The sequence below is a fragment of the Dendrobates tinctorius genome, unplaced genomic scaffold, assembly GCF_039654945.1.
Source record: "Dendrobates tinctorius isolate UK_male_01 unplaced genomic scaffold, ASM3965494v1 ptg000158l, whole genome shotgun sequence".
Lineage (NCBI taxonomy): Eukaryota > Metazoa > Chordata > Amphibia > Anura > Dendrobatidae > Dendrobates > Dendrobates tinctorius.
The window spans coordinates 34,005,617-34,249,409 of NW_027361825.1; the positions used below are offsets into that span (position 1 = coordinate 34,005,617).

Genomic DNA, 243,793 nt, shown 5'->3' on the forward strand with positions numbered 1-243,793 from the left:
CTGCTGAGTGTCTAATAGGAGGGGGCACAGAGCTGCGCTCAAGATTCTCTGTGGTTGTCCTTGGTGAAATGCTCGCTATTAGATTTGTGCATTTTAAAGCAACAGTACTTAATTGAAGTGAAATGAAATTTTGTAAGTTGAAGTTGGAAGTTGAAAGTAAAATATGGTGCCTAATTTAGAAGGAAATTGTAAGTGATTGTTTGGTCATTAATGTGTTTGAACCTGCTTCTAGTTGTGTGATTAATTTGTATGGCTTGTTGTGGATCAACAAAGGAGGTAGCCAACTGTATGGCTGATAAAGTAGATTAGAGGCCTATCACACCTGGGCCTTCTTACTTTAGTCAACTGTTTGTTTTTTTTGTTGTGGGTGAGAGGCGAGGGCAAGGAGCCTTCTGGATACACCTTGGCAGGCTCACTCTGACTTGCTATGTGTGGGCTGTAACACAGGGGTCCAAGCACACTGAAGGGCATTTCAGAAGAAACATGAGCTGTCTAAGTTGAAGCAGCCTTCCCACAATCCATGCAGCTGGGCTGGAAGGAAAAAGACCTATTCCTATTCTAGCCAGCTGATCTAACGGGTGAGAGGCAGAGAGCCTTCTCATTACATCCTGTAGGTCTACCGGATGAGAGGCAAGGAGCTTTCCTGCTACACCTTGGCAGGCTCTCTCTGACTTGCTAAGTGTGGCCTGTAAGACAAAGTCAGGCACACTAGGAGGGCATTTCAGAAGAAAAGTGAGCTGTCGGGAGGAAAAGTTGAAGCCATGGGCAACTTTTTCTGTGTACAGTCGGTGCCCCCAATGGGATCCAAGACAGCTATGCAAATTGAAAAAGACAGAGAAGAAAGGAAGCAGTGAAACAAGTGGGACCAATATTGAAAAAGGCAAAAATACCAGAGTGTGAATGTTTGGATGTATAAAAAAAAAGACACAGACAAGGGAAGTGTCACGTCTCCGTCAGATTTGGGGCCTGCTGTTCCGGTCGCAGCCACTAGGAGGCGCCGGGCCGCCACTTCGCCGTCAGACTCGGGGACGGCTGTTCCTGCCTCGGCCACTGGGAGGCGCCGTGGTTCTATTACGTCGCCGTCAGACTCAGGGCCTATGATCCCAGCTTTAGCCACTAGGAGGCGCCGGTCTGTCACGTCACCGTTGGATTCAAGGCCTGCTGTTCCGGTCACGGCCACTAGGGGGCGCCAGACCGCCACTTCACTGTCAGATTCGGGGACGGCTGTTCCTGCCTCGGCCACTGGGAGGCGCCGTGGTCCGCCCGTGAGTTATGGTGGTGACAGAGAAGTGGCTCCTGCGCAGGCATCTGGTGGGCGCAGGCTCCGCCCCTCTGTCAGTCATCAGGGGGTTACTGCAACTCCATCTGGCCTGGTCTTGGGGGCGGCCCTAATGACATCACCAGTCCAGGAACCTGTGAGGGATGACCTGATCCCTCAAATACCTTGGGACTGGTCTTGCAAGCCGCCGGATATATTCTTGGTTCCCCTGTGTGTTACTTAGTGATTGATTTCTGTTTGACTCTGACCTCAGCCTGGATTTCTGACCCCTCTTTTGCCTGACGATTCTGTACTTCTGCTACTCTCCTGTTTTGTGACCTTGGCCTGGATATTCTGACTCTGCTACTTCCTAACGATTCTGTACCTCTGCTGCCCTCCTGGTTTTTGACTCTGACCTTGGCCTGAAATTGACTCTGCTATTGCCTGCCGTTTTTGTACTTCACTCTGACGACCGTCCTGCTCTGGCCGCTGCTCCTATTCAGACAGTACCTCCTGGGCTCTGTTGTAAATCCAGATCCCTGTATAGGGGTAAAGGGTATCAGTGTTTCTCGGGGTGTTGCCTGGCTGCAGCCCAGAACCGCAGACGGACGTTACATTATATCCGGCCATAAAATTAACTGCTTCTTGTGTATATACCCAACATATACAAAAGCAGTCTCCCTGAACTTTTTTTTTTTTCTCTTCTTCTGACTGAGCTGATTTTTGGCCTGAACACCTGTTGCAGTGCACAGCCTGGAAGATCTCTCTCATTTTCTTGGACAACTATGCGGCAGTCTGGAGTCTTCAGGGAGAGAGCTGCACCTCAGAGATCCATGCTCCTGGCACGTCGACCTCTGGGCAACTACTCTGGCTATGGTTGCCCAGAGGTTCAGGTATTGCCCGCAGATGCGGCTAAAGTTTTATTACCCATTTCAGTTTCATGTGGTCAGAAATCGCTGTGTTTAAACGCGTATGTGGATAGTGGTTCTGAAGGAAATTTTATGGATTCCTTGACTGCTAGGAATTTGGGTGTAACTCTACTAAAACTTAATGCCCCTATTAAAACCACGGCTATTAATGGCACGTCCATTATTCAGGAGGGGGTTAAGTTTGTTACTGCCAAGGTTGCCATGTCTGTGGGAGCCTTACACACTGAGCTGGTGTCATTTTTTGTGATGGACAATTTAACCTCTGCAGTTATTCTGGGTATGCCATGGCTACGCCAGCACAATCCTGTCATCGACTGGCACTTGGGTGACGTTGTACGCTGGAGCCCACAGTGTCAGAAAAATTGCATATCCTTGGCAGTAAACCAAGTTAAGGTTAAAACCCCCCGCATACCGTTTGTTTTCAGAGATTTTGAGGATGTCTTTTCTATTGTAGAATCTGAAAAGCTACCCCCTCACAGAGAGTATGATTGCCCTATTGATCTGATTCCGGATGCCCGTCTCCCTAAGGGAAGAATATTTAATCTCTCTGGCCCAGAGCGTCAGGCCATGAATGACTATATTGCAGATAGCCTAAGAAAAGGGTTTATCAGACCGTCCATTTCTCCAGTTGGGGCTGGGTTCTTCTTTGTGGAGAAGAAAGATGGTGGTCTCAGACCCTGCATTGATTATCGGGAGTTGAATGCAATCACTATAAAAAACCAGTATCCGCTTCCACTCATCCCTGATCTTTTTAATCAGCTAACAGGAGCCCGTTGGTTTACTAAACTTGACCTCCGGGGGGCATACAATCTAGTCCGCATAAGAGACGGGGATGAGTGGAAAACGGCCTTCAATACACCCCTTGGCCATTTTGAGTACCTGGTTATGCCGTTCGGACTCAGCAACGCACCTGCCGTATTTCAGCACTTTGTTAACGATATTTTTAGAGACATTTGTGGGGTGTATGTCGTGGTGTATTTAGATGACATTCTGATTTACTCTGCTGACCCAGTGACACACTCTCAACACGTCTGTTCTGTGCTACAAAGACTACGTGAACACTCCTTGTTTGCCAAACTGGAGAAATGTGTATTTTTTGCTGAGGAGGTACAGTTTTTAGGATACATGGTTTCAGGTAAAGGCTTCCGCATGGATCCTGCCAAGGTCCAGCCTATTAAGGCTTGGGTGCAACCAAAATCGCTGAAAGCGCTGCAGCGATTTTTGGGGTTCGCTAATTATTACCGCAAGTTTATTAGAGGTTTCTCAGAGATTGCCAAGCCACTCACGGATCTGACCCGGAAAGGGGCGGACGTGGCCAACTGGAATCCTGAGGCAATTCAGGCGTTTTCTACGTTAAAAGAGAGTTTTGTGGCCAACCCAGTTTTGGTTCAGCCGGATCTGGACCGTCCATTTATTGTGGAGGTGGATGCCTCTGAAATCGGAGTGGGAGCAGTGCTATCACAAGGCACTACATCCCTCACTCAGCTTCGTCCATGTGCGTTTTTTTCCCGCAAATTCTCTCCCACGGAGAAAAACTATGATATTGGGAATCGGGAACTATTGGCAATTAAATGGGCCTTCGAGGAATGGCGTCACTTCCTCGAGGGCGCCAAACACAAGATCACGGTAATTACCGATCATAAGAATCTGACATACCTAGAATCAGCAAAAAGGTTAAATCCTAGACAAGCAAGGTGGGCATTGTTTTTCTCTAGGTTTAATTTTATAATCACCTTCCGCCCTGGTACAAAAAATGTGAGGGCCGATGCCCTCTCTCGCAGTTTCTGCCCCTCACAAGCCGAGGACTGTGAACCAGTTCCGATATTGGCCACTGGGATCATTGTCTCCGCAGTGTCATTGGACCTTCTGGAGGAGATCCGTAAATCCCCAGAACAAGCCCCTGACACTACGCCACCCAACAAATTGTTCGTTCCACCTGCGTTTCGCCTACAAGTGCTTAGAGAATCACATGACTCTGTCTTGGCAGGCCATCCTGGTCTCAATAATACCGCCAGATTGATAACTAGGAATTTTTGGTGGCCGACGGTGGTTAAGGACTGCAAAGAATATGTCTTAGCATGTGAGGTCTGTGCCCGCGCCAAGTCCTCCCATACTCGCCCTGCCGGCTGGCTCCAGTCCTTGCCCACCCCCGAGAGTCCATGGACCCACATCTCCATGGACTTCATTACGGACCTACCGTCCTCAGATGGAAAGACGTGTATCTGGGTGGTGGTGGACAGGTTCAGTAAACAATGTCATTTTGTCCCCCTGTCGGGGTTACCTAACTCGGAAACGTTGAGTAAACTGTTTATTGTACATGTGGTACGTTTACACGGTGCCCCGGTCAATATTGTGTCTGACAGGGGTACCCAATTCGTGTCAAAGTTCTGGAGGGCGTTCTGTAAACGCATTGGTATTGAGCTATCTTTTTCCTCGGCTTACCACCCTGAAACCAATGGGCAAACCGAACGTGTCAACCAGGCTCTGGAGCAATACCTTCGTTGCTACATCTCAGAACACCAGTCCGATTGGGCAGAACATCTGCCACTAGCCGAGTTTGCCCTAAACAATCAGTATCAGGACTCCATTAAGTCTACCCCCTTTTTCTGCAACCACGGGCTGCATCCGCGCTTTGGCTCATTCTCGGCCAGAATGTCGGAGCTTCCTGGGGTAGAGAAAAATATACATCGTTTAAAAACCATTTGGTCTGAGGTAAACTCTAACTTGAAAGGGGCCCGGGTTAGACAGACCTCGGCAGCGAACAAACGGCGATCCAAAGGACCGCACCTGGGAGTTGGAGACAAGGTTTGGCTCTCCACCAAAAACATCAAGCTTAAAGTACCGTCTGCCAAACTGGGTCCCAGATTTATTGGTCCATACGAGATTATAGAGGTGATTAACCCGGTGGCCTTCCGTTTAAAACTCCCTCAGTCTTTCAAATTTCCCAATGTCTTCCACAAGTCTCTCCTCAAGTTGTATCGCTCCCCAATTCACCCTGTCCCGTCCCCTCCTCCTCCCATTTCGGTCGGAGGGTCCTTGGAGTATGAAGTCCAGGGTGTCCTTGACTCCCGCCTTGTAAGAGGGTCCGTACAGTATCTGGTACACTGGAGGGGCTACGGCCCGGAGGAGAGGTCCTGGGTCCCTGCGCGGGACATCCATGCAAAAGCACTAATTAGAAGGTTTCACCTCCTCCACCCTGACAAACCAGGTTTTGAGGGTCCGGAGGCCCCTCTTGGAAGGGGGGGTACTGTCACGTCTCCGTCAGATTTGGGGCCTGCTGTTCCGGTCGCAGCCACTAGGAGGCGCCGGGCCGCCACTTCGCCGTCAGACTCGGGGACGGCTGTTCCTGCCTCGGCCACTGGGAGGCGCCGTGGTTCTATTACGTCGCCGTCAGACTCAGGGCCTATGATCCCAGCTTTAGCCACTAGGAGGCGCCGGTCTGTCACGTCACCGTTGGATTCAAGGCCTGCTGTTCCGGTCACGGCCACTAGGGGGCGCCAGACCGCCACTTCACTGTCAGATTCGGGGACGGCTGTTCCTGCCTCGGCCACTGGGAGGCGCCGTGGTCCGCCCGTGAGTTATGGTGGTGACAGAGAAGTGGCTCCTGCGCAGGCATCTGGTGGGCGCAGGCTCCGCCCCTCTGTCAGTCATCAGGGGGTTACTGCAACTCCATCTGGCCTGGTCTTGGGGGCGGCCCTAATGACATCACCAGTCCAGGAACCTGTGAGGGATGACCTGATCCCTCAAATACCTTGGGACTGGTCTTGCAAGCCGCCGGATATATTCTTGGTTCCCCTGTGTGTTACTTAGTGATTGATTTCTGTTTGACTCTGACCTCAGCCTGGATTTCTGACCCCTCTTTTGCCTGACGATTCTGTACTTCTGCTACTCTCCTGTTTTGTGACCTTGGCCTGGATATTCTGACTCTGCTACTTCCTAACGATTCTGTACCTCTGCTGCCCTCCTGGTTTTTGACTCTGACCTTGGCCTGAAATTGACTCTGCTATTGCCTGCCGTTTTTGTACTTCACTCTGACGACCGTCCTGCTCTGGCCGCTGCTCCTATTCAGACAGTACCTCCTGGGCTCTGTTGTAAATCCAGATCCCTGTATAGGGGTAAAGGGTATCAGTGTTTCTCGGGGTGTTGCCTGGCTGCAGCCCAGAACCGCAGACGGACGTTACAGGAAGAAAATAGCAAGTGAATAAATGATGTTTGAGAATGTGCAGCAGTATGGAAGGTGTATTAGGAATGTTTTGATTGACAAAGTTTAACCAGAGACCCAGACAAAACAGATGGACTTGTAAACACTGTACTGTGGTCAGACTCAGACAAACCCAGACTGAATAGCTACTTGTGTGACCTGTGCTACTGACCTAAGCGAGTTGCGCTAAATCCTGTCCAGACAAGATCATATGTAGTGACATAAGAAGCTGACATAATAGTGTGGTTAGTGGGTAGTGGGGACATTGACCTTTGAGGAGTAAGCTGACAGTAGACACCAGACGACCAACCCCATCAGGACCTAGAAGGGCGACTAGAATAAGAAAGATGCAGGTGTATTATCCCTGGAGCCCCTCTGACCAGCTAGCTTTGTTGAAGCAGTTACCTGACCCTGAAAACCAACCATTCCCATTTTACAGATACATAAAGGAAGTACAGCAAACATATAAGTGTACCTGGGCAGACCTAGAGAGGTTGGTGAGTTTAAAGTCAGGTGACATACTAGGACATCTAATTAAGACACATACAGATGTGGCAAAGAATCAGGCTTGGGGCACGGATGATAAATCTGCACGGTCTGGGGAGACGTACTGTGTGTCACTAAAACAATGGGCTACAATGGAACAATCAGAGCAGTCTGTACTCCTGACTAACGTGACACAGCAAAGAGGAGAGAGTGTAGAGATGTACTTTGGACAGTTACAGCTGAAATGGGCAGACATGGGGTACATTTGCATAAACCCACTTGTTGTTAGAATACTGGTGAATGCATTCATTGACGGTATGAACAAAGACTTACGAGACGCAGTACAGACAGCCAGACCTGAATGGAGATATGTAGGTCCGAAAGACCTCCTTAAGGTAGCTAACGTAGTTGAGCAAACAAGGACAATAAAACAACTTGTCATGTATGCTGGAGCACAAGGAAAACAGTGGAGACGTAATAAGGGACCAAGGGACCTAGAAACAGTGAGGTGCTGGAATTGTGGTGCTTACAAAACTTATTGTTAGTAACAATACCCCTATGAATTTACTGTCATGATTAAATTGGAAAAAAAAAAAGAGGAAACACTCCTCCTTGTTTAAAGCAATACCCCTTGAGCCTAGCCAAATCAATGGCCCCGAGCAGAGATATTAAAGAGTATAGCTGGAGTCACACATAGCGACTTACCAGCGATCCCGACACCGATATCAAGGTGTCAGGATCGCTGGTAAGTCGCTATGTGATCGCTGGTGAGCTGTCACACAGACAGCTTCACCAGCGATCAGCACAGCGATGCCGAGCGCCCGGCATCGCTTGCCATCCCTGTAAAAAATAGAATTAAAATAAAAAATATTGTTATTCTCACCTTCCGACGTCCCGCGCAGCCTTCCTCTCTCCACGCTCTGGTCCCAGTAATCCTTTGCGAGAATGACCGCGAGAGTCACGGTCTCGCGGGAGCGCGAAGTCTCGCAGTCATTCGTGCAAATGATTACTGGGACCGGAGCATGGAGAGAGGAAGGCTGCGCGGGACGTTGGAAGGTGAGAATAACAATATTTTTTATTTTAATTCTATTTTTTACAGCTGATCGTTGGTCTCCTACCTGTCACACGCAGCAATGCGTGCTGGCCAGCGGGAGCCCAGCGACCAAAAAAATGTCCAGAGGTTTCTTACAGCGATCAGCGATACCGGCAGGGGGGCCGGTCGCTGATCGCTGTCACACACAGCGATCTCGCTGGTGAGATCGTTGTTACATCACAAAAGTTGTGACTCAGTAGCGATCTCGCTAGCGAGATTGCTATGTGTGACTCCAGCTTATGATAAGGCAGGGGTTCTAGTGCAAAGATCTTCCCCCTGCAACACCCCTTTGTATCCCATTATGAAAAAAGGACCAAAGGGTTCCCCTGACACTTATAGAATGGTTCATGACCTAAGGGCTATTAATGATGTTACAGAAAGTGTGACCTCAATTGTCCCTAACCCACACACGTCTGTCATAGATCCCAGTGATGTCAAAATGTTTCACAGTCATTCATTTAGCGTGTGCATTTTTCTCTGTACCCCTGCACCCTGACTGTCAGTATCTTTTTTTCCTTTACTCATAAAGGTAAACAATATTGTTGGACAGTCCTCCAACAAAGGGGGAAAGAAATCCCCTGCCATCTACTCAGCAGCAATGGCAGGGATCCTTGAGTAGTGGCAATCACCTCATCCGCAGATTGTACTATTACAGTACGTGGATGACCTCTTGCTGTTCTGCCTTGTCCATAGGTCCTGCAGGGAAGCTACAGTTTCCTTGCTATGTTTTTTTAAGCAGAAAAGGGTTACAAGGTCTCATGTGACAAACTACAGTATTACAAACAAAAGGTGACATTTTTGGGACATTGTATTGCTGAAGGTACCAGACACCTGACTGAAGACAGAAAACAGGCAATTGAAAATCTCCCTCTACCCAGGTCACATCAGCATCTACGCACCTTCCTAGGCTTGGTGACCTACTACAGGCCTTGGATAAGGTCTGCTTCACAAATGATGCAACCACTTTATGACTGCTTGTCAGCAGACCCCTAATGATCTCACTCAAGAAGCAATTGATTCCTTCCACTCCCTCAAACTGCTCATTGTGTCAGCCCCGGCCTTAGGCATTCCAAACTATGACCAGCCATTTTTCTTGTTCTACACAGAGCAGGGAGGACATGCTACCGCAGTACTGACACAACAACATGGAGGGAAGCAGAGACCAATAGCTTACTACTCAGCACAATTAGACCCAGTGATCAGAGGGTCACCTACGTGTGTCCGTGCGGTAGGAGCAGCTGCACTACTACTAGGAAAGGCATGTGAGATTACACTGACTTTTCCTTTGACAATCTATTCCCCACATGACATCCATTCCATACTCGTACAAGTTCAACCAAAACATCTGTCTATGGCCCGACTTGAGTATGCTCTACTAATTCCTGAGTATGTCACCCTCAAAAGATGTAATGTTCTGAATCCAGCCACCCTCCTGCCTGTGGGTTCAGAAAAGGGGGAATTGGTGACCGTATTAGCAAGTGAGGAAGAATACTTTGACATGACACATGTTCATGACTGCATAGAATTGATGAGTCAGGAGACAGTTGGGTTTGAACACGTCCATGAAAAACCTGTTCCTAATGCAGATTTTGAGTTTTTTGTAGATGGCTCCAGATACCACCAGGATGGACGATTCTACACTGGATATGCAGTAGTATCCTCACATGAGGTAATCCAAGCGGAACCATTCTCTCCTCACATGTCGGCGCAGGAGGCAGAGTTGAAGGCATTCACTGAGGCGTGTAGAGCCGCTGCAGGTAAAGTCGCTAATATTTACACTGATTCGAACTATGCATGGGGAATAGCCCATGATTATGGCCCTATCTGGAGAAGCAGAGCGTTCCTTACATCAGCCGGTAAGCCCATTAAAAATGCAGAGCTGGTGAAACAATTGATGGAGGCATTGATGTTACCAGTCCAGGTTGGCATTGTCAAGGTAAAAGCACACACAAAAGGTGACTCCGTGGAGGTAGAGGGCAACAGAAGGGCGGACGAGGCTGCTAAAGTAGCAGCAAGGCGGCCTAGGGAGCAGTGGACGGTGGCGGGGAGTCAGCATATTCCAGCCACACTGAGCCTAGATGTCCTGAAATCTCTCCAGCAACAGGCTGCCCAAACAGAGAAGGTACACCGGGGGAGACTGGGAGCTGAGCTGAACTCAAACGGAGTATGGGAGAATAAGAATAAATTGTGCCTACCGAAGTCCCTGTTCCCAATCATGGCGCAAGCAGCACATGGCCCCACTCAAGTCTCAAAAAGTCACATGTGTGCCATGGTAGATGCCTTCTGGATCGCTCCTGGTTTCAGTTACGCAGCTGCGAAACTTGTACAATCATGCCTCATCTGTGCACAGTACAACCCAGGTAAAACAGTAAAAGTCCCTAAGAAAGCGACACCTAGGCCTCTCTACCCGTTTCAGAGACTGCAGATTGACGACATACAGCTACCAAGGTATATGCAAATATCCTAGTATGTGTAGATCTCTTCTCTGGTTGGCCGGAAGCCTATCCGGTAAAATGTGAAAATGCTAAAATGACTGTAGACAAACTGATGAAAGAACTGATCTGCAGGTATGGTGTCCCAGAAACCGTAGAAACCGATAGGGGTACACACTTCACGGGAGAAATAATGAGGGAAGTCATGCAGGCCCTGGGTGTACAGAAAGCATTTCATACACCATATAGGCCACAAAGTAGTGGGAAAGTGGAAAGACTAAATGGGACACTTAAACTGAAAATTCAAAAGGCCATGGCAGAGACAGGAAAGAGCTGGGTAGAGTGCTTGTCTATTGCACTCTTTTCAGTTAGACACACTCCAAATAGAAAGACAGGCTTGTCTCCCTTTGAAGTCCTGTTTCGTAGTGCACCAAAGACTGGTCTGTGCTTCCCACAGGTGCTACAAATGCAACACGGTTCTATGACAATCTGTGTCCAGGCCTTGCAGGAAAGACTTAATGTGGTGCATAAACATGTGTTCTCATCAATTCCAGATCCTAATGAAAGTACAGATGTGCATCAGCTGAATCCAGGTGATTGGGTGGTTATACGCAGACACGTGAGAAGGAGCCTGGACCTACGATTTGACGGCCCCTTCCAAGTCCAGCTGACCACATCCACCTCAGTAAAACTTGAGGGAAAGCCCACCTGGATCCACGCCAGTCACTGCAAGAAGGTCCTTTCAACAGCAGAATGACTGTTCTCATCACCTTGCTGGCAGTGACATGGTTACTGCACTCTACAGAGACACAGGATAAACTCTTAAATGCTGACTGGGACAACAAACTTATTCGGCATCATGCTCTTCTTATAAAGGACATGGAAGGACAGAAACCGAAAGACTGTTGGATCTGTACACACAGCCCAGTATCTGCAAGGACTATGCCATACTTAGCCTTACCTCTGGAGCCATGGGAGGTATTAACCCCACACTGCATACACAATGAGACTTGGACTCAATCTAGGTTTTGGGGAAAAGATGTGCCCCGTGATATATCTGCCTCATGGACCCCCCAGACTGAACTGTGAACTGTGGTTCAGTCTTCAACACACTGGAGCAAATACCTGTGTTGAGGACAATAATTGCTTCCGTATATGCACTCATGATCAAACACAGGTTAATGAGACGGTGTACCAAGATGGTGTTGAAGGCTGTAAAGCATCTACGGGTAAAATAATAAGGAAAGGAAGGGGTAAATGTACATCTGGTATAAGGGGAAAACAAATGAATAATACCTGGTGTGCCCATGGATCTCCCTCACCCAAGGCCGTGGGGTACTCGGAGCTAGGCCCGGTGGATTTCAAAGGGAGATGTCACGGTAGCTATGACCCGGTCCATGGCCCTGGAGTGGGGTTAAGTGATGTTGGAATAAAGTTTATGAGTGAATGATTCGTGAGGCCACCTGTGGTGTTCGGCATTGAAGATGTTAAGCCGTCGCTGCAGACAGATCCTCTGGGACAGATGGTGTTGTGCAGAAATGATGGTGTAGCCCTCCACAGGTAGGGCTGTAGTCCCAGGGCAGAGTAGATGAAGAAGATTGGTGTTGAGGGAGAGGGTGTAGTGTCTGGCACGGAGATGTAGCAGTGCTGAGTCAGTTGGCGCAGTAATAAGCGGAGGACACCAGGGCAACTATGTACAGGTCAGTTCCGGATCATTCATTGTCCATGATCTCACAGTTCAAGTATAAAAGGCTGCCAAGGGAATTGGGCAAACTAGAGCAACATGATGAACCAAAAACTGAAAAAATGAAAAAGGCATAACAGAGCCTATACCCTCCTGGGTAACAGTTAGTTATTATTAATGTTGGTCCCCTCCTGGGGTGGTGGAAGCGGGTCGCTTGGGCTGCTTCCAGGGGAGAACTGCAGGACATCCTCTTTTTGCTGATTGTCCACAAATTGCATGTATTCCCTTTCCCAGGAAGTGAGGTTGGTATTTGCCTGTGTAGATGGAATGGCAAAGGGAGTAACTGCTGCCTGTGAGGGTAGCATTTCAGCTGCGGCTGATATCTCTGCTGCCAGTGATTCTGCAGCTGGTATCAGTGGATGTTGTTCCCCAGTTTCAGGTGGTACCGCAGTTAGCAGGGTTGCTGCCGGTTACTGCTGGCACGGTGCAAACTGGGTGCTGTCACTTGATATCCAAGCATTCACGGGCCCATTTCTGTCCATGGGAGCAGTCCCTAATACCAGGATCATAGCAGGTGCAGTGATTCTACCTGGTGATTCCCGGTGATGTTCTGGCTCCTGCGCAGGGACAGGGGGACGGATGATGGCTGCCACAACCTCCGGGGCTGCCTGATGAGCGGCCGGCAGCTGAGCCAAAGCAGTTACCGGATCGGCGCCTGCCAAAGCCTCCGGGATGGACCTGCGCGGCTGCGCCAAGTCAGAGTAGGGCCTCAGCCCCGGCTCTACCGCTTGCTCCGGGACTCTTATATACCTCCTTCTGGCAGGCCGCATCCAGTGGCAATATCGAGTTGGAGGTAGAGGTGGGCGCCGTATGCCCCGCAGGGGGCGGCTTGGGAGCAAGTGGTCTCTCTCCCTTGCGTTCTCCTGGCCTCCGTCCTTCCTCCATCATGGCGTTCTCGCGTTCTTGCTCCTTCTTCAGCTCTTTTCCCGCCACCGGCTCTCGCTCCTCCTTCTGGAGGCGGCATCTTCTTCCTACTCCTCCATACCAGGCCAGTATCCGAACCGCTCGGGGGTGGGCCCTGTTGCAGTTGCATAGAAGTTCAGGCAGGGGAGTCCCAGGACAGTTTGCGGTCTTTTCTTAGGACCACCCATGTTGTCACGCCCTTCTTCACCGCGCCGGCGGCCATTTTAAGAGTCCATTTTACAGTCTATCAATTTGGTTATTCTGCACATTTTCAGCAATGTTTAAGTACAATAAAATTCAGGCACACAGAACCCGGTGGCACCGGGCCTCGTCATCCTGTTCACAGCGCCAAGTAATGGATCGCCCTCACCCAAGGCCGTGGGGTACTCGGAGCCGGGCCCGGTGGATTTCAATGGGAGATGTCACAATAGCTGTGACCCGGTCCGTGGCCCTGGGCGTCCATTGTAAAAGGGGGGTTAAGTGATGTTGGAATAAAGTTTGAGTGAATGATTCGTGAGGCCACCTGTGTTCGGCAATGAAGATGTTAAGCTGACGCTGCAGACAGATCCTCTGGGACAGATGGTGTGGTGCAGCAATGATGGTGTAGCCCTCCACAGGTAGGGCTGTAGTCCCTTGGCAGAGTAGATGAAGATAGGTGTTGAGGGAGAGGGTGTAGTGTCTGGCACGGAGATGTAGCAGTGCTGAGTCGGTTGGCGCAGTAATAAGCGGAGGACACCAGGGCATGTAGTTAAAAAGCTTTACAGTCTGTTGGGCATACAGGTGCCCGCCTCGGCACCGTGTCCTCCAGGTCAGGGGCTCAGCCAACTTCCAGGCAAGATGAAGTACGCCCTTCCAACACTCCGCCAACATATGTGCCTTTGCTGAACGTCTCCCTTTTGCACCTATAGTGCAGTACTCTCAGTACTGAGTTACACTGGAGTTCCTTCTGTCAGATGTTCCTATGAACTCTACTTGTACGGCAGACAGCTGTAGCCTGCTTCGGGGACTCCTTGCTACCAAGTCCCGGCTCACTATTGTTGCTGTTGTGCCCCCAAGTCTTGTGTGGGAATAAAGTGGTGACAACTTCTATTCCTCCGGTGTCTGTTGCAGGACCATTAGTATCCATACAACCTCGGGGACCGGACCCCGGCCTTGCTCTGTGAACTTGGGAAGGGTTCTGCTCTAACCCTAATCCTTAGTCCTCCTCTCCTTACGTTCTGTACTAATCCTTCCTTCTTATGGAGAGAGTCAGGCTTTCCATCAATGTCTCTTTCCTGTGCCATCGGACCAAGGTCACTGAGGTCGGCTGCAGCACTTCCTTCATCCATCCCACTCAGGGGATCTTCACTCTTCCTCTGACTCTGTCTGACTGACCAAATCCTAAACTCTTCCCGCTCTTTTGGTGCCAACTAACTCCACCCGCCTCCCAGCACGCTTCGTGTTCCAAGCAGGGAGCCACCCAAGGGTGCTTTGCTACACTACTATGTTGTGTGGGATGCCGGTGTTTGAGTGTGGTCAGGTGTCTCCACCTTACCTGGATGGTGGGGTACCACACCTCAGGAGGAGGTGCAGTACCTCTGTGGCGACTGAAACCTCAGGGGCGCCACACCCATAAGCCCTTTCTTGGATTTTTTATATGTATTACTTAAGCTACTAAATAATGTATGTGTGAAAAAGGAATCTGAGGCTGAACCTTCTGTAGTGTATCATAGACCCCAGATAGCCATTGCTGATGGGAAAAGTGAGTGTCCACACTGAGGGTGGATGGGCAAAGCAGGTAGGAAGCCCCCTTATGGGTACAAGACCCATGAGACAGTAGGAGGAAATTGATATAGAAGAGTTAATGGTTTGCCTTTATATCCCTTTAATTGCCTTTAATTCTTGATTTGCCTTTCATTTATTCTTATGACGCTGCAGTTTGCCTGTCTCCTCTTCAAGGGAAAAATGCTTCTTATCATATATATGTTCTCAATAGTCAGTAACAACATGTTCTGGGTACATTGTAAACAAGGTACGACCCTGAGGTGATGGTGGGGCCACATGATCTCTATAGAATTACATATTGTTGTAAATGGTATAAAAGATTGCCTTGTATTTCATTACGTCAGATAAAGTGATTTGCCAACGGCCCGTGTGTGAGCAGTCTCTTTTGTCTCCAAGCGCTTGTAAATTAAGGGCGAAACTCCTAATCTGGACTCACTGATGATCTAGCTTACCTGACTTTGGGTCAGAACAAAAAGCAGCTACTACACCTATAATTAGGCAGATGAAGGCACTGTGGATGCCATAGAACCTGTGATCTGGCGGTGTCCGTCTTTTTAGGCGTGTGTAAAAGTGCCTTCGGCCAAAGTTTTGTGTACTTCTGAAAAGGACACCACTGAACAGAGGCCAGACGGCGCCCGGAGTAACTCTGCAGCCTTATTATAAGTGACTGGATCCTTCAAGGGTTTCATCTGTCACGTCACTTACAGATTTAGATGGAAACCCCAATGCAAGTGCTCTGCGTTGAGCGCCAGATAAATCTGATTATAAATGTTATGTAAAATATGCCTAATAAAAGCTTCAACTCAATCCCAAAAAGAAGCAAGTCCCCACTCAGTTTCGTCATCTGTTTACGGATATATAGGGGGCTTCCACGTTACTGGTAGCACAAAGGCTCTGGAAAAGCTAAATGGTTCCTTGCCCCCCCTATAAGAAATTCAGCAAATTCCCGCTCCCAAATCCAAATGCCCCCCTGCCTTCTGAGCCCCACAGTGTGCCTAAACTGCATTTAGCATACACGTTTTGCATTTCTCTAGCACCGAGAGCCCGCCAACTTTACGGGTGCATATCTATAGAAGCATGAGCTGGGTACAACAATATATGGGCACTTCAGTAGCATATTTGCTATTTTCACTGAGTTACATCCGCTGCTGCTTGTTTCTGGAAATCACCCATGAAGTCAAATCATCACTACCTGTAGATAAATTCCCAAAGGAGTGCAGTTTCTACTTGAGGGGGGATTCTGCTCTTCTAGCTCTGTATATAGAGTCAGCAAACTGTTCTAGGAGAATCTGTGCTCCAGGAAGTAAATAGAGCTGTTCCTCCTGAGTCTCTCCGTATGGCTAAGTAGTACTGTACAGCCACATATGGGGCATTTCTAAGTTCAGCAGAAATTGTGAGACACATTTTGGAGCAATTGCAATTTTTACCCATTTCCCTGTGTGAAAATGTAAAATCTGTGGCTAAAACAAATTTTTTCTTCACTGCCAAATGGTATAAAATTTTGTGACACACCCGTGGTGCCAATATGATCACTGAACCCCTAGCTGAATTCATTAAGAGGTGTAGTTTGTAAAATGGGGTCACTTATAGGGGGTTCTGGTATTCTGACACCTCAGGGACTCTCCTAGTGGGTCATGGCATGCACTATAATATGGCACTCCTTCCCTTCTGAGTTTTGCACTGTGCCTGAAAAGTAGTTCCCGATTACATATAGGGTATTAGCGTACTCAGAAGAAATTGCACAACAAACTGAGAGGTCTATTTTTCTTATTAGCCTTTATAAAAATTAAAATCTTGGGGCTAAAAACATTTTAGTAGTAAAAATGTAGTTATTCTTTCTTCACTTCTCAATGGTATAAAAATCTATGAGTCACGAGTGTAGTTAACATACTCACTGCACCACTACATGAATAAATTGGGGGCGTAGTTTGTAAAATGAGGTCATTTATGGGAAGTTTCTGCTGATCTGGCACCTCAGGGGCTCTACCAGTGTGAGATGTCACCCTCAAACCATTACAGCAAAAACTGAACTTCAATAGGGCGCTTTTTCCCTTCTGAGCTTTGCACTGTGCCTCAAAAGTAGTTTTTGAAAACATATGGGGTATTGACGTACTCAGGAGAAATTGCACAACAAATTTTGGGTTCCATCTTCTCTTTTTACCCTTGAGAAAATAAAAGAAAATGGGGTTAGAACATTTTGTGGGAAAAATTTGATTTTTTATTTTCACGGCTCAACGTTATAAAATTCTGTGAAGCACCTGGGGGTTCAAGGTGCTCACAACACATGTAGATAAATTACTTGAGGGGTTTAGTTTCCAAACTGGGGTCACTTGGGATGGGTTTCCACTGTTTAGGTAAATCAGGGTCTCTTAAAACGGGACATTTCGTCCGCTAATGATTCCAGCCAATTTTGCGTTCAAAATGTCAAATGGTGCTCCATCCCTTCTGAGCGCCGCCGTGTGCCCAAACAGTAGTTTTCCCCCACATATGGAGTATCGGCGTAGTTAGGAGAAATTGCACAACAGATTTTGGATTCCATTTTCTCCTGTTACCCTTGTGAAAATAAAAAATTGGGGCTAAAGTAACAGTTTTGTGGAAAAAAAAAGTAATATCTTTTTTTTTTTTTTCATTTTTTCCACATTGCGTTAATTGCTGTGAAGCTCTTGAAGGGTTGATAAACTTCTTCAATGTGGCTTTGAGCACCTTGAGGGGGTGTCACTTTTGACCATTTTCTGTTACCGTATTTTCTGGCATATAAGACTTTATGCACCCGTGCATATGGTGGGAGTGGTCCCGATGAAGAAGGGAGGGTGTAAGTGGTGTTATCATCCCCTTTTACCTCATTGGTAGCACCGGTGCGGCCGCTCCTCCTTCAGCAGTGTGGCAGCTCTGTGCTGGGGGTCGACGCAGCTCCTCTTTGTCCAGCGTGGGGGCGCTGTGCTGGGGGGCGGCTCTGTCCAGAGTCAGGGCTCCTCCGGAATTTCCCCAAAGCCCGGAGGCCCAGGCAGCTCCATTGCTGCGATGTGGTGGCCTCCAGGAAAATGGCCGCCAGAGCCCACGCATGCTCAGATTCAGATCTCGTCCCGAGATCTCGGGAGACGAGATCTAAATCAGCATGCACGGGCTCCAGCGGCCACCGCATCGCAGCAATGGAGCTGCCTGGGCCTGCGGGCTTTGGGGAAATGCCGGAGGAGCCCTGACACTGGACAGAGAGCTGCCCCCCAGCACAGCGCCCTCACGCTGGACAAAAGAGGAGCCGCCGCTGCCGACCCCCAGCACAGAGCCGCCACACTGCAGATGGAGGAGCCGCCGATCCCCAGCACAGAGACCGGCAGATAGCACCGCTGCCACCAATGAGGTAAAAGGGGGATGATAACTCCACTTACACCCTCCCTTCGTCATCGGGACCACTCCCCCGCCATATGCAGCTTGCTCCGCACCCGGCCTTTAAGATGACACACTGCATATAAGACCCCCCGACTTTTAAGAAGATTTTCTATTTTAACTGGAAAAGTTGGGGGGTCATCTTATACGCCGGAAAATACGGTATATAGACCCCTCAAAGTAACTACAAATGTGATGTGGTCCCTAAAAAAAAAGTTTTTGTAAATTTTGTTGGAAAAATTTGAAATTGCTGATCAACTTTTAATCCTTCTAACTTCCTAACAAAAAAAAAAAAATGTTTGAAAAATGATGCAGATCTAAAGTAGATATGTGGGAAATGTTATTTATTAACCACTTTGTGTGACCCAACACTCTGGTTTAAGGGCATAAGAATTAAAAGTTTGAAAACGTCAAAATTTTGCCCAAAGTTCCAATGTTTTCACAAATAAATAGAAGTCTTATTGAATAAATTTTACCACTATCATGATATGTCACGAAAAAACATTCTTAGAATCAGTGGGATCCGTTGAAGCATTAGAGTTATTACCACATAGTGTCACTGTTCTTGTCAGTAAATTCTTACCGGAATCCTATTCCCGGCCGTATCCTTGAAGAATTGTGGATTTTTTTTAAATGTGCCCAGCGGTTTCCTCAGATGGCTGGATAGTTCTTAACTGTACAGTGATATTTATAATAATCACACATTAACAGGAAGTCCTGGCAGAGAACATGTACACTATGAGATAGTGAGAGGTCATGTTACCAGCCAGCAGAATGAGAAATCTCAGGACTGAACCTACCCCCATCATCCCCAGGAAAACAAGCAGTGGCGCTACACATACACACAAATCCACGTCGCTTTTTTTTTTTTTATACTCTACGGCTTCTTGTTTTGGAAGATGCAGACAGGGCCAGAGGAAACATAAACTTCTCACCAAAACTTCCTGGCCTATTTTTCCCCTGCGCACCCCTCCCGCTTCCTCCCAGGAAGACCAGAAGAAGCTGTCACGCGAAAGCTCCATTATGGAATTCTTAGGAAAACACATGCGTGTGTGTGTACGTGTGAGATTAATGACACCGACCAAGCCAAGGAGCTGGGGACAATGACCCAACACCGGCCCAATGGCGGTGGCCGGATTAACCTGAATGCGTAAAGCAAGGCCCACCGTTTCCATATATCATCTAAATAAATCAGAAATGTGGCAACAAATAATTTCTTTACGTATCTTTACAGTGATCAAAGCTTTTTTTCCTGATACAGAGCTCCAAATGTTCTGCAAAGATATGAAATATTCCATCTGCAGCCACCACTAGGGGGAGCTTGCTGCATGGTGATGCATTGGCCTTAAAGAGGTATTCTGGTTGGAAGATATTGATAGGCGATATCTACTTTATCAGTGGGGGTCAGACCACCAGAACGGAGCACATTTATCCCCATTAGAATGGAGCAGCAGTGCATATACTCAACCATTCCTCATTCCATTCCCAATGGGGCTGCTGGACAAAGTCATGTACATGGCTGCCGCAATCTCGACAATAGCAGTGTCTCATTCTGGTGATCAGTGGTCCCCATCTATCTAGAATAGGTGGAAACTTCTACCCCCAGAATACCCCTTTAAGGAGTATAGTGGTCTAAACCAGTTATCACTTATGCACTAGAGATGGGCAAATGGAATTCGAATCGAGTTAGTGGCGAATTTTTGGGAAGCGCCTGAACCTGGAGAATTCTAACTGTATGCAATTCACTTTGCGCAAATTGGTCAAAAATGATAATCATCATTTTACACATTGCAGAAGATTGCAGAAGCTAGAGAACGATTGCATGATCTTAGGTGCGGATGCACGGGCTTCCCCACAATGCCTTGTAGCCATCACGTCACATGACACAGCATAACCAATCAGCAGGACCTATCTTAGCCTTATAAAAGCAAGAGGCAGAGAATGCAGTAGCCATTTAGTGGTGAATCTGGATAGTGAGAGGACGCCACAGCTGAAAGTTTTGCCGTAGAGAGGGAGAGAAAGACAGAAAACACTGAAGAATTTGAACAGTTAGTGTCTGACAATACAGCAGTGAAGATGATTAGTGTGTGAGGAAAAGAGAAGGAAGTAGACTTGATAACGAGAGAATTAGGAGAATCACTGGATTTGTGCAGCAGGGTCAGAGAGGGACGCATAGCTGGCAGAAGGTGTAGTTATAGTGCTGCACAACCTGCCTCATCATTAAACTCCTCGCCATGGTCTTGTTGCAAGTGGAGAAACAAAAAGGAACAAGAAACACAAGTCCCTCATTTTCAGCAATGAGCCCAGTCAAAATATCACATGGAGAGATTTGGAAATGACTGGTTTGACCTGGAATACCCATTATAACTTTTTAACTATAATTACAATAAAAAATATAACTAATAAAAATATAAAATATAATAAATAATATAAAAATACAATAAAACAGTGCCCAGCGATAACATCTATGGTCAGCTTTTATTACGACCTATTGGTGGGCGTCTGTAAAAGGGAGAAGAGGATGTTGTATGAGCCACTGGTAAATGGATATGTAATGTCAGGAGCATTGATGGGGCGGGGGAGGCAAAGTCTGGAAAGTTTATTATTAGATATATATTTTTTGGGTACCGTAATTGCTATATTCAATGAAGTAGTAGAAATAATGTATAGGTTTGTGCAGGGGTGGAAATATCATTGGTGGAACCTGTGCGAAGGGGCCCAAGAGGTTAGAGGGCCACTTCTTCCATTTCCGAAGCAGGTGAAATTTTGCATTATTGGACTGTAAAGGGACAATATGGTTTTTTTCCGTCAGTAGGTTTGTGCACATTACAAGCATACCTGCTGAGAAGGAAAGCTGTTTCCATTATTTTGTACATTTTTAGTGTCTAATGGGAGGAAACAAAAAATGTACAATCGCTCACAGTGACGACACAGAACATATACCGGAGCAGAAATGACTTCCTGCCATAATACAAATAGCCGCTTCCGCCCTGTGTGCAGTCATACAATACAATAAGTAGTGAGGCGCTCTGCTGATCCCCAACAGGACTGATACAGATAGATATATATCCACACACGTGGTCAAAATTGTTGGTACCCTTCATGTAATGACAGAAAACCTCACAATGATCACAGAAATAACTTGAATCTGACTAAAATAGTAATAATAATTAAAAAAATATATGAAAATGAACAAATGAAAGTCAGACATTGCTTTTCGATCATGCTTCCACAGAATTTAAAAAAAAACAAAAAACAACACTCATGAAATAGGCCTGGACAGAAATGATGGTACCCCTGAAAATAATGTGACAAAAGGCATGTTAAATCAAGGTGTGTCCACTAATTAGCATCACAGGTGTCTACAATCTTGGAATCAGTGAGTGGGCCTGTATAGAGGGCTACAGATACTCACTGTGCTGTTTGGTGACATGGTGTGTATCACACTCAACATGGACCAGAGGAAGTGAAGGAAAGAGTTGTCTCAGGAGATTAGAAAATTATAGACAAACATGTTAAAGGTAAAGGTACTGTCACACTTAGCGATGTACCAGCGATCCCGACCAGTGATATGACGCGGTCAGGATCGCTGGTACATCGCTAAGTGGTCGCTAGTGAGCTGCCACACAGGCAGATCTCACTAGCGACATCGCTGGGGACGGGGATCGCTACTTACCTGTCAGACGAGGCGATCCAGACGTCCTCCCGCCCGCGTCCACGTGTCACTCGTCGTCACAGCAGGAAGCCCAGCAGGAAGCTGACGACGAGAAACAGTCCAGGACGTTCTCGCGCGATCAGGGATAACCAGCGGGGAAGCGGTCGGAGGTAAGTATCAGACATAGCGATATCACTATAACGTCACAAAAACCAGTGACGTTATAGCGATATTGCTAGCGATATCGCTTAGTGTGACAGGCCCTTAAAAGTTATAAGACCATCTCCAAGCAGCTTGATGTTCCTGTGACTACAGTTGCACATATTATTCAGAAATGTAAGCTCCATGGTATTGTTGCTCACCTCTCTGGATGTGGCAGCAGGAGGAAAATTGATGACGAATCAAAGAGATGGAAAATACGGATGGTATTATCCATCTAAACAGATTAAAGGTGAACTTCAAGCTCAAGGAACATCAGTGTCAGATCGCACCATCTGTCGTTGTATGAGCCAAACTGGACTTCATGGGAGACGACCAAGAAGGACACCAAAGTTGAAAAAAAAGCCAGACTAGAATTTGTCAAACTACATGTTGACAAGCCACAAAGCTTGTGGGACAATGTCCTATGGACAGAGGAGACAAAAATGAAACTTTCTGGAAAGGCACCTCAGCTCTATGTTCACAGATGGAAAAATGAAGCATATCAAGAAAAGAACACTGTCCCTACTGTGAAACATGGAGGAGACTCTGGGGTTGCTTTGCTTCATCTGGCACAGGGCGTCTAAGATCTGTGCAGGGTACAATTAAATCTCAAGACTATCAAGGGATTCTAGAGAGAAATGTGCTGCAGTGTCAGAAAGCTTGGTCTCAGTCGCAGGTCATGGGTCTTGCAACAGGATAAAGACCCAAATCACACAGCTAAAAACACCCAAGAATGGCTAAGAGGAAAACACTGGACTATTCTGAAGTGGCCCAAATCCTATTGAGCATCTTTGGAAAGAGCTGAAACATGCCGTCTGGAAAAGACAAAATTCAAACATGAGACAACTGGAGCAGATTGCTCTTGAGGAGTGGGCCAAAATACCTGTCGAGAAGTGCAGAAGTCTCATTGACAGTTACAGGAATCGTTTGATTGGAGTGATTGCCTTAAAAGGTTGTGCAACAAAATATTAAGTTAAGGGTACCATCATTTCTGTCCAGGCCTATTTCATGAGTTTTATTTTTTTTAAAATTCAGTGGAAGCATGGTTGAAAAGCAATGTCTGACGACTTTCATTTGTTCATTTAAATTTTGACCACGTGTGTGTGTGTAATATATATATACATATACATACAGTGCCTTGCAAAAGTATTCAGCCCCCTGTAACTTTTCAACCTTTTCCCACATATCATGCTTCAAACATAAAGATACCAAATGTACATTTTTGGTGAAGAATCAACAACAAGTGGGACACAATTGTGAAGTTTAACGAAATTTATTGGTTATTTTAAATTTTTGTGGATTTCAAAAACTGAAAAGTGGGGCGTGCAATATTATTCGGCCCCTTTACTTTCAGTGCAGCAAACTCACTCCAGAAAGTTCATTGTGGATCTCTGAATGATCCAATGTTGTCCTAAATGACTAATGACGATAAATATAATCCACCTTTGTGTAATCAAGTCTCCGTATAAATTCGCTTTCTCTGTAATAGTCTCAGGGTTCTGTTCGATGCACAGAGAGGATCATGAAGACCAAGGAACACAACAGGCAGGTCTGTGATACTGTTGTGGAGAAGTTTAAAGCCAGATTTGGATACAAAATGATTTCCAAAACTTTAAACATCCCAAGGAGCACTGTGCAAGCGAGGAGTATCATACCACTGCAAATCTGCCAAGACCCAGCCATCCCTCTAAACTTTCATCTCAAACATGGAGAAGACTGATCTGAGATGCAGCCAAGAGGCCCATGATCACTCTGGATGAACTGCAGAGATCTACAGCTGAGGTGGGACAGTCTGTCCATAGCACAACAATCGGTCGTACACGGAAAAAATCTGGCCTTTATGGAAGAGTGGCAAGAAGAAAGCCATTTCTCTAAGATATCCATAAAAAGTGTTGATTAAAGTTTGCAACAAGCCACCTGGGAAACACACCAAACATGTGGAAGAAGGTGCTCTGGTCAGATGAAACCAAAATCGAACTTTTTGGAAACAATGCCAAATGACATGTATGGCGTAAAGACAACACAGCTCATCACCCTGAACACACCATCCCCACTGACAAACATGGTGGTGGCAGCATCATGGTTTGGGCCTGCTTTTCTTCAGCAGGGACAGGGAAGATGGTTAAAATTGATGGGAAGATGGATGGAGCCAAATACAGGACCATTCTTGAAGAATACCTGTTGGAGTCTGCAAAAGACCTGAGACTGGGATGGAGATTTGTCTTCCAACAAGACAATGATCACAAATAAAACATATCCAGGTGTTAGAATGGCCAAGTCAAATTCCAGACCTGAATCCAATTGAGAATCTGTGGAAAGAGCTGAAAACTGCTATTCACAAACGATCTCCATCAAACCTCACTGAGCTCGAGCTGTTTGCCAAGGAAGAATGGGAAACAGCAAAAGAGCAAAAAGGTTTACCCGTCCAGGCCTCCAGACAAATGCAGGATGCAGTGGACCCATATAATTAAGATGGCAACACAGGTGCAAGAATACCGATGAAACAACCGCTCACAGCCTACCAATACATGGAGTGGGCGGTTGCCTGGTATGTTAATGCACAATAAAAAACTTGTATGCGGTGCTGTTCACACTATGGCCATGCACAGCATCCAGGCCAGCCTAGTAGTGACACCCTTCTATTAACTCAGGCGGGCTGCCCAGCGCTATCAAAACGCATGCCATGTGAACAGACACCACAGTTTACAAGACCAAATGGGCCCAACTGTATCCCGAATAAAAAGTGCAGTTCATTCAACTTCACAATTGTGTCCCACTTGTTGTTTCTTCACCAAAAATTTACGTTTGGTATCTTTATGTTTGAAGCATGATATGTGGGAAAAGTTGAAAAGTTCCAGGGGGCCGAATATTTTTGCATGGCACTAATATATATATATATACACTCACTGGCCACTTTATTAGGTACACCTGTCCAACTGTGTGTTAAGACTTAATTTCTAATCAGCCAATCACATGGCGGCAACTCAGTGCATTTAGGCATGTAGACATGGTCAAGACAATCTCCTGCAGTTCAAACCGAGCATCAGTATGGGGAAGAAAGGTGATTTGAGTGCCTTTGAACGTGGCATGATTGTTGGTGCCAGAAGGGCTGGTCTGAGAATTTCAGAAACTGCTGATCTACTGGGATTTTCACGCACAACCATCTCTAGGGTTTACAGAGAATGGTCCGAAAAAGAAAAAAAATCCAGTGAGCGGCAGTTCTGTGGCCGGAAATGCCATGTTGATGCCAGAGGTCAGAGGAGAATGGGCAGACTGGTTCGAGCTGATAGAAAGGCAACAGTGACTCAAATTGCCACCCGTTACAACCAAGGTAGGCAGAAGAGCATCTCTGAACGCACAGTGCGTCGAACTTTGAGGCAGATGGGCTACAGCAGCAGAAGACCACACTGGGTACCACTCCTCTCAGCTAATAACAGGAAACTGAGGCTACAATTTGCACAAGCTCATCGAAATTGGACAGTAGAAGATTGGAAAAACGTTGCCTGGTCTGATGAGTCTCGATTTCTGCTGCGACATTCGGATGGTAGGGTCAGAATTTGGCGTAAACAACATGAAAGCATGGATCCATCCTGCCTTGTATCAACGGTTCAGGCTGGTGGTGGTGGTGTCATGGTGTGGGGAATTTTTTCTGGGCACTCTTTGGGCCCCTTGGTACCAATTGAGCATCGTTGCAACGCCACAGCCTACCTGAGTATTGTTGCTTACCATGTCCATCCCTTTATGACCACAATGTACCCAACATCTGATGGCTACTTTCAGCAGGATAATGCGCCATGTCATAAAGCTCGAATCATCTCAGATTGGTTTCTTGAACATGACAATGAGTTTACTGTACTCAAATGGCCTCCTCAGTCACCAGATCTCAATCCAATAGAGCATCTTTGGGATGTGGTGGAACGGGAGATTCGCATCAGGGATGTGCAGCCGACAAATCTGCGCCAACTGTGTGATGCCATCATGTCAATATGGTCCAAAATCTCTGAGGAATGCTTCCAGCACCTTGTTGAATCTCTGCCACGAAGAATTGAGGCAGTTCTGAAGGCAAAAGGGGGTCCAACCCCTTACTAGCATGGTGTACCTAATAAAGTGGCCAGTGAGTGTGTATATATATATATATATATATATATATATATATATATATATATATATATATATATATATATATATATATATATATATATATATATAGCGCAAAAGTCACTGCCAAGGCTCCTAATTACAAATTTTCCATGAAGAAGCTCTTCCTTTTTAAACAGATGTACTGTAAAGCCAATATTTGGTACCATATAATTTTGTATTTCTTCGTAGTAGTCACAATTCCATTTTCCTGATACACTGCTTAGTTGAAGCTAAACGCAGCACTGCAGCCAATCACTGAGCTCAGCAGCTTTGTCTGTGTAGACAGAACGAGCTGCTGCGTTCTCCAATTGACTGCAGGCAATAGCAGAAACTGAGAACAACTGTGCAGACTCAGCACTGGAAGCAGGGAGGATAAATATGGCAAAAGTTGTTTTGGTTTTTTTTTGTTTTTACTAATGGAGCTTATAGGAAAAGTTTTCCTGAAAAGAGACAATTCATTTAACTCTTTGCAACATGAGAACTTCTCCATTTGCCCAGGGTTCTCCTCCTTCACGTCTCTCCTGCAGTGTGGTGTTATACCGTTCTCTGTCTGTCTTTGCAGAAGGTGTAGAGATAATGTATAAGAAACATAAGTAAGAAGCTCAAAAGATATAAAATATTTAATTAAAAACAAGAAAAGAACCGCACTGGGGAAAAATCCAGCACAAGATGTTTATCCGAAAAAAAATCCTTTGGACAGGCTAGATCCTCACAATTATTGCCAATTAGATGAAGGTACAGTATTTACATGCTAGGAACAATATTCCTTCTAGCCCATCCCAGAGAAGATCTACAGTATTAAGATTTGCGATACAGGAAACAGTCGCAACCTTCTCTCCCCCTTTTGAGCAGAACAATTCTTCATATTCTCCTCCGACCCCCTTTATACAAACAGTTCTTCCGATGTTCCTCTGACACCTTTTATCACAACGATTATTCACATTCATCTGACCCCATTGAGCAGATTTCTTCACAGCCATCTCTGACTCCTGCTATATGAACAATTTTTCACAGCCTCCTGACCCATTTTATTCAATTATTCAAGTCTTCCTCTGACCCCTTTTATGCAAACAATTCTTCACATCCTCCCTCTGACCACTTTCATCGGAACAATTCTTCACATGTATCTGACCCCTTCTACATGAAAAAAATCGTCACATCCTCCGCTGACCCTGTTCTTTAAGAACAATTCTTCACATTTTCCTGCCTGACCCCTTTTATATAAACAATTCTTTACATCCTCTTCTAAACCCCTTCATCAGAAAAATTCTTCACATCCTCCTATATCACCATTTCATCAGAACAATCCTTCACATCCTCCTCTCCCCATTCATAGATACGTTTTTAATGTCCACAAGATCCCCTTTCCCTGGATGTTTTTCCTCCATCATGTGACACGGAGTCACTTCTCACGGCCAAGCCGTGAGTCAGGATAGTCAAGGAGTGCAAGGTCAAAAGCCAGAAGGGTAAGGGGTACTTCACACTAAGAGAGATCGCTGATGCGTCACGCATCAGTGACCGGCCCACCCACCATCATGCAGGAATGTCCTGGGCCATTTTATGATCGTTGGTTTCCTCCCGCTGGTCAGCGTGCATCGCTGCATGTGGCAGCAGGAGACTAACGATCAGCGAGCTCCCAGCGCTGTAAGCAGACGCTGGGAGCTGGTATCCAGGGTAAACAGCGGGTAACTAAGCGCGCATCACTTAGTTAGGCCTCTTTCACACTTCCGTTTTTGTGGTCAGTTGCAATCCGTGAAAAAAAAAAAAAAAAAATGCAAAAAAGACGGATGCGTTTCCGTTGTGACACCAACGTATGCCACCAGACCGTTGTCTTGACGGATCCGCGGGGGAGAGAGGGAGATTTTCTGCAGCCAGAACAGGATTTTGGGTTAAATTTCTGGCAAGGAAATTCTTCCGGGCATGCTCAGTGTAAAAAAGCGGATCCGTGCACACAAAAAACGTTTAATTGTCCGTCCACTCAAGTAAGCAGACGCCAAAATTTTGGCGGATCCGTCAAAAAACGGATCCAACGGATGACCATCCGTCAAAATCCGTCGCTAATGCAAGTCAATAGGGAAAAACGGATCCGCTCAAAAAAATGGCAGATTCGTTCTTTGGCAAAACGGCGGATTTTGACTGATGGAAACAAACGGAAGTGTGAAACAGGCCTTACCCGCTGTTTATCCTGGATACCAGCGTGCTCACGCTGGGAGCTGTTATTCAAGGTAAACAGTGGGTAACTAAGCGCCGCGCGCACTTAGTTACCCGTTGTTTACCCTGGATACCAGCTCCCAGCGCGAGCACGCTGGTATCCAGGATAAACAGCGGGTAACCAAGCGACGCGCGCGCTTAGTTACCCGCTATTTACCGTGGATACCAGTGTCCTCGCTGGTCCTGATAGCTGGTGAGTCTGCCTGTTTGACAGCCCACCAGCGATCATGTAGCGACGCACCAGCAATTGTGACTAGGTCGTATCGTTGTCGGGATCGCTGGTGCGTCGTTTAGTGTAAGGGGACCCCAAGTCATAAACAGAAGGAAGAGACAGGGCGTAGTCAGGTAATGTTCCGAGGTTAGAACACCAGGAGGAAAGAAGATCAGAGCAGAAGGGGTTAAACAGACGGATGGTCAGAATGAGTTCCAAGGTCAGGCAACAAAAGATCTACAAACAAAACGCAAGGCACACAGAGACATACCACACAGTAGATGAATGTATGTCTGGTAGAAGTTTGGGATTAACAGCCCAGCTAAGTAGCCTGGCAATCACCTGAGACAAACACCTGGAGACAGCCAGCGCCTCCCTCAGATTGAACGGCCGAGCTGCTAATCTACACATTGACAGCTCAGCACGCCCCTGCACCGGACTGGATGACTGAGCTGTCAAAATACTGGCAGTTTCAGCACGCCCCTATACCAAATTAGACGGCTGAGATGTCAGTAACTGCATCCTAGACACCCTGAGGGGTGGAACGTAACACATCACACCATTCTCAATATACGACCAACACCGTTGTATGAGAAAACCCCTAGAAGTTGACAGATTTCAAAACACTGACTGGCTAGTATGGCACCAATGATTATGTCTGGCTGTAATTCACCTGAGTTTCTGGATTCCAGCAGAAACCAATCACTTGATTTCCGACTGCACTCCGGGGCTCATGTGTTTGATTTCCATACAAGAAAGCGCCAGTCATAAAAGGGCCAGTGTTTCTATTAAAGTGGTCATTTAGTACATACATACAATGTACTGGGAGAATGTAATATTTTCAATTCCACACAGGCAAAATATCACATAGCCTTTATTTAATACATCTTGTGTGTAATTATATTTCTCTCTATCTCGCTCCATCGAGCAAGAAACATATGTAACAGCATCATTTTTACTTCCTTCCATCCCAGGCATTACTATAGAGAACGTTTATGGCATACATTAGACTAATAGACGGAATTGTGAAAATTAAAAAAAAAAAAAAAATGGGAGAAGATAATCTGGAGACTTGGAAAACTTTTTTTTATATGAAAAAAAAGCAAAAAATCATAAATTACAGGAAACTAAAGGGAACAAAAAAAGGCATAACACATACATGTTGAGCTGGAGTAGAAATAAATTAACCGGTTTCCAGCAGGTGAGGTGTGCTAGACAAGTCTCAGTTGTATTCAGAACCATTCTTATATATGGATTATGGCAAAAGAGGATAATAATCACATTTTTCAGTAGCAAAGCATTGTGAGATAAGACTATTGAATGGCACCTGGGTATAATGGAAAGAGACGGGCAGAATGGGCATGGGCTCAGGTCATTCACGCTGGTCTTTCATTACAATTACACAACTCCCTTTGGCATATTTTCAGGATGTTCCTCTCCTTTGGATAAAAGTATGTGGAGGACGCATGGAGGTTCGCCAATGTTTGGGCTGTGTTTAGGGAGCCGTATCAGGACACTGGCCATCATAGGGGGCTTCTAAACACGAGGACATAGGGGCAAACAGGTGGGCTATTCTCTTATACAAGTGCAATAAAGTCAGGGGCGCGTGCAGTCTAGTGCTTCTCCTCGGGAAAAGATTCACAGGTAGATGGCTGCAGGAAAAAAACAAAAAAAAAAAAATCAGAATTTACTCCTCATATTTCCTGAAAGTGTCGTGTCTCATGTAAACCTTCCAACCTACTCGTATCACCCCTTACGACACGTCACTCGCCCTCAATAAAACCTCCTCCAGTAATGGTGACGGATTCCAGCACCTTTACCTCCTTCCAATCCATTTCTTCTCAAGGAGAAAGTGGCATCGAAAGCATCTGGCAGCCCTTCCTCTCCTACCTGACATGACTCTCCACCTTTGGGTACTTTTTTTTTTAAACCCAAATGCATGTATTATTTGGATTAACCCCTTCACCCCCTGGCCATGTTCCATTTTTTGACCCCCATTTTTTGATCCCTTTCTTCCCAGAGCCATAACTTTTTATTTTTCTGTTAATATGGCTGTGTGAGGGCTTGTTTTTTTACAAGACGAGTTGTACTTTTGAACGACAGCATTGATTTTACCATATAGTGTACTGGAAAATGCAGAAAAAATTCAGAGTGCGGTGAAATTGCAAAAAAAAGTGCAATTCTACAATTGCCTTTTGTTTTTTGTTTTTTTACAATGTTCACTAAATGCTAAGACTGGCCTGCCATTATGATTCTCCAGGTCATTACGAGTTTGCAGATACCAAAACATGTATAGGTTCTTCTTTATTTCACTGGTGAAAATAAAATCCAAAGTTTGCTTAAAAAAAAAAACAACATGGCGCCATTTTCCGAGACTTGTAGTGCCCCCAGTTATCGGAATGTGGGGCTTCGTGATGGCTTATTTTTTGTGCACCGAGCTGACGGTTTTATCAATACCATTTTGGGGTAGATACAATCTTTTGATCGCCTGTTATTGCAATGTTGCAGCAACCAAAAGAAAAAAACGTAATTCTGGCATTTTTTTTTTCGTTACGCTGTTTACCGATCGGAAGGATTCTTTATATATTTAGATAGATCGGACATTTCTGAAAGGGTCAATACCAAATATGTGGGGGGCTTTATTCTAAATTGGACAAAATGGGGCGATCTGAACTTTTTTCTTTTTACTGGCTTCAATAGTCTGCAAGCTGCGATCTTCTGATCGCTTGTGCTACTCATCTGCTATGAACGTTGGTCAAGGGGCGGCGCTCACAGCAGATTGGCATTGACAACCACGGGGGTCTCCTGCAGGACACTAATTGTAATGCCAACCCATCGGTGCCCTGCGATCATGTGACAGGGGCGCCGATGGGAGGAGCAAGTGATGCGCTTCCGGCACGATCATGTTAAATGGATTTAACATGTTAGCAGCCGCAGGTGCATCGCGATTTCACCTGCGCCTGTTAGGGGCACGACATGTGCCGGATAAGATGCGAACTCAGCGCCAAGGCCCACGTCAAAGGGGGAGACACGACATATATACAAGTCACATTTTGTGAAGGAGTTAAAAACAAAAATAAATAAAATATAAATTATGTGTATATATATATATATATATATATATATTTTTTTTTGTTATAGGGGTTACACCAAAAATGTTGCACCTCTTGCCATCTTTAGCCTCGGTGTCGTACTGTCAATTGCTGGCTGTAGAATGGGTTAACTGAGAATCCGTCAGTGACCTTCTTCTAGGAGAGTTTATAGCACTTTTATATGTCTTTATCAGAGTTCCTGTTGCTGATTTATTACCACAGACCACATCAATGTTGAATGCACAGGGAAATATGGAGCCTTTAAGAGCAAAACAGTGCAAAATTTGAAATAAAGCCCAATTGCAAAAAAATTTTGTAAGACAAAAATAAAAAATAATCCCCAGAGTTGGAATACCCTTTTATGATACAAGTCTAAAGCCTTAAAGTAGAAGTCTCATGCCTCCTGATACGTGTAGTTTAGTTATTGAGACTTGTGGATTTAAAGGGGTATAACATGATGACATATCGCTCACATATGCCATTATAATCATTGAGGGTCTGACACTGGTATCCCACATAGTGTAGCCCCATTACTGTTTTTTGCCTGCACAGAGGCGACCTTGTCCATCACTGTGCAGGGAAATGATGGGCCACTTCATTCCAGTGAATGGGGATGGCTAAATTTCCTAAATATCTTAAGATGGGGAACCTCAATGTGTTTGGTGAGTTGAGTCCCCATGACAACTCTGCTAGGCAACTGAACGTCTTCTTCATTTATTTACTTCTACGCCGCCACTTCTTTGAGACGGGTGGACTAGAAATTTACCTTTATTTTTTATTTTTATTTTTGTCTTTTTTTCTTTATTTAGGTCACCCTAACGATATGTTCATCTATCCCTACTTACAGAATATGCTATCAACTCATTTATGCCTAGCAGTGACACTATCGATTTGGTGAAAACAGACCCTACATTCAATTGAAAAGGGTATGACCACGCTCCTTCATGTTTCTTATCTACCGCGTTATCTCTCAGTTTCACGTGTTTGATGTCTCCACATCTTTCTAAATAATTCTAGTGCTTATATTCCATGCTCTCTGGATACTATGTGTATATATTTTGTATAAAGTTTACAATTTTTTGATATTTTTATGTATGTATTTTATTACAGCGACTTTGTGATAAAGGCCGAAACGTCGTTTGATGTCGCTTCCTCACTGTCAAGCAATAAATTTACTTCACATTAAGTACAATCAGCGTGTGCAGTGACTATACATTGTTTATGCGATTCTGGGACTATCCGTTCCTTCTCACTGGCACCGCGAACTCGAACCCTCTGGCCGAGTGCTAACCATCTGTATTACCTAGAAATTTACCTTCATCACTAACAGTTGCATTGCTGCCGGTTCTGTAGCTGTGTCCCGTGTGTGTGCTTTGCATGCCGCGGCGAGGCTTCACCATACTGGATCCCAGATCCCATCCTCTCAGGATCCAGCTCACCTAAATAATGAGAGAGAACGCCACAGGCAAAGATAAGTAGGAGCATGGAGGAAAGGGCAAAACCATTAGATACTTGCTTTATAGCACACCATCTTACATAACATGCATGCACATGGTGGTCCGTGGTTCTTTGGCTACTGGTAAAACCCTGCAGTGTATGCCTCCATGTACGCACATACACTACATGGCAGAAATAGGAACATGACGTTCCTGGATTAGCAGGATTAGTGAGGACATGGCTCCTGTAATGGACTGACGTCACTCCACACTCCACGGGGGGCGATGCACTAGACTTTATGGATTAGTTATACCAAGACAAAATTATTTGATCGCCGAATCCAAACGGGGGGCTCCAGAAGTGAATACTACAATACTCACACCGGATCACAGACCGGCAATACCCTACTAGAAGCTACTCATCAAACGTTATTAAAAGGGTTGTCTGACGTATAAGAGCACTCCAGCAATGTATATTCCTATAAAGTGCAGCACAAGCTGATAGGAAAGAATATTGTACAGGTTTAGGGGTCTACCTTGCGCACAGAGATTGAAGCTTCAGAGACGGAGTTCTGTGGAAACTGTTTGGGTAAGAATACAAGGACAGAACAATGGAAAGGACAACATTGTAGGCATTTACTACAGGCCGCCTGTGCAAGCTGAAGATATGGATGAACTCTTTATGCATCAAATGGCCAAGTTCTCCAAAAAATATGACATAGTGGTCATGGGAGATTTCAACTATCCAGACATTTGTTGGGAATCTCTGTCAGGCAAAACTAACAGGTCAAACAAATTCTTATCCTCTCTTGCTGACAACTTTATCTTCCAAAAGGTAGGGGAGAAAACAAGGGGATCTGCTACCTTGGATCTAATCCTTATAAACAGGGAGGAAATGGTTGAGGATGTAAAAGTGGCTGGGACCCTGGGAGGTAGTGACTGTGCTATTTTAGAATTATGGATAACTAGAGGAGGAAGACCTGTGAACACTCAGACTTCAAGGTTAGATTTCAGAAAGGCAGATCTTAAGGGATATCCTTAAAGACAAAAATGTCCAGGAAGGATGGGAAATCTTGAAAAATGAGATTCTTAAAAGCACAATCGTTAACAATTCCAAAAAGAGGGAAGAATACGAAGCATTTAAAGAAACCAGGATGGATGAACACAGAACTTAAGCACATGCTAAAAAGGAAGAAAAAAATGTTTATCAAATGGAAAGAGAGAGGCATATCTAAAGAAGAATATAATGCTGTCTGCAGAATCTGCAGGGCACGAATCAGATTATCTAAAGCTGACAATGAATTAAGGCTTGCAAGAGACGTCAAAAGCAATAAATAAGGATTTTGGGGATATTTCAAAAAGAAAAAGAAAAGTCATAGATGCTATAGGAATTTTACAGGATTAAAATGATTAAATAGCAAAACAAGATGTTGAGAAGGCCGAACTTTTAAATTCCTATTTTGCATCTGTTTTCTCTCAGAAAGGAAATGTAACATCAACTGATCTTCACTGTCCTATTAAGGGAATAGAAGAATCCAGGATATCTATAAACAGAAATATAGTGAGGAAACATTTAGCTAACCTAAATGAATTCAAGTCTCCAGGTCCAGATGAATTACACCCCAGAGTACTGAAGGAGATAGCAGAAGAAATTTTTGAACCCCTCTCCATAATCTTTGAAAATTCTTGGAGAACAGGGGAAGTCCCAGAAGAGTGGAAAAGGGCAAATGTTGTTCCTATCTTCAAAAGGGGAAGAAGGTGGACCCAGGGAACTATAGGCCGGTGGGTCTGACTTCTATACCAGGAAAAATCTTTGAACAAATTAATAAACAATATGTATGCAAGTATCTGGATAAGACTGAAGTGATTTACCAGAGTCATCATGGGTTTTTAACTAATAAGTCATGTCAGACTAACTTAATTTCCTTCTATGACAGAATCACTGACTGGGTGGATCAGGGAAATGCTGTAGATACAGTATATCTTGACTTCAGCAAAGCATTTGACAAAGTATCTCACACCATCCTTATTGAAAAAAAACAAGTAGTATGGAAATGGACAAGGCAACTGTTAGGTGGATTCATCATAACTGGTTTAGTGATCGGCTCCAAAGAGTGGTTGTAAATGGCTGCACATCCAGTTGGAAAAATGTCTCAAGTGGGGTACCACAGGGCTCTGTGCTGGGCCCTGTATTGTTCAACATCTTTAGCAATGATTTAGATGAAGGAATTGAGGGTACAATGATTAAATTTAACTTGAATAAAGAAGATGGGTAGCACTCACCAATCTTGTGAAAATTCCATGCTTTATCGAGGATATTAAATCATCATGGCCAGGAGTGTGAGGGAAGGAGCGTGCAGGTGCTGACGACGGCCGTGTCGCGCTTGTGGCGCTACGGGTCAAATTTGACTCGTAGAAGCGCCACAAGCGCGAAACGGCTGCCGTCAACACCTGCACACTCCTTCCCTCATACTCCCGGCCATGATGTTTTAATATCATCAATAAAGCAAGGAATTTTCAAAAGACTGGTGAGTGCTACCCATCTTCTTTATTCAAGTTGGATTTATCAAGCTTTTGTTTCTCTGGTGTGCACCCGAAGTCTTGAAGGTAAAGCCTGCGGTTATTAATTTACACCTACTGTATATTGCAGTTTGATAGCGGTATCAGCGTTGCAGTCCTCTTTTTTTCCTTGGGAAGTATGGAGAATGATTAAATTTGCTGATGACACAAAGCTAGGAGGGATCACCAATATTAGAGAAGAGAGAGGATTCAAAATGATATAAATAAACTGGAGCAGTGGGCAGCAACTAACAGAATGGTTTTTAACAGGGAAAAAAACAAAGTACTAAATCTAGGCAATAAAAATGAAAAAAGCATATACAGAATGGGAGGAATAGAGCTAAGCAACAGTAAAAGACGGGTATACTAATAGATCTTAAACTGAACATGAGTCAACAGTGTGATGCAGCAGCAAAAAAGGTAAATACAATTCTGTGATGTATTAACAGAAGCATACAGTTTAGATCACGTGAAGTTATTATTGCCCTCTACTCCTCTTTGGTCAGACCTCATCTGGAATACTGTGTCCAGTTTTGCGCACCACATTTTATAGAAGACATCAACAAACTGGAGCAAGTTCAGAGAAGAGCGACCAGAATGGTGAGCGGTCTGCAAACCATGTCCTATGAGGAACGTACAGGATTTGGGAATGTTTCGTTTGCATAAAAGAAAACTGAGAGGAGACTTAATAGCTGTCTACAAATATCTCAAGAGCTGTCACATTGTTGAAGGATCATCTTTATTCTCATTTGCAAAAGGAAAGACTAGCAATGACAGGGTGATCAATGAGTGGAACAGGCTGCCACGAGAGGTGGTAATAATAATAATTTTATTTATGTAGCGCCGACATATTCCGCAGAACTTTACATTTTAGAGGGGACTTGTAAGTACTCCTTCCATCGAAGTCTTCAAACAGAGGGTGGACAGACATCTGTTTGGGATGATTTAGTAAATCCTGCTTTGAGCAGGGGGTTGGATCAGATGACCCAGGAGGTCCCTTCCACTCTTCCATTCTATGATTCAGTTTTAGTTGATTAACCATATCGGATTTTAAAATCTATTTTTCAAGCTGGTGTTATAAAGTATTCTAATTTACTGAGATAATGACTATTGGGTTTTTATTGGCTGTAAGCCATAATCATCAACATTAACAGATATAAACACTTGAAATAGATCACTCTGTTTGTAATGACTATATAATATATGAGTTTCACTTTTTGTATTGAAGAATTGAAATAAATTAATTTTTTGATGATATTCTAATTTTGTGAGATGCACCTGTATGTGCGGCATCTCCTGTGTTATGTATATGCAGCAGTCTCAGCGTGTAGCCTATGTGATGCATATAAAGGCAGTCTTGGTGTATCCAATATGATTTATACAGTAGTCTCGATGTCTATTACATGATACAGCAGTCTCCTATGTGATGTACACACCAGTCTCAGTGTCTCCTATGTAATGTATATAAAGGCAGTCTCTATGTATCCAATATGATATATACAGCAGAGTGGCTCAATGATACTGAGGTCAGGAGACAGATGGCCACTCCAGAACCTTCACTTTGTTCTGCTGTCAACTTTCCTTCAACTTTGACCAAGTTTCCCATGCCTTTGTAGCTCACACATACCCAAATAATCAGCGATCCACCTCCATGCTTTACAGTAGGAATAGGAATGGTGTTCCTTTCATCATAGGCTTTGCTGACCTTTCCCCAAATGTAACATTTATGGTTGTGGCCAAAAAGTTCAATTTTGGACTCATCACTCTAAATTACCTTGCTCCAGAAGTTTTGAGGCTCGCCTCTATGCTGGTTCTGTGTACTGTAGGCAAGATACTTTGTGGCATTTGACCAGGAATGGCTTTCTTCCGGTGACTTGACCATGCAGCCCATTTTTCTTCAAGTGCCTCCTTATTGTGCATCTTGAAACAGCCACACCACTAGTTTTCAGTCCAGGATTTCAGCTGATGCCATTTGTGGGTTTTTCTTTGCATCCCAAACAATTTTCTTGGCAGTTGTGGATGAAATTTTTTTTGGTCTACCTGACCGTGGTTTTGTTTTTACAGAGCCCCCGATTTTCCATTTGTTAATCAGTTTGAACGCTGCTGACTGGCATTATCAATTCCTTAGATATCTTTTGTATCTCTTTCGTGTTTTTATACAGTTCAGCTACCTTTTCCTGTAGAGATTGACAATTGTTTTGCTTTCCCCATGACTCTCAATCCAGAAACGTCAGTAACAGGATGAAAGATGCAAAAGTCAGTCTAGATCCCAGAAACTCACTCCGCTTTTATGCACACACACTGATTACAAGCAAACAGGTCACAGGTGATGATGTTACCTTTAGTAGCCAGTCAAACCCATTTGTGTCAACTTATGTGCATGTTATCAGGCCAAAATCACCAGGGTATGTGAACTTTTGATCAGGGTCATTAGGATGTTTTGTGTTGTCAGTTTGACAATAAATGGCTTCACCCAACCACTAACCATGAGTGGGGAAAATGTTTTGGTGTTATCATTCATATTCTCTGAAAAAAGGCCAAGAAAGAAAATATTTTGCTGGGCTATGTAAAGTTTTGAGCACAACTGTATACACCAGTCTCAGTTATCCTATGTGATGCATACGACAGTCTCTTTCCCTAAGGAAGTGATAACGTTCCGTTCTTCAGTCACCTGTATGTGAACGCTGACACCAGTGAGTGGCAGCAGGAGTATTGTGACCAGAATATGACACCATCTCTTTCGGTGGGATGGCATCCAGTTCATGAAGCATCCGCGTTCTAAAGAGCAAGTCAAATCTGGAACTTAACTTAAAGAGAATGATGTGTGCAACTATGCTGTGCCTTCCGGATCCATCACCGCTGAGGAATAGTCCTACGGGTGTGTTCTCTGCCAGGCAGAGAGCGGTGTATGCGGTTGTCACGTCCCCCTGGAAGACCTGGTGTTAGACGGTCATGTCGGGTAATGAATATCAAGTTTTCTTTAGAGATGGTGTCATTTTCGTCCCATATTAAAAATAGATTTAGTTTCCTCTGGTGCTGAAGATTTTACCGATCCTTTCTATTCTGGCCAGAAACATGCAGCTCCATTTCAGCTGCTTCTGATCTGTTCATTATTTCTTCCTATAAAAACTGGTCAGACCTTCTTGTCCCTGCCGGTGAAAGATTTGTCTTCCTGTGCTATGTGTTTAAGCTAAATAGTTGGAGTAGAGTTGTAGTAGTGGGTTTGCTGTAGTACATGTGTGTTTATCTCCTGGTCTCTGCTCCCATTTAGTTTATGCCTCACTGTCTCTATCCTCTCCCTATTTTTGGTTGGTGTATAATGAAGGTTTTTTTTATCATCTTGGTTTTGTGTCTTGTTCACTTTACATTTCTGTCCCATGCCTCATGGGGTTGGGAGGGGACAGATCCGCATTTAACAGGAACATAGTAAGGTTGGAGACTATGGCCTCTCTACCTTCAAGAGTACCCCAGGACAGGGATAATTTGGGTCCCAGTTCCAGGGACAATTTGAGGCCCACTTCCTTACCAAAGACTGTCACAGCAGGACAGTGTTGTACTTAGCTGAGATCTTTACCCAGAGAAGAAATATTTAATATGCAAGTGCCAGACCAGGAGTGTACAGCACAGGCACACAATTAGAAGTGGGGGTTATGTGCCATCAATCAAGGTGAAAAAGGAGGGATTTGTGAGGTTTCCCTGACCAACAGCTAGCAAGTCACTTCTTGGAGTTGCTGGCTAAGTTACAGACAAAAAGTCAGTATTAACGGGGCTGCCCCCCTTTCAGAAAATACTAGTCCTCAAGCATAGCTTATTATAAAAAATATATATGAAACCCCTCCCTTTACTCACCCTCACCAAGATTAATGCTGACTCTCCACCGCTGCTCCTAGTCACGTTGACAGCACTGCAGCCAATTAGTGAGCTCAGCGGCTCTGAGCGGGGCATCCTGTCTACACAGGCAGGGCCGCTGTTATCACCAATTTGCCGCAGCACTGCAGACAATACAAGACCCGTGAGACGCGACAGTTTCAGCACTGGACCCGGGAAGGGTGAGTAAAGGACAATTTATTTTTTTTATAACAAACTGCAGTTGTGGGGTGGTGGGTGGTACAGGGGATTTTAAAAAGTACCAATACCCTTCTCCTGCCTATAAACTCTCACTTACCTGAATCTATTTTACTTAATATTGTCCGGGCACACTTTAAGAAAGCTTCCTCCACATTCTCTCCGGTCAGTGCACTTGTTTCTAGGAACATCAGTTCTGCAGAGAACTCAATTAGTTAAAAACCTTTGCATTGGGGTTTAGCCCATTTTTGACAACTTGATTTCACATGCTTATTAAACACACGACAGTAAGCCTGGCAGAAGACAGTGGGCACAAGGATTAGCTCCGCCATTGGGCTATTATGAGGGACACTGCAATCCCCATCAAACTTACAGTGGATACAAAAATGGCTTAGTCTCTGATGGCGCTTTCATTTGTGGAAGGAGCCCAATGAAAAGTAATATAAATCGATGTTGGTTTATTAACTGTGATTATAATCAGGTTTGTTAGCTCACTCATCCAAATGTGGGGACTAAATTATCCCTCCCCAATCTTTTTCTGTGGGACCAGAGGTAATGATCAACCAAATAACCCCTGTGACAGTACGAAACACAAGGTGTTAAGTGAACAGGTAGCGAACTGAACACTGACCTTAACCGCTCGTCATTGTTGGAATTGCTTTCACACAAACAAATGACATGGGATCACTAGTATACGTCGTGGAAGGATAGAGATCAATAATGAATTGTCAATGAAATGAAAGAGACTATATATATTTTTTGATAAAACACAATTCATATGCATTTAAACATTGGACTTATCAGTTATTCATCTTTAGTAAGACCTCTCTGTGTGATTGGTAATAGTATTGATCATAGTGATTGGGTCCCGTACGAGAGAGATCCACACTCACAAACAAGGAGGATAGGATATGTGAAAACCTTTCATGTGGTATGTCTTCTATACACCTGATGGAGGCTTGTAAGAGTTGAAACGCTTTGTGTTCAGTTTTTAACTATTTTTATTCTCTAAATGATGTTAATGTCATCTAACAAACCTGATTATAATCAGAGTTAATAACCAACATCGATTTATATATTAGTTTTCATTTGGATCCATCCTCAAATGGAAGCACCATCAGAGACTTACCCATTTTTGTATCCATGCGGAGTGCCTTCTGGGTCAGGAAAGTACACTGCCACGGGAACAGATGAGCTGCATGAAGCACGAGGGATACCGGTTTCTTTGAAAATTATGTCCAGTGTTATTGCAGTGCAGCACAACTAGATTCAGCCCTGCTATGTGTAGCAGAATAATCATCTCCTATGAATGCCGGCCATGGGCGACACGCATAGCAGCTCTCCAATCACAATCATGGGGGTTTCCTGCAAACCCCCAGTCGTCATGCCAACCCATCGGCACCCCACGATCAATTGACAGGGGCGTCGATGGGTGGGGTTTTGTAACGCACTTCCAATGCATGCTTGTCGATTGCCGCTGTCAGAGATTGACAACAGCATTTAACATCTTAACAGCCACAAGTGGATCGCGATTCCACCCGCGACTGTTAGGGGCACATGATAGCTGATCAGATCAGCTGTCATGTGCAGGGAAACATGCAGGTTCACCCGCAAAGTGAGGGAGGCGACCTATGAAATATAGATACGTCCTAAGTCGATAAGGGGTTAATATTCTTACCATTTTCCTGGGCGAAGCGAGATGCCTCTAAAAACGTCACCTCTCGTTCGGCATCCAAATCCTTCTTGTTACCGCATAAAATAATAATAATGTTGGGACTGGCCAGCGTCCGCGCATCAGCGAGCCAGTTGGTCAAGGAGTTGTAACTCTCTCGGCTGCAAGAATAAAAAAATAAGCAAAACACAGGATATCAGTCTGTAAATGCTAAAAGCTGCAGTTTATAAAACGTGAAACAACTCGCTGGCCGGCTGGCTGGTTTCTGCCACAATCAGAAGATTTCTGCCACAGTGCAAGGAGGCCCCCTAGTGGAGACTGAATATTCAGTGCAAGGAGATGGGGGTCCCAATTCAGTTTTTGTACTAGCCATTGAGCTTTTTCAGGAGCCGTCACGTTTTTATTTTAGGTTATTGACGCGACGGTTTTATGTGGAAGAAGTTGTACTTTTTCTACTGCACCGGTTGGATGAATGAATTATGCTGTGAATTATAACTTTCAGCAGCATCATGTGGATATCCAACATTTGGACATTTCTTTTAATATGCAATGTAGAAACTGAATTTTATACTAAATTAAAAGAAATGATTACAAGAAAACTTTGTTCAGATCCCAAGGAAACTCAAAGACCTGATGAAAGGTAGGAGTCCCCTTTGATCATGTAGAGATCACAAAAAGTACAGATGGGACTTTCAATGATCACGAGACTGGATGTCCCAAAGTCCCTTGTGTGAATGCAATGATTGGGACCATCAGTCCATTCACTTCTATGGGCAGCAGTAGTGCGTATGAAAGACCACCGCTCTCATAGACCGTGAATGCAGCACTGGTCACACTCGTTCCATCTACATGTAGGATTTTGGTACAAGATGCAAAGTTCTTGATCCTCCATCAAATGGCCCATTCAAACGAGCCAGCCTAGAAACTCTCATTCCCAAGTATAAGACCATCTGAACAGGCTTCCAACACCTGATAAACGAGGAAAATGCTTGTTCATCGGGTGCAATGATATTAAAGAAGGCTTAACAATAATTGTTCTCGGCAGAACATTGATTAACTGACAGCCGCGATAATGACGAGTTTACACAGGACAAAGTGTCCGTCCAACGCTACAGAGGTGCTTTACGGTGCACAAACCCAACCCTTCATATCTAGAGTACAGGAAGAGCTGGAAGTAAAACCACCAAAAGCAGAGAACTTCATTTATAAATCACATAGTCATCCGGGCTGGAGAAATTGCTGCCTTCTTGGCCCTCCATGACCTTTGGATTGGTAAGAGGCGACGTTCTTATAAAAAAGCACAGATGTAATCATTCTGATAGGAGCCCAGCGGAGGTCACATGCCGACTTCTCAGAACTGGATCTACAACGGTTGATTATTAACTTTTGTTCTGGGCCATGATTAAATCTTCCGCTGCGGCTCCAGACCGGTCTGACAGCAGCCTTGTGTGCAGATAAGAAGATATCTGAGGATACACAGCAATGTAGGAACCTGGCACGGGAGCAGAGATCTGCAGGTGCCATTAATTATTGTTCATGGACAATCTGGTTTAGAAAACCCAACTTAAGGAAATTCAAAGTTAGTATGAGGTTTGCCGTTCAGGATAATCATCGCTTGGGGGTCTGGCATCCGTGATCTTCATCTCTTGGTGTGGGGTGTCTGCCGGTCAGGGTCCTGATCTCTTGGCGGAGTGGGGGGGTGTTTCTGGTCAGGATTCAGATCTCTTGGGGGAAGGGGGTCTGCCTTTCAAGGTTCTCATCTCTCTTGGGGTGGGGGTCTGTCGGTCAGAAATGACCAAAGTGGACACCCCCTATAATACCAATGACTTTTCACTAAGGCAGGTCTGTGCTTCATGGAACCATCCCTGCCACACCAGAAATGTCCAGAAATGCATTTTTTAGGCAGTCAATTCTACATCAGTCATTATTTAAATTCACTGGACAACCCCTTTAAATACTACCCCCAAATCCATGCCAATATACGGTATATTCACACAAGGGATTAAGTTGCCAAAAGGATCAAGCAGGCAATTGTTGTGTGCCCCCGCAGTCTCTGACCCTGGAGTGTTTGCAAAAGCCCCTCTTCTTCACCCCTTCTGTTCTTTATACACAGCTCTATGAAACGATACAAAAATAAAATGCGACAATCCTTTGCAGACAGATTTTTGTTTTTTCCACTCTTCTTCAAAGAGTCATAACTTTTTTTTTATTTTTACATCAACAAAGCCATACGTGGGCTTTTTTTTTTTTTTTCGCAGAGCGATTGAAGCTTTTGACGACCTGACAAAGAAATTTGTTTCGCCATTTTCTGAGACCCATAACTTTTTTGCTTTTCTGGCGAGTAAGCCGTTTGAGGACTTGTTTTCTGATGTTCTTATTGTTACCGCTTTGGGGTACATATAACGTTTTGATCACTTTTTATTACACACGTTTCGATTTATTTTTTCCTTTCTGGGATTTTCCTTATGGTTTAATTGAGTTTATATTTTGATAGATAAGCTTTTAGGATCTATTTTTCAACTGGGAAAAAGGAGGTGCTGATTTATTATTAAAATTTTACGTTATTGTTTTAGTGCAGTATACAGTAACTACTCATCTCCTTTGCAGCCCAGCCTTATAGGAGCACCAAGATGGCAGTTACGGGGGGCCTTCAGTACGTCCACATCTGAAAAGGCAACCCTACGTCTCCCCGTGATCGCTGCTATTAGTGGCAGTCGCTAGCTGTATAACACAGAGAGTGCCTGCCTACAGCTCATAAGCCCACTCCATACACCCGCTCCCATCGTAGAACGTATCAGTACTCATATAAACATGATAAGAAATAAAACCTATATTAAAAACCAAAAAAATCAAAATATCAATTTGGCAGCCATCAAACAAGTTCTAACTGTAAAAAAAAAAAAAAATCTTAAAAATAAATGGCTAAAATATCATGGCAGTTCAACATTCACAGACCTGAACTGGTTAATATATATTGTTTTCTATTTAGGTTTACCAGTAAGACTACAGCCAAGTAATTCCAGATTGTCAGTAGTGCTCACTGGTAGAATCTCACCTTGCAATGTCATAGACTAAGAGCGCCCCCGCTGCTCCTCTGTAGTAACTGCGAGTAACTGACCTGAAAAAAGAATTAAACAAAAATAATAAAAAAAAAAAAAAAAAAAAAAAAAAAAAAAAAAAATCAGCTGGGATCACAATAGAGGAAGATCCAAAACATGGAAAACAATGTGCAGAAAAGATCAAGAATCTGCAGAGCAAAAAAAAAGAAAAAAGGTATTTAAAAGGGATATGCCAGTGTGGAATATCACCAAGACATGCAATTATTTTACAATCAGTCCGGTTCTAACCTCCACAAACCATGTGAATAAAAGAAGGCGGCTATGGTGCAGGGCTACGTCCCCTTCTCCGAACTCCCTACTCCGTGACACTGGTCACCCGCTGTGCACAGGAACAACAGCACAGCTCCATGAAAGTGAATATGGCAGGCGTTGGCTTCCTGCACGACCGCTGCTTGTCATGCCAATGTGGGAGGACAGAAAAGCAAACCCAGAGCTAAATCAGTGCAGCAACTCATTCCCAGGGTCCCAGAGGTCTGAACCCCTATGGCGTATCCTAGAGTTAGGCCGGGGTCACACTTGCAACTGTCTCACTCTCCGGTTTGGCTCGGAGCGTTCAGCTGCATAGAAAGACATGCAGCCGCACACTCCGGTCCCGAGTGCCGGGTATTGAGGAGCGAGTTTCTCGCATTGTAGTTGCAAGTGTGACTCCGGCCTTATACCGTAACGTTATAAGATTGTAATACTCCTTTAAGAAGGGCATCGCCTGAAGAAAACCCTATTGATCTGTCATGAGTCTGGCTTCTGAAGTAACCGGGGTTACATTACACTTACCTAAATCTCTCCTGTCCGGCTGTATCCCAGATCTGCAGCTTCACCGATTTACCCCCCACGTTGACAATCCTGGAGCCGAACTCTACTCCGATCGTGTGATTAGAGTCTTGCTTAACTAGAAGGCAAAAAACAAAAAAAAGAGAACGATGACTGGTGCATGTCACATGCACGGCGGTCCCTGGGTTATCCCATTAAATGCATTTATCCACAAGCCTATAATCGCTGGGGATCCTTCCAACAGATTGCAAGGATGGGGTGTCCCCATTGTCCCTTGTGAGATAGAAGTGGTAGCACATGTGTGACTGCTGCATTCACTTCTATGGGAAGACAGCTTTACCATTAGTCTTATAGAAGTGAATGTAGCATGTACAGATACACTGCATTCATTGAGCGGACCTTAGGACCCCCATTTTCAGGATTGACAATGGTCCCAATGGTCAGGTCTCCATCAATCATACAATTATCGCCTACCTTGTGACTACATGCTAAATTCAAACTATGCCATTGTGACCACTATTACACTCTAGTTTAGATTTATAAAAGGAGTTTCCCATTACTTCTATATTGATCATCTATCCTCAGGACAAGTCATCAATATCAGATCGAAGGGGGTTCGATACCCAGCACCTCCATCAATTAGCTCTGGGGGCGGCAGGATGTAAAACGTGACCACAGGCAGAAGAGCTCAGCTCCGCACATGACTCAGATCAGCTCTTAGCCTCTAGATTGAGTTGCAGTACCTGGCAGCGGCCACTACACGATGTATGGCGCTGCGCTGTCCCGGCTGCATTCACTGTTGACGTCTGGCTTGTGCCGTAGGTGATACCTCGACTCCCCAAAAAATGTCAGTGCTTTTAATATAAAAGTAGAGTAAATTTCACTTTTTGTTCTGCAGTTGGCAGAGAAAAAACTAAATGTGGAAAGAACGCGACGCAGATTCTTTGCATTATAGAAGGTGAAAATCCACCAGAATGTTATAGTTACTGCCCCTATGTAGCTTTACTGCAGATTTGTGGCGCTCTCAGGGATAGGACCCCAAACAACAAGACATTCAGTAAGTCATATCACGAGAGATCTTGCCCCATATAATCCTAATGACAACATCTGTGTCGTACGGATCTGTGCTCACCAATGACAACGTCACCCATGAGGCACAAACAAGGACCACTACTCACACTTGCTCTCGATGAACTGGTGGAGGAGGCAGGACTTCCCAGTTCCTGCGCTGCCGATGACGAGGAACTTGAAGAGAAAATCTGAAATGAGTATTAATAATTAAATCAGTTGTATAAAGAGCATATAAATAAGACTAAGCAACAGCACATGTGAAAAAGACTTGGGTATACTAATAGATCACAGACTGAACATGAGCCAACAGTGTGATGCAGCAGCAAAAAAGGCAAAAACAATTCTGGGCTGTATTAACAGAAGCATACAGTCTAGATCACGTGAAGTCATTATTTCCCTCTATTCCTCTTTGGTCAGACCTCATCTGGAATATTGTGTCCAGTTTTGAGCGCCACATTTTAAAAAAGACATCAACAAACTGGAGCAAGTTCAGAAAAGAGCAACCAGAATGGTGACTGGTCTGCAAACCCTGTCCTATGAGGAAAGGTTACAGGATTTGGGAATGTGTAGCTTGCAAAAAAGCCTGAGGAGACTTAACAGCTGTCTACAAATATCTCAAGGGCTGTCACATTGTAGAAGGATCATCTTTATTCTCATTTGCACAAGGAAAGACTAGAAGCAATGGGATGAAACTGAATGGGAGGAGACACAGATTAGATATTAGAAAAAACTTCTTGACAGGGTGATCAATGAGTGGAACAGGCTGCCACGAGAGGTGGTGAGTTCTCCTTCAATAGAAGTCATCAAACAGAGGCTGGATAGAGATCTGTCTGGGATGATTTAGTGAGTCCTGCTTTGAGCAGGGGGTTGGACCAGACGTCCCAGGAGAGCCCTTCCAACGCTACCATTCTATAATTTCCCTATGTGTACGGCGGCCAACAGCATCAACATCTGGGGAAGGGTCCGCTGCTTGTTCAACTGGTTTATAGTGGAAACCGTCAACATGCCTGTGGTGAGCATCCCCCGAGCACAGCGGATAATGCACAATTACCGCACAGAGGAACCGGTGACCCGCAATATAAGTGTCAACTGGTCACTACGGCACAGACACCTAGCCGGTGAGGAAATCTGGGGGATTTCAGCACCACAGGGTTGTAAATGCAGCTCCAGAGGACAGAACAACATTAAACTCAGGATATAGATAACTGTACACAAAACAGAGCAAGAAGGACAACAGGGAGCGGGGAAGAAAGAGAGCAATGCCAGAATACGCACCCGAATCATCACAGGTCAGACCCACAGATCTGCCCCCGCACCGGAAGATGGAGGATGTCACAGCACAGCGCTCACACTGCAGCCACCAGACAGGAAACCACAAGTCAGAGCAGAAGAAGAGACTGCTCCGATTACACAACCCCACAGACATGGCTGAAGAGTCCACTGAGACATCTCAGCATCCCCCCCCCCAGTCACCGCGAGGCATCTCCCCCCCCCCCCAGTCACCGCGAGGCGAGGCATCTCTCCCCCCCCAGTCACCGCGAGGCGAGGCATCTCTCCCCCCCAGTCACCGCGAGGCGAGGCATCTCTCCCCCCCCAGTCACCGCGAGGCGAGGCATCCCTCCCCCCCCAGTCACCGCGAGGCGAGGCATCTCCCCCCCCCCAGTCACGGCGAGGCGAGGCATCTCCCCCCCCCCAGTCACGGCGAGGCGAGGCATCTCCCCCCCCCCCAGTCACCGCGAGGCATCTCTCCCCCCCCAGTCACCGCGAGGCGAGGCATCTCTCCCCCCCCAGTCACCGCGAGGCGAGGCATCTCTCCCCCCCCAGTCACCGCGAGGCATCTCTCCCCCCCCAGTCACCGCGAGGCATCTCTCCCCCCCCAGTCACCGCGAGGCATCTCTCCCCCCCCAGTCACCGCGAGGCATCTCTCCGCCCCCAGTCACCGCGAGGCGAGGCATCTCTCCCCCCCCAGTCACCGCGAGGCATCTCTCCGCCCCCAGTCACCGCGAGGCATCTCTCCGCCCCCAGTCACCGTGACACGAGATATCTCTCCCCCCCCAGTCACCGCGAGGCATCTCTTCCCCCCAGTCACCGTGTGGCGACACATCTCTACCCACCGTGACACGAAACATCTCTCCCCATCGTCACTGTGACATGAGGCATCTCCCTCCCCTGCCCGGTGCCTCACCGTATGTCTCCGACATGTTTCCGCGCTCTGGGCCCCCTCCTCCTCCGGCCCGGGGCCCGGACTCCTTCACTTCTTCCTCTATCTCCTCTTAGTGAGCTGAAGGACCTTTCATGACGTCACGGCCATGTGACCAGTCACGTGGGCGTACCCGGTACAAGGGCGAAGTCGGCGGCTGTACCTGGCTGGTGCTGTCTCACCCTAGGTGCGGGCCTGAGTCTTGAGCTCCTGTCAGCGGCTCCCTCCTCTGCCCTGTCCCTCCATTACCCCTTCCTGACAGAGACTAGCTGCTTTATTTCCTCCCCAGAACCTCCTTATTTCCCGTCCCCTCCGCTGCATGAGGATTGTTTATTGCAGGACGGCTTGTAATCTCAATGCCAGCATTCACTTTACTACATAATGTGCTGAAAAACGCGTAAAGCAAAACGCGTACAGCCTTCCGAGTGGGGAGAACTGGTGAGAGGGGAATGCTGCCATTGTTTTCATGCTTTGTATTTATGGGTCTCATAGGGCCAAGATGGCAGCGCAGGCGGCTTCCAGTAAACTCTTGTCCCCCAGTGATTGCCTACCAAGGGGTCTGCGGGTTCCAGTGTGTGGCTCATGAATTTGGGATAAAGTTAAAAATGCTTTTGTTGTATTTTTTGTGGATTTCTAGCACCAAAAGTGTCAAATACTTTAAAAAGTCAATGCCAAAAATGAGTCATGCGTTGCATGACCAAAAACATCAGTGTAATGTTCTGTCGCGGCAGGTTTAGGGCTGCTGTTTGGCTTGAAAAATAAAAAGCAATGCTGGTTACTGCTGCAATTTAAGTTAAAGTCTATGGAGGCAAACTTGGGTATGACCAAAAATCCAACCTAGTTTGAATTTTTCCTTTTTTGTAATTGACTCAGTGTTACCATTGACAGTCATTAGATACAATGTTGCAATGCAGCACTTCATGTAACCACATAGCCCTAGCTTAAAGAGGCTGTCCAGGCTTGGTGCACAAATCATCAGTAACTCTGTGTCTATGGGCACACTGTCAAGATTCTCTGGGAGCGGGTGGTCATGTGACTGCAAGTATGCAATTTGCATACTTCTAGATACATTCTGACTATACATGTCCAGCTTCACTCAATTCAATTGTATAGAGCTGCTTGCTCTATACAATTGAATTGAGTGAAGCTGGACATGTTTAGTCAGAATGTATCTAGAAGTATGCAAATTGCTGTGGAGTCGGTGCTCATTTTGGTGGAGTCGGTATAAAATGGTCCGACTCCTAAAATATATAATAAATTGGGTACAGTAGTTCAATGCAGGATGTGCTGAATGTTTTTTCATAGGAATTTGGGAAAGTTATGAAATGTCTGTTCTATTCCTGATCTAAGGCTACATTCACACACAGCGTTTTTCCCGCGTTTTTTGAGGATACGTTTTTCAGTTGCAAAAGCAGATCAGCTTTTTAAAAAACCGCATCACCTGAAAGGTTTTTGAGCTCATAGATAATGTTTTCAATAGCAAAAGCAGATTAGAAATCTGCTCTATCTATATATCCATTTATCCATATCTGTCTATCCATATCATATCTGTACCAAAAAGAATGAAAGCCGGATAGCACACAGACTAACACTCCTTTTTTTTTTTTAGCACCAGTCAGGTACACCTCATAGCTGCCCAAAAGGACGCCCAGGACAGGCATTGCTCGTCTTCAGTAACATCAACATCAACTGATAGTTGGAATAAATAGACTGCATTCATCACCACATCTTCTTAAGGTGCAGGCTTTATTTTCAAGTGTAGGGGTGTGCAGTATGAGGTTCTGCAGCAGCTGAGGTGTGCAGTATGAAATTCTGTGGAACAGTATGAGATTCTGCCCCCCCCCCCCCCAAGGTTTGATCCTGGCTAAGCCCATAGTGTGAATGTAGCCTGAGGATCTAGGCTTTATCTTAGCCGAGATAAGTCATAGTGTATGTGTGTGTGTGTGTATGTATATATATATATATATATATATATATATACACACACAGTACAGACCAAAAGTTTAGACACACCTTCTGAATCAAAGCGTTTTCTTTATTTTCATGACTATGAAAATTGTAGATTCACTCTGAAGGCATCAAAACTATGAATTAACACATCTGGAATTATATAATTAACAAAAAAGTGTGAAACAACTGAAAATACTGTATGTCTTATATTCTAGGTTCTTCAAAGTAGCCACCTTTTGCTTTGATTTCTGCTTTGCACACTCTTGGCATTCTCTTGATGAGCTTCAAGAGGTAGTCACCGGAAATGGTTTTCACTTCACAGGTTTAATAAGTGGGATTTCTTGCCTTATAAATGAGGTTGGGACCATCAGTTGTGTTGTGCAGAAGTCTGGTGGATACACAGGTGATAGTCCTACTGAATAGACTGTTAGAATTTGTATTATGGCAAGAAAAAAGCAGCTGAGTAAAGAAAAACGAGTGGCCATCATTACTTTAAGAAATGAAGGTTAGTCAGTCCGAAAAATTGGGAAAACTTTGAAAGTGTCCCCAAGTGCATTGGCAAAAACCATCAAGCGCTACAAAGAAACTGGCTCACATGAGGACTGCCCCAGGAAAGGAAGACCAAGAGTCACCTCTGCTGCGGAGGATAAGTTCATCCGAGTCACCAGCTTCAGAAATCGCAGGTTAACAGCAGCTCAGATTAGAGACCAGGTCAATGCCACACAGAGTTCTAGCAGCAGACACATCCCTACAACAACTGTTAAGAGGAGACTTTGTGCAGCAGGCCTTCATGGTAAAATAGCTGCTAGGAAACCACTGCTAAGGACAGGCAACAAGCAGAAGAGACTTGTTTGGGCTAAAGAACACAAGGAATGGACATTAGACCAGTGGAAATCTGTGCTTTGGTCTGATGAGTCCAAATTTGAGATCTTTGGTTCCAACCACCGTGTCTTTGTGTGACGCAGAAAAGGTGAACGGATGGACTCTACATGCCTGGTTCCCACCGTGAAGCATGGAGGAGGAGGTGTGATGGTGTGGGGGTGCTTTGCTGGTGACACTGTTGGGGATTTATTCAAAATTGAAGGCATACTGAACCAGCATGGCTACCACAGCATCTTGCAGCGGCATGCTATTCCATCCGGTTTGTGTTTAGTTGGACCTTCATTTATTTTTCAACAGGACAATGGCCTCAAACACACCTCCAGGCTGTGTAAGGGCTATTTGACCAAAAAGGAGAGTGATGGGGTGCTACGCCAGATGACCTGGCCTCCACAGTCACCAGACCTGAACCCAATCGAGATGGTTTGGGGTGAGCTGGACCGCAGAGTGAAGGCAAAAGGGCCAACAAGTGCTAAGCATCTCTGGGAACTCCTTCAAGACTGTTGGAAGAACATTTTTGGTGACTACCACTTGAAGCTCATCAAGAGAATGCCAAGAGTGTGCAAAGCAGTAATCAAAGCAAAAGGTGGCTACTTTCAAGAAACTAGAATATAAGACATAATTTTCAGTTGTTTCACACTTTAATTATATAATTCCACATGTGTTAATTCATAGTTTTGATGCCTTCAGAGTGAATCTACAATTTTCATAGTCATGAAAATAAAGAAAACTCTTTGAATGAGGTGTGTCCAAACTTTGGTCTGTACCGTATACATGTACATGTATACAGTGTATTACATATTTACAATTTATTACAGTTTTTTGTGTTCTAAAGTTGTATTCCAATAAATAGATATTATGTTCTATCTAAATATCTTGATTATTGGATTATAGAAATGATTAAATGTCTGATGTTCACATTGTACTACAAAAAATGTTTCACTTAAATATAAGCAATATATGTGGGAGTCGGAGTCGTGGGGTCGGAGTTGGAGTCGGTGTAAGGGAAATTGAGGAGTCGGAGTCGCAGGTTTGGCTTACCGACTCCACAGCCCTGAGAGCAAGGCCGGAAACAGTGTTGGACTGGGGTGCCAAGGGCCCACCAATAACACTGACTTTGGGGGGGCCCATGTTTCACCTGCATACAAATATTACACTACCCTCGTTCATAAAGTTACCTATATCTCTATATATTAATAGACTGTGTAGTTTGGTTAATGACTGATGAGATGCTGCTTTTTTTCTGTACAGAGTGAATGAAGTGAATTATGCCAAGTACTGCCCTTACAATGGGGTTGGGGGCCCAGATCTGCACAGAGGCCCACCGGGGGGATTCCCATGTTCCCCTATGGGCCAGTCCGAGCCTAGCCGAAATGTCTAGTCTGCACGTGATCGTATGTATGCAAATTCTGTGGTCACGCACACACCTGCTCCTGGAACCAGAGAATCCTGAGCACATGCACACTGAGTGTTCACAAGTCTGCACATTCACACAGAGAGGCTGCAGACTTGAACCCCAAGCCTGGACCCCCTCCCCCCCTTTATAATGTTGAAATGCATTTTGTAAAAAAAAAAAACATGGGTGTAAATAGACTGGTTGATTAAAGGGGTTGTCCAGGAATGCACACTCAGGATTCTCAGGGAACAGGTAGTATGTGATTTGCATACATGTAGTCAACTGCTGCTAGATGTGCTCAGCCTCAGTTAACTAGTATTGGACTAATCAGAATATAGCCCCAAAAATACAAATTACATACTTGTGGTCACATGACCGTCTGCTCCCTGCATTGGAGAATCCTGACAGCGTGCAGAGTTCGCACTGTAGACTATATTCACATGTTGCATTTTTTTTCTGTTTTTTATGCAAATTTTCACCTGTTTTACAGTACTAGCATAGGTCTGAGATTTCAGAAATCTCATGCACACAGGTTTTTTTTTTCTTGTCCTCCGTATTTTGTGCAATACCTTGTTTTTTTCAAAATGCCACATGTCACTTCTTTCTGCATTTTTGCACCCATAGAAAGCAATGGGTAAATGTAAGCTTGCTGCAAAAAAAAGCAGGTATCAGGTTTTGCTGCATTTTTAGTGGAAGAAAAGCATGTACAGTAGTATGCGAGACACATTTATTTACGTTTAAACTATAATGCCTTAATGTTCATGGTAATATAGGATTAGTACAGTTTAGTGATGTGTACAAAGAAAACATTGGCCGAACAAGGTGTGAAAGTAAACCTTGTCCTACAAACCCAATGCTCTGTCCATGTCTTAAGGTCCCGTTACATTTAGCGATGCACCAGTGATCCCGACTACGATACGACCCGGTCAGGATCGCTGGTGCATCGCTAAATGGTCGCTAGTGAGCTGCCAAACATGCAGATCTCACCAGCGACGCAGCAGCGATACAGCGATCCGTCGGGGGTCGCTGTTACCTGTCACACCACAGCGACTCTGACGACTTCCGCCTGCGTCCATGAGTTCTGTGATGTCGCTACACAGCGATGCATGCCTGCCAGCGGGACGCCAACGATCAGAAAATGGCCTGGGACATTCTAGCACGATCAGCAATATCCAACAGGGGGGCCAGTCGCAGGTACGTGTCACGCAAAGCGAGATCGCTGGTAAGATCGCTGTTGCGTCACAAAATCGGTGACGTTTTATCGATTTCGCTAGCGATCTCGCTATGTGAGAAAGGCCCTTTAGGCTGGGTTCATACTGCGGTATGGCAGTCCGTTAGATGGACTGCGTTACACCACGGTGTAACGCAGTCTGTTAACGCTGTCATTAACCCCTATTATCGGGCGCTTCACTAACGCATGCCATAATCGGCATGCGCTAGCGATGTGCTGTCATTCTGTGACGGAGCCTTGGACGCGGTCTGCAGCGTCTGAAGCTCCGTCACCACCAGTGCAGATGAAGCATCTGCGCTAGCGGTATAGGTTAACACGATCGCGTTATGCTATAGCGTTAACACAGCTCGTCAACGCTATGCGTTGAACGGGCTGCCTTAATGCAGTATAAACCTGGCCTTAGGTAAGCTATTGCCTACTGATTCACCTCCCCACACTGTTACATTTTCCTAAAAATTTTTTCACATATGTCTTGCATTGGTGACCTGTGTTCATGCTTCTGTGGTGGAAGCAAAGCTGAACTTTGGGATCCTGAAAAACTTAGCAAAACCTGCTTTTTGTAAGCAGCTTCTTTACTGCCAAGAGAGCAGGGTTTTCTGCAGCAAAAATGCAATGTGTGAACATTGCCTTAGGCCTCTTTCACACTTCCGTTTTTGACCATCAGTCAAAATCTGCCAGGTTTTGAAAAAAACGGATCTGCCATTTTTTTTTTTTGCCGATCCGTTTTTTCCCCCATTGACTTGCATTACTGGCGGATCTTGACTGATGGCCATCCGTTGGATCCATTTTTGTGAGGATCCGCCAAATTTTTTGCGTCCGCCGGCATGCCTGGACGGACCTTGCAAGGTTTTTTTTTGTTGTTGGATCCGCATTTTCCATTGCGCATGCCCGGAGAAAGGAAGTCAGGGAGAAAATTAACCCTGAAATCCTTTCTGGCGGACGAATAAAATTCTCTCTCTCTCTCTCCTTCCGTTCACATCAGTTAGGAACGGATCCGCTTTTACGCCTTTTTGGCGGATTTTAACTGACACAAAAACCTAAAGTGTGAAAGAGGCCTAAGGATTCACAAGACTGCAATCACATACTGACTGCAGACTTGAATCCTAAGCCTGGACACCCCTGTTACAAGTACCACAAAGTCTTAAAAAAAAAAAAAATCAGATCAAATGCATTTTTGAAAAACGCCCATCTGCGAGAGCTCTGAAAAAAAACAACTTTATGGAAAATAAGACCTTACGATTATCGTCATAGTGCTCAGATGGGCTGCCATGTCCCTGAGCTATGGGCTTCACTATGATGTGAGACCATTGATAAATGGAGACATAATACATATTTGTTTCTACACGCTATGGCTATTGATGTCCTTTACATCTGTGTGGCGAGGATGAGTGATCTTATAACACGTCTCCCCGATAGTAATACTGTGCAATCTCCGATGACTGATAACCCCAGAGGTGAAGGAACCTCTGAGGATCGCTCACACGTCTTTACACTGAAGTTTGTCATTTTACTTCAATGCTTCCATTAATCACAGTCCGTGTACAGATCCCATGAGACTTTTTATGGGACCTCACTTGTCCCTACTAGCTTTCCCTACAGGCTATGTCTATGAACATCCTGAAGACGGACATGACCGCCGGCCCTTTATGACTTGCTTTCTTTGCATTCCTTCCTTTAATAACTTGTCATTGTAAACATGTAAAAGGATGTTATTGTGTGACTGGTGAAAACCTAGCTAGTGCTTATCTCATTCTTCCACATGCTTTGATCCTAAAATCTACGCGGTGCTGTTTCTGCTTGTTTAGTCCACTAAGCTTGTGTAGGGGGACCTATAGGGCAAACCTGCCTGAGTCTTTCCAGAAAGACAGGCTTTTATTTGAGGTTTAAGGGTTACGGTTTCTCCTTGCCAAGGTGGCATAGAGAGATTTGCAGGCAAGGTCTACCAGAGTCTTCGCCAAAAGGCAAAGACCACCATCTGTAGACAGCTGTTTCGGGTACTTGCCCCTTATCAATGGAGACCAGGGATGGCCAGTGCTTATTCTATGCAAACCCAAACTGTATATACAGTGGGTATGGAAAGTATTCAGACCCCTTTAAATTTTTCACTCTTTGTTTTATTGCAGCCATTTGATAAATTCAAGAAAGTTCGTTTTTTTTCTCATTAATGTACACTCTGCACCCCATCTTGACTGAAAAAAAACAGAAATGTAGACATTTTTGCAAATTTATTAAAGAAAAACTAAAATATCACATGGTCATAGGTATTCAGACCCTTTGCTCAGTACTGAGTAGAAGCACCCTTTTGCGCTAGTACAGCCATGAGTATTCTTGGGAATGTTGCAACAAGTTTTTCCACACCTGAATTTGGGGATCCTCTGCCATTCTTCCATGCAGATTCTCTCCAGTTCTGTCAGGCTGGATGGTGAATGTTGGTGGACAGCCATCTTCAGGTCTCTCCAGAAATGCTCAATTGGCTATGGGTCAGGGTTCTTGCTGGACCAGTCAATAATGTTCACAGAGTTGTTCTGAAGCCAACCACTGCTTTGTTATTTTAGCTGTATGCTTAGGGTCATTGTCTTGTTGGAAGGTGAACCTTCAGCCAAGTCTGAGGTTCAGAGCACTCTGGAAGAGGTTTTCATCCTGGATATTTCTGTACTTGGCCGCATTCATGTTTCCATCAATTGCAACCAGTCATCCTGTCCCTGCAGCTGAAAACACCCCCATAGCATGATGCTGCCACCACCATGTTTCAATGTGGGATTGTATTGGGCAGGTGATGAGCAGTGCCTGGTTTTCTCCACACATACCGCTTAGAATTATCACCAAAAAGTTCTATCTTCCTCTCATCAGACCATAGAATCTTATTTCTCATAGTCTGGGAGTCCTTCATGTGTTTTCTTTTAGCAAACTCTGTGCGGGCTTTCATATGTCTGGCACTGAGGAGAGGCTTCCGTCGGCCCACTCTGCCATAAAGGCCCGACTGGTGGAGGGCTGCAGTGATAGTTGGCTTTGTGGAACTTTCACCCATCTGCATCTGTTGAGCTCAGACACAGTGACCTTAGGGGTCTTCTTTACCTCTCTCACCAAGACTTTTCTCCCACGATTGCTCAGTTTGGCTGGACGGCCAGGTCTAGAAAGACTTCTGGTGGTCTCAAACTTCTTCCATTTGGAAATGGACAGCATGTGACTTAAATATCCGTGTCTGAGCAAAGGGTCAGAATACTTATGTCCATGTGATATTTGTTTTTTAATAAACTTGCAAAAATTTCTACATTTTTGGGGGGGGTTTTCAGTCAAGATGGGGTGCAGAGTGTACATTAATGAGAAAAAAAATCGAACTTTTTTGAATTTACCAAATGGCTGCAATGAAACAAAGAGTGAAAAAATTTAAAGGGGTCTGAATACTTTCCGTACCCACTGTATGGCCTATATAGCCCCCATCATGTAACATCATACACTATAAGGACAAACTATTAGGCCCTGCAGATTAATCAATGCATTCAGAATTTTCATTCAGGATCAATGCTCCCAGTTAAAAACATCCAGCCCCAGTGCCTCCCAGTGTATAACATCCAATACCCTGATGTATGACATCTGGCCCCATTATCCCGGTGTATAACATCCAACCAATTTCCCCTGCTGTATAACATCCGGACCCTCGCCTCCTGTGTATAAGATTTGGTCCCATTGCCCCAGTGTATAACCTGCGGCCCCATTACTCCAGGAGTATAACATCCAGCAATATTACCCCCAGTGTATAATATTTGGCGCCATTACCCCTGGTGTACAACATCCGACCCCAGGGTATAACAGCCGGCCCATTGCCCCAGTGTATATCCTCCGGCCCCATGACCCCAGGTGAATAACATCCAGCCTATTGCCCCGGTGTATGACATTCGACCGTAGTGTATAACATCCGTAACCCTTACCCCCGGTATATAACACCTGACCCCACATATCCGGTGTATAACATCTGGTGCTATTTCCCGTGCTGTATAACATCTGGCCCATTCCCCCCCCCCCCGTGTATAACATCCATCCCCTGCCCCCTGGTGTATAACATCAGGCCTCTCATCCTCGGTGTTCTGTATAACATCCAGTCCCTCACCCCTAGTGTATAACATTCAGCTCCTCCCCTTCAGTGTATAACATATTGTCCCCTATTGTAATGTGCAGGGGTCCCAATACTCTTGTCTGTGTAGTGTATGTGTTTGCACATGCAAGTAGATTAGACTTCAACTGACAATGATTCCCGTGATTAAGGTCACAGTGCACATACTGCTCCGATACTGTGCACATCATAGCCAACACCACCATGCAGAGTACATAACACTGCAATACTGTGTGCCATTATACCGGCACAGGTAACCTGACCATGTAATGGTTGGGAGCCCTGGTGGCAATTTCTTCTTAATAACTGTTAGCGTGGCTGGTCTGGAGCTGGAATCTCCAGGAGTGGACCCTCTGGGCCGTGGCACCGAGGGGCCCCGGGCGAGCTGCCAGGTGGAACCGACCCCTATACAGGGATCGTTAGGAGCGGGCCCAGGGGTTCAAGTACCACGGTAGCCGGTTCCGAGAGGGGCGGCTCAGGATGGATTGGAGTAGGACTGTGGGACTGAAGTGTAGATGACAGAACAGAGCTGGAACACAGGGGAAAGGAATGGAGTAAGACAGTAGACTGGAGAGATGGCTGGAGCAGGAACACAGGAGGCAGGACTGGAGTAGGACGGAAGGACTGGAGCAGGATGGAACAGGAACACCGGAGGCAGGACTGGAGTAGGACGGCAGGACTGGAGCAGGATGGAACAGGAACACTGAAGGCAGGACTGGAGTAGGACTGCAGGACTGAAGCAGGATGGAACAGCAACACCGGAGGCAGGACTGGAGTAGGACGGCAGGACTGGAGCAGGATGGAACAGGAACACCGGAGGCAGGGCTGGAGTAGGACGGAAGGACTGGAGTAGGATGGAACAGGAACACCGCAGGCAGGACTGGAGAAGGATGGAGGGAGCACCGGAGGCAGGACTGCGGAATACAGCAGGGAACTCGGATAACAGGACTGAGAGGCTGCTGCAGGGAGCGGATGAGAACGGGACTGCAGAGAGCACACGATGAAGCGAGGCTCAGTATGCTAGGAAACACAACGATCAGGCGCCTCCCTCAGGGGGAAGCAGCCTGATATGCCCCTGTCTGTTCTGCCATTGGTCAGGGGGTGTTTCCCGGTCAGGGCACCCGGAGCACAAGAAGCAGAAGGGAGGCGCAGCCGCGGCCTATGGTACATGCGCATTGCATGCAAAGACGCCATCGGCCACGCGCCTGTCAGAGGTGACCGCCGTGGCTGTCGGGCGGCGAGGGGCTGCGGCGTGGGAGTGATGGCCGGGTGAGTATGCAGAGACGGCGTGACAGTACCCCCTCCCCTAAGCCGCCCTCCCCGGAGATTAGCAAGAAATCTCTTGAGGATACGAGGAGCATTGATATTCTCCCGAGGTTCCCAGGATCTCTCCTCAGGACCAAAGCCCTTCCAGTCAACAAGAAAAAATGTCCTACCTCTAACCTTCTTCATGGCGATAATGTCCTCCACTTCAAAGACATCATCGGCACCCACCGGCTGAGGACTGGAATCAGGCAAGCGATTCAGCACCACAGGTTTCAGGAGAGAGACGTGGAAGGTGTTCGGGACCCGGAGCGAAGCAGGCAACCTCAATTTGTAGGTGACTTCGTTGATACGTCCAAGAATTTCAAACAGACCGATGTAGCGTGGCCCCAACTTGTAGGAAGCAGTTTCAACCGGATGAATCTGGACGAGAGCCAGACCTTGTCCCTGACACGATAGGGTGGAGGATCCAATCTCTTCTTGTCGGCATAATTCTTTATCCGATCAGCGGACTTCTTGAGAGACGTGTTGGTCTCGGCCCAAATCTTGGAAAATTCGAAGGACAAAGTGTTGGCCGCAGGTACCTAGGAGGCAGGGGTTATTGGAAGGGGAACACCAGGATGTCTGCCGAACACAATGAAAAATGGAGACTTGGCCGAGGACTCGCCAGCATGATTGTTGTAAGCGAACTCTGCCCAGGGAAGTAAGTCAACTCAATCATTCTGGTGGGCATTGGAGAAATGACGTAGGTACCCAGTCAACGTCTGGTTGGTACGCTCCACTTACCCGTTGGACTGTGGATGGTAGGCCGAGGAGAAGTCAAGGGAAATGTTCATGAGCTTACAAAGTGATCACCAGAACTTGGAAGTGAACTGAACCTCTCGGTCTGACACAATGCGTTGAGGTAGTCCATGGAGTCTAAAGATTTGGTTGATGAAGACTTTGGCCAGCTCCAGAGCCGAGGGGAGATCGGGCAGAGGGACAAAGTGGGCCATCTTGGAAAAACGATCCACCACCACCAAGATGACTGTGCAGCCAGAAGAACAGGGTAGGTCGGTGATGAAATACATGGCGATGTTTTCCCAAGGAACCGCAGGGACAGGCAACGGCAGCAACAAGCCGGAAGGAGGTCTTCGTGGCACTTTGATTTTTGCACAGGATGGACAAGAAGCCACAAAATCGAGTACATCTTGGCGAAGCGTGGGCCACCAGTTGTGATGCGCGATAAGATCCAGGGTCGTCTTAGTCCCAGCATGGCCGGCCAGTTTGGAGGAGTGCCCCCATAGGAGGACTTTCGCTTGAGGTTCTCAGGCACAAGCGTTTTGCCAGGAGGAGGAGCAAGCCAGTTCACTGGAGCCACTGTGATAATCCTAGTGGGGTCAATGATATGCGAGGGTTCCTCCGTGGTTTCGTGTGGCTGGTAGACCCTGGACAGAGCGTCGGCTTTGGTATTTTTGTTGTCGGGACGGAAACGGAGCTCGAAGTCAAATCGGGCGAAAAACAAGGACCATCTGGCCTGACGAGGGTTGAGTCTCTGGGCAGACTGGAGATAGGCCAGATTCTTGTGATCCGAGAAGATGACAAAGGGATGGACAGCTCCTTCCAGGAGGTGACGCCACTCCTCCAAGGCCAACTTGATGGCCAGAAGTTCCCGGTCGCCGATCGAGTAGTTACACTCGGATGGAGAAAAGGCCTTCGAGAAGAAGCCACAAGGGTGCAGATGACCGGAGGCGGATCTCTGGGACAATACTGCCCCGGCACCTGTTGAGGAAGCGTCCACCTCGAGTACAAAAGGTCGGTTGCTCTCCGGGCGATGCAGGACCGGAGCCGTGGAGAAAGCCCGTTTTAGGGTCAGAAAGGCCTCTTCAGCCTCCGGAGGCCAATCCTTGGGAGTAGTCCCTTTACGGGTGAGAGCAGAAATAGGCCTTGTGTTTGCGGAAAATTGAGATATGAATTGCCGGTTATAACTGGCGAATCCGAGAAATCGTTGTATAGCCCTTACCCCGACGGGGCGAGGCCATTTGAGAAGAGCAGACAACTTCTCGGGGTCCATCCTTAGTCCAGCGTCGGAGATAATGTATCCCAGAAACGGCAGGGAGGTCTGTTCGAAGAGACATTTCTCAATCTTCGCATACAGGCGGTTCTCCCGAAGATGCTGTAACACCTAGCGGACACTCTTTCTGTGGGACGAGAGATCCGGCGAGAAGACGAGGATGTCATCCAAGTACACGACCACACAGGAGTACAAGAGGTCCCGGAAGATCTCGTTGACGAACTCTTGAAACACCGCAGGAGCATTGCAGAGAACAAAGGGCATGACCAGATACTCGCAATGGCCGTCTCGAGTGTTGAAAGCCGTCTTCCACTCGTCTCCAGCGGGTATACGGACCAGATTATAGGCTCCTCTGAGGTCCAGCTTGGAGAAGACCCGAGCCCCTCTGAGACAGTCAAACAACTCTGGAATGAGTGGAAGAGGGTACCTGTTCTTGATGGTAATCTCATTCAAGCCCCTATAGTCAATGCACGGCCGCAGAGTTCCGTCCTTCTTTTTGATGAAGAAAAACCCGGCTCCCGCGGGCGACGAGGATTTCCATATAAAGCCTTTGGCGAGGTTCTCCCGGACGTATTCGGACATGGCTGTGGTCTCAGCGGGAGACAGGGGGTAGATTCTGCCCCTTGGGGGGTTGAACCGGGAACAAGTTCAATTGGGCAGTCAAAAGGCCGGTGTGGAGGAAGGACCTCCGCTTCCTTCTTATCAAAGACATCAGCGTAGGAACTGTAGGCTGGAGGGAGACCCGGAAGGTCTGGGGGTGGCCAAGGAGCGGCCGCCAGGCGGACAGGAGTCAGACAGTGAGCTTGGCACGGGTGTCCCCAGCGGAGTATCTCCCCAGAAGACCAGTCGAGAACAGGCTGATGAGTCCTTAACCATGGGAGACCGAGTAGAATGGCGTGGGAGAGCTTAGGCAAAACGTAAAAGGCTATCTTCTCTCGATGTAAGGCACCGACTTGCTACTCCACTTCTTCAGTGACCAAGGTGACGGTCACCTGTATCGGATTGCCATCCACGGCGGCAATCTGGAGAGGGTTAGATAGAGCAACCATGGGAATTTGGTATTTGTCCACCTCTTCTGGCCGAATGAAGTTACCTGCCGAGACCGAATCCACGTAGGCCACCTCGGACCCACGTCTCTCCCCCGAAACCAGAAGCACAGAAATAGTAAGAGGTTGAGAGGGATCATCGTCACCTAGGGAGGCCTCTCTTACCTGACCTAGGCGGAGGAGTTTCCCTGTCTCTTAGGACAGGTGCGGATATAGTGCAATGAAGCTCCGCAATAAAGGCACAGACCTTGTGCCAGCCTCTCTTGCTGACGCAACTTGGCCAAGTTGAGACTGTCTATCTGCATGGGCTCGACCGAGGAGGAAGAAGAAGACCCGGCCGAACGAGGACTGACAGAACGGGTGAAAAAGGGAGCTGGCCTGGTGGATCTCCTGTCTCTCTCTGACTCTCGAGTGCGCTCCTGGAAGCGTAGGTCAATGCGGGTAGCCGGCAAGATAAGGTCCTTTAAGGTGGTCGGGGTATCTCGACCTGCGAGTTCATCTTTTATTCTGCCTGAAAGACCGCGCCAGAACGCCCCTACCAAAGCCGTGTTATTCCAGCCGAGCTCGGAGGAGAAAGCGGATAGCATACTGACCGACCGTGAGAGAACCCTGATGTAGGTTAAAGAGTGATTCGGTGAGAGCAGCTAACCGACCCGGCTCATCGAAGACCCTGTGAAAAGTATCCAAGAAAACCGGAAGACTTGAGACAACGGGATCGTCACGTTCCCAGAGGGGATTCAACCAGGACAGGGCCTCTCCCTCCAGATGGGACATAATGAAGGCTACTTTGGCCCAGTCAGAGGTCAGAGGGATATTGCTGCGGCAACCATTCAAAGTGGAGGCCACACTGATTTAAGAACCCCCTGCAGAGCTTAGGATCCCCAGTGAAGCGAGGCGGTTTGGAGAGGCGGGGCGTCGGGAGAGCTGTAGGAGCAGAGGGAGGAGTCAGCTGTGGCGGCAGAGTGTAGAGCCGACAAGCGGCTATCAAAGGAGGCCATGTGAGACAAAATATGGGCTTGAGTATCTTGTTGCTGGCCCAGCTCCTGTTGAAGACTGGCCAGTAAAGTGGCAGTTCCAGGATCGGCCACCTGCAGGGCCGACAAACGGGTGTCCATAGACTTCATGACAGACATAATGCGTCCCTGATTCTCCCACAGGAAGAGTAACTCTTTCTGGGTAGCAGCAGTAGTACCGGCGGAGTCCATGGCCTGATCGTACTGTTAGCGTGGCTGGTCTGGAGCTGGAATCTCCAGGAGTGGACCCTCTAGGCAGTGGCATCGAGGGGCCCAGGGCGAGCTGCTAGGTGGAACCGACCCCTATACAGGGAACGTTAGGAGCAGGCCCAGGGTTTCGAATACCACGGTAGCCGGTACCGAGAGGGGTGGCTCAGGATGGACTGGAGTAGGACTGTGGGACTGAAGTGTAGATGACAGAACAGAGCTGGAACACAGGGGACAGGCGTGGAGTAAGACTGTAGACTGGAACGTGGAGGGACTGAAGTGTAGATGACAGGACAGAGCTGGAACACGGGGAACAGGAATGGAGTAAGACAGTAGACTGGAACGTGGAGGGATGGCTGGAGCAGGAACACAGGAGGCAGGATTAGAGGAGGACGGAAGGACTGGAGCAGGATGGAACAGGAACATCGGAGGCACGACAGGAGTAGGACGGCAGGACTGGAGCAGGATGGAACAGGAACACTGGAGGCAGGACTAGAGCAGGATGGAACAGGAACACCGGAGGCAGGGCTGGAGTAGGACGGAAGGACTGGAGCAGGATGGAACAGGAACACTGAAGGCAGGACTGGGGTAGGACGGCAGGACCGGAGCAGGATGGAACAGGAACACCGGAGGCACGACTGGAGTAGGACGGCAGGACTGGAGCAGGATGGAACAGGAACACTGGAGGCAGGACTAGAGCAGGATGGAACAGGAACACCGGAGGCAGGGCTGGAGTAGGACGGAAGGACTGGAGCAGGATGGAACAGAAACACCGCAGGCAGGACTGGAGAAGGACGGAGGGAGCACCGGAGGCAGGACTGAGGAATACAGCAGGGAACTCGGATAACAGGACTGAGAGGCTGCTGCAGGGAGCAGACGAGAACGGGACTGCAGAGAGCACATGATGAAGCGAGGCCCAGTGTGCTAGGAAACACAATGATCAGGCGCCTCCCTTAGGGGGAAGTGGCCTGATATGCCCCTGTCTGGTCTGCCATTGGTCAGGGGGTGCTTCCGGGTCAGGGCATAGCCGGAGCACCAGAAGCAGAAGGGAGGCGCGGCCACGGCCTATGGCGCATGCGCATTGCATGCAAAGACGCCGTCGGCCGCGCGCCTGTCAGAGGTGACCGCCGTGGCTGTCGGGCGGCGAGGGGCTGCAGCGTGGGAGCGATGGCCGGGTGAGTATGCAGAGACGTCGTGACAATATCCCTGTGAATAGTTCCAGCTAAGTGGCAGATCAGTAGTGTCAGCCGAGTGCCCCCCTATAAACCACCACCTTCTGTAAGTCACTAAATAACCACCAAGTCCCTGGGTTTAGCTTTCCGATGATTAGATATGATTTCACAAGGTGCAGCTGTCATGTTTTGCACCTTGTTGGATATAGGTCATAGCTTCTCTGTCAGCACCTTCATCCCCCAGTTGTTCCTCTCCCACAGTTTATGGAGGCTGCTGGTAGTGACAAGGTTTTGCTAAGTAACCAAGCCATGTTTGCATGTGTTTTGACAAGGTGCCATTGCCAGGTTTTACTCCTTGAAGGTCATTGGGGTTTAGAGGGAACAGTTAGCACCTGGTGGTAGTAGTTGCACGGCTTATAGAGTTTGGTGCTTGTGATGATTACACTCTAAGTGTGCTCAACATATCGACGGCAATGCCAGCCAAAGAAAATGACATATACAGTGGCATGTAAAAGTCTGTCATTGTGAACAGTTACGGTAAGTAAGTTGAAGATTAAATAATCTCTAAAAGGGCTAAAGTTAAAGATGACACATTTCCTTTGTGTTTTAGGCCAAAAAATTGTCTTTTTGCATTTAAAAAATTACAAAAAGGAAAATGGGCAGATGAAAAAATTTGGGCACCCTTGGAGATTTGTGTGCTCAGATAACTTTGACCAAAGTTTCAGACGTAAATTAGCCTGTTAGGGTTATGGCTTGTTCACTATCATCATTAGGAAAGGCCAGGTGATGCAAATTTTCCAACTTTATAAAAACCCAGCCTCCTCTAACCTTGTGCCAAAAAGCAGCATCCATGGGTTCTAAGCAGCTGCAAGAGATGGCTATAAGAAGATTGCAAAGCATTTTCAAGTTGCCCTTTCCTCAGTTTGAAATGTAATTAAGAAATGTCAGTTTCCAGAAACAGTGGAGGTCAAGATAAGGTCTCCAAGACCAAGCAAAATTTCAGTGATAGCTGGTTGTAGAATTGCTACAGAGGCAAATCAGAACCCCCGCTTGACTGCAAAAGACCTGCAGAAAGATTTAGTAGACTCTGGAATTGTGGTACATTGTTCTACAGTTCAGAGACACCTGCACAAATATGGCCTTCATAGAAGAGTGATCAGAAGAAAACCTCAAAAAAAGAAAGTAAATTCGGCACTGCTGCAACCACCTTAATATATCACCATTGCAGCAGGTGCAATTCACACACCTAAACTGAGCGCCAATTACCCACAGAACGGGTGCTCAATCCTGAAAAGACACACAAGACTGTATGGTACAAAAAGAAAAAAGAGGGTGGCACTCACCATTCTGATGTGATAACTTTATTGCAAGATAAAAAGCATTGGCTCAGGAGCAATGTGTAGACTGTGGACTGTCCACAATCTACACATTGCTCCCAAGCCAACCAATGCTTTTTATCTTGCAATAAATTTATCACATCAGAATGGTGAGTGCCATCCTCTTTTTTCTTTTTGTACCAGAAGAATACCTCTCCTGCATCCTCATCATAAAATTCAGCATCAGAATTATGCAAAAGAAAATTTAAATAAGCCTGATACTTTTTTTAAACAAGTCCTATGGACCGATGAGGTTACAATAGAACTCTTTGGCCGCAATGATCAAAGGCATGTGTGGAGAAAAAGGGCACAGAATTTGAGGAAAAGAACACCTTGCCAACCATTAAGTACGGGTGTTGATCAATCATGCTTTGAGGTTGTGTTGCAGCAAATGGCACGGGGAACATTTCACATGTAGAGGGAAGAATGGATTCAAGGAAATTTCAACAAATTCTTGATGCAAACATAACGCCATCTGTAAAAAAGCTGAAGTTGAAAAGAGGATGGCTTCTTCTAATGGATAATGATTCTAACCATACATCAAAATCCACAATAGACGACCTCAAGAGGCGCAAACTGAAGGTTTTACAATGGCCCTCACAATTCCCTAATCTGAACATTATTGAAAATCTGTGACTACACCTCAAAATAGCGGAGGATGCAAGATTACCCAGGAATGTCACAGAACTGGAAGAATTTTCAAAGGAAGAATGAATGAAATCCCTCAAACAAGAATTGAAAGACTCTTCTCTAGCTACAGAAAGCATTTACAATCTGTGATACTTTTAAAAGGGGCGCTACTAGGTACTAACCATATAGGGTGCCCAAACACTTGCATCTGCCCATTTTCCTTGGTGTAATATTTAAAATGTATAAGATGATATACATATTCTTATTTATTTTGGTTGTTGCCTTAAAATAAAAGGAAATGTGTCATCTTCAACTTTAGCCGTTTTAGAGATAGTTTCATCCTCAACTTGCTTAACTGTTCACATTAACAGTAATTTTAACCAGGGGTGCCCAAACTTTTCCATGCCAATGTACCAAAGGGCTCATATGTACAGCAGGGCTGTGTGCCCAGAGCCTGTATGGGGCTTCAGCTAAAAGGGTATTGTGGTATGAACATGCATCGCCTAACCATGGGGGACTGACCTCTAACATCCAGAACAGGTGACACATGTCCCTTTTTAAATGTAGTGTTGTCCTTGCATGTGCGGTACCTCCTATATACAGTTTCTACATGATTACAGGATAAAGCCAAGAACTGTAGTCGGATGTCTCTATCAGCCCCCATGGACTTTGAATGGAGTGGCAATGCATATGCGTTACCACCCTTCAATTTAAAGAAGACCTATCACTTACCATAAATATGTATTTTTTTTTCCTAGTGTAAATTCCGCTGTTCACCTGAATCTTGTCACTGTGTTTCTTTTGTTTCTGCACCTTTCTGCTCCCGAGATATGGCCCCTTCTTCCCTGTATGTAAATCTAGTGTTGTTAGCAAAGTGGGCGTGGTCCTCAATGGTTCTCTGTGGGCGTGTTCTTCAAGACAAACCTTGGCTAAGGATACCAGATTGATATACAGGGAAGCAGGGGCCATATCTCAGGAACGGGGAGGAGCTGGAACAAAAGAAAGACATCGCCGGATTCAGGGGAACAGCAGCATTTACACCAGGTAGAAACAATGACCTATTTATGGCCAGTGACTGATCCTTTTGAAACAGAACAAATCCTCATTCTGGAAATTGGTGAAGATCTTAGCTGTTAAGCCCCATCGATACAGTAGTTATCACCTGTGCTTTAGATCATTGGTTCTAACTGGAAAACGCCGTTCATATTCCCACTGTAAGCACAGGTCCCACCTCTGGGGCCCTTAAATATATCCAAGATCTCCATTTGCCGATTCACTGCTGTCTCTTTTCCATACACGTCAATGGCGAGGAGAGAGAGGAGCATTTGGCATTTTCCATAACACCCATAAACTTCAATGACGAATGGCCATCGCCTATTCTCCCGATGAAGGTCTCGCTTCGTGGACCCTCGCCTGTTTGGGATTTAGGGCACATTCTGTAGATAAGACTACCTTGTCCTTAGATATTATTATGTTATGGACAGGTCGGTGGTATTCTGGTGGCGTAATGCTAAATATTTCACAAAAGAGCAACTGATTTTATTTTTTTTTTAACCTGCCAGTAAAGCTGTAAATTGTGTAAAAACCCATGTAAATGGCCTGTCAGCGCCTTTAGGCAGAAGTTTTGTAATTGCTCTTTAAGCAATTTCATGTAAAGTTGCTCTATAGAAGCAAGGACCTTTAAAAATGTTTGGCTTTTTTGTCACTAGTGTGTATTTGACTTCTTTTATTGTCCCCATGACAGTACTTCCCGTCCAGCTCTTTGGCAAAGTAGCATTTCTATGGAGATGTGTGGATTGAAATCACTATGTACATGTCGATTGTCCACTGAAAATCCAGAGACCCGATCATAACGGACAACAATGGGCACAAGGTTTGCTGTACTTTTATTTGGCAGTTTTATTTGGAAAGTATTGCGTCAATTCTACTAACTAGTTTCTCCCACTCAAAAAAAAATAGAAAAAATGGGATGACATCTTCGGAATATATTTTTCCCAGCAACCTTCATCAATGTTTATCTTAAAAAAAATAGAACTTGCTGTATATAATTGTGCATTAGAAATTAAAAATACCAACTCATACTCATACTTTGCACTCATTGCATCCCCTGTATCCACCACCAGGGGTCAGTCATGGGCAATCCATACAGTGCAGTGCCCTATAGCAGCTGCCACCACAGTGTAAAATGCGTCATACCAGTCAGAATTAAGGCGTCTCGTTGCATTTTAAGACCCTATGTAGATGAGCGCCTGAACTTCCTAAATTCATGTGATACTGGTGACAAAACCATGCGTTTATCCAGTGGCAGGAATTCACCTCGGGAATTAGGGTCACTAATCCCAATACTTGAATGGTTCCGCTGTTTATATGAATGGCATATTTCTAAAATCTCCTACAATGAAAAAGGTAATTCCTTCCTTAAAATAAAAAAAAACAATATGACCACCATGTCAAATGACATTATTGGGAAAGCAGGATTTTGGATCCCAAGAACAGGTCTCCCATGTTGAATGGAGTGGACGTGCACATTGTCTTTGGGACCACCATAGAAAGCAGGGCACAGGGCTCACCTATTTCTGTCAGTCCTCCAGACAACAAATGGAGGGGAGATGGAGCATACACACCTGCTCCATTCAATGCAGGCCCAATTTTGAGTTCCTGTTCTGTCCAGCCATATAATTGCTGTCTAGAAAGTCATTTTTGTGTGTATTAATCCTTCATATATTTCATATTTTAAGGTAGCAGCACCACCTGCTGGCCGTTTAATGCATATATTCTAGTTTAATTTGCAATGTCTTGTGGGAAGTTCCTAGGGCATTGTGGGATTGTTCCTGTTGCATCATGGTCTTAATATGACACTGTGAAGGGAACAGCAGCCATTATTCCTCTATGTGTCTTAGGAGAAACTACACCATTCGTGTTCTTCATGCTCCTTAAACAGCCTGCTCTAAGCATAGTTGGTAAGCACTATCTAGGTGTTATAATCCTGTGTTTATCAATACGTTTGTTGTACTAAGTAGGTAATCATCAGTATGAATATTACCTCATGTTACCTGTGTATTGCTGACTATTTGTGTTTCATGCTCTGTGCAGTTATATATTCTGAAATGCTCCTGTTATTGCATCCTATAGTTTCACCCTTTCCTGTCACATCTGCAATCAATAAAAGAAGGTTACAATTTTACAGCCTCTTTTCTTAAAGAAGACAGGGGGTTTAGCTACATGTCTCATTGCACACCCTGCTAACGTGTATGAGGACAATATAGTGAAACAACTGCTGAGAACAAGCTCAGAAGATCTGACGTTACAGAGCCCGCCATTATCCAAGCATACGGTTATTGCATACGGATATTGCAGCAACCTCCTAACAGTCGGACCGAATAATCGGACCATACGGAGCCCGCCATTATCCACGCAGAGCCGACAAAGGGATATCACAGCGGTCGCCTAACTGTTGAATCATGTCTCAAGGACGAGCATCCTCTTTCAAGACGAGATCACGAGTTGGTTCCTCCAAGACATCATCCGTCAGCAATGCCGCCGCTATTGCCCGCGCAAAAGCTGAAGCGGCAAAAGCAAGAAACACCTTTGCTGAGCAAGAGATAGAATTGAAACTACAACAAGCATGCCTGGATACGGAAAAAGCATCACTGGATGCAGAAAAAGCACGCCAACAAGCATGCCTTGATGAAGAGAAAGCGCGCCTTGAAGCAACATTACAGAAACTTGCTATTGAAAAAGAAACAGCAGCTGCCATAGCAGAAACCTTAGAAGCTGCCGTATATTCTGACGACAAACACAGCAGACGCAGTAGTGTGCTAGGCCTACAGCAAGTTACTCATGATCCATTGCAGCGTACTGTAGAGTACGTCCATCAGCATTCCAAATCAAATGACGATCCAGACCCACAGGCGAAGACAGAGCATTTTGTCAACAAGCCAAGCCAACCAGATAATTCGGACCCCCAGAAAGCCAACTATCAGTCTCCCTACCAAAAGCAAGGAAATACACATTGGGATGATACTGACTACAATAATCTTTCTCCAGAACAGAAGATCTGGAATCTGTCCCGGCTTAAAGAGAATCCCTTCGCTTCAGAAAGGTACTACAGCAGTTGGACCAAACCAGAGACATCTAACAGGTATGATCGCACAGCACACATGTACTCTGACAACACTCCATCAGCTGGCATCAGTGCCAATCAAGCCACAATGGACTTTGCCAAGTTCCTTGCTCGACGTGAGTTGGTCACTAAGGGACTTGTAAAGTTCAGCGATCGCGCTGAAAACTACAGGGCTTGGCGAGCCTCCTTCAAAAATACCATAAGTGACATAGGTCTATCATGTAGTGAAGAAATGGATCTCTTGGTAAAATGGCTAGGAAGTGAGTCTGCCGAACACGCAAAGAGAATCAGAGACATTAATGTAAATTATCCAGATGTCGGCCTCAAAAGAATTTGGAATAGACTTGATGAATGCTATGGCTCAGTAGAGGTTATAGAAAGTGCCTTGTTTAAAAGAATAGAGGACTTTCCTAGAATAGCGAACAAGGATTATTCAAAGCTCAGAGAATTAACTGACTTGATAATGGAGTTGTGTGTAGCAAAAGCAGAAGGAGATCTTGTGGGGTTGACATATCTCGACACTGCTAGAGGTGTGAACCCCATAGTTCAAAAACTCCCATATAACCTGCAAGGCAAATGGGTTACATATGGTTCTAAGTATAAACAGGCTTACAATGTACCATTTCCTCCATTCAATGTGTTTGTAGATTTTGTCTCAGAACAAGCAAAAATTAGAAATGATCCTAGCTATGATTTCATGCTGTCATGTGCCAATATCTCTGTTAGTAAACCTCGTAGAACAACTGTAGAGGTCCACAAAACTAACATTTCTTCCACAGGTTCAGTTCGCAAAGAGTTCAGCTCCGGTCAAGGAGAAGACAAATCCAAAGACCCAAGCAGGCAGTGTCCCTTACACAAGAAGCCACATTCCTTACTTAAGTGCAGAGCTTTCAAAGAAAAGTCATTGGAAGAAAGGAAGGCCTTCCTTAAGGAGAACCGCATCTGCTACAAATGCTGCTCTTCAACATCCCACTTCGCCAGGGACTGTGAGGTTAGTGCAAGGTGTACCGAATGTGACAGCACCGAACATAACTCAGTTCTACACCCTGTACCACTATCGGATGCTTTGCCCCAAGAGCATAGCGGGGAGCTGAATGACTCAAATACTGACACTCCAGCCATTACTTCTAAGTGTACAGAAGTTTGTGGAAATAGGAGGCAAGTCCTGCTCTAAAATTTCCCTACTGAGAGTCTACCCGGCAGACGAAAAGGACAAAGCCATCAAAGTATACACGATTTTAGATGATCAGAGTAACAGGTCATTTGCCAAGTCTGCCTTTTTTGATAGCTTTAACGTCAGAGGACCCAGTGCCCCCTACTCTTTGAAAACTTGTGCCGGTATAGTAGAGACAGCTGGTAGGAGAGCAACAGGCTACGTAGTCGAGTCTATAGATGGCCAAATGCGTCTGCCCTTACCAACCATATTGGAATGTAACCAGATTCCTTGACAACAGGTCAGAGATACCAACGCCTGAAGTGGCATCGTATCATCCTCATCTGAAGCGTATAGAACGCCTGATTCCCAACCTCGACCCAGAGGCTCAAATAATCTTGCTCCTAGGGAGAGATATTCTACGAGTCCACAAGGTTAGACAACAGATCAATGGCTCATGTTGAGAGAGAAAAGAAGTAGGATGGCACTCACTGTTCATATGAATCAAATCACTTTATTTCATGTGTACAGGGCATAAGCATTGGCACGGGAACAATGTGCTGAGAGACGGACAGATCAATGGCTCACACAATGCTTCATATGCTCAGAGACTCGACCTTGGGTGGGTCATTGTAGGAGAGGTCTGTTTAGGAGGTGCACACAAACCGACAGTGGTTAACAACATGTTTACCAGTACTCTCGAGAATGGATGTCCCTCTCTCCTTCAACCATGTGAAAATCACTACTTCATAAAGGAGTTGCTACACAGCACTTCAGCACCAAGTATCTTAGCGAGTCGTGCCAATGATGATTGCATTCAGAATTGCGACCAAGATCACCTTGGGTGTACGGTCTTCCGCAAGACCAAAGGAGATAATAGTACAGCAATGTCATTTGAAGATAGACTGTTCCTAGAGATGATGGAGCAAGGAATGGTGCAGAACAAAACGAAGGGCTGGATTGCATCTCTACCCTTCAAGCCTCAAAGACAATGCTTGCCTAGGGCTACTTTCACACTTGCATTTTTTTGCTGCGCGTTTTTTGCGCACACAAACGCATGAAAAAAACGCATCATGCGTTTGTGTGCGGTTTTTTGCGGGTTTTGGTGCGTTTTTTTAAAAAACACATGTGTTTTTTTGCGCATACGTGCGCATTGCAATGCGCATATATGCGCACCCATAGACTATTATGGGTGTTTTGCTGTAAAAAATGCATTGCGTGCGCATGCGTTTTTTTGGGGCAAGTTGGACGCACAAAAAATGCAACAGGATGCATTTTGTGCACCTGAGCACACACTACAAAAAAACCGCATGTGCATACAAACGCGTACAAATGCATGTGTATGCGCACCTATGCGCACCCATGTAAAAGATAGGGGGAAAAAAACGCATGCGTTTTTTTGCACTAAAAAACTGCGCAAAAACGCAAGTGTGAAACCAGCCTAACAACAGAGAAAAAGTTTCCAAACACTTTGACTCCCTCATGCACAGCTTCTCTAGTAGACCAAAGATGAAAGACTATTTCTTAACCTTCATTGAGAAGATATGTAAGACCGGTCATGCTGAGTTAGCACCTACACTTCAAGACTTGAGGACCACTGGCACCATGGTAAACACGTCCACACAGCTCTACAGCTAGAGCAGTCGAAGAATATAATTATCCAAGCTGTACAACAGGAAAACTATGCCAAAGAAATCGACTGTTTAACCAATCAACGACCAATACCAAAAGATAGTGTTCTGAGGAAACTCAGAGCAGCAAGAGAACTGCAGCTGTCTTCCAACTTGGATATGAATGACGTAGAAAAATACCTAAGTGTACAAGGGTGTACTTGGACATTCAACCCACCACATTCTTCACATATGGGAGGTGTATGGGAGAGAACGATAGGTGTCGCAAGGAGAATCCTCGATATAATCTTCTTACATGAAGGATCTGCAAGACTGACACACGAAAGCGTGACAACATTCATGACCGAAGTGTCAGCCATCATAAACGCCAGACCGTTGACTCCAATTTCCAGTGATCCTGATGACCCAACTGTTCTCACCCCAGCCCTGCTGCATACGCAGAAGACCGACCCTAATTGCTCTCCACCTGGAGAATTTAATGTTACAGACCGTTACAGGAGTCGATGGAGACAAGTACAGAGTCTCTCCAATGCCTTTTGGGACAAGTAGAAAAAACAGTACCTGCCTACTCTGCAACAGATGAGAAAGTGGCAAACCAACAAGCCTAACCTCAAGCCTGGCGATATAGTACCAATGAAAGACTGTCAGTCTCAGAGAATTGAATGGCCATTAGGTCTCATTACCCAGACATTCCCAAGTAAGGATGGAATCGTACGTAAGGTGGAAGTAAAAATAGGAAAACAAGGTGAGACCAAATTGTTCCTCAGGCCAGTAGGGGAACTCGTTCTGCTGTTCTCGTCTAATAAACACAATAGTGACGTCGGCTGACGTCAAGCGGGGAGTGTTCTGTCCAGCCATATAATTGCTGTCTAGAAAGTCATTTTTGTGTGTATTAATCCTTCATATATTTCATATTGTAAGGTAACAGCACCACCTGCTGGCCGTTTAATGCATAAATTCTAGTTTAATTTGCAATGTCTTGTGGGAAGTTCCTAGGGCATTGTGGGATTGTTCCTGTTGCATCATGGTCTTAATATGACACTGTGAAGGGAACAGCAGCCATTATTCCTCTATGTGTCTTAGGAGAAACTACACCATTCGTGTTCTTCATGCTCCTTAAACAGCCTGCTCAAAGCATAGTTGGTAAGCACTATCTAGGTGTTATAATCCTGTGTTTAACAATACGTTTGTTGTACTAAGTAGGTAATCATCAGTTTATATATTACCTCATGTTACCTGTGTATTGCTGACTATTTGTGTTTCATGCTCTGTGCAGTTATATATTCTATGCAAATAAAGTCCGTGGAGCCTCATTTAAGAGTCTCAAACAACGGGACTAGCCAGATCTTCCTCCAGGGAAGAACCCAGCCAAGGAGTGGCTCCTTTCAGAAACCACCATTACCACCATATTAAGTGGCCCTTTAAGTCAATATCCAGCTCTTTACGAATTTACAGATATGACAAGGGTCCCTGGAGGAAGATCTGGCTAGTCCCGTGTTTGAGACTCTTAAATGAGGCTCCACGGACTTTATTTGCATATTCGTATTTCCCAGGGAGCATTGCACCTAGGATTTCGCTGATTGAGCGCCTTTGCCGGCTGCCGCAGTGTTTTCTTTGACTGGTCTCCCCGAGGTCAGTGATTGTTTCGTGATGTCGGTTATATATTCTGAAATGCTCCTGTTATTGCATTCTATAGTTTCACCCTTTCCTGTCACATCTGCAATCAATAAAAGAAGGTTACAATTTTACAGCCTCTTTTCTTAAAGAAGACAGGGGGTTTAGCTACATGTCTCATTGCACACCCTGCTAACGTGTATGAGGACAGTATAGTTCCAGAGCCCCTTTCTCGTGATACGTTGATCAGTAACTTATAGATATAGCTTTCTATTATAATACCACTTTAGGTATATCTGGCTGATGTGCAGTACCAGACACAGCCACATGTAATGCACAGTTATCGGTGGTGGCACAACCCACATCCTTTAGTTGATCATACAGATTTTGGGGTCAGACTCTCACTGATCAGATAGCTTAATTTGAATCTCATGGGTCCCGACAACCAAAAGTTTAGAGTTATTAAAAAAAAACAAGGTATTCCAATTTCTCATAGGATTTAGGATAACTTTTTGATTGCCGAGACACCCCGCAGTCCCAAGATTGGGGCTTTGAATCCCTGCCCTAAATGGACTGGAGGTGCACATGTTCTACCTCTGCTCCATTCAATGTCCATGGGACTGCTGGAAACAACCATGCAATACTCAGCAGTCCTATAGAGAATGAGTAGAGCTGAAGATTAGCATGCACATCTCTGCTCCACATGCATGTACTTTCTCCACTCCATTCATTGTCTATGGGACTGCTTAAAACAGCCACACTGTACCAGGCAGTCCTATAGAAAAGAATAAAGCGGGGGTTAAGCATGCACATCTTAGCTCCCTGTGCATGTTTTTTCTTAGTTTCATTCATTGTCTATGGGACTGCTGGAAGCGGCCACACTGTACTTGGCAGTCCAATAGACAGTGAGTGGAGTGGAGGATAAACATGAATAACTCTGTTCCACATTCGTTTTATCTCTCCTCCATTCATTATCTATAGTACTGCCGAAAATAGCAATGCTGTACTTGGCAGTCCCATAGATAATAAATGGAGCAGAGAAAGAACACGCAGGCAGAGCATAAATGTGCATGCTTAGCTTCTGCTTTATTCCCTGTCTATGGGACTGCCGAGTACAGCATGGTTGTTTCCAGCAGTCCCATAGACAATGAATGGAGCATAGGCGAAGCATGCACATCTCCAATCTGCCTGCATGTTTTTTCATTGCTCTATTCATTGTCATGGGTCTGCCGATTACATCGCGGCCGCATTTTCTGGCAGTCCCATAGACAATGAATGGAGTGGAGAAAGAACATGTACATCACTGCTCTGTGTGTATACTAAGCCTTCACAACACTGATTGTCTATAGGACTGCCGAGTACTTCGTGGCTATTTTTGGCAGTCCCATAGACAATGAATGGAGCAGAGAAAGAACATGCAGACAGAATGGAAACGTGCATGCTTAGCCTCCGCTCCACACACTGTCTATGGGACTGCCGAGTACAGCATGGCTGTTTCCAGCAGTCCCACAAACAATGAATGGAGCAGAGGGTAGACATGCACATCTTGTTCTCGGGGTTCCAGAGCCCCTATATAAGGATCATTGCTGGAATAACCCTTCAATAGTTTTGTCTTTCTCATATGCTCAAAAGGGATCTTTTAGGCCCCAGGGCCCATGTGTGATTGTATCTCCTGCACCCACTATAGTTACACTGATGAGGACCATCAATATTAAAGGGGATGTCCAATATATATCCCAAGAGAGCCAGAGCCGACACCGATGAAATGGCGCCGGCTACCTGTTCCGGACCTGGCCTGTGTACATAATCACATACCAGTCTGAATTTGGCTGTATGTCCTGTTCCTGTCCTTACGTACGCATGCTCCGTGGGTGTCAAGGGGGGGGGTCTGGCACTGTACTGTATGTGCACAGAACATGCACTGTGCACTAACAGGACCATACATTGTAAGGTGGCGGGGGAGGGGGGTCGGGAATGTCCCAGGCCGGATGCTCCTTGATGACTATTAATCTCTGCTGTCAGCTGCCTTTGTGTAGCTGGTGCAGGATCTTTGGGATTAGGGAGGGGTATTATATTACCTCTGATTGAGGAGCTCCTGAATAATGACAGGAAACGCAGAACACAGCAAATCCCCCTAAACTAACTGAGGATGTGTGGGATCTAAAGGACAGCCCTTCATCAAAGGGACAGATAATAAATATTATTGGGTGCTGTCTCCTGGATGTGACATGAAATGTTATCATTTAATTATTATATCATGAAGTGTTATCAGTAAATATCATTTCCCCATAAATTAAAGGGGTTGGCCCTAGTCAGATGTACAGACGTCATAAAAAGGGGGGCACCTCTAAAAGGTGAAATACTGACCACCTATGTGTCTTTACGAACCTCATTTATCAATACTTTCTTAATGAAAAAAAGTCTTTGTTGCCAGCGGCAACCAATTATAACTCAGGATTCAATTTTTCAAACAGATCCGGTAATTTTGAAAACTGCTCAGTGAATGGTTGCTATCAGCAACAAAGTCAGTTTCTTTTTAAAGTGTAACTGACATTTCAGGAGAACTAGCAGCAGAATTTCTGTGACGGCCTCTAGCTCCTCCCCTCTCCATAGAACTTTATGAGCACCAACAGTCATTTCCTTTCTAAGTAATGGGAAAATCTGTATTCACTGTCACTGATTACCTATACAGAGGCATCCATCCAAAAAAATGTATATGGTGCAGTATGCCCATATTTTGTAATGGGTTCCTATGGGTTAGGTGTATCACTACAAACACCTATACAGTGATGTATGTCGTAGGTGTCCATCAAAGTCAGTTTGGGGGTACATGAGTGAAGCCTACAATATTCGGATGCTAGATCTGTCTCTGGGAAAGCTAAGTGACATTATACTCTATATAGTCACCTTTTCAACTTCCCTTGGAATTGTTACCCAACTTTTTTATAGACCTTGATAGGAAATCTACTTAATTATGTAGGGAAATAGGTAAAATGTACCCCTTTAAAAAAAACAACAAAGTTTATGTGGCACCCCTGAGGCTTCAGTCGCCACAGAGGTACTGCACCTTCTCCTATGGTGTAGTACCCCACCATCCTGGTAGGGTGGGAACTCCCTTTCACATTCCAACACCTGCACCCCACACACAGGATAGTTCAGCAGGGACCCATCCATGCTTTATGCTGGAAAGGTCATAGGGTGCCTTTTGTGGTCCCTGGCTTCGTAACACGAGAGGTGCTTGGGAGGCGGGTGGAGTTAGATATAAAAGAGAGGGAAGGTGTAGGATTTCAAGTCAGTCAGACGGGGAGTCTGAGAGAGGAAGCCACTCGGTGAGGAGTGAGGATCCCTGGAAGAGGGATGGAGGAAGGAGTGCTGCAGCTGCCTCAGTGACCTGAGCCAGCTGGCACGGGGAAGGAAGAGAAGGAGAAAGAGACGTAGACTGGAGACTACAGATTCCATAAGAGAGAGAGAACAGATCGGAACGAAGGAGAATAGAAGGACGGTGGGAAGCAGGTTGAGAAAGAGAGAGAACCCTTCCAGTCCAGAGCGCAAAGGCCGGGGCCCAGTCCCCGAGGTTGATTGAATCTTTATGTCCGGCAACAGACACCGGAGGAGTAGTGAGCCGCTAACGCCTTACTCCCATCATAGACTTGGGACACAACAGCAACTGAATAGAGAGCCGGGACGCAGAGAGGAGTCCCTGAAGCAGGCTACAGCTGTCTGTCATACAAGTAGAGACTAGGAACACCTAGAGAGAGGCATTCCAGGGTAACTAAGTACTGGAGTGCTTCGCACCTAAAGGCGCATTGGAGGAGTTGTTCAGTAAGGTACATATTGGCGGAGTGTGGAGGGGAGAATCCTATCCTGCCTGGAGGTTGGCTGGGGCCCTGACCTGAAGAACACAGTGCGGAGGCAGGCAGTTGTGTGAACTGCAAACGGTGAGTAAAGCTTTGGAACCGCATACTCTGTTGTCCTTCAGTTACTCCAGCACCGCTACACCTGGGTACCAGCCTCTATACCATTCTGCGCCTCTCCTCATCCATTGCCCCTACACTGCCCTGGGACTACAGCTCCACCTGTGAGGAGCTGCACCATCTTTGCTGCACCACACCATCGGTCCCAGTGGATCTGCATGCAGTGTTGGCTCGACATCTTACTTGCCAAACACCACGGGTGGCGTCACGAACTATCCAAATAAACTATTACACCATTAACATCACCGCCATTGATATTGGGCGCCCAGGGCCACGGACCGGGTCACCGCTGCTGTGATACACATTCCCCCTGACACCGGCCCAGTACCGAGTACCCCACTGCCCTTGGTGTGAGGTGCGACCCAATTTTGGCATCACGAACAGGTTGACGAGACCCGATACCGTCGGATTCTGTGTGCCTTGGATTTACAACTTTTGAAAATATGCAAAAGACCAAATTTAATAGACTGTGACATGAATCTCAAAGATGGCCGCTGGCGCGCGGAGAAGAAGGGCGTGAAGAGATGGGAGGTCCTAAGAAAAGACCGCGGAGAGTCTTGGGCCTTCCATGCCTGAATTACTATGTGACAGATGCATGGCCCACCCCCGAGGGGTTCGTATACTGGCTTGGTATGGAGGCGCTGGAAGAAGACGCCGCCCCCGGAAGGAGGGGCAGAGGAAGCCAGTGGCAAGCAGAAGGGCGGAGCAAGAAGGAGAACGTGAAAACGCCATTTTGAAGAGTGAGCGAAGGAGGCCTGCGGAGCGCGGGGAACGGATCTCCCCGGCGCCATGGCTGAAGGCTCCGACCCGATCACAGAGATGAACCGCCAGCAGCTGGAGGACGAAATCGCCCAGCTGACGTGCCATCTGCGACTGAGGCAGGAGGCCTTATGAAGACTGAGCAGGCCGCACGCCCCGGAGGGGCCTACATCTGCGGTGACTGCCGCCGCTGCACCGGAGCAGAGATCACACCGCCAGGAGGCCCCAGGTACGTCCGTTGTCCCGACACCTGGGAAGGTCCTGGGGTGCACCACGGTCGCAGCGGCTGGCCAGGTCGTGCTAGATCTGGTCTGGGAGCGGGATACCAGCCCCTGGAGGGGAACAGCACTAGTAACCTAAAGTAACTCTCGTTATCCAGGAGGGTTTGTTTGCACCAGTTGTGCTTTGTTGTTTTTGCTATCATGTTTTGTTTTTCTGGTAGCCCTTTTGTTGCCTAGTTTTTGCAATGGGAGCGTTTTCACAATTTGAACTAGCGATCATGAACTTTTATTGTAAATAGTTGCACCTCTTTAGGTGCCCTTTCTTGGTTTTACATATAGGACCCTTTTGTGAAGATAATGGTTACCCAAAGACACTTTGCGAAGATAATGTTTTTGAATGGACACTTTTCGAAGAATGATGTCTACCTCAAGGGACACTGCAAGAAATCCCGGCTGGGAGCAGTGTTCAGCACTTTGCAAGAATCTTTGAATGTTTTATGATGACATATTTGATAATGTTGTGTCTTATGAAAAGTAAATGTCTTTTATAGCATGTTTGATACAGAAAGTTAGAAAAGTTTTGAGATAGAATGTGAGAATTGAATAAAGAGTAAAGAATTGAAAGTGACAGGTGACAGGCCAAGTACAGATGGTCAGTGTCTTGCGTCCAGTAGAAAGAGAGAGAAAGAATAATTGCACTTTGAACTAGGAATTGCACTTAAAGAAAATTTTTGATACTAAGATAGGAAGTTAGCCTGTTTGTAACGTTTAAGAAATGTGCCTCCTACATTAGGAAGATTAGATAAGTATTGTTAAACAGCATTTAAAATTTTTGTGTGTTCCTGTATTGTACTTTTGTTGTCTTGCAGCCCACGGATGTGCTGTGTTTAACGGGGGGGTATGTGGCGCTCCTGAGGCTTCAGTCGCCACAGAGATACTGCACCTTCTCCTAAGGTGTGGTACCCCACCGTCCAGGTAGGGTGGGAACTCCCTTTCACATTCCAACACCTGCACCCCACACACAGGATAGTTCAGCAGGGACCCATCCATTCTTTATACTGGAAAGGTCATAGGGTGCCTTTTGTGGTCCCTGGCTTCGTAACATGAGAGGTGCTGGGGAGGCGGGTGGAGTTAGCTATAAAAGAGAGGGAAGGTGTAGGATTTCAAGTCAGTCAGACGGGGAGTCTGAGAGAGGAAGCCATTCGGTGAGGAGTGAGGATCCCTGGAAGAGGGATGGAGGAAGGAGTGCTGCAGCTGCCTCAGTGACCTGAGCCAGCTGGCACGGGGAAGGAAGAGAAGGAGAAAGAGACGTAGACTGGAGACTACAGATTCAATAAGAGAGATAGAACAGATCGGAATGAAGAAGAATAGAAGGACAGTGGGAAGCAGGTTGAGAAAGAGAGAGAACCCTTCCAGTCCAGAGCGCAAAGGCTGGGGCCCGGTCCCCGAGGTTGATTGGATCTTTATGTCCGGCAACAGACACCGGACGAGTAGTGAGCCACTAACGCCTTACTCCCATCATAGACTTGGGACACAACAGCAACTGGATAGTGAGCCGGGACGCAGAGAGGAGTTCCCAAAGCAGGCTACAGCTGTCTGTCATACAAGTAGAGACTAGGAACACCTTGAGAGAGGCATTCCAGGGTAACTAAGTACTGGAGTGCTTCGCACCTAAAGGCGCATTGGAGGAGTCGTTCAGTAAGGTACATATTGGCGGAGTGTGGAAGGGAGAATCCTATCCTGCCTGGAGGTTGGCTGGGGCCCTGACCTGAAGAACACAGTGCGGAGGCAGGCAGTTGTGTGAACTGCAAACAGTGAGTAAAGCTTTGGAACAGCACACTCTGGTGTCCTCCAGTTATTCCCGCACCGCTACACCTGGGTACCAGCATCTATACCATTCTGCGCCTCTCCTCATCCATTGCCCCTACACTGCCCTGGGACTACAGCTCCACCTGTGGGGAGCTACACCATATTTGCTGCACCACACCATCGGTCCCAGCGGATCTGCATGCAGCGTTGGCTCAACATCTTCCTTTCCAAACACCACGGGTGGCGTCACGAACTATCCAAATAAACTATTACACCATTAACATCACCGCCATTGATATTGGGCGCCCAGGGCCACGGACCGGGTCACCGCTGCTGTGACACACATTCCCCCTGACACCGGTCCGGTACCGAGTACCCCACTGCCCTGGGTGTGAGGGGCGACCCATTTACCATTTTGGAATTTGTGAAAATTTCATAAGAACCTTTGTAGGGGCTATAATGGTGACTATAGCCTGCTGAAAGCTGGAGGTACTCCTGTATTTATTTATTTTTTTAATTTTAATACAAGGGTAAATGCTGTATGGGTCCATATGAAAAATCTAATATTTCTTGTAAGTTTGTAAATTCTGTACTTTTCCCTTACTGGTGACTGCAGAGTTTGTTTGAGGTCACCCTCCCTCTGGCTTTGCCACACAGCCTCTAATCCTCCTGTGATAAAGGCCTCAGGGTGCATGAAGTGCCATGGGGCATATGATGCGTACTAGAGAGCTGCTCTTTAATGGGATGTTGAGTTATATGGTTTGTACGAGAATTAATAATGTCTATTCATTAGGGGAATGCCTTCTCAGCAGATGGGACCTACTTAAGGGATTATTCCCAAGACAGAAAGTTGTCCCCATAGAATAAGGGATAACTTGCTAATTGCCGGGACCCCAGTGATCTAAGAAAAGGGCTCCGGAAATATGAAAGTGTTGTCCGACAGTCCCAGAGACACTGACTGTAGTGGAGGTCAAGCATGTGCACCTGTGCTCCATTCAGGATGGGGCTCAGCAGAGCATCATTCCTGGGGTCCACAGCCCCATTCTAGGAATTGCTGGGCATCTCGGTGGACTGTAAGTTAACCCCTATTCTTAGAAAATGAGAAAAATGTATTATCTTACAAAAAAAACCCTGCATCTATGGGATCTAAGAGGATGCAAATGATCTGATTTATTGGATTACTGTATATATTTCAACTCCTAGAAAAGTACATACAATTTACTTGTAAGGGTCTTGACTGGCGGATGTTCCTGTATCGGTGGGGAAAAAATGTATGCTGCCCATTGCTTCAGCTTCTACAGCATGCATATAAGCTGTTCTCCAGAAAGGAATGATGTTGCTACCTCCAATAGGTGGCGCTAGAGTCAGTTTTCTTTGTTCTGGAGGGGAGCTAATTTGCATACCTGCAGAGACTCTGCTCCATACAGCATATGGTGGTCTCCACAAGAGGAAACACTACCTCCCTGATCTCTACAGCATAGAGGCCTCTGCTATGTGACTCTCCTTAGCAAAGAATAACACAATGTAACCCTATACTCGACTGCCGCACAAGCGTCTTCCTGCTGATATGCAAGGAAACGTCAGCAATTGTCCATTTCCTCAATGATCCGTGATACTATTTTGTTTAGAAAAATAGGATACAATTCAGTCATTCTCTGCGGCCGTCAGCACAAGCAAATGAATGCAGTTAAAGCGATTTTCCACCTTCATGTTCTAGGACTGATATTATGTCATATCTTAGGAGCTTGTTTTTTCTGATACAGAGAACCAAATCCTCTGCTTCCCTTCCAGCAGCCACAAAGGAATAAATCCTGCCTGCCTGCGGGTACTGCTAGAGAGAGATTAGAAGATTAGTTCTATCTTATCCGATTTATGGAGCGGGCTCAGGATCTGAGCCCGCTCAATACTAGGCAAGTGCTAAATGTTATACAGCCATCACCTGCCTATAACAGCAGCAACAGAGCAGGCTCCAAATACTGCTATTTAACCACTTAAATGCTGCTTTCAATCTATGACCGTGGCATTTAAATTGAATGTCCCATTGTTTGTCAGGTTTTTGTATGCATTACATGTGGGTTTTTTTGTTTTGTTTTTTTACATTTGTGGCAAGTTTTTTTTCTCATCACCATCACAATATTTATTAAAAAAAATAAATAAATAAAGTTAGATATATTGCAATTTTCACACTGGCGACTGACTCGTACGTCCTGTTCTTTCAGAAAAAGTTTTCAGCAGGCTCATGATCATCAGAGGCAGGATTACAATAAAGATAATCAAAGTAAGCAGTGTCACAGCACACAGTCAATAGATGCTTTAATACAAAAGATAGGGATTGAAAATGGCAAGATTTCTAACTTTTAATTTTAATAATGATGGTGATGTGAAAACAATTGCCATTTTTTAGTTAAAAAAAAGATTTTTAACACAAAAAAATAAATCAATAGGTCATTTTATGATATTAGATATTCCCTTTAAGTGACAAAATCCAAGTGTGGAGTCCGTCAGCCCTTCTCACGTATTTACAAGGTGCTGGTGGTGGGTTGCCATGGCTGAAAACCCCTTCGTAATTATTTAGCCTCTTCTGTGAAGCTCAGCCATAGGGTTCATACCCATTTACGAGAAAAAAAAAATGGACCGAAAAAACGGACGAGTGCTATGCGAGTGTCATGCAATTTCTGTGCGATCTTTCTACGGAACATCCATATGACATGCGTATGCAATCCATATGCAATGCAATTTTAACATAAGCTTTTACATATAGCAATTCTCTCTATGCAAAAACTCATGTTAAAATAGTATTCTAACCTATTCTTTTCTATACTGTACCCAGCATCTGCCGGCTTTTAAGCTAATATATATATATATATATAATCAGTTAGATTTATATATGTCCCTAACTAATAATGTTAGTAGTGTATGTGTGTAAAATTTTGGAGCTGTAGGTGTTAAATTAAAGGATTAATTCACAGAAAAAAAAACTGGCATGGGTTCCCGTGCAATTTTCTCTACCAGAGAGGGAAAGCCAGTGACTGAGGTCAGAAATTAATAGCCTAGAGAGGGACCAATGTTTTTGGGCCCCCCCCTGGCGAAAAAGATCTGCCCCTAGCCCCCCCAGAAAAGGCGCACCTGTAAGATGCGCCAATTCTGGCATTTACCCTCTCTCTTCCCATTGCCCTGTAGCGAGTGCCATATGGGGTAATAAAGGGTTAATGTCACCTTGCTATTGTAAGGCGACATTAAGCCTGGTTAATAATGGAGAGGTGTCAATAAGACACCTATCCATTATTAATCCACTAGTCTGAAAGGGTTAAAAAAAACATACACATTAAGAATAAAGACTATTAATGAAATAAACACACATTTTTTCCATCTTTATTTAACTCCCAATCCAAGCGAAGCCATCGTTCTCCTGTAAAAAAAATCCAAAATAAAAAAGCAACAATATCCCATACCTGTGCGCCGTACAGTCATGTCCCAAGCTGCAATCCATCTCAAGGGGTTAGTTTACAACCTGAACTGGTGCTAATGCGACCGACCTGCTGTATACCATGGAGGAATGAAGGAAAAGCTGCCTGCACAGCCTCCCCGCCTGACCGGAGATTAACTCATTAGCGTGGGAAAGTTTCTGAACATTTTCCCATGCTATCAGATCACCGCGGGTCAGGCGGGGAGTTTGCGCAGCCTCAGTGACTACCGCTGACGTCAGTTCATCTCTGGTCAGCTATGAATTTTTATAGCCCACTAAAATAATAAAAAAAATACAAATTTGTTATCAGACTGACCTGAAGAATCACTTTTTAATGTACTGTATAATAACCTCCATATAGCCAACACTTTAAAAAAAAACAAACAAAGGCGGAATTGCAAAAACAATTGCAAAATTGCAGTGGAGGGTCTCTATTTTACTTTCTTTAGAATGTTTTCTTGTTTTTCAGTATGTTACATGTCAATGTGAATGATGTTATTTCAAAATACATCTGTGTCCTGATTTCAGAACTCTTCTCCGGTAGCTTCACATTCTTCACAGAGAGCTAATCCCTCCCTCCGTACATAATGATGGCACTGGCTGTTTGGCTCAGTGTATAAACTAAGCCAGACCCCTTCCCTGAATCAGCCGTGAAGACAAAGGGTGCTGGCTTGGCTATGAAACCAAGTTGGACAGCCAGCCCTCTGCATACACCAACGACACAGAGGGTGGAATTAAGTTCCCTGACGGTGTTGGGACAAATGTAGACGTGGAGAAATCAGAAGAATTATGAGAGGGGAGGGCTGAAACTGGGATGTCAGTGCAGATTTCATAATCAAAGTATATTAGTAAATTCAATTAATTTCTTTTTTCCAAATAGTAAAAATAACAGATATGGCAATACCTCTAAGCAGCGTCGGACTGGAGCACCTTGGGCCCACCAGAGAAAATCATTCTTGGGGCCCACTATGTAGCTACATAAAAATAAATACAAGACCACCAATTATGCGGTAAAACACGCTAATATCCAGGTATAATATAAGGTTGTACATGTCTTAATTATGTAGCAGGAATTGGGGTAGCCACCACATAGAATATAAAGCAGCCCCCTCATATAATATAATGCAGCCATCTCATATAATATAATGTCACCCTCCATAGAATATAATGCAGCCATCTCATAGAATATAATGTAACCCTCCATAGAATATAATTCTGCCCCCCTTCATAGGGTGTAATGCTAGATAGAGAGAGATAGATAGATAGATAAATAGAGAGAGATATAGAGAGAGGGATAGATAGAGAGATAGATATGGGATAAATAGATAGATACATGGATAGCTAGATATATAGATAGATAGAAGATAGATAATGGATATAGAGATAGATAGATATAGATAGATAGATAGCTATAGAGATAGATATAGAGATAAATAGATAGATAGCTATAGCGATAGATAGATGATAGATATAGAGATAGATAGATATAGATATAGAGATAAATAGATAGATATAGAGATAGATACTGTAGATGTAGAGCTAGATAGACAGATAGATATAGAGATAGATAGATAGATATAGATGATAGATACAGTAGATGATAGATAATAGGAGAGATAGATATAGAGATATCAAAAAACAAATCACAATACTCACCTCTCCTCCTCGCTCCCACGCTGATCCCGATTTCAGTGTCAGGAGCTGCCCTGTCTGCCAGACACACAGTGGGTGCGCTATGAAGTGACGTCATCGCTGTGAGTCAGAAGCACAGGGGACTGATGGGAGAGAGAGCGTCATCTGACGCTCTCTCCCATTACAATTGAGGGCGGCCCCGGCCCTCACTGCTGCATAGCGACTGCCCAGGCTGGGGGGCGGGGCCCCTGGGGGAGTGCGGAGTGGGCGTGGTAAGCAGTGAATATTCATTTCGCTTTAACAGCGGGGACAGGGCTGCTGCTCAGCTGGCAGGGCCCCCATAGCAGCTGCATGGTGTGCCCCTATTAGCGACACACCACTGGCTGGGGGCCCCTGGAGCAATGGGGGCCCTAGGCAACTGCTGGCCCTGTATGCCAGCAGGTGCCAGGGCGCACCGGATGCCAGGGCCCAGCAGAGAATCCTCCGATTCTCCGGTGGGCCAGTCCGACGCTGCCTCTAAGGATTTGTGGATTTGAGGTACTGATAGAAGGTGGTATGACTGTGAGATCAGAATACATAGGGTTTGTTTGTAAACATGGGGATACATAGTACATATGGTTAGAGACTTTTTTTTTTTCCTGCAAAGTATTTTTCAATTGGGCAAAGTAAAAATGGTGGCAAATTTGTAACATCTCTATTACACACCACATCCCTGCAGAACACAATGTCACCTCTTATTACATAGGGAAACTGTCAGGGTGATTGGGATGGCTCACTCTTCATTTTACCCTTGAGGAATGAGGAAGTTGTTGGGTGGTAAAAATGTTTGTCAGGAAATTGTTATTGAAAATGTCCTGAAGGCACAAACAAAAATACCTGAGACTAGAATCACACCAGAAAGTCTGTGCTGGAAAACCTCAGCAAAAACAAACAATTTTCTGTAGTTCCTCAATATATTCCCAATGGCCCGATATTCTGCAATTCCTCAGTATATTCCCAATGGCCCAATATTCATCAATTCCTCAATATATTCCCAATGGCCCCATATTCCGCAATTCCTCAATATATTCCCAATGGCCCGATATTCTGCAATTCCTCAATATATTCCCAATGGCCCGATATTCATCAATTCCTCAGTATATTCCCAATGGCCCGATATTCCGCAATTCCACAATATATTCCCAATGGCCCGATATACCACATTTCCTCAATATACTCCCAATGGCCAGATATTCTGCAATTCCTCAATATATTCCCAGTGGCCCGATATTCTGCAATTCTTCAATATATTCCCAATGGCCCGATATTCCGCAATTCCTCAATATATTCCCAATGGCCCGATATTCTGCAATTCCTCAATATATTCCCAATGGCCCGATATTCATCAATTCCTCAGTATATTCCCAATGGCCCGAAATTCTGCAAATCCTCAATATATTCCCAATGGCCCGATATTCCGCAATTCCTCAATATATTCCCAATGGCCCGATATTCTGTAATTCCTCAATATATTCCCAATGGCCCGATATTCATCAATTCCTCAGTATATTACCAATGGCCCGATATTCATCAATTCCTCAGTATATTCCCAATGGCCCGATATTCTGCAATTCCTCAATATATTCCCAATGGCCCGATATTCATCAATTCCTCAATATATTCCCAATGGCACCGATATTCATCAATTCCTCAGTATATTCCCAATGGCCCGATATTCTGCAATTCCTCAATATATTCCCAATGGCCCGATATTCCGCAATTCCTCAATATATTCCCAATGGCCCGATATTCATCAATTCCTCAATATATTCCCAATGGCCAGATATTCTGCAATTAATGAATGTATTCCTAATTGCCCGATATTCCTCAATATATTCCCAATGGCCCGATATTCTGCAATTCCACAATATATTCTCAATGGCCCAATATTTCGCAATTCCTCAATATATTCCCAATGGCCCGATATTCATCAATTCCTCAGTATATTCCCAATGGCCCGATATTCATCAATTCCTCAGTATATTCCCAATGGCCCGATATTCTGCAATTCCTCAATATATTCCCAATGGCCCGATATTCTGCAATTCCTCAATATATTCTCAATGGCCAAATATTTTGCAATTCCTCAATATATTCTCAATGGCCCAATATTCTGCAATTCCTCAATATATTCCCAATGGCCCGATATTCATCAATTCCTCAGTATATTCCCAATGGCTCGATATTCTGCAATTCCTCAATATATTCCCAATGGCCCGATATTCATCAATTCCTCAGTATATTCCCAATGGCCCGATATTCTGCAATTCCTCAATATATTCCCAATGGCCCGATATTCATCAATTCCTCAGTATATTCCCAATGGCCCGATATTCATCAATTCCTCAGTATATTCCCAATTGCCCGATATTATGCAATTCCTCAATATATTCCCAATGGCCCGATATTCATCAATTCCTCAGTATATTCCCAATGGCCCGATATTCATCAATTCCTCAGTATATTCCCAATGCCCCGATATTCCCCAATTCCTCAATATATTCCCAATGAAAGGATATTCATCAATTCCTCAGTATATTCCCAATGGCCCGATATTCATCAATCCTCAGTATATTCCCAATGGCCCGATATTCCGCAATTCCTCAATATATTCCCAATGGCCCGATATTCATCAATTCCTCAGTATATTCCCAATGGCCCGATATTCTGCAATTCCTCAATATATTCCCAATGGCCCGATATTCATCAATTCCTCAGTATATTCCCAATGGCCCGATATTCTGCAATTCCTCAATATATTCCCAATGGCCCGATATTCATCAATTCCTCAGTATATTCCCAATGGCCCGATATTCCACAATTCCTCAATATATTCCCAATGGCCCGATATTTATCAATTCCTCAGTATATTCCCAATGGCCCGATATTCATCAATCCTCAGTATATTCCCAATGGCCCGATATTCTGCAATTCCTCAATATATTCCCAAAGGCCCGATATTCTGCAATTCCTCAATATATTCCCAATGGCCCGATATTCTGCAATTAATGAATGTATTCCTAATGGACCGATATTCCTCAATATATTCCCAATGGCCCGATATTCTGCAATTCCTCAATATATTCTCAATGGCCCAATATTTCGCAATTCCTCAATATATTCTCAATGGCCCGATATTCCGCAATTCCTCAATATATTCCCAATGGCCCGATATTCTGCAATTCCTCAATATATTTCCAATGGCCCGATATTCTGCAATTCCTCAATATATTCCCAATGGCCCGATATTCTGCAATTCCTCAATATATTCCCAATGGCCCGATATTCATCAATTCCTCAGTATATTCCCAATGGCCCGATATTCATCAATTCCTCAGTATATTCCCAATGGCCCGATATTCTGCAATTCCTCAATATATTCCCAATGGCCCAATATTCTGCATTTCCTCAATATATTCCCAATGGTCCGATATTCATCAATTCCTCAGTATATTCCCAATAGCCTGATATTCCGCAATTCCTCAATATATTCCCAATGGCTCGATATTCCGCAATTACTCAATATATTCCCAATAGCCTGATATTCCGCAATTCCTCAATATATTCCCAATGGCCCGGTATTCTGCAATTCCTCAATATATTCCCAATGGCCCGATATTCATCAATTCCTCAGTATATTCCCAATGGCCCGATATTCATCAATTCCTCAGTATATTCCCAATGGCCCGATATTCCGCAATTCCTCAATATATTCCCAATGGCCCGATATTCCACAATTCCTCAATATACTCCCAATGGCCGGATATTCTGCAATTCCTCAATATATTCCCAATGGCCCGATATTCTGCAATTCTTCAATATATTCCCAATGGCCCGATATTCCGCAATTCCTCAATATATTCCCAATGGCCCGATATTCCGCAATTCCTCAATATATTCCCAAGGGCCCGATATTCATCAATTCCTCAGTATATTCCCAATGGCCCGATATTCTGCAAATCCTCAATATATTCCCAATGGCCCGATATTCCGCAATTCCTCAATATATTCCCAATGGCCCGATATTCTGTAATTCCTCAATATATTCCCAATGGCCCGATATTCATCAATTCCTCAGTATATTCCCAATGGCCCGATATTCATCAATTCCTCAGTATATTCCCAATGGCCCGATATTCTGCAATTCCTCAATATATTCCCAATGGCCCGATATTCATCAATTCCTCAATATATTCCCAATGGCACCGATATTCATCAATTCCTCAGTATATTCCCAATGGCCCGATATTCTGCAATTCCTCAATATATTCCCAATGGCCCGATATTCCGCAATTCCTCAATATATTCCCAATGGCCCAATATTCATCAATTCCTCAATATATTCCCAATGGCCAGATATTCTGCAATTAATGAATGTATTCCTAATGGCCCGATATTCCTCAATATATTCCCAATGGCCCGATATTCTGCAATTCCACAATATATTCTCAATGGCCCAATATTTCGCAATTCCTCAATATATTCCCAATGGCCCGATATTCATCAATTCCTCAGTATATTCCCAATGGCCCGATATTCATCAATTCCTCAGTATATTCCCAATGGCCCGATATTCTGCAATTCCTCAATATATTCCCAATGGCCCGATATTCTGCAATTCCTCAATATATTCTCAATGGCCAAATATTTTGCAATTCCTCAATATATTCTCAATGGCCCAATATTCTGCAATTCCTCAATATATTCCCAATGGCCCGATATTCCGCAATTCCTCAATATATTCCCAATGGCCCGATATTCATCAATTCCTCAGTATATTCCCAATGGCCCGATATTCATCAATTCCTCAGTATATTCCCAATGGCCCGATATTCTGCAATTCCTCAATATATTCCCAATGGCCCGATATTCATCAATTCCACAGTATATTCCCACTGGCCCGATATTCATCAATTCCTCAGTATATTCCCAATGGCCCGATATTCCGCAATTCCTCAATATATTCCCAATGAAAGGATATTCATCAATTCCTCAGTATATTCCCAATGGCCCGATATTCATCAATCCTCAGTATATTCCCAATGGCCCGATATTCCGCAATTCCTCAATATATTCCCAATGGCCCGATATTCATTAATTCCTCAGTATATTCCCAATGGCCCGATATTCTGCAATTCCTCAATATATTCCCAATGGCCCGATATTCATCAATTCCTCAGTATATTCCCAATGGCCCGATATTCATCAATTCCTCAGTATATTCCCAATGGCACGATATTCTGCAATTCCTCAATATATTCCCAATGGCCCGATATTCATCAATTCCTCAGTATATTCCCAATGGCCCGATATTCATCAATTCCTCAGTATATTCCCAATGGCCCGATATTCCACAATTCCTCGATATATTCCCAATGGCCCGATATTTATCAATTCCTCAGTATATTCCCAATGGCCCGATATTCATCAGTCCTCAGTATATTCCCAATGGCCCGATATTCTGCAATTCCTCAATATATTCCCAAAGGCCCGATACTCTGCAATTCCTCAATATATTCCCAATGGCCCGATATTCTGCAATTAATGAATGTATTCCTAATGGCCCGATATTCCTCAATATATTCCCAATGGCCCGATATTCTGCAATTCCTCAATATATTCTCAATGGCCCAATATTTCGCAATTCCTCAATATATTCTCAATGGCCCGATATTTCGCAATTCCTCAATATATTCCCAATGGCCTGATATTCTGCAATTCCTCAATATATTCCCAATGGCCCGATATTCTGCAATTCCTCAATATATTCCCAATGGCCCGATATTCTGCAATTCCTCAATATATTCCCAATGGCCCGATATTCATCAATTCCTCAGTATATTCCCAATGGCCCGATATTCATCAATTCCTCAGTATATTCCCAATGGCCCGATATTCCGTAATTACTCAATATATTCCCAATAGCCTGATATTACGCAATTCCTCAATATATTCCCAATGGCCCGATATTCTGCAATTCCTCAATATATTCCCAATGGCCCGATATTCATCACTTCCTCAGTATATTCCCAATGGCCCGATATTCATCAATTCCTCAGTATATTCCCAATGGCCCGATATTCTGCAATTCCTCAATATATTCCCAATGGCCCAATATTCTGCATTTCCTCAATATATTCCCAATGGTCCGATATTCATCAATTCCTCAGTATATTCCCAATAGCCTGATATTCCGCAATTCCTCAATATATTCCCAATGGCTCGATATTCCGCAATTACTCAATATATTCCCAATAGCCTGATATTCCGCAATTCCTCAATATATTCCCAATGGCCCGATATTCTGCAATTCCTCAATATATTCCCAATGGCCCGATATTCATCAATTCCTCAGTATATTCCCAATGGCCCGATATTCATCAATTCCTCAGTATATTCCCAATGGCCCGATATTCCGCAATTCCTCAATATATTCCCAATGGCCCGATATTCCACAATTCCTCAATATACTCCCAATGGCCAGATATTCTGCAATTCCTCAATATATTCCCAATGGCCCGATATTCTGCAATTCTTCAATATATTCCCAATGGCCCGATATTCCGCAATTCCTCAATATATTCCCAATGGCCCGATATTCTGCAATTCCTCAATATATTCCCAATGGCCCGATATTCATCAATTCCTCAGTATATTCCCAATGGCCCGATATTCTGCAAATCCTCAATATATTCCCAATGGCCCGATATTCCGCAATTCCTCAATATATTCCCAATGGCCCGATATTCTGTAATTCCTCAATATATTCCCAATGGCCCGATATTCATCAATTCCTCAGTATATTCCCAATGGCCCGATATTCATCAATTCCTCAGTATATTTCCAATGGCCCGATATTCTGCAATTCCTCAATATATTCCCAATGGCCCGATATTCATCAATTCCTCAATATATTACCAATGGCACCGATATTCATCAATTCCTCAGTATATTCCCAATGGCCCGATATTCTGCAATTCCTCAATATATTCCCAATGGCCCGATATTCCGCAATTCCTCAATATATTCCCAATGGCCCGATATTCATCAATTCCTCAATATATTCCCAATGGCCAGATATTCTGCAATTAATGAATGTATTCCTAATGGCCCGATATTCCTCAATATATTACCAATGGCCCGATATTCTGCAATTCCACAATATATTCTCAATGGCCCAATATTCATCAATTCCTCAGTATATTCCCAATGGCCCGATATTCTGCAATTCCTCAATATATTCCCAATGGCCCGATATTCATCAATTCCTCAGTATATTCCCAATTGCCGATATTCATCAATTCCTCAGTATATTCCCAATGGCCCGATATTCTGCAATTCCTCAATATATTCCCAATGGCCCGATATTCTGCACTTCCTCAATATATTCTCAATGGCCAAATATTTTGCAATTCCTCAATATATTCTCAATGGCCCAATATTCTGCAATTCCTCAATATATTCCCAATGGCCCGATATTCATCAATTCCTCAGTATATTCCCAATGGCCCGATATTCTGCAATTCCTCAATATATTCCCAATGGCCCGATATTCATCAATTCCTCAGTATATTCCCAATGGCCCGATATTCCGCAATTCCTCAATATATTCCCAATGGCCCGATATTCATCAATTCCTCAGTATATTCCCAATGGCCCGATATTCATCAATTCCTCAGTATATTCCCAATGGCCCGATATTCTGCAATTCCTCAATATATTCCCAATGACCCAATATTCATCAATTCCTCAGTATATTCCCAATGGCCCGATATTCCGCAATTCCTCAATATATTCCCAATGAAAGGATATTCATCAATTCCTCAGTATATTCCCAATGGCCCGATATTCATCAATCCTCAGTATATTCCCAATGGCCCGATATTCCGCAATTCCTCAATATATTCCCAATGGCCCGATATTCATCAATTCCTCAGTATATTCCCAATGGCCCGATATTCTGCAATTCCTCAATATATTCCCAATGGCCCGATATTCATCAATTCCTCAGTATATTCCCAATGGCCCGATATTCATCAATTCCTCAGTATATTCCCAATGGCCCGATATTCTGCAATTCCTCAATATATTCCCAATGGCCCGATATTCATCAATTCCTCAGTATATTCCCAATGGCCCGATATTCATCAATTCCTCAGTATATTCCCAATGGCCCAATATTCCACAATTCCTCAATATATTCCCAATGGCCGATATTTATCAATTCCTCAGTATATTCCCAATGGCCCGATATTCATCAGTCCTCAGTATATTCCCAATGGCCCGATATTCTGCAATTCCTCAATATATTCCCAAAGGCCCGATATTCTGCAATTCCTCAATATATTCCCAATGGCCCGATATTCTGCAATTAATGAATGTATTCCTAATGGCCCGATATTCCTCAATATATTCCCAATGGCCCGATATTCTGCAATTCCTCAATATATTCTCAATGGCCCAATATTTCGCAATTCCTCAATATATTCTCAATGGCCCAATATTCCGCAATTCCTCAATATATTCCCAATGGCCCGATATTCTGCAATTCCTCAATATATTCCCAATGGCCCGATATTCTGCAATTCCTCAATATATTCCCAATGGCCCGATATTCATCAATTCCTCAGTATATTCCCAATGGCCCGATATTCATCAATTCCTCAGTATATTCCCAATGGCCCGATATTCCGTAATTACTCATTATATTCCCAATAGCCTGATATTACGCAATTCCTCAATATATTCCCAATGGCCCGATATTCTGCAATTCCTCTATTTATTCCCAATGGCCCGATATTCATCAATTCCTCAGTATATTCCCAAAGGCCCGATATTCATCAATTCCTCAGTATATTCCCAATGGCCCGATATTCTGCAATTCCTCAATATATTCCCAATGGCCCAATATTCTGCATTTCCTCAATATATTCCCAATGGCTCGATATTACGCAATTACTCAATATATTCCCAATAGCCTGATATTCCGCAATTCCTCAATATATTCCCAATGGCCCGATATTCTGCAATTCCTCAATATATTCCCAATGGCCCGATATTCATCAATTCCTCAGTATATTCCCAATGGCCCGATATTCTGCAATTCCTCAATATATTCCTAATGGCCCGATATTCCGCAATTCCTCAATATATTCCCAAAGGCCCGATATTCATCAATTCCTCAGTATATTCCCAATGGCCCGATATTCTGCAATTCCTCAATATATTCCCAATGGCCCGATATTCTGCAATTCCTCAATATATTCCCAATGTCCCAACATTCTGCATTTAATGAATGTATTCCTAATGGCCCGATATTCCTCAATATATTCCTAATGGCCCGATATTCTGCAATTCCTCAATATATTCTCAATGGCCCAATATTTCGCAATTCCTCAATATATTCCCAATGGCTCGATATTCCGCAATTCCTCAATGTATTCCCAATGGTCTGATATTCCGCAATTCCTCAATATATTCCCAATGGCCCGATATTCATCAATTAATCAGTATATTCCCAATGGCCTGATATTCTGCAATTACTCAATAGATTCCCAATGGCCCGATATTCTGCAATTAATGAATGTATTCCTAATGGTCCGATATTCCTCAATATATTCCCAATGGCCCGATATTCTGCAATTCCTCAATATATTCCCAATGGCCCGATATTCTGCAATTAATGAATGTATTCCTAATGGCCCGACATTCCTCAATATATTTCCAATGGCCCGATATTCTGCAATTCCTCAATATATTCCCAATGGCCCGATATTCTGCAATTCCTCAATATATTTCCAATGGCCCGATATTCATCAATTCCTCAGTATATTCCCAATGGCCCGATATTCATCAATTCCTCAGTATATTCCCAATGGCCCGATATTCTGCAATTCCTCAATATATTCCCAATGGCCCAATATTCTGCATTTCCTCAATATATTCCCAATGGTCCGATATTCATCAATTCCTCAGTATATTCCCAATAGCCTGATATTCCGCAATTCCTCAATATATTCCCAATGGCTCGATATTCCGCAATTACTCAATATATTCCCAATAGCCTGATATTCCGCAATTCCTCAATATATTCCCAATGGCCCGGTATTCTGCAATTCCTCAATATATTCCCAATGGCCCGATATTCATCAATTCCTCAGTATATTCCCAATGGCCCGATATTCATCAATTCCTCAGTATATTCCCAATGGCCCGATATTCCGCAATTCCTCAATATATTCCCAATGGCCCGATATTCCACAATTCCTCAATATACTCCCAATGGCCGGATATTCTGCAATTCCTCAATATATTCCCAATGGCCCGATATTCTGCAATTCTTCAATATATTCCCAATGGCCCGATATTCCGCAATTCCTCAATATATTCCCAATGGCCCGATATTCCGCAATTCCTCAATATATTCCCAATGGCCCGATATTCATCAATTCCTCAGTATATTCCCAATGGCCCGATATTCTGCAAATCCTCAATATATTCCCAATGGCCCGATATTCCGCAATTCCTCAATATATTCCCAATGGCCCGATATTCTGTAATTCCTCAATATATTCCCAATGGCCCGATATTCATCAATTCCTCAGTATATTCCCAATGGCCCGATATTCATCAATTCCTCAGTATATTCCCAATGGCCCGATATTCTGCAATTCCTCAATATATTCCCAATGGCCCGATATTCATCAATTCCTCAATATATTCCCAATGGCACCGATATTCATCAATTCCTCAGTATATTCCCAATGGCCCGATATTCTGCAATTCCTCAATATATTCCCAATGGCCCGATATTCTGCAATTCCTCAATATATTCCCAATGGCCCAATATTCATCAATTCCTCAATATATTCCCAATGGCCAGATATTCTGCAATTAATGAATGTATTCCTAATGGCCCGATATTCCTCAATATATTCCCAATGGCCCGATATTCTGCAATTCCACAATATATTCTCAATGGCCCAATATTTCGCAATTCCTCAATATATTCCCAATGGCCCGATATTCATCAATTCCTCAGTATATTCCCAATGGCCCGATATTCATCAATTCCTCAGTATATTCCCAATGGCCCGATATTCTGCAATTCCTCAATATATTCCCAATGGCCCGATATTCTGCAATTCCTCAATATATTCTCAATGGCCAAATATTTTGCAATTCCTCAATATATTCTCAATGGCCCAATATTCTGCAATTCCTCAATATATTCCCAATGGCCCGATATTCCGCAATTCCTCAATATATTCCCAATGGCCCGATATTCATCAATTCCTCAGTATATTCCCAATGGCCCGATATTCATCAATTCCTCAGTATATTCCCAATGGCCCGATATTCTGCAATTCCTCAATATATTCCCAATGGCCCGATATTCATCAATTCCACAGTATATTCCCACTGGCCCGATATTCATCAATTCCTCAGTATATTCCCAATGGCCCGATATTCCGCAATTCCTCAATATATTCCCAATGAAAGGATATTCATCAATTCCTCAGTATATTCCCAATGGCCCGATATTCATCAATCCTCAGTATATTCCCAATGGCCCGATATTCCGCAATTCCTCAATATATTCCCAATGGCCCGATATTCATTAATTCCTCAGTATATTCCCAATGGCCCGATATTCTGCAATTCCTCAATATATTCCCAATGGCCCGATATTCATCAATTCCTCAGTATATTCCCAATGGCCCGATATTCATCAATTCCTCAGTATATTCCCAATGGCACGATATTCTGCAATTCCTCAATATATTCCCAATGGCCCGATATTCATCAATTCCTCAGTATATTCCCAATGGCCCGATATTCATCAATTCCTCAGTATATTCCCAATGGCCCGATATTCCACAATTCCTCGATATATTCCCAATGGCCCGATATTTATCAATTCCTCAGTATATTCCCAATGGCCCGATATTCATCAGTCCTCAGTATATTCCCAATGGCCCGATATTCTGCAATTCCTCAATATATTCCCAAAGGCCCGATACTCTGCAATTCCTCAATATATTCCCAATGGCCCGATATTCTGCAATTAATGAATGTATTCCTAATGGCCCGATATTCCTCAATATATTCCCAATGGCCCGATATTCTGCAATTCCTCAATATATTCTCAATGGCCCAATATTTCGCAATTCCTCAATATATTCTCAATGGCCCGATATTTCGCAATTCCTCAATATATTCCCAATGGCCTGATATTCTGCAATTCCTCAATATATTCCCAATGGCCCGATATTCTGCAATTCCTCAATATATTCCCAATGGCCCGATATTCTGCAATTCCTCAATATATTCCCAATGGCCCGATATTCATCAATTCCTCAGTATATTCCCAATGGCCCGATATTCATCAATTCCTCAGTATATTCCCAATGGCCCGATATTCCGTAATTACTCAATATATTCCCAATAGCCTGATATTACGCAATTCCTCAATATATTCCCAATGGCCCGATATTCTGCAATTCCTCAATATATTCCCAATGGCCCGATATTCATCACTTCCTCAGTATATTCCCAATGGCCCGATATTCATCAATTCCTCAGTATATTCCCAATGGCCCGATATTCTGCAATTCCTCAATATATTCCCAATGGCCCAATATTCTGCATTTCCTCAATATATTCCCAATGGTCCGATATTCATCAATTCCTCAGTATATTCCCAATAGCCTGATATTCCGCAATTCCTCAATATATTCCCAATGGCTCGATATTCCGCAATTACTCAATATATTCCCAATAGCCTGATATTCCGCAATTCCTCAATATATTCCCAATGGCCCGATATTCTGCAATTCCTCAATATATTCCCAATGGCCCGATATTCATCAATTCCTCAGTATATTCCCAATGGCCCGATATTCATCAATTCCTCAGTATATTCCCAATGGCCCGATATTCCGCAATTCCTCAATATATTCCCAATGGCCCGATATTCCACAATTCCTCAATATACTCCCAATGGCCAGATATTCTGCAATTCCTCAATATATTCCCAATGGCCCGATATTCTGCAATTCTTCAATATATTCCCAATGGCCCGATATTCCGCAATTCCTCAATATATTCCCAATGGCCCGATATTCTGCAATTCCTCAATATATTCCCAATGGCCCGATATTCATCAATTCCTCAGTATATTCCCAATGGCCCGATATTCTGCAAATCCTCAATATATTCCCAATGGCCCGATATTCCGCAATTCCTCAATATATTCCCAATGGCCCGATATTCTGTAATTCCTCAATATATTCCCAATGGCCCGATATTCATCAATTCCTCAGTATATTCCCAATGGCCCGATATTCATCAATTCCTCAGTATATTTCCAATGGCCCGATATTCTGCAATTCCTTAATATATTCCCAATGGCCCGATATTCATCAATTCCTCAATATATTACCAATGGCACCGATATTCATCAATTCCTCAGTATATTCCCAATGGCCCGATATTCTGCAATTCCTCAATATATTCCCAATGGCCCGATATTCCGCAATTCCTCAATATATTCCCAATGGCCCGATATTCATCAATTCCTCAATATATTCCCAATGGCCAGATATTCTGCAATTAATGAATGTATTCCTAATGGCCCGATATTCCTCAATATATTACCAATGGCCCGATATTCTGCAATTCCACAATATATTCTCAATGGCCCGATATTCATCAATTCCTCAGTATATTCCCAATGGCCCGATATTCTGCAATTCCTCAATATATTCCCAATGGCCCGATATTCATCAATTCCTCAGTATATTCCCAATTGCCGATATTCATCAATTCCTCAGTATATTCCCAATGGCCCGATATTCTGCAATTCCTCAATATATTCCCAATGGCCCGATATTCTGCACTTCCTCAATATATTCTCAATGGCCAAATATTTTGCAATTCCTCAATATATTCTCAATGGCCCAATATTCTGCAATTCCTCAATATATTCCCAATGGCCCGATATTCATCAATTCCTCAGTATATTCCCAATGGCCCGATATTCTGCAATTCCTCAATATATTCCCAATGGCCCGATATTCATCAATTCCTCAGTATATTCCCAATGGCCCGATATTCCGCAATTCCTCAATATATTCCCAATGGCCCGATATTCATCAATTCCTCAGTATATTCCCAATGGCCCGATATTCATCAATTCCTCAGTATATTCCCAATGGCCCGATATTCTGCAATTCCTCAATATATTCCCAATGACCCAATATTCATCAATTCCTCAGTATATTCCCAATGGCCCGATATTCCGCAATTCCTCAATATATTCCCAATGAAAGGATATTCATCAATTCCTCAGTATATTCCCAATGGCCCGATATTCATCAATCCTCAGTATATTCCCAATGGCCCGATATTCCGCAATTCCTCAATATATTCCCAATGGCCCGATATTCATCAATTCCTCAGTATATTCCCAATGGCCCGATATTCTGCAATTCCTCAATATATTCCCAATGGCCCGATATTCATCAATTCCTCAGTATATTCCCAATGGCCCGATATTCATCAATTCCTCAGTATATTCCCAATGGCCCGATATTCTGCAATTCCTCAATATATTCCCAATGGCCCGATATTCATCAATTCCTCAGTATATTCCCAATGGCCCGATATTCATCAATTCCTCAGTATATTCCCAATGGCCCAATATTCCACAATTCCTCAATATATTCCCAATGGCCGATATTTATCAATTCCTCAGTATATTCCCAATGGCCCGATATTCATCAGTCCTCAGTATATTCCCAATGGCCCGATATTCTGCAATTCCTCAATATATTCCCAAAGGCCCGATATTCTGCAATTCCTCAATATATTCCCAATGGCCCGATATTCTGCAATTAATGAATGTATTCCTAATGGCCCGATATTCCTCAATATATTCCCAATGGCCCGATATTCTGCAATTCCTCAATATATTCTCAATGGCCCAATATTTCGCAATTCCTCAATATATTCTCAATGGCCCAATATTCCGCAATTCCTCAATATATTCCCAATGGCCCGATATTCTGCAATTCCTCAATATATTCCCAATGGCCCGATATTCTGCAATTCCTCAATATATTCCCAATGGCCCGATATTCTGCAATTCCTCAATATATTCCCAATGGCCCGATATTCATCAATTCCTCAGTATATTCCCAATGGCCCGATATTCATCAATTCCTCAGTATATTCCCAATGGCCCGATATTCCGTAATTACTCATTATATTCCCAATAGCCTGATATTACGCAATTCCTCAATATATTCCCAATGGCCCGATATTCTGCAATTCCTCTATTTATTCCCAATGGCCCGATATTCATCAATTCCTCAGTATATTCCCAAAGGCCCGATATTCATCAATTCCTCAGTATATTCCCAATGGCCCGATATTCTGCAATTCCTCAATATATTCCCAATGGCCCAATATTCTGCATTTCCTCAATATATTCCCAATGGCTCGATATTACGCAATTACTCAATATATTCCCAATAGCCTGATATTCCGCAATTCCTCAATATATTCCCAATGGCCCGATATTCTGCAATTCCTCAATATATTCCCAATGGCCCGATATTCATCAATTCCTCAGTATATTCCCAATGGCCCGATATTCTGCAATTCCTCAATATATTCCTAATGGCCCGATATTCCGCAATTCCTCAATATATTCCCAAAGGCCCGATATTCATCAATTCCTCAGTATATTCCCAATGGCCCGATATTCTGCAATTCCTCAATATATTCCCAATGGCCCGATATTCTGCAATTCCTCAATATATTCCCAATGTCCCAACATTCTGCATTTAATGAATGTATTCCTAATGGCCCGATATTCCTCAATATATTCCTAATGGCCCGATATTCTGCAATTCCTCAATATATTCTCAATGGCCCAATATTTCGCAATTCCTCAATATATTCCCAATGGCTCGATATTCCGCAATTCCTCAATGTATTCCCAATGGTCTGATATTCCGCAATTCCTCAATATATTCCCAATGGCCCGATATTCATCAATTAATCAGTATATTCCCAATGGCCTGATATTCTGCAATTACTCAATAGATTCCCAATGGCCCGATATTCTGCAATTAATGAATGTATTCCTAATGGTCCGATATTCCTCAATATATTCCCAATGGCCCGATATTCTGCAATTCCTCAATATATTCCCAATGGCCCGATATTCTGCAATTAATGAATGTATTCCTAATGGCCCGACATTCCTCAATATATTCCCAATGGCCCGATATTCTGCAATTCCTCAATATATTCCCAATGGCCCAATATTTCGCAATTCCTCAATATATTCCCAATGGCCCGATATTCTGCAATTCCTCAATATATTCCCAAAGGCCCGATATTCCGCAATTCCTCAATATATTCCCAATGGCCCGATATTCCGCAATTCCTCAATATTTTCCCAATGGCCCGATATTCTGCAATTCCTCAATATATTCCCAATGGCCCGATATTCTGCAATTACTGAATGTATTCCTAATGGCCTGACATTCCTCAATATATTCCCAATGGCCCGATATTCTGCAATTCCTCAATATATTCCCAATGGCCCGATATTCTGCAATTCCTCAATATATTCCCAATGGCCCAATATTTCGCAATTCCTCAATATATTCCCAATGGCCCGATATTCTGAAATTCCTCAATATATTCCCAAAGGCCCGATATTCCGCAATTCCTCAATATATTCCCAATGGCCCGATATTCCGCAATTCCTCAATATTTTCCCAATGGCCCGATATTCTGCAATTTCTCAATATATTCCCAATGGCCCGATATTCTGCAATTACTGAATGTATTCCTAATGGCCCGACATTCCTCAATATATTCCCAATGGCCCGATATTCTGCAATTCCTCAATATATTCCCAATGGCCCGATATTCTGCAATTCTTCAATATATTCCCAATGGCCCAATATATCGCAATTCCTCAATATATTCCCAATGGCCCGATATTCTGCAATTCCTCAATATATTCCCAAAGGCCCGATATTCCGCAATTCCTCAATATATTCCCAATGGCCCGATATTCCGCAATTCCTCAATATTTTCCCAATGGCCCGATATTCCGCAATTCCTCAATATATTCCCAATGGCCCGATATTCTGCAATTCCTCAGTATATTCCCAATGGCCCGATATTCTGCAATTCCTCAATATATTCCCAATGGCCCGATATTCTGCAATTCTTCAATGTATTCCCAGTGGCCCGATATTCTGCAATTCCTCAATATATTCCCAATGGCCCCATATTCCGCAATTCCTCAATATTTTCCCAATTGCCCGATTTTCCGCAATTCCTCAGTATATTCCCAATGGCCTGATATTCCGCAATTCGTCAATATATTCCCAATGGCCCGATATTCTGCAATTCCTCAATATATTCCCAATGGCCCGATATTCATCAATTAATCAGTATATTCCCAATGGCCTGATATTCTGCAATTACTCAATAGATTCCCAATGGCCCGATATTCTGCAATTAATGAATGTATTCCTAACGGTCCGATATTCCTCAATATATTCCCAATGGCCCGATATTCTGCAATTCCTCAATATATTTCCAATGGCCCGATATTCTGCAATTAATGAATGTATTCCTAATGGCCCGACATTCCTCAATATATTCCCAATGGCCCGATATTCTGCAATTCCTCAATATATTCCCAATGGCCCAATATTTCGCAATTCCTCAATATATTCCCAATGGCCCGATATTCTGCAATTCCTCAATATATTCCCAAAGGCCCGATATTCCGCAATTCCTCAATATATTCCCAATGGCCCGATATTCCGCAATTCCTCAATATTTTCCCAATGGCCCGATATTCTGCAATTCCTCAATATATTCCCAATGGCCCGATATTCTGCAATTACTGAATGTATTCCTAATGGCCTGACATTCCTCAATATATTCCCAATGGCCCGATATTCTGCAATTCCTCAATATATTCCCAATGGCCCAATATTTCGCAATTCCTCAATATATTCCCAATGGCCCGATATTCTGCAATTCCTCAATATGTTCCCAAAGGCCCGATATTCCGCAATTCCTCAATATATTCCCAATGGCCCGATATTCCGCAATTCCTCAATATTTTCCCAATGGCCCGATATTCTGCAATTTCTCAATATATTCCCAATGGCCCGATATTCTGCAATTACTGAATGTATTCCTAATGGCCCGACATTCCTCAATATATTCCCAATGGCCCGATATTCTGCAATTCCTCAATATATTCCCAATGGCCCGATATTCTGCAATTCTTCAATATATTCCCAATGGCCCAATATATCGCAATTCCTCAATATATTCCCAATGGCCCGATATTCTGCAATTCCTCAATATATTCCCAAAGGCCCGATATTCCGCAATCCTCAATATATTCCCAATGGCCCGATATTCTGCAATTCCTCAATATTTTCCCAATGGCCCGATATTCCGCAATTCCTCAATATATTCCCAATGGCCCGATATTCTGCAATTCCTCAGTATATTCCCAATGGCCCGATATTCTGCAATTCCTCAATATATTCCCAATGGCCCGATATTCTGCAATTCTTCAATGTATTCCCAGTGGCCCGATATTCTGCAATTCCTCAATATATTCCCAATGGCCCCATATTCCGCAATTCCTCAATATTTTCCCAATTGCCCGATTTTCCGCAATTCCTCAGTATATTCCCAATGGCCTGATATTCCGCAATTCCTCAATATATTCCCAATGGCCCGATATTCTGCAATTCCTCAATATATTCCCAATGGCCCCATAATCCGCAATTCCTCAATATTTTCCCAGTGGCCCGATATTCCGCAATTCCTCAATATATTCCCAATGGCCCGATATTCTGCAATTCCTCAATATATTCCCAATGGCCCAATATTTCGCAATTCTTCAGTATATTCCCAATGGCCCGATATTCATCAATTCCTCAGTATATTCCCAATGGACCGATATTCATCAATTCCTCAGTATATTCCCAATGGCCCGATATTCTACAATTCCTCAATATATTCCCAATGGCCTGATATTCTGCAATTCCTCAATATATTCCCAATGGCCCGATATTCTGCAATTCCACAATATATTCCCAATGGCCTGATATTCTGCAATTCCTCAATATATTCCCAATGGCCCCATATTCCGCAATTCCTCAATATATTCCCAATGGCCCGATATTCTGCAATTCCTCAATATATTCCCAATGGCCCGATATTCTGCAATTCCTCAATATATTCCCAATGGCCTGATATTCTGCAATTCCTCAATATATTCCCAATAGCCCCATATTCCGCAATTACTCAATATTTTCCCAATGGCTCGATATTCCGCAATTCCTCAATATATTCCCAATGGCCTGATATTCTGCAATTCCTCAATATATTCCCAATGGCCCGATATTCTGCAATTCCTCAATATATTCCCAATGACCCCATATTCCGCAATTCCTCAATATATTCCCAATGGCCCCATATTCCGCAATTCCTCAATATATTCCCAATGGCCCGATATTCCGCAATTCCTCAATATATTCCCAATGGCCCCATATTCCGCAATTCCTCAATATATTCCCAATGGCCCCATATTCCGCAATTCCTCAATATATTCCCAATGGCCCCATATTCCGCAATTCCTCAGTATATTCCCAATAGCCTGATATTCCGCAATTCCTCAATATATTCCCAATGGCTCGATATTCCGCAATTACTCAATATATTCCCAATAGCCTGATATTCCGCAATTCCTCAATATATTCCCAATGGCCCGATATTCTGCAATTCCTCAATATATTCCCAATGGCCCGATATTCATCAATTCCTCAGTATATTCCCAATGGCCCGATATTCATCAATTCCTCAGTATATTCCCAATGGCCCGATATTCCGCAATTCCTCAATATATTCCCAATGGCCCGATATTCATCAATTCCTCAGTATATTCCCAATGGCCCGATATTCTGCAATTCCTCAATATATTCCCAATGGCCCGATATTCTGCAATTCCTCAATATATTCCCAATGGCCCAACATTCTTCATTTAATGAATGTATTCCTAATGGCCCGATATTCCTCAATATATTCCTAATGGCCCGATATTCTGCAATTCCTCAATATATTCCCAATGGCTCAATATTCCGCAATTCCTCAATGTATTCCCAATGGCCCGATATTCCACAATTCCTCAATATATTCCCAATGGCCCGATATTCATCAATTAATCAGTATATTCCCAATGGCCCGATATTCTGCAATTCCTCAATAGATTCCCAATGGCCCGATATTCTGCAATTAATTAATGTATTCCTAATGGTCTGATATTCCTCAATATATTCCCAATGGCCCGATATTCTGCAATTCCTCAATATATTCCCAATGGCCCAATATTCTGCAATTACTGAATGTATTCCTAATGGCCCGACATTACTCAATATATTCCCAATGGCCCGATATTCTGCAATTCCTCAATATATTCCCAATGGCCCGATATTCTGCAATTCCTCAATATATTCCCAATGGCGCAATATTTCGCAATTCCTCAATATATTCCCAATGGCCCGATATTCTGCAATTCCTCAATATATTCCCAAAGGCCCGATATTCCGCAATTCCTCAATATATTCCCAATGGCCCGATATTCCGCAATTCCTCAATATTTTCCCAATGGCCCGATATTCTGCAATTCATCAATATATTCCCAATGGCCCGATATTCTGCAATTACTGAATGTATTCCTAATGGCCCGACATTCCTCAATATATTCCCAATGGCCCGATATTCTGCAATTCCTCAATATATTCCCAATGGCCCGATATTCTGCAATTCCTCAATATATTCCCAATGGCCCAATATTTCGCAATTCCTCAATATATTCCCAATGGCCCGATATTCTGCAATTCCTCAATATATTCCCAAAGGCCCGATATTCCGCAATTCCTCAATATATTCCCAATGGCCCGATATTCCGCAATTCCTCAATATTTTCCCAATGGCCCGATATTCCGCAATTCCTCAATATATTCCCAATGGCCTGATATTCTGCAATTACTCAGTATATTCCCAATGGCCCGATATTCTGCAATTCCTCAATATATTCCCAATGGCCCGATATTCTGCAATTCTTCAATGTATTCCCAGTGGCCCGATATTCTGCAATTCCTCAATATATTCCCAATGGCCCCATATTCCGCAATTCCTCAATATTTTCCCAATTTCCCGATATTCCGCAATTCCTCAGTATATTCCCAATGGCCTGATATTCCGCAATTCCTCAATATATTCCCAATGGCCCGATATTCTGCAATTCCTCAATATATTCCCAATGGCCCCATATTCCGCAATTCCTCAATATTTTCCCAATGGCCCGATATTCCGCAATTCCTCAATATATTCCCAAGGGCCCGATATTCTGCAATTCCTCAATATATTCCCAATGGCCCAATATTTCGCAATTCCTCAGTATATTCCCAATGGCCCGATATTCATCAATTCCTCAATATATTCCCAATGGCCCGATATTCATCAATTCCTCAGTATTTTCCCAATGGCCCGATATTCTGCAATTCCTCAATATATTCCCAATGGCCTGATATTCTGCAATTCCTCAATATATTCCCAATGGCCCTATATTCTGCAATTCCTCAATATATTCCCAATGGCCTGATATTCTGCAATTCCTCAGTATATTCCCAATGGCCCGATATTCCGCAATTCCTCAATATATTCCCAATGAAAGGATATTCATCAATTCCTCAGTATATTCCCAATGGCCCAATATTCATCAATCCTCAGTATATTCCCAATGGCCCGATATTCCGCAATTCCTCAATATATTCCCAATGGCCCGATATTCATCAATTCCTCAGTATATTCCCAATGGCCCGATATTCTGCAATTCCTCAATATATTCCCAATGGCCCGATATTCATCAATTCCTCAGTATATTCCCAATAGCCCGATATTCATCAATTCCTCAGTATATTCCCAATGGCCCGATATTCTGCAATTCCTCAATATATTCCCAATGGCCCGATATTCATCAATTCCTCAGTTTATTCCCAATGGCCCGATATTCATCAATTCCTCAGTATATTCCCAATGGCTCGATATTCCTCAATTCCTCAATATATTCCCAATGGCCCGATATTTATCAATTCCTCAGTATATTCCCAATGGCCCGATATTCATCAATCCTCAGTATATTCCCAATGGCCCGATATTCTGCAATTCCTCAATATATTCCCAAAGGCCCGATATTCTGCAATTCCTCAATATATTCCCAATGGCCCGATATTCTGCAATTAATGAATGTATTCCTAATGGCCCGATATTCCTCAATATATTCCCAATGGCCCGATATTCTGCAATTCCTCAATATATTCTCAATGGCCCAATATTTCGCAATTCCTCAATATATTCTCAATGGCCCGATATTCCGCAATTCCTCAATATATTCCCAATGGCCCGATATTCTGCAATTCCTCAATATATTCTCAATGGCCCGATATTCTGCAATTCCTCAATATATTCCCAATGGCCCGATATTCTGCAATTCCTCAATATATTGCCAATGGCCCGATATTCATCAATTCCTCAGTATATTCCCAATGGCCCAATATTCATCAATTCCTCAGTATATTCCCAATGGCCCGATATTCCGTAATTACTCAATATATTCCCAATAGCCTGATATTGCGCAATTCCTCAATATATTCCCAATGGCCCGATATTCTGCAATTCCTCAATATATTCCCAATGGCCCGATATTCATCAATTCCTCAGTATATTCCCAATGGCCCGATATTCATCAATTCCTCAGTATATTCCCAATGGCCCGATATTCTGCAATTCCTCAATATATTCCCAATGGCCCAATATTCTGCATTTCCTCAATATATTCCCAATGGCCCGATATTCATCAATTCCTCAGTATATTCCCAATGGCCCGATATTCTGCAATTCCTCAATATATTCCTAATGGCCCGATATTCCGCAATTCCTCAATATATTCCCAATGGCCCGATATTCATCAATTCCTCAGTATATTCCCAATGGCCCGATATTCTGCAATTCCTCATTATATTCCCAATGGCCCGATATTCTGCAATTCCTCAATATATTCCCAATGTCCCAACATTCTGCATTTAATGAATGTATTCCTAATGGCCCGATATTCCTCAATATATTCCTAATGGCCCGATATTCTGCAATTCCTCAATATATTCTCAATGGCCCAATATTTCGCAATTCCTCAATATATTCCCAATGGCTCGATATTCCGCAATTCCTCAATGTATTCCCAATGGCCCGATATTCCGCAATTCCTCAATATATTCCCAATGGCCCGATATTCATCAATTAATCAGTATATTCCCAATGACCTGATATTCTGCAATTCCTCAATAGATTCCCAATGGCCCGATATTCTGCAATTAATGAATGTATTCCTAATGGTCCGATATTCCTCAATATATTCGCAATGGCCCGATATTCTGCAATTACTCAATATATTCCCAATGGCCCGATATTCTGCAATTACTGAATGTATTCCTAATGGCCCGACATTCCTCAATATATTCCCAATGGCCCGATATTCTGCAATTCCTCAATATATTCCCAATGGCCCAATATTTCGCAATTCCTCAATATATTCCCAATGGCCCGATATTCTGCAATTCCTCAATATATTCCCAAAGGCCCGATATTCCGCAATTCCTCAATATATTCCCAATGGCCCGATATTCCGCAATTCCTCAATATTTTCCCAATGGCCCCATATTCTGCAATTCCTCAATATATTCCCAATGGCCCGATATTCTGCAATTCCTCAATATATTCCCAATGGCCCGATATTCTGCAATTCCTCAATATATTCCCAATGGCCCGATATTCTGCAATTCCTCAATATATTCCCAATGGCCCAATATTTCGCAATTCCTCAATATATTCCCAATGGCCCGATATTCTGCAATTCCTCAATATATTCCCAAAGGCCCGATATTCCGCAATTCCTCAATATATTCCCAATGGCCCGATATTCCGCAATTCCTCAATATTTTCCCAATGGCCCGATATTCTGCAATTCCTCAATATATTCCCAATGGCCCGATATTCTGCAATTACTGAATGTATTCCTAATGGCCCGACATTCCTCAATATATTCCCAATGGCCCGATATTCTGCAATTCCTCAATATATTCCCAATGGCCCGATATTCTGCAATTCCTCAATATATTCCCAATGGCCCAATATTTCGCAATTCCTCAATATATTCCCAATGGCCCGATATTCTGCAATTCCTCAATATATTCCCAAAGGCCCGATATTCCGCAATTCCTCAATATATTCCCAATGGCCCGATATTCCGCAATTCCTCAATATTTTCCCAATGGCCCGATATTCCGCAATTCCTCAATATATTTCCAATGGCCCGATATTCTGCAATTCCTCAGTATATTCCCAATGGCCCGATATTCTGCAATTCCTCAATATATTCACAATGGCCCGATATTCTGCAATTCTTCAATGTATTCCCAGTGGCCCGATATTCTGCAATTCCTCAATATATTCCCAATGGCCCCATATTCTGCAATTCCTCAATATTTTCCCAATTGCCCGATATTCCGCAATTCCTCAGTATATTCCCAATGGCCTGATATTCCGCAATTCCTCAATATATTCCCAATGGCCCGATATTCTGCAATTCCTCAATATATTCCCAATGGCCCCATAATCCGCAATTCCTCAATATTTTCCCAATGGCCCGATATTCCGCAATTCCTCAATATATTCCCAATGGCCCGATATTCTGCAATTCCTCAATATATTCCCAATGGCCCAATATTTCGCAATTCCTCAGTATATTCCCAATGGCCCGATATTCATCAATTCCTCAGTATATTCCCAATGGCCCGATATTCTGCAATTCCTCAATATATTCCCAATGGCCTGATATTCTGCAATTCCTCAATATATTCCCAATGGCCCGATATTCTGCAATTCCTCAATATATTCCCAATGGCCTGATATTCTGCAATTCCTCAATATATTCCCAATGGCCCCATATTCCGCAATTCCTCAATATATTCCCAATGGCCCGATATTCTGCAATTCCTCAATATATTCCCAATGGCCCGATATTCTGCAATTCCTCAATATATTCCCAATGGCCTGATATTCTGCAATTCCTCAATATATTCCCAATGGCCCCATATTCCGCAATTACTCAATATTTTCCCAATGGCCCCATATTCCGCAATTACTCAATATTTTCCCAATGGCTCGATATTCTGCAATTCCTCAATATATTCCCAATGGCCTGATATTCTGCAATTCCTCAATATATTCCCAATGGCCCGATATTCTGCAATTCCTCAATATATTCCCAATGGCCCCATATTCCGCAATTCCTCAATATATACCCAATGGCCCGATATTCCGCAATTCCTCAATATATTCCCAATGGCCCCATATTCCGCAATTCCTCAATATATTCCCAATGGCCCCATATTCCGCAATTCCTCAATATATTCCCAATGGCCCCATATTCCGCAATTCCTCAGTATATTCCCAATAGCCTGATATTCCGCAATTCCTCAATATATTCCCAATGGCTCGATATTCCGCAATTACTCAATATATTCCCAATAGCCTGATCTTCCGCAATTCCTCAATATATTCCCAATGGCCCGATATTCTGCAATTCCTCAATATATTCCCAATGGCCCGATATTCATCAATTCCTCAGTATATTCCCAATGGCCCGATATTCATCAATTCCTCAGTATATTCCCAATGGCCCGATATTCTGCAATTCCTCAATATATTCCTAAAGGCCCGATATTCCGCAATTCCTCAATATATTCCCAATGGCCCGATATTCATCAATTCCTCAGTATATTCCCAATGGCCCGATATTCTGCAATTCCTCAATATATTCCCAATGGCCCGATATTCTGCAATTCCTCAATATATTCCCAATGGCCCAACATTCTGCATTTAATGAATGTATTCCTAATGGCCCGATATTCCTCAATATATTCCTAATGGCCCGATATTCTGCAATTCCTCAATATATTCTCAATGGCCCAATATTTCGCAATTCCTCAATATATTCCCAATGCCTCGATATTCCGCAATTCCTCAATGTATTCCCAATGACCTGATATTCCGCAATTCCTCAATATATTCCCAATGGCCCGATATTCATCAATTAGTCAGTATATTCCCAATGGCCCGATATTCTGCAATTCCTCAATAGATTCCCAATGGCCCGATATTCTGCAATTAATGAATGTATTCCTAATGGTCCGATATTCCTCAATATATTCCCAATGGCCCGATATTCTGCAATTCCTCAATATATTCCCAATGGCCCAATATTCTGCAATTACTGAATGTATTCCTAATGGCCCGACATTCCTCAATATATTCCCAATGGCCCGACATTCTGCAATTCCTCAATATATTCCCAATGGCCCGATATTCTGCAATTCTTCAATATATTCCCAATGGCCCAATATTTCGCAATTCCTCAATATATTCCCAATGGCCCGATATTCTGCAATTCCTCAATATATTCCCAAAGGCCCGATATTCCGCAATTCCTCAATATATTCCCAATGGCCCGATATTCCGCAATTCCTCAATATTTTCCCAATGGTCCGATATTCCGCAATTCCTCAATATATTCCCAATGGCCCGATATTCTGCAATTCCTCAGTATATTCCCAATGGCCCGATATTCTGCAATTCCTCAATATATTCCCAATGGCCCGAAATTCTGCAATTCTTCAATGTATTCCCAGTGGCCCGATATTCTGCAATTCCTCAATATATTCCCGATGGCCCCATATTCCGCAATTCCTCAATATTTTCCCAATTTCCCGATTTTCCGCAATTCCTCAGTATATTCCCAATGGCCTGATATTCCGCAATTCCTCAATATATTCCCAATGGCCCGATATTCTGCAATTCCTCAATATATTCCCAATGGCCCCATAATCCGCAATTCCTCAATATTTTCCCAATGGCCCGATATTCCGCAATTCCTCAATATATTCCCAATGGCCCGATATTCTGCAATTCCTCAATATATTCCCAATGGCCCAATATTCTGCAATTACTGAATGTATTCCTAATGGCCCGACATTACTCAATATATTCCCAATGGCCCGATATTCTGCAATTCCTCAATATATTCCCAATGGCCCGATATTCTGCAATTCCTCAATATATTCCCAATGGCCCAATATTTCGCAATTCCTCAATATATTCCCAATGGCCCGATATTCTGCAATTCCTCAATATATTCCCAAAGGCCCGATATTCCGCAATTCCTCAATATATTCCCAATGGCCCGATATTCCGCAATTCCTCAATATTTTCCCAATGGCCCGATATTCTGCAATTCATCAATATATTCCCAATGGCCCGATATTCTGCAATTACTGAATGTATTCCTAATGGCCCGACATTCCTCAATATATTCCCAATGGCCCGATATTCTGCAATTCCTCAATATATTCCCAATGGCCCGATATTCTGCAATTCCTCAATATATTCCCAATGGCCAATATTTCGCAATTCCTCAATATATTCCCAATGGCCCGATATTCTGCAATTCCTCAATATATTCCCAAAGGCCCGATATTCCGCAATTCCTCAATATATTCCCAATGGCCCGATATTCCGCAATTCCTCAATATTTTCCCAATGGCCCGATATTCCGCAATTCCTCAATATATTCCCAATGGCCCGATATTCCGCAATTCCTCAATATATTCCCAATGGCCCGATATTCTGCAATTCCTCAGTATATTCCCAATGGCCCGATATTCTGCAATTCCTCAATATATTCCCAATGGCCCGATATTCTGCAATTCTTCAATGTATTCCCAATGGCCCGATATTCTGCAATTCCTCAATATATTCCCAATGGCCCCATATTCCGCAATTCCTCAATATTTTCCCAATTTCCCGATATTCCGCAATTCCTCAGTATATTCCCAATGGCCTGATATTCCGCAATTCCTCAATATATTCCCAATGGCCCGATATTCTGCAATTCCTCAATATATTCCCAATGGCCCCATATTCCGCAATTCCTCAATATTTTTCCAATGGCCCGATATTCCGCAATTCCTCAATATATTCCCAAGGGCCCGATATTCTGCAATTCCTCAATATATTCCCAATGGCCCAATATTTCGCAATTCCTCAGTATATTCCCAATGGCCCGATAATCATCAATTCCTCAATATATTCCCAATGGCCCGATATTCATCAATTCCTCAGTATATTCCCAATGGCCCGATATTCTGCAATTCCTCAATATATTCCCAATGGCCTGATATTCTGCAATTCCTCAGTATATTCCCAATGGCCAGATATTCCGCAATTCCTCAATATATTCCCAATGAAAGGATATTCATCAATTCCTCAGTATATTCCCAATGGCCCGATAATCATCAATCCTCAGTATATTCCCAATGGCCCGATATTCCGCAATTCCTCAATATATTCCCAATGGCCCGATATTCATCAATTCCTCAGTATATTCCCAATGGCCCGATATTCTGCAATTCCTCAATATATTCCCAATGGCCCGATATTCATCAATTCCTCAGTATATTCCCAATGGCCCGATATTCTGCAATTCCTCAATATATTCCCAATGGCCCGATATTCATCAATTCCTCAGTTTATTCCCAATGGCCCGATATTCATCAATTCCTCAGTATATTCCCAATGGCCCGATATTCCACAATTCCTCAATATATTCCCAATGGCCCGATATTTATCAATTCCTCAGTATATTCCCAATGGCCCGATATTCATCAATCCTCAGTATATTCCCAATGGCCCGATATTCTGCAATTCCTCAATATATTCCCAAAGGCCCGATATTCTGCAATTCCTCAATATATTCCCAATGGCCCCGATATTCTGCAATTAATGAATGTATTCCTAATGGCCCGATATTCCTCAATATATTCCCAATGGCCCGATATTCTGCAATTCCTCAATATATTCTCATTGGCCCAATATTTCGCAATTCCTCAATATATTCTCAATGGCCCGATATTCCGCAATTCCTCAATATATTCCCAATAGCCCGATATTCTGCAATTCCTCAATATATTCCCAATGGCCCGATATTCTGCAATTCCTCAATATATTCCCAATGACCCGATATTCATCAATTCCTCAGTATATTCCCATTGGCCCGATATTCATCAATTCCTCAGTATATCCCCAATTGCCTGATATTCCGTAATTACTCAATATATTCCCAATAGCCTGATATTACGCAATTCCTCAATATATTCTCAATGGCCCGATATTCTGCAATTCCTCAATATATTCCCAATGGCCCGATATTCATCAATTCCTCAGTATATTCCCAATGGCCCGATATTCATCAATTCCTCAGTATATTCCCAATGGCCCGATATTCTGCAATTCCTCAATATATTCCCAATGGCCCAATATTCTGCATTTCCTCAATATATTCCCAATGGTCCGATATTCATCAATTCCTCAGTATATTCCCAATAGCCTGATATTCCGCAATTCCTCAATATATTCCCAATGGCTCGATATTCCGCAATTACTCAATATATTCCCAATAGCCTGATATTCCGCAATTCCTCAATATATTCCCAATGGCCCGATATTCTGCAATTCCTCAATATATTCCCAATGGCCCGATATTCATCAATTCCTCAGTATATTCCCAATGGCCCGATATTCATCAATTCCTCAGTATATTCCCAATGGCCCGATATTCTGCAATTCCTCAATATATTCCTAATGGCCCGATATTCCGCAATTCCTCAATATATTCCCAATGGCCCGATATTCATCAATTCCTCAGTATATTCCCAATGGCCCGATATTCTGCAATTCCTCAATATATTCCCAATGGCCCGATATTCTGCAATTCCTCAATATATTCCCAATGTCCCAACATTCTGCATTTAATGAATGTATTCCTAATGGCCCGATATTCCTCAATATATTCCTAATGGCCCGATATTCTGCAATTCCTCAATATATTCTCAATGGCCCAATATTTCGCAATTCCTCATTATATTCCCAATGGCTCGATATTCCGCAATTCCTCAATGTATTCCCAATGGCCCGATATTCCGCAATTCCTCAATATATTCCCAATGGCCCGATATTCATCAATTAATCAGTATATTCCCAATGACCTGATATTCTGCAATTCCTCAATCGATTCCCAATGGCCCGATATTCTGCAATTAATGAATGTATTCCTAATGGTCCGATATTCCTCAATATATTCCCAATGGCCCGATATTCTGCAATTACTCAATATATTCCCAATGGCCCGATATTCTGCAATTACTGAATGTATTCCTAATGGCCCGACATTCCTCAATATATTCCCAATGGCCCGATATTCTGCAATTCCTCAATATATTCCCAATGGCCCAATATTTCGCATTTCCTCAATATATTCCCAATGGCCCGATATTCTGCAATTCCTCAATATATTCCCAAAGGCCCGATATTCCACAATTCCTCAATATATTCCCAATGGCCCGATATTCCGCAATTCCTCAATATTTTCCCAATGGCCCCTTATTCTGCAATTCCTCAATATATTCCCAATGGCCCGATATTCTGCAATTACTGAATGTATTCCTAATGGCCCGACATTCCTCAATATATTCCCAATGGCCCGATATTCTGCAATTCCTCAATATATTCCCAATGGCCCGATATTCTGCAATTCCTCAATATATTCCCAATGGCCCAATATTTCGCTATTCCTAAATATATTCCCAATGGCCCGATATTCTGCAATTCCTCAATATATTCCCAAAGGCCCGATATTCCGCAATTCCTCAATATATTCCCAATGGCCCGAAATTCCGCAATTCCTCAATATTTTCCCAATGGCCCGATATTCTGCAATTCCTTAATATATTCCCAATGGCCCGATATTCTGCAATTACTGAATGTATTCCTAATGGCCCGACATTCCTCAATATATTCCCAATGGCCCGATATTCTGCAATTCCTCAATATATTCCCAATGGCCCGATATTCTGCAATTCCTCAATATATTCCCAATGGCCCAATATTTCGCAATTCCTCAATATATTCCCAATGGCCCGATATTCTGCAATTCCTCAATATATTCCCAAAGGCCCGATATTCCGCAATTCCTCAATATATTCCCAATGGCCCGATATTCCGCAATTCCTCAATATTTTCCCAATGGCCCGATATTCCGCAATTCCTCAATATATTCCCAACGGCCCGATATTCTGCAATTCCTCAGTATATTCCCAATGGCCCGATATCCAGCAATTCCTCAATATATTCCCAATGGCCCGATATTCTGCAATTCTTCAATGTATTCCCAGTGGCCCGATATTCTGCAATTCCTCAATATATTCCCAATGGCCCCATATTCCGCAATTCCTCAATATTTTCCCAATTGCCCGATATTCCGCAATTCTTCAGTATATTCCCAATGGCCTGATATTCCGCAATTCCTCAATATATTCCCAATGGCCCGATATTCTGCAATTCCTCAATATATTCCCAATGGCCCCATAATCCGCAATTCCTCAATATTTTCCCAATGGCCCGATATTCCGCAATTCCTCAATATATTCCCAATGGCCCAATATTCTGCAATTCCTCAATATATTCCCAATGGCCCAATATTTCGCAATTCCTCAGTATATTCCCAATGGCCCGATATTCATCAATTCCTCAGTATATTCCCAATGGCCCGATATTCATCAATTCCTCAGTATATTCCCAATGGCCCGATATTCTGCAATTCCTCAATATATTCCCAATGGCCTGATATTCTGCAATTCCTCAATATATTCCCAATCGCCCAATATTCTGCAATTCCTCAATATATTCCCAATGGCCTGATATTCTGCAATTCCTCAATATATTCCCAATGGCCCCATATTCCGCAATTCCTCAATATATTCCCAATGGCCCGATATTCTGCAATTCCTCAATGTATTCCCAATGGCCCGATATTCTGCAATTCCTCAATATATTCCCAATGGCCTGATATTCTGCAATTCCTCAATATATTCCCAATGGCCCCATATTCCGCAATTACTCAATATTTTCCCAATGGCTCGATATTCCGCAATTCCTCAATATGTTCCCAATGGCCTGATATTCTGCAATTCCTCAATATATTCCCAATGGCCCGATATTGTGCAATTCCTCAATATATTCCCAATGGCCCCATTTTCCGCAATTCCTCAATATATTCCCAATGGCCCCATATTCCGCAATTCCTCAATATTTTCCCAATGGCCCGATATTCCGCAATTCCTCAATATATTCCCAATGGCCCCATATTCCGCAATTCCTCAATATATTCCCAATGGCCCCATATTCCGCAATTCCTCAATATATTCCCAATGGCCCCATATTCCGCAATTCCTCAGTATATTCCCAATAGCCTGATATTCCGCAATTCCTCAATATATTCCCAATGGCTCGATATTCCGCAATTACTCAATATATTCCCAATAGCCTGATATTCCGCAATTCCTCAATATATTCCCAATGGCCCGATATTCTGCAATTCCTCAATATATTCCCAATGGCCCGATATTCATCAATTCCTCAGTATATTCCCAATGGCCCGATATTCATCAATTCCTCAGTATATTCCCAATGGCCCGATATTCTGCAATTCCTCAATATATTCCTAATGGCCCGATATTCTGCAATTCCTCAATATATTCCCAATGGAACGATATTCATCAATTCCTCAGTATATTCCCAATGGCCCGATATTCTGCAATTCCTCAATATATTCCCAATGGCCCGATATTCTGCAATTCCTCAATATATTCCCAATGGCCCAACATTCTGCATTTAATGAATGTATTCCTAATGGCCCGATATTCCTCAATATATTCCAATGGCCCGATATTCTGCAATTCCTCAATATATTCCCAATGGCCCAATATTTCGCAATTACTCAATATATTCCCAATGGCTCGATATTCCGCAATTCCTCAATGTATTCCCAATGGCCCGATATTCCGCAATTCCTCAATATATTCCCAATGGCCCGATATTCATCAATTAATCAGTATATTCCCAATGGCCCGATATTCTGCAATTCCTCAATAGATTCCCAATGGCCCGATATTCTGCAATTAATGAATGTATTCCTAATGGTCCGATATTCCTCAGTATATTCCCAATGGCCCGATATTCTGCAATTCCTCAATATATTCCCAATGGCCCAATATTCTGCAATTACTGAATGTATTCCTAATGGCCCGACATTACTCAATATATTCCCAATGGCCCGATATTCTGCAATTCCTCAATATATTCCCAATGGCCCGATATTTTGCAATTCCTCAATATATTCCCAATGGCCCAATATTTCGCAATTCCTCAATATATTCCCAATGGCCCGATATTCTGCAATTCCTCAATATATTCCCAAAGGCCCGATATTCCGCAATTCCTCAGTATATTCCCAATGTCCCGATATTCCGCAATTCCTCAATATTTTCCCAATGGCCCGATATTCTGCAATTCATCAATATATTCCCAATGGCCCGATATTCTGCAATTACTGAATGTATTCCTAATGGCCCGACATTCCTCAATATATTCCCAATGGCCCGATATTCTGCAATTCCTCAATATATTCCCAATGGCCCGATATTCTGCAATTCCTCAATATATTCCCAATGGCCTAATATTTCGTAATTCCTCAATATATTCCCAATGGCCCGATATTCTGCAATTCCTCAATATATTCCCAAAGGCCCGATATTCTGCAATTCCTCAATATATTCCCAATGGCCCGATATTCCGCAATTCCTCAATATTTTCCCAATGGCCCGATATTCCGCAATTCCTCAATATATTCCCAATGGCCCGATATTCTGCAATTCCTCAGTATATTCCCAATGGCCCGATATTCTGCAATTCCTCAATATATTCCCAATGGCCCCATATTCTGCAATTCTTCAATGTATTCCCAGTGGCCCGATATTCTGCAATTCCTCAATATATTCCCAATGGCCCCATATTCCGCAATTCCTCAATATTTTCCCAATTTCCCGATATTCCGCAATTCCTCAGTATATTCCCAATGGCCTGATATTCCGCAATTCCTCAATATATTCCCAATGGCCCGATATTCTGCAATTCCTCAATATATTCCCAATGGCCCCATATTCCGCAATTCCTCAATATTTTCCCAATGGCCCGATATTCCTCAATTCCTCAATATATTCCCAAGGGCCCGATATTCTTCAATTCCTCAGTATATTCCCAATGGCCCGATATTCTGCAATTCCTCAATATATTCCCAATGGCCTGATATTCTGCAATTCCTCAATATATTCCCAATGGCCTGATATTCTTCAATTCCTCAATATATTCCCAATGGCCCCATATTCCGCAATTCCTCAATATATTCCCAATGGCCCGATATTCTGCAATTCCTCAATATATTCCCAATGGCCCGATATTCTGCAATTCCTCAATATATTCCCAATGGCCTGATATTCTGCGATTCCTCAATATATTCCCAATAGCCCCATATTCCGCAATTACTCAATATTTTCCCAATGGCTCGATATTCCGCAATTCCTCAATATATTCCCAATGTCCTGATATTCTGCAATTCCTCAATATATTCCCAATGGCCCGATATTCTGCAATTCCTCAATATATTCCCAATGGCCCCATATTCCGCAATTCCTCAATATATTCCCAATGGCCCCATATTCCGCAATTCCTCAATATATTCCCAATGACCCGATATTCCGCAATTCCTCAATATATTCCCAATGGCCCCATATTCCGCAATTCCTCAACATATTCCCAATGGCCAGATATTCCGCAATTCCTCAATATATTCCCAATGGCCCCATATTCCGCAATTCCTCAATATATTCCCAATGGCCCGATATTCCGCGATTCCTCAATATATTCCCAATGGCCCCATATTCCGCAATTCCTCAATATATTCCCAATGGCCCCATATTCCGCAATTCCTCAATATATTCCCAATGGCCCCATATTCCGCAATTCCTCAATATATTCCCAATGGCCCCATATTCCGCAATTCCTCAATATATTCCCAATGGCCCCATATTCTGCAATTCCTCAATATATTCCCAATGGCCCCATATTCCGCAATTCCTCAATATATTCCCAATGGCCCCATATTCCGCAATTCCTCAATATATTCCCAATGTCCCCATATTCCGCAATTCCTCAATATATTCCCAATGGCCCCATATTCCGCAATTCCTCAATATATTCCCAATGGCCCCATATTCCGCAATTCCTCAATATATTCCCAATGGCCCCATATTCCGCAATTCCTCAATATATTCCCAATGGCCCCATTTTCCGCAATTCCTCAATATATTCCCAATGGCCCCATATTCTGCATTTCCTCAATATACTGTATCCCCAGTAGCCCCATATTCCGCAATTCCTCAATATTTTCCCAATGGCTCGATATTCCGCAATTCCTCAATATATTCCCAATGGCCCCATATTCTGCAATTCCTCAATATACTGTATCCCCAATAGCCCCATATTCCGCAATTACTCAATATTTTCCTAATGGCTCGATATTCCGCAATTCCTCAATATATTCCCAAGGGCCTGATATTCTGCAATTCCTCAATATATTCCCAATGGCCCAATATTTCGCAATTCCTCAGTATATTCCCAATGGCCCGATATTCATCAATTCCTCAATATATTCCCAATGGCCCGATATTCATCAATTCCTCAGTATATTCCCAATGGCCCGATATTCTGCAATTCCTCAATATATTCCCAATGGCCTGATATTCTGCAATTCCTCAATATATTCCCAATGGCCTGATATTCTGCAATTCCTCAATATATTCCCAATGGCCCCATATTCCGCAATTCCTCAATATATTCCCAATGGCCCCATATTCCGCAATTCCTCAATATATTCCCAATGGCCCGATATTCCGCAATTCCTCAATATATTCCCAATGGCCCCATATTCCGCAATTCCTCAATATATTCCCAATGGCCCCATATTCCGCAATTCCTCAATATATTCCCAATGGCCCCATATTCCGCAATTCCTCAATATATTCCCAATGGCCCCATATTCCGCAATTCCTCAATATATTCCCAATGGCCCCATATTCCGCAATTCCTCAATATATTCCCAATGGCCCCATATTCTGCAATTCCTCAATATACTGTATCCCCAATAGCCCCATATTCCGCAATTACTCAATATTTTCCCAATGGCTCGATATTCCGCAATTCCTCAATATATTCCCAATGGCCTGATATTCTGCAATTCCTCAGTATATTCCCAATGGCCCGATATTCTGCAATTCCTCAATATATTCCCAATGGCCCCATATTCCACAATTCCTCAATATATTCCCAATGGTCCCATATTCCGCAATTCCTCAATATATTCCCAATGGCCCGATATTCTGCAATTCCTCAATATATTCCCAATGGCCCGATATTCTGCAATTCCTCAATATATTCCCAATGGCCTGATATTCTGCAATTCCTCAATATATTCCCAATAGCCCCATATTCCGCAATTACTCAATATTTTCCCAATGGCTCGATATTCCGCAATTCCTCAATATATTCCCAATGGCCTGATATTCTGCAATTCCTCAATATATTCCCAATGGCCCGATATTCTGCAATTCCTCAATATATTCCCAATGGCCCCATATTCCGCAATTCCTCAATATATTCCCAATGGCCCCATATTCCGCAATTCCTCAATATATTCCCAATGGCCCGATATTCCGCAATTCCTCAATATATTCCCAATGGCCCCATATTCCGCAATTCCTCAATATATTCCCAATGGCCCCATATTCCGCAATTCCTCAATATATTCCCAATGGCCCCATATTCCGCAATTCCTCAATATATTCCCAATGGCCCCATATTCCGCAATTCCTCAATATATTCCCAATGGCCCCATATTCCGCAATTCCTCAATATATTCCCAATGGCCCCATATTCCGCAATTCCTCAGTATATTCCCAATGGCCCCATATTCCGCAATTCCTCAATATATTCCCAATGGCCCCATATTCTGCAATTCCTCAATATACTGTATCCCCAATAGCCCCATATTCCGCAATTACTCAATATTTTCCCAATGGCTCGATATTCCGCAATTCCTCAATATATTCCCAATGGCCTGATATTCTGCAATTCCTCAATATATTCCCAATGGCCCGATATTCTGCAATTCCTCAATATATTCCCAATGGCCCCATATTCCGCAATTCCTCAATATATTCCCAATGGCCCCATATTCCGCAATTCCTCAATATATTCCCAATGGCCCGATATTCCGCAATTCCTCAATATATTCCCAATGGCCCCTTATTCCGCAATTCCTCAATATATTCCCAATGGCCCGATATTCCGCAATTCCTCAATATATTCCCAATGGCCCCATATTCCGCAATTCCTCAATATATTCCCAATGGCCCCATATTCCGCAATTCCTCAATATATTCCCAATGGCCCCATATTCCGCAATTCCTCAATATATTCCCAATGGCCCGATATTCCGCAATTCCTCAATATATTCCCAATGGCCCCATATTCCGCAATTCCTCAATATATTCCCAATGGCCCCATATTCCGCAATTCCTCAATATATTCCCAATGGCCCCATATTCCGCAATTCCTCAATATATTCCCAATGGCCCCATATTCCGCAATTCCTCAATATATTCCCAATGGCCCCATATTCCGCAATTCCTCAATATATTCCCAATGGCCCCATATTCTGCAATTCCTCAATATACTGTATCCCCAATAGCCCCATATTCCACAATTACTCAATATTTTCCCAATGGCTCGATATTCCGCAATTCCTCAATATATTCCCAATGGCCTGATATTCTGCAATTCCTCAATATATTCCCAATGGCCCGATATTCTGCAATTCCTCAATATATTCCCAATGGCCCCATATTCCACAATTCCTCAATATATTCCCAATGGCCCCATATTCCGCAATTCCTCAATATATTCCCAATGGCCCGATATTCCGCAATTCCTCAATATATTCCCAATGGCCCCATATTCCGCAATTCCTCAATATATTCCCAATGGCCCGATATTCCGCAATTCCTCAATATATTCCCAATGGCCCCATATTCCGCAATTCCTCAATATATTCCCAATGGCCCCATATTCCGCAATTCCTCAATATTTTCCCAATGGCCCCATATTCCGCAATTCCTCAATATATTCCCAATGGCCCGATATTCCGCAATTCCTCAATATATTCCCAATGGCCCCATATTCCGCAATTCCTCAATATATTCCCAATGGCCCGATATTCCGCAATTCCTCAGTATATTCCCAATGGCCCCATATTCCGCAATTCCTCAATATATTCCCAATGGCCCCATATTCCGCAATTCCTCAATATATTCCCAATGGCCCCATATTCTGCAATTCCTCAATATACTGTATCCCCAATAGCACAGTATATTCTGCAATTGCTTTCTATAACCCCAGTGGCCAGTATTCTGTATGACCCCAATATGGCCTCAATGAGGCTGTTGTTAATTCTTCACTCCTAGTAATGGGTTATTCCACTTTGAGGACATATTGCTAAGATATGCCTTCACTTAGGGGTCTGATATCTACCTCCATCAATCTTGAAGGGGCAGAAGGCCCTAAAGTTTTACGATTCACTGCAGTGTACCCAGCGCAGTGACCCCTAAAGAACATATATATGTAATTGTTTTTATGTGGTGTAAGTGCCGCTGTTCTCCTGAATCTGGTGATGTTTTTATTTTCTTCCTGCAGCCCTCCATTCCGGAGATATGGTGTCCTTTTCTCTAAATAGAAATCTTGTCTTTTACGATGAGTGGGCGTGGTCATCAACGCTTCTGGAAGACCACACCCAGTTGGCTAACAAGAATAGATTAAAATATAGGGAAAAGGGGACCATATCTCAGGTACAGAAAAGAAAAACATCACCGGAATCAGGAGAACAGCAACATTTAGGCTATGTGCACACGCTGCGGATTGGTCTGCGGATTTTTTATCTGCTGAACCGCAGGTAAAATGACCGGCGGTTTTACCTGTGGATTGGCCTGCGGTTTATCACCTCTACAATGGAGGAGATGGTAAACCGCAGCAGAATCCGCAGAAAAGAATTGACATGTCATTTCTTTCTGCGGATTCAAAACCGCAGCTTTTCCGCAGTTAAAAATCTGCAGCATGTGCACAGCAGACTGTAAATCACATAGACTTACATGCTACTGTACACTGCAGAACTGCTGCAGATCCGCAGCGGCAAAAACCGCAGCGTGTGCACATAGCCTAACACCAGGTTTTAAAATACATATTTATGGCGAGTGACTACTCCTCTTTATTTCTTAGGATTATGAGAGTTTCAGAAGCTGGATCAGAACCTGATGACTTATCCTACAGATATGCAATCACTTTATAGCTATGTTCACACGATCATATTTTCAGTTATAGTCCTTTGGATGAGACTCAACTATTCAAGTCTATTGGTGCGTACAGATAAAGAAAACATCCCTTACGGATCAACATCTGATTTTGGCGGATGCATTGCAGTTCTTTAACACTGGGAACAGTTTTTGGTCTTGTAAATTTCATTCATTGCTGATGTATAGGAACTGATGCCATATGGATGTAAAAAAAAGGTAGATTGTGTTTGAATAACAAATCTTTTTCTTGTTGACGATTGGGCTATTATTTTAGGCCTTGTGTGCTCTTAGCCAGTCAGATGGGAATAACTGTAATTCTAGATCACAAAACGAATAATAATCCCCCATTCTCCCATTGGGTTCTGGGCACTGAGTACTTTTACGACTCTGTATCGCAGGGACCTTGGCCTTGTGCGTCCTTTGGATGCCAGCTCACCAGTCTTGGACTTCTTCTTTGTAAGCAGATTCTTCAGTAAAGTGAAATAGAAGTGAAGTGAGTCATTCCAGATGACAGATCCTCACAACAAACATTATCTCATCAGGGCCCTGTGTGTTCTCCTGTGCCCCCCGGGCCAATGAGTAATGGAGCTGGTACCAGAGACCCCCCTCCGCACTGTTATTTTCCAGCCAGGTCACACTCACCGGCTGAGACGTCGGTTTATGTCAAGCGTTGATGGAAACGAGACCTAACAGAAACCGCCTACCCCCCAACGTGGATCATCATCTGCTAGAGTTTATATTCAGTCCTTGACGTATTATACACAGGATAGCACTCCCTCGGGTTAACCCTTTCACTTGCAGGCCTCCAGCACACCGTGTTTATTGGCAACGTCAGATGGATAGCAAACAAAATTAATACACTGACGTACCCATAAGTTTCCATGGGCCAAGGTCCAAAAAGCGTGACGCGAAAGGTGCAGAGACTGGCAAGGAGCACATTCCACTTTTTATCAACCCAATGACAAATGTCAAATTTTAGGCAGGTAGTATTAAAAATAAATTCTATCCAGGACTATATTAATTTATTTAATATAACTAACAGGAACATAACTACTACCTACTCCCCTGTTGTGCCTGGCACCAATTTCTGCTGACACAAAGTGGTCACAGACCGCTCCTTCTGGTGATTTCCTTCGGTTGATGTCATTTCGACAGCGCAGCGGCATTTCTTTTTTGCGCTTTTTTTTTGACAGTGCTTGACTGCTGATGTCATGCTGATTGACAGCTTACTTCCTCATGCCTAACTGCGGGGAGCCAGCTGTCAATCAGCATGATGCTGACAGTCATGTCCTGTCGACAGAGCAGCCTGGATGAGAAAGCTGCTCAGCTGACGTGGAGCAGCTGAGTGGTCTGTGACCGCTCTAAGTCGGCGCCGGATAGAATAGGTAATAAGCAACTTCCTGCCTATTAGTTTTTTGGCTCATATTAAAAAATATAATATAGTACTGAACAACACCTTTAAATGGTTTGCACTGAGACAATTACGTTATGTCCTGTTTCTAGGATAGGACATAACTTATTAATTGCTAGCGGTCTGACTGTTAGGACCCTCACCCATCCCAAGAACAGAACTCTGAAGGGCCCCACCTGATTGGAGCGGCGGTTGAGCATGTGCACCTCCGCTCCATTCATTCTTAATAGCAGTTCCGGAGATAGTCTGATCACTCCATGTCGTCTGTATAGGTTCTGCATCAGAAGCTATCGCCCAACCGCCAAATGGGAACATTTTCTAACTTTCCTAGACGGGGCCACAGTTAAGAGTGTAAGAGTTGAGGGGCTACTATAGTGTACTTGTACCGTCTGTCATCTTTTGTAGTCTATTTCCGTTCCTAGATAATGGATATTGGGAGACATTGGCAACTATCACACTGATCATCAGGATTTGGGGTATAACCCTATGGATATTGTTATTATCACATTAATGTGTCCCCACTACGTATGATTCACTCTACTTGTGTTGTACGCCTGATTAACCCCTTTAGAACATAACAGCTGGCAGGTGCTGTGCATAGCGGCCCCGCTACATCCTGCCAGAGTCACTTTCTGACTGATGCCAATAATAGGAGGATTCCAGCATTACAACTGGCCCATGAAGAGCTCAAAGCTGATGTTGTAGCACAGAGCGTTGCACAACGACATTGCTCCTTATGGAACAGCGGAAGGACTTAGGAGGAGGAGGAGGAGGGAGGAAATAAGGACAAAACAGGAGGAGCCACTTGCAGTCCTTGCTTATATTAGGTCATGTACATTAGCTAAACATGGGCCAACCTTCTATGTGTATGGAGGTCTTCTTACTGATTAGGTTTGGGAACATAAAGAGCAGGTGATTTTTATCCTTTTTTATTCTAGCCGAGTAAGAGTAACTAAACTTTCAGCATGGAAAGTTTTGACACTTTGCAAATCACTTTATTAGGGATTTTTTTCTTGCATATAAGTGGTTTCTAAACCCCAGATTTTCTCCAAAATGTTTCCATGCCTTTTGCTGCATTGATATAAGAACTTACTCATTTGGAGTACAGATGATGGCAGTGATCGGTCAGCATCTATGTCCTCCTCTGAGTGTTCTGCTAATGGAACAATCTCCTGAGAACAATCCGTGTTTTACTGAAACACGGGTGCTGATCGACCTTTTCACTGCAATCATCTGTACTCCAAATGAGTATGGTCGTTTATCAATGCAGCTTGATGGTCAAAGAGGGAAAATCACAAGAGTATCGTGAGTATATATATATATATATATATATATATCAGACTGGAGGGAGTCCGACACTCGACGACCCCAACAAACAGTTGTTACTGTATCATGTCCTGCGGTGGCCCAAGACACAAAGCTGTGCCTGTGTACATTTTGACTCTTATGAACCAAGAAGCCTAGGCTGAACAGTGCGACTGGTCCCTCTCAGTTAGAATTATCAAGCAGCATCCCTTTTATTACAGCTGGCAGCCATCTTTTGCTGTTTACTGGGGCAGCAATGTGTAATTGCTAGCACTGTGCCTGAATTAGCCCCATTAGTTTGTGATTTTTATCTCATTAATCCCGTGGTGTTAACTTCTATATAGGCCAGGCTGTGGCTTACATCACAGGCAGGTCATTGTCAGATAAGTGGCACAATCACGTTGCATAAAGTTCCTTCGCCTGAGGCCGGGCGTACAGCTTCTGTCCTCACAGACACATCCAGGATCTGGTAAATTGCCTCCTAAAACTACACGAAGAGAAAATGAGTAAAGATGACTTAAAGGATGAAGCGGGACCAGCCTGGACACGACGCGCGGGAACAGAGAATTAACAATGCTCCCTAAATACTGGATATTTACGCAGGATCTGACAACAGCAGGTTCTGTATATGAGTATCCAGATCAGGACAGTAGCAGGCGGCTCTCTAGTATGCGGACATGCAGACTCCAGGTGGTGCCGCGCCAGCTCCATCCGATGCCACACACCTAACGAAGCAAGACATGATGAGCTTTTTGTCAGATCCTTAGTGAATAAAATATGGAAATCGTCAACGTATCTTCATGTGAAATTGGAGGCATACAAAGGCCCTATGCACGGCTAAGGCCTCTTTCACACATCAGTTTTTTGCCTTCAGGCGCGATCCGGCTTTTTTTTGTAAAACCGGATCCGGCAAAATGCAATGCCGGATCCAGTTTTTCCCCATTGACTTGCATTAGCGCCGGATCGTGCCGGATGGCATTGCGTTTCATCAGTTTTTTGCCGGATCCGGCAACTTGTCTCATTCCGGCGTCTGGAAAAAACGGCTACTGTAACGTTTTTTGTCTCCGGCGAAAAAGCCGGAAGCGCCGGATCCGGCGCTTCCAGCTTTTTGCTACAATGAAAGTCTATGGGCGCCGGAATGCGCCGGATCCAGAAAAAGACGGATCCAGCCACCGGATCCGGTTTTTTTAAGTCTGCGCATGCTCAGATCCAATTGGCCAGCCCCCAGGAACAGAGACGGATCCAGCAAAAAAACGGATCCGTTTCTACAGTTCTCCAAAATTTATGCCGGATCCGTTTTTTCTAAAAATAGCCGGATCCTGCCTGACGGCAAAAAACTGATGTGTGAAAGTAGCCTAAAGAAGAAAACTGCCCAACCATGGGGGGTAAGAGAGAGGAGCACATATTGCTGTACGCACCCTCGCATTTTTTTTACAGCTTAGCCACACTCCTTACCTTGCCCATTCCTCCTTATGCAACCGCACAGAAATAGCGCCCTTAAGTGTTGCACACAGTTTAATACCCCTTTATTGCCCCATGCAGAATGATGCCTCTCCACACAGTATGATGTCCCAAAGTTACCACCTTTACATATTATAACCCCACAGTGCCCCATTATACACTCACAAAGTATGATGCCCCTACAATGCACCTCCCACACAGCCCCCCAGTGTCTCTCACAAGTGTTTCTCCGCCTACTGTAATATGCACAAGTGTTTCATCTCCATACTGTAATTTGCAACATTGTGCCTCACAGTGCCCCTCACAGGATGATGCCCCCCCCCGCACAATATGATGCCCCTATAGTGCCCTGCACGCAGTATATCACTACAGTTCCCCTCCTCACAGTATGATGCCCCAAAAGAGTTCTTCCACACAATCTATGATGCCTGTATACGCTGTGGGTGCCAGGCCTACCAGCTGCCTTGACTGTTAGGCTGTGTGCACACGCTGCGGATTTTGCTGCGGTTCCGCAGCGGTTTTGGCCGCTGCGGACCCGCAGCAGTTTTTGCTGCGGTGTACAGTACCATGATTCCCTATGGGAATCAAAAACCGCAGTGCAGACGGTGCGGAATTTTCCACGCGGATTATCTGCGGTTTTCAATCCGCAGAAAGAATTGACATGTCAATTCTGTCTGCGGATTCTCCTGCGGTTTGTCATCTCCTCCATTGAGGAGATGAAAAACCGCAGGGCAAAACCGCAGAGCAATCCGCAGGTAAAACCGCAGGTCTTTTGACCTGCGGTTTCACCTGCGGATTTTACAAAATCCGTGCGGATGAATCCGCACATAATCCGCAGCGTGTGCACACAGCCTTAGGCTCCACTTGCCTGTGTTTCCTCACACAGGTGGAGCTATGCAAAGCCCACTGCTCTGCACTCGAGCAAACACAAGACTGACCCCGAACCTGACACACCCAAACTCTATACTGCAGGGTTTTTAACTAGCAACCTGTGGCCTCCAGCCACGTGGAAAACCTGGCCAGGAGTGGAACAGACTGCACCACTATCATCTGAAGTCTGTTTCAAACACAAAAGCCCAGAGTAAGTTTTCCCTAATTCTGCTTTGGACAACCAGTAGGCCCAAGACCTATACTCACTTTAGTCTGCATTGCAACCACAGCTATGCCTTTGACTGCAATGCCTTCTTATCGCTTCAATATGCCTTTGTGCGCTTCCTGGGGGGAACATACAGTGAACCTCACATGTAACACCAGTCACTGCCTCACACCCTCCACATCGTTGACTCTCACACAGTGACCCCTCAACACAGTATGATGCCCCGCAGTGCTTCTCATACCATGATTCCTCCCACACAGTATGATTCCCCACAGTGCTCCTCATACAATGATGTTGTAAGAAGATGAGTCAAGATGGAGTCAGCGGCCCTTTAAGGCGGGAACTATCAGGGCTGTAACCACTGTTGACGGGGGAGTTTTCCTCTGAGAAGGAGAGACCTTTCTGTCAGACAGCAGGGGGCGTGGGATACAAAAGGAGACCTGGGCATGGGGTACAAAAGGAGACATGAGCACGGGAACGGGGCAGACTTGGTGGGAAGACGGCAGGAGACGGTTGACTCCCTCTCCTCTGCTTCTACTGACAACTCGATTTTCCCTAGTCCTCCATGTGCTGACCTTGTGACTCCTAGTGACGCTATTAAGTTACCGTCTGTACCCGCACCATTGGATACCTCTGTTTTATCTGAGATCCCGGAATAACTGGTTAGACTACTCAGAGAGACCGCGGGTTGTTGCGGCTTGTACACATGCTTGCGATCCGTGCCCAGCGCCATTGTAATACCATGGCCGCCGGGGGGGTAGCTTCTGCGGCCGCTCCAGTACCCACTGTGCTGGAGGCTGTTTCATTTCCGGTATGCTTTCCACTTTGGGGACCCAAATGACTGCAGACTGAGACTGGAAACAACTTTAACAACTCAGCTTTATTCTCTTCAGGGCACAGCACGTCCACCACGGCTACAGGACTCTTTACTCGGTAACAGCAATATATCTTCATCTACAGCAGTACGTCACTTCTTCCTTCACTTCACACGTATGAACCACACAGACAAGCTGACACGTCACATGGAGCCTGATGAACACGGAACAATTTCCTTCTTTCCGAGCCCGACTTCAGCCCACGAAGGTACCCGACTTATCCGTTACAGCTCACCCCTTTACGGCACTGTTGCTCCTGTACGTGTCCTAGGTTTGCAGCTCACTAGACTCTCCACAAAGCCTCCATACTCCAGCTGCTACTCCCACAGAGGGCTCTCCCACGGATCTCCCTGGCTTGCACTTCTCCAGACACGTGCTGGAATCAATAGACCGGCTTGGGTTGTCACTTCAGCTCTTCCCTTACTAGCTGACTTGACCGATGAGACTCCTTCCGTCTCTCTAGCCATACAGTCCCCAGTCTCTGACTGCAAGGGCTCCAGTACCACTACGTACTGGCTACTGCTATAGACACTCCGCTGTTCTTCACTTCTGTCCTGTGTCGCTACCCCCGGCTCAACTGACTCTGGAGGGAAAAACTCTCTTCTTTTCTGTCTCTTACTAGCCACTCCTGTCAGGCCCCCTCCTCACAGTCTTCTCACTAGTTGAGCTCAGTGCCCCCATCTAGTGGCCCTTTTCTAATACTACAACTAACTTGCTAACTAGCTAACTAACTACCTAATGTCGTGTGGCCACATACATACACATGCACACGACATGCATACTGCACACACAATATATAACAATATCAATATTTGCAGGGCGAAGCCCTTGACCTCCTTACACCATCTTCGAGGCATTCACACAAAGGACTGTTTCCACGATCCAGCGTACCCAAGACAAGCAGGTCTGAATCCATCAGCACTGTCGGGCGGCAGTGTTACTCGTTTCTCTGTAGTAGAGCCAGAGACTTTGTACATCGTTGGAGACGCCGCCAGGTGATATTCCAACCCTCCCCTTGTCAGGACTGCAACCGATAAGTGTCCCGTTTATTTTATATGCTCTGTTGCCTTTTCCTTGTCCTCCCTGTGTGGACTATTACTTGTTATTGATTGTTCATTAAATCCTTGTTAACCCCTTATCTGTCTCCGGTTACTCACTGCATCCAACAAACTGTTTGTCCCCTTACAATGTCCCCCACACAGTCAGATGCCCCACAGTGCTCCTCATACCATTATGCCCCCCCACACAATTAGATGCTCCACAGTGCCCCTCCACACCATGTTGACTCCTGCACAGTATGATTCCCCCATACTGACCCCTCAACACATTATAGGGTGGGCCATTTATATGGATACACCTGGGTGGGCCATGTATATGGATACACCTAAATAAAATGGGAATTGTTGGTGATATCAACTTCCTGTTTGTGACACATTAGTATATGGGAGGGGGAAAACTTTTTGGTTACCATGACGGCCATTTTGAAGTCGGCCATTTTGGATCCAACTTTATAAATGGCCCAACCAGGTGTATCCATATAAATGGCCCACCCTGTATAATGCCCCACAGTGCTTCTCTTACCATGATGCCCCCCACACAGTCTGATGCCCCACAGTGCTCCTCATGCCATGATGCCCCCACACAGTATGATGCCCCACAGTGCTCCTCATAACATGATGCCTCCCACACACTATGATGCCCCACAGTGCTCCTCATATGTTTCCCACACAGTATGATGCCCCCCAGTACTTCTCATACCTTGATTCCTCCCATATACAGTAGTATGATGCCTTACAGTGCTCCTCATAGCATGATGCCTCCCACATAATATGATGACCCACAGTGCTCCTCATACCATTATGCCCCCCACACAGATGTCCCACAGTGCTCCTCATACCATGATGCCTCCCACACAGTATGGTGCCCCACAGTGCTCCTCATGTCATGATGTCCCTCACACAGTATGATACCCACAGTGCTCCTCATGCCATGATGCCTCTCACACAGTACGATACCCCACAGTGCTCCTCATGCCATGATGCCACCCACACATTCTGATGCCCCATGGTGACCCCTCCACACAGTATCATGCTATACAGTGCCTCTTCTCCTTGTTTTGGTGGCAAGTACAAGGTTTTTTCACAACTCTTATTTACATGCTGCCAAAAAATGTGTTGCAAATTCACAATATCCATGACAAACCTGTAGGTAACACGTGGGGATTTTGATGCTGATTTGCAGCCAAATCCACAGGGGAAATTGTGAATGTACATAATGACAGACCTAGACCTGCACTGATGGCACCTTCAGACATGAGCTTGGGGCTGCTCTAGGTCCAGCATCTGACCTCTGAGCTGCTTTATATAAAGCAGTTACTCATATATCACCACGAGAGGTGGTGAGTTCTCCTTCAATAGAAGTCTTCAAACAGAGGCTGGACAGACATCTGTCTGGGATGATTTAGCGAATCCTGCTTTTGAGCAGGGGGTTGGACCAGATGGCCCAGGAGCTCCCTTCCAACTCTACGATGCTATGATTCTATGATATTTCTCAATTCTCTCAGAAATTCTAGGTGACTCCCAGAAAAAGGGAACATTGGGATTATTCTATGGTGTAGCTGTAGGCCTTATAGAAGCAGCAATGGCGACCAGGCCCCATTTACTTACATTTTACTATTTCTTAAAGGGGTATTCCAATCTTAGAAATTGATGGAATATCACTAGGATGTCATGTCACTTCATGATCTGCAGAGATCTGACCTGTGGGACTTCCACTGATTCGGATATTAAAGGGGGTGCAACACTAATGTAGTCTTACTGTATAAGGCCGGAGTCACACTAGAGAGAAATATGGACGAGTGCCATGCGAGAAAAAATCGCATAGCACTCGGACCAATGTTAACCTATGGGGCAGCTCCCATCATCCGTTTTTTTTCTTGCCCGTATTATACGTGCAGGTGAAATCGCAGCATGCTGCGATTTGCACCGTATTATGCCCAAGACTCGCCAATGCAAGCCTATGGGTAGCGAGAAAAAAACGAATTACACACTGACCATGTGTGTGACTTGCGAGAAATACGCACCAGTGTCCTTTAGAAAAGCCGACGATTCAGAAACTTTCCCATGCTAATCAGTTCATCTCCGATCAGGCGGGGAGGCTGCGCAGGCAGCTTTTCCTTCATTCCTCCGTGGATTACAGCCGGGCCAGTCGCATTAGCACCGGTCTCGGTTGTAAACTATTTAACCTCTTCAGATGGATTGTGGCGTGGGACTTGACTGTACAGCGGACAGGTATGGGATATTGTTGCTTTTTTATTTTGGATTTTTTTACAGGAGAACGATGGCTTCGAATAGATTGGAAGTGAAGTAAAGATGGAAAAAATGTGTATTTATTCCATTAAAAGCCTTTTTTCTTAATGTGTGTGTTTTTTAAGCCCTTTCAGACAAGTGGATTAATAATGGATAGGTGTCTTAGTGACACCTCTCCATTATTAACCAGGCTTAATGTCACGTTTCAATAGCAAGATGACATTAACCCCTTATTACCCCATATGCCACCCGCTACAGGAGAGTGGGTAAGTGCCAGAATTGGCGCATCTTACAGATGCGCCTTTTCTTGGGTGGCTGGGGGCAGATTTTTTTTTAACCAGGGGGAGCCCAAAAACAATGGTCCCTGTCTAGGCTAATAATTTCTCCCCTGTGTCACTGGCTTGCCCTCACTGGCGGAGAAAATTGCACGTGAGCCCACATCTGTTTTTTCCGTGAATTAATCCTTTATTTTAACATCTACAGCTCCAAAATTTTACACACATACTGCCGCTCAGATCCAGGCCGCCGCTACGATCCTGACTGCCGCTGGGATCCCAGCTGCCGCTCAGATCCAGGCCGCCGCTGGGATCCCAGTTGCCACTCGGACCCAGGCTGCCGCTGTGATCCTGAACATTGCTGCGATCCCGACCACCGCTGGGATCCCGGCCGCTGCTTGGATCCCAGCCGCCGCTCGGATCCCAGTTGCCGCTTAGATCCAGGCCGCTGCTGCGATCACGAGGTTGTGAAAGGGGTGTAAAGAGGGGGTATAACGAGAGGGGTGTAATGAAGGGGGTATAATGAAAGGGTGTAAAGAGGTGGTGTAATGAGAGGGATGCCGCCGCCGGATGCCTGCCAGGACCCACTGCCTGACTACACGCGCCGGATCCCACCGCTGCCTGCCCACCCACTTCTGTGCAGTCACAGCCGGCAGGAAAGACCACAGCTTGAGGCCTGTGCTGCAGATTGGGTGCGGCCACCTTCTGGTGGCGCCGCACACCATCTCCAGCACAGGCCGCAAAACACCGTCTTTCCTGTCGGTTGTGAAAGGGGTGTAACGAGAGGATGTAATGAGGGGGTAGTAATGAGAGGGATGCCGCTGCCGGATGCCTGCCAGGACCCATCGCCTGACTACACGCGCCGGATCCCGCCGCTGCCTGCCCACCCAACTCCGTGCAGTCACAGCCTGCAGGAAAGACCGCGGCTTGAGGCCTGTGCTGGAGTTTGGGTGCGGCCACCCTCTGGTGGCGCCGCACACCATCTCCAGCACAGGCCGCAAAACACCGTCTTTCTTGCCGGCTGTGAGAGGGGTGTAACAAGAGGGTGTAATGAGGGGGGAATAATGAGAGGGATGCCCCCGCCAGGACCCACCACCTGACTACACACGCCGGATCCCACCGCTGCCTACCCACCCAACTCCGTGCAGTCACAGCTGGCAGGAAAGACCGCGGCTTGAGGCCTGTGCTGGAGATTGGGTGCGGCCTGCCTGATGTGGCTGCACAGAAGTGGGTGGGCTGCCACCCAGCGCCACAAAGCTGCCCCATCGTGATGTTACTGCTCTCCCGATGCGATAGCATCAGGCACATATCTAGTATGTATATATATATATATATATATATATATATATATATACACACACATATATAGACTGTATATATGTTTTCACGAATATTTGAGGCTATGGCCCCATTATATGTCCATTTTGCAAGCTGGCAAGAAAATCTCGCCGTACGGATACCAAACGGATGTCACATGGATACTTTGATGCAAGAAAATCGCATCCTCGCATTGCACACAGATGACATACGGAGCACTGTTCATGAAACATTTGTGCAATTCTTGTCCGTGAAAAACGGACCGATATTTTAATCATCTAGTGTGACTCCGGCCTTAGCCATGTACCGGGTGGATTCCCCAGGATACGGCAAAGTCATCACATTGCATCCCCTTTCATATTTTATCTCCTGTGAATTGTAATGAATGGGGTGTTGCTTCATTTCCCTCTGCCCAGATTATGGTCAGGTCACCTCTGTGCAGACAAAAGCAGGAAAGTGGGTATAGCGCTAAATGCCATCATTTTATAAAGTGGGATTTTCTCTTTTTAGAAAATCCATGACCTTCAAAGATGAGAACAAAGGCATTGAGAATTTTTAATTTAAAGTTGTCTGTTTCCTGAAAATGTAACACAACTTCTGCGGGAAAGCATGGATTAGCATAACAAGGCAAAACATGGCTATTTTGTTGGAAAGGGCTATTTAAGTGTGCAAACAGTTTTCGGTAAATTATCTCCCCTACATGCTAATTGTGTACTCCTTCCTTGGCTGATGTTGTGACTTCACGTCTTCCGACTGGCCACTTCCTTTCCTTGTTGGTTTTGCAGCTTCATTCCTAAAAAGGTTCTTACCTCCTAAAGGGAACAAGCAGTACATACTGTACGATGACCGGAGTTGACCAACCCATAATTTTAGATGTGACTGAATGACTGAAAGAGGGTAAGGGCCTCTAGTCACCCTATTTCCAAGTGTATTTTTGTTGTGTTAGACCACCCCCATCAGAATGATATTTATGAATATTTTTGTTTTGATTCATCGGCATATTGGCGTGGTATGTAGCTGTTTCCCACCTGTCCCAGGACTGGGCTCTGTTCCCTACACCTCAGTTTGCTAAACTGTCTTGTGATTAGCAAGTAGTCCAGCATGCTCCCATGTGTTGAATTTCCTATGTCTATATAAGGCCTCCCAAGGCACACACTTGCACTTGTATCTTAGCAGTAAGACTTTCTAGTAAGACTTTAGTGTTATTGAAGGCCGAAGGCAGGCAGGAATCAGGATCTGTGCAATCTGTCTGCGATCTCAGATATGTCTCTTGGCTGCCTGCAGCTTTCACTCTATGTCTTCTGTCTACTTGCGGCCTTCAGTATTTCTGCAACTTGTCTTCGGTCTCCAAGATGTCCCCTGGCTACCTGCGGCTTCCAGTCCCTCAGTCACCTGTCCATCTGCATTCTCCAGTACCACCACTATTTCTCTCCCACATGCATCACCTGCCTCGTGCACCGATACCCATGGCCCGTTTGACCACCCAGACCTTGGGTTTGTAGGATCCACCTTACCAGGTGATCCTAACAGTAGTTAGGCATACGAACTACTTGAAATACTGCCATGTCATTTATTAATAATTAGTAGGACCTTGTCCACCAGCCATGTCAGTAATCTGTGATGAGAACCGCCACCTACCTCCTGGCGTCCTCGACTCTTCTTCTGATTTGCCGGCCTGACACAATGTCAAATATGTGTCACATTGCAATAATGACATCTCTTCGTGCTGGTTAATTAAAAAAGGAACTGTGGATGCTAGTAGGTTAGAGATGGTTTTCAGTGCTCCCATCCAGCAGCAACAGATTATCGATGGGGCCGATTTACCGGGCCCTGTGAACGGATTCCTCCAACTCTAAAAATAATATACATCTCTTTTAATGCTGTCAGTGCCTGATGCTCACTAAGAGCACAGTAGGTGGGGTGTTAATTAAATACAGTTTTAGTTCCACTGATGAGGTGTGAGTTTTGCAAATGTGTCGTTATGATTGATGTGCATGCAAAACCAGGAGGGAGTTTCCCACCAGTATGGGGTCAGTCTGTGGAATTGTGCTAAGTGGCTGTGTAACATCTGTTGTAAGCAAAAGAGAGTAGACCTGTTGTAGCCGCCAGTTTGAGATAATTCCGCAAGTGTCCTGACATTGGATTGAATAGCCCATCAAGTTAGGTCCAAGTAGATTGACCATGACAGGGTGAATGTAGGTGTATCTATGCTTTCTACCTGTAGTGGCTTCCAAAGATGAGAGCAACTGGTGACTAGAGAGGGTGAAACAAGAATCTGCTCCTGAAGTAACCAAAGGGACAAAGACAGGTGGAAGCAATAAAAAAAGACCAGGAGAGAGCCATCTAGTTGTGCAGATGGGTACTGTGAAGATGAGGACCTGAAGTACAGCACTAGTGACTAGGACAGGAACCATACAGTTATGTGAGGGGACGCTGTGAAGATGAGGACCTAAAATACAGTTACAGTGCTAGTGACCAGAAGGAGACCCATCCAGTTGCGTGTGTGGGCACTGTGAAGATGAGGGCCTAAAATACAGTGCAAGTGACCAGGAGGGGAACCATCCAGTTGTGCGAGTAAGCACTGTAAAGATGAGGACCTAAAATACGGTGCTAGTGACCAGGAGGGTAACCATCCGATTGTGCGTGAAGACAAGGGTCTGAAGTACAGTGCTAATCATCAAGAGGGGAACCATCTAGTTGTGCAAGTTTACATTGTGAAGACGGTCCAGTTGTGCAGGTACCGACTGTCAAGACGAGACCCTGAAATACAGCACCAGTGACCAGAAGGAGAACCATCCAGTTGGGTGAATGTGCATTGTGAAAATGAGGGTCTGAAATACAGTGGTAGTAACTAGGAAGGAAACCATCTAGTTGTGCAAGTGGAAACTGTAAGAACAAGGGTCTAGAGTACAGTGAGCATGGTGTGGAAAGCCTTCTGGTGTGACTGTGAGTCTCAGAGAAACGGCCTAAAATGTGGTCCTGTCAATGAAGCTGTAGTGTCGGTGGTGGGGTGCCGAGCTGGGGGGGGTGGTCCTACTTTTATACCGCGCAGAGATGACAACAGAGACACGATGGAGGCAGATTCTGGGTGCAACAGGTCCAAGTTTATTTCTTCACTTGCCGTCCGACTGACGGCACACCTCGCGGCCCTCCGTTTCCAGAGCCGCTTCTCACACCGTACACTGGAGACGTGTCTGCACACACCGTCCCCTCCTTTACTGTCGACGCTCCTGACAGTTCCGTCACTGTGGCCGCCTTAGGCCCATTAACCAACAGCGCTTCTACTGCTCAGTCGTCGTGTCACATACGGTGTCTTACACCCAGTACCTCGTCTCAACTGCGGTCCTTTCCTGTCAGGACCACCCCCCTGACGTCCTCTCTCCTCAGTCCCCCTGGTCTGGATTCTCCTCAGAGTGCACAGACTGTCGTAGTCCTCCTGTCACTTGAGCTCCCCCTGGGGACTGAGGAGAGAGGACGTCAGGGGGGTGGTCCTGACAGGAAAGGACCGCAGTTGAGACGAGGTACTGGGTGTAAGACACCGTATGTGACACGACGACTGAGCAGTAGAAGCGCTGTTGGTTAATGGGCCTAAGGCGGCCACAGTGACGGAACTGTCAGGAGCGTCGACAGTAAAGGAGGGGACGGTGTGTGCAGACACGTCTCCAGTGTACGGTGTGAGAAGCCGCTCTGGAAACGGAGGGCCGCGAGGTGTGCCGTCAGTCGGACGGCAAGTGAAGAAATAAACTTGGACCTGTTGCACCCAGAATCTGCCTCCATCGTGTCTCTGTTGTCATCTCTGCGCGGTATAAAAGTAGGACCACCCCCCCCAGCTCGGCACCCCACCACCGACACTACACTTGGCGTAGTCGGCAGGATGCAGTCTCCGAGCGCGGACAGTGGTAGCCCCGAACATGGGGGAGCTGTAAGCTCTGTAAATAATGAGGGTCCCCGTACCAGCATCTCATTGGGGGCCATGTTGAACAACCTGCCTAGATTCTCTGGCTCAAATACTATGCTATGGAGCTGGACAGAGCGGATGAGGGGGCTTTTTCGGATGCACCCAATGACCCCTGACCTGGAAGCTGAAGTGGCACTCATGGCCCTAGACGGGGAGGTGCGGAGGTCAGTGATGTTGAAACCCCCGGGGCACCGCAACACTTTTGAAAAGGTGTTGCAGATAGTGGAACAGACCCACGGGGATCCCACTAATGTGGGAGAGTTAAGGACCCGACTGTTTAGCCGGATGCAGGCAGAAGGGGAGACGATTACTCAGTATATGAATGTACTCCAAGAGTTGCATACGGCTATTGAAAGAAAAGATGGGGTAGGGGTAGGACCTGTTGACATAACCCTACGTGACCTACTGGTGACTGGACTGCGAGATCCACTGATAAAGCAGGCTTTAAGGGAACGGATCAGAATGAATCCCCAAATCGACTTTTCAGAAGTGGGAAGTCAGGCACGGGTTCAGGAGCAAGAGCAGGGGATGGCGGTCCCCGTGGGGAAGGTCCGAGGTGTGGAGGCCTCCTCGAACACAGTTGAGGAACCTCAATGGGTGGAGGAGATGAAGCGTGAATTGAAAAATATAAAGAGCGAGTTGGCTGAAGTAAAGAGAAGAACCGAACCGGAGACTGGACGACCCAGTGCTAATCCCGGTCCCTGGGGGTCACGCTCTCCGCGAGGTGGTCAATCTCTACCGGCCCGGTGTTATGAGTGTGGAGAACCAGGCCACTTCGCCCGAGAGTGTCCGCGGCGTGGGAGATACCCACCCCGGCGGCCATTAAAACTAAAGGGCTCCGGGCTGGGGGGACGCCGCTCGGAGCCGAAAACCACAACTAGGGGTGGTGGAAGTCCCAAAGATTTGGTAGCAAAGTGTCCTGAAGTTTGGGCAGAAGTAGAGGGCCGGGCCGTCCGGTGTCTGGTAGACACGGGGTCACAAGTAACCACTATGCCCGCATCGTACTTTCAACAAAACTTTCCGGAGGCAGCAAGGCCTCAGTTTGGGCCCATGATTAGACTAGTAGCCGCCAACCAACTGCCGGTTCCGGTTGCCGGGGTAGTGTGGGTGCAGGTGACGTTGTGCGGTAAACCCCTCGGCCGCAGAGGGGTGGTGCTGACTCAAGGAGAAGCTGATCAACGACACCCCGTCACCCTAGGCATGAATATTTTAAAAGAGTTTGGTAACCTGTTGCTTAATGATCCCACACAAAGGACACTGAAGCAGTGGGGTTCTCGCACAGCTCAGGGACAGGTATTCCAGCAGCTGGTGCGAGGTGCGCGGGTGCATCGGGACTGCCAGGAGGGTGAGGCTCTGGGCAAGGTCATCGCGACAGCGGCACCCCTGCTTGTGCTGCCTCCTGGACAGACAGTGGTGGCCCTGCCAATTCGGGCCCCGATACCTTTGGAAGGCGTAGAGGTACAGGTGGAGCCGTGTCACTCAGAGCACTTACCTCCTGGCATACTGGTGGCCCGTTCCCTCGCTACGGTGCGAAAAGGAACCGCCCTGGTCCGCTGCGTTAACCTTGAAGACCGAGATATCATTCTGAAAGCACGGACTGTACTGGCCAAACTAGTAAAGCCTCTAGAAGAAGTGCTGCCCGCTGCTGCGGTTCAATTACGAGTACACCCCGAGGATCCCGGGGAGGTAACAATACGAACCCTACAGGCCCACGAAGTCTCGACACAAGAGAAGGGCCGAAATATTTTGGAGCAGATGCGGGCCGAGCTTTCTGGACTAACTGCGGCCCAACTTTCACAAGTAAAAGCATTGCTGGGACAGTACCATGAAGTATTTGCTAGTCATGAGGACGACTTTGGGTGTACCACCGCCATCACTCATGAGATCCCCACAGCAGGAGCGGCCCCTATCCGAGAACGATATCGACAGATCCCGCCACAACTCTATCAGGAGGTGAAAACTTTGCTGGCTCAGATGCTACAAAAAGGGGTGATACGGGAAAGTCAAAGCCCTTGGGCGGCCCCCATCGTGTTGGTTCGGAAGAAAGATGGTACACTACGATTCTGTGTGGATTATCGTAAATTGAATGCTTGCACTATTAAAGACTCATACCCACTGCCCCGCATAGAAGAATCTCTGTCTGCATTGGGTAAAGCAACATATTTTTCGACCCTGGACTTGGCCAGTGGGTACTGGCAGGTGCCTATGTCAGAAGAGGACAGAGCTAAGACGGCGTTCATAGTGCCCATGGGACTGTTTGAGTTTAATCGAATGCCATTCGGGCTGGCCAACGCCCCCGGGACATTTCAGCGATTGATGGAGCGATGTCTAGGGGATCTCAATTTTGAGGCCACGTTGATCTACCTGGACGACATCATCGTCTATGCCGCCTCCTTCGAGGACCACCTGAAGCGGTTGGGACAGGTACTCAGCCGGCTGCAAAAGTACGGGTTGAAGGTGAAGCCTCAGAAATGTCACCTATTTCGCTCTCAGATTGAGTATCTGGGTCATGTCGTTTCGGCAGAAGGTGTGAGGCCATCCCGGGAGAAGATTGCTGCTATCCAGGAATGGCCTACCCCCGAGACGGTGAAAGACGTGCGGGCTTTTCTGGGGTTAGCTGGATATTACCGTCGTTTCGTAAAGAATTTTGCATGTCGAGCTCGAGCCCTACATGACCTGCTGAAGGGGGCTCCCGCTGGGGCCAATGGGCGGAAAATCCAGTGGCAACACCCTCAGGAAGAGGCCTTCCGAGATCTCAAGGCTGCACTCTCTGATGCCCCAGTGTTGGCTTATGCGGATTTTTCTCAGCCGTTCATCCTGCACACTGACGGGAGTCTTCACGGGCTAGGAGCTGTGTTGTCACAAGTTCAGGATGGCCGGGAAAGGGTGATCGCATATGGAAGCCGTTCACTCCATGACTCCGAGCGTAACCCTGACAATTACAGCTCTTTTAAGCTCGAGCTCCTCGCAGTGGTGTGGGCTATGACGGAGAGATTCGCAGAGTACCTAGCGGGCTCCGAGGTGGTAGTGCGAACTGACAATAACCCACTGGCTCATTTGGAAAACGCCAAGTTGGGGGCTTTGGAGCAGCGATGGGTGGCCCGAATGGCGAAGTACAATTACAAGATTATTTACAAAAGAGGGGCCGAGAATGTTCATGCAGATGCTCTCTCTAGGATTCGACATACAACTCCTGGACAGAATCGAGACGAAGAATTAGAAGGAGAGGAAATACCGTTCGCTCTTACCGCTGCCGTGCTCACCAATGTTGATGCAAAAGTATCTTCCCCAGAGGCCCACAGGGGCATCCTGGAACAATCTCGTAATAAGTGGATACAACAGCAACAAGAAGATGAAGAAGTTGGACTTCTCCGGAAATGGGTCGCTGCTGGTCAATTACCCACTGACACTCAACGACAAGCTTTGACCCAAGACCTGTCGCTGATGCTGCGACAATGGGAGAGACTGATTATCCGAAGGGGATTACTGTACCGTAAGATCACTTCGCAAACAACCTCAACGACTGTTTGGCAGGTGGTTACGCCCGGAGCTCAACTACACGAACTGGCTCGAGAGGCTCACGAAAAAGGGGCCCACTTTGGAGTCAAAAAGACTTTGCAATGGTTACAACAGAAAGTTTATCACCCACGCTTGTCGGCTGTTGTGGACGAAGTTTGTCGTACTTGCCGCTTATGTGAATTGGCCAAACCGCCTGCTCAGAGGGCCGCAACACAGACGATTGTGACTTCAGAACCCTTGGAGCTCTTGACGGTGGATTATCTGCACATTGGTCCCGCATTCCAGGGATACGAACACTGCCTCGTCATGGTGGATCATTTCACTAAATTCGCTGTGGTCACCCCTACTCGAGACCAGACCGCGGAGTCAGCCGCCTCCGCAATTTGCAGAAATTTTATACAAGTGTACGGCTGTCCTCAACGCATACATTCCGACCAGGGAGCATGTTTTTTGGGGAAAGTTATGGAGGAACTACATCATCTTTATGGGATTGATAAATCCCGGACCACACCATATCACCCGCAAGGGAATGGGGCTTGTGAGCGATTTAATCGGACATTGATTCAAATGCTACGCACTCTGGAGAGTGACAAGAAAGCTCGTTGGCCTGAATATGTTTCTGAATTAGTGTGGGTTTATAATAATCGGGTACATCGAGTAACGGGCTATACTCCTTATTTCCTGCTGTTCGGACGAGAGGGTAAAGGGATCACGGAGGTAGAGTTGGACCCCGAAGAGCCTCGGCCCTGGACCGGAGTGTCGTCTTGGGTCCGAAATCATCGCCACAGGTTGCAAACTCTTCACCGAATTGTACATACCAAACTTCAAGACTGGGAACACCCCGGGAAGAATACAACCTCCCCTCCCCATCTCCAAAGCGGGGACCGTGTGCTTGTACTAGATCAACGCCCCCAGAATAAACTGGAGTCACGTTGGGAAGAGAGTCCTTATCGGGTACTACGCCGTATCCATTCAGAAGGACCTGTGTACGAAATACAGCCCGAGCAGGATGAAACACTGCCCACTCGCATTGTGCATCGTAATATGTTACGCCTGTGTATTTCTTCCGACCCGAAGCAACTGGAACCCGTCCCGAAGACATCCGAACCGGAGTCCATATGCTGGGACTCAGACGACGAGGATTTCCCTCCAGTTCCCAAGGGCCCTCCACCCAATAATGAGCCAGTTGACACAATTAACCCACCGGCATCTTGCAGCTCACCGACGTCCACCACCCCAGAAGATTCCACCCCAGTCGAACTTAGACGCTCCGAGCGGTCAACAGCCGGCAAACCCCCCGAACGGTATGAACAAGACCAGTTCGTATGGCAACAAATATTGACACCTTTACAGACCAATCTCAATAGACTAACACCCTCGCCCGAGGACTGGCGAGCTTACAGGGTGGGGGAATGTGGGGATTGGGCTAGAACCAGGGGGACCGCCATCAGGGTTGTTGAAGAAACCACATCAGGGGGATTACAAAGGGAGACATGCGACTGAAGTTGTCAGGGCAACAGGGGGCGGGGCGAGGGTAAAAGGAGCAGGGGACGCGCTGAGGTGGCAGTTGGAAGAGAGCCTGACAGGAGAGAGAGAGCCGTGTGGCAGGGGGAGGACTGTGGCAACTGACGGTGTGGGGAAGAGAGACAGGCAGGAGACTGTCAAAGGAAAATTTGAGACTGTCCGAAGAGCGGCGCATAAGAGACTCTTCCCGGGAGTCCCTCCCCGGATACATACAGATAAATTGATGCCCGCTGATTCCCTCCGTGCTGTGACAGGACCGGGATCTCAGGCAACCGCTGCGACGAGACAGCAATCCGGTATAGTGGCCAGGACACTGCCCCCCTGTCTTCTCCCACAGCTGCGACCCCGTCATTACCGACATCAGGGGACGCCACCTCGCTATAGGCGGCCGCAGAGCCCCTGTCCCGCTTACTGAGGGGACACTGAGCAGAGTTTGTTAAGATTTTATGTTTTTGGACTGCGTCATGACCTGGCTGGGGGACGAGCGCCTTTAAACGGACGCCTGGGAGATTTATCCCCCCGAACAGTTTCTTCAGGGCCTATTGCGCCCCACCATTCCAGCTTCTTTAGGGCCCATTGCGCCCCACCGTTCAGTTTCTTCAGGGCCTGTTGCGCCCCATCGTACTGGTTTCTTCAGGGCCCGTTGCGCCCCACCGACCAGTTTCTTCAGGGCCTGTTGCGCCCCAACGTTCCGGTTTCTTCAGAGCCCGTTGCGCCCCACCGTCCAGTCTCTTCAGGGCCTGCTGCGCCCCATCGTTCCGGTTCCTTCAGGGCCTGCTGCGCCCCACCGTTTTGGTTTCTTCAGGGCCGGACGAGCCCAAGTCCTTCCGTGAAATCTTGGATTACAAGGCAGCCACATCTGCAATCCCTGAGTGTTCGTGGACTCGAGCGACGCCCGGGAGGCTAAGTGCATTATAGAGTATAAGGACCCTTTTTGTTTTGAATGTTTGTTTTACGAGTCCCTGCGAGGACAAATAGGTGTTTCCCCTTTTGTTTCATCGAAGCAGTTTAGCCCTTGCGGCTTTAAACTTATAAAAGTATATTTCACCCCACATTCAGTCTCGTGTCTCGTCACTGCATCCTGTGAGCCTGCTCGAACCCTACAAAGCGATTGCAAATTTATTGAGTGTAGAGAAGGTCCAGGGTCAGCTTACAGAGTGGCAAGTGAGCTCCATCAGGGACAGTGATGGAAATGTGTGCAAACTGTAAAGCGCTGCGGAATATGTTAGCGCTATATAAATATTATTATTATTAAAGATTATTGCACAAGATCGATCTTCCCACAAATCCTTCATCAAGTCACCTTGACTCGAGATCGAGCCAATGACCGTTAAAATAATATTAATAAAGCGGGACAAGCACTTTATATGTTTATCTGGCTCAACCAGACATATTCAAGTACCAGGAAGTTGGGAGGAATAGTTGTCCTATATCTCAGTGTAAATAATCACCTATATTATGTGATATGTATACAGATATCCTGAGGCGGCTTTACGTCCGTCGTCTAGACTGCAGAACCTGATGTTGGCCTTTTGAAGTAGTATTGGGATGGGGGGTTGGGTCCTTTCAGGTGAATTCCAGGTGTCCTGGTGGTGTCTGGATTGCATCCTTCGAGGGTTAGAGAAGAATAAACTTTACCCATCCTCTCATCACTATACAAACAGCCCTCATGTTCTAATAACATGGCTCCTAATGACTTCCCATATGTCTGCAGGCAGAATAAACTCCTTGTGACTACCCGACGCCCGCACTTTGCCGTGTTCTCAGCAGCAGGTTTTACTGTGCCAACACTGCCGTCACCGGATGACTACACTTACCTCACATGAACAAGCTGATTATTTCAGGTGAGGCCATCTCACATGCCTTGTCACATGGAGATACTGTACCATGATGGAGCACGCTCGCTGAACAATGCATCCATCAACAGGTGTACACCTCAACTAGTTCAGAGGTGGCATGAACAGTTTATGGGCCTTATGCTTTGGCCTACATAGAGGTTGATCGGTGCTCATTTATATACATAGCTGTACGGGTTCCAAATGATCATTAAAGGGGTTTTCCATTTTGAATACTTTTCCATTTTGCACAAAATGCTCAACTCAGTGATTGGCTGCTATGCTGTAGACTTGATGTCACCAATACAACGAAAACACAGAGATCGAGCATTGGCAGAGAGCCGGAGCCGGGCCTGGGAAGGATGAGTACTATCAGCCTTTGTTATTTAACATACCTGTAAGCATTAGGCTGGTTTTACACTTGTCGTGTTTTTTTGCAGCCTGTTTTTGTGGGCCGTATGGCCATGTTTTTTGCGGTATCCCGCAAATACGGGGTACCGCAAAAACAAGCTACCGTTGTTTTTGCGGTACCATTGAAATGCATTGCGGCCGTGTCCGTAAGCCGTGAAAAATATCGAGCAAGCTCGATATTTTTTCATGGCCGGAAATATGGCCCTCATGGCCATACGGAGCACGGCCCTCCTACTAATTTTTGCAGGCCAATGTTGCGGCCCCATAGGAATCTATAGGGGCCGCAAAATCGGTCTGCAAAAACACGGTAAGTATAAAAGCAGCCTTAGTGCAGGTAAGTGAGTGGCCTCCCTTCCTTTGAACTGGACATTACATTTATATAGCATCCCATTTTCTTTTGACCATGTTTGGGACCTACTCCGCCCTTATTCACATTGACACACGGTAAGGTTTTGTTAGCACCACGCCAGAATCCTGCTCTGACAGGCAGGGTCTCCGGCGTCTCTCTTCACTCACCCGTTCTGCGGTCAGTTCCTCCTTTCCCATGCTCTGCATGCTTCCAGCCGGTCCTCTGGCGATGTCCTTAGGGCACGTGCGTGTGCACTCCTGCCCTCTTAAAGGGTCAGGGCGTGCACTTGCTATTTCCTCCCCAGCTAATAGCTGTGGGACATTATGTATATATTGCTTCCTCCCCATTGGGGAGGTGCCTGAGCAACCTTCCTGTTTTTCAGTCTAAGTTGTGTAAGGTTGCATACCAGTCCCTGCTGCACTCTGGTGTAAATCTTGGCTGCTGCACTCTGATGCAGTTCCTGCCTGATGCACTCTGATACAAACATTGCCTGCTGCACTCAGATGCAGATCCTGCCTGCTGCACTCTGGTGCAAATCCTGCCTGCTGCACCCTGGTACAAATCCTGCCTGCCTGCAATCTGATAGAAATCCTGCCTGCTGCACTCTGATACAAACTCTGTCTGCTGCACTCTGATGCGAACTCTGCTGCATTCTAATACAAACTCTGCCCGCCGCTCTCTCCAGTCTGTCCTCTGTGTCCATCTGCTGCGCGTCCATTGGTCTGTCCTGGAGTGGCACCTGGCGTTCATCGGGAGCCAAGTCTAACCTCACCATCAGAGGCTCTAGTGAACAGTCAGGTGTTTGCTTAGTCACGTTCCTCCAGGCTCTCCACGGTCCGTGATACAGTGGTTCCAGAAACCACATCCGTGACAGTTTGCTCAGGCCATGGATCCCGCTGGACCCCAGAACCTGCCCATTTGGACCATGTACCAGGAGCTTTGCAGACAGAAAGACGCACAGAAAGAGCTGTCCATTCAGTTGCAGTCCTTAACCACTAAGTTGGAGGCCTTAAACATCCCTTCCAGCATGTTCAAGCAGCTGTGTCTTCTCCAGAGACTTCCCAGCCAGTCTGCTTAGTTCAAGATCCAGTTCCTCGATTCGCAGCCCCACCATGTTTTGACAGCAATCCGAAGCTCTACTACGGGTTCATCAATCAGTGACGGCTACACCTTGAACTCCTTCCTCATCACTTCCCGTCAGACCGAACAAAGGTGGCATTTCTTTTGTCACATCTTGGCGGTGAGGCCCTGGTGTGGTTGAATCCATTATGGGAGAGAGAGGACCCTATCGTCTCCAATTTGTCCGTATTCTTGGAAGTCTTTCGCAAAGTTTTTGACGAACCCAGGCGAACCACCTCTGCAGCTTCTGCTCTTCTTCGCTTACGCCAGTCCAAATCGTCTGTGGAACAATAAGCGGTACGCTTCCATACTCTGGCGTTCGAGCTCGGTTGGAATAAAGAAGTGTTGTGGCAACGTTCTGGGAGGGCTTCTCTGGAAACATAAAAGATGAGCTAGCTGGTCGAGACTTGCAAACTACCTTGAACGACCTGATCTCCCTCCTCATCCATCTAGATCTTCGTTTCCGTGAGCGTGCCTGTGAGATGGTACGTGAAAGAGGACTGCGGTGCCTGGCTCCGTCTTTTCAAAGGCCGCTTGTTCCTTCGCATCCCTTGTCGAGGACTCATCTGAAGGATTTGCACCAGAGTGCAGCAGGCAGTGTTTGTATCAGAGTGCAGCAGGCAGGATCTGCATCAGAGTGTAGCAGGCAGGATCTGCAGCAGGCAGGATTTGCACCAGAGTGCTTGAGTCTCAGCTGGGGACAGAGGGTAAATTTGGCCTCTAGGTGGTGTAGATCCGGGAATCAAGTCGATAGGGCAGTCATACGGCCTGTGGGGCAGCAAAGTCTCTGCTCCCTTCTTGTCAAAAACATTGGCAAAGGACCAATAGGCAGACAGCAAACCGGGCAGCGATGCCGGACAAGACGGGGCCTTAGCCGGACGTACTGGAACCAGGCATTTCTCATGACAGGAATGTCCCCAGCGGAGCACCTCTCCAGTTCTCCAGTCCAACACAGGTTCGTGCTGCCGTAGCCATGGTAGGCCTAAAAGAGAAAAGCGTGAGACATGTGGGAAAGAACATAGAAGGCAATCCTCTCAGTCTGAAGCATCCCAATACGGACAGATTTCGGTCCATTCAGACTCGTCTTTAACATGACGAAATCCGTCTGATTTAAGATGGATTTACATTGCACGATTGTTCGTAAACAGGGCTCCTAGGAGGTTTCCTGATAATCATCCATTGTAAACAGCCAAAACATTTGATCATTAGGTGAAATAATTTTTAAATTTTCTTAAAAATCATCATTCTAGGCAGAGGCGTAGCTAGGGTTTTGGTTCAGGGGCGTGAAACCAGGTAATCATGATTATAACTGGGTGATGCACCCTAATTGTGTATGTAGGAGAACCTCAGCAGATGACCGCGCTGTTGATGAAAATAATCTCTATACAAAAGCCAACAATGATATTACGACCTTATAGTCAATGGTAAAAACCAGTGCTACGGAACATACTGTATAAGATTACAGCACAGTTATAGATGGTGACATACAGCTGACGTACTTGCTGATGAAATTGTACACTTTTCCCATGTTTTCCTTCTGGCCCAGACCGACATACAACTTCTTCCACCCAGGACTCGGCTGCAGAGATTACAACAAATACATTTCACGCTCATATTTCCAACCCCATCATCATCTATTCCCAACGTGCACAAACTCCTTATCCTGCTGATACCCCAATGCGTATCCGCTGCTGCCATATGTGTCCCTATTACTGCACCTGCTGTGTGGTTCTCTGTGCTCTATAGATGGTAAAACAAACCTCTAGAATATAGTAATGCTGTGTGCAAGTGCCCTAAAAAACAGTGCCCACATTTTGACCCCTAGAAACCAAGAACGTAATAATGCCATTTGTGTCCCTTTGACAGTCACAGTAACCTGAGTTCCCCTATAACAATAAGTGACCACTTTAAATTTAATAATGTCCCTAGTTCCCCCCCGTACAGCTCCCCTATGCACCGTCAGGGGTGGATTAAGGGTAGCCAGGGCCCCGGGCTGTTCAGAATTGTGACGGGGTCATGTGACGGGGTCGGGAAGTCACTAGTTTTCGTGACGCATAATAGTGCGTCAAGGAGCGGGAAAGGGTTAAATACGGAGGTAAAAAACTCAGAAAATACACGTGTGCACGAGGCCTCACAAATACTGAGGTAAAAAACACCAAATACTCAGCGTGTCCATGAGGCATCACAAATACTGAGGTAAAAAACACCAAATAGCGTGTCCATGAGGTCTTACAAATACTGAGTGAAAAACTCACCAAATACTCAGCGTGTGCACGAGGCCTTATAAATACTGAGGTAAAAACTCACCAAATACTCAGCGTGTGCACGAGGCCTTACAAATACTGGAAGGCTTCCATCCAACATCTAGTCCTGACTCTCCTGTACCTAACATCGAAACCAGCTAATAGTCTGCAATCACCGGCTGACCTGGACCCATGACCTGTCAGACAAGTTACTTCACATGAGTCACACAGAGGCTTCTGCTTCATGAACTTCTCCAGACAGAAGAAGCAGCCTTCGGTGTGCAGCCTGTGGCCGGATACACAGGAAGAGACGCTCCTCGTCACAGGCTGTGCCCAACATGGCAGCAGAGGGGTTAACGTCACAGACAAGTCGCCATCTCCTCACACACTGGACACGATGCTGCATCTGCCGATGAACAAGCGCACAATGCGCAATATTAGTCATGTCCCAGATGTTCAGCATGTGGAGGACCACGGGGGGACAAAAAAGACCCCAGGATTGGAACAGGAGCATAGGAAAGTGGACGGCGGTCGGAGTGGCAGGGTTTATATAGGGGTCGGAGTAAGTATATATATATATATATATATATATATATATATACACACACACACACACACACACACATATTACTACATGCGGACAGCGCACACATGCACAATCCTCAGGTTCTATAACTTTCAACTGGTCAAAACATTTCTCTCAGTGGGCCAAGAAAGAAATGTGGCATGAATAAAGTACATCTCATAGTAACTTATGTGTGAGTCAGAGGTGACAAGACCCGCCATCTCGTGCCCACCTTACTAGAGGTGCCCACTGCTCACATATAACAAAGCTGATGGAAACAGACGACTTCCACTATGATTGGTTACCGGCTGCCTGACCACACCCATTTCACAACTAGTCACACCCATGTCCACGCCACAACCACACCCATTTAGCACTGCTCATCACACTGACTAGTACTGAGGGCACAGTGGCTGGCATTGTGGGCACAGTGGCTGGTACTGAGGAAAAGAAAGAACAGAGAGAGAGAGAAAAAAGAAAACAGAGAGAGAGAAAGAAAGGCGAGAGTAAGAAAGAAGAAAGAAAGAGAGAAACAAAGAGAAAACAAAAGAACAGAGAGAAAGAAAGAGGGGAAAGAAAGAAAGAACAGAGGGGGAAAGAAAGAGGGGACAGAAAAAAAGAGCAAAGAGAGAGAGAAAAAGAAAGGGGAAAGAACAGAGAGGGAGAGAGAAAGAGGGGAAAGAAAGAATAGAGAGAAAGAAAGAAAGAAAGAAAGAAAGAAAGGGGAAAGAAAGAAAGAAAGAAAGAATGAAAGAAAGGACAGAGAGAAAGAAAGAGGGGAAAGAAAGAAAGAAAGAACAGAGCGAAGGAAAGGAAGAACAGAGAGAGAGAAAGAAAGATTAGAGAGAGAAAGAAAGAGGGGAAGAGAGAAAAAGAACAGAACGAAAGAAAGAACAGAGAGAAAGAGAAAGAAAGAACAGAGACAGAAAGAAAGAACAGAGAGAGAGAAAGAAGGAAAAATTCTGGCTCACATTGTAGTGCCCACCTGAGCCTCCTGGTGCAGAACATATCATGATCCACTCACATGGCCGACATCCCCGAGTCTAAGGCAATCCCGCTGTCCGCGCTGTCGGAGGAGGACACGGTGATGGATCTGAAGCATTCCCTGAAGTGCCTCCATGATTCTGTCACAATCTCCTCCAGAAATTAACTAATTTATGGTCAGCTTCCAGCACGTCACTTACGATGGAACGTCACTTGCGAGTTTTCAAGTGCTCCTCGGAGCTCCGCCGTGTACTCCTGTGTCCGCGCGAAAAGTCAGCTCCCGGTCGGGGCAGTGGCGCAGACTCTCAAAATCTGGAACGGTTGGGAGGTATGAATGCTCCCCATCATACACCTTGTACATGCATGGCTCCGCACACCTCAAACACACACGGTTCCTCTTTGTATGCCTCGTACACACACGGCTTCACTCAGTACACACAGGGCGCTGCTCTGTAAACCTCGTACACGCGCGGCTCCGCTCTGTACACCTCGCACATGAGCGGCTCTGCTCCATACACCTCGCACACACGGCTCCACTCAGTACACACATGGCTCTGCTCCGTAAACCTCGTACACACGCGGCCACGCTCTGTAAATCTTGTACACATGCGGCTTTGCTCCATACACCTCGTACACACGCGGCTTCGCTCCGCTCCGTAAACACACGGCTCAGCTCCATACACTTTGTACACACACGGCTCCGCTCCGTACACACACCCGGCTCCACTCCGTACACCTCGTAAATGCGCGGCTCCGCTCCGTACACCTCGTACACATACGGCTCCGCTCCATACACATACGGCTCTGCTCTGTACACCTCATACACATACGGCTCCGCTCCGCACACCTCGTGCTAACACGTCTGTGCTCCGTACACTTCGTACACACGCGGCTCCGCTCCGTACACCTCATACACATGCGGCTCCGCTCCGTACACCTCGTACACACGCGGCTCCGCTCCGTACACCTCATACACACGTGGCACTGCTCCGTACACCTCGTACACACGCGGCTCCGCTCCATACACGTCGTACACATGCGGCTCCGCTCTGTACACGTCCTACACGCGCAGCTCCGCTCCGTACACGTCCCAAACGCGCGACTCCGCTCCGTACACGTCCCACACGCGTGGCTCTGCTCCATACACGTTCCACACGCGCGGCTCCACTCCGTACACGACCCACAAGCGCGGCTCCGCTCCGTACACGTCCCATTTGTCGGAGCTTTTCTATAGAGGCCACATCTGCTTCCACTGTCTCTGATCACCACGCACTTTTTGCTGAACAAACCAGTCATTTCCACTGTCTCAGGTCACTTTAATTCTCCACGGATCATTAACTACTCACAGTCACAGTCCATTTTCAGCCCTCTTACACACCCTACTTCTCATCGGTTGGAAGGGTAAACTCTCTGGCAGCTGTTTTTCGTTCTCTAGTTCTTTAGCCATCTCCTAGTCACCGCAGGTGTCATCACTACTTCTCAAGGACATCAATTTTTCTGATTGTCTGGATTTCTTGCAGCATTTAAAGGACACATCTTTGATGGAAGAAGGGACAGCTGGAAGATAAGGTGTTTCAAGCACTGCCAGGTCCAGAGGAACAAGGTGGCAAGGAGATTGGAATGAAGGGACTTTACTGACTACGCGGTTCGGTGTTGTTCCAACTCCGTACTTGATGAAAGATTTGTAATAATTCCAAAACGCGTTATTAATAAAGTCCCTCTGTTTCCATTCCCTGGTCACCTTGTTTCTGTGGCCCTGGCAGCACTCGAAAACCCTGCACCTTCCAGATCTGGAGCAGCAGCCACATCCTCACCATTTTGCACAACCCTACCCTTGATTCCTCAGTTTTCAACTTTACCCCACCGGTTTCTCACATGGAGATCTCATTTGTTTTTTCTTTTCATTTTCTTAACAAACTTGATGGGGTCACCGGTAGGGTTTGCTCACACGTAGCATAAATTACGCTCAGTTTTGGTGCAATTTTATGCATGGTTTTTTTTTAGGCTAAGCAATTTTAGTCTCAGCAGGGAAAAACTGCAGTAAAAATGCTGAAAAATTTTTTTTTTTTTTTTTTTTCATTTTTTTTGAAAAACGCAACACAAAAATGTCACAATGTGAATGAGATTTTGGAAATCTCATTTATTTCAGTTACTGTACGTATGTTGCATTTTTACCCCGCACTTAAAATGTGAGTAAAAACTGCATCAAGAGAGCTAGGTGTGAACAAGGCATTACAAATTTTTTTTTGAGGCAAAGCAGCCTCAGATCTGCAGGAATTTTTTTTATATATCTGGATGCTCAATCCCTGAACATCATTTTGCACACAACTGGATCAATCTGCACAAATTCTGCATGGACCAGCAGAGGGCTCCGCACATGTGTTTCGTAATATGCCGGCGTCCCGAATCCAGCGACTCCTTACCTCAATTCCGGCCACAGCCTTGATATGTATGGTTTCAGGAACCTGGACTTCGCTTCATATTAATAATGTGCTCCTTGTTAATTATTTTATTGTTGGCTCCGGTTAGGAATTTTATCTTGTGTTCTGATATACGGTAGTTGGTATTTACTTCGGAGTGGGATATGACCATCGGGGTATTTGTTTTTTATTCAAACTCGTTTTAGATGGGTAAGAACATTAATATTTTGCACCTAGCCTGGAAATTCATAGGGTCTCAGCACATCTCCTGAGGAATTTGCTAAACTACGATAGACATTTTTCCGACTCCTTCGAGGCAGCGTCTGTCACTGAGGACTATCTGTTCATTCATAAATGGAAAATGTACAGTATGATCCCTTTTATCCAGCCTCAACTAAACCTGTAAGTAACAGGTTCTCATTCAAACATTCTGGATTGTCAGATGAAAGTAAAATCTAAAGTGAATGTCGACCCTCTAAATCTATTTTTTTATCTAAATCCCCCCGCCCCCCAAAAAAATGTATAGCAGTCAGAGGTCCAAATACCCTAGATATTGTGCAATGGTCCAACTCCTTCAAAATGCTAACATTTTTTCAGCCCTGCAGCTCACCACTAGAGGGAGCAGTGCTGCATACAGTTTATGCATTGAACTCAATAATAAAACAGTATGCGGTAAGTTCATGTGATCCCTCTAGTGGTGACCGACAGAAATTTGGAGCTTGGTATGACGATCGGCCTAAAATAAATATTCAGATATTAATCAGTATATATTATTAAAACTAAAATTATATCTGCTGTCAGACCTTATTTGTAGACATTTACATTAGGTTAGAGATCCGATAACAAAAGGAAAAAAAAAGAAAATAATTATTAATATTTTGATTTTGAAATGTAATGAGTTATGTGCTGATATTTGTGTATTTAAAGCAGCTGTACCAAAATTGTAAGTTCTCACCTATTTACCACTGAGAACCCCTCTGATCACAAGAAGGGGGTCTCAAATCCTCCATTTGCTTGGAGCCACACCCAAGCATCAGGTTTTAAATGAGGGCATCTATGGGGCAGGTGGAGATAATCGAGACTAAGTACTCAGCTAGACTTTAAATGGAGCAGCAGTGGCCAGTAGAGACTTTGGACCTCCATTCTCTGGATCCGTGGAGGTCCCAGTGGTGGATTCATGATCCTTTGTATGGTCACTTACATGGGATTATTATGTGCTATCTGATCAATACCAACATATTTGAGTAAGCCTCTATTCACAACTAGATCCCTCACTCCACCTCAGCCAACGGATCCAACTAACTTTTAATGGTGTCTTTTGAGATCTGTTGCATAATGGGATCTGTTTGGTTTCATAGTGCTATTTCTTTCATCAAATATGACGTAACCTGCTATAGACCCCTTAAAGAGAACCTGTCACTTGCCATAAATATTTTTTTACCCCGGTATGTAAATGCCGCTGTTCTCCTAAATCCGGCGTTGTTTCTCCTTTGTTCCTGCACTTCTCTCTTCCTGAGATACGGTCCTCTCTTCCCTGTATATAAGTCTAGTCTCAATAGCCAACTGGGCATGATCCTCAAGAAGACATTCACAGAGAAAAGTTGATGGCCACACCCACTTGGCTAAAAAAAGACTAGATTTATCAACATGGAAGAGTACGCCATATCTCCGAAACGAAAAGGCGCAGGAAGAAAAGAAAAATAACGCCAGATTCAGAAGAAAAGTGCCATTTACACCAGGCAAAAAAAAAAAAGCATATTAATGGCGAATGATAGGTTCTCTTTAAGGAACCCTCCAACGAAGATGTGAACTGAGCCTTACAGTGATTGCCTTTGTGGAGGCACCAGACCCTTCTGATCTAATCCTTTTTGACATGTCCAATGGTGGAATTGGTAAGTAAAGCTGGTGTGAAAGTAAGGCTACTTTCACACTAGCGTCGGTATGGGCCCGTCGCAATGCGTCGGGCCGACGTACCGACGCGCATTGTGAAAGATTTGCACAACGGGGGCAGCGGATGCAGTCTTTCAACGCATCCGCTGCCCCATTGTAATGTCCAGGGAGGAGGGGGCAGAGTTTGGGCCGCACATGCGCGGTCGAAAATGGCAGACGTGACTCTCAAATAAACGTTACATGTAACATTCTTTTGTGCGTCGCGGCCACCAAAACACGACGCATCCGTCGCACGATGGATGCGACGTGTGGCTATACGTCGCAATGCGTCGCTAATGCAAGTCTATGGAGAAAAAACGCATCCTGCGGGCAACTTTGCAGGATGCGTTTTTTCTCCAAAACGGCGCATTGCGACGTTCATCACACGACGCTAGTGTGAAAGTAGCCCTATCTGGTAATATATAAATACAGCGCTAAGTTTTCTTTCCAGGGAAGGGTGGAAAATTGGTTCTCCATGGTAAACAAGATTATCTCCTCTCCCTGGGAACAAAAAAAAGTGCTTGGAAAGCAAATTGATGGCAGCCCGAGCAGTATTAGATATTGTGAGGGGGCTGGCCCGGCTTCATGTCACCTGTCCTTTGCCCTCGTTGACGCGTTGCAGATACGCCGCCAGCTTGGGTGGTGGATTAGAAGTTCTCGGCCCTCCACGTAGGAGATGCTGATACTGTTTACACTCCTGCCACACATGGTCACTGTTTGGTTCTGGGTGGTTTCTGACCTCTGACTTGATAATAAAGGGACAGGTCAGTTTGGAAATACTTCTGTGTGAGTACGCCTGTCACCAGCTATGGCTGTCCACACCGGTGTCAGAGAGTAGATTGGACTTTGCTCACATATGTCTACAAACATATATTACTCCTGACAATGGTTGGAAGAACATCTGGTGAACGTGTCCTACACATTAGATGGTCGTCTAATGTCTAGTATCTAAGGAGGTTCCGAGAATCTGCAAAATCCTGAGGATCACGCAATGGATCACTAGAGACTCAGTTCACACTTACTGTATGTTAAAAGTTTCGTATGGAATCCATCAAGTTTTTCGTCAGTTTGATGGCAGGGACAGTGCTTCATCCGTCACCATTTTTGCTGACAAAAGTGATGGAAACTCCTCTGGAAAACACAACAGAGGCACTAAATTCCTCACAAGTCTCATGCAGATGGCAAACCTGAAGGCATAGTCCCTATGCGCCCTATATCAGTGGTAGCCGCTCAGTGCATGGTGCCACTATGATGCATCGCATACCCTCCTGGAAAATGAATATATCCAAAATCGGTATAATATTAACCTAGAAGTTTTGATGGGCACAGCATCATGAATATGTTCTCATCGTGCTCTCTGTCAGCTGCCCCCTCCTGCCCATAGGTCTTCTGGGGTCATAATGGCGCATGCATTATTCATTTGTTTCCTCTTTGGTTGTGAAAATAGAGATTTGTTGTCCATCTGGACACTTGGACTCAAGGGAAATGTGATTTTCTGGGGATTATACTTGTAGTCATTGATGAAGATCTGCTCAGATACTGATTGCCTCCGTGATTTCGCCTCCTAGTGGCTTTATAAAAATAGTGTAACATAAAACTCTAACCTAAGTGACAGAGTGCCCCATTATCAGTGCCAATGGAGACTATCCCCATAAACAGTGCAGTTTATCCTAATGTACAGTGCAAGCCAGATGATGACTCACTCACAGTGTCAATAAGACACTGCCCTAATAACTGTGTCTGCCAAAGTATCCCAATAAACAGTATCCGGAAAACAATGACCCCAATCAGCGCAAGTTACCTTCATTTTCAGAATAATGTACTATGTTCCCCCACATGCACTGTCAACCATAGACTGCCCCCATAGTTAGTGCAAGCCACAATATGCCCTTATTTAACCCCTTCACCCCCAAGGGTGGTTTGCACGTTCATGACCGGGCCAATTTTTACAATTCTGACCACTGTACCTTTATGAGGTCATAACTCTAGAACGCTTCCATTGATCCCGGTGATTCTGACATTGTTTTCTCGTGACATATTGTACTTCATGTTAGTGGTAAAATTTCATTCAAATAACTTGCGTTTATTTGTGAAAAAAATGGAAATTTGGCAAAAATTTTGAAAATTTCGCAATTTTCCAACTTTGAATTTTTATGCCCTTAAATCACAGAGATACGGCACACAAAAAACTTGATAAGTAACATTTCCCACATGTTTACTTTACATCAGCACAATTTTGGAACCAAAATTTTTTTTTGTTAGGAAGTTATAAGGGTTAAAAGTTGACCAGCGATTTCTCATTTTTACAACACCATTTTATTTTTAGGACCACATCACATTTGAAGCCACTTTGAGGGGTCTATATGATAGAAAATACCCAAAAGTGACACCATTCTAAAAACTGAACCCCTTAAGGTGCTCAAAACCACATTCAAGAAGTTTATTAACCCATTAGGTGCGTCACAGGAATTTTTTTGAATATTTAAAAAGAAATGAACATCTAACTTTTTTTCACAAATAAAATACTTCAGGTTCAATTTTTTTTATTTTACCAAGGGTAACAGGAGAAATTGGACTGCAAAAGTTATTGTGCAATTTGTCCTGAGTACGCTGATACCTGATTTGTGGGGGGGAACGACTGTTTCGGCGCATGGCAGAGCTCAGAATGGAAGGAGCGCCGTTTGACTTTTTCAATGCAAAATTGGCTGGAATTCAGATCGGACGCCATGTCACGTTTGGAGAGTCCCTGATGTACCTAAACAGTGGAAACCCCCTACAAGTGACCCCATTTTGGAAACTAGACCCCCCAAGGAACTTATCTAGATATGTGGTGAGAACTTTGAACCCACAAGGGCTTTACAGAAGTTTATAACGTACAGCGGTACAATTAAAAAATCATATTTTTTCCACAAAAATGATCTTTTCACCCCAATTTTTATTTTCCCAAGGGTAACAGGACCCTAAAAGTTATTGTGCAATTTGTCCTGAGTACGCTGATACCCCACATGTGGGGGTAAACCACTATTTGGGCGCATGGCAGAGCTCGGAAGGGAAGCAATGCCATTTGACGTTTTTGGCTGGAATTGAGATCGGACACCATGTCGCGTTTGGAAAACCCCTGATGTACCAAAACAGTGGAAACCCCCCACAAATGACACCATTTTGGAAACTAGACCCCCTAAGGAACTTATCTAGATGTGTGGTGAGAACTTTGAACCCCCATGGGCTTCACAGAAGTTTATAACATACAGCCATACGATTAAAAAATCATATTTTTTTCACAAAAATGATCTTTTCACCCTCAATTCTTATTTTTCCAAGGGTAACAGGACCTTAAAAGTTATTGTGCAATTTGTCCTGAGTACGCTGATACCCCACATGTGGGGGTAAACCACTATTTGGGCGCATGGCAGAGCTCGGAAGGGAAGCAGCGCCATTTGACGTTTTTGGCTGGAATTGAGATCGGACACCATGTCGCGTTTGGAAAACCCCTGATGTACCAAAACAGTGGAAATCCCCCACAAATGACACCATTTTGGAAACTAGACCCCCTAAGGAACTTATCTAGATGTGTGGTGAGAACTTTGAACCCCCATGGGCTTCACAGAAGTTTATAACATAAAGCCATACAATTAAAAAATCATATTTTTTCCACAAAAATGATCTTTTCACCCTCAATTCTTATTTTTCCAAGGGTAACAGGACCGTAAAAGTTATTGTGCAATTTGTTCTGAGTACGCTGATACCCCACATGTGGGGGTAAACCACTATTTGGGCGCATGGCAGAGCTCGGAAGGGAAGCTGCGCCATTTGACGTTTTTGGCTGGAATTGAGATCGGACACCATGTCGCGTTTGGAAAACTCCTGATGTACCAAAACAGTGGAAACCCCCCACAAATGACACCATTTTGGAAACTAGACCCCCTAAGGAACTTATCTAGATGTGTGGTGAGCACTTTGACCCCCTCAGTGCTTCACAGAAGTTTATAATGCCCGGGCGTGAAAATAAATAATTCGTATTTTTTCCACAAACATGATCTTTTAGTCACCATTTTTTTATTTTCCCAAGGGTACCAGGAGAAATTGGACCCCAAAAGTTGTTGTCCAATTTGTCCTGAGTATGCTGATACCCAATATGTGGGAGAAAACTACTGTATGGGCACACGTCGGGGCTCGGAAGGGAAGTAGTGACGTTTTGGAATGCAGACTTTGATGGAATGGTCTGCGGGTGTCATGTTGCCTTTGGAGAGCCCCTAATGTACCTAAACAGTGGAAACCCCCCACAAATGACACCATTTTGTAAACTAGACCCCCCAAGGAACTTATCTAGATGTGTGGTCAGCACTTTGAACCCTCCAGTGCTTCACAGAAGTTTATAACGCCCGGGCGTGAAAATAAAAAATTTGTATTTTTTCCACAAACATGATCTTTTAGTCACCATTTTTTTATTTTCCCAAGGGTACCAGGAGAAATTGGACCCCAAAAGTTGTTGTCCAATTTGTCCTGAGTATGCTGATACCCCATATGTGGGTGAAAACTACTGTATGGGCACACGTCGGGGCTCGGAAGGGAAGTAGTGACGTTTTGGTATGCAGACTTTGATGGAATGGTCTGCGGGTGTCATGTTGCCTTTGGAGAGCCCCTAATGAACCTAAACAGTGGAAACCCCCCACAAATGACCCCATTTTGAAAACTAGACCCACTAAGGAACTTATCTAGATGTGAGGTGAGCACTTTGAACCCCCAAGGGCTTCACAGAAGTTTATAATGCCAGGGCATGAAAATAAAAAAATCGTATTTTTTCCAGAAACATGATCAATTAGTCCCCAATTTTTTCATTTTCCCAAGGGTAACAGGAGAAATTGGACCCCAAAAGTTGTTGTCCAATTTGGCCTGAGTACGCTGACACCCCATATGTGGGAGAAAACTACTGTATGGACACACGTCGGGGCTCGGAAGGGAAGCAGTGACGTTTTGGAATGCAGACTTTGATGGAATGGTCTGCGGGTGTCATGTGCGTTTGGAGAGCCCCTGATGTACCTAAACTATTGAAACTCCCCACAAGTGACCCCATTTTGGACACTAGACCCCCCACGGAACTTATCTAGATGTGTGGTGAGCACTTTGAACCCCCAAGTTCTTCACAGAAGTTTATAACACTCGGACGTGAAAATAAAAAAATCATTTTTTTCCACAAAAATGATATTTTTGCCCCCAATTTTTTTATTTTCCTAAGGGTAACAGGAGAAATTGGACCCCAAAAATTGTTTTGCAATTTGTCCTGAGTAGGCTGATACCCTACATGTGGGGGTAAAACACTGTTTGGGCGCATGGCAGAGCTTGGAAGGGAAGGAGCACCATTTGACTTTTTCAACTCAGAATTGGCTGGAATTGAGATCAGACGCCATGTTGCATTTGGAGAGCCCCTGATGGGCCCAAACAGTGGAAACCCCCAATTATAACTCCAATCCTAACCCCAACACACCCCTAACCCTAATCTGAGCCCTAACCCTAGCCCTAGCCCTAGCCCTAACCCTAGCCCTAACCCTAGCCCTAGCCCTAACCCTAGCCCTAACCCTAGCCCTAACCCTAGCCCTAACCCTAGCCCTAACCCTAAGGCTGTGTGCACACGCTGCGGATTTTGCTGCGGTTCCGCAGCGGTTTTGGCTGCTGCGGACCCCAGAACCATGATTCCCTATGGGAATCAAAAACCGCAGTGCAGACGGTGCGGAATTTTCCGCGCGGATTATCTGCGGTTTTCAATCCGCAGAAAGAATTGACATGTCAATTCTTTCTGCGGATTCTCCTGCGGTTTGCCATCTCCTCTATTGAGGAGATGAAAAACCGCAGGACAAAACCGCAGAGCAATCTGCAGGTAAAACCGCAGGTCTTTTGACCTGCGGTTTCACCTGCGGATTTTACAAAATCCGCACGGATGAATCCGCACCTAATCCGCAGCGTGTGCACACGGCCTTACCCTAACGGGAAAATGGAGATAAATACTTTTTTTTTAGTTTTATTATTTTTCCCTAACTTAGGTGGGTGATAAAGGGGGGTTTGATTTACTATTTATGGCGGTTTTTATTTTTGGCAGCTGTCACACGCTAAAAGACGCTTTTTATTGTAAAATAGTTTTTGCATCACCACATTTTGAGAGCTATAATTTTTCCGTATTTTGACCCACCGAGTCATGTGAGGTCTTATTTTTTGCGGGACGAGTTGACGTTTTTACTGGTACCATTTTCGGGCACGTGACATTTTTTGATCGCTTTTTATTCCTATTTTTGGGACGCAGAATGAACAAAAACCAGCGTTTCATGAATTTCTTTTGGGGGGGTGCGTTTACACCGTTCCGCGTGCGGTAAAATTGATAAAGCGGTTTTATTCTTCGGGTCAGTACGGTTACAGCGATACCTCATTTAGGTCGTTTTTTTATGTTTTTGTCGGTTTTATGCAATGAAAACTATTTTATATAAAAAATAATTATTTTTGCATCGCTTTATTCTGTGAGCTATAACTTTTTTATTTTTTCGCTGATGATGCTGTGTGGCGGCTCGTTTTTTGCGGGACAAGATGACGTTTTCAGCGGTACCATGGATATTTATATGCATCTTTTTGATTGCGCGTTATTACACTTTATGTTTGGTGGTATGATAATAAATCATTATTTTTTGCTTCGTTTTTTTATTTTTATTTTTTAAGGGGTTCGCTAAAAGGGTTAACTAATGGGACAGTTTTATAGGGCGGGTCATTATGGACGCGGCGATACCTAATATGTGTACTTGTTTTGTTTTTTTATTATTGTCAAAAAATGAATTTATTGGGGAATATTTTTTTTTTTTTTTACTAATTTATTTGGCGATTTTTTTTTATTTATTTTTACATTTTTTTTTACTTTTTTTTTTACTTTATTACATAGTCCCAGGTGGGACATCACTGTCCTGTGACAGATCGCTGATCTGTCACATCACAGATCACTGTGACAGATCAGCAATCTGTCACAGGCTTTGAAGCAGACTTCCTCTTGCCTGCGCTTTGCAGGCACTGAGGAAGCCAGCTTCCTCAGGTCCCCGAAGGCCCCCGTCGCCATCTTGGATTCGGGGGCCTGGAGGATAGAAGCCCCCCGCAGCAGCGCTGCACATTGCGCTGCCGTGGGGGGCTCAGGGAAGCACGGAGGGAGCCCCCTCCCTGCCGATGCTTCCCTTTAACTCCCGGTACACCGCGATCATGTTTGATCGCGGTGTGCAAGGGGTTAACGTGTCGGGGGCGGTCCGTGACCGCCCCTGACACATAGTGCCGGGTGTCAGCTGTGATAATCAGCTGACACCCGGCCGCGATCAGCGGCGCTCACCACGTGGGCGCCGCTGATCGCGCCGACGTACTATCCCGTCCCCGGTCATACGGGCCCGGGTACCGTGGACGGGATAGTACGTCGGATGGCAGGAAGGGGTTAATGAGCATGGGAAAGTATTTTGTCATATACACTGACAGAGACTGTCCCGTATAAATTGACAACCAAAGACCAACCCCCCATTGGCAGTGTCAAACATATTCCCTCCTAAACAGTGTAAGAAAGAGACTGCACCAGGGCCGGACTGGGACAAAAAATCAGCCCTGCCACACAAACCCCACCAGCCCACAAACTATAACACTCCTCACCCCGATCAGTGAATTTTGCTTTACTTTGTCGTGCCCCTCACTCTCCTAAAAGGAGATATTTGAAGAGCCACATGTGAATGGCGCCACAGTGCATATTATCAACCACAGCTGCATTTACATGGTGCTCTACAGAGCTCCGATTTTCAGGATCATGGGGGTCCCAGCAGTCGGATCTACAGGAATTGGAAAATTATCCCTTATCCAGAGGATATTACTTGGCCAAATAAAAATAAAATATTGGAAAAGCTGTTTCAATGGATTATCCCAAGTAGAGTGGATTACTTGGGATAATCCATTGAAACAGCTTTTCCAATATTTTATTTTTATTTGGCCAAGTAATATTGAAAATACTAAACCGATATTGGCCCTCCCAAAGCCCAATGTCACCTCTTCGACAACAGGACAGGAGAAGTAGTAGTGTGCAGTGCATACAGGGCCGGCTCCAGGTTTTTGTGGGCCCCGGGTGAAAGTCTCAGTTGGACCCTTTAACACATACCACAATTCATAATGCACAGATATACCCGGCCGTCCCTCTAAAGTTTCATCTCAAACAAGGAGAAGACTGATCAGAGATGCAGCCAAGAGGCCCATGATCACTCTGGATGAACTGCAGAGATCTACAGCTGAGGTGGAACAGTCTATCCATAGGACAACAATCAGTCGTGCATTGCACAAATCTGACCTTTATGGAAGAGTGGCAAGAAGAAAGCCTTTTCTCAAAGATATCCCTAAAAAGTGTCGTCTAAAGTTTGCAACAAGCCACCTGGGAGACACACCAAACATGTGGAAGAAGGTGCTCTGGTCAGATGAAACCAAAATCAAACTTTTTGGCAACAATGCCAAATGATATGTTTGGCGTAAAGGCAACACAGTTCATCACCCTGAACACACCATTCCCACTGTCAAACATGGTGGTGGCAGCATCATGGTTTGGGCCTGCTTTACTTCAGCAGGGACAGGGAAGATGGTTAAAATTGATGGGAAGATGGATGGAGCCAAATACAGGACCATTCTTGAAGAAAACCTGTTGGAATCTGCAAAAGACCTGAGACTGGGATGGAGATTTGTCTTCCAACAAGACAATGATCCCAAACATAAAGCAAAATCTACAATGGAATGGTTCACAAATAAACATATCCAGGTGTTAGATGGCCAAGTCAAAGTCCAGACCTGAATCCAATCAAGAATCTGTGGAAAGAGCTGAAAACTGCTGTTCACAAACGATCTCCATCAAACCTCACTGAGCTCGAGCTGTTTGCCAAGGAAGAATGGGCAAGAGTTTCAGTCTCTCGATGTACAAAACTGATAGAGACATACCCCAAGCGACTTGCAGCTGTAATGGCAGCAAAAGGTGGCGCAACAAAGTATTAATTTAAAGGGGCCGAATAATATTGCATGCCCCACTTTTCAGTTTTTGAATTTCCACAAAAATTTAAAATAACCAATAAATTTCGTTCAACTTCACAATTGTGTCCCACTTGTTGTTGATTCTACACCAAAAATTTACATTTGGTATCTTTATGTTTGAAGTATGATATGTGGGAAAAGGTTGAAAAGTTCCAGTGGCCGAATACTTTCGCAAGGCACTGTGTACGTATACAGTGATTTCACTTCTTACATTACATGAGTGATAACTATTGTACATTCTACAAAAGGTCATAAATCAGACATTATAGTCCTCCATACAGTATTATGGGCACCCACATAGCACTTTATACAAAATAACATGCCTCATATATTGCTCCATACAGTATAATGAGCCCTATATATTGCTTCATACAGTATAATGAGCCCCATATATTGCTCCATACAGTATAATGAGCTCCATATATTGCTTCGTACAGTATAATGAACCCCATATATTGCACCATGCAGAATAATAAGCCCTATATAATGCTCCAAACAGTATTATGGGTACCACATAGTGCTCCATACAGTATAATGATCCCCATATAATGTTCCAAACAGTATAATGCGCCCAATATAATACGCCATACAGTATAATGAGCCCCATACCTTGCTCCATACAGAATGGACCCCATATAATGCTCCATACAGAATATGATGGGCCCCATATAATGCTCCAAACAGTACATGATGGGCCCAATATATTGATCCAAACTCCAAACAGAATGGGCCCCTTATAATGCTCCATATATAATGGGCCCCATATTAGGCTCAAAATATAATGAGCCCCATATGATGCTCCATATATTATGGGCCCCATATGATGCTCCATATAAAATGGGCCCTATATGATGCTCCATATATAATGCGCCCTATATGATGCTCCAGTATATAATAAGCCCCATATTATGCTTCAGTGTAATGGGCCCCATATGATGCTCCAGTATATAATGGGCCCCATATGATGCTCCAGTATATGATGGGCCCCATATATTGCTCAAAACATTTGAAAAAAAAACCCTGAAATCCTCCCCTCTCCTGGCTGGTCGCTGCTCTTCTCTGGACTCCTCAACGTCGGCATCTTCCGGCTCTCTGCACTGTGACTGTTCGGGCAGAGGGAGCACAGAAGTGACGTCATTGCACCCTCTGACCCGAAACGTCACAGTCAGAAGACGCCACAGTGGAGGAGCGGGAAGAGGTAAGTATCGCAAGTGCTGGGACCCTGAGCAAGCGTGGAGGGGCGGACTCTTTGTTAGCCCATGTGGCAACATTTCAGTTCCACAGCAGAGAAAGGTTATGTTATGGATCTGAAACGTTGCTACATGGGCTAATAAAGAGTCTGCCACTTTTTCACAACTTATTGGAGTGATTAATATATATGCAGTATACTGTATATATATATATATATATATATATATATACACACACACATTAAGAGCAGATACTCAGAATCACACCATGTATACAGGACAGGAGAAGTATAACAGCTCCAAAATATATACTGTGGTAAGGAATGTAGAGTGGAGCCAGGGCCGGACTTGGACTAAAATTCAGCCCTGGCATTTGGAGTTACACAGGCCCACTAGTCACATGGTGACTATATAATATCTTTGTACACTTGTAGGTTACAAGAAGTGAGAGGAGATTAACACGACTATATAACATGTAGTCACAGCTGTGCCCAGTATTTCAGCTCAGTCCTATTTATTGCTTTTAGGTACAGTACTCCTCCCAAATCTCTGTCCCCTTTTGTACGCACGGTGACAGAATTCCTGGCAGAACTGCTCTCTATTGGGCAACCAGACCCCCTGGTCATAGCCGCCCCTATCATACCTCCCAACTTTTGAAGAAGGGAAAGATGGACAAAGACTGCTGCGCGCGCAGCGCGCCGCTGCAAATTTTGGCCACGCCCAGCCACACCCATTTCACAACTAGTCACACCCATGTCCACACCTAATCGCACCCATTTAGCACTGCTGATCACACTGACTGGTACTGAGGGCACAGTGGCTGGCATTATGGGCACACTGACTGGCACTAAGAAAGAGAGAAAACAGAGAGAGAGAGAAAAAAGAAAACAGAGAGAGCGAGAAAGAAAGGGGAAAGAAAGAAAGAACAGTGAGAGACAAAGAAAGAACAGTGAGAGACAGAGAAAGAACAGAGAGAGAAAGAAAGAGGGGAAAGAAAGAAAGAACAAAGAGAGACAGAGAAAGAACAGAGAGAGAAAGAAAGAAGTAAAGAAAAGAAAGAAAGAACAGAGAGAAAGAGAGGAAAGAAAAAGAAAGAAAGAGGGGAAGAAAGAACAGAGAGAGAAAAAAGAAAGATTAGAGAGAGAAAGAAAGAACAGAGAATGAAAGAACAGAGAAAGAAAGAAAAAGAGAGAAAGAAATAAAGAAAGATTCTACAAAAATACTATAGCAGCCCGGCTCCCATTGTAGTGCCCATCTGAGCCTCCCGATGCAGGACCTATCATGATCCGCTCACATGGCCTGCATCCCCGATTCCAAGGCGATCCTGCTGTCTGCGCTGTCGGAGGAGGACACGGTGATGGATCTGAAGCATTCCTGGTTCCGTCACAATCTCCTCAAGAAATTCTCATTTCCGGTCAGCTTCCAGCACATCACTTCAGGTGGAACGTCATGTGTGTGTTTTAAAATGCTCCTCGGGGCTCCGCCGTGTACTCCTGTGTCCGTGGGAAAAGCCGGCTTTGTATGTTTTGTACACACTTGGCTCCGCTCTGTACATCCTGTACACATATGGCTCCACTCCATACACACACGGCTCCACTCTGTCCACCTCGTACACGCGTGGCTCCTCTCCGTACACCTCGTACACGCGCGGCTCCGCTCCGTACACCTCGTACACGCGCGGCTCCGCTCCGTACACCTCGTACACACGGCTCCTCTCGGTACACCTCGTACACACGGCTCCGCTCCGTACATCTCGTACACACGGCTCCGCTCCGTACATCTCGTACACACGGCTCCTCTCCGTACACCTCGTACACACGGCTCCTCTCCGTACACCTCGTACACACGGCTCCTCTCCGTACACGCGCGGCTCCTCTCCGTACACCTCGTACACACGGCTCCGCTCCGTACCTCTCGTACACACGGCTCCTCTCCGTACACCTCGTACACACGGCTCCTCTCCGTACACCTCGTACACACGGCTCCTCTCCGTACACCTCGTACACACGGCTCCTCTCCGTACACGCACGGCTCCTCTCCGTACACCTCGTACACACGGCTCCGCTCCGTACATCTCGTACACACGGCTCCGCTCCGTACACCTCGCACACACGCGGCTCCGCTCCGTACACCTCATACACACGGCTCTGCTCCGTACACCTCGTACACACACGTCGCCACTCCGTACACCTCGCACACACGCTGCTCCGCTCCGTACACCTCATACACACGGCTCCGCTCCGTACACCTCGTACATACGGCTCCGCTCCGTACACCTCGTACACACGGCTCTGCTCCGTACACCTCGTACACACGGCTCCGCTCCGTACACCTCGTACACATGGCTCCGCTCCGTACACCTCGCACACACGGCTCCGCTCCGTACACCTCGTACACACGGCTCCGCTCCGTACACCTCGTACACTCGGCTCCGCTCCGTACACCTCGTACACACAGGGCTCCGCTCCGTACACCTCGTACACACAGGGCTCCGCTCCGTACACCTCGTACACACGGCTCCGCTCCGTACACCTCGTACACACACGGCTCCGCTCCGTACACCTCGTACACACGGCTCCGCTCCGTACATCTCGTACACACGGCTCCTCTCCGTACACCTCGTACACACGGCTCCTCTCCGTACACCTCGTACACACACGGCTCCGCTCCGTACACCTCGTACACACGGCTCTGCTCCGTACACCTCATACACACACAGGTCTGCTATATCCACACTGTAAATCCTGACCCCACACATACAGACCTCAACCAGCACCATGACAACAGCAAAGCAGAGTCTTGCAGACGGCAGAGGCAAGGCTGAGCGCACAGGACCTGTGATGAGGTCACAGGAGGGGCGGAGTCAGGGGTGACATGATCGGGGGTCTGGACAAAGGCTCCTGCTGATCATGTGACCCCCTGACTCCTCCCCTCCTGTGACCTCATCACAGGTCCTGCGAACAGAGCGAGCAGGCAAGCGAGTGCGACGCTGTGAGTGGCTGCGGGGGGGAGGGGGTCTCATGCTAAGGCGAGGATGGGGTGCGAGGGGGGGGCGTGGCGGCTTATCTCCCTGCAGTGCGGGAGGAACTTGAAACTATCACCGCCATGCCCGCAGAGGGCCGGCGGCAGGAGCAACAGTGGCCGCAGCCGCTGGCAAGCGGCCAGATGATCGGGCGCTGCCGCCCGCGGCCCACATGACAGCGGCCCAGCGGGAAAATGCCCGGTTAGTTATATTGCCAATCCGGGCCTGAGTGGAGCTGTGTATATAGTATAGAGACGGGCCAGTGTATATAGTGTGGATTCCACATTATATACTATATACACAGCAACATACTATATACACTCACTGGCCACTTTATTAGGTACACCATGCTAGTAACGGGTTGGACCCCCTTTTGCCTTCAGAACTGCCTCAATTCTTCGTGGCAGAGATTCAACAAGGTGCTGGAAGCATTCCTCAGAGATTTTGGACCATATTGACATGATGGCATCACACAGTTGGCGCAGATTTGTCGGCTGCACATCCCTGATGCGAATCTCCCGTTCCACCACATCCCAAAGATGCTCTATTGGATTGAGATCTGGTGACTGAGGAGGCCATTTGAGTACAGTGAACTCATTGTCATGTTCAAGAAACCAATCTGAGATGATTCGAGCTTTATGACATGGCGCATTATCCTGCTGAAAGTAGCCATCAGATGTTGGGTACATTGTGGTCATAAAGGGATGGACATGGTCAGCAACAATACTCAGGTAGGCTGTGGCGTTGCAACGATGCTCAATTGGTACCAAGGGGCCCAAAGAGTGCCAAGAAAAAATTCCCCACACCATGACACCACCACCACCAGCCTGAACCGTTGATACAAGGCAGGATGGATCCATGCTTTCATGTTGTTTACGCCAAATTCTGACCCTACCATCCGAATGTCGCAGCAGAAATCGAGACTCATCAGACCAGGCAACGTTTTTCCAATCTTCTACTGTCCAATTTCGATGAGCTTGTGCAAATTGTAGCCTCAGTTTCCTGTTCTTAGCTGAGAGGAGTGGTACCCGGTGTGGTCTTCTGCTGCTGTAGCCCATCTGCCTCAAAGTTCGACGCACTGTGCGTTCAGAGATGCTCTTCTGCCTACCTTGGTTGTAACGGGTGGCAATTTGAGTCACTGTTGCCTTTCTATCAGCTCGAACCAGTCTGCCCATTCTCCTCTGACCTCTGGCATCAACAAGGCATTTCCGGCCACAGAACTGCCGCTCACTGGATTTTTTTTCTTTTTCGGACCATTCTCTGTAAACCCTAGAGATGGTTGTGCGTGAAAATCCCAGTAGATCAGCAGTTTCTGAAATACTCAGACCAGCCCTTCTGGCACCAACAATCATGCCACGTTCAAAGGCACTCAAATCACCTTTCTTCCCCATACTGATGCTCGGTTTGAACTGCAGGAGATTGTCTTGGCCATGTCTACATGCCTAAATGCACTGAGTTGCCGCCATGTGATTGGCTGATTAGAAATTAAGTCTTAACACACAGTTGGACAGGTGTACCTAATAAAGTGGCCAGTGAGTGTAAATGTGTGCACATTTTTTATATACTGTGTATGTATATATATGCACATATATATACATGTACAACTCTACATTATACACTATATTAAGACAGCATTATACTATATACTATATTATGTTGCATACATCATATACAGTTGTGGCCAAAAGTATTGACACCCTTGCAATTCTGTCAGATAATACTCAGTTTCTTCCTGAAAATGATTGCAAACACAAATTCTTTGGTATTATTATCTTCATTTAATTTGTCTTAAATGAAAAAACAGAAAAAGAATTGTCCTAAAACCAAATTGGATATAATTCCACACCAAACATAAAAAAGAGGGTGGACAAAAGTATTGGCACTGTTCGAAAAATCATGTGATGCTTCTCTAATTTGTGTAATTAACAGCACCTGTAACTTACCTGTGGCACCTAACAGGTGCTGGCAATAACTAAATCACACTTGCAGCCAGTTGACATGGATTAAAGTTGACTCAACCTCTGTCCTGTGTCCTTGTGTGTACCACATTGAGCATGGAGAAAAGAAAGAAGACCAAAGAACTGTCTGAGGACTTGAGAAACCAAATTGTGAGGAAGCATGAGCAATCTCAAGGCTACAAGTCCATCTCCAAAGACCTGAATGTTCCTGTGTCTACCGTGCGCAGTGTCATCAAGAAGTTTAAAGCCCATGGCACTGTGGCTAACCTCCCTAGATGTGGATGGAAAAGAAAAATTGACAAAAGATTTCAACGCAAGATTGTGAGGATGTTGGATAAAGAACCTCGACTAACATCCAAACAAGTTCAAGCTGCCCTGCAGTCTGAGGGTACAACAGTGTCAACCCGTACTATCCGTCGGCGTCTGAATGAAAAGGGACTGTATGGTAGGAGACCCAGGAAGACCCCACTTCTTACCCTGAGACATAAAAAAGCCAGGCTGGAGTTTGCCAAAACTTACCTGAAAAAGCCTAAAATGTTTTGGAAGAATGTTCTCTGGTCAGATGAGACAAAAGTAGAGCTTTTTGGGCAAAGGCATCAACAAAGAGTTTACAGGAGAAAAAAAGAGGCATTCAAGGAAAAGAACACGGTCCCTACAGTCAAACATGGCGGAGGTTCCCTGATGTTTTGGGGTTGCTTTGCTGCCTCTGGCACTGGACTGCTTGACCGTGTGCATGGCATTATGAAGTCTGAAGACTACCAACAAATTTTGCAGCATAATGTAGGGCCCAGTGTGAGAAAGCTCGGTCTCCCTCAGAGGTCATGGGTCTTCCAGCAGGACAATGACCTAAAACACACTTCAAAAAGCACTAGAAAATGGTTTGAGAGAAAGCACTGGAGACTTCTAAGGTGGCCAGCAATGAGTCCAGATCTGAATCCCATAGAACACCTGTGGAGAGATCTAAAAATGGCAGTTTGGAGAAGGCACCCTTCCAATATCAGGGACCTCGAGCAGTTTGCCAAAGAAGAATGGTCTAAAATTGTCATGTCGGACACTGTTCGCACCAGGGTGTCCGGCAGACAGCGGTAATACCCCATCCTACCACTTGGTTCTCAGCGGCGCTGGTTGGTCTTCTGATCCGGCTTGGATTGGGTTAACCAGGTTGTCATTCTGGCTGAGGGCTTAGCCACGCCCTCTGTCTTTAAATTGTCCTGCGTGACTATGGGCGTCGCCGACTATAGCTCTTGCCTTGTGCTAGCGATACCGGTCTGGAGTGGTGGTCTAAGGAGCATACGGTTTCTGGTGTAGTATATTCCGTTGTTGCCATTTTGCCTCCCTGTGTTGTATTTTTTGGTTGCCCTTGCACATTATTGTATTCTCCTGTGTGTACGCGGTGTGTTGCGTTTGCTTTATCCCTGTCCATACTTATTTGACTTATTTGTGGGGTCTGGTGTTTGGTCTCCTCACTGGGTGGAGGGTGGTGGGTTCAGCTTAGGGCTGGACAGGAGACAAGGACAGGGTGGAGGCCCAGGCAGGCACACCTTCAGTGTAAACCCTGGGTTGAGGGACAGACAGGGTTTCCCCTAGTCTGAGGGACACCGCAGGGGCCCCAGGGTTTCAGCCTAAAGTTACATAGGCTTCCCATGACATTATAGTCGGCCCAAAAAAAAAAAAAAAAAAGGATTATTTACCATGGATCCTATAGTCTCCATAACCAAGCAGCTGGAGGCTCTGTCCATACAGGTCACTGAACTGAGGGGGGCGGTCCAGCAACAAGGCCTGTCAGTTCCTGCTGTGCAAACTGAGGAAGCAGTCAGGGCAGCTGAACCCAAGTTACCTCTTCCTGAACGATTTTCTGGTGATCGCTGTAAGTTCGTTGTATTTCGTGAATCCTGCAAACTGTATTTTCGTATGCGTCCACTCTCCTCGGGAAATGAGGCTCAGCGTGTGGGCTTGGTAATTTCCTTGCTGAGTGGTGATCCACAAGCATGGGTTTTTTCACTACCTTCTGATTCACCAGCATTTGAGTCCGTAGACTTTTTTTTTTCTGCTCTTGGTTTAATCTATGACGATCCTGACAGACTGGCGTTAGCAGAGTCTAAAATACGCTCTCTACTCCAGGGTGAGCGACTGGCTGAGGAATATTGTACGGAATTTCGTTGCTGGGCTGTGGACACTCAATGGAATGACCCTGCACTAAGGAGTCAATTTTTGCATGGGGTTTCTGGAAGGGTTAAACAAGCTCTGCTAATGTATGAGACTCCTGCCTCTCTGGAGGCTACTATGGTGCTTGTAGTATGCATTGATCGCCGTTTTCGTCAGAGGTCGCAGGAGACATTGCCTGTGGGGGGAGGGGCAGTCTCTGGTGAGGTCGCCTCAGGTGAATCCGTGGAACCTATGCAGATCGCTGGTATATCACATACACATAATAACAAGCATAAATGTCCCTTGTCCAGAAAGCAAGGGGTCTGTTTTTTTGTGGCAAAAAAGGACATTTTATTAATGCTTGCCCCCTGGTACCTAAGAAAGACGTGCCGGCGGAAAACTGCTAGGCTCAGAGGGTTTGGAGGAGTCTAGTCTGAGCCTTTGCATATCCTCCGTGGTGGTCTCCCAGTGTTTGCTCCCTGCCAAGGTAGTAATCGGGGGCCAAGAGCTGTCAATTACTGTATTTGTAGATAGTGGTTCAGCCGCTAATCTCATTGATGAAAAGTTTGCGCGTACAGCGGGATTTAAGGTGGAGACGCTTCCTATCCTATCCGGGTGGTTACCATCAATGCCTCCCCTCTCTCACAAGGGGAGATTAAAGAGTTTGTGGCTGATGTAAAACTCCACATTGGGGTCCTACACTCTGAGCGGGTAACATGTAAGGTGCTCAGTAATTTACCTGCTCAGGTAGTTCTGGGGTTTCCATGGTTGTCTATGTACAATCCGGTGAATGATTGGAAGACCCAGGACATAATCCAGTGGAGCAGATATTGCCAGGAGAGTTGTCTGGCCACATGTATCTCCGCTGTGACTCCCAGCATCCCGGAGCCACTGCTGGACTTTGCTGATGTATTTTCTGAAAGAGGTTGTTCAGAGCTGCCACCACACCGACCCTATGACTGTGCTATTAGGTTAAAACCGGGGGCCAAGTTACCGAAAGCCAGGATGTTTAATATATCAGGTCCTGAGAGGCAAGCTCTCAAAGAATACATTGCAGAAAATCTAAGCAAAGGGCACATCAGGCCTTCATCATCTCCATTGGCGGCGGGGTTCTTCTTTGTCAAGAAGAAAGATGGCGGATTACGCCCGTGTCTGGATTTCAGGGAACTCAACCAGATTACGGTTCGTGACCCATACCCAATGCCACTGATACCCGATTTGTTCAACCATGTGTCTGGTGCCAAATGGTTTTCCAAGCTTGACCTCAGGGGGGCGTACAATCTCATAAGAGTCCATCAAGGGGATGAATGGAAGACAGCATTTAATACCCCTGAGGGTCATTTTGAGAATTTGGTGATGCCATTTGGGTTGACGAGCGCGCCAGCAGTATTTCAACATTTCATAAATGATGTCTTTTCTCATCTCTTGGGGAAATTTGTTATTATATACCTTGATGACATTCTTATTTACTCACGCGACCGTGATGCACACATAGAGCATGTTAGGCAGGTATTGCAGTTGCTCAGGGAGAACAAGCTCTATGCCAAGCTTGAGAAATGTGTATTTGTCGTCCAAGATTTACCTTTTTTGGGTTATGTAATTTCCGCCTCAGGGTTTAAAATGGACACCGCTAAGGTGCAAACGGTGCTGCAGTGGGATGGGCATGATAATCTCAAGGCGCTTCAGCGATTCCTGGGCTTTTCCAATTATTATAGGAATTTTATTAAGAATTTTTCTATGATTGTAAACCGCTCACCGACATGACTAAAAAAGGTACCAATTTTTCTAACTGGTCTGAGGCTGCTGTGCGTGCGTTTGAATTCCTAAAAAACAGTTTTGCTTCAGCTCCCATCCTGGTTCAGCCTGATGTCTCCCTACCATTTAACTTGGAGGTGGATGCATCTGAGGTTGGAGTGGGGGCGGTACTGTCTCAGGGTCCATCCTTGGGCAAATTGCATCCGTGTGCCTACTTCTCCAAGAAGCTGTCGCCTGCTGAGCGTAATTACGATATTGGTAACAGGGAATTGTTGGCCATCAAGTTGGCATTTGAGGAATGGTGACACTTCTTGGAGGGGGCTGTCCATCAGATTATTGTTATAACAGACCATAAAAATCTGCTTTATTTAGAGTCTACTAAACGCCTGTCCCCCAGACAGGCTCGCTGGGTGTTATTCTTCACCCGGTTCAATTTTTTTGTAACATACCGACCAGGTTCTAAGAATACTAAGGCGGACGGCTTGTCCAGATGTTTTCCGGGTGGAGAGCCACGGGAGGATCCGGTGCCTATCCTCCAAAAGGGAGCTGTGGTCTCGGCTCTCACGACAGAAGTTGAGGCAGAGATTGCTGAGGCTCAGGAGGAGGTACCGCCGGATCTGCCTCCTAATAAATCATTTGTGCCACTACACCTACGCTTAAAGGTGTTAGGGGAACATCACGATACTGTCCTGGCGGGCCACCCAGGGGTTAAGGGCACTCTGGAACTTGTATCACGTCGTTTTTGGTGGCCCAAAATCCAGCAGGACGTGGCCTCATATGTGTCAGCCTGTACCACGTGCGCACGGGCCAAGACACCACACTCCCGTCCTGCTGGCACGTTGCATCCTCTCTGTGTGCCCAGTAAGCCATGGACTGAAATTTCCATGGATTTCATTACTGATTTGCCCTCCTCGGCTGGGAACACGGTCATTCTGGTAATAGTTGATCGGTTCTCTAAAATGTCGCATTTCGTTGCTTTGCCATCTTTGCCCAATGCGAAGACCCTTGCTCAGGTATTTATTCGCGAGGTGGTCAGACTTCATGGTGTCCCGTCTGACATTGTATCTGATAGAGGTACACAATTTGTGGCAAAATTTTGGAGAGCTTTTTGTTCACGCCTAGGGATTAAATTGTCTCATTCATCGTCTTTCCATCCGCAGTCGAATGGGCAGACTGAGCGTATGAACCAAAACCTGGAACAATACTTACGCTGTTTTGTGTCTGACAATCAGGAAGAGTGGTCGGCGTTTCTTCCTCTGGCTGAATTCGCGATAAACAATCATTGTCAGGAATCGTCTGGGGAATCTCCTTTCTTTTGTGTTTATGGTCAACATCCCCAATTCTGTACCTTGCACCAAGGGTGCTCTGCGGGCGTCCCTGAGGAGGACCAGTTGGGAGCACAATTGTCATCCGTTTGGGGGAGAGTAAAGCAGCGCTTGCTGAATGTAGGTTCTAGGTACAAACGTGTGGCTGACGGTAGACGTGTGCCAGGTCCGGACCTGTGTGTGGGTGATTGGGTGTGGTTGTCTACAAGGAACATCAAACTCAAAATACCATCGCTTAAGTTGGGTCCCAGGTTCATTGGTCCGTTTAGGATCTCCGCAATTATCAACCCTGTGGCATTTTGTTTGGAGTTACCTGCCATATACAAGATACATAATGTGTTTCACAAGGTGTTACTTAAGAAAGTCGTGGGTGCTGTTGATGTCTCTCCCGTGCCACCACCTCCCGTCTTGGTGGATGGCACGTTGGAGTTTGAGGTGTCCAAGGTGGTTGACTCTCGGGTAGTGCGTCGCACTCTACAGTACCTGGTCCACTGGCGTGGCTATGGTCCTGAGGAGAGGACTTGGGTGCCGGCTTCGGACATACATGCGGACCGACTGATTACAGGGTTTCATCGCCGCCCTCCGGACAAGCCGGGTCCTCGACATTGTGAGGTTCCTGGGGTCCCTCGTAGAAGGTGGGGTACTGTCATGTCGGACACTGTTCGCACCAGGGTGTCCGGCAGACAGCGGTAATACCCCATCCTACCACTTGGTTCTCAGCGGCGCTGGTTGGTCTTCTGATCCGGCTTGGATTGGGTTAACCAGGTTGTCATTCTGGCTGAGGGCTTAGCCACGCCCTCTGTCTTTAAATTGTCCTGCGTGACTATGGGCGTCGCCGACTATAGCTCTTGCCTTGTGCTAGCGATACCGGTCTGGAGTGGTGGTCTAAGGAGCATACGGTTTCTGGTGTAGTATATTCCATTGTTACCATTTTGCCTCCCTGTGTTGTATTTTTTGGTTGCCCTTGCACATTATTGTATTCTCCTGTGTGTACGCTGTGTGGTGCGTTTCCTTTATCCCTGTCCATACTTATTTGTGGGGTCTGGTGTTTGGTCTCCTCACTGGGTGGAGGGTGGTGGGTTCAGCTTAGGGCTGGACAGGAGACAAGGACAGGGTGGAGGCCCAGGCAGGCACACCTTCAGGGTTGAGGGACAGACAGGGTTTCCCCTAGTCTGAGGGACACTGCAGGGGCCCCAGGGTTTCAGCCTAAAGTTACCTAGGCTTCCCATGACAAAAATTCCAGCAGAGTATTGTAGGAAACTCATTGATGGTTACCGGAAGCGGTTGGTCACAGTTATTTTGGCAAAAGGTTGTGCAACCAAGTATTAGGCTGAGGGTGCCAATACTTTCGTCTGGCCCATTTTTGGAGTTTTGTGTGAAATGATCAATGTTTTGCTTTTTGCTTCATTCTCTTTTGTGTTTTTTCATTTAAGATAAATTAAATGAAGATAAAAATACCAAAGAATTTGTGTTTGCAATCATTTTCAGGAAGAAACTGAGTATTATCTGACAGAATTGCAGGGGTGTCAATACTTTTGGCCACAACTGTAGGTGAGTGCTGTATATACATTATATAGGTGATTCTGTGACTGGGGAGTATAGCCGCAGTATCACCTATGTAACATATATACAGTAGTATCAATATATTGTATTTATAAGGCCGGTTTCACACTAGTGTGTGTGATGTGAGAAACTCGCACCAGTCTCTCGCATCAACACCCGGCGCAGCTGCCGGCACTCAGGACCGGAGCGTGCGGCTGCATAGAAATACACAGGCTTTAATATCCTCATTCACATTTCCTTCACTAAGTTGAATGGCTGACTGCAGGACCCGCTATTTGGCACAGAGAATGCCAAAGGCACACTCCACCAGTCGTCGTGCACGGGATAGGCGGAAATTAAAAGACTGCGCTGGTGGTCCAGGGGCTCTACGTGGGGATAGGGCCTCATGACTTTGTGGTTTAATTGAAAGGCCTCATCAGCAACCATCACATAAGGCACCGCTTCCATAGTGGACCCTGGCAGCTGACGTGAGAATGGGAGGTCCAAGTCATTAGTGTGCAGCCGCCGACCCATTATGGAAGAATTGAATACTCTCCAGCCTTCCATAGGCCCCAATATCTACAATTATAAACCTGTAGGCACTGTCAACCAAGGCCAACAGCACTACAGAAAAAAACTGTTTATAATATTGGGAGCCTGAGTTTGGCGGCTTACGCACATGGATGTGCTTCCAATCCAGGGATCCAATGCAATTTGGAAACTGGCACGTTTCCTCAAAGCCACTGGCTATCCGCAGCCAGACTTATTTTTTTTGGCTCAGGCATGACCGATTGATGTAGTCGAGACCATATTTCTGAGCACGAAGAATGGACAATGCCTGAGATGGTGGATTTCCTAATTAAAAATTTTAGATGAAGAGCCGCATAGGAGAGCCCAGTGGTTAGGAATCTACTGTATAAGGGAAATTAAAAAAAAGACATGCCTCAACTAAACAGTTTAGGACATCATAAAAGTTATGGGCAGTGCAAACTAAGCCCTGCCTAAAGAAAGACAACACAATTCAATGCCTAGGGAACAATTACAAACAGCATGAAATGTCAAAGACCAAATGAAATGTAAAAATTGTTTATAAAAAAGGGAACAAACCATTACAACAAAAGGAAAGGAACAGTGTATTTAACAAAAACCCAATTAAAATACATAAGCAACATAGAGGATGAATACATACCGTAAAGTAAGTAAAAGGCGCTCCACAGCGGAAATACTCTTTCGCATCTTGATGTCTTTGAAGTTGATCCCAGGGCGCACTACATCAGAATGTCAAATGTGGGCACACTCATCCGACAATACTGGTAGAATTTGTCTGGATGGCTGCGTAGAGAAGCATACAGATGGTGAAAATGGCCTTTAGTCAGCCGTCACCTCATAAGCTGATGTAACCACCAGGGCCGCCATCAGGGTATTACTGCCCTTACTGCTGTATGGGGCTCGGTGAACAGCAGTACAGAAGGGGGCCCGCAGGTCAGGGGCCCCGCTCCTGTGCTTATAGTCATCGGGCCCCAAGTACTGTGCGTCATCGGACCGGCCCCAAGTGTGCGCTGCAGGCGGGCCCCAAGTGTGCGCGGCCGACATCCGAAAGCTACAGAAGAGCTAAAGGACCTATGGTGATGTCATCATTACCACAGACCTTCACCATTGATCAGCTCCGCCCCCTGATCACATGACGATGACGTCACTTCAGGTCCAGCAGCTCACACAGCAGCAGCTCCAACTTCGCCGCAGGAGCGTGGCCAGGTAAGAAGAAAGTTTTTATTTTATTATTGAAAGGGGGAATATGTTTCCCCGGCAGGATGGAGACAAATGGACCATGTGTCTCCATCCTGCCGGGGCAGAATGAAGACACACAGAGGCAGAATGGAGACTCGGGAGCAGGATTGGAGACACACAGGGGCAAATATGGAGACACAGGGGCAGAATGTGAGACATGGGGTCAGAATGTGACAGTGAGACACAGGAGGGGGCAGAATGTGAGACACGGGGGCAGAATATGAGACAAGGGGGCAGAATGGACATGAGGGCAGAATGTGAGACACAGAGGCAGAATGTGACAGTGAGACACGGGGGCAGAGAATGTGAGACACGAGGGCAGAATGAGACACAGGGGCAAAATGTGACAGTGAGACACAGGAGGGGGCAGAATGGACACGGGCAGAATATGAGACACGGAGCCAGAATGTGACAGGGAGACACGGGGCAGAATGTGAGACACGGGGCAGAAAATGTGAGACACAGGGGCAGAATGTGAGACATGGGGTCAGAATATGATAGTGAGACACAGGAGGGGGCAGAATGTGAGACACGGGGGCAGAATGTGACAGTGAGACACAGGAGGGGGCAGAATGGACACGGGGCAGAATGTAACAGTGAGACACCGGAGGGGGCAGAATGTGACAGTAAGACACAGGAGGGGACAGAATGGACACAGGACAGAATGTGAGACACAGGAGGGGGCAGAATGTGAGTGAGACACAGGAGGGGGTAGAATGTGAGACACAGGAGGGGGCAGAATGGGAGACACATGGTGCAGGATCATGGGGCAGGATGGATACAATGTAGACAGATGGGGCAGGATCGGGAGATCTTATGGGGGCAGAATGGATACTCATGAGGGAAGGATGAGAGAACATATGGCTGGAGCCAGGAATGAAACACAGCCAGGATGGGGGATATTATTACCATAGGGGCTAATTAAGGGATGTTATTACTGCAGTGATGTATTTATTTTATTTTTTTGAGGATACTGTTTTAAATAGGGGGAGGTCCTGTTACTGTGCAGAGTGACCATGTCGCCTTTTTTTTCTTCATCTGGTGTAGTGTAGAAGTTAGGAAAAAATTAAGTAATTTGTCCTGCAAGTGGAGCTATAGATAACTGTGTTATTTCCTGCAGAGATGAGCCCTGGCTGGAAGACGTGATGGCGGTCTGTGCGGGATGAAATATGAAAAGCGAAGACTTCACCTAGAGACGTCACTGGTGAGTCAGTGTGTTACCTGTACACTGACAATATACACTATATACAGAGTGCCTGCATACAATGTCACCAGTGATCGCTGGATTACCTGTGCACTGACACTATACACTATATACAGAGTTCCTGAGTACAATGTTACCAGTGATCACTGTATTACCTGTACACTGACACTATATACAGAGTTCCTGTGTATAATGTCACTGGTGATCACTGTATGACCTATACACAGACACTGCATATTAAGTACAGATCTCCTGTGTATAATAGCCCTTATGGTGATAGTATTATGTTTTTTTATTAATGATCAGTATTGTAGTATTCAGTCATCATTTGGTGGTAATATGTGGTCTGGACATGGTGTGGTGGTATTTGTTGCTTGTATGTGCTATTCTGTCGCTGTGGTGGCATTATGTGGTCTTCTCATGGTGTGGCTGTATTTGTTCTCATGGTGTGGCTGTATTTGTTCCACTGTATGTGGTATTATTGGTCACCATGTGGTGGTAATATGGTGTCTGGTCATGGTGCGGTGGTATTTGTCCCTTTGGATGTGATATTATTGGTCATTTTAAAAATTGAAAAATAAATAAAAAATATACCTAAATTGTATTGGCCATTTAAACAAATGTTTAATAGGTTAGAGTAGAGTAGGGCCTGGCCAAAAGAGTCTACCTTGTCGTGGTGGCAGATTTAAAAAATCTTTTGGCCAAAACAAGAGCTGCTGGCTATGTGTGTGACCTGGAGATGGGAACTGTTAATGTGTGATTGGTGAGAAGTAGAGTTTTTCCAAGAGAGAGCGGTGGGACTGTGGACAGTTCGAGGGGTGGATGGCGGGGCTGGGGTGGAGCTTGGGCGGGGTCTCAAGGAGAAAATTTTGCCAGTATGGGGCCCCGAAATTCCTAGTGGCAGCCCTGGTAACCACACTCGTCTCCGCCTCCTTGGATCAACAGTCATTGGGTAAGCCAATTAATAGGGTAGATGATTAGATTTTATTAATTAGATTAGATGATGGATCCGTTATATGTTCATTTTGCAAGTCTGCGATAAAATCACGCCATACTTGTAGGGGATTGGAATAGAACATCCCTTTATTGCCTCCTCCTCTTTAAATCTTTAACCCCTTTCTGACATCAGACGTACTATCCCGTCCACGGTACCCGGACCCGTATGAACGGGGACGGGATAGTACGTCTAAGCGATCAGCGGCGCTCCCAAGGGGGGGCGCCACTGATCGTGGCCGGGTGTCAGCTGATTATCACATTAACCCCTGGCACACTACGATCAAACATGATAGCAGTGCACCAGGGGATTACGGAAGCATCGGCAGGGAGGGGGCTCCCTCCATGCTTCCCTGAGACCCCCAAAGCAGCGCGATGTGCTGCGCTGCTCTGAAGGTCTCCTCCCCTGCAGGCCCCGGATCCAAGATGGACACGGATCCAAGATGGAGGAAGCCTGCTGCAGTGCCTGTGTCAGATTGCTGATCTGACACTGCACTGCAAAGTGTCAGATCAGCGATCTAACACATTACAGTAATGTCCACCCCTGGGCCAATAAAATAAAGTGGGAAAAAAAAGTGGAAAAATAATTTATTAAAAAAAATCACTAAATAAATAAATAAAATATTCCCTAATAAAATAATTTTTTGGAAATAAAAAAAAACAATAAGAGTACACATATTTAGTATCGCCGCGTCCATAACGATCTGCCCTATAAAACTGTCCCATTAGTTAACCCCTTTAGTGAACCCCTTAAAAAATAAAAATAAAAAAACAAAGCAAAAAACAATGCTTTATCATCATACCGTCATCTTCTCCCGCAAAAAAATGAGCCACCTTACAGCATCATCAAGGAAAAAATAAAAAAAGTTATAGCTCACAGAATAAAGTGACGCAAAAAAAATTATTTTTTATATAAAATTGTTTTCATTGCATAAAAGCGCCAAAACATAAAAAAAGACATAAATGAGGTATCGCTGTAATCGTACTGACCCGAAGAATAAAACTGCTTTATCAATTTTACCACACGCGGAATGGTGTAAACGCACCCCCCAAAAGAAATTCATGAAATGCTGGTTTGCGTTCATTCTGCGTCCCAAAAATCAGAATAAAAAGCGATTGAAAAATGTCACATGCCCGAACATGGTACCAATAAAAACATCAACTCATCCCGCAAAAAATAAGATCTCACATGACTCTGTGGGTCAAAATATGTTAAAATTATAGCTCTCAAAATGTGGTGATGCAAAAACTATTTTTACAATAAAAAGCGTCTTTTAGCGTATGACAGCTGCCAAACATAAAAACGCATCATAAATAGTAAATCAAACCCCCCTTTATCACCCACTTAGTTAGGGAAAAATGATAAAATTAAAAAAAAAATGTATTTATTTCCATTTTCCCATTAGGGCTAGGGTTAGTGCTAGGGTTAGGGCTGAGATTAGGGTTAGGGGTGTGTTGTGGTTAGGGTTGGGGTTAGACTTCGGGGGTTTCCACTGTTTAGGCACATCAGGTGCTCTCCAAACGCAACATGGCGTCTGATCAATTGAGGGTGAAAAGATCATATTTGTGGAAAAATATGATTTTTTAATTGTACGACTGTACGTTATAAATTTCTGTGAAGCCCTTGGGGGTTCAAAGTTCTCACCACACATCTAGATAAGTTCCCTGGGGGGGTCTAGTTTCCAAAATGGGGTCACTTGTGGGGGGTTTCCACTGTTTAGGCACATCAGGGGCTCGCCAAACGTGACTTGGCGTCTGATCTGAATTCCAGCCAATTTTGCATTGAAAAAGTCAAACGGCGCTCCTTCCCTTCTGAGGTCTGCCATGCACAGAAACAGTGGTTCCCCCACACATATCAGGTATCAGCGTACTCAGGACAAATTGCACAATAACTTTTGCAGTTCAATTTTTACTTTTACCCTTGGTAAAATAAAAAAAAATTGGACCTGAATTAATTTTTTTTTTTTTAAACATTCAAAAAATTCCTGTAAAGCACCTGAAGGGTTAATAAACTTCTTGAATGTGGTTTTGAGCATCTTGAGGGGTGCAGTTTTTAGAATGGTATCACTTTTGGGTATTTTCTAAAATATAGACCCCTCAAAGTGATTTCAAATGTGATGTGGTCCCTGAAAATAAAATGGTGTTGTAAAAATGAGAAATCGCTGGTCAACTTTTAACCCGTATAACTTCCTAAAAAAAAAAAATTTGGTCTCCAAATTGTGCTGATGTAAAGTAAACATGTGGGAAATGTTATTTATTAAGTTTTTTGTGTGCCATATCTCTGTGATTTAAGGGCATAAAAATTAAAAGTTAGAAAATTGCAAAATTTTCAAAATTTTCGCCAAATTTCCGTTTTTTCAAAAATAAACACAAGTTATATGAATGAAATTTTACCACTAACATGAAGTACAATATGTCATGAGAAAACAGTATCACCGGGATCCATGGAAGCGTTCCAGATTTATTACCTCATAAAGGGACAGTGGTCATAATTGTAAAAATTGGCCCGGTCATGAATGTGCAAACCACCCTTTCGGGGCATACTAATTGGCCTTATTAGGTATAGCTGTTAGGAAGTTTGCTTAGGGGTTAATTGTAGGTGGAGCTGCTATGGGTTAAGCTAGTGTAGTTTGTAGGAATTAGTCAGAAGGGCGAGCACGCCCAACAGGTCCACAAGGGCTCTAACCCCAGGACAACTTAGCAGCTGCACAATGTTGTTCAAGTGAAGAAGCACGGGCACAGTCAGACGGGTGCTGGATAAGACTGGAGCACCCGGGGAAGTTACAGTTCATGTCAGCAGCAGGAACGGAGAAGGAAACGTGGTCCAAAAGTTGTGCAGGTTGCATAATGTTCATGATGTGGCAGATCCTCAATAGGGCTAAAACTGGCAAGTCCAGGGCGAAACGGATGAGCGGGATCGCCTATGCACTGAGGTCCTACAGTAGTGAAGCTGTGGTACCGCCAAGGGCGCTACTACCCCATAAAGTATGTGAGGGCGAAGAAAGTAAGAAAGAGAAAGTGCAGGAGGAATGCTGTGTGGACTGAAATTAAAGAAGAGATTAAAGGGTTGATTTTGCATCAGAACCGGTATTTGTGTCCGTTATTTCATCTTCATGCACTGGAATCAAGTGTGCAGGAGCTGGGTGGCACCGCAGTGGAATCCCTGACCATGGACCAGCTACAAGAACAGGTACATCGGTAGAAGCTGATGGTTTTTCTGTGGGAGGAGGTCAGGACACCAGAGCCTCGGTGTCCTCAGCTACGACTACCGTCCTGCCCTCCTCTTACATACTCATGACATACGGATGCCATATGGATGTCACACGGATACTTAGATGTGAGGAAATCGAATTATCACATTGCAAACGTATTACATACGGATCACCATACGGAGCGCATTGGTGCGAGTCTCGGCCGAGAGAATCGGCCCGATTTTTCATGCGGCAGGTGTGACTCCGGCCTTAGACAGAGCCTTCCCCATAAACAGTGCAAACCAAAGTATACCCTCTTTTATAGTGCCAGACAATGTGTTCCCCCATATACAGTGTCGGTCGACACAGTACACGCCACAGCATACCCTCATTTAGAGAGCTAAGCAGTGTTCAACGAGAGACGGCTGCTATAAACCATCACAGTTCCACCATTATCTGTAACAGGCAGACATTGCCACCTCCCCAATATACACTGCCTTTCATAGAGCAATTCAAACTACACCTCCATATACAGTGTTGGCCAGAATTTGCCAATGTTGTGTACGCCCTTTGCTTCATGCACAGAGATGCTATAAACCAGGGTTCATTGTTATTTTGGTTGTGCTAATGTCGCCGTGATGTGTTGGGCTGTTTTAAGGACTCCATCAATGTGTTGGCTCTCACTATGGTTCAGACATGTAAATATTTCGAGAAGGACACGTCATTGTCTTCCATCAGGCGACAGTGACGACACTGATGGCTGCTTGGTGAAGAGCATTGGGCTGCATTGCTGCTATACACATTACATAGCGCCGTGCACTGTGGATTTTCGCCGTGTGACCTGGGGCGAGGGTACCCGACCTGCATTCTGGCACATTTTCCATCCTGCCCGAGGCCGGGACTCTGTAATCACCCCAAACCTACTTCCTTAAAAAGCTTTTAGTGCTGTGTTCTTCCCCGAGGCTGGACTCCTGATGTACATACACGCATGGGATTTTTATGGCTTCCTATGAGAGCCGTGCGCGGTGCAGAGCAATCTCTCCTCTTTGAAAATCTTTTTGAAGTTTAATTAATTCTCGTCCCTTAGTATTATGTCTTCTTTCTTCCTTTTGAGTTTTGAGCATTTTGTAATAATGGAAAATAAGATGACTTTTTAATTACAGACTGGAATAATTTAGTCACATAAAGGAATGGTTGCATGTGGGTCCCTTATCTCTCTTTATGACATCCCCCTTTCTGTCCACAATAAAGACTCTTTAAACTGTTGTCTGTGATTAGAAAAGAAAAATGATTGGCCTCTTTCTGTCATCTATAGGGCATGTCCAGTATTGTAAACCAGCTCTATTCACTGTAATGAGCTGCAATACCAGACACAGCCTATGGATAAGGATGGCACTGTTTTCATTACTGTTTGCAGATTAACAAATATTTTCGATTATTGGACCAGCCCAATTACTAATGTTAACTATGTGCCTGGGGTTAAATGGGTTGTCAATATTTGTCACATTTTGGGGTCCTATTTACATCAATAGGATCTGATCTGCAGTACCTGTAAGTGGCCACTAAACAGTGTAAGGAGCTGTGCTGTTCCAGGTCAGTGCACTGTGCACATCCTGCCTCTATAGGAGCTGATCACAGATAATCACTGGGTGTGCCGAGTGTCGGACCCCCACCAGTATGAGTATAGGTCATCAGTATTGGAGTAGTGGACAACCTATTTAATGTGCCCATACATATTAGATAAATGGAATCCTCTCCCCATCAATGAATATCTAATGTATATAAGGGTATCTGGCTCTTCTCCAGATGACAGATGAAAGGAGAAGAAATGGTCAGGCATGTTGGATTTCAGCATGCCTAATCCTTTTATTTTTAAAGACGATAAGCCCCTGTCAGAGGTACTTTTTGGCCAGCTATTCCCCTCTTCCCATTGGCAATGCGGTTGAGTGTATGTTGGATTAAAGACAGAGGAAAAGGGAGCTCTTCCTGTGTGAAACCACAGGGTAATTGGGGAGGTAGTGGGTTGTGTATGGCTCAAGTGGATAAGTTGTATGTGGCACTGTAAGGGGAAGGAACTAACTAGGCATGTCTCCTCCATGAAGGGTCCGGAACCGACGGGGCTGTCACCTATATTGTGGGGTAGAAAGCTTGAGACTCCAGACCTACTCTGTGTTTGAGAAAAGGGGGCGTGGCAATGCGGACAGAGCTGCAGCGCGCGAGTGACCAGACAGTTTGGGCGAGAACTTCAGGCGCACGGGAGTCCTGTGAGGTAAAATCAGCTGAGAGGCATCTGGGCAGAGCAGAGCCTGGGACGGCAGAGAGCTTTGACAGGAAACTGTCGACTGAGTACCGCTCAGACACTGCTGTCTCAGCCGACATCACTGCCCTCGCTGAGCACGCTGTCACAGCCGACAGCGCTGCCACAGCCATCCCCGCGACAGTACTGACCGTGAAAGACAAGGTCTGTGAACGGGACTTAGGAGTGTGTTGATTCGTCACAGTGAACCGGGCTGCCCATTGTAAAATGTGATTGGGCAGTGCTGCAAATCTCCGTAGTGTTGGGACACTCACCTCTGAGGATAAGGACGTCTCCCTCTTCATCACCTCATCTGCTGGACCCAAGACCTGCATCAGGATCCCGAGGATTCACCGCTATCTTCAGGACCACGGGAGGACACCACCAACATCAAAAGATACTACATAATTTACCTCAGGAATATGACAGACCCCCACTGCGGCACAATCTAGGCAGCACCGGTCACAGACAGAAGTTGAACCGTGACTGGCGCCTGAGTGATAAGTTATATTTTATTGTATTGTCGGCTTTACTTGTCCCTGTTCCTTAAAGGGAATCTGTCACCTCATTTTTGGCCTATAAGCTGCGGCCACAGCCATCAGGGGCTTATCTACAGCATTCTGTACGGCCAGGTTCACATAGCATTAACCAGCCCTATCTACGTATAGCGTTGACAGGCTGCGTTAACGCTATAGCATAACACGATATGCGTTATGCTATACCGCTAGCGCTGATGATTCATCAGCGCTAGCGGTGACATGCTATGACCGCTAGCGCTGATGAATCAGCGCTAGCTGTGACGGAGCCTCAGACTCTGCAGGCCGCGTCCGAGGCTCCGTCAGTGCTTAACAGCACATCGCGAACGTGTGTCGCTTTACGGCATACGTCGCAATGCGCTAGTTAATGGGAGGCTATGGCAGCATTAACGGACTGCGTTACCCCGCGTTATACCGTGGTATAACGCAGTCCATTAAACGGACTGCCATAGCGCAGTAGGAACCCGGCCTAATGCTGTAGATAAGCCCCCCGATGTAACCTGAAAGATAAGAAAAAAGAGTTACATTATACCCACCTTGGCGTTCGGTCCGGCCCGAAGAGGTGTCGCCGTCCGGTCCAACGCCTCCTCCTTGCTTCTCCCTCGGCTCCTGCACAGGCATACTTTATCTGCCATGTTGAGGGCAGAGTAAAGTACTGCAGTGCGCATAGTGCACAGAGCAGATAAAGTATGCCTGTGCAGGAGCCGAGGGAGAAGCAAGGAGGAGAACATCATCGTATGAAGATGGGAGGCGCCGGACCGTACCGCAACACGCACCGTGGTGTAGATAAGCCCCTGATGGCGGTGGCCGTAGCGCATCGAGCAAAAATGGGGTGACAGGTTCCCTTTAAGTTATGCCCATTAACCTTTTTCTGTATTAGGGAATATTATCCCTCCGTTTTCTCCCTGCATGGAGTTTCTACTGTGTAATAAACACCTTTCACCCTTGGTCTGTGTACAATCTGTTACTGCATCCTACATGCCTGCAGTCTCCTCACAACTCCGATATATGTGGATAAGATCAAACGATGAAGGGTTGGAGCAGCGGCCACTGCACTCGCACTGCACTCGCACCCAGCAGGTGAATAGGAGGATCAAGGAAATGAAGAGCAAACGGCGGTGTTGTCCGGGCACTGCCAAGGATGTAGGATGTATAATATCATTATACTGTCTTGCTCATGAGTTGAAACTTTTAAGTCTGTTTTGTGGTCGACTCCTCTGTCTGCCGAGCCACAGCAGAAACACCATTTCTCTGGATGTTATTTTGGCAGCAGTCTGCTTAGCATAACACAGGTATTTTCATTTGTCTGCCCTATCTCGTTTCAGTTGCGGCTTTATATGATTTCCCCCCTGCTGGTTTTTCCTTCTAATGATAGTTTCATTTGGGTGCTCTGCCATTCTACTGTAGTTTAAAGCCAGTCAGTGAGATTCCAGCTAGGGTTTATCTCTTTGTTGTTTCTGTTCATTACTCTGCACCAATCTTCTGTGTAACAACCCTGCTGGCATCACTGCATGGCCTCCCATCCCCCGCACACCAACTTACTTTCTGCTTCAAGCCATGCTGTGAATTCTGTCTGTTGCCAGTCCTGTGCTCTGTGCCTGCCCTCTGCTCTCCTGTATGTTTCCTGGCTATGTGTGTATAGGGGGGCAGAGCCAGAACTCTCTGGATCTTATGCAGTCAGGGTGCACCTGTCTAATCTGTCCCTGACCAATAACCTAGAGCCCTTGACTATTTAGTTTCACCACACCCACTGAAACATTGCCTGTGCAATGTCTAATATCTCAGTTAGTATCTTGCTGCTGAGGAAGCCAGGCCCTGTCCTGTGTATTTCCTCCTTCTCTGGAGGAATACTTCTTGTCTTGCTTTGTACCTTCTCTGCCTGCCAGGAGGCTGAATATCCTGGCCCTTGAGTCTTGGTCCCAGTACCTTGTCTGTACTCTGTCCTACCTTAGTCTCCTGTTATGATTGAGTCACCGTAGGAGGCAAAAATAGAAATGCTAGCTAAGTCCAGAAAACCAGAGAAGTTGGCAGCTATCGGATTGCAGACCCCTGAACCTATCGACACAACTAGCAGTAGCCGTGGGGGGCTCCTACGATGCCCTAGGCCCCTCGATCACAGCCGGAGGACTACATAGCCTAAAGACAGAAGGGGAAATCGAAACTGCCCCAGAGCAGACCCCAAAGCAAAAGGCAGCCCCCCACATATAATGACGGTAAAGCAAGAAGAAAGAACAAAACACAGACAGAAAGATAGACTGAGCAAAGATGGGGCCCAAGCTAGCTTAGATAGGAAAGGACAGGAAGGCTGCTGTCTGCAATCCGTGAAAAACCCTATGAAAATAAGCGCCAACAAACTGACAGTAAAAAAGGCCCTGAAGACGCTAGGCTTCAAAAAGGCTATGTCAGTACTCAGGAATATTCTGAAGACAGAGCAACAGGCAAAAGGAGATTCAGCTCACCCCAACAGGGAATGGCAGAATCCAGAAAAGCAAGGAAAACAAAACACTATTGCAAAAAGGCAAAGCAGAAATCTTAGCTTTAGATGAGCAGGAATCAGACTGGTTTCCTAGAAGTCCACAGAGAAATCACCCGCAGGCCAGAAGGGCGTCGGCAACCTTATATCCAGTCATTAACTCCACTCAGCCAGTCATCATCATCAGCCCCAGTTGTTTGACAATCAGGCTCACTACCTTTCTTCACCAGAAGAGGGAGTTCCTCGGGCCTCAGTAGTGAAGGGGAAAATGAACTCACAACAGTACCTCCCCCTTGAGGAGGAGTCACCGAACCCTCAACCACGCCACCAGGGCGATCAGGGTGAGCCCGATGAAAGGCACGCACCAATCTTTTGGCATGAATATCAGAGGCAGAGACCCAGGAATTATCCTCCTGACCATAACCCTTCCACTTAACCAAATACTGGAGTCTCCGTCTAGCCAGACGGGAATCCAGTACTTTCTCTACCTCATATTCCATGTTACCTTCAACCAATACAGGGTCTGGAGATGCAACCCCCGGAACAACAGGTTCAACAAACCTCTTCAACAAAGATTTATGGAACACATTATGGATTTTAAATGTGACAGGAAGAGCCAAACGAAAAGAGACCGGATTAATAATCTCCAAAATCTTGTAAGGTCCAATAAATCTAGGCTTAAACTTAGGAGAAGCCACCTTCATAGCAATATTTTTTGATGATAACCACACCATATCACCAACCTTAAACTGGGGACCAATTGTCCTATGTCGGTTGGAAAACCGCTGGGCCTTTTCCTGGGAGAGACATAACTTATCCACCACTTGGTCCCAGATCTGGTGCATTCTCTCCACCACAGTGTCAACACCTGGGCAGGCAGAGGGCTCCACCTGCCCTGAAGAAAATCGAGGATGAAACCCAAAGTTACAAAAAAAAGGTGACATCAAAGTGGCAGAACTAGCTCTATTATTTAAAGCAAATTCGGCCAAGGGCAAAAATGAAACCCAATCATCCTGATCAGCAGAAATAAAACATCTCAAATATGACTCCAAGGTCTGGTTTGTTCTCTCTGTCTGCCCATTGGTCTGAGGGTGAAAAGCAGAGGAGAAGGACAACTGAATTCCCAGCTTGGAACAGAAAGTTCTCCAAAATCTAGACACAAACTGGACTCCTCTGTCAGATACAATGTTCTCAGGAATCCCGTGCAAGCGAACCACCTGTTGTAAAAACAGGGGCACCAATTCAGAGGAAGACGGCAACTTAGGGAGTGGTACAAGATGAACCATCTTAGAGAACCTATCACAAATCACCCAAATAACAGTCATCCTTTGAGAGACAGGCATATCAGAGATGAAATCCATTGAAATATGGGTCCATGGCCTCTTGGGGACAGGCAAAGGCATCAACAACCCACTAGAGCGAGAACACGATTTAGACCGGGAGCACGTCCCACAGGACTGCACAAAATTCCTGACATCACGAGACAAGGAGGGCCACCAAAAAGACCGACTCACCAGATCTCTAGTACCAAAAATACCTGGATGACCAGCCAAAGCATAGCAATGAACTTCAGACATCACTCTCTTCTTCCACTGGTCAGGAACATACAACTTTCCACTGGGACAACGCTCAGGTTTGTCCTCCTGGAACTCTTCCAGAGCACGTCTCAAATCGGGCGAGATGGCAGAAAGAACTACCCCTTCGCCTAAGATGGTAGCAGGCTTGGTCACCACAGGAGAATCAGCAAAGAAGCTCCTAGAGAGGGCGTCAGCCTTGACATTCTTAGTTCCAGGAAGAAAAGAAACCTTAAAATCAAAACGTGTAAAAAACAAGGCCCACCTAGCCTGTCTAGGGTTCAAGCGCTTAGCCGACTCTAGGTAAATCAAATTCTTGTGGTCAGTGAGGACCACGACTTGGTGTTTAGCTCCCTCCAACCAATGTCTCCACTCCTCAAATGCCCATTTCATGGCTAACAGTTCCCGATTCCCCACATCATAGTTACGTTCAGATGGAGAGAACTTTCGGGAAAAGAAAGCACAGGGATTCATTTTAGATGTTACAGGATCCTTTTGGGACAAAACAGCTCCTGCACCAATCTCAGAAGCATCCACCTCTACCTGGAACGGAAGTGAGACATCAGGTTGCCGCAAAACCGGGGCGGAGGTGAATCTTCGCTTCAGCTCCTGAAAGGAAGAAACAGCCTCCGGAGACCAATTTAACACATCAGCACCCTTCTTAGTCAAATCAGTCAATGGCTTGGCAATACTAGAAAATTTTGCTATAAATTTCCGATAAAAATTAGCAAAACCCAAAAACTTCTGGAGGGCCTTCAAAGAAGTGGGCTGAACCCAATCGTAAATGGCCTGTACCTTGGCCGGGTCCATTTCAATAGTTGACGGGGACAAAATAAATCCCAAAAAATAAATCCTCTGTACTCCAAAAAGGCATTTAGATCCTTTGACATACAGGGAATTCTCCCTCAAGATCCGGAACACAGTCCGAATATGTTCCACATGAGAATCCCAATCCTTGGAGAAGATCAAAATATCATCCAGATAGATAATCAAAAATTTATCGACAAAATCTCGGAAAATATCGTTCATGAAGCACTGGAAGACAGAAGGGGCATTAGTGAGCCCAAAAGGCATCACCAGGTACTCAAAATGTCCCTCCGGAGTATTAAACGCCGTCTTCCATTCATCCCCATGCTTAATGCGAATAAGATTATACGCCCCCCTGAGGTCAAGCTTGGTAAACCAGCAAGCACCTTTAACTCTGGAGAATAGATCAGAAATCAGGGGTAACGGATACTGATATTTAATAGTAATTTTGTTGAGAGCACGATAATCAATACAAGGTCTTAATGATCCATCCTTTTTGGCTACAAAAAAAAAACCGGCACCTAAGGGTGACGAGGATGGTCTAATATGACCCTTCTCCAACGCCTCCTTAATATAGGATCGCATAGCCTCGTGCTCGGGTACAGATAAATTGAAGAGCCGACCCTTGGGAAATTTACACCCCGGGCTCAGTTCAATTGCACAGTCATAACTCCTATGAGGAGGCAGAGATGCAGACTCATTATCACTAAATACATCATAAAAGTCCGCCAAATAATCAGGAACATCATGCGACTGAGGAGAGGTGGAAAACACCGGAGCCTCACTAAAGGCACACCGACAACCCCAACTCACCACAGACACAGATTTCCAATCCAAAACTGGATTATGAATTTGTAACCAGGGAAACCCCAGAACAATAGTATCATGCAGATTATGTAACACCAAAAACCTGCAATTTTCCTGATGGTCTGGGGCGACCCGCATTACCACCTGGGTCCAAAACTGAGGTTTATTTTTAGCCAAAGAAGTAGCATCAATCCCCCTCAAAGGGATAGGCGTCTGCAGAGGTGTCATCGGAAATCCACAACGTTTAGCAAAATCCAAGTCCATTAGGTTTAGAGCTGCTCCCGAATCCACAAAAGCCTTGGCGGAAAATGTGGACAGGGAGCAGATCAGAGTAATAGCCAGAAGAAACTTAGGTTGAACACCACCAACAGAAAATGTGTGTGCAAAGCGTTTCTCGCGTTTAGGACAGACAGAAATAATATGCGAGGCATCTCCACAGAAAAAACACAACTTATTACGCCTTCTGAACTCCTGACGCTGCTCTCTGGAAAAAACTCTATCACATTGCATAGGTTCAGACATCTGTTCAACAGGTGGCAACACCTCTCGTGCAGCTCTGCGTTCGCGCAAACGCCGATCAACCTGAATGGCTAAAGACATAGAATCGTCAAGACCAGAGGGAACAGGAAATCCCACCATAGTATCTTTTACGGCTTCTGACAACCCCTTCTGAAAGAGAGCAGCCAAGGCATTATCATTCCAGGTAGTAAGTACTGCCCACTTTCGGAATTTTTGACAGTACAATTCTGCAGAATCACGACCCTGGTTCAATGCCAGCAGGGTCTTTTCAGCCTGATCAATGGCATTAGGTTCGTCATACAACAACCCCAAGGCCTGAAAAAATGCGTTCACATTAGTCAGAATAGGATCATCTGGTTTCAAAGAAAACGCCCAATCCTGGGGATCGCCAAGCAGCAAAGAGATGACAATTTTAACCAGCTGAGCGGAGCTCCCTGACGAGTTAGGCTTCAAGGCAAAAAATAATTTACAATTATTTTTGAAATTCAAAAATTTAGACCGATCCCCAAAAAATACATCAGGTGTAGGAATCTTTGGTTCAGCAGCATGTGAATGAGCAAGGTAGGTGGAAATTCCCGCACTTCCGCAGCGAGCTGCTCCACACGATCAGACAATTCCTTTATCTCCATTGAGAGAAAAAAAAATTCCCCCTACGGCCTCAGAGATATAGAGGAAAAAATATACACACCTTTTTTTTTTTTTTTTTTTACAATTCTTTCCTGAAATTGAGTATCCTAGGATCTGCGGTATGGCGGGTGATTCTGTTATGATTGAGTCACCGTAGGAGGCAAAAATAGAAATGCTAGCTAAGTCCAGAAAACCAGAGAAGTTGGCAGCTATCGGATTGCAGACCCCTGAACCTATCAACACAACTAGCAGTAGCCGTGGGGGGCTCCTACGATGCCCTAGGCCCCTCGATCACAGCCGGAGGACTACATAGCCTAAAGACAGAAGGGGAAATCTAAACTGCCCCAGAGCAGACCCCAAAGCAAAAGGCAGCCCCCCACATATAATGACGGTGAAGCAAGAAGAAAGAACAAAACACAGACAGAAAGATAGACTGAGCAAAGATGGGGCCCAAGCTAGCTTAGATAGGAAAGGACAGGAAGGCTGCTGTCTGCAATCCGTGAAAAACCCTATGAAAATAAGCGCCAACAAACTGACAGTAAAAAAGGCCCTGAAGACGCTAGGCTTCAAAAAGGCTATGTCAGTACTCAAATATTTTGAAGACAGAGCAACAGGCAAAAGGAGATTCAGCTCACCCCAGCAGGGAATGGCAGAATCCAGAAAAGCAAGGAAAACAAAACACTAATGCAAAAAGGCAAAGCAGAAATCTTAGCTTTAGATGAGCAGGAATCAGACTGGTTTCCTAGAAGTCCACAGAGAAATCACCCGCAGGCCAGAAGGGCGTCGGCAACCTTATATCCAGTCATTAACTCCACTCAGCCAGTCATCATCATCAGCCCCAGGTGTTTGACAATCAGGCTCACTACCTTTCTTCACCAGAAGAGGGAGTTCCTCGGGCCTCAGTAGTGAAGGGGAAAATGAACTCACAACAGTCTCCCTTTCTCCTTGTCTGTGGCTTCCTTCCCTGCTGTGTCTTTCCTTGTGTCCTCCCTGTCTGTGCATCTGCACCCTTGCAGCGTTGTCTGTGCATCTGCACCCTTGCAGCTCTGTCTGTGCATCTGCACCCCTGCAGCTCTGTATGTGCATCTGCACCCTTGCCGCTCTGTCTGTGCATCTGCACCCTTGCCGCTCTGTCTGTGCATCTGCACCCTTGCCGCTCTGTCTGTGCATCTGCACCCTTGCCGCTCTGTCTGTGCATCGGCACCCTTGCCGCTCTGTCTGTGCATCGGCACCCTTGCCGCTCTGTCTGTGCATCGGCACCCTTGCCGCTCTGCCTGTGCATCGGCACCCTTGCCGCTCTGCCTGTGCATCGGCACCCTTGCCGCTCTGCCTGTGCATCGGCACCCTTGCCGCTCTGCCTGTGCATCGGCACCCTTGCCGCTCTGCCTGTGCATCGGAACCCTTGCCGCTCTGCCTGTGCATCGGCACCCTTGCCGCTCTGCCTGTGCATCGGCTCCCTAGCCGCTCTGCCTGTGCATCGGCTCCCTTGCCGCTCTGCCTGTGCATCGGCTCCCTAGCCGCTCTGCCTGTGCATCGGCTCCCTAGCCGCTCTGCCTGTGCATCGGCTCCCTAGCCGCTCTGCCTGTGCATCGGCTCCCTAGCCGCTCTGCCTGTGCATCGGTTCCCTAGCCTCTCTGCCTGTGCCGCTCTCCTGCGGCTCAGTTCCTAACCTGTTCCTCCATACTCCACTTCTTCCTGCCTAAACCTATACCTGCCCCTGCTGTGTGAACAGGCCCCTACCTGTTCCTTTCCGAGCCATGCCTGCTTGCCTTGTGTCTCCAAGCCGTGCCTGCTTGCCTTGTGTCTCCAAGCCGTGCCTGCTTGCCTTGTGTCTCCAAGCCGTGCCTGCTTGCCCTGTGTCTCCAAGTCGTGCCTGCTTACCCTGTGTCTCAGCCATGCCTGCTTGCCAAGTGTGTCAGCCTGCCTGTTAGTCACACCTGTCCAAGTGACTTGTCCCCGAGTGGGATCAGCAGCCACAGCCAGACACCACCCTGGAGTGGCACCCGACAGCTACATGCCACACAAGCCTGACCTCACCCTCAGAGGCTCCAGTGAAGACTGAGGTAGCTGTCGTAGTCACGCCCCTTCCAGGGTAGTCTGGTTTGTGGCACAGTGGAGCCACAACCCCCCGGCTCACGCCATTCAGCCAAGGCGCGAGCGTGACAGTTTGCACAGGCCATGGTCCCCGCTGAGTCCCATGTCCTTTCGCTCTCGGAACAAGATGAGCTTTTTTGCCAGTATGGGCAACCAAATAAATTTACCTGGTCTGAAGCCCAATCCTTCACTACTCCACCCACCATTGTGGTCTCCAATAGACTGTTTGCTCAACTAGAGGCTGGCATACCTAAAGTTGAACCTCCCTCGGACCCGCCAAGATATGATGGGGACCCTAAGCAGTGTCGTGCCTTTATGGAGCAGTGCCTACGCTATTTTCAATGGCATTCTCCCTACTTCGCCAGCGATCGGGTAAAGGTAGGATTACTAATGTCCTACCTAACAGGAGATGCATTGCAGTGGCTTAACCCCCTTTGGGAAGCGGGGTTCCCATCACCTTGAACTTACCGGCCTTCCTGGTGGCCTTCTGCAAAGCCTTTGACAAGCCAAGTACAGTGTCTCCTGAAGAGTCTTACCCCCTAAGTTTCCAGGACCAGACCGGACAAAGAAGCCTTGGGCCAATTCATCTTCTCCGTCGGTGACCGTCCATGACCCATCTGTTCCTCAGTCTGCCAGAGCAGCCCCCCATGCAAGATCCAAGATGTCTTAAAAAAAAAAAAAAAAAAGGGCTGGCTAGGTTGTCGCCAGAGGCCAGTCCTGAGAAGGAACAACCTGACGGTCTCTGCCCTGTAAAACCAAAGCTCCAGAACCTTGGGTCAGTAGGAGAGACTGCCCTTGATGAGAGTACCTCCTCTCCACTAAAGTCTGTGACTGTTCCGGTGCCTTTTGGGAGTTTCGGCCCTGCACATGTATGTAAGCTGCAAGCCAGACGGTGTCTGTGCGTGGTTCCTGCTCCACAGTTCAAGAATCCTTTGAGGGTGTTTGGTGAAGGCCGAGCCCTACTTGCGAACAGTCCAGTACTGAGGGGTCAACTACAACTCCTAATTGGAGCGTTATACACGAAGACATTTGTTTTCCACCTGCTGTCCAGTTTGCCCACCGGTCGTTCGGAGCCGGGTACTCTACTGCCCCTTCCGGTCCAAAGACCCAGCGTTTTGCTACATTTGGAACTGCCTAGCCAACAGAGGTTCCTAGTTCCACTACTGCAAGGCCAGTTTTCTGTATCGTCACCTTCTCCACCTGATCTGCTGGTTATTAAGTCATGGTGTGCTGACGTCACTGAAGAAAAGAAAGCAGTGGCGCCCTCTCCGCACACCTCCGGTGACCAGTCCCCAGGAACATCCCTGTCACTTGATTGTCTTCCCCAGGATAGTGGGCTGAAGATGGATCCTGAGTGGATGCCCTCGGCTCCTCTATGGCCAGTGGGTGAAGGTCCCAGGATTAAGCAGTACTCGTTCGCCAACTTGAAAGAAGTGGGCCCAGTCTTTTCCGGTTAACAGGCGGAAGTGGCTCCCTGTATGTATGCCTCCAACTTCCATGTGGCAGGTGGATGAAGAGGTGTCTTCAGTTTCTAGCTGGCCGGCTGATGTAGGAGCGAAGTTTGAAGCTGCCAGGGCCCCGCTTTTTGCCAATCTGGAGGAAGAAGTCCTTGCACCCTCTGTGTTGGAAGCTGTTGGGCACTAAGAAACTTGGCACTCTGTGATTTCGGATGGCACGCCTACTTCATCTTACCAGAAGGATGCCCTGTCAGCCTGGACTGTGTGTGGTCCCGTACTCCTTCTTCTGGTCATTCTGGCAGGCTTGAAGACGAGGGACCATAAAGGGGGGGTACTGTAACAACCCTGCTGGCATCACTGCATGGCCTCCCATCCCCCACACACCAACTTACTTTCTGCTTCAAGCCATGCTGTGAATTCTGTCTGTTGCCAGTCCTGTGCTCTGTGCCTCTGCTCTCCTGTATGTTTCCTGGCTATGTGTGTATAGGGGGCGGCCCCAGAACTCTCTTGTTCTTATGCAGTCAGGGTGCACCTGTCTAATCTGTCCCTGACCAATCACCTAGAGCCCTTGACTATTTAGTTCCGCCACACCCACTGAAACATTGCCTGTGCAATGTCTAATATCTCAGTTAGTATCTTGCTGCTGAGAAAGCCAGGCTCTGTCCTGTGTATTTTCTCCTTCTCTGGAGGAATACTTCTTGTCTTGCTTTGTACCTTGTCTGCCTGCCAGGAGGCTGAATATCCTGGCCCTTGAGTCTTGGTCCCAGTACCTTTTCTGTACTCTGTCCTACCTTAGTCTCCCTTTCTCCTTGCCTGTGGCTTCCTTCCCTGCTGTGCCTTTCCTTGTGTCCTCCCTGTCTGTGCATCTGCACCCTTGCCGCTCTGTCTGTGCATCTGCACCCTTGCCGCTCTGTCTGTGCATCTGCACCCTTGCCGCTCAGTTCCTAACCTGTTCCAACGTACTCCACTTCTTCCTGCCTAAACCTATACCTGCCCCTGCTGTGTGAACAGGCCCCTACCTGTTTCTTTCCGAGCCCCGCTTGCCTTGTGTCTCCGAGCCGTGCCCGCTTGCCTTGTGTCTCCGAGCCATGCCCGCTTGCCTTGTGTCTCCAAGCCGTGCCTGCTTGCCTTGTATCTCCAAGTCGTGCCTGCTTGCCTTGTGTCTCCAAGCCGTGCCTGCTTACCTTGTGTCTCCAAGCTGTGCCTGCTTGCCTTGTGCCTCCAAGCCATGCCTGCTTGCCTTGTGTCTCCAAGCCGTGCCTGCCTGCCAGTGTACCAAGCCGTGCCTGCTTGCCCTGTGTCTCCAAGCCGTGCCTGCCTGCCAGTGTACCAAGCCGTGCCTGCTTGCCCTGTGTCTCAGCCTGCCTGTTAGTCACACCTGTCCAAGTGACTTGTCCCCGAGTGGGATCAGCAGCCACAGCCAGACACCACCCTGGAGTGGCACCCGACAGCTACCTGCCGCACAAGCCTGACCTCACCATCAGAGGCTCCAGTGAAGACCGAGGTAGCTGTCGTAGTCACGCCCCTTCCAGGGTAGTCTGGTTTGTGGCACAGTGGGGCCACAACCCCCCGGCTCGCGCCATTCAGCCAAGGCGCGAGCGTGACATTCTGTTTCTTTTTAGGAAGCAGGCAGCATATTATCAGTACATATTTTATTCTTTACTTTCTATTCTGTGGTTTATTTTACTCACTCTGGGATCTTTCCTTGTTTCAGCACACTTTCCCTTTTGTGGGTAATTTACACTCTGCTCTTCCCTATGGTTCTTTGGGAGGAACCTGAAGCGCTCGACAGCCTTTTAGGCAGTAGTATAGGTCTGAGTTGCAATCTTCTAGATTGTAGTTAGTGCTATCTCATCTCACACAGGAACTACTAGGGACTGAGGGGTCAGGAAGGATCTCTAGTCAGTACAGGAACTGGCAGGGTTAGTTGCAGTTTTAGCTTTGCCTATTATCCCGAGTGAGTTGCTACACTAGTATAATATATACCTGAAAAAGGAGTTGATCCAACTCTGAAAAGCGTTGCTTTTTAATCAACCCATTTTTCCATGCTTTGGTCATCTCTATATCCTCCGGGATGAAACTGCTGTTTCCTCTATATTTCCTCCTTGTTGGATTAAAGGATTTTATTACTTAAAGGGATTGTCTGTTTCATTTTATTAAATGGTTAAAAATGCAAATTGCTTATAAAAGCATACCAACTTTGCAATTTTCTGCTCCTCTTTCAGGATTAATTTTATGTAATAATCCTACAGTGTACTGTGTGTTGCCAAGCTTACCAAGCAGTGCACTTACAAGCTTTTTGCTATACAGCTTGCAAGAGCTACTCTGAATCTGTCTGGTTTGCTGTGTTCTTATGTTGCTGCAGAGGTAACGTTGCCTCTGCTGGCAGCATCAGCGGGCAGACTCTTCGGACTCAGCCATGCGCCGGCACGAACTGTCAATCGCTCCACAGCAAGCAGGAAGCTGCGCTCCTGAGAATAGGAACTTGATACAACCCCTTTCATTTCTTTACTCTTTACAGCTTTTCCTAAGACATTATTTGGTGTATGCACCAAATTTCTAAATTGATATTTGGAAGGTTAATGCTTTGCACCTTGTGCAGGACATTCAGGAGCTGGAGTAGTGGGTGTCCTAACTAATTTCAGGGCTGGCAAAATTGGGTGACAAAATCCTTATTGGAGCTATGATGGCTGCCATTAGAAGTTGTAAATAAGTGGCGTTATCGATGTAAGTGCAGTATAACAATTCTGAATAGACGCCATTGTTTCCGGTGCTGTTAGATTTTGTGGTGGGCACATGGCAGAGCTGCGCCTGTTATCTATGGCAATGCTCTTCCTTGTCACTTTCCATTGTGCTACAGATGGAGGCGGTGGTTGTATTATCTATAATGAACCTATAGTGTTGTCTATAGCATTGGTGGCCTGAACGCACCCATAGCTGATGGATTAAACACTAGCGACATGGCCGGAGGAGATTAACTGCTGCTCTGGACTCTTGTGCATATATACAATTGAGGAACTATTTGCAGGAATCTTTGTCTTTATGGTAAGGCTGGCACAAAATAAAAGCTGTATAATTTGCTCAGTACTTACAGGCATAACCAGAGAGAAAATCTTACTGAATTCCCAGTGAAATAGCAATGTTGAAAAAGGGTTTGTTTTTTTTAGAACTTTGCATTGCTCATTTCCTCTGTTGTACCTCCTGGAAATGATAACTGAACTGACAATTATATATATAATTGCCAGTTGTGACTTCCATCCGCTGTCCCCGAATCCCATAAGGCACTGCGGCCGTGTCACTTGCGCAGACGCAGTTTGTGGTGCAGTAACAGCCGCGTCGTTAGTACGCATGCGCGGGAATAGCGGTGACGTGTGTCACTTGCGCCTGCGCAAAGACATTCACTTCACCACTATTCCGGCGCATGCGCAGTAACAGCCACAACTGCGCGCTCTACCCGCTCTACTCGCGCACGCGTTGTAACTATGCTGCTGTTACTGCTCCTGCATGGGGAATAGCGCCGCACTCCCGATGCAATAGCATCGGGTCTATTTCTAGTGTTAATATAAATCCATGTTAACAAAGCGTGTCCCTGCAGTCTGATACTGTCCAATTAGTGAAAACAGTGTTAGACTGTAGAGGAAATACAATCTATTGATCCGGTGAAAGGTAATGATCTGTTTTCAATAGATTTATATATTTATTATTATATCAAATTCAAACAGTAGGATCTCCAAATTGCTTCCATAGCCTTAGAGTCAATTGTGAAATTCTGCCTGCCTATGGCCTTCACTAGAGGGAGCTATTGAGTTTATAGGGCTTAGCTCCCTCTAGTGGTGATTTGGAGCACTGTATTATACAGTTAGGTCCATATATATTTGGACAGAGACAATATTTTTTCTAATATTGGTTCTAAACATTACCACAATGAATTTTAAACAAAACAATTTAGTTGAAGTTCAGACTTTCAGCTTTCATTTGAGGGTATCCGCATTAAAATTGGATGAAGGGTTTAGGAATTTCAGCTCCTTAACATGTGCCACCCTGTTTTTAAAGGGACCAAAAGTAATTGGACAGATTAAATAATTGTAAATAAAATGTTCATTTCTAGTACTTGATTGAAAACCCTTTGTTGGCAATGACTGCCTGAAGTCTTGAACTCATGGACATCACCAGACGCTGTGTCTCCTCCTTTTTGATGCTCTGCCAGGCCTTCACTGCGGTGGTTTTCAGTTGCTGTTTGTTTGTGGGCCTTTCTGTCTGAAGTTTAGTCTTTAACAAGTGAAATGCATGCTCAATTGGGTTGAGATCAGGTGACTGACTTGGCCATTCAAGAATATTCCACTTCTTTGCTTTAATAAACTCCTGGGTTACTTTGGCTTTATGTTTTGGGTCATTGTCCATCTGTAGTATGAAACAACGACCAATCAGTTTGGCTGCATTTGGCTGGATCTGAGCACACAGTATGGCTCTGAATACCTCAGAATTCCTTCGGCTGCTTCTGTCCTGTGTCACATCATCAATAAACACTAGTGACCCAGTGCCACTGGCAGCCATGCATGCCCAAGCCATCACACTGCCTCCGCCGTGTTTTACAGATGATGTGGTATGCTTTGGATCATGAGCTGTACCACGCCTTCGCCATACTTTTCTCTTTCCATCATTCTGGTAGAGGTTGATCTTGGTTTCATCTGTCCAAAGAATGTTCTTCCAGAACTGTGCTGGCTTTTTTAGATGTTTTTTAGCAAAGTCCAGTCTAGCCTTTTTATTCTTGATGCTTATGAGTGGCTTGCACCATGCAGTGAACCCTCTGTATTTACTTTCATGCAGTCTTCTCTTTATGGTAGATTTGGATATTGATACGCCTACCTCCTGGAGAGTGTTGTTCACCTGGTTGGCTGTTGTGAAGGGGTTTCTCTTCACCATGGAGACTATTCTGCGATCATCCACCACTGTTGTCTTCCGTGGGTGCCCAGGTCTTTTTGCATTGATGAGTTCACCAGTGCTTTCTTTCTTTCTCAGGATGTACCAAACTGTAGATTTTGCCACTCCTAATGTGGTAGCAATTTCTCGGATGGGTTTTTTCTGTTTTTGCAGCTTAAGGATGGCTTGTTTCACCTGCATGGAGAGCTCCTTTGACCGCATGTTTCCTTCACAGCAAAACCTTCCAAATGCAAGCACCACACCTCAAATCAACTCCAGGCCTTTTATCTGCTTAATTGAGAATGACATAACGAAGGGATTGCCCACACCTGTCCATGAAATAGCCTTGGAGTCAATTGTCCAATTACTTTTGGTCCCTTTAAAAACAGGGTGGCACATGTTAAGGAGCTGAAACTGCTAAACCCTTCATCCAATTTTAATGTGGATATCCTGAAATGAGAGCTGAAAGTCGGAACTTCAACTGTATCTGAATTGTTTGTTTAAAATTCATTGTGGTAATGTCTAGAACCAAAATTAGAAAAATGTTGTCTCTGTCCAAATATATATGGACCTGACTGTATATAAAGGAGCTCTGACCACTCTAAAAATACAGTATATGTGATACCAAACAGTACAGACTGTTGTGTCTGAAATCGACATGATCTTAAAATGTAAACTTAAAGGGGACCTTAAACTTCCTATAAATAAGTATTTTTACATGATGTAAATGCCCCAGTTCTCCTGAATCCAACAATGTATTTCTTTTGTTCCTGTGCCTCTCCATTCCTGAGATATGATCCCTTCCTTATTATATGTAAATCAGTATTTTTAAAACCAATGTAGTCACCAAGAAGGGCAGGGTTTGACCACGACCACTTGGATAAGAAGACTAGATTTATATATAGGAAAGAGGGGGTCATATCTCAGGAATGGAGAGGTGCAGGAACAAAAGAAATACAACACCGGATTCAGGAGAACAGCGGCATTTACACCAGGTAATCTACTATATAATCATCTAATTCTGTATGTCTGTCTGTTTGTAACGGAAATCCCGATTCGCTGATTGGTCGCGCCTGGCCGGCCGCGAGGAGGCGGCACAAGGGGACTGTGGGGAGAAGAGGCTATCATTGCAGCATCGGCGTATGGGACACATTATGGGTCACAGCCGGCGTTATGCGGCTATTTGTGCCTGGCCGGTATGGCCATTCCTTGCCACCCTGTGTGCCTTGCCCTGTGTGTCCTATCCTATATGACGTGTTCTGCCCTGTGTCTGTGTATGGAAGCAGTGGAGAATTATCTAAAACTAGATGGTGGCCCAATTCTAACGCATTGGGTATTCTAGAATATGTATGTAGTTTCGTGGGCGGACTGCACCTGTCGCAGTCCGGCCGCGAATCCCGCAACGCTGATTGTTCGAGCCCGGCCGGCCGCGACCAATCAACGACAGCGCAGTCCGGCCGCGAATTGGCTTGGAAATCGAACGACGCATGCCACCCCTACCGTCGGGAGATCTGCGGCGCTAGCCACTGATCTCCCGACGGTTGCCGCGGGTCATCTCCAGCCGCACGGAGGTCAGCGGCGACACAGCCGGGAGATGACTGGCGCTAGCCTGATTGGTCGCGCTCGGCCGGCCGCAACCAATCAGCGACAGGTGCAGTCCACCCGCGAAACTACATACATATTCTAGAATACCCGATGCGTTAGAATCAGGCCACCATCTAGTAAATACATATTTATGAAAAGTGACAGGTTCCTAAAGTCATTCGATAAAACTGAATGTATGTGTGTGTATGTGTATATCACCAACCAATCATGAAGCATCTTTCAATTAACCAGAGCTGTTTAAAAGAAGCTGAGCTGTGATTGGTTGCTATGAGAAACAGTTTTCTCACTCCAGAAAACACCTCAGCAGACACTGACTGGGTGGGAGAAATCTAGCATCCCCGGAAACATAAGCTCCCAGCCATTGTCTGCCCCCCAGGAAGGAGCAGAGAGCATATGACAGAAATGAATTCCCCGTCCTGTGCCCATATACCCATCACACATCCTCCATCCCATAGGCACATCTTTCCTCGTAAAGGGATCTCCGGTATGGAAGTTAGGGCAATTCCACTAAGCGCTCTAGTTCTGACCCCAGGCCCCTCTTAAACAGATCCCCGATATGGAAGTCAGGGCAAATCCATCCAGTGCTTTGGTTTTGACGCCAGGCCTCTCTTAAAGGGATCCCCGGTATGGAAGTCAGGGCAATTGCCTTCACATGCTCTGGTACTGACCCCAGGCCTCTATTAAAGGGATCATTGGTATGGAAGTCAGCGCAAATCCATCCAGTGCTTTGGTTTTGACCCCAGGCCTCTCTTAAAGGGATCCCCGGTATGGAAGTTAGGACCGTTCCACTCAACGCTATGGTTCTGACCCCAGGCCTCTCTTAAAGGGATCATTGGTATGGAAGTCAGGGAAAATCCATCCAGCGCTTTAGTTCTGACGCCAGGCCTCTCTTAAAGGGATCCCCGGTATGGAAGTCAGGGCAATTACCTTCACATGCTCTGGTACTGACCCCAGGCCTCTATTAAAGGGATCATTGGTATGGAAGTCAGCGCAAATCCATCCAGTGCTTTGGTTTTGACCCCAGGCCTCTCTTAAAGGGATCCCCGGTATGGAAGGTAGGACCATTCCACTCAACGCTATGGTTCTGACCCCAGGCCTCTCTTAAAGGGATCATTGGTATGGAAGTCAGGGAAAATCCATCCAGCGCTTTAGTTCTGACGCCAGGCCTCTCTTAAAGGGATCCCCGGTATGGAAGTCAGGGCAATTGCCTTCACATGTTCTGGTACTGACCCCAGGCCTCTATTAAAGGGATCATTGGTATGGAAGTCAGCGCAAATCCATCCAGTGCTTTGGTTTTGACCCCAGGCCTCTCTTAAAGGGATCCCCGGTATGGAAGTTAGGACCGTTCCACTCAACGCTATGGTTCTGACCCCAGGGCCTCTTAAAGGGATCATAGGTATGGAAGTTACGGCAATTCCACTCAGCGCTCTGGTTCTGACCCCAGGCCCCTCTTAACCCCTTTATACCCAAGGGTGGTTTGCACGTTCATGACCGGGCCAATTTTTAGAATTCTGACCACTGTCCCTTTATGAGGTAATATCTTGAAATTGTACCCAAGGATGAGCCAGACTTGTGCAAGTCCACAATTCTCTTCCTGACATATTGACTGATTTCTTTAGACTTTCCCATGATGCTACACAAAGAAGCAGTATGTTTCAGGTGTGCATTAAAATACATCCACAGATGTGTCTCTAATTAACTCAGATGTTACCAAAAAACCTCAGAAGCCTCCAAATACATGACACCATCATATGTGCAGACCAGGGATGTTTAACCCCTTCACTGCCAAGGGTGGTTTGCATGCTAACTCCCGGGCCAATTTTTACAATTTTGACCACTGTCCCTTTATGAGGTAATAACTCTGAAACGCTTCCATGGATCCCGGTGATTCTGACCCACGTTTTCTCGTGGCATATTGTACTTCATATTAGTGGTAAAATTTCATTCAAATAACTTGCGTTTATTTGTGAAAAAAATGGAAATTTGGCGAAGATCTTGAAAATTTCGCAATTTCCAACTTTGAATTTTTATGCCCTTAAATCACAAAGATATGGCACACAAAAAATCTTAATAAGTAACATTTCCCACATGTTTACTTTACATCAGCACAATTTTGGAACCAAAATTTTTTTTCGTTCGGAAGTTATAAGGGTTAAAAGTTGACCAGCGATTTCTCATTTTTACAACACCATTTTATTTTTACGGACCACATCACATTTGAAGTCACTTTGAGGGGTCTATATGATAGAAAATACCCAAAAGTAACACCATTCTAAAAACTGCATCCCTCAAGGTGCTCAAAACCACATTCAAGAAGATTATTAACCCTTCAGGTGCCTCACAGGAATTTTTTGAATGTTTAAAAAAAATGAACATTTAACTTTTTTTCACAAAAAAATTACTTCAGGTCCAATTTTTTATTTTGCCAAGTGTAACAGGAGAAATTGGACTGCAAAAGTTATTGTGCAATTTTTCCTGAGCACACTGATACCTGATATGTGGGGGGAACCACTGTTTCGGTGCATGGCAGAGCTCAGAAGGGAAGGAGCGCCATTTGACTTTTTCAATGCAATATTGGATGGAATTCAGATCGGACGTCATGTCACGTTTGGAGAGCCTCTGATGTGCATAAACAGTGGAAACCCCCCACAAGTGACCCCATTTTGGAAACTAGACCCCCCAAGGAACTTATGTAGATGTGTGGTGAGAACTTTGAACCCACAAGGACTTCACAGAAGTTTATAACGTACAGCCGTACAATTAAAAAATCATATTTTTTCCACAAAAATGATCTTTTCACCCCCAATTTTTATTTTCCTAAGGGTAACAGGACCCTAAAAGTTATTGTGCAATTTGTCCTGAGTACGCTGATACCCCATATGTGGGGGTAAACCACTATTTGGGCGCATGGCAGAGCTCGGAAGGGAAGCAGCGCCATTTGACTTTTTTGGCTGGAATTGAGATCGGACACAATGTCGCGTTTGGAAAGTGTCATGATCCAGTGTTGGATCTGGCGGTATTAAAAGCACAAAGTGAACTTTTTTTACTTTGTTTAAGTTCAAAGGTGTTTTGACTGTCCCCGGTGGTGGTTAGTGGTATTGCACCTTAGGTTAGGTTGCACTTAATTAGGAATCAGGCGTGGGGCTCTATAAATGAGTCTCAGGGTGTGTAATCACTGCTGGTGATATTTCTTGCTGTGTTGTTGGAGAGGCTGGTGGAATGATGGAGCTGGATAGGAGTCCTGCACAGTCAGCCAGAGAGAACGAGTGCCAGCTAATGGTGTCTGCAGGAAGGACTGGCATGGCCTGGTGGAGTCGCAGTTTATGGTGTCGGCGGGAAGTGCGGGCATGGCTTAGAGGAGTGGCGACTAGGAAGAGAGTTGCACTCAGCATGTTCGACTTGGTTGCTGAGAACTGGACTCGAGCATGCTTGGATTCTTGGCAGAGGCTGGACTCATCTTGGGACTCTGTGTACTGGACTGCTGCAAGTGGTGATGGACTCTGCTCCCAGGCTGCACGATGGTGACGGATCCAGTTATGGTGATGGATCCAGGTGGAGGGGAAGATGCACACAGGTGGTGGGCTCTGTTGCTAGGAGCGCACGCAACAGAGCAAAGCTAAGTGGTGTTCCCCCTGTATTGTCTCTTTCCTCATGTGTGTTATTAGTGCAGTGGTGGGATTAGTCTCCGCACCAACCCATTCCCTAGTGAGGGTTTAGGGTCAGGGCGAGCAAGGGGTTAAGGTTCGCGTGCGGCGACAGGTGCGGAGCCTGTATAGGGAATGTTAGGAGTGCAGGGACACTGGCTCAGGGGAGCTTAGGAGGTCTCCATGTCCCCATTCCCTATCGCAGGGCCCACCATTGTTAAAGTTTCCCAGGTTCCCCCCTTATTATTTAAATTCGCCGTACTGGAGGCGGTGTTTCCAGAAATGTATATGTTAACGTGTAATTCCTAAATTCGCCAGGTGGTGGCGGCGTATCCACCTGCACGTTCTATTATTTAAATTCGCCCCACTGGAGGCGGTGTATCCAGGGTCACGTGTGTTATGGGTTCGCCTTGCGGCATCATCTGCGACCAGACACACGTGACCATGACAGAAAGCCCCTGATGTGCCAAAACAGTAGAAACCCCCCACAAATGACACCATTTTGGAAACTAGACCCCCCCAAGGAACTTAGCTAGATGTGTGGTGAGAATTTTGAACCCCCAAGGGCTTCACAGAAGTTTATAACGTACAGCCGTACAATTAAAAAGTCATATTTTTTCCACAAAAATGATCTTTTCACCCTCAATTTTTATTTTTCCAAGGGTAACAGGACCCCAAAAGTTATTGTGCAATTTGTCCTGAGTGCGCTGATACCCCATATGTGGGGGTAAACCACTATTTGGGCGCATGGTAGAGCTCGGAAGGGAAGCAGCGCCATTTGACTTTTATGGCTGGAATTGGGATTGGACGCCATGCCGCGTTTGGAAAGCCCCTGATGTGCCTAAACAGTGGAAACCCCCCACAAATGACACAATTTTGGAAACTAGACCCCCCAAGGAACTAACCTAGATGTGTGGTGAGCATTTTGAATCCCCATGGGCTTCACAGAAGTTTATAACGCCCGGGCGTGAAAATAAAAAAATCATATTTTTTCCACAAACATGATCTTTTAGTCCCCAATTTTTTTCTTTTCCCAAGGGTAACAAGAGAAATTGGATACCAAAAGTTGTTGTCCAATTTGTCCTGAGTACGCTGATACCCCATATGTGGGAGAAAACTACTGTATGGGCACACCTCGGGGCTCGGAAGGGAAGTAGTGACGCTTTGGAATACAGACTTTGATGGAATGGTCTGCGGGTGTCATGTTGCCTTTGGAGAGCCCCTGATGTACCTAAACAGTGGAAACGCCCCACAAATGACACCATGTTGGAAACTAGACCCCTAAGAAACTTATCTAGATGTGTGGTGAGCACTTTGAACCCCCAAGGGCTTCACAGAAGTTTATAACGCTCAGGTGTGAAAATAAAAAAATCACATTTTTTCCACAAAAATGATGTTTTTGCCCCCAATTTTTTATTTTCCTAAGGGTAACAGGAGAAATTGGACCACAAAAGTTGTTTTGCAATTTGTCCTGAGTAGGCTGATACCCTATATGTGGGGGTAAAACACTATTTGGGCGCATAGCAGAGCTTGGAAGGGAAGGAGCACCGTTTGACTTTTTCAATGCAGAATTGGCTGGAATTGAGATCAGACGCCATGTTGCATTTGGAGAGCACCTGATGTGCCCAAACACTGGAAACCCCTCAATTCTAACTCCAACCCTAACCCCAACACACCCCTAACCCTAATATCAGCCCTAGCACTAGCCCTAACCTTAGCCGTAACCCTAGCCCTAGTCCTAACCCTAGCCCTAACCCTAATGGGAAAATGGAAATAAATACATTTTTTCAATTTTATTATTTTTCCCTACCTAAGGGGGTGATAAGGGGGGGTTTAATTTACTATATATGGCGGGTTTTTATGTTTGGCAGCTGTCATACGCTAAAAGACGCTTTTTATTGTAAAAATTGTTTTTGCATCACCACCTATTGAGAGCTATAATTTTTCCATATTTTGACCCACTGAGTCATGTGAGGTCTTATTTTTTGCAGGATGAGTTGACATTTTTTGATCGCTTTTTATTCTGATTTTTGGGCCACAGAATGAGCAAAAACCAGCATTTCAAGAATTTCTTTTGGGGGGTGCGTTTACACCGTTCCGCGTGCGGTAAAATTGATAAGGCGGTTTTATTCTTCGAGTCAGTATGATTACAGCGATACATCATTTATGTCTTTTTTTATGTTTTTCCGCTTTTATGCAATAAAAACAATTTTATATAAAAAAATAATTATTTTTGCATCGCTTTATTCTGCGAGCTAAATTTTTTTATTTTTTCCTTGATGATGCTGTATGGTGGCTCGTTTTTTGCAGGACAAGATGACGTTTTCAGCAGTACTATGGTTATTTATATCCATCTTTTTGATCGCGTTATTGTACTTTTTGTTTGATAATAAAGCATTATTTTTTTTTTATTTTTTTTTTAAGGGGTTTGCTAAAGGGGTTAACTAATGGGACAGTTTTATAGGGCGGGTTGTTATGGACACGGAGATATTAAATATGTGTACTTTTATTGTTTTGGGGTTTTTTATTTCCAAAAAATGAATTTATTAGGGAATTTTTTTGTTTTTAATTTATTTAGCGATTTTTTATAAATTATTTTTACACTTTTTTTTTGTTTTTGTTTTAACTTTATTACAATGTCCCAGGGGGGACATATCTGTCATGTGACAGATCGCTGATCTGTCACATCACAGATCGCTGTGACAGATCAGCGATCTGTCACAGGCAGTGATGCAGGCTTCCTTATGCCAGCGCTTTGCAGGCATGAGGAAGCCGCCTCCCTGCAGGCCCCCGAAGGTCCCCGCCGCTGTTTTGGATCCGGGGACCTGCAGGGAAGGAAGCCCCCTCCCTGCCGATGCTTCCCTAAACCCTCGGTACACTGCGATATTGTTTGATCGCAGTGTGCCAGGGGTTAACGTGCCGGGGGCGGTCCGTGACCGCCCCTGACACATAGTGTCGGGTGTCAGCTGTGATAATCAGCTGACACCCGGCCGCGATTAGCGGCGCTCACCAATTGAGCGCCGCTGACTGCTATGACGTACCATTCCGTCCATGGGCATAGGGGCCCGGGTCCCATGGAAGGGATAGTGCGTCAGATGTCAGAAAGGGGTAAAAGGGATCCCCGGTATGGAAGTGAGGGCAAATCCACTCTGCGCTTTGGTACTGACCCCAGGCCTCTCTTAAAGGGATCCCCGGTATGGAAGTTAGGACCTTTCCACTCAGCGCACTGGTTCTGACCCAAAGCTGACAGGATGATGTGGGATATTGGGGGTAGTAGTCCGGTGGCTCTGGTTGACGGGATGATGTGGGATATTAGGAGTAGTAGTCCAGTAGCTCTGACGGAATAATGTGGGATATTAGGGGTAGTAGTCCGGTAGCTCTGACGGGATGATGTGGGATATTAGGGGTAGTAGTCTGGTGGCTCTGACGGGATGATGTGGGATATTAGGGGTAGTAGTCTGGTGGCTATGGCTGACGGGACGATGTGGGATATTATAGTGAATGTGGCTTTGCGGAGTAGGCGGGGCTCTACACTCAGCTTTATATATATAGATATAATCATTATAATTTGTTATAACTAACAGTAGTTAGTTACTATGCCCGGGCAACGCCAGGCTCTTCAGCTAGTATATCAATAAAGATAAAGGTGCGTAGTCCACTTAGATATATAAGCTATTTTAAAATAACCACATAATTGTATAATTGTAGGTGCATAGGATAAATATGATAATGCAGGTGTCACAGTCCAATTCTTGGGTCTGTGTCAGATTCAGGATTCCCTCATTTAAATCCTTTTTTTTCCTTTCAAGCCTTTGGGGCCTTAATATAGGTTTTTGCCCCCGGTGGCCACAGGTGTTATTACAAGTCTGATAAGTTTTCTTTGGTTTCTCTGCTGATGGTGACCACTCCTCCTTTGCTATATAAGGTCACCTGGTGTATCAGCTGGTGTTGGTTATAGCAGGTCCTTGGTGGATTCCAACCAAGGTGAAGTGAGCAGCTGGCTCTGAGGTGTTTAGCCACTGCTGAAAGTTGATCTGGTGCTGAACTCTGCTGCCTGGTGTTTGCAGCAGAGAAAGATGATGAAGGTAGCAGCTGGCTCTGAGGTGTTGAGCCACTGCTGAGAGCTGATCTGGTGCTGAACTCTGCTGCCCGGTGTTTGCAACAGGGAAAGATGGTGAAGGTAGCAGCTGGCTCTGAGTGTCGAGCCACTGCTGAAAGCTAATCCGGTGATAAACTCTGCTGCCCGGTGACTGCAGCAGAGAAAGATAAGTGTTTTGCTGTTTTTCTCCGTTTGGTGTATTTTCCTTCGTGTGTATTAGTGCAGCGGTGGGACCATTGGCCACACTATCCAGTTCCCTAGTAAGGGGTAGGTGCAGGGCTAGTGAGGGATTAAGGTATCATGGTCAGCAACAGGTGAAGAGCCTGTATAGGGAACGTTAGGAGTGTTCAGGGACACTGCCTCAGGGGAGTGCAGGAGGTCTCCACATCCCCGTTCCCTATTGCAGGGCCCACCGCTGTAACTGTTTCCCCGGTGTTCCCCTTTTGTCTTGTTGTTTCAGTTACCGACCTGCGGCTCGTGTCACACAGGACAGGTACACGTGACAGTTTATGTTAGGAGTCAGGTTTTTGCGGTCGCTATGCAGGAATCCAGACCCTCACATTCTGCAGTCGCCTGCTCTTTATCCACTGCAGAAGAGATTGCAGAGGAGATTGCCTTGCAGCAAATCTCTCCTGAGGCTAAGTCCTTCTGTCCTCTTACTGAGCATGCTCATGGGGAGTCATGTGCTCAGGTCCTGCTCCAAATCTCATTTGTCCATCTCAGAGATCTGGAGGCGTGCGGAAGGTCCCGGCTGCTATAAATGGCGCGCATGGCTGTTCCGCCATGCGCTAGTATAGACATACTTGCTGCTGAGTGAATGTTTGATAGATGCATGATCTGGTGAATGACTCATATGCAACACCTTCCCTTTGATAATACGCTTGTGTGAGGGATTGAGTTACTTCCAGTGCCAGTGCGCTATTGCTCCATACTCAGCTGCTAGCGTCCAACATTGCGCCTGTATCGTTGAGCGGCAGTATTCACGCCGCTCTGCAGTAGCAGCCCACTTGAGCGTTCGCGGCTGCAACGCTATATACTCGGACACACACGGTAGGTCTAGAAAGACTTAGTGCCGCCATCTTGGGCTATTCCTGTGACCGCTTACCGTGTGTGTTATTGCTCTGAGCTCTTGTGACCCTAACAGGCTCAGTACTTTATGTTTTTGCCATCTCTGTGACTAAACAGCGATTGCTTTGCGCACCAGGGTGAAGGCTAACCCCGTGCGCACCTCCGCCATATTGCTCTGCCACCGTCTAGCAGCGGTTATACCACCTACCGCACGATGGACCCCGAGCGGCGAACGCATTTTGTTTATATTTTTATTTAGTGCTTTCCGCCGTTCCTAACAGTTTAATACCAACTACTCATTTTCTCTGGTGAGCCATGGGCCAAGTACAGACCTGTGACCAATTGCTTCTGGTCCTCATTGAGGAGAGTGAGCTGCTGCACGGTGTGTTGGAGCAGCAGCAGCAGTTGTCGGGGTCTGGGGCCTCCCCTCTGGCTCAACCAGAACCCCAATGTGCGGCTTTGGTGAATTAGCCCCTTATAGTCCCTGCTAAGGAGCAGGACTTGCTCATACACGCGGATGCACCCAGGCAGGTGGGAGGAGTTGGTGTCCCCGAGGTGCTGCCTGATGTTCCCCGTGGTGAGGGGGCACGTCCCTGTAGGGAGCAGACTGATGATTTATTATTATTATTATTATTATTATTATTTATTGTTATAGCGCCATTTATTCCATGGCGCTTTACATGTAGGGAGGGGTATACATAAAAACAAGTACAATAATGTTGAACAATACAAGTCATAACTGGTACAGGAGGAGGGAGGACCCTGCCCGCGAAGGCTCACAATCTACAAGGGATGGGTGAAAATACAGTAGGCGAGGGTAGAGCTGGTCATGCAGCGGTTTCGTCGATCGGTGGTTACTGTAGGTTATAGGCTTGTCGGAAGAGGTGGGTCTTCAGGCTCTTTTTGAAGGTTTCGATGGTAGGTGAGAGTCTGATATGTTGTGGTAGAGAGTTCCAGAGTAGGGGTGATGCGCGAGAGAAATCTTGAATGCGATTGTGGGAAGAGGAGATAAGAGGGGAGTAGAGAAGGAGATCTTGTGAGGATCGGAGGTTGCGTGCAGGAAAGTACCGGGAGACAAGGTCACAGATGTATGGAGGAGACAGGTTGTGGATGGCTTTGTATGTCATGGTTAGGGTTTTGTACTGGAGTCTCTGGGCAATGGGGAGCCAGTGAAGGGATTGACAGAGGGGAGAAGCTGGGGAATAGCGGGGGGACAGGTGTATTAGTCGGGCAGCGGAGTTTAGAATAGATTGGAGGGGTGCGAGAGTGTTCGAGGGGAGGCCACTGAGCAGGAGGTTGCAGTAGTCAAGGCGAGAGATAATGAGGGCATGGACTAGGGTTTTTGCAGATTCTTGGTTGAGGAATGAACGGATTCGTGAAATATTTTTGAGTTGAAGTCGGCAGGAAGTGGAAAGGGCTTGGATATGTGGTTTGAAGGAGAGATCAACATCAAGGATTACCCCTAGGCAGCGAGCTTGTGGGACTGGGGAGAGTAGGCAGCCATTTACTGTAATGGATAGGTTTGTTGGGGGGGGTCACGTGATATGGGGGAAAGATGATGAATTCTGTTTTGTCCATGTTAAGTTTCAGAAATCTGGTAGAGAAGAAGGATGAAATAGTGGACAGACATTGAGGGATTCTGGTTAGCAGGGAGGTGATATCTGGTCCAGAGATGTAGATCTGTGTGTCATCAGCATAGAGATGATACTGAAAGCCATGATATTCTATAAGCTGTCCCAGGCCAAAGGTGTAAATGGAGAAGAGCAGGGGTCCTAGGACTGAACCTTGTGGGACTCCGACAGATAGGGGGCGAGGTGAGGAGGTGGTGTGTGAGTGGGAGACGCTGAATGTCCGATCTGTTAGGTATGATGAGATCCAGGACAAGGCCAAGTCTGTGATGCCAAGGGATGAGAGGGTCTGTAATAGTAGGGAATGGTCCACTGTGTCAAAGGCAGCCGACAGGTCCAGGAGGTGGAGGACAGAGTAGTGTCGCTTGCTCTTGGCGGTTAAGAGGTCATTGGTGACCTTAGTAAGGGCAGTTTCGGTGGAGTGGTGTGACCGGAAGCCAGATTGTAAGCGGTCAAAGAGGGAGCAAGAAGAGAGATGGGAGGACAGTTCAAGGTAGACGTGTTGTTCCAGTAGCTTGGAGGCATAGGGGAGAAGTGATATAGGGCGATAGCTAGATACAGAGGATGGATCAAGAGAGGGCTTTTTGAGGATAGGTGTGATTGAGGCATGTTTAAAGCTTGAGGGGAAAACACCAGTTGTTAGTGATAGGTTGAAGAGATGGGTTAGGGTTGGGATGAAGACTGTGGTGAGGTTTGGGATGAAGTGGGAAGGGATCGGGTCAAGTGCACAAGTGGTGAGATGTGATCTTGAGAGTAGAGTGGAGAGTCAATCTTCTGTAATGGTGGAGAAGTTGGTTTTGGAGGTGGAGGGCTGAGAAGTCGGGAGGAGGGGCTCTGGGGGTTGTTGACCAAAACTGTCTCTGATGTTATCAATCTTCTACTTGAAAAATGAGGCAAAGTCTTCAGCTGAGATGAGTGGGAGGGAGGAGGTGCTGGGGGACAGAGGAGAGAATTGAAGGTGTTGAATAACTGTTTAGGGTTGTGAGACAGGGCGGATATGAGCGATGAGAAGTAGGTTTGTTTAGCTGTGGCGAGTGTGGTCTTGAAAGTAGTGAGAGACTGTTTGAATGCGATGAAGTGCTCGTTGGAGTGGGATCTTTTCCATCTGCGCTCAGCATCCCTGGAAGCTCGCCTCAGTTCTTTGATCAGGCTGGTGTGCCAGGGCTGTCTGTTGATTTTGCGAGCTTTGGTATGTGTAAGGGGGGCAGCAGATTCCAAAGCTACAGCTATTGTGGTGTTATATAGAGCAGCAGCGTCATCCGCATTGTGTAAGGAACTTATATCTGTGAGAGGGAGGAGGGATTCAGAGAATGAGTGTAGGTCAAGGTGTTTAAGATTTCTGCGAGGGTGTGAAAGTTTGTGGGGTGGGGATTGTAGACATGGAGTGGAGAAGGAAGAGAATGTGAGAAGGTTGTGGTCAGAGAGAGGAAGAGGTGAGTTAGAGTGGTTAGATAGGGAGCAGAGGCGGGTGAAGATGAGGTCCAGTGTGTGGCCATCTTTGTGGGTGGCTGTAGAAGACCATTGAGTGAGGCCGACGGAGGAAGTGAGAGAAGTTTAGTGGAAGCTGAGAGGGAAGTGTCAATGGGGATGTTGAAGTCGCCCATGATGATAGTAGGGATGTCCGCGGAAAGGAAATGAAGTAGCCAGGTGGTGAAGTGGTCAAAGAAGGTGGTGGCAGGCCCTGGGGGCCGGTAGATGACAGCCAGTTGGAGGTTGGAGGGGGAGTAGATGCGCACAGAGTGCACTTCAAAGGAAGAGAGGGTAACAGAGGGTGGCAGTGGGATTGGGGTGAAGGAGCAGGTATCTGACAGGAGAAAACCAACTCCTCCGCCATGTTTGCTGGTGGGGAGGGGGGTGTGAGAAAGGTGGAAGCCACCATATGAAAGTGCAGCAGGAGAGGCTGTGTCAGAAGGGGTGAGCCAGGTTTCGGTGATGGCGAGGAAGGAAAGTTTGGTAGTAACAAAAAGATCATGGATGTAGGAAAGCTTGTTGCAGACAGAGCGAGCATTCCACAGAGCTCCTGTTAGTGGGACTGGGGAAGCGGGGGCTGGGTGAATGGGTATATGGTTGGAGTGGTTACGGAAGGTTGTGATAGAGCGTGGATGGGAGGTAGAAATGACTGTGGGAATGTGGTGAGGAGGACCAGGATTTGGAGAGATATCACCAGCAGTGAGAAGGAGCAGAGAAAGTGTTAGCAGGTGGGAGCAGGAGAGGGCATGAGGGGGCTGTCTGTGTTTGGAGACAGAGGATTGTATGTTAAGGAACAGTTTTGAGGAGGAGGCGAGGTGGATGGGGAAGATGGAAGAAGAGATGAACAGTTCCTTATTAGGAGTAGGGATTAGGGGAATTAGCAGAAAGTGAAGGATTATTGGGGTGAGAGTGAAAACAAACAGAAACATTGTTTACAGTGACTATGTACAGTTACCTTCAGTTCCCTTCTGGTTCAATTCTGGTTTTAATTCTAAAATTTATCTTCATACTTCTAGAACACACTTATAGGAATCACACTGCAGACTGACGTCTATGCAGACTTGAGCTATGCAATATATGTACAACTAAGTGCAGTGCATTTAGTCCACGGGGCTCACTCCAGAACTTCTATACTACCGAAGAAGCCGCCTTCCCCTGGTTGTGTGGGGGAAGACGACCAGGGAGAGTATATTTCCTTCATCTTTCCCTTTCCAATTGCAGCTCTGGCAAATATGCCCCCTGTAGTCCGAGCTAGGGAGCAGGATTTGCTCATACACGCGAACAAACCCAGGCAGGTGGGAGGAGTTGGTGTCCCCCAGGTGCTGCCTGATGTTCCCCGTGGTAAGGGGGCACGTTCTTGTTGTGAGCAGACTGATAATTTGGTCCGCGGGGCTCACGCCGAAACTTCTATACTACCGAAGAAGCCGCCTTCCCCTGGTCGTGTGGGGGAAGACGACCAGGGAGAGTATATTTCCTTCATCTTTCCCTCCCCAATTGCGGCTCTGGCAAATATGCCCCCTGTAGTCCCTGTTAAGGAGAAGGACTTGCTCTTACACGCGGACACACCCAGGCAGGTGGGAGGAGATGGTGTCCCCGAGGTGCTGCCTGATATTCCCCGTGGTGAGGAGGCACGTCCCTGTAGTGAACAGACTGATGATTTAGTTCCCGGGGCTCACACCGAAACTTCTACACCTTCGAAGAAGCCACCCCCTCCTGGTCGTGTGGAGGAAGATGACCAGGGAGTGTATATTTCCTCCATATTCCTATCCCCTTCTCCTCCAGTAGTGGCAGCAGGGGTGCTGCCAGGGAGTAGGGGCAAGTCGCAACCCTCACCACAAGCTGCCCCTCAGTGTCGGAGTCCTCTTAGGAGGGGGGGGCAGAGAGGAGTAGTTACCTCTGAGCCTTGTGGGGGTGTGAGTGTTACGACACGGGGGGGGGACGCCTCTGTTGTCGGTTCTGTGAGGAGTTCACCATCTAGTGGCAAGAGAGTGAATGACAATAAACATTCAGGTCTGGACCTGGGTGTGTACTTGTTTGTATGGGTGTCTGCCATTCTCGCGCCAGCGAGTTATCATCTGGAGTTACCTTTTGCTATACCCAGGCTAAGCTCATTCCCCAGGTCGGCGCTCTGGAGATTTGTGGTACCTCCGGAGTATACATCATCACCTCCATCTGCCCTCTCTTGCCATGACCCGGGGTGTCAGATGATTGCTGAAGTGAACTCTGGCAGTACAAGGCATCCTCACTGTAGGTGGTCTCCAGTGTAGTATGGTGTTGAGGGTCCGGAGGCCCCTCATTGAGGGAGGTGTACTGTCACACTCCAATTCTTGGATCTGTGTCAGATTCGGGATTCCCTCATTTAAATCCTTTTTTTTTTTCCTTTCAAGCCTTTGGGGCCTTAATATGGGTTTTGCCCCCGGTGGCCACAGGTGTTATTACATGTCTGATAAGTTTTCTTTGGTTTCTCTGCTGATGGTAATCATTCCTCCTTTGCTATATAAGGTCACCTGGTGTATCAGCTGGTGTTGGTTATAGCAGGTCCTTGGTGGATTCCAACCATGGTGAAGTGAGCAGCTGGCTCTGAGGTGTGTTTAGCCACTGCTGAAAGCTGATCTGGTGCTGAACTCTGCTGCCCGGTGTTTGCAGCAGAGAAAGATGGTGAAGGTAGTAACTGGCTCTGAGGTGTCGAGCCACTGCTGAAAGCTGATCTGGTGCTGAACTCTACTGCCTGGTGTTTGCAACAGAGAAAGATGGTGAAGGTAGCACCTGGCTCTGAGGTGTCGAGCCACTGCTGAAAGCTAATCTGGTGATGAACTCTGCTGCCCGGTGACTGCAGCAGAGAAAGATAAGTGTTTTGTTGTTTTTCCCCGTTTGGTGTATTTTCCTTAGTGTGTATTAGTGCAGCGGTGGGACCAGTGTCCGCACTAACCAGTTCCCTAGTAAGGGTTAAGTGCAGGGCTAGTGAGGCATTCAGGTATCCTGGTCGGCGACAAGTGAAGAGTCTGTATAGGGAACATTAGGAGTGTTCAGGGACACTGCCTCAGGGGAGTGTAGGAGGTATCCACATCCCCGTTCCCTATAGCAGGGCCCACCGTTGTAACTGTTTCCCCGGTGTTCCCCTTTTGTCTTGTTGTTTCATTTACTGACCTGCGGGTCGTGTCACACAGGACAGGTATACGTGACAGTCGTGTTGTTTCAGTTACCGACCTGCGGGTCGTGTCACACAGGACAGGTATACGTGACAGCAGGCTATTAACCCCAAATAAATGCATCAATATATCCATGTGTATGCTCAGGAGAAGAAATGTGCTGACGTGGCAGTGAGTCCACATAAAATACTTAAGTCCGCATGTAAAATTTAGTATAGCCATGCCAAGTAAAAAAAAGGATGGAAATGAATACACATGGTAAGTTAAATATTATTATTTTTTATTGTTATTATTATACATTTTATAGCACCATTTATTCCATGGCGCTTTACGTGTGAAAAGGAGCAAATATAGACAAGTACAATAAACATGAGCAATACAAGACACACATAAGTACAGAAGGAGAGAGGACCCTGCCCACGAGGGCTCACAGTCTACAAATATATGCCTATATGGATGGAAGCAGAAATTTCCTGGAGATTTGCCCACCCCGACGTGCGTTTTACCGTTGCCTTCTTCAGGCTTCGAGCATGCTGCAATTTTTTTTCCTCTGCCCAAAGAAAAAAATCTAACATGTGCACGACCCCATAGACGAACATTCGCCCTAGTGTGATTCAGTGTTTTGTCGAATCGCACTCGGACCGAAAATACGGTCGTCTGTATGAGTCCTTACAATCTACAATATACAGCATCAATATCCTAGTCCTGGACAACCCCTTTAATTAAGACAATTGCTATCCACGTTCTCACAGTCAAAATCCACCTTTGTGATCAAGGAAATAAAGGCGCTAAATAAGAGAATCTCCTGCTCAGGAAGATTCAGGAATAACATTTCACATGTCCGTTGGGACAGTCTGTATGTCCGTTCCATTTGAGGGATAGAATAATGGCATCAGTTATGGAGACGGAAACAGAGGGGATTCCACTGATTATTATGGGGTATGTTTTTTAGAACTGAAAAAAAAGGCCTGCATGCAGAAATTTTTCTTCTGTTCAAAAGAAATGACTGAACCGAATCAGACCCCATAGTTCTCAATGGGGCCCCCCTGCTTCTTTCTACGCAACTGATCCCAAGGGTCACTTGTTCCGTTTGTCTGTTGCTAAAATGGAATGGACGTTTCACCACGTATGGCCAAACCAAATCTCCCCAACCATAGACTGATTTCCAGAGGATCCAGAGGCACTCTACTGATGAGACCATCTCTTTAATAAAAGTTGACTGGATTGTGAGCCTCGGGGACTGATGCACGGACGTTCTCTAAACAATGCTCTGCAATGAGCAGCTTTATATAAATTAGTTCAGAACCCGAACGTACATCATTTCCATAACGTTACATAAAATATCTGGCTCCGCGGTTAAAGGGCTTGTCCTATTTAATACAAAGATTGCATAACAAAAGTTATGCAACTCGTCTTTCGCTTTCTGGCTATGTTTCAGAGTTCTGCTTGCTGTCAGTGAACTGAAAAGCTCATATAAACACCCAAAGGTTAAAACCCAGAACTTCTCACAGCTGAGGGTCAATTGTTACCAGTATAGATAACCTTCTGTGAGCTGAAAACATCTGCAACCCAATTCTGTCTCCTGTTTGTTACAATGTGTCAGTGTAGGCTATGAATTCTATTCAATGAAAGCAAACAGATATATTACAGATGGTGAGAAATTGCATTGCAAAGTATTAGAAAGAAGCAGATTTTTTTTTAGTATATGAAAATTGGTATTTATTTGTAGAAGAATGGACCAGTTCCTATTTTTTTTGTTCAATCTGGTCACAAACAGGAGAAGCCATAAGAGGAAGGCAAAATTTAAAGGGAACCTGTCACCTAGGACTTGGCATCAGCCTGGTATAAAGCAGAAGCTGCTGAGCAGGTCAGTTTATAATTTTGTTGGGAAAGATCCAGAATAATTCATATTTTATTCATTTAAAGCATGTATACACAGTTGTCGGTTATTGAGAAGGACCACCCACTGGACTCCTAAGCATAGAGAGAAAAAAAGCACAACTTATACCAAATATTTAATCATAAAACTATATATCAATCTGCTCAGCTCCTCCTGCTCTACGCCACCAATCAGTACTCATCCACTTTAGGGTGTAAGCTCTCGGGGTGCACTTTCAGAGTAAGCTCTTGGGGTGCCCGTGTAGTGTAAGCTCTCTGGGTGCACTTGCAGTGTAAGCTCTTAGGGTGCACTTGCAGTGTAAGCTCTCTGGTTGCACTTGCAGTATAAGCGATTGGGGTACACTTACAGAGTAAGCTACCTGGGTGCCCTTGCAGTATAGCCTCTTGTGGTGCGCTTGTAGTGAAAGCTCTTAGAGTACACTTGCAGTATAAGCTATCAGGGTGCACTTGCAGTGTAAGCTCTCGTGGTCCACTTGCAGTGTAAGCTCTCGTGGTCCACTTGCAGTGTAAGCTCTCGAGGTGCACTTGCAGTGTAAGCTCTTGGGATGCACTTGCAGCATAAGCTCTTGGGGTGCACTTGCAGCATAAGCTCTTGGGGTGCACTTGCAGTGTAAGCTACTTGGGTGCACTTGCAGCACTATATTTTGCATTTATTGCTGTATACCATGACTGAGAAGGCAGGGTATGATGGACTTGGTTAAATATTAGGTAGGCGAGGAAAGATCTGGGCTATGTTCACTGACGGTAATGCATAGATAAGAAAAACTGATTGCATTTCTGCTGGCAGACTTGTGATGTGGTGAATGGAAAATCAAGCAATCATTAGCAGAAAACGCGTAGTGTAGGAGCACATTCCCCACAGGTCACAGCATGCTCTCTGACTGTTAAGAAACATGCTGGGAGTTGTAGTTTCACCACCTCTTCCGTGCACTTAACGGGTTAATTAGAGAGCGGTGAGATCACAGATTGCCTCTCTGGCTTTATGGCTGATCTGTGATATCATAGAGGGTAAAGTCACAGAGTCAGGCAGAGCCAGCAAGTACAGGCTTGTTCCCAGCACAGAGGATCTAAGGAGGACTGTGCCATCTCCACACCCAGAACGCAGGGTGGAGAGGGGCCGCTGACCCTTGAGTTCCACTGAACTATTGATTTCATTGTCCACATACATTCATGACTAAATTCAGGAGAATCAGAACAAGGCCGGGACCTCCTCCAGGCCTGAATCACTTGTTTTATTATTACATTCATTACAGTTGCAAAGAATTGTAAGAAACACTTTGCTCTCTTACAGTCAGAAAAGGGAATATCCACTTTGTTTTAAAGTTTCATTTATTGAGGTTCATTAGAGTCAAACCGGTTCTTATTCTTTGTTCATTGTAATCACAAGCATAATACAGAGTGTCAGTATCAGCATAGTATATAGAGCAGGGGTTGGGAAACTCCGTCCCCAGGTCAGAATCCTGGTTAACATAGTGCTATGCCAGTGGCCCATTTTGCCAGCCCTTTAATGGGTCTTTACACTGTGGTCACATGAATGCAGCATTCACTACTGAAAGTGTAAGGGGGTGAAATAATACTACTTTCTTGCTCTGCCTCCCTTAGTAGTTCTTAATGTTTTATGTTGTAGGGTAATTGCTGCTACCGTGCATTTATAGTAATCCAATGGTACTGCTACATGTTGTCATGTATTACCACCCAGAATCAAGGTATTGACACATTTTATGTGTTTCCATTTCCTGTAAATGTGTTGTTTTCAGTTATACAATACTATCTTTTAGATAAGGAAAGTGTAGTGCACTCTTTGGACACTAGAGGGTTTAGTACTTTAGTACATAGAGTTCTTAGCAATATAGGGTTAAGTGTAGGAGGGGCTGCCGAGGGGTAAGGCTAGGCTAGAAGTTAGTTGAGACGGGACCAGTGCACAGAAGTGTCCACATGGGCTATAGGCTCAGGATGGCTCGACAGCCACGCCATGTTAAACAGCGACAGTCCAAGTTATCCACGGCTAATGGGCTTCAGTACAGGGAGCCAAAACAGTAGAGATGTGACGACTCATAGCTTGGGCGGACGCTCTTAGGGCGGGAGTTGGACGAAGTGAGGCACAGAAGGATGCTGAAGCTTCACAGGGAGCAGTACAGACGGGTCAGATGCTTTTCCAGAGGCAGCCAAACCAGGTGGCTGATGATCTCGAGTCTGGGGCGAAACAGGCAGAAAGAATTGTCATCATGGCAAGTTTAGGCCAGGAAAAAGCTGGGAAGCAGTCTATGGCGGTCCAGTCCAGGTACGTGCAGTGTGAAAGTACCAGCAAAATAGGGAAAGCTGAGGAAGCATGTAAAGGATGTGTTATACATGATATGCCAACTGTGGATATGCTGTGTGAAGTTGTCAGTAAAGAAACCGTTCAAGTTACCATGGACTGTGTCTCAGTTACTGGGAGTCACCTCGGAGAGGGGCTATCGCCGCTTGGGAAGTACCCAGAGGGACCCGAACCTGAAGACGCAGGTACTCCGAATAGTGGACCTTACTTTTCTGTGAGGGAAGGCCTGGGCACCGATACTTTAGGGTCTATGGCCACGACTATAGTCCTGGCCAACCCTTACAAACGCTGTGGCACATGCAGTGAAGGACTACATCCTGAAGCTTGCCAGTGCCAGCATCAGAATGTTATTTTTGAGGGGAGTTAGCGCACTTTGCGCTCCTGTCTTTCTGATAAAGGCAGCAGCCTTAGCATCTCATATGTGATTTACATGCTCCTGCCCAAATGTCTGCTATGTGAAGAATATGCTCCTGCCCTAGTGTCTGCTATGTTATGTACATGCTCCTGTCCTAGTGTCTGCTATGTTATGTACAGTATATGCTCCTGTCCTAGTGTCTGCTATGATATCTATATACTCCTGCCCTAGTGAAGTATATGCTCTGTCGTAGCGTCTGGCTGCTTTATGATGTATATGCCCCTACCCTAGTGTCTGCTATAAATAAATAACACTATCTCAAACAGGCAGACTCGCCAGTGATCAGGACCAGCAAGCACGCTGGTATCCAGGGTAAACAGCGGGTAACTAAGCGCGCGCAGCCTTAGTTACCCGCTGTGTACCCTGGATACCAGTGTGCTCGCGCTGAGAGCTGGTGTCCAGGGTAAACAGCAGGTAACTAAGCGCACGGCCCTTAGTTACCTGCTGTTTACCTAGGATACCAGCTCCCAGCGCGAGCACGCTGGTATACAGGGTACACAGCGGGTAACTAAGGCTGCGCGCGCTTAGTTACCCGCTGTTTACACTGGATACGGGCTCCCAGCATCTGCTCACAGCGCTGGGAGCTCGCTGATCGTTGGTCTCCAGCTGCCACACGCGATGCGTGCTGGTCAGCGGGAGACCAACGATCAAAAAATGGCCCAGGACATTCCTGCAGGATCAGCGATACCCGGCGGGGGCGGTCGCTGATGCGTGCCACACACAGCGAGATTGCTGTTGCATCACAAAATCGGTGACGCATCAGCGATCTCGCTAGTGATCTCGCTTGGTGTGAAGTACCCCAAACACCAAAGTACGGAGCAAAAACACAAAAGAAATTTTTCAAATAAGATAAAATATCAGATTCTTTAATGACAAAAATAAATAAAAAAAAACAATCACTGAAATAAATAATACAGAGTTATCCGAATAAGACCACAGATGCCTAGATGTACAACATGGTACCACAAACGAGGCACAATAATAGGGCGAGGTAATACATAATTAACCAAGACAGATCCCCAATCAAATAATCCATCCAGAATAAAGTGCCAGTGCATATTCTCAAAAAGTTATAGGGACGGTTAAATCCTAAGTGTCGTATAGGTAAGTAATGCTAAACTAGCATTGAAATGTCTCCCAATCCTCCGGTCAGTGACCACTCACATAGGACTCACTACCTAACAGGGGGCCATAAATACTAAAATGACTCTCACCCATATTGATGTCCATCTATAGTCACGCGCCCTGCCGCGCGTTTCGCAATGGCTTCCTCGGGGCATGCTAGTTTAGCATACTTACCTATATGGCACTTAGGATTTAACCGTGTACCATGTTGTACATCTAGGCATCTGTGGTCTTATTCAGATAACTCTGTATTATTCATTTCAGTGATTGTTTTTTATTTATTTTTGTCATTAAAGAATCTGATATTTTATCCTACTTGAAAAATTTCTTGTGTGTTTTTGCTCCATGCCTAGTGTCTGCTATGTGAAGTATATGCTCTTGCCCTAGTGTTTGCGATGTGAAATATATATGCTTCTGTACTAGTGTCTGCTGTGATATGTATATGCACCTGCCCTAGTGTCTGCTACGTGATGAATATTTTCCTGACCTAGTGTCTGCTATGTGATGTATATGCTCCTGTCCCAGTGTCTGCTATGTGATGTATATGCTCCTGTCCCAGTGTCTGCTATGATATGTATATGCTCCTGCCCTAGTGTCTGCTATGTGAAGTATGTGCTCCTGCCCTAGTGTCTGCCTGCTATGTGATATACATGCTCCTGCCCTAGTGTCTGCTATGTGAAGTCTGCTATTGTATTAGTCTAGCCTGATGAAGAGACCTGAGTAGTCTGGAAAGCTTGCAATGTGTTACCATCTTTTCAGTTAGCCATTAAAAGGTATCAACTACTGAGGACTCTCAATCCTGAATATTTTGCTATGTGAAGTACATTCTCTTTTCCTAGTGTCTGCTATGTGATGTATGTGCTCCTGTTCTAGTGTCTGCTATGTGATGAATATGCTACTGTCCCAGTGTCTCCTATGATATGTATATGCTCCTGTCCCAGTGTCTGCTATGTGATGTATATGCGCCTGCCCTAGTGTCTGCTATGTGATATACAGTATATGCTCCTGGCCCAGTGTCTGCTATGTGATGTATATGCTCCTACCCCAGTGTCTGCTATGTGATATATATGCTCCTACCCCTAGTGTCTGCTATGTGATATATATGCTCCTGGCCCAGTGTCTGCTATGTGATATATATGCTCCTGGCCCAGTGTCTGCTATGTGATGTATATGCGCCTGCCCTAGTGTCTGCTATGTGATATATATGCTCCTACCCCTAGTGTCTGCTATGTGATATATATGCTCCTGGCCCAGTGTCTGCTATGTGATGTATATGCTCCTACCCCAGTGTCTGCTATGTGATATATATGCTCCTACCCCTAGTGTCTGCTATGTGATATATATGCTCCTGGCCCAGTGTCTGCTATGTGATGTATATGCTCCTACCCCTAGTGTCTGCTATGTGATATATATGCTCCTGGCCCAGTGTCTGCTATGTGATATATATGCTCCTACCCCTAGTGTCTGCTATGTGATATATATGCTCCTGGCCCAGTGTCTGCTATGTGATGTATATGCTCCTACCCCAGTGTCTGCTATGTGACGTGTATGATGCAGCCCAAACATCTCATATGTGATGTATATGCTACTTCCTCAGCATCTCATGTGATGTGTATGCCCCTGTTCTAGCGTATCCTATGTGATGTATATGTTCCTGCCTCAGTTTCTCCTATATGTTGTATATTCTCCTCAGCATCCCCTATGTAATGTTTATGCTCCTGCCCCAGCTTCTGGCCTTTGGCAGAAAAAAACTTTCCACATCCCTATAGAGCAAGAGAAGCTGAGCAGATTGATATATAGTTTTGTGGGAAAAGTTTTAGTAAAACTTGTATTTTATTAATTGAAAGCATGCATGCAGAGATAGCTGTCAATCATTACGTAGGACCGCCCACTGGACTCTTAAGCTTAGAAACAGAGAGGAAAAAAAATACAAGTTATACAAAATACTTAATCACAAACTTACTGTCACGACACAGCAGTCAGGTGACTCGGGACCAGGGGCTCCTTCCCTGTCCCTATCACTAGGGGGCACACTCGCTTGCCAGGATACTTCAGATGGCGAAGATACCGGAGCATCCATCCTTCCCTTTTCTCCTGAAGTAGCCTTCCTTCTGTTCTCTTCCCCCACCCAAGTAAAAGGGGGTGCTACTGTGTACCATAGTACACCAACCCGACAAACAAGGCAACACAGACAAGGGATAACAGTAAACTCCAGGCATGCAAAATATTCACTCATATATAACAGAGGAACCCACCGGGGTGTGAAGGTAGGGAAATAAACCAAAATAGAGAAGGATAAGGAATTACCACACATACAACCAAGCTACAGTCACTAATAACTCCTTCAACTCCCCTTCACATACAAACTCCTCTTCCTCCATTAGCCATGCAGCAATAAAGCTATCTTTGACAAGGATTAGTAATAGAGCCCAGATTATAAAGGGAAGAGGAGTGGCTAACGGAGCACTGCTGTGATCACAGGGATTTCCAACATGGCCAATTAACCCCTGTTCTGCCAGAAGGAATACACACATTTAGGCTGGGTTCACACGTAGCGGAACTCTCGCGGAAATTACCGCGAGAGTTCCGGAATTCCATTCTGCGGGAAAATTGCATTTTAAATTCCCGCGATTTTCCCGCGGAAAAACTAGCATTTTGCAAGCGTAATTAGCTTGCAGAATTGCTAGCGTTTTCCAAGCGATCTGTAGCATCGCTTGGAGAACTGATTGACAGGTTGGTCACACTCGTCAAACATAGTGTTTGACAAGTGTGACCAACTTTTTACTATTGAGGCTGACTATGCGGCATCAATAGTAAAAGATAGAATGTAAATAATAATAATAAAAAAAAAAATATTGTTATTCTCACCTTCCGACGTCCCGCGCAGCCTTCCCGCCTCTCTCCACGCTCCCGGTCCCAGTAATCCATTGCGACAATTACCGCGATGACATCCGTTCTCGTGGGATCGCGACGTCTCGCGGTCATTCGCGATGACGTCGCACGAATGACCACGAGACTTCGCGATCCCGCGAGAACGGACGTCATCGCTCGCAAAGGCTTACTGGGACCGGGAGCGTGGAGAGAGGCGGGAAGGCTGCGCGGGACGTCGGAAGGTGAGAATAACAATATTTTTTATTTTAAATTCTATTTTTTACAGGGATATGGTACCCAGAGCCCGGAGGACAGTCTGCTCTCCTCCGGACCGTGGGTACCATCCGCAATTGTTCTGCTTACTTTCCGCATGGTGTGCACAGCCACATGCGGAAAGTAAGCAGAACAATGCACTCCTATAGGTGCGGGATTGCCGCGATTCCGCGAAATTAATGAGCATGCTGCATTTTTTACCGCGAAGCAATTCCGCCGCAGTAAAAACCGCAGCATTAGCACAGCATTGCGGAATCCCATAGGAATGCGTGGGATGCTTATTTTTCGCGGCAATTTCGCGCAGTTAAAACCGCCGCGGAAACGCGAAAAAAACGCCACGTGTAAACTCAGCCTTAAAATGAAGGAAAAATGCTTGTTCTCAGTGCTGGAGTAGGAGCCATCAGATGCTGCGATCTTCTTATCAATCTACTCTTCTCCTCCTGCTCTAGATCAGGCTGCAACAGATAAGCGGGAGTCACACATAGTAATCTCGCTAGCGAGATCGCTGCTGAGTCACAACTTTTGTGACGTAACAGCGATCACACCAGCGAGATTGCTGTGTGTGACAGCGATCAGCGAGCGGCCCCCCTGCCGGTATTGCTGATCGCTGTAAGAAACCTCTGGACATTTCTTTGGTCGCTGGTCTCCCGCTGGCCAGCACGCATCGCTGCGTGTGACAGGCGGGAGACCAGCGATCAGCTGTAAAAAATAGAATTACAATAAAAAATATTATTATTCTCACCTTCCGACGTCCCGCGCAGCCTTCCTCTCTCCACGCTCCGGTCCCAGTAATCCTTTGCACGAATGACCGCGAGACTTTGCGCTCCCGTGAGACCGTGACGTCTCGTGGTCATTCTCGCAAAGGATTACTGGGACCGGAGCGTGGAGAGAGGCAGGATGGCTGCGCGGGACGTCGGAAGGTGAGAATAACAATATTTTTTATTTTAATTATATTTTTTACAGGGATGGCAAGCGATGCCGGGCGCTCGGCATCGCTGCGCTGATCGCTGGTGAAGCTGTCTGTGTGACAGCTCACCAGCGATCACATAGCGACTTACCAGCGACCCTGACACCTTGATATCGGTGTCGGGATAGCTGGTAAGTCGCTATGTGTGACTCCAGCTATAGAACTGCCTGTACAACGTGACAGGTCCCCTTTAAAAGGACTCTTAAGGTGACAGATTCTCTTTAACACTACCGACATGAAATACCGCTCTATTACTTTAGGTAGACTTCAGCCTTGGCATTTAGTTAAAACTTCACATCTCGGTTCCCAATTCAAGCTTTAGGCCGGGATCACACTACAGCGAGATACAGCCGAGTCTCGCAGGTTAAAACCAAGCTCTGGCGCTGGCACTCCGGAGCGGAGCGTGCAGCCGCACAGAAGTACATGGAGCTGCACGCGCCGCTCCGGAGTGCCGGCGCCAGAGCTTGGTTTTAACCTGCGAGACTCGGCTGTATCGCGCTGTAGTGTGACTCCGGCCTTACACTTCACTTTGACACTTCACTTTGAAGATTTGTGGTCAGTGGAACTAGGGCAGTCTATCATCGGACTACAACTTAACGGAATGTTCCACTACATATTTAATTTAAAAAATGGGCCCATGGGAATATTAAAATAAAAAGGAACATGTATTCATCTAATAAACCCCAACTGTTCCACTGCACCACTGAATGTGACCCATCAGCTTTCATGACTTCTTCTACCAGTGGGGGACATTACGTGATAGCTGCAGCCAATCACCAGCTACTGATTGGCTCAACCTTCACATTCCATTGAGACAAAAGAGAGCTCACTTATTTATTCTTAGACGGAATGTGAAAGCTACAGCCGATCAGTGGTAACTGAAGATGCAGAGTGGCAGCGGTGCTTTGGTATGGCGGGGCTTTGATAGAGCGTAAATGTACGTTTTAGTTTTAATACCCCCCCGCAGGCATTAATACACAGCAAACAGAATATATTCTCCAGTATCTAAGTAGCATTGCCACAAAATGCCTAATAAATACCACCATGTAGTGCTACAAAAAAATACCAATATACGGTATTAAAAAAATACCAACATAGAGTGAGTGACCAAGGAATATCTATACTTAAAGTCATGTAATAAAGGTTTCTATACAATTTCTGTTTTACAATCAATCTCCTGGTTATTGATTCAGCCACAAAGAAAATATTACTCCTCCTGATAATATAAAATGAGTAGTGTGAGGATTGTCATACTTGACTCACAAAACATTATTTTTGCCATCTTAAGCCCCCTATAATGTTTAGATAGCTGTCGGATGGATGATGGTTCGGCTGGTGATGGCGGCAATCTCACCCAACTCTCCCATAGACGGGAGTGGTCGCTCTGCTGTGTTCTCTATGAGAGCCACTGCGGCTTAACTCTTGCGGACCAAAAGGATTGACAGTCCAAAATCGGACATTCCAAATCCTTATCTCCCCCGACAACATCAGACTGTGGGTTGATATTAGTGGGGTCAGCCAACATTAGTCTAATGTGTAAGGGAGCTTTAGTGAGCACCAGTACCGTAATTGTGTGGACTTGAATTCGGTCAGGTATCACACCGGTGACTCTCAACTGGAGTCGGTGCCTATATGTACTTGAAAACTGCTCTTGGTTTAGACAGACCCTTTCATACACCCTGTTAATCTAGAGGGACATATGAAAGAGTCTGTCTGAAAGCAGACCTCTTCTGATGTAAAACGAGGCGTCTACCCAAGTTCAAGCCTTCAAAGTTCCTCTTGTTTATACATAAGGAGGCTTCTTTTGTGAGAGACATGGACATGGAGACAACCTTTACTTCAGGCTTTTGAGGCCTAGTAATCAAACAGTGAAAAAAAGAAACAATAGGTGTGTATGGTAACAGGAAAGGTCTATTCCCACGGTGATAAGGATATGAGGTTATCTCTGGAATATTGAAAAACAAAAGGCATTGTTATCAGAGAAGGGAGGGAATCTGCCTGATCTGTTTGTAGGGGCCATTATTGCCCTTTAATGAGAGCTAATAGCATTGAGAGCCCTGTCAGACAGCTTTTGTATTATGTGATCAGGACAAACATTCTCCATGGACACTGGGAGTATGGAGCTCACCAATATGAGACCTGACATCCCCTCCCCCATCCATGTGAAAAGAGAAGGCCATGAAGGACAACAAATCTATGGTGGACACAGTGTTCATACAGTGTTTTCTAGGTATACACACATACACATATATATGATATATATGCAGGCCCGGCTCCAGATGTATGTGTAAAGGTACAGGATCGCTGGTGCATCGCTAAGTGGTCGCTAGTGAGCTGCCACACAGGCAGATCTCACCAGCGACATCGCAGGGGTCGGGGGTCGCTACTTACCTGTCAGACGAGGCGATCCTGACGTCCTCCCGCCCGCGTCCACGCGTCGCTCGTCTCCACAGCAGGAAGCGCCCGACGAGAAATGGTCCAGGACGTTCTCGCGCGATCAGCGATTACCAGCGGGGGAGTGGTCGGAGGTAAGTATCAGACATAGCGATATCGCTAGCAATATCGCTGCTACGTCACAAAAACCAGTGACGTTATAGCGATATTGCTAGCGATATCGCTTAGTGTGACAGGCCCTTAAGAAGATGGAAGTGTTGCCCACGTTCCCAATCTAGAAGACACATGTATTGTTATAATGCATTTAAATGTGTAATGTGTTTAGTGACATGTTATTAGTAATAGAATTGTAGTCTTCCCAGCAGTAGGAAGTTAATAGGGACAGTTATGGTTAATGGTTGGGACTAGTCCAGCATGAGAAGGGTTAAAGTGAAGGGACAGAGGGAGTTTCCTGCTAGAAAGGCAGATAGGGCCCAGAGTACAGTAGAAGCAGACCTATGGTCTGATCCATGACCAGAGCCTCATGAACTGAGAATCCCTGAAGTGAGAGGAGAAGAAAGGCAACAGATAGCGAGATCCAGATTAAAGACCGAGGCAAAATGATAGTCGAAGTTAGCGACTTACCGGAGACAGGATGCAGGGCAGAAGGCCTAGAGGGGCGTTCTCAAGTTTGCAAGCCAAAGAGGTAACAGGATGAATTGGAGCAAAGAATGCAAGATGAAGAGAGTGCCTTGTGTGGTAGTTCCAAGGCGTAGACAGAGAAGCTAAGTAAAGGCTATAGTGGCATCAGTCATTCCTCTCAGGGGAAAAGGATGTGGAACTGCAGGTTAAAGTACAGGACTCTCGTTGACTGGACTGTAGTGATGTTATTGGGGACAAGGGAAGCTCCAGCATAGCGCCCCCGTAGACATGCACCGTGTTGGGGCATGGAAGACAAGTACTTCACCCACGACTACCGCCCTTTCACACTTTACATATGCGGGCTATTGACTGACATAGCCAGTGAGCCCTTTTTCAATTTCGAGTTTTCCTCCTCACCTTCTAAGAACTCCAACTTCATTTTATTTTTTGGTCGGTAAAGGAATATCAGGGCTTTTTTTTTCAGCGTGAGCGGTAGTTTTTATTGGTACTATTTTGGGCTCTATACATTTTTCTGGTCTCTTTAATTCAGTTTTTGAGGGAAGGCAAAATGAGAAAAAAAATAAATGTCTTTTTTTCCGCTATTGCAAAAAAAAGGGGGGGAGACAAAAAGCGCAATAGGGTCTTATCCACGTTACAGAGGACAGTATATCTTGAAATATGCTCACCTGGTTAGGATGAGATAAGAGGTGGTATTTCCTGATGAAGGGGGCATGAGACCCCTGAAACGCGTAGAATAAAACCACTGCAATCATACAGCATTCTCCTGGAATTTGTCTAAAGCGGCAGCGCGGAATATAGCTACAAACTCCCTTTGGATTTATCATTTTTTTCCGCTATGGCATTCAGTGTATGGAATAAAAATTATTGTATTTTATAAGATTAGACCGTTATGCATGCAACAATCCCACATATGTTAATTTTTTTAATTTTGATAATTCTAATGAATTGTGTGCATATATAGGGCTGGGTGTTGCTAGGGAATTTGAAATCAGCTTCCTAATCTTTTGATAAACCACAGTTAATTTATGTTTTAAAGGGGGGGGGCACAATTACTTTTTCACACAGGGCCCTGTAGGTTTGGATTTATTTTTCCTTTAATAATAAAGACCTTCATTTAAATCTGCATTTTGTGATTACTTGTGTTATCTCTGTCTAATATTAAAATGTGTTTGGTGATCTGAAACATTTAAGTGGCAAAAACATGCAAAAGAAAAGGCCTGGCAGAGCATCAAAAAGGAGAAAACACAGCGTCTGGTGATGTCCATGAGTTCAAGACTTCATGCAGTCATTGCCAACAAAGGGTTTTCAACCAAGTACTAGAAATGAACATTTTATTTACAATTATTTAATCTGTCCAATTACTTTTGGTCCCATTAAAAACAGGGTGGCACATGTTAAGGAGCTGAAACTCCTAAACCCTTCATCCAATGTTAATGTGGATACCCTCAAATGAAACTGAAAGTCTGAACTTCAACTGCATCTGAATTGTTTTGTTTGAAGTTCATTGTGGTAATGTCTAGAACCAAAATTAGAAAAATGTCTCTGTCCAAATATATATTGACCTAACTGTATATATTTGTGTGTGTGTAGTGCAGCGGTAGCACACTTATGCAGTGATGAGGCAGTGACCCAGCAAAGTTCAAAGCAAAACGTCTCAATGTTCAACTCAGAAAAACACAGCACACGATATCCTCCGGATCGCATCCGAGAAACATATTTTCTGGATTACAGTCACTAAACACGCCAGTCCTCCAGGCACAGGACAGTCTACCTTCGGTTCACCGCCGGGCACAAGACAGTCCACATCCGAGACTGGTTACCATGGGTGACTGTACTGACCCTGAAACTAACACACCCAAACCCTATACTGCAGGGTTTTTAACTAGCAACCTGTGGCCTTCAACCACATGGAAAACCCGGCCAGGAATTAAATGGACTGCACCACTAACATCCTGCAGTCAGTTTCAAAACAAAAAAGCCCAGAGCAGGTTTTCCCTAAATCTGCCTTGGACAACCAGCATGTCAAAGACCTATACTCACTTTAGTCTGCATTGCAACCACAGCTACGCCCGTGACCGCAATGCCTTCCCATGGCCTTAATACGCCTCTGTGCGCATCCTGGGGGGAACACACAGCGACCCCTACATGTGACACCGGTCACTACCTCACAGTGTGTGTATATATATTGTGATGTACCAGCTAGTGGTATTCGCAGGAATAGGTGTGTATCGCACATTCAGAAGTCTGTTGCGATCTGAATCCAGGACTGGTTGCTGGGGTTTGTAGTCCCACAAGCCTGCATTCTTAGTAAAGGGCTTTATTTAGGGTCAACCATAAGTGATGGGTGGGACTGGTTAACCACACACCTCCCAAGGGGTGTGCTCTTGTGATGTGAGGGAGGTAATATATGCTCCTGCTTGCAGCACATGAGGAAGATGCCCGTGTGTGGGACTGGAGCTGGTGATTGCTCCTTTCAGTCCAGGAAGCACTGAGGGTCCGGCCTACTGACAGGATCTGTATAAAGCCAGGCTGGGAAAACCTGAGGAGCAACTGTTAAGCAGGTAATCCAGAGCCTCGGGAACTGAGCGTGTTTTGCTCCAGACCGAGCCTGAATACTGGACTCTAACCGAGTGTGTGTGGCAATGGGCCTGATGAAGCAGAGCCCTGTTATCGACACTATTGTTTTCATGCAAAGAGAAAAGGTCGCACTCATCGAGATCGAAGTTTCACTGATTTATTGACATATCATGAACATGTCAAGTCGGGGGAGTGACATAAGGAGTGCAAGAAAGGCGGACAAGGCTTTTGACCCGTTGAAGCGCTCGAGCAGCGCGAAACGGCCGTTGTCAGCCTTTCTTGCACTCCTTATGTCACTCCCCCGACTTGACATGTTCATGATATGTCAATAAATCAGTGAAACTTCGATCTCGATGAGTGCGACCTTTTCTCTTTGCATGGATTCCCAGGATTGACTGTTTCCAGGTCTGGCACCCGAGATTCCCAGCTGCTGGGCTTCTGTATGCCGCACATCATTTGAAGTCACACGGTAACAGCGGTGCCGTCCGCTTTTTATCTTGAGTTTTGTAACACTATTGTTTTGTTTTGCCGGATTTGAAGTCTGTTTACTTTGTGTTGGTGCTGCTGGGTTTTATGGGCAATAAGTCCAAATGAACTTTTAAGGAAAGACAGTCTTGCCATCTGTTTTATCGCTGTATACCCCAACCCGCTAGTGATTGCTACATCACTATATATATATATATATATATATATATCTATATATATATATATATATATATATATATAAATACACACACGCTGCTCAAAAAAATAAAGGAAACACCAGATATCATTGAATGACATATTTAAATTGCAAATCTTTATTCATTACGTAGTGGAATTCGCTGAGAAAAATAAAACATAAAAATGATCAATGTAAGTCAAAATTAATATCCTATGGAGATCTGTATGTGGAATGATGCTCAAAATCAAAGTGGAAAATCAAATTACAGGCTGATCCAACTTCAGTGGAAATGCCTCAAGGCAAGGAAATGATGCTCAGTAGTGTGTGTGGCCTCCACATGCCTGTATGACCTCCCTACAATGCCTGGGCATGCTCCTGATGAGGCGGCGGATGGTCTCCTGAGGGATCTTCTTTCAGACCTGGACTAAGGCATCCGGCAACTCCAGGACAGTCTGTGGTGCAACGTGACGTTGGTGGATGGTGCGAGACATGATATCCCAGATGTGTTCAATCGGATTCATGTCTGGGGAATGGGCGGGCCAGTCCATAGCTTCAATGCCTTTATCTTGCAGGAACTGCTGACACACTCCAGCCACATGAGATCTGTCATTGTACTGCATTAGGAGGAACCCAGGGCCAACCGCACCAACATATGGTCTCACAAGGGGTCTGAGGATTTCATCTCGGTATCTAATGGCAGTCAGGCTACCTCTGGTGAGCACATGGAGGGCTGTGCGGCCCTCCAAAGAAATGGCACCTCACACCATTACTGACCCACTGCCAAACCGGTCATGCGGAAGGATGTTGCATGCAGCAGATTGCTCTCCACGGCATCTCCAGACTCTGCCACGTCTGTCACATGTGCTCAGTGTGAACCTGCTTTCATCTGTGAAGAGCCAAGGGCGCCAATGGCGAATTTGACAATCCTGGTGTTCTGTGGCAAATGCCAAGCATCCTGCACGGTGTTGGGCTGTGAGCACAACCCCCATCTGTGGACGTCGGGCACTCAGACCATCCTCATGGAGTCAGTTTCTAACTGTGCAGACACATGCACATTTGTGGACCGCTGGAGGTCATTTTGCAGGGCTCTGGCAGTGCTCCTCCTGTTCCTCCTTGCACAAAGGCTGAGGGAGCGGTCCTGCTGCTGAGTTGTTGCCCTCCTACTGCCCCCTCCACGTCTCCTGGTGTACTGGCCTGTCTCCTGGTAGCTCCTCCAGCCTCTGGACACTACGCTGACAGACACAGCAAACCTTCTTGCCACAGCTCGCATTGATGTGCCATCCTGGATGAGCTGCACTACCTGAGCCACTTTTGTGGGTTGTAGAGTCCGTCTCATGCTACTATGAGTGTGAAAGCGCAACCAACATTCAAAAGTGACCAAAACATCAGCCAGAAAGCATTGGTACTAAGATGTGGTCTGTGGTCCCCACCTGCAGAACCACTCCTTTATTGAGTGTGTCTTGATAATTACCAATAATTTCCATCTGTTGTCTATTCCATTTGCACAACAGCATGTGAAATTGTCAATCAGTGTTGCTTCCTAAGTGGACAGTTTGATTTCACAGAAGTTTGATTTACTTGAAGTTATATTCTGTTGCTTAAGTGTTCCCTTTATTTTTTTGAGCAGTGTATATGTGTGGATATGTGTGTGAGAGTATATATACATGTGTACAGGGCTGCCACTAGGAATTTCGGGGCACCATATTGGCAAAACTTTCGGGGCCCCCTTGAGACCCAGCCCAGGCTCCACCCCAGCCCCGCCATCCACCCCTCGAACTGTCCACATTCCCACCGCTCTCTCTTGGAAAAACTCCACTTCTCACCAATCACACATTAGCCAGCAGCTCTTGTTTTGGCCAAAAGATTTTTTTAAATCTGCCACCACGACAAGGTAGACTCTTTTGGCCAGGCCCTACTCTAACCTATTAAACATTTGTTAAAATATCCAATACAATTTAGGTATATTTTTATTTATTTTTCAATTTTTAAAATGACCAATAATATCACATCCAAAGGGACAAATACCACCGCACCATGTCCAGACCACATATTACCACCACATAGTGACCTAAAATACCAAATACAAAGAACAAATACAGCCATACCATGACCAGACCACATATTACCACCACAGTGATAGAATAATAGCACATACAAGGGACAAATACCACCGCACCATGACCAGACACCATATTACCACCACATGGTGACCAATAGTACCACATACAAGGAACAAATACAGCTACACCATGACCAGACCACATATTACCACCAGTGACAGAATGATAGCACATACAAGGGACAAATACCACCGTACCATGCCCAGACCACATATTACCACCACATGGTGATTGAATACTACAATACTGATCATTAATAAAAAAAACATAATACTATCACCATAAGTGCCATTATACACAGGATATCTGTACTTAGTATGCAGTGTCTGTGTACAGGTAATACAGTGATCACCGGTGACATTATGTACAGGACCTCTGTATATGTCCCTGTGTACAGGTAATACAGTGATCACTGTTGACATTGTACACAGGAACTCTGTATATAGTTTTCCCCTCCCATATACTAATGTGCCACAAACAGGAAGATGATATAACCAACCACTCTCATTTTATTTAGGTGTATCCATATACATGGCCCACCCTGTATATATATATATATATATATATATATATATATATATACACACACTCATAAACATTTTTCTTCAAGTTTCAGATTTTTTCATATTTTTAATTTTTTTGTTTGGTTTTGTTTTTTTTTCATTTTTTTCCAAGTTATGTAAGTTGGCAATTATAGTGTTTCTAAGATAGCAGTGCCGGAAAGAGCAACTTAAGAATAAATGTCAATGACAGCAGGCAGGCTAGTGACAGGATTTACCTCTGCTATAATGAAGCTTTAGGTAGTTTAGTGAACGACTGATGAGATGCTGCATTTTTGTCTTTACATTGTGTCAGACGTATTGGGTCTACTGCTGCTCATGTTGGGGGAACATGGCTTACTCCTGCACAGGGGCCCACCAGGGAATTCCCCACCTCCCCTGTGAGCCAGTCCGAGCCTGGGCACAGCATAAGAAGGGAGAAGTGTGCAACAGCAGAAAGGTTTGCAGAGGATAGGGGTGATAGTCGTGATATTGGGAGGGTTCTGACCATTGCAGAGAAGAATGTGTGCAGCTGCTAGCACCATGTTATGTAAGGATTTGTCAGAAGTTAGCTGCGTAATTTGTGAGGCACGCACTGTACCTGATATGTGTGGATTAAAAAAGTGTGTGCATGCGGCCTGCGCCCTCTTCCAGCTTCAAAGAACTTCAATTTTGTTAACACTTTCCATATGTGACATCTCAGTAGTGCACACACCGGGTCACCAGAGCTAGATTAAAGAGCCGCTAATCCTAAAATACAAGCTGCTTTATATAAGATAACTACTTATAATAATCTCCTCATATGGAAAAAATAACAGGAACCTGTAGGAACGTTAAAAGGAACCACACCAGGATGGTAGAGATTGATCATCTTGTTTCATTCCGTATGTTGTTTAAAGAGGATATGTCAGCTCTCCTGTGCGGTGTAGTAATATTTTAATTTTATTCCTACTTTTCCAGGAAGAATATCAGAGGGATGGCGCAAGCAGAGTTCTAATGAAGAGATCTAGGAAGCCTCTCTAAAGGACCACCTGTTTCAGAAGATCACCACCATATCCCGACCAGTTGTTCTGTGACAGATTTTCTGCTCCCCCATAACTTTTGCACGCTGATCATCTGCTATAAAGAAAACCTGTCTCTTGCCATAAATATGGTATGTAATTTATTTACGTGGCGTAAATGTCGATGTTCTCCTGAATCCAGCAGTGCTTTTCTTTTGTTCCGGCTTCTCTGTTCCTGAGATACAGCCCACTATTCCCTGTATATACATTTAGTCTTTTTTTTACCAACTAGGTGTGGTACTTAAGAAAAAGGGCCACACCCACTTGGCTTAAAAGACTAGATTTATGTACAGGAAAGATGTGTCCGTATCTCAGGAATAGAGAGGCGTAGGAGCAAAAGAGAAACAACGCCGAATTCAGGAGAACAGCAAAATTCACTCCAGGAATAGAAATGACAAGTGGCAGATCCTCTTTAAGAGGACGATATTTTAGAAGAACACTTTTAATGCTGTTTTGGGTGGTGGAAAAGACCCAAAATGGCCGAGCACTGCTTTGTTATCTATGAGAGAGACGCCGCCATACACCTTGAGGGAGAACAAAAGGATTGATCAAAACAGAACATATCCTCCGGAGTTGGAAGGCCCCACAGATGTTAGATTGTTGTCATCCTATAACAGCGAGTTTAGCCAACTTTAAGCCAATGTGTACTAGGGCCTTATAATGGAAGCCATGATGGTTTATTATCCACAGGTGGTCTGTCTAGTGACAGGTCTAGCTTAAACGTGCCTGCTAAGACTATCCCAAAGAACACTCGTACTTTCTTCATATCACACGAACATTTGTTGTGTCTACCTCAACATCCACAAATACATATGGAAAGTCTCAGCAGGCAATCAGATCAGACTTTTAGATAAAGATGTATTCTCAGAGGAAGGACGTTTTTTCCTTTACACCAGACTTCCTATTTGGACCTTTTCATTGAGGAAATCTTGCCTTATAGTAGATGTGCGTCTTGCATCTTGCTTTGATAACAACTGCCAGTCACGAGATAGGAGGTGTAGTCCTAAGCCTGAGACTTCCATATTAAACCCATTTGTAAGTTGAGTAATAATGTACGCTGGATTTACGTAGGGCAGAGTGGAGAGAAGTTATCCTGTCCTGCATTATACCGATAACTGATATGAATGTGCACTGTGTA

At 45.4% G+C, this 243,793-nt stretch overlaps 2 protein-coding genes across 6 annotated transcripts; one reads left to right on the plus strand and one right to left on the minus strand.

The window, feature by feature from the left end:
- Nucleotides 1-29,470: 29,470 nt before the first annotated feature.
- RAB4B (RAB4B, member RAS oncogene family) lies at nucleotides 29,471-48,829 on the minus strand. 3 transcript variants are annotated; one of them, XM_073549250.1, is made up of 9 exons: nucleotides 48,509-48,563; nucleotides 47,670-47,745; nucleotides 46,502-46,582; nucleotides 45,327-45,441; nucleotides 44,492-44,554; nucleotides 41,443-41,597; nucleotides 39,865-39,960; nucleotides 33,020-33,143; nucleotides 29,471-30,264 (listed from the first exon to the last, which is right to left on the minus strand). In XM_073549250.1, the coding sequence occupies exons 1-8, from the start codon at nucleotides 48,521-48,523 to the stop codon at nucleotides 33,028-33,030; spliced, it is 717 nt and encodes a 238-aa protein (XP_073405351.1). In that variant the 5' UTR covers nucleotides 48,524-48,563; the 3' UTR covers nucleotides 29,471-30,264; nucleotides 33,020-33,027. The 3 variants fall into 3 exon arrangements, with proteins under 3 accessions (XP_073405351.1, XP_073405352.1, XP_073405353.1); XM_073549251.1 differs by lacking the exons at nucleotides 47,670-47,745; nucleotides 48,509-48,563 and adding an exon at nucleotides 48,580-48,829; XM_073549252.1 differs by lacking the exon at nucleotides 39,865-39,960.
- Nucleotides 48,830-49,990: 1,161 nt separating this feature from the next.
- LOC141052061 (uncharacterized) lies at nucleotides 49,991-242,737 on the plus strand. Of its 3 annotated transcripts, none has more exons than XR_012220734.1 (3): nucleotides 49,991-50,331; nucleotides 68,666-68,794; nucleotides 242,555-242,737. XR_012220734.1 is itself a non-coding variant. In XM_073549253.1 (3 exons), exon 3 carries the CDS (start codon nucleotides 70,383-70,385, stop codon nucleotides 72,216-72,218), a length of 1,836 nt encoding a protein of 611 aa, XP_073405354.1. In that variant the 5' UTR covers nucleotides 49,991-50,331; nucleotides 68,666-68,794; nucleotides 70,054-70,382; the 3' UTR covers nucleotides 72,219-75,574. The 3 variants fall into 3 exon arrangements, 1 of the variants encoding a protein (XP_073405354.1); XM_073549253.1 differs by lacking the exon at nucleotides 242,555-242,737 and adding an exon at nucleotides 70,054-75,574; XR_012220733.1 differs by lacking the exons at nucleotides 49,991-50,331; nucleotides 68,666-68,794 and adding an exon at nucleotides 171,943-172,318.
- The last annotated feature ends 1,056 nt before the right edge of the window (nucleotides 242,738-243,793 follow it).

Coding starts and splice junctions, on each gene's coding strand:
- RAB4B (XM_073549250.1), bottom strand. Junction 45,442..46,501: donor CCAGTTCATCGAGAGCAAGT/GTGAGTAGTGGT, acceptor TTTGCCTTCTAG/TTAAGCAAGACTCTAATCAC. Junction 44,555..45,326: donor GCCGGACAGGAGAGATTTAG/GTAAGTGTAATG, acceptor TTCTTTTTTCAG/GTCAGTTACTCGCAGTTACT.
- LOC141052061 (XM_073549253.1), top strand. CDS start 70,383: ATGTCTCAAGGACGAGCATCCTCTTTCAAGACGAGATCACGAGTTGGT.